A 205,000-nucleotide genomic window follows, 5' to 3' on the forward strand; every position below is an offset into this window, starting at 1 on the left:
ACTTTATTACTAACATTGCAGTCTGATGTTAATTGTGGCTAGACAATGCATCAGATCAGCATGGCTCCTGAGTTAACAATGATGATTTGGTTAACAATGACATTTATATATATATCTGACATGTCTGATATTCACTGTTTAATTTGAAATCTGATATAGTCTTAGACATCTAAACATGTGACATCTGATCTTTACTGCCTCTGATATCTGATCATCCTTGGAAACACATGGACAGTATTTTTAGTTGTTTTTTAGTTGACATTGTTATGCTTTCTTGCAACTAGTCTCAGCTTTGTCTGAACATGCTTCTCTGATCAGATTTAAGAATTATTGTTGTAGCAGATAATATCCTGCTTTGCCCTTGAGCAAAGCACTTAACGCAGAGTTTTTGTAAGGGGACTTCCCTCTGTTTTGTTTGAGTCACTAAAATGTTTAAGGGTTTAAGATTATACCATGTCTGATCTAATGCACAAACGACATAAATAAGGAATAAGCTAGAGAATAGAAAAAAATGGTCTGATTACAAGCAAAATGATCATCTTCTTATGCAGACATTAACCCCCCTGAAGTTTATTCTCCATGCCTGTTATAATGTTTCTTCGGTGCACGACCTTTGTCATTCTGGGTTGGCCCAGTAATTCTAGACAAGTCCAACATCAGTGACATCACTGAAAATCCCCTTCTAGCATTCCACCAGACTGAGCTCTGCTCCCCCGTTGTCATGGAGCCAAAAAGAAACAAAGGATCAAGTATAAAAAATGCCAGGATGAGACAGAGGTGATCTCTGAGCCTCTACGCCTCCTGACAGTGCAGCAAAATACACGAGCTATTAGCTAATAGGGAGCGGGCAGAGAAGAAGGTGGGAAAGTGGAAGAGACTGTACCATGAAGTGCTCCAGGCATTCCTGTGGTGACATTTTATTGGAGGTAGAGAGAACAGTAAAACAGACCTTGGTAGCTCTCCGCAAAAGCCTCCTGTTTACCAGGGCTGCTAAATTAGGTCTCAGGCGTAATCTATAATCTTAGAACGAGACATTTAAAATCCCTGTCCTAGGTGGCTGTATCCTTTCCATTCAACATAGCATAGTCATTGGTGAAAGCTCTTCATCAGCTTGATATCCACTAGGTCAAGGGAGAGTCATTCCACAAACCAGCCGTGCACGCTTCATCCTAATCCTTCCAAACCACAACACTCACTCACAGGGGAAGTGGAAGCCAAGGGTGGAGGCTCAGCAAATTCAGTGGTTTATGAAGTGAGTCAAATGCAAGTCATTATGTTCCTTATGCTGCAAGCCAGTATGCTGCAATATAGCAAAAAGAACGTTAGGCAAATGTTAGGCACAGTCTTGAGAGTATGCTTGTTTGTGTGTGTGTGTGTATAAGGTAAGCAACAAGAGGAGAGTTACTGATCTTATATATAGTATATATAGTAGTATATCAACAATAGTCAAACACACACACACACACACACACACACAATCTACTCTCATTTGACATATAACTCAGTTCAGAGCCTCTAAGGAGTGTAAATAGCTTGGTGAGAATTTAATAATGTGATAAAGTTACACAAGTGTCCAGTCCACTTCACTATGAAGTCACTATGAAGGAATCCATTGGCAAGCCCATGTAGGCTATCAGGCATGAGGTGTCATAGCTATTTATTCTGCAGTTGACTGTGGCAAGGAATAGGCTGCAATACCAATGCATGTAGAGAGGAGTTGGCAAGGTTAAAGACAGTCTGATGCAGACAGGTGCTCTCTTTTGAAGTATACAGTTGTCTCCCCAGACAGTAAAAGTACCACAAATGTAAAGGTTTCTTCCAACATATATATATATTTTTGCCATAGAAGTTTATTTAAGCAGATATAGCGTGTCAGCCTTAAGGCTTTTGTCATAAAGGAAATGTGTGTGAAAATTGTAGTGTACAAATCACAAATTAACCTGCTAGCATTCAATATGAGCTGAGAAACCTTATCTCCCTTTTCTTTATATGCGTGGGCTGTCTGTCTTGTAAATAATGAAAATTAATTTCACTGGGACCAGAGAGCATTTTTATTAACAGTATCAGTAGACAGTATCACAGTGACAGTATCAGCAGGCCATTACTCATTAACCAGCAGTGAGGTGACAGTGTATTGCTGGGTCACCACTGAGGAAGACTGCTTGTGACCCAGCTCAACAAACATGCAGGTGAAGCAGTACCACCACCAGCCATTGCTCAGAACAGTTGCGCACCCTCACACATGCTGGCATCTTTCTCCTGCAAACGTAAGTGCCACAGTGATGCTTCGACAGAGTACAGACACACTTTTTGATTAGTTTTTCAGCTGTCCGTCCCCAAGCTTCCACTCTAAAGTTGAAATGGGCCCATTGTTAAGAATGAAAAAGGAAATACCTTGCTTAACAACCACAGGACTTATGGTAAGGCAGGTTCCTACAGACACCCATTAACGGTTACTCAACTATGCCATCTTACACCACCCAAGGCTACAGATTGTGTGATCCCAGGAAAGACAGACCCACCTCAAGTGTTGCAATCCTTGCGTCAGTGACTTTTCAACTTCCCTTGATAAAGGGTTTTCAGTAATATTCAACCTACTGTGCGACATGTGGAGTAGGACCTATGCCATATGGAGTATGATCAAAAACCCATACGTTCGCACAGACATATATCTTTACCCAGATGCATATGTGATGGGGTTTAGTTGCTTAAAGGCTAATTGTGCATCATTTAAGAACCACTAGTATCTATATGGATAGTGGTTGGCTACTTATAGCACACTCAGTTTGGTAAAGTAACCACAAAACAACAAATAAAAAAACAACGACTATATAATTAGCTACAGCATATAAATAATGAGCTCTGTAAGACTGGTTCTGAACCTAAGCTAAGCTATAATGGAAAAAGACAATATACAATGAGAACCATGAAAATAATATTAATCTGAGCAAGACTTCTCCCTATAATACTGTAGCAGCAGAATCCAGTAAACTGAGTTACTACTTAAAACATTATGAAAACAATAAAGGAGAACCTTCCTGAAAACAGTTATCTTGGTCCCCAAACTGCAAAGCACTGTTGCTCACTAAACCCAGCTAATTAGTTGACCCACATGAAATGCAGTAAAATTCCTCTAACAAGTGCCAGTGTGCCTCTCATGGAGACACCTGGCCCCGAGGTGGACTCCTGTGGTGCCCTGCTCATGCTTCCTAAAACAAAGACTTCATTGAATGGAAATGATCTCTCTCGTGTGTGTGGTCATACTGTTGAATGCCATGTAGTCACAATGAGGAGAAGCTTCAGTCACCAAATGCTGGCTGCTGACTCCAGAGGCTTTCCTCTTTCCTTTTATCTCACAATAAGGCCTTCGATGTGCTTCCTACCAACAAGGAAGTGGTCCCATTATAAAAGGAAGTTTGACCAGCATGGTGCAGGAGTTCTGGCCAACATGAGAATGGAGTAGCAGTCATGAAAATGGCACTGAACAATAAAACTTGGTTAGATGACTATTTTAGTGAAAATTGTCATTTTGGTTGCCATAATTTATTTCTATATTTTGTGCCGCTTTAGTGTTACTCACTAAATCAATGAACTTACATGAACCAGGCCAGATTATAGCTTTGACATGCAATAATCTGAAATTCACAGGTTTTGAAAGGGAACATGTTGGGAAAACACAGTCAGGATACAGGTGCAGTGGGACTATAAGAAGTCAGTGAAGCAGTAACAGGAGGCAGCGTAGACAAATATTTGTTTTTTCATATCAGAGCTGGGACGGAATATTTGTGTTATCAGTCCTATTCCAAAATATAATTAAACCGGTAAACCAGATTCAGCTGCCTACAGGCAGAAGTGAGTCACTGAACCATGTTGGTCTGAAAAAACGTTTTCAGTAATATACATGATACACTGGGCCATGATTCAGGCATACTGTGGATCAGATACAGGGACAAAGAAAAGTTTAAAAAGACATCAAGTTTTGTTATAGCAGGACATTTAATTCACATTTCACAACAACACACTGATTTGACAGTGTAAACAGTTTACTGGCCAAATGAAACTGTATGTTTTTTGTTTTTCTCCATAAACACACCAATATTGACATTTAAAAGGTGTGTTCAATCATTTGTGAATATTCCTATGAAATGTCAAAACACATCTATGAGCACATTTAACACTGTAATGGAGGGAAAAATACTTAAAAGATTTAGGTTATATTTCATGACTAATGCAAATATTAAAATAGCAACAAAGTAGTTTTTCATTTTTATGCTACAGTTTTTGTCTATTACTTCTGAAAAGCACTTAAATCTCTAAGATTTCTAAAATTTTAATAAATAGCATATTATTAAACATAAAACACTATGTAGTCCTTTTTAAACACGTGGCCAGTGTGTTAGGGCTGGACAAGGTTGGTATAAATCTGAATAAATATTAATAATATAAATAAATAAATTAAAAGAAAGGCATAAACAATTAATATTTACAGTGCACAATGCAACATAGAAAAAGACAACTGGTAAAAACAAGCAATTTTGGGGACCGGTTTGTTTCTCTCTGAGGAAATGATAAATGTCCCAGCCCAGACTACAGTCTCAACTCTGGGGAGTTACCCAGACAAACTCTCGCCCCAAAATGTCCACTTTTCCTCAGTGTAGATTCACTTGGCCAAAGAGAGTTCCAGTGTTCATCAGGTTCTGGGCTGATGGGACCGTCTTTCTGAACCTCCCAGTGAATCATATGGAAGTACAGCCTCTCATAGAGAAGCTCTGACTCCTGCGGCACAGCTAGTCATCCTTCTTTTCAAGTGCACTGTGCTTGTCTTCCTGGCAATTCACTTCTCCATTTTATTTTGAGGTAGAAGTTCCACACAGTCTTCTTGAAATTAAAGAGACAAGGAGGAGAACAGATGTAACATAAACAAAGAACACACAGCTTGAAGCCTGCATATCGCAGGGTGGGGGGCATTGTTTTAGCATGGTTGAAGGTTGGCCTGCTCACCACGGGCTCCTATGTGTTAGTGATGTGGGGGTGTGCCGAGCTTAACCTTCTCCTCATTCTCTACGTCATACGTGCCTCGTTTGTGAAACCTGTTGGACAAAATTGAACAAATTGATATACAAAAATATCTGAAAAGATATGCTAAGCTTCTCATTGATCAGGTTTTGTCTTTCTAAATTGCCATATCTTGGGCACAGGCTATCTTCTAAATATCTCACCTGAGAGCCAACAGAAGTCCAATGATGGTGAGACAGAGCGAGGAGAGAACAACAGCGACCACAGCCAGCGCCGTTGTGCGATCGTAACCTTCATCCCGGTTCCATACAGGCAGCGAGAACGAGTGGCATCTCTCTCCGGAATAACCTTGGTTACAACTGTAAACATGGGACATTTTATAAAATCTATGAGAGCTGGATTAAAACTGTGGGCACTTCGGAATACCCTAAATCAGTTAAACGAAGGAAAAGCCTGCAGCAGATAATGGAGACAGTGCACTCACATGCACGAGGGGCCGATCTTCCTCAGGTAGTGGCATGTCCCGTGAATGCAGAAGTCCTTATATTTCTTCAGGCACGGGTTCCTCTTTTTCCCCTTCCCCTTTTTCTGCCCCTTTCCCCTTCTCTCCTTAGTTTCACGCCTCTCTGCATTCAGTACTGTACTCGGATCTTTAGGTTTGCTTGAAAATGCGACTGTAAAGGTAACAGAACAATTGGACAATTAATGTTTACAGTTAAATTACTTTCAAAGGATAAATGTGTTATCAAAGCAAATGGAGTGTATGCCCAGCTGCCGATATTGCAAAACTGCTGTATTACCTCGAGGTATCTCATAATCTCCTGACAATTCGTATTCTTCATAGCTGTCATATTCTTCACCCGCCTCCTCCTCCTGGTAGCTCACGTGCTTGCTGTCCTCAGCAGGTCTTTTTTCATTCTGTGTCTCTGATGTGTGTAACAGGTGAATCACGGTTGTTTGTGCAGGTTTCTCGCCCTCATACCTGTCTATAGAGGCGCTGCTCACCAGGGTGAAAGCCACTGGAAAGACATAAGAGAGAAAATCTCTCATAAGATTTGTTCACTCTTCATTTGCTCAGGTATGCCACACAGTCCCCAACTGCAGGTCCTTGTGCAGTATAATCAAAAATCATTATTTATGTGCATGGAAATGAATGAAATAAAATCGATGTAAAGTTTACTAAAATCTTAGCTGCAGTTCGATGGGAGTAACGAGAGGTCATGGCAATCATGCCAGGGCAATGCGCAAATGTGATTTGCAGACTTATTGCATTTTCAAGACAAACCAAGCTGTCAGTTTTTCAGTCTGTACAAATAGACCAGATTTGTTTTCCACTATACAGCATACAGAACAGGCTAAAGCTAAATACAACTTAAGAAAAAATGCTTTCGTAATCTTATTTGAAAATGAAAAATTATTTTAAAATTACCTGATACACTCTATACCCCTAGAGGGTGCTAGGTCAGATTTACAAAATTTACATGCACAGACACTGATCTAATGCATGAACACCCGGTCAAAAATAAATATATCATGTTACATAAAGACTATTCTTAAATAGGTTGATGACCAACTGAGTGACATTGTTGCCATCTAAGAAAAGATTCTTGAACAACAGTTGCTACAGTATTCGCTGCTAATATTCACTGCTGCCGTCATACTAATGAATATCAAGAAACAAGCCATCCGCAAACTTTTTAAAGTGAATAATTTTAGTTTCGTGCATTGCATATCAGTTTAAACGCAAACGCTTCAATATAAAATGTGTTACATGACTTTACATAGGCCACGACTAAAAGGGTATGACTTGAATGAACCATGAACCCCACCTACGCCAGCCTATACTTACCGAGCGCATAAACGAGAAGTGCGAATGTTGAAAACTTCATAGTTTCCAATCTGGATATCTAACGGGTTAAAAAAAAAGAGTCCGCTGTCGAATTCAGGCGTTTTTTGTGTACTCCACCAAATTCAAAATTACAGCAATAATCCGCCGATGCTTTCGGGCCGTAGCAGCACTCTTGGGGTATCTGTCAGTGCAGCTTTCCCTCGTCCGAGTTAAGCGAAAGAAATCACTGCTGGTGGACAGCAAGCACTTAAATAGATCAAGGCAGAGCCACGCCTGTGTGAACCTCACGCTACAATGAGACCTCTATCAGCTACCACCTATATTCTCTTCCCGGTGTGGGTTCCCCTGTCTGTACAGCTTTTTTTCTTTTCTTTTTGTTTTAAATTACTGCATTATACATAGTATTTAATTATTTTTTTGTCTGTTTTCTATTACCATATTTGAAGATAGGCTACCACCCAAGTTCTGAAAGCTCAAAATTATACACAGATATTTGAAGTTTTTGACTGTGTTATGGCGAATAATTGCTTAGGTGTTATATTGTCTTATCAATAATGACAAAACAGGTTATAACAGCGTGGGTGTAAAAAAAATGTAAATGCATCCCTATTTACTTTATATTAATTTGTTTTAAGAAGAAGAAGAAGAAGAAGAAGAAGAAGAAGAAGAAGAAGAAGAAGAAGAAGAAGAAGAAGAAAATATGATCATATTTGATTTTTACAAACAGAGCCTGCCCTTGCGCAACAATATGCCATGGCTAATTTCACTCGTCCATAAGATTCTCTCTTTTCCTCTTCGCAAATGCACAGTAGAAAACCAAAAGATTAGATTAGAGCATTATAATATATCACCGATGACCTCTATAAAACATTATAACAGTACATTTAAGTTTAGATACAGGTTACTACTCTGCAACACGCATGAATGCCATCTAGTGAAACATATAGTAAGTTAACCTCTACTCCCTTTGGCAACATGTGCTCGGTTGTCTTAAACAGGTCATACCTGACTAACGAAAGTTAAATTTCTTATTTCTGTATATAGCCTAATTAATAGCATACATATCCGCATTCAGCGTTTTTGCAGTTCAAAAACTGACACAAATCACACAAGTCACATTGGCTTTTGCCCATCATAAAAGTCATAATGTTCTTGAATAAAAGTATGCATAATTTTGTTACGGCAGTAGGGAATTCAAGGGAATGTTTAGAAAATAACATGGATGGTAAATTGCAATACAGGAGAAAATAAATTTTAAAAGTAGCCTTAGATCACTAGAGCGCTTGAATCTTCGGTCGATTTCTCTTACCTGTTAGTTACATACATAAGCGATTACTCTTGCCTAGCTCACATCACGTGTTAAGACTCGGAAAATGGCCGATGAAGACACAAACAAAAAAGTTCACAACAATGATATCAAAAACGAAGAACCACTAACTACAGCAGATGAAAACCATGCTGTGGCATATGAAAATTACGGGGAACACAAGCAGAAACCAGTTGACAGCTCTTGGTCGGCACCAATTTTGTCCTTGGCTCGAAAAGCAACCGAGACGATTAGCAATGTCAACACTACTGGCTTGAGGAACACCTCATCTGTGTCTGAACCCAGTCATCTTCCTCCTCCGGACAGCTCTGACACTACAAAGCCTGGTAGGAAACCTGTTTCACAGCCCCCTTTTAAAGAGTGTTGAACTAGTCCATTGGCCATGGCCAAAAATGTCAGTAGGTTAACATAGCGAATACTTCTGACAGCTACTTCTGCTAGCCAGCCAACGGAGTGAGTGAGTGAGTGAGCTAGTTGGCTAGTTAGCAGTCTAGCTGATTAGTTAGTTTCTGACGGATTTCCCCGCACATAAAGTTCACAAGATCCCCGTAACTACAATCACTCAAGCCATTCTATCTTATAATATTACGGTTGTTACCCATCTACCTTCTTCAGGCCATTACCGACTTATTTCACATTGTATTACTTGTGCTTAGTGCGTGGCTGGAAAGTACATATCTAGCTAGTTTACTACGTGAGTAAAATACAAACCTGATTTGGTGTCTTCTGTCATTTTAGCGCTGAAGGATCCTATGTCAGTGGAGCGGTCAAATCTATTAAGCATGATGAAACTCAGCATAAAAGTGTTGATCCAGTCCTCTCTCAACTTGGGCCGGACGCTAGATTCAGAATATCCACCTTTGCAACAGTTCTTTGTGGTATTGGAACACTGTCTTAAACATGGATTGAAAGGTAAATTTTAGTCTTAAAATAACCATTGTCTAAACTAGGTGTATTGTTTTTAGCACTTGCTTATAATGATTTTTGTTCTTCTCAATATCATATGGACTCTGCAGTTAAGAAATCCTTTATTGGCCAAAATAAGTCTATCTGGGCTCCTTTGGAATTGGTGGAGAAACTGTGTCCTGAGTCTGCTGACCTTGCCACAAGTGTACGAGATATGCCTGGACTCAAGTGAGTCTCCATGCAAGTGCACATCTTTTCTATGTGTAATATATGTCAATGCTTAAATAGTACATATGTCTTCAGTGTTTACAGATTTGTGATGGGCACCTGTGAAATAATGAAGACTGTGCAGATTCATGCTGTAATGGATTTTATAATTCTTTCTAATTTGTGCCTGATTTAGCCACATGGGCTCTCCCTTAGATTCCAAGCTCACTGTCCAAACCTTTCTCAAGAGCCCCTCCGTCCAATGACATGCACGCATAGTGCTAAGCGTATCTGCTGTAAGCACAGGCAAATAAAAACACCTTGTTGTAAAGAAATCATTTGATGGGTTAATCCAGCTGGACTTTGTTGAAAATTAGTTATTGATCATCTTAAACAACCATGGCTAGACATGGAGAAACTTTTTTTTCTTAGAGTATCTATTTTATTGATAGTTGCTGGAGTGTAAATACAAGAAGCAGAAGTGCTTTCAGTACCTTTAATGCTAAGCGATCGATACCACACTCATCCTTTTTTCTCTTTCACAGGACAGGCCTTGGGAAAGCTAGAGCCTGGCTACATTTGGCACTCATGCAGAAAAAAATGGCAGATTACCTGAAAGTTCTGATAAACCGACGTGACCTTCTGGGGTGAGAAGACCCTCACTAAACACACTTACTTGTATCTGCTTCTTGTCTGCACACTAAGATTTCAGTGCGGTTTAAATCAGTCGTTAGCATTTGAAATGCTGTCCTTAACCCCCTTAACTGTTATATATTTTTGGTCTCTTGCTTATGCCAGGGAATTTTATGAGCTGGGGGCTCTCTTACTGGAGGAAGAGGGCTCCGTGGTTGCTGGTATGCTGGTGGGCCTGAACGTCATTGATGCCAACCTCTGCGTGAAAGGGGAAGACCTAGATTCTCAGGTGAGATGTGCAGTGCAGCTTGCAATCGTTTCTGGGACCATTTTGGAGTAGAGCACTTGTTAACTAGAGGAGTCTCGTTTTAGGTGGGTGTCATTGACTTCTCCCTATACTTAAAGGACCCACAGACAACTGAAAGCACACAAGAGTGAGTAACTCTAGTATACCAAGCATCATTTGTAACTTTCACCATAAAATGTTTTCTGTACTAACTAAAGTGCTAATCTTTGTAAATTGTTCTCCCATGGGGCCAAAGGTTAAATGAATTATCACATTACATTGTCTGGAGCCTGAAAATATATTTTAATAATTGTGTTTACATGTATGTACATTTATGTAATTATGCATGTATATTGTTCTTTGCTAATTACTAACAGTGAGGACAATTAGTACTTGACATATCCCATAATTCCATGCTTCATGTCTCTGCCAATTCATGAAGAATGCATTAGTTCCAAAACCTTTAATGACATGTTGAAAACCACTGTATACTTCTGTGGGCCATACAGAAGAGGTTTGTGGTTGTTTTCAGTTTTTCTTACTGTTTTTTCTGTTGTCAGTGGTGCTAAAATGACAGCGATTCTGGATCAGAAGCACTACATAGAGGAGCTGAACCGCCACCTTAGCTGCACAGTGACTGACCTTCAGGTCAAGATGGATTCACTGGAGAAGACCAACAGCAAACTCATAGAGGAGGTCAGAGCCTCTCTGAGACCATCACAGAGACTTTTCACTGCCTTGCTTTTTATTATGTTTTAGGCTGTGTACTGTAAACATTTGCATAAGTGAATTAGTTGTGAGGTAGGCCTTAGTAACCATTAGGAAAGTTAAAACAACATGTGACTACTGGGAGATTGTCTATGGAGTACATTCCGTAATATTGTGTTTCCAGTATGGTCCTGGAGCTAATTTGATGTCCCTTGCAACTGTCTTGATTCATTAGCACGACCTGCAGGTATTAGCAGTGCTGAATGTGGTGTGTGTGGTCTGCAGCTGTCGGCGGCCACAGACAGGATCAATTCATTACGGGAGGAGCAGGAGCAGCTTCGCCAGGAAAACATCAGCATCCTTCAGAGCAGCCAGAGGAAAGAGGAGGTAGCGCTCAGACTGCAGGAACGTGCCCCCATTCAGGGAAACGCTCCTGCCGCTAACAATGTGCTGATTCTCCTATGCACTCCCCTCCAGGTGACACTGCAGGATAGCCAAGTTGAGCTGGAGACTTACCGCCAGACACGTCAGGGGCTGGATGAAATGTACAATGTGGTGTGGAAGCAGTACAAAGAGGAGAAGCGCATTAGACAGGTCAGTCACACGTGCCCCTGCACTTCCTTCCTCTCTGCATGATCTTTTAACCGAACGGAGCGGATGGTCGGCAGACTCGTGATGGTTTCATTGTTCTCCTTCCGTCATTACCGTTTCCTTGCTTCCTTGCTTATTTCAGCATCCTTTCACATATGCAAGCTTAACGTGATTTGGATAAGTGTGCATAAAAATAATAGCAATCCGTAGAGACTTGTTGGCATTAGTGGGCTCTATTTCATTGCGTTTGTCATATGTGCATGTCCTAGCTCATTTATGTATTTGAGTATTCTGCATTTGAAGCAGCTCATGTAAGATTTTATTGGACGTTATTTATTGGACTGTGAAACGTTAATGCCAATATCAGCCTTTTCTTTATTAAAAATCACCACACATTTACTGGTTTCCATGGTGCAAGCTCAGTGCAGCTCAACAAATGAAGCGGGAGCTGATCACTGAAGGCGATGTGTGGTCCATTTGACCATGCAGGAGCTGCAGAAGGAGCTGGAGCTGCAGGTGGGACTCAAGCAGGAGATGGAGGTGGCCATGAAACTGCTGGAGAAGGACATCCATGAGAAGAAGGACACGTTGGCCGCACTCCGTCAGCAGCTGGACCAGGTCAAGAGCCTCAACCTCAACATGTACAACAAGGCACAGGTACTGATGCACCTGAAATACGAGTCTAAGAGTTTTAGCTTGAATTTCCCAAATATGTTGGATGACCTTGGTGTCCTTTTACATAAATATGTGGAGGACTGCTGCAGATTGTTTGAGTCCTGTGGTTTGGGTGAGCCCTGTAATAAAAGAACTGTCTGATAATTGGGTAATGAGCTGGTGCAGGTACCCCACTGCAGGGAAACAGTAAACTACGTAGTGCTGTGTGATTTAAGCCCATATTTATGCAGAACTGTTGAGTAAAACGTTTTATTAGTGTAGAATCAACTCAACTCTTTGTCTCCCTCTGCTGGCCACATAAGGATGCTGGCAGAGTGGTTCAGAGGAAGGAGGAGGAGGCACTGAAGCTGGAGCAGAAGATGAGTCAGATGGAAACATCAATGAGAGAACTGGAACTGAGGCAAGCCTCATGGGCTTTAGCACACATTCCCTTCAGTTCCTTCATAGAATTGTAAAGTAGCATGTCCTAGTGCCAAAACCTAATCTTAAGAAAATACTGCAATAGAGCTGTAAACAGTACAAAAACCTAAACTGCCGTATAACAAATTAGTAGGGTATACAGATCTCATTTCCTAATCATTAACGCCTCACTAACCTGATAAACAGGAAGCCTCTGTGTTTAGTGGAGAACATTTGTTGAGCAGGGGTGCCTCATATGAGACAACTGAAAGTAAAATGTGTTTCCTGGCCCTAAAGGCTGCAGATCTCTGAGCGTGGACGCAAGAGCACAGAGGACACCCAGGAGGAGGTGCGCTCAGAAATGAAAGGCCGGGTGGACGCTCTACAGAAACGCCTGTCTGACCTCGATTCGCTGAGGTCCCCGCTGCCCCGTTGACTGCACTCACGCCATACGCTACCGGCACCATGTTTAGCACTATGTCAGTTAAATAATGCCAAGTGGTGGATGTATTTGCATTCATTGTTATCCAGGTTTTTGTGCTTCTGGTCAAGTTTTAAAGGGGATTCTTTACATATTCTTTACAAGCGCACTTATCAGTGCTGGGCTCATGAGGTCGCCCCCCCCCCCCTTTTGGCCAAATGTATTTTGTGCCTGTGTGTGCAATGGTCAGGGCGGGGCTGGAGGCAGAGCTGAGCAGGGAGAAGGCACAGAGGCAGAGACTGCAGCGAGAGCTACAGCGAGAGCAGGACAACAGCGGTGAACTGCGCACCCAGCTGCAGCAGCTGCAGGGCCTGCAGACGGTTAGACTGCATTCTTCATTGGCCTGTTCCAGACAGCACGCCGCTGCCTCAGACAGCTTTACTTCTTTTTCCTTTATTTTTGCAAAACGCTTGTGAGCTACAGTTCAGCTTTTATTACACGTGTATAACCGCCTCATTTCAGCTTTGCAGAGCCCAGTGCATTAATCTATTGTGTCAATGTCCTTATCAGTATATAGTAACTGTGGAGGGAAGGAGGGAACAATATCAATAAACAGACTAATGACTGGCACACCGGTGACATTTAAGTATAACTGATTTGTCTCAGACTTGTAGTTGTTGCGTAAGCACTCTCCGACGATAACGTTTGGTCCCACCAGGAGTTGCTGGAGCTGCAGCATGAGAAGAAACAGCTGCAGCAGCTGTGCGAGGAGCAGGAACAGGCACTCCAAGAGATGGGTCTTCACCTCAGCCAGTAAGACAGATGCCTAGCAGACTGTCCCAGCAAGACGCGCTGTAAACAAGTCATACTCAGCTGTGCCTTTCTCATCATTACTTACTGCTGTTAATCCGCAGATCCAAACTAAAAATGGAGGACTTTAAAGAGGTCAACAAAGCTTTAAAGGTAAGGTCAACAGCAGTGGAGCAGTCATCAGTTAATACATTTACTTAAGTATTGAGGATTACGAAACGCTTCTGAAAGTTTTCATAGAAGCATCAATAGACGTTAAGGATGCTTAAAATTTTCCAGCATTTGATGAGATTCAATAGCCATTTTGAAAGATTGATTATAGTAGTCATTGGTGCATCTCAAGAGCGGAATAGACATCATGTTTAAAATTCATGGGCTAATTACATGGCACGGTGTTAGAGGTGAGGCCACAAGTAAGTTTTTCTCTTCCAGGGCCATGCCTGGCTGAAGGACGACGAGGCCACACAGTGCAAGCAATGCCAGAAAGAATTCTCCATCTCTCGCAGAAAGGTAAACACCCTCATTTTCCCTCTACACTCACATCCAGGGGTTGAGGGGCAGTTAACAAACCAGGCTGGGAGAGTTACCTAGCAATCTGAGCTGAGTAAAACCCAAAGCACCACCTTGTACCAAAGGTCCATGTTACGATTGGAGGGTTTCTGGGCTTTTGATATTTCGATTCCCCCGATTCTGTAAGAAAGTTGCAAGTCTAATTCCACTCTCACTACCTCCTTTTTTAGCACCATTGCAGAAACTGTGGCGACATTTACTGCAGCAATTGTTCTAGCAATGAGCTGGCTCTTCCGTCATATCCCAGGCCGGTGCGCGTCTGCGACGTCTGCCACACTCTTCTTCTCCAGAGGAGCTCCACCAGTTCTTGATGCTGTTCAGCAGCCACAAATCAGACAGGAACATGCTCAGCAACAGGCACATTGTGGCATAGCCAGAACAGATTCATATGCATTGGCATTTTATGGGGCTTTCAGCTTGTTGGAAACCTTTCTTCAGCCCTTAGGCAGTATAAATATTGCAAATTATATGCAAAGTAATTTCTTCTACAGGGAGAATGTGATTTTTAAAAGGAATATGGTATGGGCATGATTGGTTATGACTTCGTATTTTCCCCACCTTGTCGATATTCTCCATTTTAGGGAGACTACTACTAACTGAAAACACAAACTCCTCTTGAGCCCCTGAAAATGTGAGCCGTGTTTTCACTCATGACCCCTTCTTTTCTAAATGTGGATGATGGGAACAATAAAAAGTGCTTCTCTTGAGGCTACTTTCTGTAAGATTTTCAACACTGCCTCCCATGTGTGATACACCTGTTTACTAAGATGTTTACCCCTTCTGCATGTTCTCAATGGCCATATTTAGGGTGAATTTGAACAAAGACAATACAATTTGAGGACCACCATGCAGCAACAATAACAAAAAAATCTTACAGAAGGCAGCTTTGATTATGTACACAAAGCAGATTCAGAAGTGGAATGCTGACATGGATACACTCATAGTGGATGGCTTTAACGAGACCTGGGTGTACATTTTGTGCCATGAGCTTATACTTTGTGCACACTAAAGGCTTAAAGTATGTAATATTGTATCAGTATTTGTTCTTAGACCATAGGACCTATACTTAATTTTCAAACAATACGAAAAATGTATGCAATGTTTAAACAAAAGAATTAATATTTAATTTGTCCTTGGGGTACAAAAACAGACATATTAATTGGTAAAATTGATAAGAGGAACACACAGGGTAGGGAGATGATGATTGTAATTTTTCACTGTTCCACCATGTTAATTCACTAATACTAATCAACAACCTTTTTAAACATTGAACTAACTTTTTAAACAAACTATTTAAATACAAAATGCTATTTTAGAATGTACAACGATTTCTTGTCTGTGCAGTTCTGTTTTCTCCATCTGCACTGTTTAGAAAGTTGCAGTCATGTTTAAAATGTCTCCACAGTTTTTATAGAATTATGTAGATTTTAATAAACACTGCCCCAGCAAAATAGCAGTCCATCTGTGAAAAAAAGAGAAAACTCTGACATGAATCCATTCTGTGCACCACACTACAAAAAATACAAATTCAGTACACTGGAGGGAGAAGAGCGAGCTCTCAAACATAATTAGCACATGCATCTAACACTACAGCTGTAGCCCACTCTGTGCTCCTGCAAACATGCTTTGCAGCAGTACAGATCAGCTTTCCACTGTAAAACATAACACTTTTCACCCCAAAGATCCCATTTTGAAATTAGGTAGAGAAACATGGTCACTTTTGCATACATATATAGATTTAAAAAAAACAAACAAACAAAAAAAACAACTATTGTTTCTGGGCACCGCTCCACTCTTCCACAGTAACTTATGTAGCATGTCCAGCAATTGGCTTCACTTTTATTACACACAAAAAAACCAAACAAAAAGTAATTATCCAAAAGTATTTGGCTCCCTCTCAGTGATATCATCCACATAAGATAAAAAGACACATGAGAAGAATATAAAAAAAAAAAAAAAAAAGGAGGTCTCACTAAACCAGCTCTAAAGCAAATGAATTCAATAACAACCCCCCCCCCCCAAAAAAAAAAGGTTTTAAAACAAACAGGAGAATGCTAAGTGCTGGTCACTGGTCATTCACTCCAGGCTGAGAGGAACCAGGCACTAGTGGTGGCTACATGCCCCAGCCACCACTCATGCTGCTGTTGAGACCGTTCACCCCCATGGAGCCGCGGCTACCTCCGCCATAGTAACTGGTCCCCATTCCGCCCTGATTACCTGACAGGAGAGAGAAATACAAACTTTAGGACCAGGGAGTTCTCAGTGCCATGCACACGACACAAAAATGGGCTCAAACAAGCAAATAGTGCCACATTAGACTCTGAAAATAACCACCAACACCACTTTTTTTTTTTTTTTGTCCCTTCCTCAGATACAGAAGAGTCATTTTTTAGAAAGATGACCCAACTTAAGTGCTTATACAGTGACCGGGTCACTGCTGATACAAGGACTCCACACAGTGTGATCTCATCTGGGTTCACTGTATAAATAACTATAAAACAAGCAGCTAAGCATTCTACCTGTCACACTGTGGTAAAGTGGAGTTGACACTCACTGTAATCACTGTACCCCCCCATGCTGCTCTGGTTGCTATAGCCACCACTGTACCCGGAACTCATCTGCTGACTGCCATGCCCATAGGATGACTGGTTTCCTGGAGGTGAAACGCACAGCGCAGTGCGAGTTAGAGCAACACGCGGCTCCAAACCCGTTCCGTCAAAAACGGCACAGCCTAAACGGTAGACTAACCCAATACTCCCATCATCTGACCTCCATATCCACCGCTTCCGCCTCCTGCTGTTGAGTTCAGGAACAGCTCCACGTAGCGATGCTCTGCAAGACAAAACAGGGGGCACTGAGTGATGCTTTTGCACAGGCATCTGCGCATATCCTAAACCTCCAGAGATCCTGTGTGATGGTTTACTCACGCATGTTGGCTTTGTCCTTTGACATGGCAGCCACTGCGTCTTCGTGTGTGGCGAACTCGACGTCGGCCTCGCCCGTCACTCGCCCATCAGGCCCGATCTCCATGTGCACACGCACCGGGTTCAGGGGAGAAAAGAACTACAGATCGGACAAACAAGGCACACATTAAATGGTTCCACACTACAGGGACGCATCATTAGAAATACAAAAAGCAGCTTAATATTAACAATAGCAAATCAAAGCTATTCATGTTTGCATAATACTAATTAATGGGCATTAGCTTCACCATTTTTGGGTCAAACTTTTCTTTTGGGGTCTCACACACAAAAACAACTATATGAACTCACATTGTATATGTCCGTCTCTGTTGCTCTGTAGGGAAGTCCTCTCATATGCACGCAATGCCCTGTTGTGCTCTGAAAAGAGGAACCTCCATCCCCGTAACGACCGTCTGAGAAGCACATAACAACGGTGAACAAGCACAGTAAGACATACTAAACAGTACCGCAACAGGCACCTCCTTGCTGGCAATTCACACATACCTCCTCCATATCCCCCACGACGCACTCGCTCAAACGAGACCCCACGGCCCATGCTGTTATAGCCGCGCCCGGCGCCAGGGCGGTCGTAAGGCCCTGGTCTCTGCATGCCCATCACCTTACGCTGGGGCTCGTAGTGGGTACGCACCTCTGCACGGCTGCTCTTGAAAATCTCTATGTACCTATAAGGACCAAGGGAAAGCGATGGAACCAGGGCCTGTGGACTGGAGGCAACAGAGCATTGCTGCGTGCACAAATAACGGACCACTAAAAGGGTCCTCTGGAGGGGGGATTACAATATTATTACACCCTGACAACTTGAGCACTGAATAACTGGCAATGACTCCATTCAGTGACTTTGTGGTTTGAAAAATGAAGGAAAAAAAACAAACAAATATAAATATATGGATCCTTACATTTAAGAGTATCATTCAACCCTCATTCAACTTTTCTTATGGCCACTCATGCAAACAGTCGACACTGCCGCAGCCATGGGTTACGTTCTTGGTATGTGACATCACTGTAACTGTGGATTACGTTCTTGTCACCCTGTCATAGCAGAGTACATAGAACATGGCAGGAAGAGACTTCAGGCCGTCATGTCTGACTCAGTATTACCTGTGTTTACCGGGTCCTCATGAGCTGAAGTCTTCATTGTGGTAAAAATAAACCTGAGAGATTCCTAGCACATCAAACTTAGTGCTGAGAGACCACTGCTAGCCACCAAAATTTGACTGGATTTTCTCTGGATTTCTGACTTGAATAGGTCATCATATACTTAAGGCTAAAGCCTAGTGGTGGTCTTTTAGTTCAGAAGTGTTTTCTTCCAAGTCTACAGTCATATGCAAAGATGTTCTCAGCTAAAATAGGCATCCTGAAAACCCAAACAAAAGCTGTTTGCTGGTAATAAGAGTAGAGAATGCCTTCACGTTAGAATCCAGAACAAGTTTGAATACATGTTTCCTTTCACTTGCTCCTTTTGGATGAAGTCTCATTCAGTGGCTCACTCAGCACTAAAGATGGAGATAAACATGGTCACAGAATGACTTTGGGTGAACTGGGCCTCATCTTCCGAAAGCTATGTGATTATTACTACAAACAGTTTGAGAGAATGTCTTGCCATTTCTGCAGTGCATATATGTTGAGAGGTGTACACCATAAGAAAAGCAACTTATCCAGCCAGCCAGCCAACCATCCCCACCTGTGCCCTATTCTTTCCTTGTGTTTCTTTAGAGCCTTTTCAGCTATATCCTGTGAAGCAAACTGCACGAAGGCCTCCCCCGTACTCCTCCCCTGGAAGTCCACCGGCAATGTTATCCCATTTGGCACGATTTCCAACCCTTCAACCCAAGGACAGATAACCCCAATGGGGGACATATTAAATCACAAGCCCATTAACATGAATTTATAGTTTGCTAAGGGATTTTTCATATTAGAAATGATGTTACATGTAAATACCAGATGGGGTGCAATGCACAATGAGTAATAACTTATTGTAACAATGAAAAAAGGGTCACTAATATGAGAGAGTAGTCAGGTGTCTAAGAAATGTCTATTTCTCATTGGCGCTGTACATAAAGCAAATTTCATAAACTAGACCATATGGGAAGTTATTTACTTGTTAAAGGTTATGAGATCATAATAAAGGAATAAAGAAATCAAAGATGATATTTTAAAGAATGGCAAAAGTGACCCATTTTGATCTTTATGTATTTCAAATCAATTTATTCCAGTTAAAATAGGTATCAGTTTAAATATAACTTAAGTTTTCCAGTGTCCAGAAACAGTGACATTTGCATTTCACCATACTATGGTTTGTATAAAGAATAAAGTCAGTGAGTCACTGAGTTTCTGACTGATGTGTGGAATAAAACCACACGTTCTAGTGAACGTACCTGCAAAAAATTGGACAATCTCTTCCTTACTGCAGCCAAAAGGCAGACCCCGAAGCCTAACCAGGCCATCACCTGCTGTGTCTGGGCAGTTTGGGCCAGTGTGCTTCAAGACCCAGTCCATCTCAACACTGTTGGATTTGAACACTGAAACCGCAAAAGCATCTATTAGTCTCTAGTCACTGCATGTTTAAATTCTCTCCTGTGCATGTCACACAAAAAACACCCAGTTGTGTGGCCCACCTTCGACGTAGCGATGTCCCATAGTTTCCCGATCCTTCTTGACGGCAATTTTTAGATCTTCTTCAGTTTCAAACTCCACAAACGCCTCTCCACTTGGTCGTCCTTCCCTTGTGTATGTGAAATGTATGCTTGTGCCGTTGTTCGCAATTTTGCATTCTGTAATCAAAGTATGTTAGTTGTAATCAGACTGCATTACACATTAAGTAGAAACATAAATCTTTTCCTTTGACACTTACCTGAGAAGAATCTCTGCACTTCGTCTGCTGAGCAGGACCAAGGCAAACCCCTCACACGCACTACGAAACCCTCTCCGTCTGCCATGCTCAACGAAACTATTGACATGGCAAACAGGTTTTGTAAGATTACGTTCCCGGTTAGGACAATTTAGCCAAATATTATTAGTTTATAAATTAGTTTAGGTAAACACTTCGTATTTTTAATAATTTTATCCTGTCGTACCACAGTCAATCAAACCCAACATGCTTACGAAAACCCAGCTAACGCTAGATCAACCAGCAGCTAATAACCGGCCATATGCTCATTCCTTACATGGGCCACCGCGAACATAATGGAGGTTTTCAGAACTCGAACAGAAACCGCTCAAGTTTTTAACTACCGAATCAACGGGATAGAGAATCGCCAAAGCATTCGAGACAATTACCTTCATCTTCTATTCAATCGAGCTGTTCGGTCAGCTAGCCATCTACCTACACCAACCGGCTAGACAGCTAAGCTAGTTATGCTAATTACTGACAAAAGGGAACGATCGACCTGGATATCTTTAGCTGCTGGGTAGCACAAACTAACTAACTAACTAAATAAATAAATAAATAAGTATACATACACACACATAAAATAATTAGTTTTAAAATAGAACTACTTCGACGACAGCTGAGTAGCTAGCAGGCTACGAGCGAGCGAGCAACGCTAACTTGTTAGCTGACCCACATACCTTTCGTCAAATCAAAACGTTGCTATTTTCGTATGCTCTTCTGCCAACGGAGGAACGCGAACGGATATTCTACCTCCACCAAATCCAATACGTAAGAATTTCCCTAAAAACGTGCAGATCGACAATGACTAAAAACCGAGCTACAGTCAACGCCGAACTCACACAAACGATCCCACGACTACCAAAAGGCCGATTAGCCGAAGAGACGCGACACACCGTTCTTTGTTGATTTCAGGTTACGTACATGAAGTGATGTGTATACTGCCACCTACTGGTTTGGTGTAGAATTGGTTTGGTCGGCAAAGATTCCCTTGGCCCTCTTTGCCCAAATCCTGCAGTCAGATGCCTCTCGTCCCTGGTTTTACGTCCCGTGTGAGCGATATGAAGGTTTTAATTTGCCATATAAAACAAAACAAAACAAAACCTAAAACATTTTTGTCTTGCTCATCAGAATGTAAAGGCGACGCAACACTTCTGTTTAAAAAAAATGTTACGTGCGTGTATTCAACTAGGTCTATTCATTTATTAGTTCGTGGCCATTTATGACATTATGGCATTTAAATCGTTTAGTCGCTTGAGACATATTTGTACTGAATCTGTGCCCTATAAAAACTCCAAAATACCAATGCATATTTTGTTCAAATAATCAACACTATACACTTGCTGTTTATTCAATAATTTAGAAATATGACAACAATCTGGCTTGTCATATATTTCCCAGGATGTTTGGCAATCCTGCGCAGTACATTGTACTGTGTAGCTGTTGCCCAAGCACAGCCCGTCACATGACACGAGTCACGTAGCGTGCCCTGCCGCCACTGTTATTAAATATCCCAGCTCCTACTCCAGCTAGTTCGTTCCAACTTTTAGCTTCGTGGTGCGGTTATTGTTGTGAAACTGTCTGCATGTGTGTAACGATGTGCGTTTAGATGGTTTGTTAGAAAGGAAGAAAGAAAGGAAGAAAGAGAGAGAGAGAGAGAGAGAGAGAGAGAGAGAGAGAGAGAGAGAGAGAGAGAGAGAGAACTGAAAAAGATTGTACAACACAGACAGGCGTTTTACAGGCCGTGACTAAATTTCCTTTATAATAAACCTACAATGTCGGCTAACCCACAAAAGACTAAGAGTTGCCCTATTCCAACTCGTGTTATGCAGCTCAAGGACTGGTCTCAGCTTCCTGACTGCTATAGTCAGACACCCGGTGGCACCTTGTTTTCCACAACGCCAGGAGGTAAGATCCTTTCTTCCTGAAAAATAGCTGTATTTGCAGGTTTGACGACTAGGCAAGTCTTGAAACTCCAACTGGTGCCCACATGCCTAATTGGGCGAACTGTAGTAAATGTGAAATTCTGTATTTTTGTGAAATGCTTCCAGGTTAACCTTGTGCTTGAGCCTATACTGTTTCGCATATTAGACTAAAAATAAATCGCGAGGTTTGCATTTATACTTGCGATTACTTATGTGAAAAAAAAAACGTATGTAAAATCTCATCCATGCTGACCATTGTTAGTTTGTGCTGTGGTGATCTGTGATCATGAATTATAAAATGGAAAAATTCTTTCTGGTACTGTAAACGCGCTTTTTAAAGTAACAAAACGCAATATATTTTGTTTCTCGGTACAAAAAGCCACCTGTAGTATTTCTTCTAGCTGAACTGTAAATACTGTAAATACTCTTTATACCCCACCTCCTTATTTTTGGTAGACAACAATTTCACATCAAACAGATACTGCTCATTGTAAAGTGAAAGCTTTCATGCATATTCTCTCAACTTCAAAAGCGCTTCGGATGTGTGGTTAGTTAGCATATTACTCCCCATTGTTGCCTATCTGTTCACTGCTTGTTTGTTCCCTACAGTAACAGCAGGCGAAAGTCGTTAGTGTTTTATGATATCTAATCTGGGAAAAACCACCAGTTGACCCCTTGCCTGTGCCTGATCAGCCCTCCACCCAAATATTATTTTCATTCTGTTTGTCCCCAATACACTGTTCTTTAGCAAATGACCATAACGGCACTGTAAGCCCAAGTAGGAGGTATTTTATTTGAAAAGTGACCCTCCCCCCTGACCACAGCTGTTGCATTTCTCAGATAACTGAGAACTCCCTGTCCCAGCCAAGAACTCGTTTGCTGGCAAAGTGGATCTCGGATGCCTCCCTGTGGAAAAGTTTACAAATAACAATGAAGAAGCTGAGTGGGACTCACAGTCCCAGGGATTTAACTGTTTCAGTAAGAGGAAGGACTTGTTGCTTGAATGTAATTCTAGCCCCCCCCCCCCCCACACACACACACACAAACTTGGTGTTATGCAGTTTATTCTGCATGATCCCTGCCACAGTTCCACCTTTTGACAAGATAAAATTCTAAAACTAAGTCTAAACAGAGACACCGGAGAGTTTCTCTAGTTACTCTCCACTTTGAATAGCCTTTGCAAAGATGTCAACAAGCTTATGCTCACTTGTCATTACTTTGCAGCAGCAATAGAAACCTACTGTCTTTCAAACAAAGGCATGCTCAGTCATGCTGACACCTCTGCATTCCTCTCTAACGCGTGCTTCAGTGTTGACTGCTGTTTACTCAGGCCCCATCAACCCTCCCTGCTCCCTCACAGAGCACATGGCACAAAACAGATGATGTTGCATAACATGTTTTTCTGCCTGTGATACAGCTTATGTGTATGGTATGGCTCTGTGATAGCACCACCCCTCACTCAGGTTTAACTCCAGCCCCTCTGTAATGTTGTCTGCCACCCATTGCAGCAGTGTGGTTAAAGTTCCAGCAGTGCATTCTGGGCTGGCCCCTTGAGGGCAGCCAAAATGTGTAACTGAGAGAACTTGAACATACTTGATCTAGTGTGTGCAGTTTGTTTATGTGTTTTGAAATCATCTACTCTCCATGTGGTTTTGCCTGCCTCAAAATGGCTGCGTCTTCCAGCACTGCACATGTGGTCAGATTTCCTAGAACTTAATCAGGAGTGCCAAGTTTGGTCTTCTGGGCGGCGCTCTTTCAGAAATGGGACATGCAAATATGTTAAACAGCATATTCACATAAAATTACTGGTTTTACAAAAAAATTGGGTCTTGGGTAAAATTATAATCCTGAGCTACAGACCTCTAGTGGACTATTATTCGTAACAAGATCAGAGCACATCAGATACTGGCACCCTACAAATTAATGTTTACCCCCCCCCCCCCCCAAAGTATCATTGTATGCATCAGAAATAGATGTGAAAGTATCTTTGTGCATATCATGAAAACATGATGCGTTTTCTTTGTCTAACCTGTTAGTATGATGTGCTGAAGAACCACTTTGTATCATTTGGCGCCTTTTTGATTTAAACATGTGTACTGGACTTTTGACAGGTACTCGCATAATTTACGACAGGAAGTTCTTGCTGGACTGTAGGAACTCTCCGATTGCCCGTACCCCACCTTGCTGCCTTCCACAGATTCCTGGGGTAACTGTTCCTTTGCATCATCCTCTAGTCAAAATGCAAGAACTTAAAGAAGAGCTGGAGGTGAACAAGGATATGGCAGGTAAAGCAAATCCGGAAAAAGAAAATAAGCAATAAATAATGTTTGTAAGTGCGCAGTGGTCACTTGCAGGGAGAGTGTACATTCCGAATATGCAGTCAGACAAAAGCGAGTCAGTTTTATCTTGGCAATACAAAACGATGTGGTCATCCCAGCACCTGTCAGAGCACTGGTGCTACAGGGTTTCTTTACATTAACATTCCTGCTTATTTGTCATCCCAGCTGAAGACAGCCAGTTCGAGATGGACATTTAAACATTTGATCTGCCTCCTGTGGAGAACGCTCTTCCTTTGCTGCAGTGTTGCTATGTTACCCTATAACTAGCACCACTAGTTTCTTTGCAGTTTTTTTAAATAAGGAAACAAACACCCAGAGGGTGCTTTTCATTTGTTATAGGTGTTTTGTTAAAAGTGAACTGAAAAAGGAGATTGTGGACGTCTGTTCTAAATGTTTTTATTGTAATTTGTATTTTTTTTTTTTTAAAGTAAATTACATTTGATTGGAAAAAGATAGAGGCATGGTAAATGTAATAACCACTCCTTCCAAAGCTGTCCCTCAGTTTGGCTCATAATACTGCAGATTTGTTAACTAAAAGGATACAACTGTAGTCAAACGTAATGTTAAATTCATGCAGTGCACCAGAATACTTTTATTATAAACACAAGCACACCAGCATGCACTATTGTGTTTTTTTTCTGGATTATTTACCTGGATTTCAGCAGGTTTTTTTTATTGCTTTGATTAAACTGTGACACAAATGCACTTGGTTTTATTCATTTGTTGAAAATTGTACAAAATATGGGGGCAAATAAACAAACATCTTTGTGCCACGTTTGGTGTCCTGCAGAAAACCGGTCTCTGACCCTTAAGTCTTCTGTATAATAAAGTACACAGTAGAAGAAAAAAAAAAAACAAAAAAAAAAACAAAACCAAATAAAAAGCAGCCACATATCAGAAATATACATGTCCTTATGTGTTGGTCTTCATACCCATTTTCCTCTTATTTCCAACATATTAGAGATCTGACATTTACAAAGTAAATTAATAGTTGTCTAAATTGAAGCTTTGCTAACAACAAAGAATTTGTGTTTTTTTTTGTCACAAGATGCCATGATCAAAACTGTGACTATATATCAGACAAGTAGATGCTGCACCAGGGAGGGGGAACAGTGGTTGAAATCTGAAGCTTACTGCGGGGACGGCAGACCCTTTAAGAGGATAGTTGCTAAAAAAAGAAACTCGCTGACCTAAAACCACAAAGCTCGATTTAAAGCCCAGCGACACGGTTTCAGCCGAAACCAGATGTCGTTAGGTTCATAGATGCGGTGTTGCACGTGCAACCAAAGCCAATTTAAAAGTCCAAGATTGGGAGAAAAGAATCAAGATCTGCAGAACAACTATTGTGAAAGAAAGCTTTTGAAAATATAATGGTGAGTCTGTTCTTTATGAAAAGTCTAATATTCCACTATTCACTATAGCAATTGCAAGCTTTACTGCCTTCAAAATAGATTTAGTAAAGAGGCCCTTGTGTCATAATGCTTTATTACTAAACTGCCTTGTACAAGTCAGTCAAACTCTGGAATTCTCCCCCCCCCCCCTTCAAACTTTAGTACAAATCAGAGATAAAGATTAAGAAACCTTCCATCATGTTATGATGTATGCTTCAGTAGATGTTTTCATCCCACCATAAGCATGTGGACAAGATACTAAGCACCATAAACACATTGTGCTACTGAAATGAAGCCTGTAGCATATGAACGTTTGTCATCAAATTACTAGGCCTTTTGTTGTGCATCTTAAGTCAATTATAAATTGCAGAAACCTTAAAAGAAGGGTAAGACAGGGATGGGTCAACTGAAATGTAATTCTTCAAACAAAATTCTGTTTATGGAACACTGCACTGCAATATATTCAGACACCACCAATTGCATCAACGCTAAACTTCAATGAAACCTACAGTGAAAGTATTTATAAAAAAAACTTTTTAAAAAAATTATCCTTCCATATTCCTTTATCAAACACAGTAGAGTTGATCTGCCAGACTAATATGGCAGCTGTCAGAAGGTTGAAATGCCTAGGTCACTGGACAGCAGCTGCTGTTACATTGCTGACTAGTGACTCATCTTCCGTGTAAATCCAATTTTGGTATAGCTAAGCTTTCATCAGTTTCTCACATACGAAGTATTTGCCTGACCTTCTCTTATGCCCATTTCAAAATTAACATGGAAAAAATGAAGCACAAAAACTAATGTAGTAGACCCAGAGTAAGAAAAGACTGCATCATCTAATGAATGCCCAGTCTTAAATATTGTACATTCATTATATTGGGCAACAAAATTTAAACTTTTAGTTTGGGAAGAACAAAAAAAAAAAAAAAAAAAAAAAAAAAAGAAGGGAAAAAAAAGAAGAGAGGGACTCTACAGCACTCCATGCTGTTAAAATGTTTTTAGAATTTTTCTATCACACATAGTTTAGGTTTTAAGTATAAATTACTTGTTCATAAATAAGGCTGTTCTTACATTTAACATATTTACAACCTTGCTTCTAAAATGTACAATGTATATTTGCCTGTGCTTGGCTTTAGGAACATCCCTCTTCAGTATCCAGCAAGTCTGCCAACAGATCCACTTTCCTTGGCACCGCTTTTCCATACTACACATGACACGAGTATATGGGAACAAAAAACTATGGGTGATAGAAATCCTGAAAGCATTTTTGGATTTAGCATGCAAAAACACAATCATGCAGTAAGTGTTATCAGCCAATATTTCAGTCATACCATTTCAGGACAATAAACCCTGTGCTAAACTGCAATAACCTAGTAATCAGACATGATCAAAGTTCAATAAATACACACCTGTAAGCTTACATAGTTGCCATTATTCAAAAGTATTAGGCATACAGTAGACATCTTAAAAACCAAGTTTATTTCCACCAAATTTATCCAAGACACTGGAGATATGAGACTCCAGTGAGTGAGGAAGAGTCCTCTTACAGTTACAGGTGTATGCTTTGAGGTATAATTTTAGCACTATTAAAGCCACTTTTTAAATTAACTAACAAGGCAGGAAGGGATCTCTCTTTAAAAGCAAAACATAAGGACACAAGAAAGAGACAAGAAATGGTCACCTAAACAGCTTGTGGCCTGTAGATTAAACAGGACAAGCATCTTATAATCTTCGTCTATCCCTTTTCAGTTCACCCCAGATTTTGAGCCATGCATCTTTGCAACACAGAGCACATGAGGAAAGTAACCAGGTACAGAAACACATAAAAAAATGTTGTTTTTTTTTTAAAAAAAGAAAAGAAAAGAAAAGAAAAAAAAGTTTCTTGACAGCTCCAAGGCTAGGTGTGGGAAATACAGCCAAGATGTAAAATACAACCATACAATACATTAGATTTCAAAAGGTACCAAAAAGTACAGTAAAAAAATAACACTTCCATCTCTGGAAATGTAAAAATGGAGAAAAAAAAAAAGTATAAAATAAAAAGTGAAGTGATGTTTGCTTCCCCCAGTTCCTTATTTGTTGTCTGTACAAAATGGAGCAGAACTCCAGATTCTGCCAAGATCCAAAAGTAAAAGACTGAACCGCCATGTTCACCGGGACCAGTTCACTGGTTCCTGGTCAGCAGTCTTACAACCTTTGAAAGAAAAACAGCATGATCTTTTAGTTGCTTAAATTACCATTTTGCTCAAAAAAGTATTTTTGCTCTGAATGACAAGTAAACAACCCTTTTGCTCCCAAGTGATGGACTTGTAAACTGGGTCAAATCAGTTGATCTCCAAGTGCATCATTTACTTGAGTGTTTCTCAACCACCAAAGTGGATCAAATGATTTGAGATTAATCATGTCTCAACACACAGGTAACATGGCGAAAATGGTATGGTATACCTGCACTACACTTGGTCAGTATGGTTTGTAGCTACTCTGGTGACCACCGCGTCTTGGAGTTTTCCCATAGCTTGTGTTGCCCTGGTCTGCTTCAGGAAGAGGAGGAGAATTTCTTAATTCATGTCTTCACAAAATAATAGTTACATAAAACGTGATCTACAAAGAGCTCTTACTGTAGTCATAGCTGCTGCCATAGCCATAATAGCCTGCTGAATAGTCGTAGTTTCCATAGCCACCATATCCACCATAGCCCTGCTGCCCACCGTAGCCATAGCCTTGGTTTCCATAGCCCTGATTCCAGTAGTTATTGCCTTGGTTCCAGTTATGACCCTGGCCTGTAAAAGGTCAGAAATTGAGATATTCCGTTATGTAGAGCTGAGACCAGTGGGCCAAAAGAGGTCATATATAAAATGTATTAAAAAAACAAAAAGACAGACAGACTCATGCACGTGACAGCCAACCGCACTGATGTGCCATTTCCTCAGCTCATGGTAACATGGCACAGGTTAACTGCTTCAGGGTTTCACCACTGTAATTATTATTCTTGTCGTCAACTAAAATTCTTAGTTTGCCATTTGCTGTTGTCTGGTATGTCATTTCTCAACAGGCCCTTTAAACCTTTGGTGTTTGGCTTTTTTTTTTTGAACAGGAAAACAGTAAAATGCTCATGTGCATTTATGGTTTATTTTATGATGTCGGATGGGAATTTCATTTTCCTTAACTTGCCTCACAAAAATAAGGAATAGTTTATTATGTAAACCATACTGTTAATCACTCTATCATGTCAATTTTACTGTCGAGCTGTTTTGGACCAGTTATTTGTTAAAATGGCATGTTACAAAGTACAATCTAATAGAGTTTTATCGGTCACTTGTCATGCTGCTCTCCAAAAATCATAGTCAGTCAGTCATGGGTAGTGAAGAACCTATATTGGTCAACTACTACACAAATTAATGACTTATAAACAACAGGTGACTTTCGGCCTCAAATATTTTAAGTGATCTTTTAAAAGAGGCAACCCCCCCCCCATATACAAAAACATGATCGAATAACCCCCACAAAAAAACCCCCGAAAAAACAAAACAAACAGTAACAAAAAGCAGCCCATTTCACTTGTTTCTAACCGTAATCAAATGCTGCCAATGGTATAAGCTACTTTACTGGGAACTGGGAGGAGATGACAAGAGGTCAGGGTTACGACCTCAAACCAAAACCCCTGGTTAGGTTACAGACACTAAAAAAATAAAATAAATCTAAAAAAAACCACACCATAAGCAACAAAACATTGTTCAAGCAAAAATGTACACTCTGCATAAAGGAATATTTTTATAAAGCCTGAACATGCTGGGCTCTCTCTCTCTCTCACACACACACACACACACACACACACCCTACCGCCACGGCCCCTGCTTCTGCCACCATAGCGACCTCCATACTGCTGCTGCTGGTACACCTCCTTAGGTTGGGCAATCTTGATCTCACACTGAAGACAGAGACAAGAGGGACGTTTTATCCAAACACTGCATTCAATGAAATTCCATACTGGAATTATGAGAACAGGATTAAAGTTCTGAGAATATGATCTAGGAGCTCTATAATAATTCACTGGGCTTTGTTTTAACCATAGCCCTTTTGAATATTGTGATTTGATATTTATATGAAAATTAGGACCTCTGTGTACTTTTTGGACACCAAGTGGTTGCAAAGTAATTTTCTAAAACTTCGCAATGGGTCCCTCACAGCCATGGCACTATTAACCCATGAGTAACCCCAGCTCATGTTGTTAAAATGTAATTAGCATTATCACAGTAATGCTAGTCATTCAACTTTGTTTGATAAGCAGCATAATAATTATATTTTCTTTAAAACATGTAGCCAGAACATTGAGTACGTTTCTTAATGAAAATTAAAATGGGTAAAAAGTGTAACATTTTAAAACAGTCACCATACATTATATACACAAGTGCAGATAAGTTCATCCATAAAAGAAGGCTTTTTGAGTTTACTCAGGGACAGTAAACCATCAACTTATTTTATGTTATACTGTTGTCATTCAAGGTACTAAATAAAATTCAACAAACCGTATCATTACTATTTTAAATGTACTTAAGTGCGCATCAACCGCTAATCTGTGCAACAACACAAAGCATGAGTGGTGTTCAATCCTCTCATACATCAAGATATAAAATGTAACTTCATGAAAATTAAGACTAATGAAGTATTAGAAATTATTAGGATTAAAACTGATTAATTTTTTTCCACAGTGTACCAACACTTGCCCTCTACTTTAGGATATTAAGCTAAATGTAATGTTTTCCGTAAAAGTCAAAGCAGTTGTTCTTTTAGCGTAGAACATTATTTATGATTTGATGGGATTACATTAGCATATTTGACACAAAAAATAAATCTTGCATACTAATGACATTTTTAAAACAGTTAAACATAGCCGTTCTTACTGAAGCGTAGAATGAAGTCAGATGTTTAACAGTTTAATACTAATGCAAAAAGTGTTCCATTTTTGCATTTAACAAATATTTTCCATTTATATATACACACACAAATGTTATTGGCATCAGATTGTAATGGAAAATATTAGTATTGCATCACCCATGTCTACAATCCTGCCATCATTGTGGCTTCTTTTCCCAAATTTCCCCGAAAGTCCTCTGTCTAAAACCATCAACACTTACTCATCCCATGTGCTTCATGCACGTGCAAAAGAATTTAAAGTGCTCTCAACTAACTAGTTTACATCCTTTTTACTGGGTTACTGTAAGCAATGGTCACTGTAACATTTTAGAGTATGAATATTGAGCGTGTCCACTAAATGTTCCATTGTGGAAAACACCATTTAAAATGTAACAGTTCAGTTTCATCTTGGTGTTTAAAACACCATTATTGAACAGTATTAAATTGTGGTGTTTGAGCGAGATCCATTTAATGGAACATCCCCCAAAAAATTAATTGGAATTAATTTAAGGAAATAAACTGAAAATACAAACTCACAAGTCCTTCTTTTCCATTTGAGTCTTTGGTTCCACTGACATTGTGGTATTTCTTCTCAAGGACTTTTTTGACTGGTTCCTCTTCTTTAAATGTGATGAAGACAAACCCTCTCCTTTTATTGGTCTTCGGATCCATTGGAAGCTCAATAGTCTCAATCTGCAACAATGACATTAAGGAAATATAAACTAAAACAAAAACCTGTTAACTGAAAACCATCGCTTGTGTCAAACTCAAAACAAACATCTACAACTGTAGAATGAGGCAGTAGAATTACTATAAAAATAAACATCTACATTATAACATACTGGTCGATATATTTTAATGTATTCAAGCAACCATCCACAGTGAGATATGGTACCTCTCCAAAGGCACCAAAGTACTCCCGGATCTTTTCTTCTGTTGTTTCTGGGTTCAGACCACCAACAAATATTTTCTTGACTGGCTCCTTCTTCATTGCCATAGCCTTCTTTGGGTCAATCTGACGTCCATCAAGCCTGTGCTCCTTTTGTGCAAGTACCTACAGGAGGGACAGGAAACCCCTTATTGTGCTTATTGGCTTTGGAAGAAGAAGAAAAAAAAATGCTGCTGCATGTTACAACCAATCAGTGCTTACTTTTTCTACACTTGCTGCATCTTTAAACAGAATGAACCCAAATCCTCTTGATCTTCCAGTGTTTGGGTCCATTTTAATGGTGCAGTCCGTCACCTCACCAAATTTAGAGAAGTAATCTTTGAGATCCTTTTTACTAGTATCCCAGCTAAGTCCCCCAACAAACATTTTCCTAAAGGAATAAGAAAAAAAAAAGTATCAGAATTTAAAAACAAGAAAAATATTTATTATATTTTAAAGAACACGTATGCATATTTACATGCTGTGTCAATGAATTTATTCTGAACACACACAGTGCAGAACGTCCACGAGCGAGGGCCCGCTTCCTGCCCGCGACGATTCACTAGCACGCCCATCCCCCTTCACGCGACACATGGCGCCAACAAAAGACGAAAAGAACAAAGACTACGGACTTTCGGCTCGACATTCCCCTGCCCCTACACCGATTTCTCACACATACCCGGCGTCTTCTTCGCCTTTGCTTGCTTCTATCTGCAAGCCTTCGGAAGCTCCATTTTGAGCGCTGTCCTCATCTTCGGCCGCTTTGTCGTCGCCGGCTTCTGCCTCCTCCTCGGCCTGCGCCTCGTCGTTCTCCTCGTAGGTCTCGGCTCCATTGAAGTCCTCGTCGCCTTCGTGGCCGTTTTCCGATGTCTCCATAAACTGCTGCTCGGCGTCGGACATGGCAGTTGACTTGGGGCGATTACCTGGAATAAAAAAAACAAACAAAAAATCGAAAGTTGAATATTACGAAACGGTGTGCGTTATGTAACAAAATGACTGCATGCCCACCGTGTATACATTTCCCACCATTTTGATTAGCTTAGCAGAAGCTAGATTACTTCAATGTAAACATACCCAGAAAATGTAAAATTTTACCACTGAGCAAACGTGTTGCTAAATAGTAGCAAAAACGCACGATGATGCGTCATTATTAAAGTGGCCTTGCACAGTAAAGAAACATTGTAACTTGCAATGTTTGGCCGCAGCTACCATGCCACTCGCCTTCAGTTACGTAATTCTAAGGCGCTTTTACAAGCGCAGCGCACCACGACTTACACCGAATTTACCGCGAAATTATTTTTAGAGACATTTTAACGCGCCATTAAATGGTTTCAGTGAAAATACCGTACCTTAAAAGCGTAATGTCTCCTGAAAAGTCCGTCTGTTAATTGAGTTCCCCAGTATGGAGTCTTCCTTATTGCGCCGACCTGTGGATGGTTTTATATTACTGGATGAAAGAACTGGGTTGTAGTAAGGAGACATTTTATTGGATGGCTTTAGCTGCTTATCATGCTGACTGCCAATGAAAAACGCACACCGACGTCAGAGGATAACGCCCCAAACGCGCTACATCTGAACCTCCAGAGCAGGAAAGAAGTTCCTTGTTTTGTAAAGATTTTGTTTTCGTTATAAAAATAATAGCGTACATAAATTAAATATAAATGATCAAAATCATGATTAAACTCAAACTGTTGAGTCCATGTACCATTTTTGTTTTTCAGAAAGGCAATGCGTGCAAGAGAAGACCGTAGCTTGTAGATTTCGGTGAGATCAGACATTACTATGTGACGTGTTGCACGTTGCATTTTTGCATGTGTCTGAGGATGAGGGATGTTTGCTAAAGAACATATGCTAAAAGAAGACAAAGAAAGACAAAGTGCATTTATCAATGCATTTTATGCATTTATATTTATTTTGTGTGCTTGCACAACATTACTGTATTTTATTTGATATAGTATCTTATTTTTTTTTAATATTTGCACTGTACTGCGGTTTGAGTTGTACAGGTAGTATAGTGTGTAGTGTAGTGCATAAGCATTCCAGAGAAACATGGTTTCAGACAGGTTTCTCCTCTTAGAACTTAAGAAACACTTGCACAGCTGATAAAGGACCTTGATCTGATATGTCCAATTTCTTTGTGTAGTGCACTGCTAAATTGCAGTTTTTACTACCTCTACCTTTCTTTCTCTCACCTTCTCTCTCTTTAAAGCACAATGAATAAATATTGGCAGAAATTTCAAAATGATTTAATTTTAAGACCAGTCAACTTTCAGCAGTAGAGAAACAATCATTTGGATTATATAAAAACCTAACTTGGTGCATACTGATGTGACTGAAAAGTCATCTCTGATCATGCTTCATTCTGAATTTCAGTTCCACTACTTATGCTGGGTTTATTAGGGTTATTTTTCATCAGCCAGTCAGCCAGCCATATCTACAGGGAAAGTAGGCTATATATTAGGGAAGTAACAAGAAGAGTGAAAATAAACATAATGTATCATCATCTTTAGATATGCAATAACGTTTTTACAGAGAAAGATATGGTCACACTTACGAAGGGATCACATGGTTTTCTCTTACACAGCTCAGTAAGGCCTTTGAGTAGTGTTGGGTTAATATATTTGCTCAGGTAATCCTTGGCAGCCTCAGCCATGGGAATGGGTTCAATCACAGCTAAAACACATACACACACACAAACTCAGTGACTTAAATAAATAAATGTTTAGCTTCATAATAAATGTGGTTAGCTTCATAGTATGACTTACAGTTGGGAAACATGAATTTTAGTTCCCTTTCAGCGGCTGAGAATGTTTCACTGCCATGAACAGCATTCCTCAAGTCAGAAGTGCCAAATCTTGCTCTTAGGCTATGGATGATCAAATGCCATATTCATCATTATTTATTGCTGTTCAGTGCCTGTGCAGTTTGAGTATTAGGGCAATCACAATTGTCATTTGTGCCTCAATCTCTTTGAAGACAAACTCATAAATATAAGGCAAATGTACAGAATATCACCTTTTATGTATACGTTATTGCTTTGGAATTACATCACTTGTGTGTTCCATATTGGCATTTGTAATCTGTTTTTTAAATTTCTGGTGCTTTAAAACTTATTTTATTTATTTTACATTACTTTATTCTTTTGTTAATAGCAGATAATATTTGCATGCTTGGGGATACTGCTATTGAATGCAATTGCTAAGCCCTGAATACAAAATAATGCTACAATACATTAACTTAATGTGTAATAGTTCCAAAGGCTGCTTTCAAAAGTCAAGGGTTCAGTAAGTGGAACTGACAACATCCAACCAGTTCATCAAACTGACAATATGTATGCTCACCTAAAATATAAGGACTAAATACAAATGACACCTGATAAAGCTCACTTGTAGACTTCAATCTGATGACATGCTAAAAAGTGTATCGTTATGTCAACATGTAATTGAGTATGGAGCAGTACAATTAAATTATTTACATGCATCCTTTTATTGAACAGGTCTCAACATAAAACAGGATTAATTACCAAAATGTTGGTGAATGTTAAATGACCAGATTCGTGGTACATCGGAATTTCTAAATGAATTTTGTGATCTTAGAATTATACCCTGTGGAAATCTGAGAGGTAACTTTCATGCCATCTATTATTATAAAACAAATATTTAAAACTACCCCAAATGCAGAATATAATATTGTTTTTGAGGGTTAATGTTGTATTATTCCTAATAATGACTAAGTATAATTTCTTACTACACTGTTAAATTATATTCTTCACAAAACATACTGCAATTTTATATTTACCAACTAACAACTAGGAATTTGTTTATTTATTTTAAACATATCCACCATTTACCAGGACCTTTACCTGTTTTATAGCCAATAATGTAATTTTGTTATGCTTGATGGGTTATAAACGTAAGCTTTTATGTAGTATCTTGAGCACAAACATGTAAACCACAGCTGACTATTTTGAAAAATGAGTAAAGATAAAATAAAATCAAGCTTTATATAGTACAGAAAGATAAAATAAATATTGGAGAAATAATTCAACCATAAAAAAACAAAACCAACCAAACATTTGTTTTACCAGTCACGATGCGTCTCTCTGGCCGTAGTACTATTGGCCGGTCCCATCAAGGCTTTCCAGGTAGCTATGGCCTGATGCCTAGCCAGTGCTAGAGCAGTGATTGGTCCAGAGCTCATGAAGGCAGTAAGACTTGGAAAAAAAAGTTTTCCATACTGCTCAGCGTAGAAGTCACTACACTGCTCCGGACTCAGCTGTAGCGTTCGTTTCTGTTTCATGCGAGACAAATGATATGGATATGACACATTTAAAAAAACAAAAACAAAAAACAAACAAACACTTGACTAAACATGTATTTTGATGCAGAATCAGCAAAGATAATTTGGTCCATGATCAGTGTCTGTGTGCACTGAAATGTTTAAAAATAAATAAATAAATAAAATAGATCATTATGTAATAATAAGCACTTTGAATTAGCAGTACATGTTAAATGTTCATTGCTGATTAGTAATATGTCCTGTAACTATTTAAAATTATATATGTATTACTGACAGTTTATTGTGTACTTGTTGGAGAACAAGGCCAGTCTGCGTCAAAATCTCTGCCTATGATCCATGGTCAGCTCTCCTGCATCTAACATATGTTAGAACAGAGTGTCTGTACCAAAATACAATACCTTAGGAAACTGTCTCCACACTGGAAAACATATAGGACAGACTGAGAGGCTGGGTGTGTGTGTGCTGGAATGGGCTTAGATGGGTTTAGTTTAACTTGGTTTAGACCCACTTAGGCCGTACTAATGCTGTGCATTATAAGTCATGGGAGATGACATTTTCCACTACTACAAAGGCAAAGAAGAAAAGCTTTAGCTAAAAGTTATTAGCGGCCTCCTTTGCTCCTCTAAAAATAAACAGGTGTCTAAATTAAAAACCTGTAGCCTGTGACCATTGGCACGGCTTCCCAACACTGGTTATCGTAGACAATATACTGTGTATGCAGTCAGGTGACGAGTTCGTTGGTTAGGTATCTTACCTGTAAAACTGTAAATCCAGATCGTAAGATTATGCTCTCGATTTCCTCCGCTTTATCTGCAGCGTCGGGTTTAATCAAAGCCAAAGTTCTCTCCACAAAGATGTGTGGTGAGGACAAGTGTAGTTTCTGTATCGTATCGTCTTCCATTTCTTGGGCACACTTCAAACCGAGCCGGACATGAACAGCTAGCTAGCGAGCTATCTTAGCCTCTTCGTCAACTCAGCTGGGAATCGTTAACAATTGTAATTATCCACTTTAATAAAACGAATTGCTCATTGGGTCTATATAAAACTCAACTATTTTCCTGGCGACTACTGCACCTTCAGTTTCACCAGCTAGTTGCCAAGCTAATTTTAGTCCGGGGACTTCGTTGCCTAGTTACCATACACGAAGCCCGAGTAAAATATGCTGGAAACATCACTCGAAATTCTGGTTGGCGCCATCTATTTAACTCTGAAAATTCCGCCCTTCTCCCTCACACACAAATGTATATGTGCACGCCCGCCTAGTATTTTCCCCTACAAACACCTACTGCTTGCCACCAGTGCCAATACATGGAGGGGAAAAACACCACCACACCATAAAATGGTATCTGAAGGATAAAAAAATGAACAAGCAGAATGAAATGTTTTTTTTTAATTCAATAGTTTTATTCATTAGAAAAAAAGGTCTCCTATCGAGTTCCAATTGTAACCTGCCACACTCTGATGAGGTTGTCAGTGTAGCCAGCAAAGAGAGTCTGTAAAAAAGAAAACATGAATCAAGGAGAGGGAGGAAAAAGAAGAACGGATCACAAACAAAACGACACCACTTAAGCACCAACATAATCCCCTCATAATTGCAGGACTGTCACCATACAGTTTCAGAAAACACAATTAAATAATCACAGGGGTCTGCTGGTAATGCATCAAAAAAAAATTAATCAATTTTGGATGCACAACAAGAAAGCAAAGCTCACCTGTCCATCGGCAGACCAGGCAAGAGCGGTGCACTGGGGTGGCTCAGCTTTGCTGTTTGTGCTGATGACTTCTTGTCTCAGCTCATCCACGATGATCTTGCCCTCAAGGTCCTGATGAAATGGTGGAAAGAAAGCCGGTTAGCCAGGCAGTGCTACCCTTACCGATACTAGGGATGTACGATAAGCAAACGTTTTGGGATCAGGTAGAGATCTCAGAAACAGCCTCTTGTATCATCACAGAACTACAGAAGGCATTTTAGTTTCATCCCTGAAGCTCATTCCAACTGCCCTTCTAAAAAGATAGTTTGCCTCGGCGGCATTTCGACCAACAGGGTCTGTGTGCTCAAGGTTCAACAGCAATAGGATTTCTCATGACCCTAAAAGTAGAAGCAAACACTCAAGCATTATACACAAACATGCCTCCAAAAGTTTCTGAGTCAAACTGAAAGTCCAGCCAATATTAACACAATTAGCTCCATACAGATTAAGGAAGGATGGGAACTCACCCAGATTTTGATGCTGGGACCAGTGGCAGCACACAGCCAGTAGCGGTTGGGGCTGAAGCAGAGAGCGTTGATGGTATCGCCACCGTCCAGCGTGTACAGGTGCTTCCCTTCGTTCAAATCCCACAGCATGGCCTGTCCATCCTGCAAAAGCCAATCAGTGCAGTGACCCTGAGCTGCTAGACATCATTCCACCATTCCTCAAACAAGATTTAAGTGAGTGTTCAGAAACAGCCTCTTTATCATCATGGTGACAGATGGCATTTATGTTTCATCACCACACTGGAATCCAGCATTCGTATGCATCCCATTTTTGAACACACATTTTCTTCAGTTAATACCTGAAAGGCTCATTCTTAAATCAGAATGCATCAGATCATGTGAACCCCTGTTCCCTTCCAGACTTGGATCAGTTATATGGAAAGCTTTTTTAAAAAAAACCACAGGCCAGAAAGCCATACCTTTCCTCCAGAGGCACAGAGGGAACCATCAGGAGAAACAGTGACAGTGTTCAGGTAGCCAGTGTGGCCAATGTGATTTGTCTTCAGCTTGCAGTTAGCGAGATTCCACACCTGCAAGAAAATAGTTTGAATGCATATAGCCACAGACTTGTTTGATTCTTAAGGCCTTCAGCCTGAAGTCTCTACCCATCATAATTGCAGGACTTGTCATCAGTGCCCAAGAACTCAAATGTTAAAAAAAGATTTAATAATCATTGGGTAAAGTGCTTTTAAACAGCTAGCACAAGCTAGCTAGATCAATTAAACTAGGATTAGAGCAAGTAAGACAAGCACAGTGGAGTCCTACCTTGACCATTTTGTCCCAGCCACAGGACACAATGATGGGGTTGCTGCTGTTTGGGGAGAAACGCACGCAAGACACCCACTCCGTGTGGCTCTCGTCCTGTGGGAGCGCACACGTCAGAGTTCCATATATACAGACAGACATGTGTGAAGTGTAAAAACTAATAAAAAGGGACTGACCTGGATGGTATATTTACAGACACCAAGGGTGTTCCACAGCTTGATGGTCTTGTCCCTGGATCCAGAGACGATCTGACGGTTGTCTGCAGAGAAAGCCACGCTCAGGACATCTTTGGTATGACCAACAAAGCGGCGAGTTGTGGTGCCACTAAGAGAGGTGGAATAGAAAGACCACCATTACAGACAATTCACACTAAGAAGAAGAGTATAAAGACCACCATTACACAGACAATTACCAATAAGAGGAATTGTAGTAGAAAGACCACTGAATTCCTGGCTACATCAAGCTATGTCAAACCCTGGTGGTTCAGAAAAACTGGTAAATCCAATTCAATATTACACAATATACAATGACAGAGCTAAGAATCAGACTACATTTGACTGCAACGTGGCATTACAACGGAAACGTTAGTTTTTACTGATTTTTTTTTTTTTTTATTTTACAACACAAACGGGGTAAAAACGTCTCCCCACCTTATCTGACAATACACTCACGTGGTCAGGTCCCACAGCCGCAGGGTGCCATCCCAGGACCCCGACAGGGCGAACTGGCCATCGGAGGAGATCACAACGTCACTCACGAAGTGAGAGTGTCCCCTCAGCGCGCGTTGAGGGATCCCATAGTTGGTCTCGTCGCGGGTCAGCTTCCACATGATGATCGTTTTGTCTGCAGATGTACGCGAACAGCAACTCCATCAGACTCAAATAAGAGATACCGAACGGACCTCGAAGTTACACACGTTTAACTGGCATGAATAGATGACAACTTAACAATAAAGCTGGACGAGAAAGAAAATTCATTTAGCTAGACACGTTTGCAAGTCTGCCCTTGCCCGAAGCATTTGGCATCGTAATCTGAGTGCGTTTTTCCACACACTATGCAACATTAATGCACATTCAGCGCTGTAAAGTCTGTGTAAGCTTACCTCGGGACGCGGACAGTATCATATCAGGAAATTGTGGCGTGGTAGCTATTTGAGTGACCCATCCACTGTGACCCTTCAAGGTACCCCTAACCGTCATCTGTTCAGTCATTTTGGCAAAGATAATAGTCACCTTTCAAGGTGGATGGAAACAGATTTTATCGAAGGGTAGGATCCTCCATAAACCTCTCACACTAAAGTAGGAGGAAAAGGACACATCACACCGGAAGCAGAAACTTTGAGAGTGTTCTTCTTCTTTGAGTTGAATAGGGGGTTGCATGCATAGCTTGTACCGCCACCTACCGTACTATTATTGCAAAATGGGCTAATAAGTAAATATTGAATCTAATATTGCAGTCTAATGCATAATCGTCCCGTTTGAAGCCCATAAACAATTCCCTTATTTATCAATCACTGAAATAAGATTTCTAGATCAAAAACCCTTTCCTGCAGTATAACTCATTGATACCTGAATTTCCTCTAATATAAGCCGTGCATCTCATTATTATTAATATAAAAATTAATCAAATTAACTGCGCCACCCTGCAATGCATTCATTTATTGGGTTGCGAGTTGGCAAAACAGTCTACGGTTTGTCTTATGGTTCCATCACAATACTTAGTAAACACCCTATTCACTTCCCTTTTGGGATTGGGAAAGTCCATACGGTAGGGATAAAACATTGACATTTCGAGGACGGTATTGATTATTCTGCATATAGTATATGTTTTACTTTTCAGCGTCGACATCAGTTACCAACAAGCTTCTTTCAATTTATTTGACAACATAACGTTTAAAGTTGGCGTTTGTGCAAACTTGCATAATGGACTTTCCCAGGCTGAGGGCGAGGGAATTTGGGATGAAGCCCTGAACGTGTAAGAAGGTCTAGAAGGTTCCACAGAAGGGCTCGGTGGCCATTTTGGAAGAGACTTGTGAGACAAAGGAAGGCAGCGCTGTCGTTCGTTAGACGTTTTATTGAAGTTTTGGAATTTGTATTGAGGTCGCACAGGACCTTAAATCATTGTGAGACATATTTGTTTATGCATGCTATTTTATTGTTGTAATATATTGCGAAAGTTGGTTAGTAAGGTAGGTAAGTTAGATCGCTATTATACGTGTCTTGAGCAGTATTGCTGACGCAGTTTTGTGGCCACCTGAGCTAGCTGGTTGTGGCTATTAGCATGGAGACTGACCTTTAATTTATGAAAAAAGGAACATAACTAACCTAGCTAGATGGTTGTGGCTTATAGAGCCAGCTAGCTAGCGCATTTAAGTAAAATGCTTCGAATCGCGGTGGTGACCGTTTTGTGATTTTTAAATGTATTTCCTACAGTGCCTTGGACTTTAGCCAGCGTTAGGTTCATGTTTAGCGCACTGCGCTAACCAGCTATCTTGGTCTACGTGGACAGTTGCGAATTTGCTTAGCTAACGTTAGTTAGCTAGCTAGCTAGGTGTGTCTACATTCGACGAACAGTTAGCTAGTACACTCGCAAAGGCGTAAATGGATGTTGGTTGACCCACAGCTATCTATAAGGATATCAGTTTGTCTGACGCCCTTTTTCATAAATGTTTGACAGATGAAGCAGGGGAAAAGTGAAAATCGCTCTTCGGCTGGTAGAGATCTCAGTTGGGAGGACAGAACTGTCAGCCGAAAGCGACATAGGCGAGATTCGCATAGCAGCGAAAGAGAAAACAAATATCGGAAGTATCGCCATCACCGCAGGAGCACCGATGGGTAAATATAGTTTTCATACCTCTTACTATACTGACACAGCAAATGACCTGGTACCCCTAATTGCTTGTTTTTGGTAATGGAAAAAAAAAAACACAAGACTTGCGATGACTTAAAAACTGCTATATAACCTCACAACCCATATCTAAGGACTTAGGTATTTGACAATAGACTGGTTGAAATTCTAATGCTTGTACTAGTGAAACTGGTTACTTTGGACAAATTTGCTGTATAAAATGCTATTTTTGTTTTATTTGCTTCCACGGACCACTTTGCAAATTTGATTGCACTTATGCAAGTGGGAAATACACACATTGCATCTAATATTAACCAAGTTTCCTATCTCTTGGAAGACACCAGACATGTTGACTTTGATCACAATAAGAACACATGCTGATTACTTATTTTACAACATCCTGTCTGTTGGTGGTAATCATAGTTGATTACCTAATAGATTAGTGATTATATGGTAGAGCTAGTACTACTTTAAACACTGTTTACCATATAATCTTTGTGCGGTCAAAGTTTTGGAAACTCGGGTGATCTGAGTTTCTGGTAAGGAGCTCATATCAGGTGGTCAGAAACTGTTTGTTGTCAAACAAGCCTGCCATGGAATATTTTTAGACTTTACTAAACAGTGCTTACATGCTTTGATAACTTGAGGTGAAAGTATTACAGTCTGTATATTTGTCATATGTTTTGTATGATTATGCGCTAGATGAATGTGTTGGTTTAATTAATGACCATGTCTGCTCTGTTAATCAGGCATTACCTGGAGACCCGGAGCCTGAACGAGAGGTTGGAGTTGAGGGTCAAAGCAGTCGACATGGGGCATGACAAGGAGAGCTGTGTGAGCATATCAAAGGACCATGAGAAGAACCGTGTACGTCAGAGAGACCATGACCGGGACTGGCACCATTACAGCAAATCATCCGGATACAGTGGGCGGAGCCGGCAGAGCAGTCGCCGTGGGCGGAGACGCAGCCGGAGCCGCTCTCACCACCGCTGCTCCCACTCGGTATGGGCACTGTCTGTCTCCCTCCATCATAGTACTTCTCAGATTTTCTCCCCTTTCTAATCCAGTTCCCCTATCAGTATTGTTATAAGAATGTCAGAAAACATTTTTGGTATCTTGACTTATTGTCAAAGGTGTTTTGAAGAAGTGCAATGTTATTCCAGTTAAATGGAATATTTTAGGAACCTCAGTCTAGGGAGAGCAAAGAAAAAAGAAAGGGAAAAAAAATGAAATTGAGCTAATGTATTGGTTTATTGTGTATTGTCAATAATGTCTAATTAAATATTTTGAGAAAGTATCCTGTCTGAAAATGTGTTGCCATTGTTTTTCTTCTGTAACACACACTATGTGGTGGGCCCCCTGTGCGTATCTCTGTCGCGGGCTGAATTTGCGTTGGCTGCTCCCTGTGGCCGGGCCTGGCTGCTGCGCTATCTGAATGGGCCGAATCGCTTCCCCCGTTCTTCCCTCGCTGAATGAATGAATGGCGCGTTCTGGTCCCCCCTGATTCTCATGGGTTTATGATGATGATGATGATGATGGTGGTGGTCCGAAACCTCCAGAGGAGCCATCGCAGGAAAAGATCCAGAAGTGTTGAGGATGATGAGGAGGGGCACCTGATCTATCACAGTGGAGACATGCTGAGGGCGAGATGTATAGAATATATACTTTTTTTGTATACCTTCTGTATCTCTTGATTTCTGTTTTATTTTGACTTTATGAAATGTCACGTGTAGTGCTTTAGGATAATTTTTTGGGGACGTGGTTATGTCATCACAGAAAAGGGGACAAACAGTAAAACAATAGAATAGTCATATTTTCTGTATTTTATGCTATCTTAGTCTAGCATTGTCATGCTTTGCATTCTTGTATGTCATTTTTTCCTCTTTGATTGTTTTATTATGCACAACTAAATCTTAGATGATTTAGCTATGTGTCTATTTTACTGGACGCTGGTGGATGTCATGCTTCTAACTGTCCCTCTTTACACCCTAGATGAGATTGTGTGTACGTTAGGAGAGGGCGCTTTTGGAAAAGTGGTTGAATGCATTGATCACTCAAAGTAAGTTACTGTTCACTGTAACAGTTCAGTTTTACCCTACCTGAAAATCATAGAGAATTCAATGGCAACAAAAAATCACTTGTGTGTATATCGGTCATGACATTTCTCATTGAATCTATGCCCAGTCTGTATCTAATCTATGCTGTTCTTGCAGCCGAGGTACTCGTGTTGCGCTGAAGATTATTAAAAATATTGAGCGTTATCGCGAGGCAGCCATGTCTGAAGTTGAGGTTCTGGAGCAGATGAACTCTCTTGACTGTGACAGAAAATAGTAAGCAACTTTGAATCTCCCATTACTGGAATATAGCTGACAAAGATATTTTTTCTGCTTTTGTTACCATTTTGTTTTGGTTAATAGCCATATTGATCACCATAACAGTTCTTGGGTGCAAATATAAACATAGGACTGATGGATGCTTGTAAACATAAAGGGAGTTTGTTAGTAGTACAGTATGTGTACTGATTGTTCTCTTGTGTTTTTAGTGCTTGTGTTCGTATGCTGGACTGGTTTGATCACCATGGCCATGTGTGTATTGCCTTCGAGCTGCTTGGGTTGAGCACATTTGACTTCCTCAAAGAAAACAACTTCCAGCCTTTTCCTTTGGTTCAAATCAGGCATATGTCCTACCAGATCATTAGAGCAGTCAGATGTAAGTGGTTTATTTGCTTAAGAGAATTGCATGGACTGTTCGAGTCCATAGGCAGTTGCTCATTGGGGCTTTTTTTCCCCCTCTTTAGTCTTGCACAAGAACAAGTTGACGCACACAGACCTGAAGCCAGAGAACATACTCTTCATCAGTTCAGAGTATGACCTTGAGTACAATTCAAAAATGGTAAATATAAAGCATAAATTATCCAAAGTATTAAACTGTCTGGCTTGCTTGATAAGCAAAGCTTCAGATGCTGACACTTTTTTTTTTTTTTTTTTTTTTTTGGGTCAGAAACGTGATGAGAGGACTGTGAGGAAACCAGACATAAAGGTGGTTGATTTTGGGAATGCCACATATGAGCATGAGCACCACACCACTGTTGTGTCCACACGTCATTACCGGGCCCCTGAAGTTATTTTAGGTAAGCAGCTTTGGGTGTGTGCCTTTCCCCTGTCTTTAACTATTTAATGTTGTCTCTCAGTCTCTGTCATTGAGTGCATTAGAAATTAAAGGTTTTGACTCTGTAAACAGAACTTGGCTGGGATCATTCATGTGATGTCTGGAGTCTGGGGTGCATTCTTATTGAATATTACCTTGGAAGTACCCTTTTCCAGGTGAGCATTCAAGTAATAAATAGCCCGAAGTGTTCACCATATGTAATCTGTAAACTGAACAAGTTTGACATTATTTTAATGAATGCGTTATCAGAAATCATGTGACTGTGTAAACTGGGATGAATAAATAAACCTGTGGTTATTTCAGACACATGATAGTAAAGAACATTTAGCTATGATGGAAAGAGTCCTAGGACCTCTGCCCACCCATATGCTTCAGAAAACAAGGCAAGTACATGCGCACCTGTTCCTTTACACTATTATCCTCTACATGACCATTCAGTGTTTAGTTGGTGCTGATGTGTGGTGTTCTGTATAAAGTGAGTTATGAGTTGTCCCTGTGGTACTGCAGGAAGCGGAGATATGTTCATCATGACAGACTGGACTGGGATGTGCAGTCCTCGTCAGGAAGATACGTTAGGAAGCACTGCAGACCTCTCCGTGTGAGTGTCCTTTTCAGATATTACCAAGACGCACTTTCTTTTCCTTTGCCCCTAGCTGTTGGGCCCGAGTTCATTACTGACTTATTTACCTACTCTGTATGCAAGTTGTATATTTTTAAAGTTGAATTGTACCTTTTGGCGTATTTATTGCTATTTAGCAGTCACTTATGTTAAAAGCGGCTAGTAAGTATTGAAGCACTACAACATTGTTGGAGAGACTGGTGCCTGTTTCAAGTGCATTTTGGCAGTGTACAGTTGAAGAGCCGGGCTGTTGATCCCAGTACCCTTAAGGTTCTGGTGTTTTTGTGATAACTGCCTGGCTTTACTGTAATGCAAACCAGTAACCCACATGGTACCAGCATGTAGTTGTGCCTTGCTGAATCATGCTGTTAATGACTACATATTTCCCTTTGTGAATTGTCCCAAATAGCAATACATGAACTCCAGAAGCCTGGAACATGAGCAGCTGTTTGACCTCATTGAGAAGATGTTGGAGTATGACAAAACGAAGCGAATCACTTTGGATGAAGCTATCAAACACCCTTTCTTTGACTGTTTCATGAAGGGCAAAAAATAGTTGGAACTATAAGGGGGCCCAGATTTTTTGTTTACTCTCCAGGAGAGGCTGCATTCTAGTGACTGCATCAGTCCAGCATAATACTGTTTCTAATTTACTGTGATCTGTAACTTATTTGTGACTTGTACTTTATTTTATATGGTCAAGACTCATTTGTAACTTTAAATTGGCAGGGCTGTAGGCTGTGGGTTTAAGGTTATATTTTTTTCCATAATTGTTGACTATAATTTTTCAGTATTAATTGTGTATTAGTAATTGAACATGATAGTAGATCTGTATTTGTAAGTACAACTAGTGATATTTTTCCCCTTGCAATAAAATCATGCTAGGCATTTTCTTGGCTTTTCCTTCATTTTTTGGTGCAAGGGAAGATCGAGAAAGTCGTAGGCTACTGTAATTGCAATATCTAAGCACTTGGTGGCAGCAGAGGATGGTTTTATCAAGATGCCTACCAACTGATTACAAGTTGTCTATATGAAATTTTTAAGGAGACAAGACTCCTTAATTTTATTATATTTTATTCTAGTTTATTTTAAGTGGTAGGCATTTGCTCCTGCTTGCATTTGCACAGGCTTTTTTTTTTTTTTTTTCAGTTTAGGGTAGGTTAACTGCTTATCACCATATACTTGAAATATTTGATTAATTAGCTTTTGCATTGCATCACTTTAAAGACTAAACGTTTAGGTGTTGAGGAATTGTCAATCCAGGAACGCAAGGTACAAAATAAGATTTCTGCACTTAAAAGAATGGAAACTTAAACTACATTTGAACAAGTTTTTTTTAAAAGATCAGTTTCGCCTCTCTTTAAATGTAAGATATACTCCCAAAAGAAGCAACTCCTCAGTAACGTACCTATCTAGAAAACCGATCTGCAGCTACGCATGACGGTGAAACGGTAAATGTTGGACCTGATAACAATGATTCCTCTGTTAAATGTATCTTTTGAACCTAGCCTTGGTTAAAACATGGATATGCGAGTGGAAATCCACAGTCGCTAGAGTGTAGTGTAAACACGTTGCACACAGAGAAAACAACTATACAGTATGAAAGCTTTTCAGCGTGCGCTCGCTCAGATTATTCACAGCTGGCTCTGGGAGCGCACGCTGCGCGCTCTGCGCACGTTTGCCTTATTCCACCCCCTTATTTCACGGTTGATAGCCAAGAGACACCACTTGGAGCGTCATTAGTTATAGAGTTGAGACTTGTCTTCAGCACGTCGTTGCTCAGTCTGACAATCCCATCGATCAAGAATTTATCAAGACAACAGCGACCTAACGGATTTCACCACTGTTTTTGAGCATGGATCCAGTTTCAGATACCAGTGCAGAGAGCAAGGCATCTCCAAAACCGAGTGCCCCCAAATCTGTCTATATGCGCTGTCTGCTGTCTTTTCCGACCGTCGTTTGTTTAGTTTTGTCGTTTAGTTCAGTAGCACTGTGTCTTTTGATGAATTTCAAAACCCAAGAAATGGAGAGCAGACTGCTTGCGCTGGAGAGGACGCGTGCCTTGTGTCACCCTCCAGAGTCCCGTCTCTCTAGTGAAGATGGTTCAATGTCAGACGCACTTCGGAATTCGGTTGAGACACTCGTACAAGAAGTGAGTGCTTTTCGTATTTCCGAGTAGTTTATTAACATTTAATAAAAAGGTTCTAAAATGTTAGCGCATAGTCAATTATACTGTGGCAATTGTGCTAAGCCTGCCGTGAGAACTTCAGATGTCAATTTAATCAAAGGTTTTAGCAGTCGTTTTTCAGTAGTTGAGAGAAATATTATTTATCTACTTGTTTACTTATATATTTGTTTGTTTATTTAGAGAGCAAAAGGCAAATACTATAACTAAACTGATTTATTTCAATCACGGTTTTAGATTTGACTTCACGACCGTATCATTTAATATCATGTGAAATTAATTGTTTATTTGTGCTAACTTGCAATTTTATTGCCTAGGCTAAAACATTTCTTAGCACATCTTAAGGCATTAACTTATATAAACAGTACAGGATAAGAAGTGTGGTAGGGGTTATAATTAAAAGGATATTACACAGAACAAAATTTACTTCAAATGCTTTTAAATTACACTAATAATTTTGTCAGTTTCATTAGTTTCTGTCAGAAATCTCTGAGCTATAATTTATTTCATGCAATGACCCAAACAACAACTCTCATAAATCCTTAGCACATTTGCTAGTCCGTGGGATTTTATAATACTTTCTATAATGATACATTTCTTTGATTTTTTATTCATTATTATTTTTATTATTATGACATCATATAATAACAGAATGATAGTAAAGGGCCATTATTAGAATGTACAGTGGATTTGAACTTTAGTTATGCTTTTGACATTATGACACTTCTCCCACGGCGTTAGCTTGGGCTCAGTACTGAATCTTATGTTTTGGTTTTCTTTCTCTCTTTGTCAGAGGCTGAGTGAGCTCATGCCAAAACTGCGCGCGGCAAGAGATGTGCCACAGGACTGCACCTGTCCCCCAGGTAGGCCTTCCTGTCTCACTGCAACCTGCTGGGACTGGCATGATCACTCCCTCCTGGTCTACTGGAGTCCTGAACACAGGACCCTAGCTCAGACCTCATGTCTGAAGAGTTAGGGAACCTCACAAGACCATGTACTGAGAGCTATTGGTCTATAAATTGCTGCTATGTAAATATGGATCTGTAAAATAATTTTTAAGTTAAGATTAGAAAGGTGTATGAGCTGATTCTGATCATTAAACCTAAACCAAACATATAGCAGCTACACTCAGATGAAAACACTGAGGATTATGCAGGCTTTGTTTATGTTTTTTTGACTGTTTGGAAAACAAGGAATTTGTATTAAAAACCACAGTTCTCATGGTAGGCAGAACATTGTTTAATGTCTTTAAATGTGAAGCATGATGACCAAGCAGTATAGTTAGGGATTAGTGTGAGCAAAGATTAGTGGTAACGTTTTTCAGATCTGTCTACAAAGGCCTTTATGGCCAACATGTGTAGTCAGAGAATTAAAACAATTAATTTTTAATTTTTTTTCTTCTCTAGCTCCACTTGTTAGATTGTAATACTAAAGACTGAGTGTGTGAGGATAGTGAACTGCTTTAGCGGATCAGACACTCTCACTCTAATCCTGAAATGCATCTCTTATTATCAGATCTCTAAGTGAACACTTTTCTCCTTTATGCATGTTATGATAGAGACACAGATCAAGAGACAGAGAAATCAAGGTTAAGGGGCGAGTGCGAGTGCACTGGTTTCTGTTTATAGATGCTGAATGTGTGTGTGTGTGTGTGTGTGTGTGTGTGTGTATGTGCGCGTGTGTTGAGGGGCCTAAGTGAGTGTGTATTTCTGTTTGTTTGTGTGGGTAGTGTCTCAGAAGGGCCGACAGGGTCTCTGAACTGTAAGGTGATCCCCTTTTCATTTTAGGACCAATGGCTGCCACCTGAAACCAGAATCATGTACTGAGCCACTGGCTGACAGGATCAAAAAAAAAGAGAGTGAGAGAGAGAGAGAGAAAGAAAGAGGGAGTGAGGGTAGGAGGAAGGGAGAGAGAGAGAGAGGGAGGGAGGGAGGGAGGGAAGGAGAGAGGGAAAAAGAGAGGTATTTCTGTATCTGCAACAGATGCTGGCTCACTTCCCAGCTACTGGCCAGGCATTGATGTAGTGGACCACAGCAGGAACTGGCAAGGTGGACAATAGTAAGAGAATTGTTGTAAGAGTTGATACTGAACTGCTGTGATATACAGCATTACACTACCAGTCAAAAGTCTGGACACATCTACTCTTTGTTTCGTTTTATTATTTTCTGTTTCAGAAAAATGATTTACCATTAATGTTCTATAATTATTGTTATATAATTAAGCCACCCATGGCGAGGGATTAACTATATATATATATATATATATATATATATATATATATATATATATATATATATATATATATATATATATATAAAATCCCATTATTTCACATAATTTATTTTATATAGTTATATCTGAAATATTATATATATATATATATATATATATATATATATATATATATATATATATATATATATATATATATAAAAAAAATATGCTCATGGTTGTATTTACACAAAATTTTATTTTGTCTTTCAGGGTAGATTAAATATTTTTATTGCCTTTTGCTTAATGTATTAAGCAAATTAATTCAGGACTGTCTAATCTTTTGACTGGTAATGTATATATTTGAGGAATATTGTATTTTTTTCTTTAAAGTAAATGCTTCCTCAGACTACAGTAAATAACTGCTCTTCTTAAAGTGACAGAAAGTCACACTGTGTGCCAGGTTTCAAAATATTTTTTTCTGGTAATCCACAGACACTTCCAGTCAGACAAATGTATCTTTTTAACAGCATCATGTTGTTCCACGACAAGGGCTTATATGTCAAACCTCTGAACTATTCCTGCAATATTTATAATCCTTGTCTGTTTAGTCACTTGATTGCTAGTGAAGGATAGAGAGCTAAATACTCTTTACATTCACCTGACATTTCTCATTTATCAGGAGCATGCAAGGGACCCAAACTCTGATCCTTTTAGCTGTAATTAGGAAACTGCCAATTGTCCGCATAGCCGTTTATTGTTGAATATCAGTAGTGCTATGCTGTACCTCATATTTTAAAGTTACAGCAGTTTTGTGGTCATTTTAAAGAAATCAGTGTCACGTGATTCCATCTCATGTATAGCTTCTCACAGTCTTCCTTCGGGCTTAATGAAGAGGTCTGGTCATAAATGACGTAAATGGTGATGATGGGTATGTGTTCCAATCAGTTTCATTGGGTAAATGATAAGGCTGGATATGACCAGGATGAAACAGCACCCAGACCCATCACTCTGAAGTCACACTGCCAAGGAGCTTTCAGGAAGTACCCAGAGTGAGGCGTGGTGTGCTGCCTCTCCTCTTTCCTGGGTGGAGATTTGTGACTCTCCGTGTACTTCTTTGATTCATGCCATGATGTCATGTCATTTACACATGAGGAGATGAGCATTTCATTATAATTAGTTGAATGCTTCATAATTCTACTATATGCCCTGTATCCACCTAGGAAACTGTTACATTAGAGAACACTCAACATATCAAGCTTTTCTTGTATTCTTAAATGTATTCTGCTACAAATGTTTATAAGATTACTATTAAGCAACACCTCAGCAACTGATTACAGCGCAATTTAAGTGCAATTTAAGGGTCTTAATCTTAAATTACTTTAATCTTTCATTACTTTGAAGGCAAGTCAGTAATCGGAGAGTTTTGGGGTGTGGCAGATGGATCTGATGAACATAGCAATGTATATACTTTCATCTCTCCAAAAGGTCTGTCTTAAAATATCCTGCTAGGGCTTGGTAGCATGTGTTGTGTGTAAAATTTCCCACTAAGAAGTTGTGCAAGAAGATATGATCCTTTTGCCATGGTGAAAGAGCTAAGAGTTGCAGTGACGAACTAGGAATGACCTTTTATAGCTCTAATACGTAAAACACACAATTTTAGTCTTGTTCTGTTTTCATCCTTGAGTAGTTCCTTACATGTATCATGGATCTGTGATGGGTATGGACATGGCTAGCCCCGGTGGTCGATCACAACTTGGTTGCGTAATCTCATTCAACCTATTTTGTTAGGCCTGGGTAGGTTTAGATCACTAGGTTTAGGTCAGTAGGTAGGTTTGTTCACTAGCTCCATGGGCGCACGCACACACACACACACACACACACACACACACACACACACACACACACACACACACACACACACACACACACACACACTCACACACACACTCACACACACACACTCACACACACACTCACACACACACTCACACACACACACACACACACACACACTCACATACACACACACACACACACACACTCACACACACACACACACACACACACACACGCATACACACACACACACACACGCATACACACACACACACACACACACACACACACACACACACACACACACACACACACACACACACAACTTCTGTTCACTGACCCTTCCCTTCTCCACTTGTCTCTCATCGGGCATCTTATTAAAGTTAGCTTTGCAAAAGCACACTGTCTCACTGCAGAGCTATTCATATGAGTTCTTCCCTTTAGTAAATAAACTCAAGGTAGGCTGGTGGAGGCCTGGATACATACATTTTCTACAGAAGAGAGATGCTTCAGCTATAGCCCCTTGCTCTTAAATAGCATGTTGAAATATACTTTATTTTGTCGTAAATGGTATAGTTTATGGTAATATGTTGCTTCTGTCATCTATGTATGTCAAATTAAATTTTGACTTTTATGACAGATGGGTGGTTTGATATCGTGATGATATCATAGGTTACTATATTCCAGTGTGTCTTTGCTGAGGTGGTTTTAGTAATGACTCTTTGAATTACATGGAATTGATTACATTTTGTTAAGAGTCATCATTGTAAGCTGCAAATGACATGGAAAATCTCCATAAAATTTAATGAGGGAAAGTGAGAAAGTGGTTAGCACTTTAAAGATGTGTGCATTCGTTGCTTTGAATAGCTTATCACCTTCACACAAGCTCGCTTCAGAGTCTGTTAGTACTCTTTACTAGCTATTCTGAGCATCATCTGCATATAAAGATACAGAGATGAGTATACACTTCATTGGTTCTTTGATTCACTAAAAAGCTTGGCTAAACAGTAGCTTGTAGCTTGCTCTTTGTGTAAAAATGGTTGGTTTGGAACCACATGCCTGCTATAAGCTATATTCTAGAGACTGTATCAAAGGCAACTCAAACAGCTCTCCCAAATGATACACAGCAGTTTCCTGACAGATGCTTCCAGCTCTGCTCTAACAGCCTGGGAAAACGTGTGCATTCCCCAGTTTATAAGATCCAGTAGCAATCAGATTCAGAGTCTTTATTGGCCAAGTATGTTTGCACTTACAAGGAATTTGTCTTCAGTCACACAGTGGCTCACAATACACAACAGACAGTGCACCATAACTGGCAATAAAACCTTCACACTGTGCAGTAACAGACAGACCACATACACACAAATTCCCATACACAATTGTTAAATACAATCTATTTAAAGTGAAGAGTACAGCATCTTGGTAGAAGGTAGCAATGCACATTAGAATAGAATTAAAATAGACTACAATAGAATAAGGAGTGGCACAGAGTGGGAATGAAATCATTCAAATTCTCTGTAACACAGTTCTTTGTGGTGGCATTATGTCTGATGCAATCATTCTTACAATTTCAGTCACTAGTTTTCATTACACTACTTCCACCACCACCTTGATATCACATGAGCCCTCGATGTTCTTGTGGACGATTTAAATGTAACATCGCTTTATTCTTGGATCTTCGTTACCAGTTTATTTGCTTCATTTGTTAAGTCGGATATGTTCTGTCATAAACAGAAATGTGTCATCATGACCTTAACCACCTTCTGGTGGTTACTTTGTTTCATTTAGTTTCATTTAATTTGCTCCAGTGGTTCATACCTTCCTATATAGATCACTGATCCAATTTAGATTATTCAACATGTGTTTAAAAAAGGCCACAGGGCAAAAAAGCATGGGTATATATATATATATGTGTGTGTGTGTGTGGGTGTGTGTGTGGGTGGGTTGGTGGGTATATGTATGTTTGTATTTGTATGTGTGTTCTGGCCTAACCAAGCTAAACACATTTATAGGACATCCTTCGCCCAGATGAGGTGTTTTCAGAAAAAGGAAACAGAATAGTGGTTGCAAAGCAGTGGAGTCGCACAGCACGGGAAACCAATCAGCCTGGGCCATGAGTTCAAAACGTCCCACAGCAGCAATGCAGCGCTCCATTCTGATTTATGAAAATGTTAACATATTGCTCAAGGAATAAATCACAGTCATGTTTCTTACTGAGTGCCACCTCATTAACGTACAAAGGTTTGCAGAATTATCTCACATGGATGCTCTATGACGACAGTGTTTTTGTTGTTAATTTATTTTCAGAACTTTCAGAGCAGGTGTTTTAAAGAGGAGATTAATATGAGCACAAAAGGGACCTATTTTTTGGGATAGCATAATTAGGAAAATTGACTTTCCATGAGTTGAGTTTTCCAGAGGCTGGACACTACCACCATTCACTATGCCAGGATGAGTCCAGTCCATAGCCAGCCCATAGCCTGATCTGGTAGATCATTACAGCCTCATTTAAAGCCAGAGATGAAAAGCAATAGCAGACAATTTCCATAGAAGTGGTGCAGAGGCAGTAATGTGAACTGAGTTGCATCAGTTCATTTTGGTTGTTAGCAATTTTCTTAAAGGTGGCACTTTCTGTCAGCAATAATTCAGCTAATGAAAACTTTGATAATTAGGTTATGAACTGAAGCAAGAAAATCGTTCATCTGTAGAATGCAGGGGGACCCTGGGAATGCAGGGGAATCCTGGGAATCGTAATTTTTCTTTAAATCCTTTGTCTTTTATTTTGTTTACCCAACAGTGGGCTAGTAATGCGGTCCCTTTGCTTTTGCTGAGATTCACTGCCTGTGTTTTGCAGTGTTCATTGCAGATAATAAGGTATCTTATGATTAACACCGGAGATTTGTGCTTGCACATGTGCGGAAGTTATCAGGCCTGAGTGCTCCCTGTACTCTTTTTCTTTATTATCTCCATCCAATTCTGTAAAACCCAGTTTCTGAGATGACTCCACTGTGGATTCAAGACATTCAGTTGTCTGCCTCTATGTCTGTATTTATTTCCCGAGGATGTCGTGCTGCCTAGGCCTTCTCAAAAGGCTGCTCAGCGTGACATTCAGGTGAACAAATATCAGGTTTGATAATTGCACTGGCACAGGGGTTTTAAAAGGAGTGAGAGATATAATTGTTAAAGTGCAGTACATGTGAAGCCAGAGTTCTTTGTTACGTGACCACCCAGCTCAGAGCACGCCATTGATGAAGCACCAGTGGCCTGAGGCTGAAAAACTAGGCAGTGCTGTCTAAAATGTGATGTCTGGCTTCAGTTAAGTCTCATGCTGATTGTACCTCTGAGCTGTGGTTTAGTACATTGTTTAAAAGAGAGTTCCTTAATGATCGTTTAAAATGATTGGTGATTAATTGATTACTGTTTATGCAGCTGACAGTTCAAAGCCCTCTCAAAAATAGACAGTAAGGAGTAAAATCAGCTCTTTATTTCTTTAGCTGTAGAACATTAATATATGGAAGATTTTCATGAGCATTTGTTTCATACTTCTTTTCTGCTTTCATCTTAAATTATTAAAGTGAATCTTAAGTATTAGATATATGTCAGACTCATGACCATGTCATTTTAATTTTTGGAATGCTTGCATGTATGTGTATCATTTGTGGAGGTTGATAACTGTGTTCTGTTCATGTTCACTTGGCTGGAGTGAGATCTAAAGAGGTCCTTTTGTTGATTTGGACCTCACACTTGCATGTGCACTGTGACACTGCTGCAGTCACCAGAAAATATAATTATTACTGATCTGAATCAGCCAAAAGCAACATTCAGTTAGCAGAGGTGCTGTTTAATTGGTCTAAACTCAGTGCTGCTCCATATGGGAGAATGTGTGTGTATGCTGACATAAGTATTCATGGGCTTCTCTCTGTAACTGACCTATGAATTAAATCAGTTTCACATGTAATGTTAGCAGTCTTTTAATTAACCTTGTGAGTTTGCTGTCTCAAGTGTACTGCACTGAAGGACTTGGGACAATTTCTCGGAGCAAGTCTGATTTTGGATGCAGCAGTGGTTATTTGAATTAATAGTAATATTTCTGACTTTTATTTGAACTCCAATATTGAAATTCTGCTGAAATGTATAGTATAATAGTATAGTTGCCTGTATAATCATGGCTAATAATTATATAATTATAGTTAGAATTATTGTAAATTATTTAGATTGGCAATGTCAATTCGTAATTATTAAGATATCATGTTGCATATTAATAAAAAGTCCCAACTTTATCAGCAAGATTAGGATTGTATTTATCATGTACTTAATTGTTTGGTTGATGTTCTACATTAATCACTAATAATTACAAATAATATGTTTTTTGAAGCTATGCACAGTTTTGATTTGACTGATGTTAAACCGATCCTGGCACTCACTGATCATTAAAACTCCATGAAGCCTGTATCACATTCTCTAATCAACAGAATTAAAACTTTTCAATATGATTATCACTTTTCAAAATGTGTGGCGACACAATGGACAAAGCTAGGCCTTCGAACTGATTCCCTTAACCACTTCTTGCTGCCTTCATACACACGTGTTGTCAGAATAATGCCATATCTCTTTGCTAGCCATCATGGCTAGATGGATGGACATTCTTTCCCCCTCTTCTCCTGGCTTCAGCTCTCCATGCTCCTTAAGGACCAGACGTCCATCGGCACGTGGTCCTTGCTCTGGAGCAGGCCCTATCAAATGACCTCATTACCGGTGTGTTTTTTTTTTGTTTTTTTTTTGTACAGTCTTGGCTAACTGCTAACTGTCCATCAACAGTCAGCTCAGCAATACCCTCCCCACCACAACTGGTCCACACCATGCCATGTTGGCCAGCTAGCACCAGCAGACTTCAAAACAGTCGAAAGCAAAAATATTTTAGACAGTGGGCTTTAGATTTTGAATGACCCTTAGTTTATTTTATCTTTCGATCTGTGTTGTGACCCATTAGCTGGGTGTTCCATTCTGTTTGTTTCAGTCATGTCATTTTACAGTGGTATTTTCTACAGTAGTAAGCTGTGCTTGTAATTCAGCTATACTGGAAAATGTAATAACTTTAGAATTATAGGAAGTCTAATCAAAATTCATCTCTATAAATACCATATGTAAATAGAACTTTATAGAATGATGGCAGAAATATCAAATTCTCTCTTAACATCCATAAATCCATTCCAGGAATCTGATTTGAGACTTCTCTCTTCATCCCTAAATCATTTGCCTACATATCTAATTGATTTGACTTACCAAGGAGAGCGCCACGAAAACATCATTAGCACTGCATTCAATTTTGGTTCAGTGCCCCTGGCTTTCATTACAAATGTGCTGTTTTCATAAGAGGGTATCCAAGTGGTTTCCATGTGTGGCACACTCATACTTTTCATGCTAATGGACTCTGCTGTACATTACTGCGTTCCATGCTATCCATATGTTACCTCGAACCACCAGTGGATACAGTGATCATTTGGCCTCTTTTGGGCTTTTTGGCCTGCTAGATTAGTATTGGGGTGCATCATTATTAGTTGTCTCATATTGCATATTTGCAGGACTTTGCGTGAACAAACCATTCACACTTTCCTCAAAAAATTGCAAATTCTAAATGTTGAGACAGTGGTGCAGCTAATGGACATAACTTTTCTTACCACCTTGTTTGTACAACTGCTATGAATTCATATCTGTTATGAATTCCTATGGACTTTTTGGATTCTGGTTGGTATTTTGGCAATGCAACATGCAACAAGTATTCTGCAGATACAGGTAATGACATGTAGTTCCTTGACCGATCCAGTCAAGCGGATCATATTCGCAGCAATAATAAACTTTTCCTCACCAAGGTCATTATAGCCTCCTGTTCCCCTCTCATTGTTGTGGGCTCTATGAAATTGCCTTTCTGGTTTAGGAGAAGTTTTATTCAACACCCCAGTAACAAGATCCTCAGCCCTAATGTTAGACTCTCAGTGGTTTTTATTCCAGTTTCTTTTTTGTGGACGTGGTTACAAGTCTGGGCAAGCTTGGGCAGTACCTGCTGGCATGTGGTTCAGTGGGACTTTGATATCAGGAGTGACAAACTCATCTGCTACAATGTGCTGTTGGGAGTGAAAAGAGGATCATCACCTTTCTACATCAGAGATGTGTCAGTCCCAAGATGGATTATGCCACTCCAGATCACACTGGCAAGATTAAAAGACTGAAAGTACATGACTCAAGACAGGTGCTCACCTCAGCTGTAGGGAATGTATATCTGGCCATTTTTACTTGATGGTGACAAATACGAGAGAGGAGATGGAAGGGATTAATTACTTCGTTACACAGTGTATGTTGTAAAATGTGCACCATGACTATGAGCCTAATAGGGAGTGTGTGGCTTGTGTGAGAGTCTGTGTCTCAAATATCTCACTGAGTCCACTGAGTAGTAGACATATAGGTTAACTAGCCATCATTTCTTAATGTCTGTATCACCTGGACTGAGTCAGGGTTTCTTATGTATGGTAAGATTTACTGCCTTTGTGGATGTGTGCAACCAATTGTACGCCTCTCAGCTCTACTGAGAAACTGCACACGATCCAGATACCTTTTGTGCTGCTTATGTCTTGAGGTGAATTTATGCCTAGTTCCTATTAATAGGTTTCATTTTCTGTTGTAGAACCAAACTCCTCAAATTGTGAGCAGTGAGGTGGTCCTCTTGCTGGCCTTAGGTAACATAATTTCTAGAGTGAAATTTCAAATGTCCACCTTATGCATGTTAAAGAGGACTTAATATGTTCATTTTCAATGTTAATAATTCTACTAGAATATACAGAGTGGCTCATAAGTCATTAAACATACAATGAAAATGGTTTGAAGACAAATGGTTAAGACACAAACTGTGGGGGAAGGGGTAAACATGGGGTAAACATGTTACACACACACACACACACACACACACACACACACACTAAATGGACATGCAGGGCTGTTGATAAATGCCATTCGCTGCAGTTTACATGTTTGGAATGCAAAAAGTTAAATGGTTGTTGTGGAACAGCTAGAAGATCAAACCATGAAAATCAACAAAGGGTGCTAAATGACTACTGTTGCCTTATTCAGTAGCATCTATTATCCTATTTATAATCAAATACAGTTCAGGCAAGACCCTTGATTTGCTGAAGGAATATTGTAATATGCATACCAAATATATTATTATACTCTGGATTTGTATTGTAAGTGAAACATTATGGCTACTTAAAAAGACTCTACAAATACTGAATATTCTGTAAGGAACCATAAGTTATCTATAGGACAGCATTATATGTGATTATTATTGAAGGTAGTTGATGCTAACATACTAACAGTTCATACAGTGTATAGAAGAATAAAACCTTTTAGCAAGTTAGAGTCCTGTGGCAGTATGATGAATGGTTTAGGTGTTTTTGAAACTGGCTAGGATGGCTGAATGGTCAGTGAATTTTCTGGAAGTTGGCTAAGTCGTGTTTATTGTCATGACTTCTCTTGTCTTGTGTTCCAGACAGGCCAATAGCTTGGTTAGCATTCCATCCAGCCCTGTGCCTCTAAATGTGAAAATGTACACAGCACTGAAGGGCGTGTGACATGGAACAGCTGTGTGTTATTGTCTAAGTGGTACTCATGACATCCTTTGGTTGCAACCTCTAGCTCACTCTCTTTTACTTACACCGCGGCCAAGGACATCCGACTCTGCTGGGTGGAGGGTGGAGGGTGGCGAGGAGGCATGGGATGGGGGGTCTAGGGGGCAGCTGTCCAGAGCTCACTGAGGCCATAGCTTGGCTGTGAACCAGTTCCCTTTTTAAAATCACACCAGCTCTTGTCCCTGCAACAGCTGATTGTTTCAGTGAAACCAAGCCCATGGCTCGTTGCTCTATTCCAGAATGTGAAGGAAGTCACTCTAAATCAGCTTGCTGTTCTTTTCCTATCTGTTAGTGTCAGTGTCCGTTTGCTTTTATGCTGCAATCTACTCTGCACTTTCCAAAAGGCATTCTCCTCCTGTGGCCAAATTGCCCTGTAAACCACAAGATCTTAATCGAGCACTGTGTGTGGGCACTCGCGCTCTCTCTCTCTCTCTCTCTCTCTCTCTCTCTCTCTCTCTCTCTCTCTCTCTCTCTCTCTCTCTCTCCTCCTATTCCTTCTTCATCTTCTCTTTCTTGGCGTTCTTGTGATTGTATATTTGGAGAGGATGAGGCAGGGAAATCATAATGATGTTGAAACTGTCTTGTGGTTTTATGTGCATAATTTGGTTCTAATATGTTTGAAAAAGAACGTGACTGAACATGACAACTTCAGCCGGGAAGTCTGTAATATATAATCACTCTTATAAACTATTAATCAGTCAATCTGCTGGTTCACACTTTTAAACACAAGATTTATTACCATGTGAGGTTCACTAAAACAGTAACATTATCTCCCTGTATTAGGAGACATGTTGTTTGGACTCCTTCTTTGCTAAGCTCTGTGACAGGAGGTATGGCCTGTGCTCTCAGTATATAGATCAAAACCTCAGAGATATATTGAATTACCAAAAAGTGTTGTCACTGTCACTATGAATTCTGCACTCAGACACTCCAAATGAACCGTATTTCCATGATCAGACCCCACTGAAACTCTTCTGCAAACCTTCATCCATTTCTGCTCTCCTGCTCAATTTACAGGTCTAGAAGCTTCCCATATTGCTAAAGCCCCCCTAATCAGTGGCTCTGTTTTGCTATTGCCTGTGGGGACATACTAATGGTCAGGGAGGTTAATGAGGATCGTGGGATGTGGAATGTTCTGGAGTGGAGGTCAGGTGGCTTTCCAGTGTCCCATCTATCAGCAGCTGTGTAGCATTAAAACATGTCCATGCATACTTCAAAATTGTTGTACATATGATGTTTGATTTGTTAAGTAGGAACTGAGTAGTCAGAAAAGGTCAGCTAATCTTTGTCTGTACATGGTCTTGCACTTACCTTGACTCAGGCCTAGTGATTTGTCTCGGAAGAGACTATTTAAACTGATGACAATATAGCTGCTGTAGGATTAGTGTAGGAAATGACTGTCCTACTACATGTTTGTAGCTGCAGTTTGAGGAAACACTGCTGAAATCTGAAGGCTTTCCCTTATGGGTATATGAAAACTACCTTACCAGATGCAGCATCCCCTGACTAGGGATTAACTCAACCATTTTCTGTAGCTTCTCATCAGTACTGGGCAGTGCTACGGGTTGTTCCGGCCAGTCCTCCTACACAAGACTGTTTCAATTCATGTATATTTTTGGAGTATGTTGCCTAAATGGCCTTCAGATCAGGGACAGTGAGACTGAGGTCAGAACTCAAACGTGGCCATTCTAAATGCAGAATTTTGTGTCTTTGAGCCTTTCTATTGTTGATTTACTATGGAATTTTGGTTCAATTTGGTGAAATCATTGGTCACAATGACCAATCCAGGCCCCAAGGCAGAAACGAGGTCCCAGACCATTATATTTGTCCACCATACTTCACAGCTGGGATGAGGTTTTGCGGTTGGTATGTAGTGATTTTTTTTCTTTTCCAAATATAGTGCTGTGTACACTTACCAAAAAGTTATGTTTGTTTCATCTTTCCATAGAACAGTAGTTCTGTGGAACATTCAGGTGGTCTAGAGATGAACAGCAAGGATTTGTTTTCAGACAGAAGTGGTTTCATCCATGCTCCACCATGTTATTTTTTTTAATTATTATTATTTTATAAGGGTGGACTCATTAACACGGGCATTATCAATACAAGAGATGCTTACAGATTCTTTGCTGCCACCTTATGGATCGTTGCCAGTTATTTGAGAATTTGCCCTGATCTTTGTAGAATTTCCACTCCCAGGGAGAAGGTGCTGAATCTCTTTTGCTTGTAAAGACCATTTGCTTGACTCTTGACTGCAGGAGGCCAAGTCTTTAGAAATGACTTTGAGCTTCACAAACTTGTTCTTCTGTGGTCGTCTTAAAATGCATGTGATCAGGCCATGTTGCACTAAATAAATAAAATTTGTGAACTCAAATTATGCGTGTGTGGGTGTGGGCGTGTTTAATGTATATGCCAAGAGGGCAGTTTAAATTCTCCCTTGAAGTGACTGGTAAACATGATCCTCATTTTCATAAAGGTTCAAATAATTTTCACATCAATGATCTTGAATGCTTAAAAGCATGTGCACTATAAAGATATTTGTTAAATAACAATATATTTAGATTAGATCACATTATAGGAGTTATTCATACAGACATCCAAATAATACCAAGGGGTTCACAAACTTTTTTTCACTACTGTATGCATGTATATGTTCATGAGTGTGCATGTACACGTATTTGTATGTTTGTGTGCATGTGTATGTGTGTACTTTTGTCTGATTGGCAATGTGAGCCCCAGGAAACAATTCTGTGGGTAAAGTTGTACCAAACAGGACGTGCCAGCTCATAAAACTCTGAACTCTCAACCCCTGTAGTGACACACACACACGCACGCACGCACGCACACAGGCACGCATGCACGCACACGCACTTCTCTTGCACCCTCTCAGCAGACAAGATCTTTATCCCAAATGACGGAAGCTGAGGGCTTGTTTAAGTAAAAGGCTAATAATGTGGTAGGTAAGCCCCCTACTGGAGGCAGGAAGGACAGACAGTTCTTGAGTGGGCTGATTTTAGAGCAGACACTTCACCAGCAGGACACATTCATATCACGTCGTGTAGTGTTGGGGAATAATGTTTACAACACTGTATTCTAAATCTTACAGCATAATGTTGCACTGGGTATACTAACACAGGGGACATCAGTGAATGGAATCCATCTACATAGATAAAAACATCTTTGAGCAATATGCTGTGCTTTTTCAAAGAACACAAATACACTTAGATTACACTTTTGTTTTAAACTTGAAAGCTGAAAGTCTTCTGTGAAGTTAAAAGGCTCACAAGGATATTATTGCAACATGTGCCTCTCTGACTTGATCTTATGTAAATTCCTGCAGTAAGTGGACCCTCATGGGATGAAGATAACACTTTTATATGACCTGACATCTAACCCCATGAAGGCTTGAAGTGCCACTACAGACACACGCAGTAATTGCTCCAACTCGCTGGTAGATGTGTTGGAGCACTGTGGATGATTTTAGTGATTAAGCCATCCGCTTGTCTTCGCTGTCGTCTTACATCTCATCTGGGTGTAGGTAATGTACCTACTGGCTTCTTTGCTGTCATCTGGTTGTGGTCGCTCTCATGACAGAATAATGCATGTGTGGGTGTTTACATTCACACAACACTGCACCCATCACTGCGCATTTACGTTGCCAGATCTCTGTTGTTAGAAAGTCTTGGGCCAGCTGCTGTTTTGGCAGACCCTGACTAGCACTGTAATGTTTAATGTGTGGTCACATAACTTATAGTTGACCGGACTGTGTCTTTTACATATGGTTATGGTTTTAGCCGTATGTACTGTACATTACAGCATTGATAAGAGCCACCCTAATGAAATGGCAGAGTATTTGCTTAAGATTTTACAGATTGCACTGATCATGGCCCATTAACCCGAGCGTGCTTGTGTGATTGGTTGGTGGCATGTGCGTGTGGTAGGCAGGCTGTAGATGGTTATCTCTCATCTAGAACAGCCATTAGTTCCAGCAGAGAGAGGAGAGCCAGTGATCGCTGCAGCCTCTGGGCTGTCTGGGAAGGGAACTATGGGAGCCTGTTTAGATCACATTTACCAAAATACTCAGCCTCTTTTCTCATTAAATCAATTTTATCATTATATGACAATTTGTTTAATGTGTATTGAAGCTGACCCGTGTTCACATTTCCTGTGTGGGTGTGTTTTCATATCAATAAGTTCAATGAGCACTTTTCCAACAGCACTTTGCTCTCAAAGACAATGAACCCTTTAAAAATAATGAAACTCTTATTAGCCTAGGACATAACAAAGACTGTTTACAGTTAACCCTAATTTATCAGCTCAAATCAAGGTAGAGCACGATAAAAACACAGCATGCATTATATGTCCTCCTGTTTGCTGTTGAAGTCCTCTGCCATCAAAGTATAATTTATTTATGTAGTACTTTTTACATCATGCATTGTCACAAATCAGCTTTGCAAATGTCTGGGTTCAGATCCCCAATGAGCAAGTCAGTGGTGACGGTGGCTAAGAAAAACTCCCTGAGTGGAAGTAAGGTAGAAACCTTGGGAGGACCAAGAGAGAACTGATCTTGCTTATATAGGGTAAATAGGGCAGTGGTAGCTCAGTGATTAAGGTACTTGACTACTAATCAGAAGGTTGTCAGTTCAAGCCCCACCACAGCCAGGTTGCCACTATTGGGCCCCTGAGCAAGGCCCTTAAGCCTCAATTGCTCAGGTTGTACTCAGTCATAATTGTAAGTTGCTTTTATCCAAAGCGTCAGCTAAATGCCGTAAATGTAGTTCATTATAGTTGTCAGCTTTTCCAGTGGACCTTGTATAACTGAATGTGCATTCATTCGATGGAGTAGGTGGATGAATGTGGTAACATTCATTGACGGGTAGCACCAGGCCATTTTCTGGCATTATCTCGGATTCTTTGTCACCAACGGTCTAGACAAGTGTTGGCATCATCTCTGCAGTAATGTTCAGAAAAACCAGGAATATGTAGTTGCATCGTTAAAGATGGAAAGTCCATAAGCAGCAGATATGTGCCAATGATTAACAGTCAGGTCTATCTATGGAACAACTCAGAAAAAGGGCTAGAGGGTGACCACAGTCCTGAGCGCACTGTGAAACATTGCCTTCCACCCACCTCATCTTCACAAACCTCAGTGAAAACATGAAGGTCCTGGTTGACAGGAGAAGGCTATTCCCCACGCTGTAATCTTATTTCAAGGAACCCCTGCTGTAATCTTGCTTCTAGGAACTAAGAGAAACCCGTTTTTTTGAGAATGCAGTTGGCGTGGAAATTTATAGTATTCAGTGAGTTTTCTCAGATACTGTGAGGCCAGTTTATTTAGAGCTTTATACAATGGTCAACAATGGTATTTTAAAATCAATTGGGAACCAGTGCAAAGTTGAAAGAACAGGACTGATATGATCAAACCAGCTAGCTTTTCTAAGGACTCTGGCTGCTGCGTTCTGTGCAAGTTGGACTTTGTTCAATGACTTAACAGAGCACTATTAGAAGAACGTTACAGTAATCCAATATTAATGAAATAAAAGTATGGACCAACTTCCCTGCATTTGATAAGGAAAGTACATGTCTCGGTGTAGCAATATTATATAAACGGAAAAAGGCAGGAAACCTCGGCTTGGTGCCAGTGCTGTATGCCCGCCCATTCTGACTCATCCGTGTGAACCCATGTTCAATCTGCAGTGGGCTGATGTTTGTGTCGCCGTAGTATGCTTGGATTGGGAAGAGTGTTCTTAGTGTGTTTAGTGTGTGAGAGAAGCCCAATCAGGAAACCCTTGACAAACTCAGTATGACTCACAGGTGAGCTGTGCTGTGTACAGTGCCTGACCTCACCAGCTGTCGTGACATAAACACTCTCACTCTGTCCAGAAATGAAAGGAAATGCCCGGGTTGTCTCAGAAGGAGCACAGCTTTACATCTTTGATTTACTGCTTCATATAGATTCATGTAAATCTAATTCATGGCCCTTGAACACTGCAAGGAATAGAGTTGTAAAATGGGTACGTCTCAGGTGATTTACCTTTTTATTTGTTTCTTATAGATACCATAAAGGTGTGCGTGAAATAATTTTTAGACTTTGCTTTGTCAGAGTTCATTCCCCCTGTTATCTATTCTGTTTCTTTAAAAGAAAATATGGGACCCTTTGCCCAAGTTTAAAACACAGACGATGCCGTTGCCTGGGTTGTAATGCTATTCTTAAGGCATTTGCAGAGTTTCTGAATGTCCTGTGAAGTACTTGCCCTCTGACTCCTCACACCTGCCTCAGCCATGCCTATCTCCACCCAGGAAAGGGTGACTGACAGCCTGATGCATCAAAACCGACACATGAACTTACATTTCGCCTTTGCTCTGCTGCTCTATCTTGCCCTGATGCTAACCAGAATCTACAGTCACACCGTTGACAGAAGCAGGGATGGTAAGCTGCTCCAGTCATAGAGGTTGTCCTCTGAAATTTATCTTTGGAATGTGGAGGAATCTCATATGGTGAGACACCTGTCACTCTTTAACCTCTTCTGTCTTTTCCATATGGTTTTTTTTTTGTCGGTTCGCTGGTGGTGGTGGTGGGTGAATGTGCATGCATTATCAGCTAGTGAGGACAGATGGACACCATTCATCAACAACCCCTTTTAGCATATGACCTCACAGCTGGACCAGAGGCCTGTGCGTGTGTTTGAAAGTTAGAGAAAGAGAAAACATTAAACAGAAAGTTAAAAGACAGAAAGTTAAAGACAAAGTACTTATTTCAATATGATCACTATACAAATGCCATTTTTATTGAAGTTTTATGAAGTTACTTACTTTGTGTATAAGAAAAAATATATATTAGGCATTGCCCAAGGTTTCCTCTATGTGCCTTCTGTCTATTCAGGTTCTCTGCAGCAAGTGAAACAAGAGGTTAAAAGTGCTCTTGGAGATTTGATCTCTATTTTTTACTGAGAAAATTAGGGAATCAGATACTGGCATGATAAGTGACCAGGGTGGGTTTCCCCATAGCATTGTAAAGCAGAGACCATTGTTGAATGGTACACTATGATGATTTTGGTAAACAGGCCCACAGAGATCTGGAACTTGATGGATTAATGATCTACCATTTTTCTACAGGTATGTCCAATTAAAGATCATTAGCTACAGATTTTAGTGAAACTGAGAATCCTCTAGTTATATTGATTCCATATTCAGATCACAGAGATCAACACACACACACACACACACACACACACACACACACACACACACACACACACACACACACACACACACACACATATATATATATATATATATATATATATATATATATATATATATTTATTTATTTATTTGTTTATTTGACATTTGACAACAAATAATCTCCCTTCAGCTAACAAATCTAAAAAATACCCAAAACATACATTTTGCAAGTCGCAGTGTCAGTCATCTAAAAGAAAAGTCCCTGGCTGACTGAAGCATGACTATAGCCTGAGAGTGAGGCTGTCTGAGGTCTGCAGTGTCCTGTGTGGCCCTGCACTGTCTCCTGGGTGCTTTGGGAATACCTCAAACAGGGGTCATTCATCAGCACTTGGCTAAATGATGTGACTGGTTCTTATTAGCACTGTTTTGAAATGTGTGTTACTGAGGGGGCCCTGCTTCAGTTGCTCCTTTCCAGATGTTCCCACGTGAGACGCTGGAGTGCGAGCTGTGAATGGAGTCTAACAGAAATGACCAGCTCCACTAAAAAAAGACACCCACAGAACAATATGTATTTCTTATAGAAACTTGGGAATTCTACTACACAAACCCTGAGTGATACATGAAAGAAAAGTTGGCTTCCAGTGCTGCTATTTCCACTTTATTTATTTAGAATGTTTTTATGCTGAAATATTACGTCTTTGTTTAGATTGCTGTAGGGTAATTACAACATGGATTGCATTAATTTTGCTGCTGTATTTTTTAAAAAAAGAAAGAAGGAAACAAACAAAGAATGAGCTAAAGCAATGATTAGCGATTGACACTGAATATATACTGGCCTCACATTAAGTTATTAAGTTTTCATAATGCATGGCTGGTGGCTGCTGTTTACTCATTTGAAGAGCTGAAGGGATTTGCATGAGTCAACTGATTAGAAAAGTTATGCTAGAAGCACACATAGCCAACATAGCTTTTATTTACCACCTCCACCACCATTCATCTTTATAAAATCTGAAAGATCAGAGATGATCAAGTGCTACACAAATATTATTTTTGACATCACTACAGCATTCAGTTATACTTAACCCAGAGTGCAAAGGAATGATACAGAGCAGGGCATGATGTGTGAGCCCACAGTGGAAAAAGTCATACCTCAACAAAATAGTAAAGATGGATTTGTGAAAATGGAATATATACATTCCCCAAACCCAGTGTGTGAAATATTGTGAATGTATATTGAGTTATTATTACTTACAATTGATTTAATTTTTACCATATTGTAATATTCTACTTTGGACAACTTGATCAGAGCTGTCATTTAGTAAAACTGATCTTGTAGCCTATGTTATCACACGTGTGAGTCCATGAAAAAAAAAAAACATTAATGTTTTTCCTTGAAGGCAAGATGGATTCCCACTGATTTATGGGAAATTTGAGGACCATTCCATGGTGCCATATCTCTGTTATTTCACATTTAGCATGTGGTAGGGTTTGTGGACAGGTGTGAATAATTAGTTCTGTGAGTGGTGTGTGTTTGTGAGAATGTGTGTATGCTTTAGACAGCAGGGGGGTGTTGGGTCGTTGGGGTTACCCTCAGCACGGCTCAAACGTGACCCTGGCTTTAGGTCAGCAGAGCCTCCAGACCTCTCAGGGAAGGCTCGGTGGTAGTGCTGGGTTATAGCTTCCTCTGTGGCCTCATCTACTGAGCTGCTGTCACAGCAATAGCATAAGTAATCACAAAGAGTATTAAATCAGTGTTCTGATTATTCTGTCACTCATGTTCTATCCAGCAATCTAACAGGAAGGGGAAAAAATCCCATTACTGTTGAAGTGTCTTTGTTCCATGTAGAATTTAAAAGGTAATTATGGATGTGGGATTATTTGGTGAAACACTGCATGGTAAGATTTTTCAACGGTGTCACGAATGGCCACCCTTCTGACGTCCCTGTTTCTATGTTTTCTTGTCGTGTCTGTTTTCCTTTGGTTCCTGGTTGTTCCGGTCCCTGGTTTCGTTTTCTGTCCCTCGTTTGGTTTTCCACACCTGTCCCTCATTTCTGGTCTTGTTAAGTTCATGTATTTCAATCCTGTCTTGATACCCGTGTGGGTGCTGTTCATTGCGTGTGAATGAATGGATGTAAGTTTTGTGCTCCTAGCCTTCGTGTTTGTTAGTCTCAGAATTTTTCCTCATATCTGTTATAGCCTGTTTTTCCTTTTTGTGTTCGTGTGTTTTTGTTGATCATGTATCCTCGTGCTCTCCGTATTTGTAATATGACCCCGGACTACTGCAACGACTCTGATTTTGGATTTGCCCTTAATAAATCTTGCTCTTCTCTGCACATGCGTCCGCCTCCTTACCGCTCTATGTTACAAATGGCTGTTTCCATTGCAAAATTAATGGACTTGCTGCTAAGAGCATTTCACGATGAGTTGGATTTCACTGGGTGTAAAGTTTCACACATGCATTAGGATGAAAATATTTTAGAATACCTACATTGAGGTTTTCATATTATACACATAATTGAGAATGTTTTTAAAGGTCTTCAGGCTAAAAAAAAAAGCTAGTTTATGACAGATTTCAGGACTTGAGCCAGAAGTACTGATAGGCATTTCACATAGTTAAACTTCTTTCACAAAAAGTATATAATTTGTTTATAAGCTTGGATCCTTAGAAACAGTTATTTCTTGATAATAAACAATTATCCCTATGTTCACGTTTCTGATAGGAAAGCCAACTGAAAAGTTCATTGAAACTGATTGTGAAGAAACTGTTCACTATTTCAATATGATGAGATTTGTTAAGAAATTTGTATGATTATGAAGGTTATCTTTGTTAAGATAACATCAGCAATATAATTGGCATTTAAACTTCCTTAATCTCTAGTTCTGTTCCCTAGACTGAGTGGATTTATTGAGTTCATCATAGAAACATAGAAGTATTTCACTAGCAATCACTTTAAATCTATTATATAACAAAACAAACTTTCAGGAGCAGAATTAACCCATAAAATGCATTCCACAGATGTTCATGGGAAACAATATAGACTGCTGCCAGACCATAGGTTTAAATGAGCACGTTATTATGGAAGGGTCAACTTGCAAGGACATTATTACTCAAGGGTCATCTTTAAAGGAGAAATTGGCCTCTTAGAAGGTTAGGGTGATGCTAGTATTGTCTGAAGCATGGTGTGTTATGGGGCCCTGCGAGATGCTCTTGTGTGATAAGGGGCTTGTAAGTAGCTGGCTTCAGCTCCTCCACATCACACACACCAGAAGCAGACGTGGTCGCATTTGGTACCTATTTGTGACTTGTTAATGAGTGCAGGACTTGAATGTCACTTGCGGCCTGTGCGTCTCTATTAGAACCACGTGGGACTTTCCTCGTCTGTAGTTTTATCAGGGTGGTAATCTATCTGCCCGGCTTGGCATACACTTGACATGGGAACCATGACTCTAAAAAAAGGTGCATTGCTACATCTAATTTGAAGTGGAAAAACGACTCTTAGCGGTATACCTGAAGTGAAAACATATTGGGTGTGTTCCTCTCCTTTGTATTACAGGGCGCATTACAGGATGCGTTCTGCTGGAATGGAGGTCTTATCTTGCATGTCAGGAAGGTTTTGCATTTATTTCCAGAATGTTTGCTTGAACTGCCACATTGGGATCAGCTGTTGTGCGTAGCCACACTAGATTCCAAATAAGGCATGCCTGATGAGATCTGTGCACTTTTTGTTTATAGTAAGTTATGGCAATCTGTTAAGGTAAGACACCTACAGAGAATGTTTCTAAACCTACCCATCATGTATACAGTAGGCTATAATTTAATATGACTCCAATATAAAGTTTGATTTGTCTTTCAGCAATTAAATAATCTTATTCAGCATAATCACTCTTCATTTGTGTTACTCTTAGTAAATGAAATGCTACATTTTGTAATATAGCAGTTAATCCTTCTCATGTACATTCTCAATTATTCAAAAAATTATGGAAGTCTGTTTAAATGACTAATAAAATCTCCTTTTGACCCTAAACATAACTCTGCATATGGGTTTTCCCCTGACCTTAACATGTTAAGGGATATGTTATCTAACATTTCAAGGTCATGAACTTAGTGACATGAAAAAGTATTCCTCAATATATTGTCTTTTACCTGCTTGCCACCATTACATTACAAATCATTTCAGATTTATAGATTCAGATTTAAATCTGAAACACTATGTTGGATTCTGTGTGAAAGGATGGATCCTTGACATGAGCCAGTTTTGAATGTGTTTAGACTATGTGTAGATATTGATGGTGGTTTTCATTTCCCCAGAATATTCTGATTTTCCTGATGAAGTTTGCAAAGGGCAGCAGATGGTTCCCATTTTTACTGAGCCATCTTTCACTCACCTCTACTTTTCACTTCATCAGTCATTCTCAATGATTGCAAGGAAGATACTCAACATCTGTGTGTGTGTGTGTGTGTGTGTGTGCGAGTGTACATGTGCTTGTGTGTTTCAGAGGAATACAATCTTACAATTTTACCAGACATGTTTTAAAAGAAAAGCAGGTTTGTTTAGAGACAAGATACAGAGAGCATTGGTAATTATCATTCACACTCATCCCCAGCAGGTGGATTTCAGAACTCAGAAGATTTCTGTATATCCCCAGCCACATTTGTTTTACCAACAGTCCTGTGCTGGGACACAAAGGTACTATATACCTGTGAATGTGCCCCATGATGATGTAAAAGGAATATCACAATACAGCTCATTAGTAAAACCATGCAGTTATCATTTTTTGTGTTGGGGACTTTAGTAAGACAATAATAATGACTCAAAAATATTCAGATTTCAGAAATAAACCCGTTGTTTTGTACCACAAGCAGTTGCTATTTTGTCAGATGTTGTCAAATGTGCTTATATATTTATTGATTAGTGTGACATCAATTCCAAATCTGCATGTTATATCTAGTATTGTGTGATTTATTTATGGAAATCTAAAATTGAGTGTAAAATGTTTTTTTAGAGAATTCCTGTTTAGTAGACTATTTTGTATCATTCTGTTAAATTCATGTGCTGTACAACAGAAGCACAATTGTGCTTGCTGCTGTCTACACACTGTAACTATATATAGTAAGCATTTCTCTCTAGGATGTGTGGTTACCCTTTTACCAGGGCTCATAGGTTATCTCTCCCTCACAACTTAATCAAACCCCCAGTTCAGCCAGTTCAGACATAAGAGGGCGGGAGCCTTCAGCAGAGGCCTAAGCTCTGCTTTTGAGAGCGTGTATGAATTCAAGCACACCTCCACTTTTTCTCTGCAGCTCCAGTAAAAGAGAATCCCTGCGGGCTGGCCCTACATTGGCCCGAACTTCCCCTGTTGTGTGTGGATGTTCATTTCCTGACGGTCTCACACCTCACTGCACACGCTCTCGGGTCATCGCCCTTACTGTTCTCTGTGACTGTGCTCAGCACTGTGGGCAAAGTGGCTCTGGATTAGAGGAGCAGACACTAAGGTCAAAGGTTACCTTGTCTATGACTCAGGACAATTCTGTTGGTGTCGCATGAGAATGAGATTTGACTGTTGATCAGCTGGGTGGTGTTGTGTGGTAAGGGCTCATTTGATGCTGTTAAAGACAGGGTTGTGGAGGTTGAGAGAGGCTTGGATTTAGATTTGTGAGGTGGGCTAGATCAGCACTGCAGTGGCAATTAACCTTAGTATATAATCAGTGACAGTGTCATTCAGCAGTTCGAATACACTTTGGAAATACACAATGATGTTCTGAAATAATGCTCTTAGTTAAAGCTCAGTTCATGTACAGTGCATTAGTCTTTCACACTGTTTTATATGCTCCTTTATTGTTAAGCCATTTTATTGACTTTGTCACCATTAAAATAATTAGGTGCCTAAAGTCCTTCACGGTGTGTTATGGTTTGTTTTCATCCACCTCATTTGTTTACGTTCTCCTTTCCATTTTCGACTTCTAAAGGTGTTCCTAGGATAGTGAGGGCCACTCGCTGGTATGACACATACGTGTAGTCCTCGGCCAGGCCACTGGAACTGAGCCCTGAGGAATGTAGCAGTTAAAGGAAGTGCTTATCTCTCGTAGGATTCCCTCTGTTCCAGCTCAGCCCAGTGGAAGGACAGCTTGAGCTCTAAATCCCAGAATCAGGGCTTGCTTGTCTGCACCTCTCCTGCTGTTTGCCTGCAGCTTTCTGCTTTGATCCTGTCTACCGGATAAGATCGGCATATAATACACACCTCGAACCACACTTCTGCTCACAAATCAAGATTAAAAACTGGGAATCAACATATAATGGATCACTGACTTTGAGTGAGATAACATTTGGAGAATGTATTAAAATTTAGAATTTTTGTATGTGATTTAGTTATTTAATGTTCACAGTAGACTTCAGATCATCAGCAATGTTTACAGAAATTATGTAATGTACTAATGCATTTATATATTTAACAAAAATGAATACCACTGGGTACACATCTGAAGAAACTGCTAAATGTACATTTACCGCTCCTCGAACTTAACACTATACTTGCTGCTCTGTCCACATGTTTTTAGCATGGGTCCTTCAGTATTCTCTGGTTAGATTAGACCCTGCATTCAAGTGTTTAAATTTTAAATACACAGAAATTCTGAGAACCTCTCAGAGCAAGAGAGAGACATCCAAATAATTTTATTATGAGAGAAAAAAAAAACAAGCACACACTGATCGAAAGCTTCTTTGCTTTTACTGTACCCGAGTATACACTCAATATACTGTCCAAGTTTGAAGACTATCAGTATTTTATTATTATTTTTCATTATTTTATCGCATTATTTACCGCATTATGTCCAACTTGACCTTTTGCTTGTCCTTTTCTAAGCCCTTGGAAATGGTTTGCGCGTCTACAAAAGGGAACGCCACTATTATTTAAAACCCAGACCTCCCTGCCATGTTTATTCATTTTTCCATATGCACCATGCCAAGATGAAATGAATATAAATAAGTGGTTCTGTTTTGCAATGGGTCACTCACTTAAACCTCAATCAGACATTAAATGACCACTCTGGATGATGCGGAGCTGCTAAGAGGGATTTCCGGATATACTTCAGCAGATGCTTCTTAAAAGATCCTTTTATCCAAAAAACTCTTCACTCATTATATCATCGCACATCATGTTGCAGATTACTCTAACCGTGACCAAATCGCAACAGGCTGCAATATAATATAGAATTTTTGGGTATTTTGGAAACTTTCATTGTTTGTCTGCTCCATTGGTAATTTATGAATTTATGTTTTCATTTTTTTTAAAAACACTGTATGGCAGCTGCATGGTCCGTCTTGTTGTTAGAGGAAATGGAAACGCTGTGTATGGGGGCTTGTGTGTCTGTGAAGGACAGTATCTCTTGGCCCAGGAGTGGTGTGGGAAACTTCTTCATGTAGTTAGACTGGAGTCTAAATAATACCTCTGATGCTAGATACTTGTAATTCAGTCCAGCCTTTTGATCTAGTAAACAGTCATTTTTTTTCAAAAAGTGTTTGCATTTTGTCCGTATATGTTAGTAACTTTTAGAGCTCCGAGGTAGGAACACACACGCTGGCTTCTTCAGCAAGCCTTCCATCAACGCCGTTTTTGTCTCCTCTTGTTTACAGAATGTTTGTCAAACAACTCATGTTTTTCCCTTTTGCACTATTCTTTTGACAGGAGCTGTAATGTTCAATTAGAGGACGATGTCAACATTGTAAAAAATAACCTGATCATGCAAGGAAACTAAGCTTCGCCTAATGTATATGCAGAGTCAGGTTCATAATCGGACATTGTCCTTTAAATCTTAATTAGTAATGGGATTCAGTGAGGAGAAACATCCTAGACTGTATGGTCATTTGATTATATGATATGACATAGCAGGCCAACACCTCAATAGCTGCCAGGCCAGTCTGAAGAGTAGTCCATGCACTACTGAGAAGCCTCTTTGATGACGCTGTCTCCATCCACTCTTATCTGTGAACTTTGCTCCCAGGTTTCCTCTGCACTCTGTGTCGGAGCGGTCCTCCTTTTTCCTTATCCCATGTGAAGTGAAGGATCAAACCCATTCATTGTTAGAAAGCTAAACACGGGGCAGCAGATAGTGCCGGGCTCCACTCCGTTCCTGTTTTGCTTTCGACTGCTGCAGGATTACAGCCAGGCGGATTACAAGCTTTCAGCTGTCTGGGCGAGTTTGTTTAGTGCTGTGTAAACTGCCCAGCCTGTGGGCACTGCTCTGAACCTCGCTGATTTTGAGGTGAAGTCAGACTGCAGATAAGCACAAGTTTGTAGAAAAGCACAAGCCACTCTGTGTTACTAGCAGATGCAAATGTGGTTGAAGAGTGAACACTTCCATTGTTTCTTAACTGATTCTACACTTTATATCATCTTACGTGTGGCATTGAGGGCTTCTAGACATTCATTTTTGTCTTTTTCTTTTTTCCTGAATCAGTAGACTACATTACTGACACGAGCAGAGTTTCTATTTGGTGGGTTGTTAAGTGATCCTTAATAAAAACGATTTCCATGTCAATAATAATAGCAATCTGTTTTCACTTAGAATAAGTCCATCTTGTGGTACTGATGTCAAGTTGTGAGAGACAATGAATGAAGAAGTCAAGCCGTATTAACATCTCAAGCTTCAGAATGTGTGTATGGAATTTTAATATTGAGCATTTCTCACCACAGCCATTTACGAAGGCCCCATGCTGTAACTGTATCTAATGACTCATGCAATTCACTGTCTTTTAAGGAAGATAAAAGCCAGTTCCCTAACATGTTCCCCTTCTTCATTCATTGTATTTAAAAAAACATTTTTTTTGGACATATTTGATTAGATCTCATTTCAATCAGTGTATTAAAAGTCAACGAAAGGGAGCCGCTGTTTAGGGTTGCCAGATGTGCACAGATGTGTGCACACTCGATAAGCCAGCAAGACAAGTGTCTCTCCATCTGCCTCTAAATGTAAGACACATGGCAACCACACTGGCCAACTACTTGTGTGTTTATATAGGTTCACAGGCTGAGAGCCTTGAGGCGTAGCATGCTAAGTCATAACAAACTCTAACGTAAAGTGAGGAATAATAAGGAGGCTTTGGACTTAACGGTCCTGCACAGCACTCTTAAAAAGGTTCTTTAAATTTTAATAGCTGGTTATAATGTACATGGGTCTGCAGTAAGAAAACTTTGTGAATGTTAACCTCCAAAGGAAGTTCAGTTCATGCCTTGGCAGTGGTTTGGCGCCATTCGTTATTAATTTGGTTCTCATTTCTCTGGGCATTTTAATGAGATCATGCTTCCTTATCTTACTGAGCCCACATAATTTGATGGCATGTTTTGCTCATGGGGTTAGCTTTATGCAGGCACTCGGTATAAGCCCAAAACACCATAACAGTTTATTCCCTGAATTTAACTTTAATAGGACACAGGCTCGGCTGATCCCATGCTCTGGCTTTCCTTTTGTCCTCTGGTATATATTATCGAGGGTCGGATTTTTATAGATCGAAATGTTTGTGAGGTTTCTTCCCATGTTGAAACATTCACTGTTTAGTAGAATGGTGCTGATTAGGAGGCGGAGCCTTGACACGTACCTGTGGCCCATCTGACCTGCTCTCCTGTGTGATGAGCAGTGGAGATTCTAGAGTCTGTTGGGGCCCTAGGCAAAAATTCACAGGGACCCCTCAAACCAGCGTACATCGCCAATATGTTATAAATTATCTAACACCAACAACAACAACAAAAAAAGGCTAAATGTAAACTTTTTATTTCAAAAGTTAATAGTACTGTTATTTTCAAAATATAAATATAAAAAACGTTTTAAAAACTTGTGATGCAAAACATATAAATATGATTAACAAAAGCTTAAATAAATAACTTTAGAACTTTAGAACAAAAGAACTCTAAACAAACAAACCTTTCAAAACTGTGTATTTATGGAACTAAACATGCATTATAAAGTCAGCACTCCTCAACATCCTTTGAGCTTTGATTATACCGATTGTGCTGGTCGGCCTCGGCTTGAGCGAATGCTGTTATTACGTCTTCCAGATCCAAAATTCATCTTTTGAGTGTTCTTATTGGGCACAGCTTTCACTATTCATTGTTTACTATTTACATTTCATTTGATAGGGACAATGTAATTGTTCCAGTACAGAGGATTAAACCTATGTGCTGGGGCCTACATTAGCTCCTTAGATTTTTATATTATGAAAATATAGTTTTCAGTATCATAAAACCACTAAGCCTACACTACAGATTTGGAAAATACAATAAAATACACAAACCACACTACATACATAGCACATATAGTGCACTTGGATTAATTTAGATGTAATTTAGGTATAATTCATACAACTCAGTAATTTGGAGTACACTTTCCAAATGTCTTTATATTTCACATTTATAACGTAGTATGCATAGCATAAAATAGTATTCATAGCTTGACAGCTCGGTCAGACAAAGCTTTTATCAGTTAGCTACACAAAAACACACACACAAAAAAATGTCTAAGATGATTTCTCCCTCCAAATCATTCCATTACTTGTCCTATAAAACAACAGGTAAAACATTACTCTAGAAATGGCAGAAACCATGTTTATTTCAGTAACAAATCCCAAGACCTCGTCGACTGGTTATTAAGCATTAATACTGTAACTACTAGCTTCCACATTTTGTCAGCCTGCTAGGCTGGACACACTAACAAGTTGAATGTTGGTGTCTTCCGCACAGTTAAGGCTAGAGTAGCGGTGCTTATTCAGCATTATATTTAATCGTTATTATCTGCTCCACTCACCACTGTCATGGCATTTCTCTCCTCTTCTTCTTTCTTCTTTTCACTGCCAGAAGGAAAACTGCTGACTGGAGTTCATTTCTGACACCTTGTCATTATTATTAGAATCATGCCCGCTACTTGCATTGGGAGTGTATGGAGTCAGGCAGGGTCCCCTTGGGGAACTCAAGTCTCATTCTGTCACTGCAAACATTGCCACTGCTTTCGTATAAATGTTGTCAGCCCTAGGGAGCCCTCACTGGCCTGGGACCCGTCTAGCCCGGTGGCGAGTGGCGCCTCTGATGGCGAGTAATGGGGACGTTGCTTTTGCGCAAGACAAAAACACGTTTGCCTTTCTGACGAGCAGCACACTGAAGCCTCTTATTGGAAACCTCGAAAGTAAGATTACAATCATGAAAGCTTACTCAAGCAGAGCTGCTGTGAGCAATATCAAGGATCCAGGAAAGCTCACTTATTGTTTGTTTGTTCGTTTGTTTGTTACTCGAGCGAGGCTTAAGCAAGTCTTACAGCTCCACGTTATCATATTCTGAAATATATGTAACTGGACTTCGGTTCAGCACCACTATGCCGTGCACTGTGATGGACAGCTGGGAGCAGAGCTGAGCTGGAGGACTGAGGAGCACCCCTCTGGAGCTCAGCATTTAAGCGACCTCTTTCTACTTCTCTTTGTCCTGCATTAAAGCACTGAACTCCCCCTGCCTGCTGCCCTCTGCCGCCTTCTCCACCATTGTAGTTGGCCGGCACCAGCCCAGTACACAGCCATGACCACATGGGATGCATGTTGTGAAATGTTGTTTTAGTCCACTAGAGCACTGGCGAGAGGAACAGCTCATCATAAGGGTCTCTAGGGCCTGGTTATTTCGGGATTTTTTAGTTCAGCCTGTATGTCTCTCTCTCTCTCTCTCTCTCTCTCTCTCTCTCTCTCTCTCTCTCTCTCTCTCTCTCTCTCTCTCTGTAGGTGTCTGTGCCTTTCTAATTCTTTCATATGTAAATGTCATTATAAACACATTGTGTTTACTTCTGGTGCATATTGCTCATCACCTGTAATCGATTTTTCTATAGAAAATGATCTCTGTGTGTATGTTTAGCATGATGATCTGAGATTATGTTGAGACACAGGTTTTTGTGTGTGTGTGTGTGTGTTCATTATTACTGTAACCTCTAGCTGGAATTAGCTTTGGCTTATGATGTGGCTGTCCAGCGCCCCGTACAGGAGACCTTTAAGCCTTGCCAGAACATGTGATATCAGATACATGAAGGGCTGCCAGTCAGGGTCTGTGTACAGTATAGGTCATTTAAAATGTAAAGGGAACCCACATATACACACATGCACACACAGTTTTTGTAAGAATGTCGTTGTGTGTGTATTGGCTTTGTAGTGAAACAGTATACTGCAGCTACACTGGGGAGGTATGTGATTGTATGGTGGATGTGAGGAAAAAAAGTAAATGTACTATATGAAGAGTGCAGTGTACTCTGTGTTTGTGTGTTTATGTGCATATACGTATATGTACGTTTATATGTATGTGTGTATATGTTTGTATGTATAATACACTATATAATAAAGTGAATGTGAGGTTTCTTCTTTTGCGGATACAATAGACATATTTTTCAAAGGCCTATAATAAATAAATAAATAAATTCATAAGTGAGAATGAAGATGTGGATATAGAATGAGTCTTGATGGACTGAGTCTGAATGACCTGATCTACGTTACATGTAGAAGAACTCGTGTCTATGTATTGTCATTGAAGCTCTTTGGCTGTGCTGCAGAACTTGTTTATGATTCTAAAATATTCATGGCTCTGCTCTAGGATTTTGATGAAATGTGGCACTCTCAATAACAGCGCTGGAAAGAGCCACTGTTGGGGTTGTGCAGAAATACAATACAGACAATCGACTGAACACATGCAGCTCCTGCGCTGACTTGGTGCAACAGGATGACATAATGAACCTAGAGGTGAACCTGTGTTATGAAATGTAGACAATACTCTCAAAAGTTTAAACAATTTAGTTACAGATAAGCAAAAGCTAAAGTGGTTTTAAATCAGCAGATTATGGATCTCAGTTCTTGCCCTGGAGTTTCACAGCACTTCCTAATAGCAGCTCATGATTGAAGAGAACAACAACAGACTGGGTACTCTGACCATGTGCTATAGTGTAGGTTCGGTTCACTGTATTTTAAAGTGAGATTAGCCAGGGGTCATGCTGCTGTGCAGTGCACAAGAGAAGTGCACGAGAGGCATCTTAAAAATCAGTTTCTCCATGGCTGACGGAGCATGACTACAGCGCTGAACAGGAGTGGAAGGCCATCTGTGGTTTGGCTGGAGTACTACAATAGGCCTGAGTGGTCTGCATGGTGAGATGGATCCAAGCCACTCAAGGAAGCTCTCCCATGCCATGTGGGTTTTAGAGAATCTGTGTGTTGACATCATATGTAAACAAAGAACATTAGCTGAAGGACAAACCGTGAATCGTGAATAAACCACTGGGGTTTGGTCTGAGTCTTTTGTCATGAGTTGTCTGCACAATTTACATGTAAGATGGTTGCTTCTGGTTGTTTGTGCGCACACCACTGCTGTCACACACGTGCTTGTTATTCAAAAAAAGATAAGCTTTCAATGAAATTGATTTAATGATTTACTGATAAAGGATGAACAAATGAAGCAAATGATCAATACGTGCTTGTGTTACTGTTTATATTCGAAGAAGGTTCTGAGGTGTTGCAGTGTGTGTACTGAACCCTCACACAGACCATGCTAGCATGGCCAATTAGAATCAAGCAATTTTATCATCATTGGTTATTGGTTACAGTTGGGAAATTCATAACCACATTAAAACATAACTTATTGTTTTCGAAGAACATACACAAGCACATAGACTTGCAGAGTTAGGCAATATCTCATAGCTCTCTAACCAGACTGGCTCTTGGCCACAGTACCCACCTTAAGCCGTCATGGTGTGACTGAGCGTGGGCAGGTGCCATTCTCTCTGGCCCGGGGCTCCCTCTTGTGTCCACAATTCTAGAAAACAATAGTATTCAGACTACATCACTTCTAGAGCACCTTTGTGCAGAAAAAGCCCAAATATTCAATCAGCACAGGGCTAAAAGCGACAGCTAGGATAACTAACATTACAAGAATAATGGAAGTCACGGTGTGTGTTACCTTGATCACTCTGCTAGTAATCTTGTGTAAACAGTAAGTGTGTGTGCATGCTTTTTAAATGTCATTTGTGGCATTAGCTTACGCACACAGCATGAACTGGAGAGTGAAGGGAGAGAATGCATGTCAGAGCCTCATACTGGGGAGGGTGTTTTGTTCATACACACACAGACACACCTCTCTTACATGTATACCCACTCTATACACACCTGACCCACTCCACTCTTGCATTACAAATAGAGTTGAAGGTCGACACAGGCTGCCAGATGGAGAAAGGTGGAAGTTAGAATGTGTGTTTGTGCGTGAGAATGTGTGTTGTGCATGCGTGTGTGTGTGAGAATGTGTGTTTGTGCGTGTGTGTATCTGTGTGTGTGATTGAAGTGAGAATGTATGTTTGTGTGTGTGTGTATCTGTGTGTGTGTGTGTATGTCTGTGTGTGATTGATGGCCAGGCGTGTGGGCATCTCATGAAACTAAATCTCACACAACAGAGGAGGGGTGGGTGAGAGCGGTTGAGTCAAGGGGCACGAACCTACCATTACTGTGCATATCGTCATATTTATTCTATGCCTCTCTCTCTCTCGCTCTCTCTCTCTCTCGCTCTCTCTCTCTCTCTCTCTCTCGCTCTCTCTCTCTCTCTCTCGCTCATGTATTATATTCTTGTTGGGTGTGTTGTGGTTCAGTATAAAAACCTCAAATGGAAAACCCAGCCAGAGAGGGTAGAATATGTGTCACTTTCTTGATTAGAACATAAATCATGAATATACACGTCACATATAACCGGTCATATTAATTATATCTCATCTGGATACATGCGGAAGCTGTTAAACTCATTGGTTAGTTTAAAACAAAAGGAATTTATGTGGTGACACTCCTTTAGTAAGTATTTTCTCTCTCTCACCCTCTGATGTCGGCTGTTGTCTTGCTGGCTGGTCCACCTGCTGTTCTCCGTCAGGTATGTCACTTGTTTCTTATCTGTAGCCGTCACTCCCTGTCAGCAGCTGTCTATCAGTATGAGCTCATAAGGCTGAGTGCCAGACCATCCATCTGGTCACTCGCTATGACCTCATCAGCACAGGTCCTTCAGCCACTACAAAGGGGCAAAGTTTCTTGCCTTTAATCTGACCTTGCCTTTAACCTGACCTGCTACCCTTCCAGCTAGCTGCGCATGTCACAGGCCTACTGATTCAAATCATATGCTTGAATGTAATACTGATGGTAAATTTATACAAAACAAATACAATCATGGGCGCATCCAGGGTGGGTGCATCACCCAAATTGGTCTAGTGTCCAGACACACGGCATTGTCTCCTTTGAAACGTTGGTTGTGATGTTGTAAACGTCACTTATGAAGGAACAGCAGGCACAGGCTGCTGTTTCTTTTAATTACTGTCAGTCGTCTCTGGCAGGGGAGGTTAAGTAGTTGTAAATTCCTGCCCAGCCATGCTGCAGGCCTCATCCTCTTAAGAGGGAGGAGATGTGCCCACGGTGGTGCTCCCTGATCGTCTCTACATTCATAAACCAACATGCACAGCTCTGCAAGTTCTGAAAGCTGGTTTCGTGCATTACCAGTCATAAAAAGTGGCCCCAGAACAACACTACGATGGCAGTTTAGTTTTCACAACGCCTGCTTTCACTTCTCTGTGCACCAGAGGCGGCTGGATGTTTCAAGATTTTGAGCACTTGTTGTGTAACTGCCTCGCCATGTTTAGGCTACAGTATTTTAAAGATAGTTAAGGAGCCCATGTCATTGTGTCCACACTGATGTAAACAAATTGGGAGCAGTGAGCAAAGCAGTGCTGGTCCTCTGGCTTCCCATATGGGAGTGATTTCAGCAGCCCAGCAGGCCGAGGACACATTTTGGCCTGGTGCTATTTTTCTGTACTGCTGGACACTTAGCTCGGAGGTTTGGGGCTTTGCGACTGTGCAGTTGTTCACCCTGTTTAAAAACAAACCTTTTCCTCTGCCTCCATGATTCATGGGAAATTAATCATGCTTTAAAACTAACCTGGCCTTTTTTTTTTTTTTTTTTTTTTTTTTTACGAGCATAAATATTATACAATGTGTTGTGTATACTTTGCTTTGGTTATTGCCTGATTCCCACAAAATAAGCAAAATTAGATCAATTTTCTTATTGCTATTAAAAGGATAATAATAAGGTTGATATAATTAGCCTAGTTATGTAAACATATATACATAGTACAGAAACACTTTGTACATATAGTAGTGGATGTCCTTGAAAATCCCAGCTGCTTACATCAGTCTCTGAAGTACAATAGCTTTTTCATTCTGTGCTCCCACCTCTGTAGCTAAATATAGATACCATATGATTTCAATTCTGACAGACCTGGGAACTGCAGGCCTGCACTGTAAATGTCTTGACTGGACCCATCTTCTTAACAAACAACATGTGTTAATACCCTAAGAACACACTGGATTTCAGAGTGACATGCTTAGACAAACTGTGACAAACTCTCTGTCTCTTAGACAAACTCTCTCTGCGTCTGTAACAACAATAATTAGACCACGAGTTTCCCATGTTGCTTCCCACAATTCCTTGTTCCTGTGGGAGCTGAATTCTGGCAGACTCAGAAGGGTTCAGAGTGGTCCACAACCTCATTCTCTCATCAAGGATGAGGCCCCTGTCCTCCCTATGACACTAGCACAGAGACAGCCTGTCCACTGACCACACACACACACACACACACACACACACACACACACCCCACCCCCCACACACAAACACACTCTCTCACCAAAAGGCTTAGCATGTTTAAGAGCAGTGGCATAGTTTGCAATGGGAAATGATATGTTACTTCAGAGGTTTCTGCAAACCCATGTGCTGTCTATGGATCTGATTGTGTTGAAAGAGATTTTGTAATAAAACAACTTTTGTAAATAGTCCTTATACGCAATCTCAGTGGCCGTTTCTGCCTCTGTTGTCTCTGACCCCAGCTGTTCAGAGCAGAACAGAATCCAGAAAGAGGAAAAGATAGAAAGGCCTTTGGAACAACTAAATCTATTTCTTGTGAAAGCAGCCGGGATTGAGGCTGGCTCACTCCCAAGCCCACATCCTCCCCCTTTGCCAAGAAGCCATCAATACTCGGAAAATGGAAAGGCACCTTTAATCTGCTAAAACATTTTTAACTAGTCTAAGGCCAAGTGATGTTATTGTCACTGGAGAGAGCCTTACGTAATTATAGCTACTAGTTGTCAATCATGTAACTGAAACATAGGCCTCATGCCCAATAAAACAATATAATGAAAATATAATGAAATATAATGCTCAGCTGCAAAAAAAAAAGTCTTCCCAAGAGATATTCTTGTAACCATTTAACTTATTTAACTTCAACAACTTTTGTCTTATCTGAATTACTCCAATATCCTTTTTTGATTTTGTCTATATTGCACTTAAAGGACAGGATTCAGTGTACTTAAACAGGATTCTATTGTAAACAGTACGAAACCAAAATTGTGTGTTTTCTATATGGCAAGGCAGGTCAGGTTTACTTCAGAATAGACTTGAACACATGTCTTCAATTACCTTCTTTATTATAGTCGGCATTTTAGTTTATATCATTTTTCTATCATTTTTTCGATGTAGTTCAATACAGATAAGGCACTGTAAAATGTTGTGCATGTTAAGTTTTAAATTGGATTGTCTAGTCATTGTTACTGCTTATATGAAAGATCAGACTGCTTGTTAGAAGTCATTCATGCTAAAATCTAGACTGTTCTGAAGGTTGCACAAATGTTCTCTCACAACTGTACATTATAATGGAAACAGCTGTCCAAATGTGGAGATCAGAATGTGTCGATATGCAAAATGTTTTATGAGGCATTTCAGTGACAGTTGAGTCCTGCTGGGATCTCACAGCGGGAATCTCTCTGGCGTGAGATCAAAAGCTAATGTGCACAGTTCTGAAATAACGCCACGGCCGTCTGAGCATGCCGGCACCTCAGCGCAAGCCAGGTCCTGCTCAAACCGTGCTAACATTACCTTACACTGCCTCTTACCCTATTGTCATGGTGACCAGGAAGTGACCTTGGGCATGATTAGGATTTATTTTCTTGTATTGTTATTATGTGTGAGTGTGTGAACATACGTATGCGTTTGGGGCCCTCCTACCACAAGGTAACCATTATCAAGTCAGGAGAATTGTTTTACCTTTCAGACTTTTTGGAAGGAAGCACCCACTTGGAGGCAAGCACACACTTCTAAAGTATCTAAGCAGGACAGCTAAGACAGCTACAGTGTTGGGAGTTGTGGGTCAGTGTGTGGCTTCCCTTTACGGGTCAACTGTTACAAAGGGTGAGGCTGTCAGTGATGAACAAAGAAGGACTGACCGATTTGTTTACTCTCCTAGATCATTATTATTTCACCAGGTCATGATGGACAATTTGTTTAGACAGCTTACATCTGTAAAGGACCAGAGATGTGGCTTTCTGTGAAATGTGCTGGTTATGTTTTTGAGGTGAGGAGGTCATGAGTTGCAGCAGTTCGGAAACATCCTGTCAATGAATTTGAGATTTTAGTCACGTGAAATTTGAACCTGATTCTGAGCTGGAGGATTTCAGGAATGCACATGTGTGTATCCTTTTCTCATGGAGTTTAGAAAAATCTTGAAATCTCGTTGGGGAATGTTTTTTAAAGCTGTTGTAAAGACTGTACCATATGACCCCTCAAAGGTACTTGATTACTGGTCTCTTCTGTAAGGTGCTGAAACATCCGGTTGTGCAGTAGGAGAGGAGCACACCTGTCCTTTTACATGTCTTTTTTCCTGGGAAATTCCAGAGAGATTTCTCCCAAAATCACATAGAATTACAGCTGAAATTTCTGTTTTGGAGCAAGAATGGCATAATGGGCCTGTGGAGGAAAGATTTAGCAACCAACAGATGTCTTCCTTCTTAAAGTGTTTGTTTAGATCTACAGAATGACTGTATGTCATTGAAAATACTAAACATTTTACCTAAGTTGTTTTTCACTGAACTACAGAATGGGTTTTTCTAATTAACAGTTGGTAATTATCAACTGACAGTTGGCAAGAATAAAGAGCACTTTGAAGTGAATAACAATTGCCTATAAATACATAATTTCAAACAGAGATATTGGGTATTGAATAGTAATGTCAAGTTCCCTTTGATGTCATCAGAATCACAGGCTATGAAAAGGGTGAAGCAGTTACAGGGTTTAATGATAGTCACTATAATTTGAGAATAATAACCATTTCCAGTCCACAGTAATTCTCCATTTGTATGTGCATGTGCATGCACGAGTGTGTGACTGTGTGTGTGTGTGTGTGTGTGTGTGTGTGTGTGTGTGTGTGTGTGTGTGTGTGTGTGTGTGTGTGGGTGTGTGTGTGTGTGTGTGTGTGTGGGGTGTGTGTGTGTGTGTGTGTGTGTGACTGTGTGTGTGTGTGTGTGTGTGTGTGTGTGTGTGTGTGTGTGTGTGGGGTGTGTGTGTGTGTGTGTGTGTGAGAGAGAGAGAGATGAAGGAGCAGCACTATTCCTAACTCCACTTCAGATTTGATGGCAAAGCAAATTTGGTGAGCTAAAAAGATCAGTAGGATCTACAGCCCATAAAGCAGTGACATTGTATGGACTGTTCACTTCTCGACATAAACTGCAGGGCTGAACAAATTAAACTGTTTATTAAAAGGCTCTGGCCCTGCAAAATGGCACATAAAATCTAATTTACAGCCTTTTGTTCTCTACAGTTTCTCCATGTTTAACAGCCGCAGTATATTTGGTTACAGTTCATCAAATATCTCCACTGATGGAGCACACCACTGTTTCCTGTGAATTCTGACTCGGTCAGACATTACTGATTTATCTGAAGCTGATTCAGACTGACTCAAAGGATATTTATTGCAAACATATTCCATAAGGAGCAAAAGACACTGTACTGCTGAATTTTACAGTTGAGGTTTTTCCATGTTGCCTCTGTAAACTAAGAAGGTTACTTCGTCATCATTTTGACCTGAGCATTCAGTAGTCTTATTATGAGTTCTTATGGAGAGAAACATCAAAAGTTCTAGTTCCATTGAAGGCCCACTCGATTTACTCTGAACTGTGGACGTTGGTTCCACCTGAACCTTTGCTTTTAAACTGCCTATACACTTTATTCTAACAACTCCAAATTCAGCCATTTATATAATCAATTTAATACATGTGACATCTGGTGTAGTATAATCAGTAGTACTGCATAGTTCAGTGTACATGGATTCTAACCTTCTGGGCAGTTTTGACAAACACACTTATGCCCGTAATGTTGACACATTACGCTGTGAGGAAACAACTATCCCAGGCGAGCTCCAGAATCTGGTCCCAGTCCTCGTGGCTGCTTTAGGAGGCTGCGCACAGCAGGGGTCGAGGTATGGCACTGCACACTGTTCACTGTGCAGCAGTGCAGTCCAGTGCAGCTACTCCTCAACTTCAGAGTACTTGGTAACTATGGTGATATAAGCTTCAAGGAACTACAAAGAGACTGTGGGTGTACATGTCTGACAATGATGTATGGTCTTTATTTAGAGAGTGCTATGTTAGCTATTAGCTATTAGGAATTATTACTGGCTGGTCCTGATACTAGTTCAGAAATAAGTTATTTGCATTTGATCCCCACTTCCTCATTCTTACACGCGTGATCCTGGGGTCAAAGGTTGTCCACGGGTCCCTGTATGTAGGAAAATCAAGCACTTTCCAAAAATGAGGTACATCATAGCCTTTGTATGTTATTCAGATTAGAGTAATTGCTTTTTTCATTAGTTGGAGAAGAGGAATAGCTGAGGTATGTTTACCGAGCATCGCTAGCCATTATAGATTCCTCTTCAGATGTTCATCGCGAAGCTGTGTCGAACATCACTTTGCTGAAAAAAGCTGGTCCTTTGCCTGTTTTGTTCCTCTCTAGTGTGGCAGACTGACAGAGGTGGATGTAAGGCGAAAAGAAGGCAAGCACAGGGGTGTGGGAGAGGGTTGTTACGCAAAACACACCACAGTCATCTCACATGTCTGAGACAGATTAATTGCCCCATTAGAACAAGGCTGCAATGTTGCCTCCAGATGTACACTGGATAATGATATCACTGCTTGCTGCCTGGCCCCCCCTCCCTGCTCCCACACTCATTTGTTATGCGATTGTTTTTCCTAGACAACCTTTACACAGTCGTTACCGTCAGGGGTAAGGAAGTAACAGATTTATTATACAATAAAGAATCCGGGAAACTTTTATTTCAGGGTTGGATGGTGATCATTACAGAATTTGGCATGCGATGGCCCTCAGGGTTGTGAGTAGCGTTTAGTAACGCGTGCAGGCAACGAGGAGGTCTTTCTGGCAGTTCTGACAGTCTTTCTTCTTCATCCCTTTCGTCCTTCCATCCCACTGCTAACATGTCCTCATCTGTTTTGACAGGTTAAAATTTTCTCCCAAACCATTTTCTAACTCCAGGTTTTTGAGGTCTGCTTCTTGTTATTAGAATTAGTGCAGAATGGAATTAGTTTGAGTATTGCTTATGTCGTGTGGAGCCTTTCCCAAGTTTCCCAAGTGCTGTGATGGGAGTGCATGAGGCTGTGTGCGTGCGTGCAGCTCTCAGTATATCCTTCTGTTCATTTTGGCTCTTGTTTTCCTGGTGAAACTGCCGCTAATCACTGACAGCATTCACTGTTACCCATACCCACAACCGACTACACGTGATGAACAGCCAAACGTGACAACTCCTCTAGCTTTTGTGAGGTGATATACATCATGGCTTCAGGGTAATAAATAGTAAGTAAAACAATGAGAAGCAAATAAAAGTGAGACCCTAATCCAATTTTTATCCACAGCGAGACAAACAGTTGCCGAGTTATTTGGCGAGACTACTGTTATTAGAATGGGTGTGTGTGTGTGAGAGAGAGAGAGAGAGAGAGAGAGAGAGAGAGAGAGAGAGAGAGAGAGAGAGAGAGAGAGAGAGAGAGAGAGAGAGAGAGAGAGAGAGAGAGAGAGAGAGAGAGAGAGAGAGAGAGAGAGAGAGAGAGAGAGCTGACTTGGGGAAAAAGGAAGAGCATACTTGTATAACCTTTGAGTGGCATTCATTAAAGTTAATTAGGTTTTGGTGAGGAATAAGCTTACTTTAAAGCCCTGCTGTGTGTTCATTCAGTGCCTAGCCACAGGAAACTTCTTGTCCAGTTTTTCAGGACTCACTGTTGGTTTCTTGGGTCCTGGTCTGCCACTCAGACATCTGAAATGATATCAAGTAGTGGTGAGAGGTTGCTCAACCACTCCGGTCAGCACAAGCTTGGCCTGAGGATGGAGGTGGGGGGGTTAGGGTCCTACCTCACTGAGAGATCAGAAATCTCTGCAGTGTTTGTACAGCCGCACTACCACAGGGAAACATAAGGGTCTGTCCTGGGTTTCTCCACTAAGCAATGAGAGACCATATAGCCTGGTGAATTTGATACAGTCTGTGTCTGCGTGGTGCAAGGCTTCTCCCTGTCATGTTCTGTGATTCATAGGCTTTTGTGCTGCCTTTATTTTAGACAAATGGCGAATGGCTTTATGAGGAAGTTCCATAGTGTGATTGAGCTTGTCACATGTGACAAGCTCTGAGTGATTTAAGCATTAAGTAAAATTAATAAATGAGGGACCTTCACCTTTCTGTACTTTTACTTTTAATGCTGTGGAATTGGCATCATCACCTTCATTATCCACTGCTGGTCCTAAAAGTTAAAGAATTTTGCGCTTTATTCCTTCAGGGCTTTCATGTGACCGTCTTATTCACAGATCACTTACATCAATGCGTCTGCAAAGGACTAATGGCAGAATGTAAGTGGTTAAGAGAAGTCAAGGGAGATCAAGGGAGATCACAGATGCATTCAACACACTGCTTTAGTTACTGTTGTGCTACACAAACACATGAACAACAACCTTTAAAGACCTTCTAGATCCCAGCTGTCAAGCCCTCAATTATCATCAAACGCCTGTACTGTCCTACGGGACAGAACTCTTTAACTTCTCATCGTTAGGTTCTTTTTATTTTTGATTGCTCCGACAAGTCATGCTTGGCATCTTAACAAAGCCTCTCTGTGCTGAGTTCTCTGTCTGATTGTCTCGTGGTCTTGTGAAAACTGGTCCTCCCAGATGGCCCCCTGACAGGGACTTAGGCTCCCTAAAGAAGAACAAAATGGATTTTCAAGAAATGCTACCACTGCCATTTATGCTTGATGAGTGCAGCCAACATAAACACTGCTAATCATGAAGACTCCTCTGCTTTTTATTCAGCTATAGGAATGAAGGGTTCAAAGTGTTTTATTGTTGTTCCTATGATGGATTCTAAATATCATTCCACTGAGCGTTAAACATAAAATATATAAAACAGGGAGTGTTAATCAAGGTAGCTGAAAGCACTCAGTGTTCAGAAGTGTTTTTGTCGGGTTGCATACCGGACTGCACACAAGGTAATGTCGCAATACCGCTAATGATATGCAGACCAGATTATTTGGTCTGTGGTGTTTGCCTTGCAGAAAAAATCACTCACACTCCACCGCATCTTTTTGTAAGAAGGAGGAAAGACAGAGACGAAACAGTCTGTTTCGGCTGAGTTCTGAGCCTCTACATACGCAGCGGCGGCACGAGGCCGCAGAATGCAGCGTTGCTCCATTGCCATTAGAAAACCACAGCTTTCATTTCATATGAGCATCATTTGCCTCCGTGAGCTACTAGTCCCATCCATCAGTAAACGAAGCCTGGCTCTCAGTCCTGTAGCCGTCGGCCTCATCCTGTCTTTCGGTCCATTAGAGGAGCTGTGTCTTCAGCCCTGCTTGCTTTGGAATGACAAACCATGGACTTATGCTTGTTCTACCTGATGACTGCACAATGGTGGTAGTCATCAGTTATGAGCTTAAAATTGAAACGTACTGCAGGATGTTTGCACATGAGAAATCAAAATAAAGGAAAAAGCAAATCTCACACACAAACGCACACACACACACACACATTTTTGCTGTAAATAAGATCGACATAGACCAGATTTGACCAAAGGCTCACTCCAAACACGAAGCACTTGCTGAAGTGTAGCAGAACACAAAGAGGGAGCAAACTGTTGCACACCTGATTCATATATACTTTTTTACTGGCAGCTGAAGTACTTGTAAATATATATTTATTTTATGTCCATGGTCCACGAGACATGTCTGCCATTTCAGTTTGGCAACAGCTGCAGTTTGCCAGAGCCAGGGCAATTAGGTTATGTGTGTATTTGAGATGAAAAGCAGATCCCTTTGATCTCTCCCTCTCTCTCACCCACTCTTCTGTCTCACACATTTCTCCCTCTAACCCCCAACCACTCTCTGATTTGGTCTCAGTATCTCTCTCTCACCCCCCCCCCCCACACACACATATACACACACATATATGTGCACACACTAACACAATAAATATTGAATCAGTTTTTTTAGTGTTTGTTTTCTTAAGCTTATACACGATGATGCTATAGGACTTTCAGTGCAGCCATTAGTACCCATTGTTTGCTGCGCACATAACACTAATCTTCATCCATGTTTTTTTCATCCACACACACACACACACAACCACACAGACACAGGCTGGCTCACTATTCTGTTGAATACACTCTTCCTGTGTGCTGAGTTTCTATTCTGTTGAGCTGAACCTGACAGGCAAAGCGGGTGTCATCACGCATCATAGGTTTTGTCTGAGTCTGCCTCTCCACTGGACATTCAGTGACCTTTGACCCTCACTATGGTCTTGTGGGGGTTTGTTTTTAATTGTTCTTCCTGTCTCTTTCACTCACAAACTGGTTCAGGCTTTGGAAAGTGTGACAATCCAGGGAGTGCCTCATATAAACATATGGACTGTGATATAAACGCTGTAAAATGCTTTAGATAGGTTTGCACTTTTGCATTAATGCACATTCAAATAAGAGACTTTGATCTCCAACCTTTTTTTTTCTCCTGTTGTAAAGCGATCAGCCAGCCATACTTACAGCCACATACACCCACCATGTGTTTCTGACATTTTGTTTAGAAGCTACACTTTGTTTAGAAACCTCTTTCAAGTCTCCGGAAAGAAATCATTCAGTGCATTAACTTTCATTCTCAGCTTTTTTGCAAGAATATAATGATACTGGCAGCAGTTTAAAAAACCAGATACTGTTTTGTGCAATTTCAAAAGACACATCTAAATATATGATATCAAGTGGTATTGATTAAGAACTTCTTGTGACTACTTTTTACAATGACAAGCTAACATTTCCTAATCAAACAATGAAGTGATAATTAAGCTGTGAATTGTGCAATGACTGGGTATTCATTTTTGTTGATATATTTTAGCAAAATGAATGTCATTCCCGTGTGAAGGATGGGTTCCTTAAGCAATGACGTGCTGCTCCTTCTCTCAGAGTGTTCCACCAGTTTGTGTTTGGCTGTATTTTTCTTCGGAACTACAAGGAATATGAGTGATGTGTGCACCACATGGGAAGACTGCACTGCTACCAGGTCTAGCTTCTAGAAACTATTTTGGGTGGGATGGGATTGAGCAATTGTGCTTTCATTTAGTGTAGTTGTTTAGTGAGTAATTAAAATAAAAATACAGAAAGAACAAACATTTCGCAACCCTCACCTTTACTAGTTAAAATTTTAGTGTTTTTCCAGATTAAATTTTTTCCCAGATTCATGTACATTTCAGTAAAGCCTGAATTGTAATACCTTATTAATCAGTTTTCTTCAAAAGCATGCTTCAGGGGTGTTCCAGCTACTCTCCAGACAGCTTTATTAATCTCACAAGAGGCTGATAAAGATGATACAGAACTCACACACCAATTCCTCTTTTTACCACAGATGCCACCAATCACATCTAAACACAGATTAATCATCTAGCATTTGATATATTTTGGCATAACTGTTGTCACATTTTAAAAATATCTAAGCACAAAACATTATGTCAGCTTTGCCACAAAATTTGGAACCATCAGCCCGCCTTAACATGAAAGCTGTTGGGAATAGTCAACTTTTTCTGGAATAAATATGTTTTTGTCTCACAATATTCTTATATTATATAACTCTTAATTTCAGATAGGAAGACTTGTGACTCCTTACTGGTTCCATCTTTACAAATAATTGTTCTGAAGCATCTGAGAAAATTCTTGACCAGGGACCGAAGCTCAGTCACTGAATTCACTATCAGGGTGCCACGATACTCGGTGATGATATATCATTTTATATCATTTACTGTGTAACTTGTCCAGATTGTGCCTCAAAGGTTACTAGACATTAGCCTGTCAGAACTGACTGCAAGATGCAAAAGACTGAAAAGTTATCTAGCAGATCCACATGTTGCATTTTCTCTATTTGTTTTTTTTTTTTTAAATGAATATGTGATTGTGTCCTGTATGGAGTTCAAAGCCTTTCTAACTCCTTTACCTTTCCAAAGGATCTTGCAAAGTGTTCATCAATACTGATTGCAGTTAGCAGTGCTGTCAGCCTGCTGTCCTGGAGGAGAGCTTCTGAAGACTGTTCAGGATATTGCTGCCTGCAGTACGCTGTGTTAGATGTGCCCCATCCAGTTTTGGAGAGTTGGAGTGCTGTGCAGAACTGGGTCTCTCAGCTGGTCAGGTTGAAGTAAGAGATCCTTTCTATAGTGTGTCAGGGCTGCAAAGCTTATAGACTACCAACTGTCTGCAAAAATTAAAAACGTAAAAATGCTGTAGATTAGCCTTGTTCCATGGGGGAGCAGAAGTCCTTTTGGGTAGAATTCTCAGAACAATAATCAAGGCCACATTTTGGAGGTTTATACAGGTGTCACAAGTCCTTAGAGGTCATGGTGAGGTATGCGGATATGTGTTATTGTGTATTAGGTCTATCATAAGCAAAACACTACATTTTTAAATAGCCCTGCATGCACATTCCTGAATGTGGGCTGGAGCCCACACATCTCTGCCAGGGCTCATGGGGCATGGCATTCTCTGCACAGCATCTCCTACAGCATGAATAAACTTGGACTAGGCTAGAATTCCCCATCCACATACAATGGTGAAACAGCCCGGATCTATCTGCTCTACTTCTAATGTTCTTCTTAAATAATGTCCTCTAAATGTCCTTTAAATGGACTCTAAAAGAAAACAGAAGAAAAAGGATTCAAAAGAATGGCAGGTTTATGTAATTTTATTACACTGTATGATACATTTTTGGAGGAATACATTTTTGGATTGAAATAATAATAGATTCATATGTATTTTGTGGAACACCATTCAGATGAGCAGCTTGAAATTTGTTGTGAGCTGAAAAAAGTCTTAATTTCTTACAGAGCTGCATACATGCACAGAGATGTAAAGCAAATAAACAGAAGTTGCATCCACAGGGAAAGGAGAAATGGTTGAGCAGAGAAGGCTGTAGAAAGTGACATGCCTATGGCTTGGATACTAATGAACTGACAGAATGTTGTGGGGAAAGCTGGGTAGTAATGTTTGCTCCCAATGTTTTATGTAAATGGATTTTGAAGAAACGTTCTGTATTTTTACTACAGGATTGCTTTAACAGACGTGCAGTGCATTGTGAGCCTATACAGGAGGCCACAGCTTTTCATTTTGGTTTTCTTCTCTGTGACACATTGGAGCAAATGGTTTCTGTCAGGTGGTCTGTGTTAACATTTCTTAATGGGACCAGTATTTCCCCTTACCTGTCTCCTTACGTGATACATACATTTAGTGTACTTCAAACTTCAAAGCATTGCTTTACATATTGATAAATGTAAATGTAAAATAATTGCTATTACTGGATAAGTCTAAGTATTTCAGATAGTGATGTTTATCTGATTTTGGTCTCCACTTGGACAAGGGTTGTAATTAACTTAGGGCTGTGGCCTGACCTGTGATTAAATAGAGTGCAACTATAGGCTGATGCACGGAACCCAAAGTTCTTTAGGCTGCTAAATGACTGAAGTCTGGACAGTCTCTGTTTTTTGCCTAGAGCCCCTAATGTTTAGAAGACAGATAATGAAAGTTAGACTATCAGACATCTTATGTATAGTATACTGTGAATTATAAAGTACACACAGACCATAAATACTCACATAACATGCACTTCTATTAAATAAGAGACTCTGTGCTTACAAATTGGAAAACAGAGTCTGTGCAGTAAGTACAGAGTGAGAACAACATCCCAGTGTTCTTAAACTGGTACCTAAAAGTCATTCTGCATGTGATCATGAAAACCTTCAAACATGCTTTTTGCTAAGCCGTGGCTTCAACTTCAGCACAGGAAGAGTTTGGGGATTAGGGCTAACTATATTTCCAAGATTTCGATCCTGACTCCATATCTAATAACACTTCTCCTGAACAAACATTTTAAGCCATGTGCTTAACTGGGTTATTTCATGTCATAATTTGCAGACACACCTACTCATTCGCACGCCCAAAACACTGTTTGTATTTGTGAATTTTATAAACATTTTGCTTTTGTAAAAAGTGCTGTACATTGTCATGGCTTTTTTTGCTGTTTAGGTTAACTGTCATTTTCTGGTTTTGCTACATAGGACATTTTTGTTCTTAAAATTCACATAAATAAACACGCACGCACACACACACGCACGCACGCACACACACAGACACACACACACACACACACACAGACACACACACACACACACACATATCTCTCCCTCATGCATGTGACAAGGGTCCTCTGCAAAAGGCTCTGCTCAGTACAGCCCGGCTTGTTGAAAGGAAGCACCGGCAGGGGAGCTTCCTTCGGCCTGGCTCATGGAAAGCAAATAACTTAATCAAACCCAGCAAGCCTTTCGCTTTCAACTCCGCAGTCGCCAGACAGAAGGGGCACAGAGGGACACCCTCTAAATCTCAGGGTGAGGAGGTGGGACACCCTCTAAATCTCAGGGTGGGTAGGTAGGACACCCTCTAAATCTCTGGGTGGGTAGGTAGGACAAGCACTTCCCCAGGGAAGCTGGAATGACTGATGTAATAAACGTGTGGACCGTTGCTGTCTCTCCAGCCCATTGGTCCATATGGAATGGTACATACTGTACATCTAAACCAACAAATCCCAGCAGACGGGCCTGTTGCAGCTCAGAACAGACCAAATGGAAATGCATTATACTGTGTATGCGGTCTGTGTGTGGACTGTGTGCTCCTTTTCAAAGAGCCTGCCCTGTAATGAGCTACATATATCCAGAGTCCTTTTGAGTCTGGAGCATATCAAGGAAAGCTAGAATTGAAAGTACTGCAGGTGTGGCCTTTTAATGTAAACAAGTCCTGTCGTGTGCATGTGTGTATGTGCATGCATAACACTTGGTGTAATGATAATTAAACAGTTGTACTGTGTAATGAGTTTCAGTGTTTCTGCCTGTTTTCTTGTATGTACAGGTAAACAACATGCATTGTAATAACAAGTGAACACACTTCTTATTATATACTAATAAGCACGATAAATTTACACTGCATTGCAAGGTGAAAATAAAGTTTCTGCTTAGCATTACAGAGTGATCATGAATGATGAGCACGCATTCGATGAGTAACGGCTTTCTGCCGTTCTAGCATTTATGCAGTTGTTCCGAGCAGTTTCCTCTGCATGCTCTCAGCTCCTTCTCTCTTTCCCAGAGATCAGCTAGTGTAACAGTCTTCACAGGGATGTTTTTCTATTAATTTCATAGGAACACATATGGGTCAACTCTTATGTGCTGAGATCATTTGCTTAGCCTGCCAATTTTTTCGTAACATTTTAGGTATAGAATGGTTGTAGGCTGAACTCCACTGTCCTCGTGTTGATAACATTGGTTGACATGAGCTGTAAGACTCTCAAAAAGGATCGAATCAGGCTTCCATATTATAGACAACCACACCCTGTTCTAAAGACCTTGTAGTACCCTGGGTGTTGGGCTGGATCTCTTCCCTTACAGACAAGTACCATTGTTAAAGTCCCATTTTAAAAGTACCATTATAAGAGTGCTGTTCTAAAGCTACCATTCTAAAATGATCATTTTACTCCTAGTGCTTTTGCCCAAAGCATCTCATTTTAACTAGCTGCCCCCTGCAGAGCAGCTGGGGGTTAAGTGCTTTGCTCAAGGCCAAAACAGTTGGGACTGACCCCACGACCTCCCTGGTCCTGGCTGAGACCTCTTGCTGCTGGTCTACTGCCATAGCAAACAAAACATCCGTGGGGTGAGTGTAGTTAACACCAGCATTGTATGTCCTTGTTTGATGTTAATTCAACACAGGACAGCTTACTGTAAAGTACCTGGTGAAGATATTTAATTACTGCACTTTTTGTGTTGAAGCTCCAGTTGAATTGCGAACAGCACTCACTGCCAAGATTAAAGTGCTCTTAAATACATTTCTGCTCACAAAGCTAATTGTTTTCGAGGTGGATTTCTATAAGTGTATGGAGGTCTGTGAATGTGAATGGCAGTCTGGCTAAACACAGTGGGAGAGGGAGAGTGCAAGCTTGCTCCACATACAGCACCTCAGCTGTGCCCATTTCTGTTGGCATATCATAACTGGTCTGTTCCACAACACAACACATTAAGGCAGTGCTAGCTGCACTAGGACTTCCATGACCCTTTCTTTATCGTTTAACCCTCAAGCTCAATTGTTTTTCCATGTTTCCACGAATATATATGTTCTCCGCAGGGCCCGTGCTTCCCATTGCCATGGAAATGTGGGCACATGGGCTGGTTGCAAACATGTAATTAAAACACTAGTCAGTCTGAAATTCAATCTGATCAGTCGATCTGAACACTGAGTCGATCTGAACACCGAAGCACTTGGTCTGGTCTGAATTGCATCAGCCTTAAAGAAAAAGCAGAGATAGAGTATCTCAAAATCTATTGTAGAGAAGGAATTTTTTTCCTAGAGGCACAGCTCAGGTTGTTCCATAGCTGCATTTTGGGATTCTTGTTCCTCACATGTCTGCCTTTAAAATGTCTTTATACAATGTATGGTTCTGAATAAAAAAATCTGGTTTTTTAACTTAATTTGAACTAAACCTCTCTCCTATTCCTGTATGTACCTCATGCGGATTCCATTTATGTTTGAGGGGTTCACAGTGGAAAGTACAAGCGTACTCTTCACATTATTCCCTGATATTATGGGGGCTTTGGCTAGCAGCCAGGGCAAATCAACAAAAGCTGGATACACACATTGTTTATTGTTTAGATTTATTCGAGGTTTTTTTTTTTTACTCTCATTAGGACTTGTGTTTGTAAGTGGTTCAGAAATTTTGAATACATGAGAAATGCGTCTTAGTGTAGCATAAAGCAGAAAATTGATGATTAGATGATGACAGAAGTAAGTCTGAAGAAATGAATACAGTAGTGAATCTTTCAGAGGTGAAGTTTTTGGTATGCAGGTGCTGGAAAGTGTAGATGTTTCGTTTCATCAGCAACCACATGTAAAGAAATGCCGCATTCTTTTTTAAATTTGAGAGCTACGTTGTCTTACAGCACAGCGGAAATGTCAGGTGTCTCTCTGTGAATGCTTGACTTAAGTGCAGGTGTAGGCCTGTATCGTACCATCCTTTTACCATTATGCCATGGATTCTCACACCTACATTGAGAGAGGTACCTCATGCTGCACTGTTTGCACTGGCCTCTCAACCCACATCTTAGCAATTAGCCTACAGCCCTGAAGCAGTTACCAACCATCAGGAACAGATTGCTACAGCTAATTGTAAACCTAAATGAGCATTCAAAATGGCCGTGACTGGTCTGTAACCAGTAAAGTCAGAGAGAATATTGCTGTCATTCAGGAAAGAACGTTTCCGTTCACAGGGAGTAAACTGAAATGTCAGGCAGGGTAATACATGCATATGTGTGACAGCTTAAAGCTATAACATATTTACCATTATTGCATTATTTAAAAAAGAGCCAAATTACATGTAAAATGATCAGGGATTCCTTGGTCTATCTATATGTCTATAGATGAAGAACATATGCCAACAAAATATTAGCATGATCTTTATCCATTTACATTCTCAATGATGACCATGAAAATCATTTACTATCCCTCTGGGAACCTAAAGAACCTTAAAGAGGAGTCATCTACAAACGTTCCGACCAAAGCTTTAATTTTGTAGTTCCCAAGGGAAAGTAATACTGGATGTAAATGTTTCATCATTACTGGCCCATTTAAAATCAAGCTTGCATGCTTTTCATAATGCCTTGACCCAAAAATGTACAGAAAGAGCTGGAAGTACTCATCTGTAATGGCCCTTTCAAAGATTAAGGCTCCTAAATAAATGTAGGATGATCCTTAAGATCCTCTTTGGGAAAGCTGTGTCTTATGTGGACATGCACCAGAAGAGGTAGAGAAATATTCTACAGAGTGCTTGGTGACCCAAAGAACTGGCCCTCTAAAGGATTCAGAAGGGGTTACATTTGGAAATATTCAGAGAGACATGGAGGACTAATGCCGACTTTTTAAAAATCCTGTTTGGTCCTCTGTGTTATTTGGAATTAGAACAAAACTGAACTAGTCTTAATAAATACTGTATGATGTATAATACATCAGTTTATTAATTGTGACATTGGAAAGGGTGCATTTGTGGTTTTGTGTAAGGTTAAACTCAATGAGAATGTCAGGATATGTTTTAACTACAGTAAAAAAAAAAGGAAATTAAAGGATATTGTAATTTGAAATGTATAATTTACCTCTCAGGAAGCTATGGTCACAGCGGAAGGTTTAAAATCTTTTTTTAAGTGTTTGTTCAGAGCAGCCCATGGTGTTTATTCTAATGTATTTGTTTGATCTAAGGTGTTTGTTCTAAGTAGCCCATGTGAGTTAGTTGTGATCGCATTAACCACTAACAGCAGTACTGCCTGTGTTAAACAAATCCAGACAAATTTGTACTTTTGTTTCCCTTTAATAGTAGGAGTATCATATAAAGTGGGAAGACAAGCATTCTCTTGAATTAAATGGAGTCTGCATGTTGGATCTGTCCCGCTAACTGCATCATGGTCTCATCATGTCAGTTGTAAAAACATGTTACTAATCTGGAATGGACTGCTGCCTGCAAACAGACCCAGGCCCCTATATTACACTATAGACCACTACATGTCCAGCTCATAAAACCTTTGCATGTCTTAAACATTGTTCTTGCTGTCGCTGAACACTTACTTAGTATATGACACATGGAAAGTATCCTATTTTGTCAGTGGAATTTTGTTTGGAAAAAAAACAAAGGAACCGTGCAGTTCAGTGACGAGTGCTTGGTGCAGGTGTGAGACAGGAAGTGAGCTCTTTGTTCACACCAGATTGTTTTCTCTTTAAAATGTTTTCTGAGAGATTTATTGGACAGCTCGCTTTTAGGGTGAAAGTGAATATGATGTGAAACGATTCTAGTCAGTCCTTGCGGCTACTAAATCATAACAAAAGCATGCACCAATGTATTCCCCTGCTGTTATATTTCTACCCACCAAGTCTGGTTAGATATTAAGATTCATGGTGATCGATGAGAACAACAACAATTTTGACCAAAATTGATATAGTGTGAAGTTGATAGGACTTTAATAATATGTCATCACTAAATCTAATTTTCATATTGGGTTTTCCATTACATGGAACTGCAAAATAATAAATGTTTTACTTTATAATACATAAGCATGTCATTTTGGCTTCTACCAGGTTTGTTAATAATAAAGGCATGTGAATGACACATCATTCTTCCTGTGTCAGTTAGCCTTTTGTGCTCTTACCTGTGTGCTGTCCACTTTGGTCTGCCACTGAGGTGTTTTAGCTGTACTGGGTTTGTTCCCAGGTTTGCTCAGTAAGAACACTCTACTCTGGCTTGTCTGAAGGAAGGAACTGAACAACAATGCTTCTTGCTTACTTGCAGGAAAATCAACTTCAGCAACCCAACAGTGGCATCTAGACAATAGCTACATATAAAGGCAACCCACAGATGCTGCTAAATGTACATGAATAATGTACCCACTGCTAAAGTCAGAATACCTAAATACTCCCACTTTCTCTATCTATCTATCTATCTATCTATCTATCTATCTATCTATCTATCTATCTATCTATCTATCTATCTATCTATCTATCTATCTATCTGTCTATCTGTCTGTCTGTCTGTCTGTCTGTCTGTCTGTCTGTCTGTCTGTCTGTCTATCTATCTATCTATCTATCTATCTATCTATCTATCTATCTATCTATCTATCTATCTATCTATCTATCTATCTATCTATCTATCCCTGTGCCTCTGTGACTTCAGACACCCCTGGATTAGACTATTTAGGGCGTAAATGATGAACACTTGTTCCTGTCTGCCTGTATTTGGCAGCACAGTAGAATTCCTGAAATGTTGAGGGGATCAGGATTTGGCACCACTTCACCACTTCCATAATATGGAAGTGGTAATGCATTCAGCAAGGTCACCCAAAACAGGAAGCCCTGTCAGTCTCAGTGCTTGGCTGCTATAAGACACGCATGGACTTGCCTCTGTGTGTGTGTGTGTGTATTTCTTGTTTGAAAAAAGTGTGTATAAAATTGCCATGCTTGCATTAATTAATTCTTTTTTTTAAATACAATTCTAGTATGCAAAACTGAGGTCAAATCAAGTATCAGTAAACAACCCACAAAATGAATAAATATAGTTCAACTTCACTTTTCCTTAACATTAAAAGATCTCCATTTTTAAAACTGAAATTACCGTTACTTGGCAATAACAGTCTTCTGTTTAGGCCACTTCTTACAAATGTTATTTGTTATCAGTGGTCTTAAATGTTGTTTAAATATTTGATAGTTTTGGTAGGACATTGAAACTAAGTGCTTATGAAGATGACAGAAGACGTTTTCCATTTAAACACTGTAATAGGAAGGGTCTGTATGTAAGATGTGTGTGGGTATATATATATATATATATATATGTGTGTGTGTGTGTGTGTGTGTGTGTGTGCCCGTCTGTGTTCCTTCCTGTATGGTAATGATCCCACTAGAATTATTAATCCCATAATTCATTTTTACCCCATCACTGATCTTACCTTTTGTGCATACGTTTGAGCCTGTTCAGTGCAGTGTCCTGCCTGATTTGTGTTTTATGGAGCTACATCTCACGCCAAGGCATGAGTGTGTAATCAGTGAATGAGGACCACCTGCACACTTGTCTGCTTTCTCTCAACTTGGCGGAGGGCCGTACCGTCCCATATCAGTCCCTGTGAATTACCCCGAGCCCTTTCAGGTTCCCGGCTATACTGTACGCCTGACTTCTTCTGGACGGGTAATTGTATTCAGAGGAAAACAAGGCTCATTAATTGTGTTATACAAAACAATAACACATTTGGACAGAATGAAATTATGTAATGTGGCTTATAGATCAATTCCGATTAGACACCATGGGCCAACGCTACATAATAGATCCAACTAGCAACAACTAACTGTACTTCATAAATCCCTTTAAAAAGATGGGATTGCGGATAATCCATGTGCTAATCACTAACTATATGTGCATATGTAATCTTTATAGTGAAGACAGTAATATTAAGCAAAAAACTTTAAAATACAGATTATAATCCTTATATGCAATTATAGAACCTCTGTCAGCACCATTCACAAGCAGGATCAGCCTATTTGTGGTTCAACAAAGAGTCCAACTGTTGTAGGGAGAACACTATAACCCACATAGATTATAAAAAATGGGTTTCAGGGCAAGATTTTTACCAGTGGCTTTCTTTTCTCCACTTATCAGAGTGAAACTGGATTTTTATATTCTATTATATAAAATATTCAACCGGTAGTGGGCATGTATTGTGCTCTCACATTAAACATGAAACTTTTGCATAGTACACTTTTAAGTCTGCCAAACCTGTCCTTTTAAACGATAGAGGAAGACATCTGAACATCCGAGAAAGCATGATTCATTCAGCATACAGAATTTTACTTATTCATGACTGATTCTCAGGGATCTTGAAAATTCCCAATTCCTATTTTTCTGATTCTGCCTTCCACAAAGCATTAAACTGCTGAGAAGATGGCCAATTCACCATAACACAGAGTCAACAGAATGAGTTAAAGATGTCTTAAGTCATTTTGCTGCCGGGTGCATTTTGGGGTCATGTCAGTTTGAATAGGACTCGACCAGTTTTGGTTAAGACGCCCACAAATATGGAAGGCCACATGTTTGCTCCTTACCCATTCTTCACTTTGAAGTTAAGATATGCCAGCAACGAGCTCAGAATGAAGTATGAGAGATCCTGTCTGACCTTCACAGAGTCACATTCTTAATGTTTGAACATGGGAGGTCTTCATGCTTCCTACTTTAGATGCTATTCTATCAATTATTCTTTTCATGTTGAAATTGAATTATAGCTTTAAACCGGTTAAGATGTTATGGAGGTAAGATGAGAGCTCTGATTATGTCTTTTTTGTCAGCTATTGTTTATATGTTTTTTATTGCATCAGTTTTTTGTTATTGTTGACCATTTAGAAGAACAAGTAAACACTGAAGAAAGAAAGTGAAAATAACAAAAGATTACCTTCCTTCTTTTTACCTTGCAAATCAGAAATGCAGGTAAAGTGGACTCGCCTAAAGTAAATGAAAAGTACTTGAATAGTAAATGAAAGCATTTGAATAGAGAGTTTGTAAGGGACAGAAGGGAAAATAATTTGATGGGTCCTTGGAGTGGAGGAATCTGAAGTCTGATGTGATGTATCTAGCTAAATGCATTGTTAAGCATGGTCCTAGCCCACCTTGCTTCCCACTGACCGTAGCAATGACCCTGGAATGGGAGTGCCCCATAACATGTGGTGGAGGCTGATACTGGAGCTGGCTGTTCCCCTAAACACCCACACTTCCAGCATCAACAAACATGTGGAAATGTTTCACTGCAGGGCGGCTGAAGCAAGGGGGGCACTGGGCTGTTTATTTTGGGGTCGAGCAAGTTAACACACTGTCTGTGCCCATACACTTATGCATGACCTAACAATGACATGCATGCATGTATGCTCAGATAGCTCCACATGCACTTGCAGTGTGCTCGTCAGGGTTTGCTGCACTGTGGTTTGGATGTTTTGCTTTTATTAACATAAAGGAGTTTGGGGACACTGCACCACTAATTTATTTTACTAGGGCAGAATATTTGTGTATGCAAGCAGTTCTTGCTTTAATAGTTAAAAAAAAAGGTAGTATATAGTATTGTGTTCAAATGAGTTACCTAGTATTTATGTACTGATACATACCAGTATTAATACTGTGTAAATATTTTATTTAAAATGCTTCAGAAAAAAAGTGTGAATTCTCTTGAAAATAGTGACCTTAGTAATACTTGTAAAACCATATATTTTACCAAAAATAATAATAAGAAATATAGTGTAGGGTAAAAAACACTAAAGGGAATTCCAGAAATCTAATAAGTGATCTGCATGTGATGTGGTTTTGGAGAACTTTAGAGACAAGTAGCACATTCACAGTGCACTACTATTTAGCACTCAGCACAATACACTATTACTATTATTACACACACACACACACACACACACACACACACACACACACACACACACACACACACACACACACACACAGACAGTTGCCATATTGATATTTAATCAATAATTAACTAGTCTTAGATTCCCAGAGGTCCTTCAGCAAATAATCAAAGTCAGCAAATGATCAATGTAATAAAAATGATGCAGAAAATACACTATATGCATTACAAAACAGATGAAATACAGTTACAAAGTTTGTGAATTCTTTCAGAATTATTTTGAATTATGAATCAATGAGTTTGTAAAAAAAATACTTTGGAATTATTTACATTTCAGCAGGTATTGCTCCTAAAATGTGATCACCATGTAAGTCAAAATAAAATAAGCATTTTACAGTGTCACATCTTTAATAGTTAAAAAATGATCTTTGAAAAACTATGAGAATACCTTATAGTTGACAACAAGTAACAGAACCTCTTTTCTTGGCAAAAACCTTAACCAAACATTCTCTGTAGTTGTGCATTAGTCGTGCCCAGCAGTAGGGAGGGCCTACTACAACACAGTTTTGGTTCATGTATGTTTTGGGGTTGTTTGGTCTAAAGTGCCCATTGCAGATCATTCCACAGCAGTTCCATAGACCTGAGGTCAACACTTGTGGCCATTCTAACATACAGACTTTCTTAGAACTGAGCCACTCTGTTGTGGATGTTCTCTTATGTTACGGTCCATTGTCATGACTCTTTTGATATCATGTACATATGCTTAACATTTCCCATAAAACTTTCTAATGAATTTGAAATTCATTGTTCTCTCAATGACAAGTCATCTGGGCCCTGAGGCATTAAAGCAGCCTTATACCATTACGCTCTCTCCACCATGTTTCACAGTTAGGATGATGTTTTGGTGCTGGTATGCTGGGTTTTGTCTTCCCCACATACTTTCCTGTGTACATTTACCAAAATGTTACTCTCTTCCAGGATCCAGATGCTCTTTAGCTCGTTTAGTGAGATGGGGAGATTTTTTTGTCCTTTGTTGGAGTCCCCCATGAACAGCACTATTGTTTAGTATGCTTATAATGTTAGACTCATGAACAAAGAAATGCACCCTGGGGTCCTTTGGCCTTTTTTTTGTGAGTCATGCTCTTCCTTTTGTTATCTATCAGACTGTAGACTGTAAACTCTAATTAGAAATACTGCTCCAGCAATTTCATGTCTTTTGAGTCTTCTAAGGCCCTCTTGAAATCTTTTTTGATTAGGTATGCCAGCAGCATTCTTCAAAGTGCAGGCAAAAGGTTTTAAAACAAACAAACAAACAAACAAAAACAACAACAACTATGTTTAGTTTTGGCTAGTCATTAATGCACTTTTGTAACCTTTTCAGGTTCACAAATTATTTTAAGATTATATCTATAATTTAAATAACGGTAATAAAAAATAATTAAAAAAATTAAAATAACCGTGAATGATAAAAATTGCTAGGTTGCTATGATTTGACTCATTGTATTTCAAACCTTTTTCAACACAATAATATAATGTAACTTTACCATAATAAGATCTATAGTGTGATAATAATGTAGCACTGCAGTATAATGAAAATCGAAAGGTTTTACTGTCTAAAAATTTCCCGTTGTCTCAAAATAACTAAGGAAATGTACCTTAGTCCTTACCTCTTGTGGTGCTGCTAGGCAGAGAAATATTTGTCATTAAAGATATTGAGGATAATGGCGAAGTGTTGAATACTATTAAAGTGTTGAGTCTTTCATGCACAGCAAAATATCAAGGATGGCCTGTCAAGATATGTTGAAGACACACACAAAGAGGTTTAGAAATTAAATTTGCTTCCAACGTATTAAATCATCTTAGCAAACAGGAAGGGAGAGTAACACAGACTGTTTGTATGTAAGAGTATCACGTTCTGTGTTTTCATTCGGACAGTAACAAAGTGTTGCCCAGACGTTCTCACAGTAGGTGGAATGGAGAGTCTCATGTCTCTGAATCGTTTGGATTAGACAAACTTTCACAGTAGCTACATCAGCCCAAGGCATGCCTCTAAGACCACTGCTGTGTGTGGGGCTGCGGATGCTGCAGAGGCGGTGGGTTTATGGAGGATGGAACATAATGATACACTTAAGCCGCCCCACCCCCATGCCTGCACATTAACTTCCCGTGACATCCTGCAAGACGAACACTCGCGGTGGAGACAGACGGTCACGTCTAGAGTCAAACGTCAGACGGTCACGTCTAGACTTCTTGCCTTTGTTGTTAAATATCACAGGCACTTCTCTTACTCAGATGATTGCGTATACATCCTTAATGGGAAATGTTTTATATGGGAGTGTATGTACTCTACGTCCTAGTACACACTACACAAAAATGACTTAAGACCCATTCAAGAAAACCCCATCTCAATAGCCTTTATGCTGGAATAGGTGTTGGCCCTCAGTATTGAGTCATCACTACTCCAGTGCCCCCGTTGGTGTTTACGACTGTGGCTCAGGAAGGGCATCTCTGCCACTGGGGGGTATTTTTACCTATGTCGTGGGATTGTGGGGGAGGGGCTGTAAGAAGATACTGCTTTGAAACAGCGAGCCAGCGTAGCCGAAAGCTAAAGCCGCCCGGAGTCATTTTCACTATGTAGGCAGAGCGACGGCTCCTGTGTCATCGTATATGTACACCGGTACAAGCATGATTAACATACCCAGAGGAGTGGACCAAAGCACAGAGACCTTCAGAAATGAAAGGTCAGGCAGAGTGGGAAAGAGGATACGGGAAGAGACTCGGAAATCCAACATGGGCAGAGATCGCGTAGTCCAAGCAGCAGACAAAAAGACTTCCTCAGGCGTGAGACAACTAGAATTAGAAAAGCAACGGTCATCAAAACAAACTGAATCCCCAGGAGATCCTCAAGGAGACTCAGGCATGTGAACTCAGGCCTCTCCCAGTTAGGATCAGAATTAGGGAACCTGCTGGTGCAAGTGCTGGAATACTGGGCTACTGTTCATACAAAGGCAGGGGAAGAGTAAGGGTAACAGCCACTTCCTGCTCTCACCCCTCCCACCCTGAAGGCGGGCGGACCCTGGAGCAGCAGGAGCCAGTTGGCTTAGAACAATAACAATCATGCAAATGAAGGGAGCGTCTGCAACCTGAACTCATTAGTATCCCACATCAGATACCTCAGCTCCCTCCTCCCTGCCCATCGCAGGTATGGTTCCGATTTCACACTCCCGCACAGCAGAGAAGAGGAGGACAGGATAGGGAGGCCAGTTGATGGAACTGATTTAGCCCTGGGGAAAGACACGCGGTTGGTTAATCTGTTAAGCAGAGAGGCAAATAGGGAGCTTGGCTACTGATGGCAACTGTCCGGGGGGGGGGGATTCTGGGCCTTGAGGTGTTATATTACACGTAGACACAAAGCTATAAAACAATGTGAGGTATGAGTGTGTGTGTGTGTGTGTGTGTGTGTGTGTGTGTGTGTGTGTGTGTGTGGGTGGATGTGAGTGTGCTTTGTGTTTTATATATACATATATATTAAAACAAACCCTTGTATGTATTTTCCTATTTTCCTAGTGTGTATTCTTTCTGCTGATAAGGTTCTAGTTTAATAGTGATAAGGTTCTACTTTAATGGTGATAATATTCTAGTTTAATAGTGATAAGGTTCTAGTTTAACAGTGTCCTTAGATTCTGGCATAATATTCTAGTATAAGGATTTCTTCCTTGGGGACATCAAAGCACTGTCTGCTAAATGTTGTAAATGTAAAATGTATATGAAGACGAATAGATTCGTTATGTTTAAACTTTCTTAGGCTTAATCACAAACCTCAAAGATTTCTAGTTTGAAACAATTCAGAGTACAGTTCAGTGGCTGGGTCTACAGAAAGCTTTCCTTCAAGAACCTTATCCAATGTTATGATTGCTTGTATGTGCTGCTTTGCTGCTTGCCTGAGGGACAGCATTCTTTTCTCTCAGGTCCTCCTGGAAAGCGTGGCAGGATGGGAAGAAGAGGAGATCCTGGTGAGTTTAAATCTCTCTCACACTATATTTGCCTTCTACGATTTTCTTGACTCAATTTGATTTACTTGCTCATCAGATTTCTCACTTTGCATCTTCAGTAAATATTTTTACTTCTTCCAGACATATTGTGTAACACTTTACGATACATGATTCATCTGTAAACATCATTTCAACTCAATTAAGCATGAGGATGCAAGGATGTGAGTCAGATGGGAGTCATATATAGTCTTGTCTTTGACACTGACTCACATGTTTACAATGATTATCATCTTAACTGAAGTTATTCAGTTGCTTCTTGATTTAATGATGAGATATTAAGAATTAGATACTGCACATGTGTGGGAGACCAGGGTTTATATTAAGTAGAGCAGGGCAGTGAGTCAGTGAGACATTTATGAGAGTTACCAGTACTAGAAACAGTGTTGGAGGAACCTGTGAGAGTGTGCATGCTTTCATAATTACAAAGCAACTAATAGGTAAAAGTGATGCTTGAATACATAATGCCGTTTTTTTCTGGAAAATTAAGAAAAAAGTGTTTTTTTCCAAAAAAATTCACTGGCCTGGTACTTATGTTTCCTTAAGTACACTGTCCCAATACTTACACTACCTTTAATTTAAAAAATTTGACAGCATGCACAGTGGTTATGTACCCGGCACTCCTCATTATCCAAATCTAAGAATGCTGAGTTCTCATCAGAGCAGCTCAAGAACACAATGGCAGCTCCTTTGCATCCGTTCCCCAAACCGACTTCAGATGCTGGCAGAACATGTTGCTGACACAGATCCAATGGCCCATCTTGGAATAGAACCTCGGATGGGTCTGCTTAGCTTTGGGCCTTGGTCGGTTCTGGGTAGCCTTGGCTGTGCAGGCCAGATCTGAAAGGTGCAAAGGTGAAAGGCACAAGCTGGCCAGTGTGCCACGTCTGGTTCCGCTTTGGGGAAGAGAGAGAAAGCAGCCAAAAGTTGGCGTACATTTCACAGACAAATCAGCACACGCACAGCAGGTTAGAGAAGTGGCATGGCAGAGCACAACAAAATCAAGACCTTAATCACTTCACACTAAATTACTGTTCAGTGGTGGGCCGGGGGGCATAGAGCATTGCGTAAACACACATCCGTGAGGATGCGTCCTCTTGCATCCTCTCATGTCAGCGTTTTTCCTTTGTTTTAATGTGAGCGTGATGGCAGCATAACCACTAATTGTAATCTGTGCAACATCAAAATTTGAACGGGAAAGACAGATTTGGAAGTCTTAACACAAGCAGAAAATAGTACCAGTGCAAAACTGCACAACTGACTCATTCTCCACCCCCTCTCTCTCTCTCTCTGGAGATGGAGATAAGCTGTCCTGTGTAGTAGTCAGAACTTCTCTTGTCTTCGTTTGTTTATGTGAAATTGGCAGGCAGTCTTATTAAGATTGTGGGCATAAGTAAACAAAAACTTTACATTTCATTCCACAGCACCAGATCTCTGTTGCCCTTGGGTCAAATATTAAGGGGACTAATGCTAGTTTGTCATACTTAGGGTGTAATTTGTTCCTGTCTTTTGCCTTAAGAAAACTGTGGCCCGTGTTTAGGCAAAGTGCCTTTATCTACTATGTTGTGTAAAAATGCAGGAGCCTTAAAAGAAGCTTGTTTACTCTTCTGATGCTGGTTACTGTTACCCTTATTGTGCCAGAGCTCATGTATTTTATAAAATGTTGTTTATGTTATTGTTTATGCATGTGTTTCCTATCAGTGATATTTTACACACTTTCTCCACTTTTGAACAAGTTGGACAGCTTTAAAAACTCTAAACAATGTTAAGAAAAGGACAAGACAATACACTAATTGCAGAGGAATATTCCATATGTGCTCTGATATATCCATCAGCTCATTTCACAGTACTAACCACATATTTTCACCATTTGTGTTGTTTTTCCAGGACCTCCAGTAAGTACCTCATTCCTGAATATCATTGTCTCCATGCTGACAAAGGTATCAGTGTAGTCTCTGTTTTGGCAGAGGTAAGTGAATATTGAAAGATTCAATGAGACTCATAAAATGACGGCAAACAGGTTCACTTCCAGGCCCTAAAAGGACATGTGCTAGGATTCAGTGCCAGCCTGAACGGTTTATGGTATCAGGAGATGATTATCAAGGAAGTTCACTTGTTGTTAATGAAGTGTGAAGTCAGTCCAGATGTAAACGTAGATGCTAGACAATGCAGCATACGTAAAGATTTGTTTGTTGTGACCAGAGACAATTGACTATTTATACTTTGCCTTTTAAGTCTATTTCTAACTTTCTTGGGTGGTGATCATCAGAACAGCATCTGCACAGACCACCAGCCACATCACTCAGGAACTGATGGGAAAACACCGATATGTTTTACTCTCTGTGCCATTCGAACTTGGTTACAGTGAACATGGTCATGATCAGTGAGTGTGTCAGTCACTTTTCTGCAAATCTTACTGCATTTGATTCTGTTTTGAATTTGAACAGGGCAAAGCTGGACGGGATGGCTACCCGGTAAATTTCATTTCAAATTTTTTATTTCCTTCCCTTTATGTGTAAACGTCCTTAATCTGCCAGCAAAAAGCTACTTTTCATCTCCTTTCACCTCAACCATCTGTCGCCATATTCCTCCTGTCCCTGTGCTTTCTGCTTTTGTTACTTTTCCAGAGTCTGCTTTTCCAGAGTCTGCTTTTTCTCTATTACAGTTTGTCAAATAATTTATGATTACATCCAACAGTACACTTCCAGTGGTACACCGGATGGAAATGTCACCTGACTGTAAAATGTCAACTAAGGCCTCTCTCTGGAATACAAGGACTGCAGAATAGTCACACTAATACATTTTTGGTATTTAGCTGACACTTTTATCCAAAGCACCTTACAATTATGACTGAGTACAACTTGAGGGTTAAGGGCCTTGCTCAGGGGTCCAACAATGGCAGGGCTTGAACCAGCAACCATACAATTACAAGTCACGGACCTTAACCACTGAGCTACCACTGCCCTAATGGCACTACTAAGTGTCATCAACACATGTATTAGTGCTGCCACATAATTGCCATAAACCAGTCCTCCCTTCATCACGATACTTCACTTTACTAACAGTATACATTCATATAAACAACCGGAGTCTGTCATCGCGAGTATTTATAGAGTTAGATTAGATTATGCCACTAAAATCAATACTGCAGGAGACAATCCTTCCATATCTCTTACCACTTACATCACAGTGAAACAATGCATGGCAATGGTTTGCAATTGTTTGCTAGTGAGTATGTCATAAACTCTTGTAATTGGTATAATCCTCATTCTGTATATGATGATGGTCTAATGCCCTCTAGTGGCTGTCAGGAGATCAACAAGGAGCACAATAATGAGGCAGTGGTTCAGCAATTCTGCTGAGGTTTTGGCAAGTTTGTGGTTAATTTGCTTTTAGTCATGAGGTGGATGACACCCTGTTGTGTTTAATTCCTCACTAAGTAATTTACTGTCTATCTGATCTCATAAGTGGTCTGGTAACGTTAGTGAACATGTCTCATGAGTTATTTTGCCCCGGAGGGGAGTTGTGTGTGAATGTGAATGTGGGTTCAATAGGTTTCTTAAGAGAGACGTACCACAAGCTTTACCACAAGCTCAGTAGAGATTGAGAGAGATAAAGAAAGAGACAGAGAGAGGGGTCTCTCAATATTTGTCTTTTGCGTGTGCTGACAAAATGAATGGTAATTACAAACCTTGCTTTATCTCTGTAAGTGGCTGGTCTCATGATTTATCTCTGTGTCTCAGCATCTATCTTAGGTGTAATCTGTAATCTGTGGGTGAGCAGGAGACTAGTTTAGCATGTTATTCTTTCAGTAATATCCCTCTGCAGATAATCATCAGTCTGGGTCTGGCTCACCCATGCTGGCACAAGCTATCAGTGTTTGTCATGGGCGTATATGCTGTGCAGCCTTCACAGACTACCATGTGCTTTGTAAAGTGAATCATTTGTGTCAGGTTCCTCCATGTCACAAATCTATGACAAAGTTTACTGAGTGACACAAACAGTCGTCTGCTCTGTCTGTCTCTGAGAGGTCACCGGAGCCCATGGGATGTAGTGCATCTATCTCTGCCATCTCTTGCTCCTCTGGAACAGATTGAGAGATCTGTCCAGTGTTTCCTCAAAAGCTGTGTGGGCCACATGTTTGCAATTTCTCTGCTTCTTCTGTCAATATTCTGCTTCTTCAAATAAATTCTTGTCAATATTTATATTAAACCATCTAGAATGCAGTCCAACATACTCCCAGTTATATAATTCAGTTCAAAAATGGGGGTCGTATACAGCTCAGTTAGGGCTGCCGGTAACAGCAGTAACATCACAGGTACAGCAAATCACACAGCCATAGTGAAACGGAACCATTTGCTTGTGTGTGTGTTTGGATCTGTGTGTATCTGTGGGTGGTTGGGATGGTGGGTATGCATGCTTGTGTCTGTGTGTGTGTCTGTGCGTGTGTGTGTGTGTGTGTGTGTGTGTGTGTGTGTGTGTGTGTGTGCACGTGCGCATGTGTGTGTGTGTATGCGCGCGTGCATGCATGTGTGCGTGTGTGTGTCTGTGTGTCTGTGTGTGTGTGTGTGTGTGTGTGCACGTGCGTGTGTGTCTGTGTGTGTGTGTGCGCGCGCGCTTGCCTGCGTGTGTGCGTGTGTGCTGGATAGTTTCTCTCTCTGGCAGAGGGAAGATGCATAATGCTTGTAATGCTGGCCACCACTGGAACCACTCACATGGTGCCTTCATGCTGCTCCCTCTCATTAGGGCCCTTGGCTGAATTAGTACTACACTAAACAGACTGCAGAACGCACAAAGCCCCAGAAAACAACACAGGAATTCTGCTGCCATCATAAACCCACCTGCGTCCATCTTTCTCTGCGGCTTCGGGCTTTCAGCGCAACAAGCGTTCGTTTGCAAACAGTCCACAGGGAGCTTCGCCGAAGTGGGTAAACACAGAACAAAGGAGGGAGAGATGGAGTGAGGGAGAGATGGAGTGAGGGAGAGAGGGAAAGAGTAAGTTCATCTTTTTCAGTTAGAGTATTGCTACTTCTCAGTGCACTTACTTTTGAATATCTTCCAACTGGGGGTTACAAAAGTCCTCACCACTGAAACAAAGAGTTTCTTTACTTTAATATTTCAATGGTGACATTATATTGTTGAGAATAGAATATTTTATCCTTGATCATGTTGTTAAATTAAATCTTTTATTACATTTATTAGATCTATTATTACATTTAAAAGCCAAAAGATTTGACAAAGATACGGGGATTAGTCCACTGGGACTAATCAGCTGCCTACCATACATCAAAACGAGAACCTGGTGTGAGAAATGGTTTCTTTTGTAGATAGCCATTTGGTTCAGATGTATGAAGCACAGTTTTCTTTTTAATCTCACCAGCTATCAAAGAAAATTTTAGTTGAGAAGGAAGAATGAAGAATGAATGTCATGCATCACAAATCATCTTCATGTATTTTGAGTAGAAAGTAGCCCAATTAACGTTTTTTCCCTTGGGGTGAAAGTATCATTGAAAAATCTGGGATTTTATATGCATTAGATCCAGATGCTTGTTCCGCTTGTCTCACTCCTGCCTCTCTGTCCCCACAAAGCCCACAGTGGTCGGGGACTTGTGGGTGTTGGGATCAGATCATGGAACTGTGACAGAGAGGGGGCTCCTCTGTGTCTCCTCCTGCATCACTTTTTCCCAGAGCACTTATCAAGGAATGTTAATTGCTCTGGTCCCTCACCACTGCATTTTATTTCAGAAAAAAAACCCAATAAGTATTATTATATCACCCAATTAGTTTGGCAAAGATTTCAATGTGATAGATATTGATAATTTATTTGACTTTTCTATGAGTAAACAATTTACCAGAAAAAAGACATGACCCCGTAACTACATGTTCCAGTTGTGTAAGAGTTCCCATCTTGTAGGAGTTTCAGTTTTGTGCCACGTGTTTTAAATGCCTTCTCCAGACATTTCAAGTGTCTTCTCCAGGTCAGACCGAGGCAGTGAGGTCCAGCGGTGGTATCGAGCCCGGGTAAACGCCGGGTCTTGCTCTCAGTGTGATCCAGCAAGACCCTTCATGCTTGCCACTACTATGTTATTGAGGCCACCACGAGATTTCAGCTAGAATGCTTGTACAAGCCCACCCTCCCTCACACTGGACCCTGTTTCCTGATTGCCCTCACAGTGGCCCCTGCTACCTGGAACGAATTTGAAATGTATTATGGAGAAAACGTTGAATGTTCACAGAGTACAACAGACAGAATAGCCATATAGAATAGCCCCCCCCCCCCCCCCCCACACACACACATTGTCTGGTCAGATCTCGAACAGGGACACGCCTTAGCTGTGGAGATCAGGAATGTGTGAAGTTGTTACCCTAGTGTGTATAAACAATAAACAAGAACCAGGACTCCAGCTAGGCAACTGATGTGCATTATTTGTTCAGTCAGCTGTTGAAAGAAGAAAAGAACCGCATGAGTCCACTCCCTTTCAAGCACCTACGAAGAGTTCAATGCCACATGTACCACTTTGTTGTTCTGAAATGTTTGACTGTGTCTTTTAGAATATATAATGTTTTTGTTTTTTTTGGTGATTGCTACCACTATAGTCAGATGTGTGCCCCGACCCCCATATAGGACTGTAGTTGTGTAAGGGATAAAGAAATGCATGAAAATTTACTAGAAAAATGCAACAGCTATTGTGCTGACTGTTGTGGCTATAATACTAAAATATGCTGACAGTCTTGAATGTCCAGATTCATCTTGGCTTTCATGTAAGTCTGATGGTTCAGTGGAATGCAAGGCAAATAGTTTCCTCTACCTTACTGCAAACTCAATGATATCCGCACTGGTCGGCATCACACAGAACGTGTGCAAGGCTGAACAAACTTCACCTCCAAAAAGAAGTGATGTTACATCCCATTTTAGGTTAAGATTCCCATTTTCCAGTGTGTACCCTGGAGGATCATGAGGGCTGGACCTCAACCACACCAGTAGCAGAGATAATCACTTGACTTTAGCTCTATGGGTCACCATGAGCTGGGCACCATAAATCAGATGACATTTCTGGGCTTGAGATTCATTTGTCTCTGTTTGCTGATGACCACTGTGACCTCAATGTGCACACCACGTCTCATCATCATGACCAGCCACTGGGAGATCAGGCTACCTAAACGTTCCCAGATGGACTCCTTGCACACCCAGGGAAAAATGTTTCACTCACACATCCAAACCCAAGCTCAAGCCACGTACACATTCATACACAAGGATAAGCTACTTCTGTTTAATCTGTGCCCAGGATCCCACAGATTCACATTGTTTATATTATTTTTGGCTGATATGGGCATTTACGTTGTATGACATTTAGCTGACACATTTATTAAAAGTGACTTACTACAGTACAAGTTGTACAACTGAGGGTTAAGGTCCTTGCTCATGTACCAACAATGCTAATTTGGGAACAGTAAGGCTTGAACCAGCAGTCTTCTACCTTAACTGCTGAGCTATCCCCCCATCTTTAGAGGTATGACCCTACGTGCTCTCCTTGGCTATTGAACCCACGACCTTTATGTTGCTGTCACCACACTCTACCACCTCATTATATTACACTAATTGAAGTGCATGTTGGTGGCAAACACTGGTGGGAAAATCATAAATTAACTTACTGGAAGCCAGCCGAATGCGATAAATCTATACTTTCCCCCTTTTTCCTTTGGTAAATCCTTATGTAATAGTGTTTATTTCTGAGTTGTGCTCTCCTGTATCTCGCCTTTCCCTCATTGACTTTAATCCTTCCCATCGTTCTCTTTCATGTAACAGGAACAGAGGAACAGGTCTGAGCTTTTGAACCATTACATGGGGTTAATGTGCTCATTCTGGCATCTCACCTTTCCCTTTTCCTGCTTTCTCAGTGACACAAAAAATAAACCGAATCCAAAGGGCCTTGTGAAGTTTCATTAGATGTCCCACTGAAAATGACCATTGCATAAATATATATGGACCCATGACCATATAGGTCAAGGGTCATCTTCATTATGCTTCTTCAAAAACTCCATCACTCCATTAATAGCTGGGACGTTTTACGTTGCCATCCAAGATTGAATGACTTAGGTTGTTGCAGGAAAAGTAAGTCTTTCCTTACATCACAATGTGAAGCTGTAGTTCATTGGTCCACAGAAGGGGTGTTGCTTTTTGTCATATTTCTCATGTTTTGTTAGCGTAAAGAAAATTGTGAGCACATGTTCTTGCTTCTTTCAAGATTATGCATCATTTTTGTTTTACAAAGTATGTGCTTGCCACTGACAAACAGGTCAAGGACTGAAAATGAGTCTGTTTTTTGTCAGCCATGTTACGGTTTTCTTGTTGGTGGCCCTCTGACAGACACTTACTACTTTTATGTGCAAATTCCAGAATTCGTACTCTGTTAAGAGTGAGATCCTGTTCCTTTGTTTTCTTCGCCTTTCGCCTGTCATCTTTGTGATTTGCTGTTCCCACACCTCCTTTTAGAGTCCATCTGAAATCATTCTGCCCTTTGTTGTTTATTGCTTCTTTGTGGTGAAGCTCCAAGTTTAATCACTCATTTCTTTCTCTACTCTCTAAACAGGGACCACTTGGAATGGATGGTAAACCTGTGAGTATTGACCCCCCCCCCAAAAAAAGCTTAATATTGACTGACAGCTGGGAGACGTGTGCACATGTGTGATGCAGTGAGAGCTTGTTAAAATGTCTGTAGAAGAGGATTCCAATTCAAATTATGTTCTTTTCAAGTTCTGTTGTGTTCAACAAGTTCAGAAGTGGTCAGATGTTCAGTAGCTGTTAGGTGCAAATATTTGAGTCAGGACTATGCTAGGGTGGGGATAGCATGTGGCACAATACTGGTTTGCTAGTAAGGTACAAAGACTAGTATGTTTGACAAGGCAAAATGTAAGATTGTTATGTTATGTTCTGACTGGAATTACAGGAACCTCAGATAGGCCCTTGCTTAGAATTTTCTGCCTTGTGACCAACAATATCAGCAAAAAAGACCCGACATGGCATGCTGTCTTTGTGATTCATTATTTATTCGTTAATTATTCAATTATGTTCGGCTGTTATTAGAAAAGAAGAATATATTTGCAGCATAATAAGCCAGTAAATATTTACATAATAAGGAATGTACATTAATGTTAACATTAACATGTTCTTTTTCCTGCACCTGTAAAATCTCGCCTTTAACCACAGGGTCCTTCTGGACCAAAAGGCAGCCAGGTAATTTACATATCTTTGTCCTTCTGTTTGAACCTGCAGTGCAAATTTGCCATGTTCAGCTCATTGCATGTGATAGTTTGATACATTTGCACCTTTGTGCTGTGTGCATTTGATAGCCAATTTACAGTAGTGGTCCATCTCCATCTGGTAGCTGTTACCCCATGCTGGGTAAAGAGCACAAAGTACTATTGTTCATGCCATCTAGCCACAAATGTGATGGAATTGGACTCGTAACCTCCAGATAGGTCACCTTTTCAGGATCCTGCTCTCCGTCTCAATGCCAAAAGAAACCTATTCATCCACAGAAATGTAAACCACTTTGGAAATATAAACTACTTAGAGGGTTTTTTGAGAATACATGCCATCCAGACATTCTAAAACTCATGTTCTGGTACAAAAAAAAATCATAGTCAATTGAGTTCCATGGGTCTCAACGAGGAGTGATACTGGCTGGAGGTTGGTTTTACCTCAAAGCTTTCTCTCTGTGGGGAGACACACTGAAGCTCACCTGTGGCTTCACACATCCTGTTCAGACCATGAAGTGTTTATTGTACTGAACACCACATCCTTGCTGTCCAGTAACCTGAAGCTTACCCAGAAAGACGAGGCCTAGCCAGATGCAGATGCTTTTCTCTGTAGACAGAAACAGGTGCTATGGTTGTTCTAGCTGGAGATTCCACCCTCTTATATAACATTTGTTTTCCTTCTGCACCTTAATGGAAAGCGATGTAGTAGCTGCCCGTTTATGTCTTTGGTTTGATCTGACATTCTTTACAGAAAAGTAACAAAACAAACAAACAAACAAACATTGCAGACTTTGTCATGTATTTGTCCCTGTCTCTACTTCTTAGGGCCCAGCTGGACTGAAAGGAGATAAGGTAAGCTAGCACACATAATGGACTATCAAAACACCCCTCACACATGCAGAACTGACCTGTTAGCACAAACATCACCTCTGATCAGCACACAGAGAGCTACGTTTCTCTCGTGTTCTTCGTTTTGTTCTTTCTTGGCTTCGTGACCCCAGATGTTATTCCCAACTGTCTCACAGTAACCACTGTGTTTCTTATATTTCTCTGCATGGATACAAACATATCGTGTGTCTAATTGGTAAACAAAAGTTGTCCTTGGATATTCCCATTGATTTCAGGATCATTGGTCAAGGCCATATGTAAGCTTTGGAGTACGAGCACTTATGCTGTATTTAGAGATGCTTTGTCAAACTCAGTGGGAACAGGACGATGCTAGTCCTCTACTCTTCAAAATGGCTTTAGCTGCCATTCTACAAATAAAGTTCAGCATAATTCTTTCTCCTTTTAGCACTCGGTTTCTTTATTATTCTGGGACTAAATAAGAACTAGCTCTGAGCAATCATTGCCCTGAAAGGACTTGCAAATGCAAAAGAATTAGACAAATCTGACAGTGGTAGCTCCAGGCATGCAAGATAACCAGTAACATGATATGTTCTATTATTATGGTGATGTTCATTTTATTTGTATTTTTCTCTCTCAAGGGTGACCAAGGAGAGACTGGTCCAAGGGTAAGTGTTCAGTGTGCCAGCCTGTTGTGCCAACGTGCCTGAGTTCCCATCGTTCGTGATTATGGGGACAGATGTATTGGCTTAGCTCAAGTGATTTCTGATCATTCATCATGTCTGTATAAACCACCCTGCTCTTGTTGAAATAAGTGTACACACACATACACACACGCACGCACGCATGCACGCACGCACACACACACGCACACCCCCACCCACCCCCACCCTTTTGTACATACAAAGATTTAGTGAATAGTAATGGTCCTTTACAAATCTGGGATCAAGGGCAAGTGGAAGAGTAGTCTTGACAGCCCCTCAGACATTTATTTCACTCTGTTTAGTCTTCTCTTCATCTTCTCTTCATCTGTACCTCCCCCTGCCTCTCTTTCTCTCTTCCTGTCTTCTTGCACAAATATACAATCACAATGGATGCAGTGGTGAATAACAATAGTAAATAAAAATCCTAGCAACCCAACTTCAACACATTTAGTCTTGTGACTAGCAGGAGTAAGCAGTTTTGAAGCTGAAAGCCACAAAGCTCCTAGCTCAGCTTGTGACTATGAAAAGCATACACACGGTGTGTGTGTGTGTGTGTGTGTGTGTGTGTGTGTCAGCATCACTGTATGTCTGTGTGTTTAAGCATGTGTCTGTGTTTGTGTGGGCTTATCTAGACTTCTCTGTAGCTCAGTGTGTATGTGTGATTGTCACAGGGCAAAATGAATCACTGATGTAAATTCCAATGTAATTTTTGAGGGTGAAACTTAATAGTCTTAATTGTTTTGATCATATTACATTTGGAATTCCATTATATTTATAATATATAAAGAGATTCCTAGGTAAAAAAAAGAACCCTTTGTATTAGTCTTTTTTGTACTGATTTTTATGCATATTGCATTTCAAAATCACGGGAACTGCAGAGTGTGCTGTGATTTATCATTATTCATTCATGCTGTGCCAGTTTGTTTTTTCCTATTTATAACACCATCAAACTTTCCAACACATAAATGAATGTAATCCAAAAAGTTGCCATTTGGTAACCGTACATGATATACTGGGAGTCATTTCTGAGATGGGCATCATGTTCACCCTTTCTCTGCTCTAGGGCCAGGCCACACATGCAGGCCTGCACAGTAATCAAATACTGATCAAGGTTTGTCCCTCCTCAGCCTCTGTACCTTTCGCCAAATAGAGGCTCTTCCAGAAGGCCACCTGCTATTCTCCTCCACATTCCTTTCGACCAAAGACGACTTTGCCGAATCCTCTTCTGTTTCCATTTGTTCCCATGTGTCTTCCGCTGTTCTCGCTTCCATCTCTCTCTGCTTCCCTGGCACCTGTGTCTCTCTGACACCAGGGTCTGTGCTGCAGCCTGGAAAAGTGAGTGGAGCAGATTAGAGTTTCTGCTCTCATCTCTCTGCTGTTTTCTCTCCTCTCTCCCGTCGTGTTCTCATTTTTCGGGCTGCTGGCTGGTTTCTGACCACTCAGATGGTCTTTCCTCGCTATGACCACAGCTTCATCTCTGCCGACCAGCCCAGCTTCCAGAGACGTATGCTGAAGGTAGCATGAGCACGAGGCATGGCTCTTTGCTGCCATGTGCTGTCTTTCTGAATGTGCTTGTGCTGTAGGTGTGTGGTTGTCAGTAATGGCTTGGAAATAATATGTGGGCATGTGTTTAGTGCTGCATCAAGTCTTTTTAGAGCTTTGACTAGAATAAATGTTAAGAGTGAATGCAGGTATGGCTTGTTTACCTAGCGATTTCTATAAACATGGCAAAAGCAGTGCACTGTAACTTTTCTTTTAACATTGTAACTTATTCTAAAACTTCTTTATATTCTTTTATATTTGTGACGAAGGCAGTAGCATCTCACATTTAAAAAATGCATAGGAATTTGTTCAAAGCAACATTTAAGGATGGCTTTAACAGTTTTTTTTTTTACAACTGTACCGATATCCAATCCAAAAAAATCACTCTCAAGCAATGTTTTTCCAATGAATACATTGTAAAATCAATTTGGAAGCACTTCACCCCTTGTAAACTGTTGCCCAGACTTAAATTACTGCCTGCAACTACTTGAGAGGCATTTACACCAAACATGAGAAAGACTTCTGCTTCTGTTTGAATTAAATGACTCTTTTACTTGCCTCAGGCCTGTTTATCACATGCTCATTCTGTTATTTTCACCAGGGTGACCAAGGACAGGCTGGCCCCCCAGGACTTCCAGGCCCCCCTGGTGCTCCAGGTCCAAGAGGTCCTCCCGGGAACACTGGGAAGGATGGACCTCGAGGTCCCCCTGGAGAGCTAGTAAGACATTATGGTTTATTTATTTGTATCAAGTTGTTTTTTTCATCTACAAACAATTTTCGTGTTTGCTTTAAAGCTCTGACAACTAAGAAAAAATCAGCTCTAAACACCTTGAAGTTGTGTGATGCTTAGGCAAAAACAGAAAATTTTGTTGCTATCCTGTTTAAGTGATTGTTTATAGGAAACAGAATTTTCTCATGACAGTAACAGAAAACACTTCCTCTTTTCCCTCTACGGCACCCCAAGCGCACTTACACTTTTAATAGACGGAGCTGGATCTTACTCTTATGTCCATGACATTTACAGCCTCCTGGATTGGTCCCTGGCTCCCACTCACTCTCATAAATGTTGAGTGCCGTAAGGTTAAACACATCAAGAGAGCCATACTGCCACTGCATAGAGCTCAGCCTTCAACACTATTGACTGAAAGGTCTTAACAGAAAAAGAGGGCAAACTCAGTTCATCAAGTGTTCGTCCCATCTGGGCTCCCCAAACCACAGCCTATGCCAAATGCAACGTGGCAAATAAAAAAAAATAAAAAAACTAGACAAAAACAGAAAGACTGGGGAAAAAAGGCTTAAAATAGAAAGATTCTGAAGATGGGGACAAATCTAGAATTTCTAAGGCTTGGCAACACTCTAAGGAGTGTCCTGGGTGAGCTGTGGCAGAGACACAGGACGAGCAAGTTTTCCTGAGACTTTAGAGAAGCAGCAACTGCTGCAGCACTGGGCACTGCACATTCTGCCAGATGAAGTCTGCTCTGGAGCTCAGAGGTTGTATAAGGAGCTAAACTGAGACTGTGGTAGCCTGCAAACGGTTCTGTGGTAATGTACAGCTGGCGTGAGGAGCAGACCAGCAATCACATTGGCTCACAGTATAAAGGAACAATTGACATCTGAATCTTATGAAATGGAGACATATTTCCAGCCTTCAGATAGCAGCATTTCAGATATATTTCTGTCATAAGGTCAAGTGATTCAATAGAGACAGAGTGGTCAAAGAGCATATAAAGATTATGCTGCTACTTAGCGCATCTGTAGTGGGGCTCAAGGGGGCAACTCCTGGTAGTTTCTATATCATAAATATATCATAATGCAATGATGTCTGCTGATGCTGTATAAAATTTCTCCTAAAATTTCAGAACTACTTTCCTAACTGGAAGTGTGACAAGGTCTTTCCTAGAAATTATGGAAAACAAGTTACTTCAAAATCTTTTTATTAACAATATGCAAATACGGATCATTTAAAAATGCAAATATATTTTGGAATATAGATGTAGAGTCATGCCCCTATATTTTATGCACAGCGCATGAGGAGCAAAACGCCACAGTTTGTTGTACTGTGCCCCTTTAAACATTCAGCCTGTTGTCAGAAATAATGCATAAATTGATAAAGGAAAAAAATAAACTTGAACAACGGAAAGAACACGTCTGCAATCTCTCCATCTTGAGCACAGATGTTTCAGGAGAGGTGAAAAAGCACCACCTCCTTATCAATACCCTCTGCCTGTGGGGCTATAGGCCTTTCCCCCAAACCCCTTGATTAGACAAATATGGGCAGATGAGGTGAGGACGAGTTAATGGATGTTCTGTGCCTTCAAAGTCCAGCTTATGGAAGGGCGATTCTGCCTGGCCTTTTTATGGATCTGTCTCTGGACATTTCGCATGAGTCACTGGGAACATTCTATCATTTGTGTTGGGTAAAGACCAGTGTGTCATACAATAATATGCCTCACATGATTGTGTGGTGGTCAAGTGTGTAGCAATGACTGCTGAACAAATGTGTACACAGTTTATTAAAATCCAGCTGGACACAAATGAACACAGTTAGGGATAATTGCACCCTGTAAGGGTTAACCCCACCACACTGTAAGGGTTAACTGCACACTGGTAGGGTAACCTCCACACTGTTAGAATTAACTGCACACTGTAAAGGTTAACTCAACATTGAGGTGATTAATTCAACACTGTTTTGCTTTGTGTGTATGCATGTGTGGGAGAAAGAAAGACAGCGATTAAGCATACGACTTTTTGTCTTTATCGAAACAATACATATGCAAAATGTGTGCAGAGAAATTCTAATCAACTTGTAGTGTATCAATTTTTGGTATATCAACCTGCATACACTACGAATACTCATTAGCAACTGCAGGTGAGGATTTCGACCAAATAACCTTACCACAGTGGCGACGTGGCCCATGGTCTACCATTGTTCTCCGTAATCTTGTCCTCGCTCACCTAGGTGCCATTTTCCACAGAGACTCCTTAGCTTGGATCAGTCAGCTGCCATTGGTTGTCAGTTAAATCATTATTACATATCCTGTTTGTCATTTTGTCTATTGAAAGCATGACATTTTCAATATCTATCTTTTCAAGATGGCTGCCTTCTGTATGCAGGATAAGATAAATCAGTGGGCTTATATGATGGGGTGTTGGGCTGCTTAAAGGATCCTATCCGTCATTGACGGTGCATAAATTATATGACAAAATGAAGCGCTGACCTCTTGTGGATGAATAGAAAATACACATCTCTCTATTTATGAAGTATTTTACATGTCATTATTCTGTATTTATAAATGTTCATTTATCACATGAATGTTTATCCTAGTGTAGATGTGTTTCTGTGTGTCTCTGATATCAAAACCTTTAAAGCTACAATCTGAATGTTACCTTAAAATATTTAACCATCTTTTCTTTAAAATAAATCCTCTCTCTCTCTCTCTCTCTCTCTCTCTCTCTCTCTCTTCTTTTAGGGTACCCCTGGACCTGATGGAATGGAGGTTGGTGTGCTAGCTTCTGTTTATGTAGAAAAGAGATCACTACTTTGGTAGTTTAGTTGTCAATCAAAACAATAATTATATTTCTGTCCCCCACAGGGACCCAGAGGCTTACCAGGAGATCCGGTAACACACACAAATCTAACTGTACTTAAAACAATTGTATAGGCTTGGTTTTAAGAGTGAGTGTGCATTTAATCTTGCTTGACCTCTTAAAAACATTAAATGTCAACAGCGTGTCAATGCCATTTTAATACTGTTTGTGAGAGTGTGAAAATCTGTTTTCAACATCAGATGTCCTCAAAAGCAACACTGTTAATTATCATGTTGCATGTGTTCATTAGTTCACTGGTTATTAAATAAAGCCTTTATGTTAGAAGTAGCCCTGATATCAATATACAATGCAAAATACAATGCAATATACAATGCATGAGTGCATTTTTAGGTTCATGTCTCTTCATGTCTTCTGTCACTAACTCCTGATGGTCACTGCTCCCTCAGGGTGAAGATGGCCAACCAGGTTATCCAGGGCCACAGGGACCTCCAGGACTAAAGGTCAGAGGTTCACTTCAGAAAGAGTAGATTAGATTAAATTAGATTCCTTTACTGCCATCACACATAGCACAATGAAACTGAGTAGCAATCTTGACATTGCACTCACACATAACAAGGAACAATTAAAAATAGAAAACAGTTCAAACTACACAAATTTTACATTTTAAGTGAAATAAACTAGATATACAAATAGTGCAGTTTATGAATGTACACATACAGGTGCTGTTGAAATGTGAAATATGTACAGTCTTTCTATAAATAAAACTATTAGTAGTGTGGCACAGATAATCACACAGGTCCCAACTCGTCAGAATCAATGTTTGGCAGTGTTTAGTTGCCGTTTATCCCTTATTTGGTCAAATGATGTCCAGGATGGGATGGGTCTTTCAGTATGTTGGCTGCTCTACTGAGGCATAAAGAGCTGAATAAGTTCTCCACAGAGGGAAGTGATAAGCCAGAGATCTTCTGGCCAATATTGATGACCCTCTGAAGGGTCTCTCCTGTCTGCTACTGAACAGCTGGCATACCATAAAGAGATACAGTACTTCTGCACACTCACAATTTAGCAGAAGGAATCCAGCACCTTCTCCTGCAGGCTGTTTCTCCTCAGGAAGTGGAGTCGTTGCTGTGCTTTCTAGACTGCTGCTGTGGTGCTGGTGGTCCAGGAGAGATCTTCAGTGATGTGCATACCCAGGAACCTGAAATCAGGAACTCCTTCCACACAGTCTTCATTGATTTGATGTACAGTTCTCATTCTGGAATTCTATTGAGAGTTCTTTTGTTTTGGGGGATTTCAGGACGAAATTATTTTGGAACTCCAACCAGAGTTGTATTGTCCACATACCTGAAGATTGTGCTGGTGGGATTGGTGAGAGCACAGTCATGCATGCAGGGTGTAAACATGGGTGTTCTACACTTAGCCCTGTATTGGGTGTTGAGGTGGGGGAGAGTTGGGGGTCTAGTCTAACAGTCTGAGGGTGGTTAGTGAGAAAGTCTTTGATTCAGTAGCAGGTGGGTTGGGAAAGTGCTAAGTCAGTGAGTTTAGTGACAAGTCTGCCTGGGATCTCTGTGTTGAGGTCAAAGCTGAAGTCTATAAAAAGCATCCGGTGTGAAAAGTATTAGCAGTGATATCTTCTATAGACCTATTCGCACAGTAGGCAAATGGGAGTGAAGCCAAGGTGGGTGGGAGGCTAGCTTTGATGTGCTTCAGGACCAGCCTCTCAAAACATTTCATGACTGGTGTTCCATTGAACAGTCTGCAAATTACAGTCTTTTTTGAGAGTGGAATGATAGTGGCAGACATCAGACTTGGCGAGATGAACGTTATGGACAGGAGCAGGTTGAAGGTCTTTGTGAAGACCCAAGTGAGCTGGTCTGCACAGTCCTTCTACACCCTTCCTGTCCCACCAGGCTGAGGGTGTGGAGGCTGGTGGAGGTGAATGTTTGCACTGTTTTCACCTCACAGTTTAGTTCCTCTCCAGCAACAGCCATGTGGTCGCTGGTCTTATTATTGGTAATGTGTTGTATGCCCTACCACACCTGACATGGTTAGTGTTGATGAAGTGGTCCTCAGTCTTCCTCTTGTAGGACCCTTAGGCTCACTGATGCCTCTCTTCAGGTTAGCTCTGTTGCCAGACCTGAAGGTAGAGTTACGGACCTTGAGGAGTATTTTGTCCTCTTTTGTCATCCACAGCTTCTGGTTGGGATATATCTGGATGTGTTTGTCAAATTCCTAAGAAATTCCTACTGAAGCAAGGAAACTCCTTCAGGCCATGTCTTAACAGTCTTTGTAGTGAATTGAGCTTTTATCCTGAGGTGGATATATATTGAGGTTAAGTGGATGAATCAGAAATCTGGCTTGCCTGATTGTGTTAGTAGTGGTGTCCTAAAACTATTCTTAAGGTTTAAATAATCCTTATCTATCCCACGCATAACACATTTCATGTGTTGTTCAAATTTCTGAAGAACTGTTTTTAAATCTGCATGGTTAAAATCACCACCTATAATATGGGCTGCTTCAGGATAGGTGTTCTTTTGTTAATTGAGGGTACCGAGCAGGTAGCCTAATGCTATGCTAAAATCAGCATCTGGTTGAATGTGTACCGCTGACTATAACAATGATAGGCTCTCATCTGAGATAACTGGACCTGCTTTCCTGTGTCAGGTACTGCAAATCTGAAGAACAGTGTCTGTTTAAAATATTCAGATATTTCGTAACAGCCTGACTCAGCCAAAAATGTGAGTGGCCTAAGATACATAGTGAGAAATAGCTGTGTTTTACAGGGAGAACCAGGTGATCCTGGTCTCATGGGTGAGAGAGGCATGGATGGTCTTCCTGGCCTTAAGGTAAGCAGCCAGAGACTTGACAAAGCTCCATATCTCAGACTTATTGCTGTCATTGTAAAGAACAGTTATCATAGAAATAGCCCCAAACAATTGGACATGAGATTTCCCAGGGTGTTTAATAATGTTGCTCTGTTTGTTGATTTATGTTTCACAAGGGAGATAAAGGAGATGTCGGAGATAGAGGAGCTCAGGGGGAAATGGTGAGTAAAGTCTATATAGAACCATGTTAGTTTTAGACTTGATTGAGATTAGCACACTCAGTAAGTTATGCCTTGATACGGTAAGGACCAAAAGACCTCAACTAAGAATTGTTTTTATTTAATTATTAGAAAAACATAACCAGATGGATGGTTTACACTGTGTAGAAATTACACAAATTACTATGTTAAGATGCTTGTGACATCTTCATGTGAAATTATATTCACCAGCATGACTGCCGTGGCTTTAACTATGAAAAAGGATTTTTGTTGAAGAATATGTCATATCCTGTCATATTTGGTCATAACAGGGCCCACCTGGTGAGAAAGGTGTATCAGGCTCCAGTGAGATTCTAGCCTTTAGTGACAAACTGCTAGACGCTCTTCAGGTAAGAGATCACAGGGGGTAAACACTACATAGATGTTACACCCCTAGCATTATTGCCAGTGTCTAATACTGAACTTCTGATCTTAGTTTACGTTTTCTTCTGTCCATTAATGACATTTTTAATGGATTTTTTAAATTAAAAAAAACCCTGTGTTATCAGATGCTAGCTAACTCATTTAAAGTCACTTTCATCGAGATCTTTTCAAACCAACATCTGCAATCCATTGTTTTTCCTGGCAGGCAGTCCACACCATCAGTGTCTCGGTAATTTTAATGAAAGCATGAGACGCTCTTTATGCCACTTTCATCTATTTAAAATGCCCACTGACCACTTCTAACAACAAGAAATGATTTTTGGCAGGATGTGGTTCTTTTTGTGTATGGGTGGATTACATTTTTTTTTAAAGTTTCAGTTTTGAAAGCAGTGTCAATTCCCTACTTATACAATGAATTTTATAATCGGAGACACTTTGGATTATGATTATTTTTCTTTAATTATATGTTTTACGCCTAATCATAAAGATAAGCACATGCATGCTGCTTTGCACTAAGTAAGTGGATGATGCATGACTGGATAGATTTAAATTCTTTCGTTATAAATAGATTCATGTTTCAGAAGAAGGCATTGAATAAGATTGAGGTTGCTGATGTTCTATGCTTGTATGAAATTATACATTTAGATGAGATGACATTAGTGGGAAATGTTCTGGTGCATGTTAAGAGTTAATTCCATTTTTAAAATTTGATTTTATGTGCTTAAGTAGATTACCATCGTGTGCAGACAATGAGTCCCAGATGACAAATGCCTAGTCACTTAGGATCAAACAGATATCCTGTTAACAATAAGTGAGGAGAAATCCCTGGGACATACAGAATTCCCTGCCCATTATTCTGCATTTGTCAAACCTTCTTTTGTGTCATTGTCTTAAATATACACAGTAACTGATATGAATTGAATGTTAAAGAACTCACGTCTATGCCCTGTAGCTCTACTTAGGACATGTATCTTATTTTAGGTTTATCACCTATGATTTTATGTTACACAGCATGACTATATTCATAGAAATGAATCAGCAATGCTTTTAACCAGAAACAGCATACCATCTCAGTGATTTACAAGTAACTTCCGAATCCACAAAAAAGACCAAATAAAGTTAATGAATAGGAAGATGTAGTCTGAGCTGCTATAGTGGATAAACATTGGCCTAACACCAGATATGCTGAATATTGAAGTGTAATAAGACTTTTGAAAAATGTATATATAATATGGCTATCGTGCCTAACAGGGCCCACCTGGACCCCCCGGGCCTGCTGGCACACCTGGGATGGAAGGCCCAAAGGTGAGCTGGAATGCTGCAAAATGCTGAAAAACACACTTTTTACAATTATATAATACAATTTTACAGACCTTTTTTTATTTTTTATTTTTTTACATATGTTGTTGTCTAATCTTTTGTTGTGAGTTACCATTGCACATTTCCTGTGCAATTCGGTTTTAAAGGTTTCTGTTTAAACAGGGAGAACTGGGCTTGCCTGGACCAGCTGGTGTGGATGGCGAGAAGGTGATGTTTGTATGAATGATATTACTAGCCTCAACGACCAAATGGGTTTAAAAAATTGTAACATATATGTTATTTCTGAATGTGAGTTTTAACTCACAAGAATGTAAAAACAACGTTTCCATTTCCTGAACAACGCTTATCGGAAATCTACATGGCTATTAATGGTAGATGTGTTTGCTCTTTTTGAGTGCAAAAAAGAGAAATTTGAAAGTGCAAACCACAGAACCACAAAAGAGAAACGAATAGGACAGTCTGTGCATTCCACGCGATACAATAATCCCGAAATAGATGACCCTCAACCTACTTTTCTTGCTTGCGATTAGGGAGCCAAGGGAGACACCGGTGACGTGGGCGCTCCTGGAGAGAAAGGGGAGAAAGGAGAAATGGGTCTCTCCGGGCCATCCGTAAGTGGTCCGCCTGGAGACCCTCACCCGTGCTGCAGACTACCGCTGGTTTGTACCGATGCCATTATACGTGTCAAAACATTGTCTGTGATTTAGGGAACGCAGGGGCAAAAAGGGGACAAAGGAGACAGCCGACTGGAAGACAACCTGGTGAGTGAAAGGGCGCTGCGGCTCTGGTCGCCGACATTCCGGAAACCTCAGTGCAACCGAATGGATTTGTCTGCAGGTACAAATGATTTCTCAGCCAGGACCTCCGGGTTCTCCGGGTCCCAGAGGACCGCCGGGATTCATGGTAAGAACGTGGTTCATAGCTCATCACACTCAGTGCTGTTTATCCGCTTATTAGTTTCATTTAATCAGTAGTAACTTGTTTTTCTTATTAAGAAGTCCATGCTCCTTAGACCCAGGTTTGTAGGAATGAGGGCCAGCTGTCAGTTAGGCGCTTGACATCAATCAATACTTGTGGTTTTTTAGGGTCATCATGGCATGCCTGGGCCAAAGGTAAGTTTCCAGGATTGATACATTGTGTGACATTTTCCTCGGTTTCCAATGGGAAGCATTTTGTTCATTTCTTCATGAATTATTTCAATTGTTCATGAATTGATGATTCATTAGTCCCACGTGTTGTGGCACCTACTTCTGCATACACCAGCTTCATTAATACATCTTGCAGGGTGATCCAGGGGAAAGTATCAAAGGCGAGAAGGGAGACACTGGCACTCCAGGAATCCAAGTGAGAACGTGTTCTTTCCTAGACACACCCAAACCACAGTCCCAGTCACTCCCCCCAAAAACCCAACAAAACAGAATCTAAATGTTGCATTGTGAACCTCACTCATCCCAGTCCAAAGGCCTGATAGGTTTTACAAGTTTTACTGGTATTTTGTAGGGTCCTCAGGGGCCTCAGGGAGCTCTGGGTCCAGCAGGGTTGCTTGGCCTTCCAGGCGCGAAGGGAGAAAAGGTACGTGTAAAAGCCTCTCTGTTAAAATGCACACGGCATATGCATGTGCAAAGCTCAATGAAGCAATGTGTCTAAAATGCATGGGATGACACTCCCACTGGACTGAAACTATGTACACTCAGTCCTGTTCAAGTGATCAATGAGAATGTGTTTATAGGTATGTGAACTGATCAATGATCAGCCTGGTTAAATCACACTAAATTAAATCAGTAAAACTGAACCATTCACAGGAGCATGGGTGAATATAAAATCCTCTTACAAAATTGGTGTTTCTTTTACCTACCCATTTGTAAAACATCTGTAAAATCATATATGATTTTGAGTTTATATACTGCTTATTATAAAACATATTGTTTACACATATTTTATCCCCCTCCATTGTAGCATATTTGTCATATATTCCAGCTTGCGCACACCTATAACTTTATGTTTGACACATATAGGTCTTATACTTTCTACTAATATTTAATATAAAGTACTATGTACGTTAAGGAACTACTATACTTTTAGCATAAACGTTTTTCCTGACCTTTTGCATATGAGTATTCGGCCATCTCATCCAGTATAAACAACACAAAGCAACCTAAAAATGTGCCGTTAATCCCATTTAAAGAGTCCTACAGTAATGAAATCATCCTGTCTTCTCCTTAGGGAAAGCAAGGAGAGCCAGGATTAGATGTAAGTGCCTAATAACCGTGGGCTTTGCTTTGCGTCTTTCTGGAGGGGTTGAAGTGCGCCTCACCCTGCCATGTCCGCTGCTTACAGGGGTTTCCTGGCCTTACGGGAGATAAGGGAGACACAGGCGGAAAAGGAGAAAAAGTAAGCAACCTTTTAAAGCTTAGCGCTTCACTTCATACCTAATGACATCAACCAGAAATATCTTATCATGCAGAACTAGTTGTTTCTTTTGCTTAATCACTCACTTAATTCATTACTTAATTGCTTAGGTCATTCCTTTCTTTCGCTTAATGACGGCACGCGGCATGATCGGACTGCTTCGCGCTTTATAGAGTGGCTGGTTCTTGTTGCAGGGAGACCGTGGCTCTGTTGGGAAACGAGGCCTCAAAGGGCAGAAAGGAGAACAAGGTCCACCGGGATTAGACCAGCCCTGTCCTGTGGTGCGTGCCAGATCCCTCGCGCCGTAATATTACACTGCGTTGTCTCCATCAGGGCGCAGCACAGAAAACTCCATCCACACCAATATACACCCAAACGTGAACCCCCAGGGAAATGCATCAGAATCTGTATTTTTGTCTTTCTCTCTTCTCTTTCCCTTTTCCTACTTCTGCTATTCCTTGGTTCTTTATCCTTTGAATTCTGCACTTTATTTGGTGTGCATGTGTGTACGTGCGCGGGTGGGAGGATGCTTGGATGAGGAGGTGCTTGGTTAGCGGAGCGGACAGTGAATAGTGAGAGAGTGGTATTCTGTATGTATGTGCTCTTGCTGGCAGGGTTCTTCTGGGTGTAAGGGCCAGCCGGGTGAAAGGGGGCAGACTGGCCGCGAGGCTCCCTGCCCACTGGTACAGTACTTCTGCCTGCTGTGTGTCTGCCTGCCTTGCACTCTCTGTTCTGGCATGAACCGTAAATTGGCTGCCCCATTTAACCACAAATGAACCCAAGCGATGGAGATGAGTTTCAGCACGTAGCAAAATCGCAGTAACATTTGCACAGAGCATTAATAAAACAATGCCTTTTATAGCCTGTCAAAATCGAAAGACCTGTTAAGGTGGAAGGTCTCTCCATGATATGACACCTATAAACAGTTCTTTATCTCCAGGTGTACTGTACTTACTGACTACTCCCTGTAGATTCTCATTTAAAGCTCCTTTTCCCTTTATCTCACATTTTGCTGTACTGAACTTCTTAACATGCTTACAACAGTGTATTAATGAATTTCAGAGGCAGATTTCTATAGAGTTGTCCATAGTTTAGTTTTAATGCTAATGTATTTGAGCAAATATAATGCAAGCCTTAATGTGTCTCAACACCGGTGTTAAAGGTTTTAGGTAATGGTGCACCAAATTACAGAGGAAAGCAGCTTTTAAGGTGTAAGATATGAGTTATATGAATCACACAAATGGCCAAAAAACAAAAATTTGTTTTATTTGCTGATGGTGTTGTCTTGAGCATGAAATGATCACATACTGCACACCTCTAGAATGCCAAATACCCATTGTTATATTATTGTGTCTGTCATTACCAGGGCCCAGATGGGCTTCCCATAGCAGGCTGTTGGCACAAGGTCAGTATATACTTCTATTCTGTTGGTGTTATATTTAGATTTAATAATGAGCTACTTCTAATACTGTCTAGTTTGGTCCAAGTGAATGGTAGACTGCATGGAATGCCATCACTGATTTTAAGATTCTGTCAGGATGAAATATTTTGATGGTCTTTTGCCTTTCTCTAATATGTGCTTTGTTCTTTTACAGTGATGACTAACACGAAGCATGGTGCCTGTACATATTAATGTAGTATATATAGCAGATTGATACAGCCTCCTATTTTTCTAAGGTTTTTAAGTGTAATATAAGACTTTGATCTTTGATGAGCATTCCCCAGTCAAAGAATTACCTACAGTATTTTTTCAAAGCAAATCTGGGATGCAAACAATGGATGCTGCATAAAAAAAAAAATCTGGGACAATCTTGGATTTAGAATTTTTTGTGAACCAAATGAAACAATGGAGAATACTTAGAGACATGTAAACATTTGCCCAATGAGTGTTGCATGAGCATGCTAAGGTGATGCACAGAAATCAAGGCATAAAGTGGGAGTGTGCATCTGGTTTGTTTTTAAAGGACGAAAGGATGCTCCAGAAACTCAAACGAAAGCATCTCTCCCAACCGTGACTAAGCAACAGAACGAGTGGAGTACTCAGTCAGCCCCTCACATGAGAGCTTCTCATCTGCGGAAGACTGACGCAAAGCCCTCTGTTAGTAGGGTGAAAGGGGACAGAACAGCTCTTGTGATAGTATTTTCCAGGGAGGATCTTTGACACTAGTTATTCTCTAGCTATTGAAAACATAGGAAACCAAAGACTGGCTTTACAGTTGTGCGTTTAGTTTGTAAAAGTGTCAAAGGTTTGTCTGGCATTTAAGCTGTATTAAAGAGCTAAATGAGATTTTCAGATGTTAAATTTCCAGATTTATTATTATTATTATTATTACTATTCTCCATATCATCAGCAACAACAAAAACAAATTCAGGAAATAAACATTTTTATAGTACCTTTGATTTTTTTTTTTTAAAGCCAGTAACACATTTTATGCAATAGGAATAAACAAAACATTGTTAAATGTTTAATTAAATGATAGGGTGTGTTACTGTATTTTTATCATATGTACGCTGCCACTAGATTGTGTTATATTTTGTTAGCACACTTTTGCTGGGAGTTTTATATAGCATACACATGAACAGTGTTTACCAGTGACTTCATGTAACATTACACTCAAATTCTGTGTCTGTTGTATTTATGGTATATGCTAAATGCTTTTTGAAGATGATAACTAAGATGTTTTATAGGCTTGGTGCAAATATCTTACACACCATAAAGACCAGTATGAGGACTGGTTTCACTCTGCAGTTTTCATTAAGTTTAAATGAAACATGATTAGAGTCCCATATTTGCTCTTAGTTTTTAAGCTCATATTTTTTGTATGTCACATTTGTATGATCCTTTTTCTCGGCTTTAAAGAAAACAACTTCACAAAGATGTCCAAGTTACAGAGTTAACTTTCAGTAAGGAAACTTGTACATGTTCAGTCTTTGCAGAATGGTGCATATGCAAACAGCTAAATTACCTCCAAATAACTCATATTATTTATGCTGAAATAAAAACATGTATGTATAATAGATTTTCTATATTTGAAATATCTGCTGTGGATGTGAAAGAGTTTTTCTAGCCATTTTGCATGGATAATTCATTACCATATTATGTATTTGCTGAACTAAATAAATAATGTGTACAAAGTCAGTTCTTTGCATTTAATTAAAATGTTGCTATGTTTATTGTTTATATATATATATATATATATATATATATATATATAGAGAGAGAGAGAGAGAGAGAGAGAGAGAGAGAAATAATGCGAGGGATTTCAAATTTGGATTGTCAAAAACTAATATGAACTAGGTATCAATGTGTCTAGAAAATCCCTTTAAGTCTTTTTCAGCTTGTCAAAAAAAGATGTTACTCTGAAAAATGTTGCTGCTGACCCAGTCTTTGTGTTTATCATTTAGATTTTTATGAGCAGTAAGAAATAACTTCCTTCAGTGGATTGACTTCAGCTATGTACTTAGTTTAGCATCTCATGTGTTTTCTAAAATAAATGTAGTTTGTCAAAAGCAAACATTGCTCTGTGAATTGGTGTTTTTTAGAGTTGATGGTATGAAGCTAGTCTATCATACAGGAATTTGTGATTAGTCATCAGGAACTTCGATAATTGCTTTTTCTATTTTTAGACAGTCAAACATACTTCTCTGTATTTTTATACTCCTTGATGCTTAGCATGAAGACTGAAAACCTATTGAAGTCATGGAAAAAAGCTAAATGCTTCAATTGCTAGTCTGTTCAGATAACAGATTAAGGGTGTATTTTAATAATTTTCTACAAATGTAGTTAAATACATTTATGAGACCTTACTGCAAAAATAAACATTATTTGTTTACTTTGCATTTAAGCAACTTCCATTTAAACAAAATTAATGTTTTTTATAATCAACTGAAACATACCTGACAAATTGGCAAGGCGATAAACACTGATAGAGAATTTAGAACATTCCATTTTCTGCCCATCAAATTAAACAGGAATACACAGGCTTTAGACTATGTTTCCATGTTAGCTACACCTGCTCCTGTCTAGCACATGGCCAGCTTTAGGCATATCTGCTACCCTGAAGTTTACTTCCAAACCCATTCCAACATCAAGTGAACCAGTTAATCAAGGCTTGTATAGGCACCTTAATATTAGGCAGCTATGCTAGAACAGGATTCTGCAGTGCAAATATAAAGAGAAACAGTGATAAAGAGAAACTTTAATCTATTAACATTTTTTTCTAAACACTAATATCAGCAACTAAATAGGCAGGACACAAAAAGAGGTATTGTCATTTTGTCTGCAAATTTTATTTTAAGCATCAAACTCGAACAGCTGCACAGCAGACAAATTACTTTTATACAGAATGACAATGTATGAACTAGAATGCAAGAGCTACTTTGTTTAAGTTATGGACAATGAAAAATAATTAAAATTAGTGTAAAAAATTAATAAATAAAAATAAATCACTACAAAAATGTGTACTGGAGAAACTGGCAGAATTTATACAGGGATTATAAAAGATTTGCAACCAATTTGTAAAACCAATTTAATCAACAGTTTAATCAATTAATATTTTATAAAATTGTGTATGGAACATGAAAAATACAAATGGTTATAAAAGGGGTTTGGCGTAAAAAAATATTGGAAAAAATATATAGTGACAGCAATGTTGTGCTTTATGCATGTAAATACATACTGGACATCGTTATTGCTTATTGACAGGGGAACTGTGTGACAAATGTCTCAATTTCATTCTTGAAAATATCCTGGTCAAATATTAAGGTAATAAATTAATTTAGCTTTACTGTAATTTAGAGTTCTCAAGTACTTGAATTGCATAAACCTGTTCCAGCAGTATGTCCACACAAAACAGTTTAAGGGAGGCCTGGCCTAGTTATAAGGCATAAGTGTCTTGAGTAATTCAGTGGGGCCCTCACAGATACACACAGACAGATGTGCATGCAAGAACAGTATTAAACGATTCAGCTGGTAAATTGCTTTGAATGGCAAGTCATTTTTTATGAAAATGAAAAAGAACAAAAGTTAAAAATAATATATCCAGATCTCCTTGTAATCTTCATTTGAATACCTCCATACAGGTAGTACATACAGTGAAATAGTTAACTATGCCTCATTATTGAAAGATTCTTGTTGAAGCATGTTTATTGAGCAACATACCCTAAAATACCCTGTGCAAAGTTGTGCATCTTTAGGGGGCCAACAAAGTTTTGATCACATTGGGAATTTGCAAATGTTTAATGCATTTCAAATTAATATGGGTCATAAGAAGCTTGAGAATTAGATCAATCTGTCAGTCTTATTTTATAATCTTTAGTCGTTACATAACAAATGTCACTTTTTCCACTTTATTTAAAACCACAACAGTAAACAAAGTTCACTTCAAAAACGAAGCACTGAGAAAAAAGTCTAACTTTAAGCTTGAATCTTGTGTAACAACAAAAAACAAACAAAAAATCAAATTGTTACAAGTCTGGTATCAATTTCTTAAACCTACACAAAAAAGTCTGGAAACCAACACAGTCTACTCAAATGCATCACAGGAGCATGGTTCACCATGCTGAGAATATGCCTGCGAGTGTGTATGTGCACATGTGCAAAGACGATTATGTACTTGGAAATAAAGTATATTTAAATGTAGGTTTCCGTTATATGCGTTTACTAAAACCCTACGTATTCCTTATGAAGAGCTGAATTAGTAGACATTCCAGTGAGAGTGTGTGGAGCAGGTGACCTGAGGAGAGGGGGAGAGCAGGACCGTAGATGTCAGAAGCCAGAAGGGGTGAGAATGTTCATGTCTCGATGTTTCAGTCTCTGGGGAGCTGATTTTTTGCCCTCCACACTTGTTACCTCCCCTTCAGAAGACTTGAAGTTGGCTGGATCTTCAACCACAAGGTTTATTTGTGTCTTGATGCCATCCAGGGTAGTTGACTTTTGAACCCCTAAATAAGAATGCAGACTGAACCCCCCTGAGATCAAAAATATGAATATAAATTAATAATGCTGTGCTGTACCCAATCAGAAAGTCTAGTAAAACTGTTTGAGGGTATTTGAAGAGTATGAGAGCAGTGTGGAGGGAGTACGGAACAAAACTATTTTGCCTGGCATGAAGAGTGGGATTTTAATAAATGGGAGCACTGACACTTTCTCTTGCTCCAAGTTCGTTCCAGTACTCCCCAAGTGCAACATGAGTATGGACCAAATAAAACCGCACCATACAGTTTTACAAGTTTGGAATTTTCAGAAAGATCATGAAAATGATCAAAAATGTCCCTAATCAAAACTCATAATGGTGAACATTAGTACCGTCAGGTTATCACCTGGGGTGGAGCCAAATGTAAACATTCAGGGCTCAGCCCAAATCTAGAGAGTTAATGTTCTTGTTTTTTCACCTGAGATAATCCAAGTTCTCTTAAAAGTTAGATTTAAAAAAAGGTTTTGCAGCTTTCTGCTAGTTTTCATTTTTGAATACATAACAAGCATTTTTTTTCTGGCTTGAGCCGGAGTGAGAAGTAGGGAAACACAGACAGTGGACCAGTGGGAAGAAATGAGTGAGGAGCAGGAATTTTAAAAGAAGATGGAGCGGTGCGATTCCAAAAGGACTGCAGCAAGGAGCGCAATCCCCCGACACTCACATAGTCTGCTGGGCAAACTAGAATGTGTTCATTCCAGTGAACATTATGTAGCATTATAAAGAACCAACTGCAGGAATATGGATAAACAGGCAAGAAGCACGACCACATCCAAGTTGCACCGTATAACATACAACCATAAGCTTTTTAAAATTTTAATAGTTGGGAAGAAAAAAAGACTCATGTGACTCTTCTCACCAGATGTGCTGGGGTCAGACCCGGGGTCTGTGGGGGACTTCTGCACGCCGGATCGCATACCAAAGAGGCTCCATCGGTCCAGCCCACGTGCTCCTCCTTCATTACCACCCATGTGGATGCTTGCGTCAACACTGTTGGAGCCAGATACTGTGGCAAAGAGGCCCGGACTCTGGCTAGCACAAATCCTGGTAAGGACATGAATGCAGATATAACAGTTACCTAAAACAATGACATCTTTAAAGAAGTGAAGCTTTGTGAAATACATTCATACAGTTCTTTAAGCAAAGCAACCCAGTATATCTTGATTGGCACTGTTAATAACTTTTCTATACAAAATAGGTAAGAAATTGAAAGGCCCTTTAAGGTACAATTCTAACAAATCGAATTAAATTTGTCATATGGTTTTAATTAGTGGAAAAAGACATTTTAATGAATTTAAGACCTATAAATACATGAAACCTTAGTTAATATCAAAACAAACATGACATGAAAGTCTCACCTGAGATTGACTTTTCTGGAATGTGGGGGATGAGACAGCCGTGAAAGGTGCTGATGTTGAAAGCCTGTCATCAAAGTCCCCAAAAAACATCTTCAACTTCTGGTACAAAAAATAAAAATAAAATAAACCAATACAAAAGTAATGGGGAAACTTCTTTCACTACACGGGTTGATTCTGGGAATCCTAAACACAGTTTACAGATTACTGCGGAGTAAGCAGGTTATGTGCTCTAATGTGGATTATAAACGCTGCTCTATACTGACATGGGCCATATTTCCCAAACGCTTCATATTCGCTCTACCATTTTGGAAAGCCCAGCCCTGATCTTTATCTTGATAGACAGATTCTTTTATCTTTACTTAAAATGTTGCACGGTACAACCCAATAGGACAACTATGAGAACACAAAAATAATAGCAATAATTTGAGCTAGGCTACATAATTGTATTCTTTTGGACATTTTCTGTCTAAATTTAACTATTTTGCAGATTCTGAACAAGATTCCTACTCTATTTAGCCAACCTTGGTAGCTCCGTTTTACAATATCAAAATTCGCACTAGGATCAAGGATTATAACCATGTTCGCTAACGTTATCTACTAAATATTGATAAGAAATGGTAATCCTGATATAGCTAGCTACCAAGATATGGGGTAATCTTATATTTTAGTCAAGAAAGCATAGCTACCCATAAAAGAATAACGCCAAAACAACATTGGATGTCTTGCATAACGATAGATAGCTAGCTAACGTTAGTTAGTCAGCTATCGCTAGGTAAGAAATATTTAACTTACCCACCACCTGGATGGATAACTAGCTCCCTTCTTTAGGTCTGCAAAGATAACTGACTGGGTAGTTAACTAGTTAACCCGCTGGTTTGCAAACTAGACAACTAGGGTTATCTTGGTTAGCCATAGAAGGAAATCGTAGCTAAAGTTGCTAACCATAGCCAGCTATGAGCCTTTGAGGAATCTGGGACCAACAGCACGCTATATTTAATCAACACTAAAACATGTCATGAATATATACAGTACCTTTAGCTAACTAAAAAGACTAAACAAAGCTCGACATGGCCTGCTGTTGGTCCCTGACTTTGATGGAAAAAGACGCTGTGGAGACCAGACATCTCCCCAACCATCCGGAAGTGTAAGCGAGGCCTTGTTTGAAAACCTGACTAATATAGTTATTTAGATAAGACAGCGTCCATTATGAAGGCAGATAAGCTAATACAAGATTCAAGAACCATGATTACCTTTTAAATTTTTGATTAGTGTTATTATCCATCCAAAATGGATCTTTCATCTTGTCCATATTTCGAATATAGCTACCCCTGTTAGTGATCAAGCAAAGCCACTTGATATGTTGCCAAATTATTTGACGCAATAACCACGGGCCTTTGTTAGCTTCCCAAATAAAAAAAACTGGATGAAACTGGCTGACTTCTTTCTGTTCAAGTTTGACCAGGTTTCAAAGTAAAAGTCTGAATGCGCTCTAAGGCTACTCGCTCGCAATGCGATGAGTACTGTTAACTGCATGCATGTATGCATGTATGTATTTTATATCATCTGTGTACACTCCAAAAGTGGCTGATCTTCTGGATGATCCACTGATCCAACTGATCATGTGAATATGAAAACCCTATAGCAGTTCAGAGAATCAGCCTCAATTCAATCCAATTCAATTCAGCTTTATTATCATCATGCCAATACAGGGTTGTACAGTATAATGAAACACTGTGGGGCTGTTCTCCAGTGCAGTTATAAGAGCAGATAATAAGACAGTAAGACAAGACAATAGACCAGAGCGAAGGCTATAGGTGCATAACTAATAAATACAGAATATGTGCAGAGGTACAAGACTATGGTACCAATAAATATGTAGACCTTGCGTGATTGAAGCTTAATGTAAAAAATTGGAGTGTACAGTACACTAAGGTAACCAGGTCAGGTGCACAATTGTAGCAGCAATGCAAGATGCAATATTAAAGTGCAAAGTTATATAATTATTATATAATTATAATAATTCATAATTATGTTCTTTTAATTGTGCATATACATGCAAACACTACTTCACTACCTCAGCAAGCAAACCAAAATAAATAAATAAATAAATCAATAAATGGAGCAAGAAAGTCCACAGAGAGAAATAAGTACAGGACGATAAAGGGGCTTTCGAACCTTTCGATCTGAGAACGAGTGAAGCCTCTGAAAGTGCACACTTTGCCCTTCTTGTGTCAGGTCTTGAAGGCTCAATTTTGATGGAGGGAAGAATTTCCAGTAGGAGAAAAAGATGCTTTTGCTCACCCAAGATGTAGAAATCACAGTTGTCTGATTATGTGACTCGGAGAATGAAGGAAGTAAATAAAGTTCCGTCTGAGAGGAACTCAGAACTTGCTAAAGAAATGTATGTACTAGCTTCTATGTTGTATTTGAAATTGTCTACATGCTTGAGCTGGACGGGAATACTAACCCAGTGCAGTATTTGTATGTCAGTGAGGCTTGCTTCAACCTCACCAAAAGGCCTCACATAGGGAAAAAACATTGGGAAACGGGCAATAGTAGAGATCCCTGGATAAAGATGAATGTGCCACAATCACTCTGTCAAGGTCCAGTGTCATGTCACCACTGGCCCATACAACACAGCACTTCTGGAATTCCTGCTCTATGACATTTTCTTTCCATCTCCAGAGAGACAGCAGAGGACTCCTATATTATATGGACCACTGTCAGCTTCCATCAAACGTGCAATACAAGAATGGTTCTCTACTCATCCAGATGATACTCTTTCCAGCAAATTCCCCATTGCTCTATCCAGCTGAACTTTTTCCAGCATGTTGGTGGAATGTATATGATCAGAACTCATATCATCAAATGAGGTAGTGCATGGAGCCTGCAGGCTGGGGCGATATCACGGTCTCAAGTCAAGCGGACTCGGGTCAAGGCTGGAGCATTAGTGTTGATGTTTTTCAGACCACTGTTTATCAAGAGTGAACACTGATGAGATCGACAAGACCATGACTAAAACTTTCTTTCTTTCTTCCGTCTGTCTTCTATTATAAGCAGCTTTTGAGAAATCTTTGTTGGCGCATGATATATTGTAGGTTTGTGGTTTTAACTGCAAAGGGAATGTGTAAATAAATAATTTGTTTTGTTGTTTTTTTTTCCAGTGGGTGCTTTCAGTAATGTTTATAGTTATAAAGATTGCTTTGTGTTTTGCAACACACTATGTAATCTGGGGGTCAGTGAATGTATATATCTGCTCTCTGTGTGTATGATTCTGATTTATTCTTTGGATTTGATGTTTGTCTATATAGTTCTGCAGTGAAAAGTGAGTTTTCCTCTGTTGGTTTAAGGTTTTGAGAATTTTAAAAAAGTATGGTAATGAACTTTGTAGTTTTGGGAAATGTCTGTAATTCATAAACATAAGTAATTCTGGGTTTGGGAGCTTATCAGCCAGTCAGTCAAATTAACACTCATTTATGTAACACTGATGGCTGTGACATTTTGCTCAGTAAGACGGAAGGAGAACTGTGTATGTAAACTGACTTCAATTTCTGTTTCATAACAAAGTACTTATGGATTTGCTAAACCTCAGAACACACACACACACACACACACACACACACACACACACACACACACACACACACACACACACACACACACCCACCCCGACCGCAGTGGGAGTTCATATGTGCTATTTTGCACTGGAGCTGCTAGCAGCAGAGATTAATTACCCATGTTTAATGAAGTGCATTTAAAATTAATTGAACAAAAAACATTAATTCCCAATATTTAAGTTGCTCTTTGAATTTTTAAAAATCCATTTGAACTATATATTACAATATTTATTTGTATTATAATACCTCACTGTTTAAAACCATATAGGCTATGTTTTTGAGAGACTATGTATGCATTACAAACTGTTTAAAAAACCTAGACCAAGAATGACCTATAGCAAATGGTGAATCGTTGTTTCCAGTAGGAATGCACAGGACTAGAATCAAGGTGGCAGTCTTAATGACTTTAAAACTTGTACTTCTGTTTCTCAATGTGGTGGGTAAGTAACCTGATCATAAGGTTTTGTAAATTAATTCTGGTAAATTAACTCATCCATTGACCAGTCCTCTTAATGTGAAAATGAACCAATCTTATATTTACTAAAGAAATGTATATAAAACAGCAGAGGCGTGTCATAGAGATGTACAGCCACATTTTGTAAGCCAGGCTATAGATAGCTTTTCTACTTTACTCCTGTAGGCTGTCACTCAAGTGCTCAGAGTGCTCACACGCACACGCACACACGCATGCACACATCATCATCATCATCATCATCATCATCATCAAGCTTCTTGCACATCTGATGTTGGTGGCTGAAAGAATAAACAATAAAGTCACTATATAAAGTTTTACCATACGATCTGCCCATGTGGCAACAGTAATTTTTACAAATGCTGTCATTTTCAGATAAAGTTACAACGTTTGATGAATACGAAAAGCAAATGTTTATAACATGAGCTCTGTGTGTTTTTCAGTGCCTCAGGGTGATATAATGTCATAATTGTGATTAGATCCTTTAATCAGTGAGACAGGCCTGCAGTGGGGCTTTCAGAGACATATGAACACACACACACACACACACACACACACAGAGAGAGAGAGAGAGAGAGAGAGAGAGATTCTCTAGGCCCTCACATCTTTCATCAGTACAAACTAGAATTAAAACTTCATTAAGACTAAACATGTCATTTACATTAGCTATATGAGCCCAAGAGTATTGAGTATTGAGCCCATGAGTAGTAGAGTATTGAGCCATCTTTGAGATAGTGTAATTCTGGAAATTGCATGACAGACCTGGTAAGCTCAAATGTGTCAGGGTCCACCAGGAAAGACTGGAAGAGGACTCTGTCCAGAATGGTGGTGTCCTGTTATGGTGGAAACATGAAAATCTGGACACCAGTGGTGAGGGATGCAGAAGGGGACTTTCTGGGAAGGGAAGAAGGGACACCATACAAGCTCAGCAAAGGTGGCGAAGCTCTGCACTCAACCGAGAATAATGTTGGGCATTGGATGGAACACTTTGAGGAACTCCATAATCCAAGAAACATGGCTGTGCAGGAGGTAGGGCCAGAAGCTACTCGGGGGTCAGATCCCCTGGCCAGTGTGGCGGGAGGTGGATGGGAAGCTCCTCAGTGTCAAGGCCACGTGGGTGGATAAAAGTCACTCTGTCCTCTGGATTGCCAAACTCGGGTGGTGGTCTCTATTTTTAAAAAGGGGTCCATAGAGTGTCTGTATAGTATATAGAGCTATCACACTTCTCAGCCTTCCTGGGAAAATATAAGCCAGACTACTTGAAAGGAGACTTCGTCTGATTGTTATGTAAAGAGGAACAATGTAGGAGGAAGAATGCAGACTCCGTTCTGGTAGTGGAATGATGGACTAGCTTTTTACTCTCTCGGATAGGTGAGGAAGCATGAGAGTTTGCCACTCCAGTACACATGTTTTGTGGACCTGTAGAAGGCATATGACTTCAGCAAACACTTGAGCAGTTTGCAGATGAGTGTGAAGCGGTCAGTATGCGGATCGACACCTCTAAGTGTGAGGTCATGTTTATCTCTCAGAAAATGGCATGCACTCACCATGTTGGCAGTGAGAACCTACCCCAGGTAGAGGAGTTTAAGCATATTGGGGCTCTTGTTCACCTGTGATAGCACAAAGGATCATGAGATCAAACCTAAGTAAGGTGCAGTGGCTGCAGTTAGTGTCCTGGACTGTAGTGGAGGTGAAAAGGGAGCTGAGCTATAAAGCGAAGCTCTCAATTTACCAGTCAGTCTACATCCCCACACTTACCTATGGTCATGAACTCTGGGTAATGGCTGAAAGAATGAGATCACAGATACAAGTGACACAAATGAGATTTCTTGGCCGGGTAGTGAAGCTCATGCACACTCCGTAAGAGAGTGATGAGCATGGCTATCTGGATGGAGTTCAGAGCAAAGCCACAGCTTCTCTGCACTGAGAGGAGTCAGGTGAGGTGGTTCAGGCATGTGATAATGATGCCCCCTGGTGGACTCAGGCTGGAAGTATGCCAGGCATGGCCAGCTGGGAGAAGGCTTTGGGGTAGACCCAGGACAACCAACGCCTGGGCATCCCCCGGGAGCAGCTGGAGGATGTGGCTAGAGACAGAGAGCCCCTGGGCTTCTCTTCTTTCCCTATTATCACTGACAAAGTAGAGAAGAAGCTGAATTCAAGAATGAAGGTGCTGACTACTGCCCATCTGGACATCCTTTCAAATGTCACTTCCTGTTAGACAGTATGAATGTCTTTGGAAATGTTTGCATTAATACTGTACTGTGGGTTTTGGTTATCGTGTGATATCCTTACTGAAATTTTCTCCAGCTTTGAATTTGTGTTTGCATGAAAGTGTAGTCTGTGCAAGTAGGCAGGCTTTATTTTAGCACAGCTGAATTATTCACTGAAGTGCATCAGAGTGGAACAGTTCTGTGCATGTGACTATGAGTATGACATTGTGTGTTTTTCTGTCTTTGAGCCTCAGATCACTGTGTGCTGCTAGTATTTGCGAATTCGTTTGTGGGAATGTGGGTGTGTGCTTGTGTGGGTGTGGGTAGTTGTGATTGAATGTGCATGTTTGCATGTTTGTGTGTGTATGATGTGCGTCTGTGGTGGCATTTCATGAAAGTATTATATAAGGCTTGTCTGGCTGAGTCCGAGATTTTGCAAAAGCTTCAGGGAGGTTCATCTCTGTAATGACCACGCTCTACCGGAATTAGTCTTATCTGGCAGGAGCGGGTCTGTGTCTGTTCTGGGGTAGTTTATAAAATCTCCTTTTTACCTTTTGGCCATTTTTCTACTCATCAATTTCTCACTAATTAATTATCTTTTCTGTAACAAAACATATAGAATGTGCAATATGTATAGTCCTAATGCAAACCAAACACATTTCGACGTTTCATCTCTCCTGTCTTCCATATTACTAAACACATGATTTGCTCTTGCCATGTTTTTCTGCTGTACAGTTTTGAAATCTTTCAGTCTCACTAATTTGCTTCTGGTGGTACACCAGAGACAGAAGATTGTTCTGGATTCTGCAGTAATCAGGCAGAAAGACAAGAAAGAACTTAAAGCAAAAACTGTGACAGTAGATTTATCTGATACATACAAAATGCCTCAGCTAATAATTTAAGAATCTCACAAGCACACAGTAATTTCAGAAATGGTTGTACACAAAGGAATTTAATAAGCGTTCCATCTGAATCCATAATTAAATGTTATCTAGAAGAATGCAAGAAATTTGCCAACATTTGTAGTTATGTTGCGGTCTCAGAAAATGGAAATGCTGCCATCACATTCTGGCTATCAGGGAAAAAGACACATTTTAGATGATCAATGTCACTTTTCCCCCTACATCATACAGTCCTATTAATTACTATTACGATTTGTCCTTTGGCCTTGTATTATTATTATTATCATGGTAACACTAAAAACAAAATACAGTAGATACCATAAAGTGAATATTATTATCTTCAGTCCTTAGTCCAAAAACTATGACTGGGAGATAATGACCATAATGTGGCTACAGAGCTGCTTTTAACATTGTAGGAACTTCACTTGGCTTCACGGATGACTGCCTAGTTTTTGAAAATGTCCATTTTTTTTTCTTCCAAGTCCAAGGGCCAGGTGCTCCTAACAACCGAACATGATATGCTGCTACGCACAGGCCTTTGCATCGGCTTTCTGGCAGATGTGTCTGGGAAAATGCTCCTCAGGGAAGACGGACACATCAAAGTACGTCATGGTCCTGATTCCTGGTTTCTTTGAAGCACCACAAAGCCAATTAACATGTACACACAAACCTCAGGAAAAGAAAGAAAAAACCCCCATTATATTAGCATCAAGAATTATTCAAAACAGAGTGCAAACCTACTGAAATTGGGAGCAGTCTAAATGGTCCCATCTTTTGTCTGTTCAATGCAGTTTTCATCTTATTTCACATGGTTGAGTTTGTGTGTGTATTTAATTAATATCATTAAAAACATGTGAGAGCAGTGAGCCCTGTGGCCTATAAAATATGTTTGAAATTGCCTGCTATGTCATGTTTATTACAGTATATACAGTACTCTTCACTAATATGTGAAGTATGAACAATTTAAAAATGACATTATAAATTATGTGGTTCATTTCTGTGCTGCTTAATGCCCTAAAGGATATGTCATGCTTATATGTCAGCTAATCCACTGGTTAGCTCAGCTAATGTTTACTACAGCATTTCAAATATAAACTAGCTACACTTGTTTGAACTAAATTGATATATATTCAGTGATTATGTAAATGTGAGGAAGTGTTTTATTGCATTTGTTCAAAGACGAAGCCAGAACATTCTAATTATTAAGTATGTTCACATTTTTTAACCACTTATAGCCCTGTTTCTTCCTTTCTATGGTGCATAGTATACTGTACAACTGTAACAAATACCCTTAATGACATACTATTTACTGACGTGTTATTTGTTATTGTTTATATGTATATTGTTTGAATAGTAGAATATTTTATATTCGTTTAGGTTTAGGGACCCGTGGAGCTCAAACTGCATGGCCTGCAATAGAGGCCTGCTCTGACCCTTATGTGTCAGTGCGTAATGCTGCTGGGTTGCTTCTTGAGACAATGAGAAATATTTCAACTGAATTGAAGGCATCAAGAGTTTATGTGGCTTGCAAATGATAGCTAAGATATATCACATGCAATTTAGAGTATTCACCTTTGCCTTGAAGAAAGAGCATAAAAAGAACAACAAATTGTCAGCAGTTTCTTAAATTTGACTTGCAAACATTCCTGGATTTGAGTTCTTAGACTCTTAATTTGTAGAAAAACATAGAACTGAAAATGTCCAGCAGGAACAGCAGTGAGCAGCAACAGGACGCTGCGATGCTTCCACTATGGTTGTCACAGTCCTTGGAACCATGGAATACTACATGAGTACAGATCTCTGAATGCTGAGGAAACCTATCATCAAATAGACTGTTTCACACATTCTATATGTGATGTATTGCCACTATTGTCTCCAGTGTGTATTGAACATTTTTACTGTTATCTTTATTCTGTATTATTGTCTCTGCCTATTTTTCTATTTGTGGTTTTGTGGATTTCCCATCTGGATTTGGATGCTCATATAGTTTATGCCCTTCCAGTTTTTTTCACCCTGTTGGAAAATACATCTCTCATTATGGCTTGGATATTTACTATTGATCATGATTGTTTGGCTCACTGTTTTTTTTTTTTTGTTTTTTTTTTAAATTCTTATTTGGTATTAAAACCTCAAAACCTAATGATATTATAATGATCAGGCTGATGTGCTTCTGCAGGAATAGGGACTTGTCCAGATGATTACAGCAGGAAGGCTGTTGCAAGTGCTTTCTGTTCATAGACTAGGGGTGACTAATAGCTCTGAACTTGGACCAATGCAGTCATTCACTGGATCCTAGGTCAGAACATCCGGTATTCCCTGTTGCCACTTGGACCATGGCCTCTAACCTTGGACTGCTCTGGAATGATTTATACTTGTTCCCAGCTTCATCTTCTCTAGCATCATGCTCATCTCTCTTTGTCTCTGTCCTGGTTCAGAGATGATGTCTAGATGGCATGGAGTTCTCAGCCAAAATTCAATTCGAATCTTGTCTTCTTGTCTCTGCACTCCGGTTGTCATGGCAACTGTGTAGGATAAGATCTGCTCTGACTCGCTGTCATTGACACACAGTGACACAGCAGTGTCAGCACACTGTCCAGGCTTCTTGTTTGAAGTTATTATGCATCGATATTTCCCGTTTGCAAATCACACTGATTGTTACAAGGTGGTGTGGTAAATCAAGTCGTACATGTTACTAAATAATTGAATTCTTTCATCACATCCTGTCTGAGTGATATATCTACCATTAAGAAATCTTTATATGTCTTGTATGTGAAACTTCAAGGCTTTGTCTTTCCTTTTCTTTGTGTTTTTTTCATGTATACTGTATATGTATAGAGATGGAGGGGCAGTTATTACCTGTTTTCTCCTGAATGCTACAAGCTCATAAATCCAGCTGTCAACAAGAGCCAGCTGGCGACCATTGCAATCCAGGTGTCTCCCGCTCAGCTCATCAGTGAGGTGATTTTCACATTTCTCTGAGTGAGTATGTATATACATACATTCATACTAAGGTCACAGGGAACTTTTAATAAGATACTTCTTGCTAGAAATCAAACTGATTTCTACTAATCGATTTCATTTCTAGGCATTTCTAGACTTTTCTAGACTTTTCTAGGTGTTTGTCTCTGTGGTATGGGATTCACATGTGGAACGACTGCTGATTAATGTGGGACCCAGTGGACTATGAAGGAGTGAGAAAGGTTCACCTGCCTCCCCAGCACATATGGCTGCCAGACACTGTCCTCTGTATTAAGTAAGAATGCACATATTGTTAAGGGTAACTGCAATAGAAGGAAACAAGGCATATGGTTCAAATAATATGATCCTAATGACTCTTTTGGTATAGTATCAGATGACTCTCTGTGTTAAGGATGAAAACAAAGAGTAAAATGAGTGAAAAATGGACACACAGAGCAATGTTTTTCTGGCATTAGCCATAACCTTGACTTCAAACAACACTCGCCAGTATAGCAACATCATCGGTGTGACTCATCAGTGACAGAATATCGGTGGCAAAATGTGGCCCCAAAGGCCTTAGCAGGTTGAGTGCGATAAAGCTGTATGGTGACAGGATGTGATATAACCTTCCTCAACTCAGGGATTTTCACGGGGGTTAGGGATGCATTAGCGGGATGGGGCTGTCAGGAGCGTGTGCTCAGGGATATGGGTCACTGTCCTCAGTAGAAGAGTGAGGTCCGTTTTTGTTTATTTATGGGGGGATGAGGTTACATAGCATTCTATGTGTTTCATGATTATTCATAGATCAAGATCTTTTGATTTTCAAAAAGGCAAAAATTATGAAATGCAATACCCTAAGTAGTGTACGTAAAATCCTAAAAACAAAACGATGTGAGGTAATAAGTTAAGACTTGGTGTTTTTATTTTTAAGTGTGTAAGAGATACTGTAGACTGTGTGTTCCATCTCACTGCCAGCGTTACGCTTGGAATGGTGTTGGCGCATGCAAGGTGACCTTCTACTCCAGCTCTGCTGTGTCTAGCCGCAAGAATGAGGACCCCTATGATGTCACCTCCCCGTTACATACGATTTCATCATCAAGCACAAACTGCTGTTCTATACAGTCGAGCTCAATGTTCTGTGCGTGCTCATCAAGTCCTTGGCCATCCTGGTTTTCTACCTGCTGAAGAGTTCTTCCAGCACGTGGCATTCAAGTGCTCAGCCAACATGATGGAGGTGGTGGATGGTGTGAAATACATCACTGACAAGATGAAGAGTGAGGAGGAAGAGGAGGGGGAGGATGAAGGGGTGAGCATTGAGTGGCTTATGGGTTTGGTTGCATTGTGCTGTTCTTAAACTACTGTGAAGGTAATAAGAGTTGGCACTTAGTCTGGGCCTGTAAACTTTATAAAGGACAGCACTGCAGATACTGTGAAAAAGTTTTGCGGAGACATTTTTAGAGACCAAATACTAAAAGATATGAGAACTGAGGGTTGGATAGGATATTGGTACAAACACATGATCAGTATATATTTTTTGAAACTGATGAATGTTATGTTGGTTTGCCTGAAATGTTGCTTCTAATACACATCATGACTTTTGAAGGCTTTTAAAGTATTTTAAGAAAAAAAAAAGTCTTTCCAAAAGTGGGGGAGGTTCTATTGATTCTCCTCTGTTTTTCCAGGTAAAATATAACAATAAATAACTAAATTAATGAAAAATGTCACAGACATACTCCCTCCTCTCAGATCATTTAAGACTGGAAATTTGTTGCCATGGTAGTAGACTGGCTGTTCCTGTGGAACTTTGTGTTGGTGTGAGTGATAGAGTGATGCTCAACACATGAAAACCTGCTCCTACTCACTCCAAATTTCTAAATCTACTCCACTTTATCATACTCATGAGCTAAATGCTTATTACTCTCTATTCTATTCAAGTAGGACAATGCCCACAACCAACACCCGACACCACATATTGAACTTCCCGCAGTGCACAGGACTGAAGACCACACATTAAGTGCAGGATTTGCTTACTCTGGAGGGGCTGGAAAACCACACCAGATGTAAATTTAGAATTTGGCTCTTACACCAGTGAACAAATCCCTTCAAAAAACAGCTCCAGAGCCCACATTGTGTTCATCTTCGGCGACATGAGGAAGCGATGCATGCGTGCACACACACAAACTTGCTCACTTGCATACCAGAAGTTTGCACATGCATGCAGTCACATTTACTGATGCAGTAGTACTCAAAAAAGATCCAACACAAACCTTTCACGCACTGTGTTGGATTTCAGTCCAAGCAGTGACAATATACTTCAACTGATTCTGAATCTTTAGAATACATACTTCTTTTTTAAAATCCTGCACAATATGCAGATATTATTAATAGTCTTACCTCTGACCTGTTTATACTCATCTAGGAATACCGCTAGGGAAACAACAAGCGAATATTCTAAACGATCCCATCAGCAAAGAGGACCTGGCTCTAACTTGATGATGGTGCTGGAGCAAACCCGCGAGGGTATCCAATGCCCGATGCAGACCGGAACCTTCAATGCAAAAATGATTTCCAAATTAGGCACCTGGAACGTTAGAACTCTCTGCGAAGGTGGGAAGTTCGCCCAGCTTCTACACGAATTTGACAACTACAATCTTGACATATTGGGCGTCTCCGAAATGCGTTGGACTGGATCAGGAAAGATTGTAAGTGATGGCAAGTCAGTCCTGTATTCAGGACATGAGGAGCACCATATTCATGGTGTCAGATTGGTGCTTAGTAAAAAGGCATCATGTGCACTGCTTGGATGGAAACCTGTCAACGATCGCATCATCACGGCCCGATTTCAATCAAGACACGCTAAAACTTCCATCATCCAAGTATACGCTCCAACCGAAGACTCCGATGACAATCAGAAGGATACGTTCTACGGACTGCTACAAGACACCATTGATGAAATCCTGACCCATGACGTTAAACTTCTCATCGGTGATTTCAATGCGCAAATTACTGATGACCGTCGTGGCTTAGAAAACGTCATTGGTCCACATAGTTCGGGGCGACAGACCAACGATAATGGTGAACAACTTCTATCCTTTAGCAATATGAACAATTTCTGCATTGGTAACACATACTTCCGACACAAAAACATCCATAAGAAAACCTGGCGATTGCCGGATGGAGCCACATACAATGAAATTGACTTTATCTGTATCTCTCGGCGATGGCGTTCAGCACTGCTGGACGTCAGAGCCTATCGCGGAGCGGATGTTGGATCGGACGATTATCTCGTATGATCCTCAATTTGGTTACAGCTCAAACAGAGAGAACAAAAGCAGCGGCAACATTCTTACGCTGTGGAGAAGCTGGAAGGACCTGCCGCGGTCCAACAATTCCAACTGGAGTTGAGAAATCGGTTCGAGCTACTCCAAGATGCGGGCGACATCGACGAATACTGGATGGCACTCAAACAAGCAGTCATAGAAACGGTAAAGGAACCCGTGGGTCGCCAATGCGGGACACAGAAAGAACGTTGGATACGGGACCCAACTTGGAGCCTGATTGACGAAAGGAAAATCGCAAGATGCCGACGCGAACAGGCAAAAGCTGACCCTGACAAGGAAACCACAGCAGAGCGATATCGGCAACTGGATAGGGCAGTCAAACGAAGCTGCAAATCTGACAAGAAGACATGGTTGGAATGCAAAAGAGCCGAAGCACATGAGGCGGCTAGCAAGAATGACAATAAGACGCTGTACCGCACTGTACAAGAGTTGACTGGGGCATGGAGCAACTCAAGTGCACCCATCAAAAACAAGGACGGGATGTTTCTGCTCACCAGACAAGGACAAGATGCACGCTGGGTAGAACACTTCAAGGAAACCTTGAACCAGCCCACCCCTGCCAACACCTATGACTTTGGTGCCACACCGCCACCTCCAGACCTGGTAGTTAATCTTGATCTAATCACTATCGAGGAAACTAAGGTGGCTATTCGAACACTCAAAGCCAACAAAGCACCCGGCCTAGATGAGATAGCACCGGAAACGCTAAAGCACGGTGGAGACGCAATTGTAAACACCCTCACAGTGCTGCTCAACAAGTGCTGGCAAGGTCAGAGCATCCCAAGTGACTGGGGGAAAGGAGTAATCGTTAAACTCCCCAAGAAAGGCAATACCACCGACTGCAACAATTGGCGGGGCATTACACTCCTCTCAGTTCCTGGGAAAGTCTTCTGCAGCATGCAGTGAGCAGATTTACATGCTTTGTAATATCATCGAACAGTGCATCGAATTCCAGCGCCCCCTGCTCATCAACTTTATCGACTTCAAAAAGGCTTTTGATAGCGTCCAAAGGGGCTCCTTGTGGAAAGTTTTACGAGCCTACGGCATTCCACAACGTTTTGTCAACGTCTTCCAGAACCTATATATCAGCTCTAGCTGCTGTGTCAGGACAGACGATTGCTACACAGACTTCTTCAACATCAAAACCGGAGTCAAGCAAGGATGTATCCTGTCGCCCATTCTCTTTTTGCTCGCAGTCGACTACGTCATGAAAAAGGTGATGATGAGCCCAGTGACTGGAATCCCTTGGACAAACGGATCTCATCTCACTGATCTCGATTTCGCAGACGACATTGCCTTGCTAGCGAATACAAAACCGGCTCTACAATCCATGACAACATGCCTTGAGGGCAAAGCAGAAAAGGTTGGCTTGCGCATTTACACAGACAAAACCAAGGTCATGCGGGTGAATCGTCAAACCAAGGTGCAGATAACTATTGGGCAGCAAACGGTGGAGGACATCGATGAGTTCACATATCTCGGCAGCGTAGTATCCAATAATGACGGTGGCTCAGAAGCGGACATTCGATGTAGGATCGGAAAGGCGGCGGGTGTGTTCCAGCGTCTACGCCGCATCTGGTCCTCAACAACAATCAATACAGGAATCAAAATGCGTCTGTACTCCACGATCGTCATCCCAACCGCCATTTACGCCAGTGAAACCTGGAGGAACACAAAGAGGATCACCCAGAAACTAAACGTTTTCCATCAATGGTGCCTCCGCCAAATATTGGGTATCTCGTATAAGGACAGAATTACCAATGAGGAAGTTCTTCAATGGAGTGGATTGCGGAAGCTGGAAGAAATCGTCACCGAATGCGGAATGCGCCTTGCTGGTCATCTCCTACATCTTCCAGACAAACGCATCTCAAAGGCAGCTGTACACTGGACACCGACAGGAGGAAAGTGAAAGCAAGGCCGACCCAAAACGACCTGGAGATCAACCTTCATCGCCGACCTAAAAACTATTGACATACGCTCATTGGACGAAGCCAGAGACGCTGCAGCTGATAGGACCCGTTGGAGAGCGCTTGTTGCCCAATGCACCAAGGAGTGCGGGAGGAACTAAAGTAAAAAGAAAAGGAATAATGATATTTACATTTACGCATTTAGCACACACTCCTATCCAGAACTACTTCCAAATTTTCAATCATGTTACAGAAGTACACAAATGTAATGTTGGGTGTTTTACTTAAGGATTCGTACTGGTACTCCAGACATTTAATAACAGAACATACAAGACAACGCTGGCACTCACACAGAACACAAACGGTGAACATTAATAATGCTGACAAAGGCCAAACAGTAACAGTGACTTTATAAAACATTTAACTACATCTACTACAACATTTATATTTATATTTATATAGACAACTGAAATGACCCACACCGAGGCACACACTAACTGGTGTTTAAATACACATACAAACACGTTACGATTAACCCCATGCAGGTGTGTGTCCTTACAGAGGGCGTGGCCACAAACAGACGTGGTTCCCCCTGTATGCTGAGGGCCGTACCATGTGACTCGGGGGGAGGGGGTGGGGCGTTCCGTGACACCACCTGCATATGGTTCTGTTTTGTTTGTCTTCTCCTTGGTTTGGGCTAAATAATACAGTTCTGACTCCTCTCCTTTTTTTCTAATGAACAAACAAACAAATAAATAAAAACATTTCAAATTAAACAACAGAACTTTTTAGTTAGTCTTGATAGAATTTGTGGAATGTCTCAGAGTTTTATGTGCAAGTAAACAGACTACTGAGACTACTCATCTCATGCACTGATGTCTACCGTTTGCATTGGATTTTGAAAATCCAAGGGAATACTTTAAAGCAATATTTATTCACCCTCCTCCAACCCTACACTACTGTGTCTGATCCAACTAATAAACACTTTCGGAAGACCCTGACTGGCTTACATTTGTGTCTGCACTGAGCTCTGCAGTTGTGTTGCAAAGTTTTTCCAGTTTTAAAAAGCTTGCTACAGCCAACTCTGCAGAGTGGAAAAACCTGCCCAGCGATTGGCGTGCAGTCATCGGTTAACACAAGCCAATAAAGTGTAAACCTACATCTGACCTTCCTTATACTGAGAAATGAAGGTCAGATCGGACTGTGGCTGTGTAGACGTTGATCCAGCTCACAAGAGTTGAACTGCGCATGAAACTGTAGAGTGGCTTGTGGGTCAGTGTGACTGGAAGGTTTGCAGAGCTCAGGGTGATGTTGGGCAGTCTGCACTAGTCTGGGTTTCTTAGGTACATTGTTCAGCAGGGCGTTAATGCTTTATGGCTGCTGCTCTTTGGACCTGTGGTGGATGGGACTGCTGAAGGCAGGGATTTTGCACAAATGGAGGGAGAGATGCATCATTGAACGGCTGATTATATCAATATTGAAATAATGTTCTAATCTGATGACCTCTTTTCTGTGTGCAATTCATATAGTCCCAATTATGAAATGAAGATAAAAAGCAATTAGTCATTAACATGGCTTGGTGTAAATAGTTTAAACTGTAATAATTAAAGTAATATTTAATCTGAGTTTATAAGAACATAGCAAACTTTATAAATGAGAAATACACAAAAAACAAACACTTTCTGGGTGATCTTGCACATCAACCAGTTTTTTTGTTTGTTTTATTTATTTATTTTTTAAATAAATATATTTAATTGTTAAATAATACACATAATTCTGCCTCTGCCCTGAAGGAACTTCACGTCTCCTTAATGAGATTTTGATTACTAAAGATCGTTGAAATGTCAAACCATAAGAACTGTATTTTTCTCAGTTTACATCATGGACAACCACGGAGTGTTTCAGTTTCTTTGGCTAAATGTCACTGACTAATATTCACATTCGGTATCCACATCTTCACCTAAAACACTTGACATAATTTTCAAAACTTTCAGAAATTGCTTTTATTTACCTGACAAGCACTTATCTGTCTCTTTAAGCGACGCGCTCAGTCGGCGGAGGTCCCCGATCCACCCTCTCCTTCGTTCAGGGAGCCACACGCTTTACGTGTAAACGCGCACCAAAAAAGATTAACGGTCCCGGCACAGTTCTTAATGTTATCAATCGTTGTATTCACTACCAATTTTTTAACCACGAATGAATATGTGTGTTACCGCTTTGTGATTGCATATTTCTCCGTGTAGTGTTTAGTAGCCTACTTACGCGCTTATTTTCAAATTTCCTTGAGTAAAATGAAGTTGTTAGTCACCGCTGCTTTTGCACTAATCACGGTCGCCGGCGCCACCGAACCAAAGGGTGAGTACTAACGACATTGTAATCCTCCATAAAACAGATTTATTTCTTGGTTATATTGTTTGGGGCAGAATCAACTTGCCTTTCTATCCGTGTCAATCTGAGTCCTTCGTTTTGTCTTATTGAAGGTCATTTCCAGACCTTCAAGAGCAAATAACACTTCGTCAACTTGTAACCAAAAGTATCAATACTAAAATGCACATTTTATGTGTTACCGGTTATGTAGAAGGTTTTTTTTTTTTTTTTTTAAAAAAAAGAAGGTGCCCAATCCCATTATGTTGGTGAGCATGCGCGCCATCAACCGAGGTCAGTAAACAAATTTTCACAGATGACGCGATCACCACTTATGCTGACTGACGAATATAATAAGGATTGGGTTTCTATCCGTCCTTGGTTGTATTTCAGCGATTTTGCTTGTGTGGCTTTACTGTTCAATATGGACAAATGTGTACCACATTTGTGTACCACATTTGTGTGTGCATTTAAGTTTGATGATGTCGATAATACATCACTGATACAGTGCAGTGGAATAAGTTTATTCTGTCCACTATGTGTGTGTGTGTGTGTGTGTGTGTGTGTGTGTGTGTGTGTGTGTGTGTGTGTGTGTGTGTGTGTGTGCAGCTCCTGGACAGTTTGTGTCTATGGCAGAGAGGGAAGGTGCCCTGCTGAGGGACCTGTTTCTGGGCTACCAGCGATGGGTGCGGCCTGCCGAGCAAACCAACAGCACAGTTAAAGTTCGTTTTGGCTTGAAGATATCACAGCTTGTGGATGTGGTAAAACACGTACATACATACCCTCTTACTCTGTATGGTCCACAGCAAAACATGGCCTTGTTTACAAACATCATGGGTGTGTCTTTGTCCATGGTTCTGAAACAGAATTATGTTACTCTCCGTGGTGCTGAAATTCTTGGTGGCACTAAAAAGAATTATTCCATATCTAATATTACTCTGTCCTGCTATTTTTTAATTTAAGCGCCTTTTGTTGTTAATGCTGAGAAACAGGCTCAACTGATGGTGAATTATTAACATGGAAAAAAACTCACTCTCTCTCTCTCTCTCTCTCTCTCTCACACACACACACACACACACACACACGTGCACACAATGACAGTATTATCAAATATTAAGCAAAGCAGGTAAATATTCTGCAACAAGACTTATGGTAGCCATTTAAGACAAGTTTACAGAGCTAGAGAGGCCAGTAGAGACTGATAACAGAGAACATAAAGAGGCTGTGGGAACAGATGCTTGCTTTATTTGATAAAATTTGCTTTCTGTTATGTGCTCTGCATATCTGCTTCATTCTGGAGTGACTCAGAGAGACACATATTAATATGTCTCCTGTCCTACTGTAATAGGATAATATAGCCACAAACCATCTCTTTCTGACAACATTATATCTTGACAGACAATACATAAGTCCCATATGAAACAAATAGTATGTAACCAATACTATTAAGTCATGAACTGTTTTTGGGAGAATTATGCAGTTAAATATAAATGAAAATGAATGAAACACGCGAAACAACAACTGTTCTGACTCATTGCAAAATGCCTCTCAATTAAAGTTGTGGGAGTGCACTGATGAGGAAAAGATGGCTTCAGCTCGTGGTGGAGCATATAGCTACTTACCTAATATTATTGTAAAGAATACATGGGTTTGTCCTGTTCAATCGCTTTAAACCTTGCTTACAGGGATGGAGAGTCATGACTTTAAGAAAGCATCAAAAATATTGGTCCATTTAAAAAACAACAACTCATTGTTACTAATGGAATGACATTACAGTGAGTAAGTATTGAAGTGAATATGGCCTCAATATATTATTTTCCTGACAGACTAAATTACATCATAGGGAAATATCTATAAATTTTGAATGAAAGCTTATTTAGGATTTAAGGAAACTGTGTGTGAGTGTTCTCAATAGCCTTGTTACATAATCAGTTGTGCTAACACCACTTTGGTCTGCTAGATTTTATGCTTTCCTATCCAAACATTGGATCCACTTATTGGACAGAAAATTAGATTACAGCTCCAAAAAAACACTTTAGAGAATTCATGTAAATGCTATAGTATGAAGCCAAGTATTTAAAATATAAATAAACTAGAAAATATATTTGTGTGTGTGTGTGTGTGTGTGTGTGTGTGTGTGTGTGTGTGTGTGTGTGTGTGTTATATTTCTTCTAAGCAGGGCATTTTGAAATAACCTTTTTCATTTTGGTCTCTATTTAATTCATTCTCAATATAGGATGAGAAGAACCAGCTTATGACCACTAATGTATGGCTGTGGCAGGTTAGATTTTTGGCTCAAATTTAAGTTCAGTGTTGTTGTCATGATCACTGATAAATTTCTCTTTTTCTGCAAGATTTATTTTCTTCAAAACCTGCTTTACAAATATCACCATAAAATAATAGAATATATCTGTGTCAGGTTTAAGCTGTTTCATGCGTGTGAACTTCCTGGCTGTTGTGAGGAATCACTGATTATGTACGCTGATACACTGTTCTGTATTTCTGAGTATGTAGGAATGGGAAGATTATAAATTGAGGTGGAACCCCGAGGACTATGGTGGTATAACTTTCATCCGAGTGCCTTCAGAAAGCATTTGGCTGCCGGATATCGTTCTGTATGAGAAGTACGTATGTTGATCGGAGACTATATTGAAAATATTTTTAATATGTAAATGATTTTAGGTCAAATTAATTATTATCTTAACCAAAATGAAAAGTGCTTTTGCTTTAAATCCCCTGTAAATCCCCTATAGTGCAGATGGCCGTTTTGAGGGCTCGCTAATGACCAAAGCAATCATAAAATATAATGGAGCTGTCGCCTGGACCCCTCCGGCCAGCTACAAATCTGCCTGCACTATGGACGTGACCTTCTTCCCATTCGACCGGCAGAACTGCTCCATGAAGTTTGGCTCATGGACCTATGATGGCACCATGGTGGACTTGGTGCTCATCAACCCTGATGTTGACCGCAGTGACTTCTTTGTCAATGGCGAGTGGGAGATTCTGAGTGCCAACGGAACCAAGGGCAGCCGGCATGACGGCATGCTTTCCTACCCTTTCATCACATACTCTTTCATCCTGAAGCGTCTTCCTCTCTTCTACACGTTGTTCCTCATCATCCCCTGCCTGGGCTTGTCTTTCCTCACTGTACTGGTCTTCTACCTCCCGTCAGACGAGGGAGAGAAGGTGACGCTCTCTACCTCTGTGCTCGTCTCCCTCACCGTCTTTCTGCTGGTCATTGAGGAGATCATCCCGTCCTCCTCCAAGGTCATCCCGCTCATTGGCGAGTACCTGCTCTTCATCATGATCTTCGTCACCCTCTCCATTGTCGTGACGGTGTTCGTGATAAACGTGCACCACCGCTCTTCCGCCACTTACCACCCGATGGCGCCGTGGGTGCGCGTGCTGTTCCTGCAGCAACTGCCACGCCTGCTCTGCATGCAGGATCATGCCGACAGCTACCAGAACCCTGAGGTGGAGACCAGGAGCCCTGAGCTGAAACCCCACGTAAGGAAGACTCCCCCAGGCCCCGAGGGCGAGGGCCAAGGTCAGGCCCTGGTCAACATGCTGGAGCAAGCCACTTACTCCGTGCGCTACATCTCACATCACATTCGCAAGGAGCACTTTATCAGAGAGGTACAGAAACCCAGCTGTTAATGTTTAAGAAGGTTGTAAGGATTGTGCTAGGAGCTGAAAACATTGCTCAGACTAAGCAAAGCACATTAGGGGTAAAGTATAGCTTACACTTACAACTAGAGAACTTGAGGTCATATATAGTTTTGCCTTAAAGCTAGCATTACCTCTACTGAGAAGATACTAAGTGTTTACTGAACAAGTTGCAGGATAGTTAAAAAAGAAAAAAAGTAAACTATACATACAAAATGTACATACACACATTTTACTTTACAAAAAGTGAGTTAAGGAAATTTTGTAAGTAAAGCATTTTCCAGGAGTATTATTTTGAAATGTAATGCAGAGGCATTAAAAATAGCACTAAAACACTGAATAACCACTTTATTAGAAACAGCTACCTTGCACCTACACTTACTGAGCACTTTACTGCTTAGACAAATCTTACAGGAGCACTATACATGTGTAGAAGCCCATGTGTTGCCAGCCGCAGAATGTCCACTGTGATTAAGTAATATCTAATAAAGATGATTTCTAATAAAGTGGGTGCTAAGTGTATGTGATATAATGATAGATATTGGAACAGTAAATTTGATATCAATATTTCCAATGATTATGGACTGAATAATAAACAGTGAATAATAATCCAAAAATTGTGAATAATAAACAGAAAATAATAAACATGAAAATTGTGGTAAGGACAAAATTGATTAGGATGAGGATGATGGTGATGTGTTCTCTGCCCTAGGTTGTGCAGGACTGGAAGTTTGTGGCTCAGGTGCTGGACAGAATCTTCCTCTGGGTCTTCCTCACTGTTTCTGTATTAGGAACCATCCTCATATTTACTCCTGCCCTCAAAATGTTCCTCCTCAGCCCTTCTCCTCTAGCACCATAAAAATGGGTTTTAACATCATTATGCACAGTCAGACAGACACATACACACGCAGGCCAAATCACAACTGCAGGACCCACACCCTCTCAGCTCCACACAGCTCTGATCACCATGACATTTTTAAATGTATCAATAGTTAAAAAAAAAACAAAACAAAAACATCTTGAAAAGAAACCTGGCTGTAAAAACTGGTTGGTTGGTAGAACTGGTGAGTTATATTACATCTTGTTTCCATAGCTTTTTCGATTCCATGAGATTATTGATGTTAAGGTTATTGTTTATTGTGGTGCACATTTGAAACTTCTCTGGTCACCTATTTGCCTTATTTTATGGAACTTTCAGTTAGAATCTTTTTTTTTCTGATTTCACCAGCATTGGACAAGAATTCAAGATTAAAATATTGACCCGTGTGGAATCCCATATTTCGCAGAAGCATACGTCTTTTATGACCATTTCCCTGCACAGACATCTATGCTGCAATGTTGCTTTTGTTGAGGACATAATATCCTTTGTAATCTTCTGTACACATTGCACAATTGAAGCATCCAAGCTGAGAAGTAGAAGACACAAACTTTATAAGGCCTAGACAAACCCGCTAGACTCCTAACAACGAACATATCCAGAATGCGGGTTAGGAATGTATATGTAAGAAAGCTTAGATGAACATATGTGAAGTGTCGTCACAAGTACTACAATAGTGTTAAAAAAAAGTGTTACACTGTTTATGCAATACAATAATTAACCACAATAATCAGACCATATGTAGATAGCGGAATAAAGTGTGACATTTGGCTTCAGGATGTGTTGTGTATTTATTTGTGTGTATGTGTGTGTGTGTGTGTGTGTGTGTGTGTGTGTGTGTGTGTGTGTGTGTGTGTGTGATTATTCATGTAACCATGTAAACGGTGCGGGTGTGTTTCTGTGTGTTTATGCAGTGAGTGAATTGTATGTGGGCAGTGGGGTTACCTTTGACAGGCAGTACATCAGCAGCGTGAGTAAGAGCAGTGCTAGCACAACACTGAGCAGAGCAACCCACCAGGGAACCCTGCTCAGGAGAGCGGGCTTCTTCTCTGGGAACACCGTCAGCCTCACCTGTACACACAAATACTTGCTGCTTTAGTGAGGATGCTTAGCTAACAATGTTTACCCTTATTTAATATAGTGTCCTGCAATACACAAGGCTGTATAGGCCATTATTCCTTAGAGTGGTACTGTGAGATTGTATGTGATGTACTGTATCCTGTCGATGGCAGCATGGAATATGACAACATGCTGTCTAACAAAGGCACGCATGCATATGCACCTATAAACAGAAATACACAGACAGGAATGCTTTAATTTATCTTGGGGCGCTAATAATTAGTTCTGTACCTGTGTTTGAGTCTCCTGAAGCCTTATATTCCTCTGAGATCCATCAAGACTGAGAGAAGCATTTAATACAATGTCCAGATAATTCAGGGAGCTGTATTCCTGTCACACAAGTTACTCTCAGTATTCATACAGTATATTACTACTACTACTACTACTAATAATAATAATAACAATAATAATAACAATAATAATAGTAATAATAATTATTATTATTTATTTTTAAAGTTATGGTACATGCTATGCAGTAAAGTTGGATGGTTGAGTAAAGATGGTTGACTTTAGAGTAAAGAAAGCTTTCCAACATTCCGATATATGACTACTATGAAAAACACCAAAAAAAGAAGTTACTTTAAGAAATGTGCTGTTCCATAGTCGGGTGAGGAGAACAACAACTGCAGTACTGTCAACCGCCTCTAGGGGGCATTTAAGTTCCACACACTTCAACCGATCACCACATGTCTGGAACAATAATCAGAACAATGTAAAAATTAACAGGACTACGATCAAATATGCACTTTTTCTTTTAAAAAATTGAACAGCAAAAACATTTCATGCAAGCAAAAGAACACAATCACCACACCCAAAACCAAAAACTGATTAACCCACCCACATCTTCTGCAGGCTTCACATCTGTCTTCTGTAATACTGAGAAAATGTTCTCTAGCTCCTTGTTTGGGTGCACATATGTGTGTTTGAGCTGACCAGCTAACCAAGGCTGGCACCTTCCCCTCTGTAACCCATCCATGATGCCATGTTGGTTTACCAGACATTTACCAGAAGCTCATACTTTCTTCTGCCTCCAAATACGGAGATGATTCTGTCAGTGCTAAGTGCCTCCAGCTCTGATTCTCTTTCTGCCTGACGTTTTCCTCTGGACACCACCTGCACAGAGCCAGCCAGGTCAGTGCATACATAACATATATGTCTGTAAAGGTTTCGGTCATACAGGCCACTGAAATGTCACGAAGTCAAGATGACTAGAGTTCTTTTATAATATTAAAAATTAGGGATCTGGAAGGCTTCAGTTGAACTGAGGAAGCCCCCCCAAAAAAGCACTGAAATGCCTTTAATTTTATACGACAAGTCGGATTGTTAAAACTTGCCTTACGAATACATGAGCGTCCTTTAAGACACACTACCTTGGTATATTTGCGTGGGTTGATTTCAGTGGCTGGGCTGCACAAGATGGCTTGTTTATTCACACCAGTGATCTGCACCAGGTAGAGGAGCTCCCTGCCATGACTGTTCTCCTTGGGCCACTGGATATTCAGGGTTGCCGAGGTGAATGACCTCAGAGGACGACCTGTGTTGCTGATCTGAATTTAGCACAACAATGCAGTAGCCCACAGTTAGTATTTAAATACATGTACACAAGTAATATAAGACTGTCAGGAAATGATAAAAGCAATTGTTTCTTATGTCATGATCTTCTTTACAAGTCAGGGCCAAAGCCCCTTCTAATATTGTTAGCCTGATAATGTAGTATTTTATTTTCGTCTCCATATATTGATGCCAAAAGCTAACACACAACAGCATATTGCAGATGTGATCTTTGGATGGAGCCGTTTGGACTTTGAGATGGCAATGTTTGCAGAGGTCTTAAATAAATCATGGCTACGTAAGGCAAACTTTGTACATATTACTCAACACAAGTAGATTTTTCAATGGATTAAGAATAGGAAGTGAAATTAAGAAGGTAACACTTTTACGCATCCACATATAGTAGACTGACAGAGAATTCTACTGTGCGGACTAACCCTGAACTCATACTCCACAGGTGAACCAAGCTCTTCCTCTGATGTTACTGGCATATGTGCATTTTCTGTTCCTCCAAAGTATACTTGAGAAGGTCGAGCCAGTCTGCAGACACAAAACAACATCAACACCACTTGGCAGACTAAACCATGAGATGAGCTGACTACTTCTGCAGTCTCTGACTTGGGAAGGGAGTCATGAGCTTGGTAACACATCCTGTTACATAAGCATTAGCACATAACCTACAGTAGTGGTAGCTCAGTGGTTAAGATACTGAGCTTGTAACTGGAAAGTTGCTGGTTCAAGCCCCACCACTGCCAAGTTTCATCTGTTGGCCCCCTGAGTAAGACCTTTAACCTTCAATTGCTCAAGTTGTATTCAGTCATAATTGTAAGTTGCACTAACTGAATACTGTAAATGTAGAATCCACTATCTATGGTGAACCAATGTTTACCAAAACACCACATCATAGTGGGTGAATGGCTTAACCCTTATACAAGCATTTTTTTTTATACATATAATGAACAACCATACTTACCCTAAGACTTGGAGATCCATCTCAAAGATGACTTTTGCCTCCGCGACAGTTTCTGAAATATTCTGTGTACTGATCCTACAGAAACAAACACACGTGAAAGATTTGGCAGTTCACCACACTTGTCACCTACGTGCATCGCACACGTCTCCTACTCGCACACCACACACATCGCCTACGTACAACACACACATCGCCTACGTACAACACACACATCGCCTACGTACAACACACACATCGCCTACGCTCACCATACACGTCATCTATGTGCACCACACACATCGCCTACGTACAACACACACATCACCTACGCTGACCGTACACATCATCTATGTGCACCACACACATCGCCTGTGCTCACCATACATGTCATCTATGTACACATCGCCTATGCGCACCTATGCGTCATCTATGTGCACCACACACATCGCCTGTGCTCACCATACATGTCATCTATGTACACATCGCCTATGCGCACCTATGCGTCATCTATGTACACCACACACATCACCTACGCTCACCATACACGTCATCTATGTACACCACGCACATCACCTACGCTCACCATACACGTCGTCTATGTACACCACACACATCACCTACGCTCACCATACACGTCGTCTATGTACACCACACACATCGCCTACGCTCACCGTACTCGTCATCTATGTACACCACACACATCGCCTACGCTCACCGTACACATCATCTATGTACACATCGCCTATGCGCACCTATGCGTCATCTATGTACATGACACACGTCGCCTCCTGCCTGCCCTGCCACACCCAACTCAGCCCTCGAAGCTTCAACAATGGCTTGATGTTTGATAAGTTTGTGCAGGGAAAACAGAATGTGCAGGACTGAGACTGAGAACCACTGGAGTATGGATGTATACATGCTGGCCTGTGATCGTCAGCACGCAGGCATGCAAACACACAAGCAAGAAAGCAAGCAAGCGGACAACAATGTTCACTACACAATAAGAAATGTAAACAAAAACAATAAACATAGAAGGTCAAAGACACAGAAAGACACAAAGTGCTGCATGTTAAATCTAAGTAAAATTGTACCATATGGTAAATAACATTTCTTACGTCTCAAGCCGCAGGGTCACACTGATGTCTGTTAAGCTTAAGGACAGCCTCGCAGAGCTTAGCATGAGATACAGCGTCACCTAGAGGAAGAACATGCCTCAGGTTGGAAGAGTCAAGCTGCAAACAGTGGATAAGGGTCTGAGAATGAACAACTCTACAGAGCCGCTGAGGGACCCTTTACCTCCGTGTTTCTCCTGAAAGGGTTTCCCAGCTGGCACGCTGCCTCGGTTTGATTCCCATCCACTGTGCACTGCACGTTCACTTTCTGCATGAAGTCAACAAAAGAAATGGAAGGAAAGCTTTTTAAGTCAAATATATACCTCGAGAAATTAGGCTTATCTATACAACATGTTAAGCAACAGCTATATTCCGCAAGATTCAGAATAGAACAATTAAATGATTATTTTGTCATCTACAGTTCATCTACAGTTCTTACGTTCTGAGACTCACACTGTCCTGCTGAAGAACAATAGATGATACAGGGAGAGACTCAGGAAAGTTCATAAACAGTCTGGTAAGATATGCATCATCTCCATCTTGGTTTGTCACAGTGATTTCCAGGGCAGTGTTTTCACCACCAGCTGTAATAACTGCTACACCATCCTCCCTTTAACAATGTGAACAGAACAAAGTGCATGTTAAACACAGAAAAAAACCACAGCCGCACTGACAGCTTACTAAATAGAGAAGATTATTACTGCCTTAGTGGTTCCTGAAATCTGAATAAGATTCAAGACTACAGAAGAGATGTCAGAGGGGCTGCTGATCAGACCTGGCTAGTAGAGAGCATTTGTCCTGATGCTGGTCTTTCGTGCAGAAACGGTACTGAAGCTGCAGGTTACTCTGGCAGACATTATCATTTCCACATCCCATGTTCAAGAACTTGAACTTGAAACATGAGGAAAGACATTTTACAAGATTGCATCAACCACTTTGTTTTATTCATTAAATTATAAGATGACTAGGAGTCCATCTATCTTTCTCTCTGTCTCTCACCGCTCACACACACGCACGCATGTGATACCTCAGATGTGGTTTCTTTAGGTTGAAGGGCATCGAGCACTGGTTTTAGGGCAGGAAGCGACCTTCGGCTCACTGTCTGAGCAGGGGTGTCAGACGGCAGGAACACTGACACACTAATGGGGATGTTTCTTAGCCTGTCCTCAATGTTTCCCTGGAGACGCACCATTTAAAATAAAGAGACTGAGACTGCTGTCAACCAACATGACCACCATTGATAAAATACTATATTAGGTATTTACTTGCAGTAAAAAAAACAAAAAACAAAACAAAACAATAGGCTTCAGGCCACGCATATGTAAAAAGAGCCAAAGGAATGAGTTCACTTTACCAAGAGCCGGAGCCGAGTCTGGATGCATTGCTTCTGGGCCTGTCTGCGGAACATGAGTATGTCCTCCGCAGGGGTCTGGAATACCACCCGGGGCAGTGAATCATACCGCAGGCTGTTTCTATCAGCATCCAGTTTGTACAGAATCTCTACAAAAACGATATACACACATGTATATCATCAACAACACTATAAGGCTGTGATCTGGTGCTGTGGCTAAACCAACAAGTGCAGTACTGGGTTTAAATGGTAATTCACTCACGCAGTTTGGGGTCATATGTCTCTGGATAAGTAGTGAAGGAAAAGCAGGATTCTGCTGTGATGATGCTGAAAGAATTGCATTTACTGGTCAGTAAAAAACAATAAATAAAAATATAAAAATATAATTATAATTTCCAAAACCAAATGAAAAATATGGTAACTGAGTTTTGAAGCTCATCTCACCAGTGTCCTTTCTGGCAGTCTTTTGCCTGGAAATCAATCTCACTTGGCATTAATTTCAAAGTTTTCTTAATGCTGATTACTGGTTTAGCCCTTTAAAATATACAAAAAAAAAATAATTAAATGATATTTTGAGAAATTTTAAGAAAAAGCAAATAGCAGAACATTGACTGAGATGATCACAGGACAAGCATTATAGAGGGTGAGTACCTGTAAAGAAATACGCTGTCAGAGAGTGAACCCACAGCCAAGTCTTGGTATCCATTCCCATCTATGTCCATGTTGCCAGCCAAGGAATAGCCAAATAACTTGATGTTATGGGGTTTACCATACAAAACCTGCAAATGAGAATAACACAAACCAAGTGAATTTTGACTCTCATCCTTTGACAGACTTGACCAGCTTTAGCCTTTAATTAATCTGCGTCATGTGTGTGTTTGAATGGAGCAAAGAGTTTTCACTGACCTGATATGAATGTTTTGAAAAGTGTTTAGCTGAACCAAGGTAAATGTAAACCGCCCCATCATTTTCATAAGGGGCTCCAACTGCAAAGTCTGTTCACGAAGAATCAAGAAGATTGATTGATATAATGCTTCTTGTAAGATCACGAGGTGATCACGATGGTTTTGCCTTAAAGGTAGCATTACCTCTACTGAGAAGATACTAAGTGTTTATTGAACATTTTAAGTTGTAGGATACTTAAAAAAGAAAAAAAAAGTAAACTATACATATAAAATGTACATACACACGTTTTACTTTACAAAAAGTGAGTTAAGGAAATTTTGTAAGTAAAACATTTTCCAGCGGTATTGTTTGGAAATGTAATGCAGAGGCATTAAAAATAGCACTAAAATACTCAATAACCACTTTATTAGAAACAGCTACCTTGCACCTACACTTACTGAGCACTTTACTGCTTAGACAAATCTTACAGGAGCACTATACATGTGTAGAAGCCCATGTGTTGACAGCCGCAGAATGTCCACTGTGATAAAGTAATATCATCTAATAAAGATGATTTCTAATAAAGTGGGTGCTAAGCGATTATCTGAGTCGTGATTATCTGATTCAACGCACAAGCACTGAGAGTTAAATAAACAAAAGAAATTAAGAGGGATTTTGCTGAGCAATGCACACGAGCCCTTGCCCTACTGCTGTTTTACTGTGTGTGGTACAAGACTGAGTTTGAGAAATATTTTTCTGGCAAACCATTATAATGGTCCTGATTGACATCTCCAATGCTTGCCACCGCTAGTCCAAACATGGAGCCTGTGTGGCCGTAAAGAACCTCTGGCTCCATGTGGTCCCAATCTTGGCCGCTCACGTGGTTGATGAAGACGTACACAGCCCCTCCCACATCACTGTCCATATCCACCATTGTGAACTGGGGCGCTCCCACTAGGAGGTCATCCCATCTGGGATAGCAGTGAGTGTTAGGAGTGTTTAAGCACAATTTAAAATTTCCTAAGCACCATGAATAAATCTATTCATTGGGGTAAAGAATAATCTTACTGTTGACATTTAGGCAGGAGTTTGCTACACATGCCCAGTCCTGCTTATAGACAGCTGCCTCTGGCAGAATTTATTTACAACACTATTCATCAATCTTTCAGTAATTAAAGGTCTTTTGGAGAACTTACATTTCAGAGCATGTTAGATCAAAGTCAGAACCAAACCATTGTTGGATAGCCCAATTCTTGAGGACTCACCCATCTGCATTAAGGTCGAGGACGGCCAGTGAGTAGCCAAAAGAGGATGCTAGACCGGGGCCTGTGAGGATGTGCGGCACACTCAGAGTCTTTACGCCTCGCCAGGCCTGGGGCCTCAACAGCACAACCTCACCGCTGAGGTTGGAGCGTGGCGCTCCTGCTACTATAATTTGCTCCCCTTTCCTGAGTAGATTCATCCCAGAGTCCAACGCAAAGCCTGGGACAGGGCAGAGACAGCATGCCAGGAGTGAGATGAATGGGTCTTTTCAGGCTTATAGGAATGTTCAGCATTGTATTGATGTGTCAGATGGCATGACCTCATTGGTTGGACTGTTGATGTGTCAGAGGGCATGACCTCATTGGTTGTGGCAATAAACACACAAACGTCTTATAACTTTAATAATCCTGTTATACGAAGTGCACTTCGTGTAAACAAATGTTTCATCATTCCTATACTTTCTGAGGAGCAACGGATGGCTATATGGGACACATTCATAGCGGTATTTATTCATGTGCATTGTCCCTGTTAAATACATATATGTTAATCAATCAGAGCTCATGATGTGATCACCTAAATAGCTGCTGAGGCCCAGAGGAATGGACTCTCCTCTAAACACATTCTGATATCCAGTTTCGTAAAACTCCAGGGTGAAGTCCTCAACCGGTGCCATGCGCACTGTACCTTTAAAAAGGGAAGGAAATAAAACTGTCCCATGAATCCATAAATGACAATGGATGTAACATAAACACATGGCATATACCATCCAGGACTTTGCTACAAGTCATTTAAAGTTCCCAACGCTTAACCCATGTGGCTGTGTATTACCTTTCCAGTCATAGGCACCCGGTGCACCAAACACAATGTAGTTGCTGTCATTGGTAAAGGCCACAGACAGACCCTGCTGGCAATAGCCGAACAAGACTTTATCACTGGGCCGATTCAGACAGAATGTCCTGGTATCCTCCACGTTCAGGTCCTCCCCCAGGATAAAGCACCTCCCCAGGACCAGTTGACTGCTGTGTACCCAGTACTGGTAGCGGTGGGCACACACCTACACAGAGGCTCGGTTGGTTCATTTGATTTGTTCCTCTATTACAGCTAAATCAGTGGTGATGTCAAAGACGTAAAGAGTCATTTGGAGGTCATGGCTTATTCAAAGTAATCGAAACTGAGTGTTAACACACACTGCAAAGAATGTAATTATACTATACCGATTGAAAAATGTGTGATATGCCTTACCACCACTTTGCCCCCTGGGCCTTGGCTACGCACACGCACACCCAGCCACTGGTTTTCCCTGTGATCCTCTCCATCCCCTGGATTCACAACTGGGAATGGGAGTTACCAGCAAATGAAGCACAACCTGTGCATGATTTGTGTCACTGGTCCTAATGCATCCACTCAGAACACCCACCCTCAGTATCCACGGCGATCCGTTCACAGTCATCGGTCTCCATGGTGAACTTGCAGCGATAGAGACCTCCAGTTATGTTGGCTTTATGGATAGGTAAGGCTTTAGCACGTGGTGCACCAATCAGCAAGCTGGAGTTGATAATACAGTTATTTGGTGTATTATTACAAGGCAGGTTATGGAACATGAGAATAACTGAAGGCAATATAACAATACATTTCAAACACACTTCCAATTTGAAGCACAATCTAACTGACTACAGTACAAAAAACACTTCTTTTTTTTTTTTTTTGTGGCCTGCTAACATTTCACCTCTGCCACTTCCATGTTTGGTTGCAATGTCTTGTAAAGGAACTCACGACTGCTGGTCCGTGGGTCTGAGCTGGTGGTGCATTGCCAGGGAAAATCCAAACAGGCTCTCTGCCTCTCCGTTCTTCCTCAGCACCGTCCCCTCGTCCAGGTTGAAGGCGGCGGCCCGGAGGATGACGAGGAGCCGGAGGAACGGGCCAAGCGCCCGTCTTCCAGGCATCACACTGCTGCTGACACCCGCCGATGCCCTGGATGTGTGTCGACTGCTTTGCAGCTTGGTGCAGCCTGATAGACTGTGTAGACTGCAGCTTTGGAATATGCGAGGGGCGTGGTGCAGCAGAGATTCCAAAGATTCACAGGTTCATTTACCGAACTTAGGCGTGGGCCCACTGTGACTGAATGTATCTTCAGATAAAGTGAGTTAATATTTACAATGCAAAGGCTTTGTAGAATTTCATGCCCTTTGACCCTGGCTTATTCCCAAATAGGCACTGGTGTTTTAGTATGTTTTGAATATGTGTTTTTGTGGGGTTAGGCATGCATTAATAACTGGCACAGCTAGTTGTGAATAAATGATTGTGGCATGTTATTTCATGCACAGCTTTATTTTTTTCAATCCCAAAGGCACTGAGATAATCAGAGCAATCACAGGCTCTCCAGAAAAGCTGCTATGTCACATTCTAGTCCTGAGGATAAGAGAAATGGTAGGAAAGGCACAGAGACAACAAAAAACGATGCCATTAGATGGAGCCAGTGCATGTGAACAGAGCTTAGACGCGTGCTCTGGTAGCCAAAGGGTTAACAAACGTATAGTGCATCATGTGTCTGTATCAGCAGAACTGAGAAATTAACCACGATGTTGAGATTTCTATGTCAACATGGAACAAAGGAGAGTTAGAAAACAGCAGAGAATGCAAATCAAAAGTTTTGGCAGGACCAAGTGGTCTGGGCAGCAACCACAATCACACAGCAGCTGCATGTTACACCGAATCCTTAGATTTCCGATCATGCAAATGAAATGTTTCCTAGACTGAGGCACTGCTGAGGATGGGGGGAACCTTGTGGTTGGTGTTGAAGGCCATGTCCTTCTGCTGCTTTGTGCTCCAACACAACTTCGGCCTCAGCTGGTGTCACGGTACGCCAGGCACCCAGCACAAGTGTGCCACTGCTTCACACACACACACACACACACACACACACACACACACACACACACACACACACACACACACACACACACACAGAGCACCTTCCCTGTTCCCAATCTCCTGATTATTGATTACCTTCACCTTGTTTGCCCTTTTGCTTTCTCTCTTGTTTAAGTGCACAGGAACACTCATGCAGTGCTGCTGTGACCTAGATGCCCCGAGTTTACCGCTGGTCTGCTGTGTTCCAACCCCTCTCCTGCACTGAACTTCAGAACTTTATCATGCACGTGATCAGACATGTTAAGAAACACTGAACATTGAAAGCAATACTAACCCTCTGCACTGCTCACCCACTTAACCTAAAATGAGCATTAAAACACAGAATAAATATGAATTTGGAGAAAAAACAGATATGAACTATACAGGTCAAAGGAACCTAGTTGAAGAAATGGAATCTGGGCAGAGGTTCAGAGTATGAAGCTTTAACATGTGAGATAAGGAACAGGCAGGGTTCAAGATCCTTTGTAGAAAGTAAACATAAATAAATAAAACTTATTACATTCAAATTGACAGATGCAAGATATTGTTCATCTGTGTACTGGCCCACTCTGGATGGCAGTAGGGGTGAATGCACAACTCACTACCCTCTAACCAAATAAGATATGGAAAAATCAAATCACAGTCAAAATATCAAAACTCAGATAAAGTACATTGTTCTCAATAAGCAAGTCAGCAGAAATCTATGAGTATAGTTTCTGAAAGTAATGCATTCCCTAAACACAGAAACCACTAATCACTGCTTGTCTAACCAGGTGATGTGAATTGAAACTGAGTGTTTATTATGATTAAGTAAATGTAATGAAAAGTACCTCCAGCTCAAAGATACGTGTAACGTTCTTTTGTGGGTTGGGTCTCGGACACATGCACACCTCGGTACAAGACTAGGACCTCTAGAAAGTTGAACTAAACATTAATTGCTTATTTCATTTTTTATTTATTTATCTGTTTTATTTATTTTTATTTCGTTTTCTTTTAAAACTTTTTATTGTGGTGTCTGTTGTCGGCCAGAGGCCCCCCCTTGAGTCTCGGTTCCTCTCAGGGTTTCTTCCTCGTGCTCTAGGGAGTTTCTCCTTGCCACTGTCACCCTTGGCTTGCTCACTGGGGGCTTGGACTAGAACATTTGTAGAGCACCACATTGAAGTCAGTTATCAAAGAACACCGCTTAATGAGCCACTCTTTAAGTAACAAATAAATAGTTTGAAAATATCCAGAATAACCTTTTTCAGGGGCCAACTGCCTTCACTACCTGCTTACCTTAATATCAGTAACAGAGTGCAGCTTAAGAACCTAAGATGAATACCATACACCATCAGAGTTAAAAAAGCTATTTATAACATGTATATAAACCTTTATAACCCCAAAAGAACCTCAAACAGTGGATACAAATAAATATTTGAAGGGAGGAGAAGGGAGGGGAAATTATGTTAAAATGCTGTTTGTCGACTACAGTTCAGCATTTAACACCATCATCCCCTCCCTACTCACTACTAAGTTGGAGGATCTAGAACTGCATACATCCCTGTGCGACTGGATCTCCAACTTCCTAACAGACAGACCACAATCAGTGCAGGTGGGCAACTGTGTTTCATCCACCCTCACCCTCAGCACTGGAGCTCCTCAGGGTTGTGTCCTAAGCCCCCTGCTCTACTCACTGTACACCTACGACTGCACAGCCACTTCCAGCTCCACCATCATTGTCAAGTTGTCATGACACCGTTGTCATGGGCGTGATCTCGGACAAGGATGAGAGGACCTACCTGGAGGAGATTAAACACCTGGAAAACTGGTGCCAGGAAAATAATCTCCTCCTAAACGTCAGTAAGACAAAGGAGCTGATCGTGGATTGTAGCAAGAAGCAGGAGCGGCACTACCAACCTGTGAGGATCAGTGGAATCACGGTGGAGAGAGTAGATAGTTTCAGTTACCTTGGTGTTCACATCTCGCAGGACCTATCCTGGTCCCTCCATACCATCTCCCTGGCAAAGAAGGCTCGTCAGCGTCTTTACCACCTCAGACGCCTAAGGGACTTCAGACTGCCCTTCAAGGTACTGTGGAACTTCTACACCTGCACTATCAAGAGCATCCTCACGGGGAACATCACAGTCTGGTTTGGGAATAGCACCAAGCAGGACAGACAAGCACTCCAAAGGGTAGTGCGTTCAGCAGAGCGCATCACTCACACGGAACTTCCTGACCTGCAGACCATCTACTACAAGCAGTGCCAGACCAAGGCCAGGAGGATTGTGAAGGACCCCACCCATCCCAACAACAGGCTCTTCTCTCTGTTGAGGTCAGGGAGGCGCTTTCGCTCCCTTAAGACCAAGACAGAGAGACTGAAGAGGAGCTTCTTCCCACAGGCCATTCGGGCCCTGAATCGGGGAAACTGATAAACTGTGGGGACCACCACCACCATGTAACATAACTGTATATATAGAGATATTCTATTCCACCATGTAACATAAAAACTGTAGAAACTGTAAATATGTCATTTTACGAATAGATCTGTACATTCTGTACATTGTGTACATATACATACACAACCATATACATTGTACATTGTGTATATAAACATAATATACATATATGGTACATACATTGTTAATATATTTTTGTACATATATAGAATATATATTTCTCTATGCACCCCTGTTTTCTTTTTTCTCAGTTTGGACAGAGCACTCTCAACCATTTCACTGCAAGTTGTACTGTGTATGACTGTGTATGTGATAAATAAACCAAACTTGAACTTGAACTTGAACAAAGGCCTGCATACTCATGCTTCTGGGGGACTTTAGTCTAGCAGCAGAAAAGTATCAGTTTTTGCTCACCATGGGCAAAAGAGCTGATTGGAATAAGATCCCGTGTAAAAGAGCTGTATAAAAATCCTGTGTAAAATAGACTTTAATTACATACTGGACACTAATGTTGTCAGATGAATATAAAACCAAGTGCAGTAAAACAGATTTGCAGAGGACACACACACAGACAGCTCCCACAGGGCTGTCTCGCTTCCTCTTGCTCTCTCTCTCTCTCTCTCTCTCTCTCTCTCTCTCTCTCTCTCTCTCTCTCTCTCTCTCTCTCTCTCTCTCTCTCTCACACACACACACACGCACACACACACACACACACACGCACACACACACACACACACACACACACACACACACACACACACACACACACACACACACTGAAGCTCTGATGCAGAGGTATGGATTTCTGGCAATATCTTGGAAAATTCACCTATCTGATCCAAAGGAAGATCAAACAAAGCAAAGTAAAAAGGAGACCATGACAGATTCACAACACCACCAGGCTTACCCTAACACCATGTTGACTTTCATCTGTACAGAAAACAACTCATTCAAAGGCAAAAGCTGAACTAAAATTGAACTGACACACTTTATGAAAACAAAAGCTACTAAATGGAATTATATGCATGGAACTTTTCTGTTTATGTGGAAAAATAAATGTCCACAGGAAAAAGATTTAGTTCTGATTTTGTGGTTGCACTTCTAGACCACACTGCCCTTGGAAAGAAGATCTAAAATGTGTATGGACAATTTTACACAATCCCAACCTTGTTCTTAGACCTCTTCAAAGAAAACACACTGGCTTGTGGTACAATCCACAGTAAGAAGCAAAGCTTTCCAAAAACAAAAAAGCATGGCATGCCAAAAAAAGCAATAAGGGGCAGAATTCACAGGCGCAGACAGGAAGAGCTCTTGTTTGTAAAATGGAACAACCCTGAGTGGTCCATCATGCACAATACTTATGCATGAGACAGTGGCATTGACTGCAGTCCTAGCAGGAAAACTGCAATACTACAATACTACAGGAATACTACAGGAATACTGCAGGAATACTACAGGAATACTACAGTCAACAGACATGCTGGAGGTGGGGTGGACCCGTCTGATGCTCTGATTTCATATAACAGTGTTGTAGACAACACGACAAATGCTGCATTTTCTCCTATTTTTTTTTTGCACTGCGAATTTGAAATTTTGCCTCATTGAACAAACCCACGGCAGTGGCTGCGATAAACAAACCGAGGGAACATCCAGAGAGCAAAACAGGGCCAAAACAGATCAAAAACCAGAGCGCGAGAACACCAGCAAGGAGATAAAGGGGAAACTCGAAAGGCAGCAGTGTCAGAAACACGATGATCAGACCCCATCAATGCACCCAGGATAAACGGTGTCATTACCACAGAATGAGAAAAAGGAAGCAGACAGTTTTTTATATGTGAAGTGAAATCAGGAAAAGGTGGAACAGATCAGAGAGTGCTTCTGAACAAGTGAAGGACAGTAAGACCTGCTCCACCTGGCCACCTGGGGCTTGACGTTCTGAACTGCAGAACTGGGGAGAGGCATGACACTGTGCTGTCTGATCGTACACGGTGTCTGATAGCTTCCCATTGTACGCCATTAAATCAATGTACATTTGGAAATAGTAAGCAGCAATATCAAGACCTGTTGTTCCCAAACACCAGATCTCTCTTTGCTGAAGATAAGAAACGTCACAGAAGTAAGCTTGGCATGGCCTATGGGAAAACTAGAGAGGTTATGAGCCAAATAAAGAAAACACTGAAGCAGCAGTCCACCCCGGTCCAACCCAAGGTTTACCCTCCTACTTCTCTGGTTTGGACAGCTTTGAATTCTGGGAAACAGCAGGGAGGCTCTGAAGCTCTGGATATGGATGAGGTATGGAGAACAGTCAATCGCTGTGTAAGAATGTCCACGGAGTGGGAGAAAATATAGCTGGGGATTTCTGTTTTCAACCTTGGCACACGCAGGCACGCAGGAGACGGCAAAGCAACAGACGCTCTACCGGAGGGCGAGCGTAAAGGAGCACCTGTTCTCTGTCCAGCCAGCAGGTGCAAGAGCAATCCTGAGAGTGAGAGAAAGCGAGGAAACATAGCAGAAAAACAGAAAAAGCAAAAGGAGAGAGTTAACTTTAGCAGTTGGATGTCAGTACATTTATGGCAGGAGGCATGTGACTGCCATATCACTGCGCATAACATATCACTGTTAATATGTGATTTTCAAATTGTAAAAATAGTGCATGTTATAAGAAATAATCATTGTGCAGATAAGAAAGTTTTCCAGTCTGGATTTGGTGATTGTACATAGGCTCTGTCTGTAAATGTGTACATAATAACATAAGCACATAACACTGGACAAATACACATTACCATCTACAAACAAAATCCTTAAAATCTTCAAGTGCTTAAATATTAAAGAACATGACACAAAAGGAAGAGCAGATGTTTGGCAGCACAGAGACATTTCTATAGAGCATCCCCCTAAAGCCAAATGAGCTCACAACCTTTTTCTGTGGTAAATGAACACATGAAATACACTAGCACATTTGAAGTTCTTTTTATTAGGCACATTAGGTAACAAAATACTTTTTGATCTTTAAAAAGAAATCAGGCATTTTAGTCATAAATTAAATAAAATAATTTGCCATTTTAGTAAATGTCACAGAGACTTTGTTCCTCCATGCATGTAATGACAGTTTTGGATAAGTGACTTTTATAAAAACGTTGATGAAAATAGTCATACCTCACGTACTGGTAACTTTTCCCTGACGACTTTGGCTTGCTCATTAACAGCAGGCCAAACTAGCACTAGCTGGATCTGGGTGCCTACTGGAACAGGACCTCCAAAGGAAAAGCCAAAGACCCAAGCAGGGTTAGAACCTCATGGTTGCCCAGCCAGCACGTTACCAGGCCAACAGAGGCAGAAACAGAAAACTCAATGGAAAGAACTGTGGCTGACAGGGAAAAACAGGCTGATGTGCCCCAAAGGGGTGGCACACAAGAAATGGAAATCCAGAGGAACCCCCAGAGCAGGGAGAAAATTCAAGAAGGGGAAAACTCAAGGCTTCTGGGAAAAGCTTGGGGAGCAAGAGATCCTAAATCATTCTTACTCATAGTCACATGAATAGTTAATTTAGGACCAACAAACTATGTGTGGCCAGATGAAACTTTATATCGTTATGCTAGTCAGCTGAAGTTTCCCTTTTAGAACAGGTGGTTTTGGTACTGCAACAGAAGCAACATCTAATGTTTCCTGAATTTGTGAACTAATGAAGGGGTTCTTTTGGTTCTTTTGCTTAATATACTGACATATGTTAACCTGTTGTTGGTAGTGGTACTTGACTTGAAATCAGAAGGTTGCTGGTTTAAGCCCCAACACTGCCAAGTTGCCCCTGTTGGGCCCTTGAGCAAGGCCCTCAACCCTCAAGTTGTTTCATTATTACATAAGTTGCTTTGGATAAAAGCATCAGCTAAATGGCGTAAATGTAAATATATTAAATTAACATATGTGCTGCCAGCAAACTACATCCTGCACGTAAAAGTTACTAGAGTGCCAGTCTTGCCACCTTATGGCGAATCTTCGGTGAAAGGGAGTGGACATGTGAGTGAGGAAGCTGTAATCCGGGTCCATAATGTGCTTTACCTATAAAAAAAAAAAAAAAAACAGCCTGGATACACTATGTTAAATATATCAAGATAAATTATTAGATAAAAGCATTGAAGCTCATTCTTATTCATGAAAGTATTTGGCACTAGGTGATGTTACAGTGAGATTTGCAATAGTAATATATCTAAAGAACATTGTCAGTGGTCTTAACATGAAATGTGAAGTAAATTGATTGAAAAGACATAAAAATAAGTAATGAAATTGTGTCTTCAGTCGGGGGCCACTTACAATCATGTCCTCTGTAAAGGTCCTCGTGGACGGCTCATCGACGGCTCGCTGAGAATGATGGTAGAACTGATATTACTTGGTACCCTCAAGGATAGGACAGTGATGCATGGTAACAACCTAGTAAGTGAGAAGCTCCAAAGTTAGAGCAAGGGTATGCACACCTACCCTAGCACCAACTGGAAGGCCATCCAGATTTAACATGCAGTCCATTAGCTTCCTTCTATCAACTTTCATACCGAGTAAAAGTGCTTTCATTTGATCTGAATTAAATAGGTGGAAATGTCTTGGCATTCAATTTCTAATATCCATTACATATTCCTCAGTCCTATTTATCTGCTGGCCACATTCTCTGGTTCACTGGTCTCTTCTTTATAGCTCAGTCAAATAAAAGGTCTTTCTCATTCTTATCTGTCTGAATGTCTTTATCCTTACACACCATTTGGTTTACGTAGCTCCTCTGACACAGGCCTGCTTCCTGTTGTATTACTGTACTGTCAATTGTCCAGTGTGTATGCAGGATCACTCAGTGGCAACACTCCCAAACTGAGCTGCCTCAACATATTCCCTCAACCTCAAACACATTGTTTGTAATAGATAATGTAATTATCTATTTTATGTCTCTTCGATTTTATGTTCTTATTATATTATGCTTGACATCTTCTTACTCTATATCCTTATTCTTGGTTTTAAAAGAGGTGTTATATAAATAAATCACCTTCAACATCATCATCATTATTGTTGTTGATGTTGTTGTTGTTATTAAATAATATTTTAAAATTCTAGCTTTTCAGCTCTTTTCAGCTCCAGAATTGACTGAGGTCTGTTGCCATGGAAATGTCTTAAGGTGCAAGGTATGCCATCCACACAGCCAATAAATCCACAACCAAAAACATATTTACACTGTATATTTCCACAGCCTAGTGGTCTGTTTGTTTATTTTGTTTTGTTTATTTGTTCACATATGTGCTGGAGCTATTGTAAGATCCAGTTTTGAATGGTTTTATGTTCTTTAATGCCTTTTATATTAGCTTATTCCCACAGATGCACAGAAATGCATAAAACTGTTAGAATCACATAGTCACTCAAAAGCCAAACAGACCATCTACAGTACCATTAATATAAAGATCTTTAAAATCTTTTGAGTAGTGGTCACAGTTAGTACAAGAAATTTTGCAAGCTGCTAGGAATATTGGTAAATTAATATGCTATAATAATTAATAACATTTAAAATGCATTGCTATATGTTAGACTGAATGCCAACTTTACTACATAAGCCAACTATATAAACCACATACAATGGACAAGGCCCAAATTCAGTTTTATTTACCCTACTGAACCAATCAGATAACACAATGTAACATAATATAAGCACATGTAATATAAAGAGATGAATAGCACATTTTTATTTTCTAAATAGTCTTATGTCTCAAATCTCATAACTTTCTCGCTGATTTTCCACTTTAACTGGAGGGTCTAGATCCTTTCATGTAATTGGAATCTTAGAGGTTATGATTACCTGGAAGTGCAGTGTAATGTTTCTGGCCCAAGTGCCGCAGGGCTCGGGGCAGGATGCACAGACTTCCTCGTTTGTGCAGAACATTTATTGACATCACACATTTAGGGCAAAGGTGGCACTCATGTATAACATTCACAATGAACATAACAATACACTTAACATTAAACGATAAACACTTTAACATGGGACAAACTAACGTTATGGCTACGATGATCTACTTGAACACACATAGCGACAATGACCAACAATGGGAGCACACACGGACAGGGTTTTAAATAGACACAAGACATTAACACTAAATCCTGTGCAGCTGTCTGCAATCCCGGGGGGGGGTCATGGTTACAACAGAAATAAACACAGTACACGTGAATCCCCCTACACACGGTGGGCCGTACCATGTGACTTATGGGGGAGGAGCAGTCTGTGACAGACAGCTAAAACGTTGGTCATTTACAACACTTTACAACACCACCCCTCAACTCCAGTTCTATAAACCGCAAGACCGAACAATTAAGCTGGCCCAGGAGAGAAGGGGCTGCTGGATATGGCCATCGGGGGTCGTGGTCTGTAGTCCACGATGGAGTTGTGGAAGTGCTCCTCCACACACCGTTTGGAGTGTGTGCCTGGCTGTCCTAATGCCCCTCTTCAGGTTCACACTAGATAAGCTGTAGGCCTCAGCATTCCCAGACCTGAAAGCAGCATTGCATCTCTTCAGCAGTAGCTGAACCTTACTGCTCATCCAGGGCTTCTTATGAGGAAGGATTTTCACAAGCTTGACAGAGGTTGCAGTGGCTTGGAGATGCAGTGGAACTCTAAAATTGCTTCCGCAGTGGATTGAAGAGACTGCACCAACATTGCATTCAGTGAAAATGAATTACTGTTGATCCCAAGTCTCAATTAAAAAGAACTGAAAGGGGTTTATGAATATTTAGAGGGTTTACTTACTAAATCTATTTGTAGGGGGGGTTTCTTTTGACTGTTGTATTCTTTGTGAACTACGAACAATCCATGATTGACCTGCATCTGACCCACATCGGAAAAGTAACATGAGAAATAGGCTCTTACAGGCCCTTGCCACACACTCCTGTACCTGAAAATGCAGAAACAGAAGTGGGACCCTGCATCGTAATATGTGTTCATGTCTGGCTTTGTACATATTAAAGAGCATTAAACAATGATCCAGATATAATAACTATGAGCTTCTGTGTCTGTACATTAAGTCATGCTCATGTTTTGGACTGCCCATGAATAAATGTGTTTAAAATGCCTGAAATGGTTAAAAGGTACATGATGTTTGAGAACAGTTCTAACATATTACTTCTTTTTAATGATAATGCAAATGAATTAAAACATTAGGCTTTAAAATAAAGATGTTTAAGTAAATGATCTACAATGTAAATATATAAATGTGTGTGTGTGTGTGTGTACAATATTACTGTTTATATAATCAATTTTTATTTATCTTTTGTAATAATAGCAAAAACAACATTATTAGAGCAATACACTAAATTACATTTGGACCACGCTGCACATAGGTGTCATTTATTAGGTCATAAGCCTAAGGGAGTTTTTGTAGTCTGTAGTTTGTCCTGTAACACAGCAGACCTTTTCCAGTAGTTCTTTATCATGTAATAACTTCTGGTTATTACCATTTGCCTGTTTTATCACATGCTATGCCTATGAACCCTTGGAAGAGCTGCAACTCTTTGGCTCTGTAGTTGAACAGACCATCTGCTCTGTGTTGTGTACTGACACTGCATGCTCAAATGGGATCGTGCACATTAGTGGTTTGGGGAGATCATTGACCTGGCCCACATACAGTCTCTAGCCCTAAGTAATTATAGCTACATTATGATTAAGTTGCAAATATATCCCTAGTATAGGAGACAAAGGAGCTCTGGGTAGCCACTGGGTAGCAGACATGACGTGTGGCTTTTGCGCCTTTCCAGCTCATGCAGCTTTTGGCAGGCTGCCTCTGTGGGAATACTAGGGCTGAACAATATACTGTTTCTGAATTATTATTACAGTGATATGGTTTCACAAAGAGCTGCAGATATATGCTATACACTGAGTGATCTCAGGGAGTTCTTTAGAAGTTATTATTAGTTACATTTTCATCGCACCTTTCTCAGACTCAAGGATGCTTTACAGACAGATATCAGCTTTTGCAAACACTCACCCACTCACCTAGTGCAGATCTGGCCTGCTCACACAAAGAGTTTAGCCCTCGCTGTCTGCTGCCTTGTTCACCAGGCCTGGACAAGTCATCAGTACAATAAGCTTCTGTGGCTTTTAAATGGTGTAACACATTTTATCTTTGTCCTTCAGGTTTGGTATTGATGCATTTCCTCTCCTGCTGCTGGACACATGTTTCATTCTCACCTCTACCTTAAAGGAAGATTAAAGGGCGGGGGGGGGGGGGGGGGGGGGGGGGCTAACATGCTTCATGGCAGTTTCCAGGATGAATTCTACAGGCTCCACTCGAAAGAAGCTAGGTTTTAAGGGAGCAACACATGAGTTATGGTTAGTGCGATCGTATGGGAATATGGGATGTGCAAAATGGTTTTCTAAAAATAGCCATCTTTCACAAAACAAAATCGCTTGTCTCTCCTGAGATGCGGCATAGGAAGTCTCTAATCCATATTTGCACTTTGTGTGACATATCTTTCCTCAACTGGCTGGCAATAAATATAGCAGTTAGTCAAAAGAGATTATTCTACAACTGACCACATAACAAGCGTAAATACTGTGCCTAGTTTAATAAGGCTGTCATTAATGGTGTGTGTGTGTGTGTCCATGTGTGCGTATGTGTATGTGTGCGTGTGTGTGTGGGTGTGTGCATGTGTGTGTCTGTATGTGAGGATCGGCTCTCTCGTTAAAACTGCATGGTATCATTAGCCATCTCTTCAATGGCAGGTCACACACATACAACCTCACAGACACAAACACACACGAACACCTCCATCCCCCCACGTGCACACGCACATAGACATATGAATAATGAATGAGTAGGCCATATCATTGACCTCCTCTCGCTATGTTTAGCTCCTTCATCTCGGGCGAAGGAAAAGACATTTTGCATTCTTCCACGGAGATTGCCTTCTCCCAGAGAGTTACTCTTCTACCTCCCAAAGTGATTGTGTTTCTGTACAGCCCTTTTCGCCTGCATCATTTCTTATAATAATGTACTCAATGTACTCACTAAAATAGAGAGCTGTGTCGCCAGCCCGAAGCTCTGGCAGCGCCTTAAAACCCGAAGAGAGGGTTTGTTTCACCTTTCATGGAAGTAGTGGAAATGCACATGTCAGGACCTCTGAGAACACCCTTAATAAAGCAAAGCAAAGTAAGCGTGCTATATGAGACGTAGCGGTGGCTACCGAATCTCTGCACACTGCGATGTGATCCATGGGGTCCAAGACGCTGAAGCTTCTGCTGTAAGTAGTGACACGTTGACTGCAGTGTGGACTCTGGTGGAGCAGTAGTTGCATTCTAGTCACCTTAGTTTCCTGCAAAGTGGACTACACAAGAAATTCAGACATATTAATGGAGATCCCAAGCCACTGAGAGTGAAAATATTCAGTTTGAAGGGAAGTTCAAACGATGCAGGGAGCGGTGAATAACAGTTTTTGTCTGTGTAGGAAGTTCACACGGATGTTTACCCATAAATCGTTGCATGCCTTGTCACGATATTGTGGTGAGTGGAGGCTGCTGGATGGTTGATTGTCCAAGAGCAGCAACTAAATGGTAATATATGGGAGTTCACGAGTGTTGTGAGTGCTATCAATATTTCATACAATTTTGCTGAAAACTATTGATGATGTGGAAGTAACCTGTTGAGAAAAGCTGCCAAGTCAGCTGGAACATGAATTTATCGTATTAACCTTTACCTAGTTAGTTAATCCTGATGTACACATTGGCTATATCAATCTTTTTAGAGAACATCAATCAGATATTGGCTTTATACGTAAAATAAAAGGTCAGTGTTACATAGAAACTGTAAACAAATTGCCAAACAAAAAACATGACAATCATAATGTCTTCTGCATGATGATATCAAATCCCTCCTGAAGAGATTGAAATAGCTGCAGTTCCCTTCACCCACATTACGTGATTAGAGTGCAGGGGATACAAGATCACTGCTTAGGGACCCTGCACCATACAAAACAGCTGGTGTAGAGCCTTAGTCAGTACATTCCCTGGGTTTCAAAACAATTGGCATCTCTATCAGTGCCTATGCTTCGGTTTGCGTGTATGTGTGTGTGTGTGTGTGTGTGTGTGTGTGTGTGTGTGTGTGCACGTGCCTTTTTGAGATTGGAGGGTAAGTCCCCTACATCATGCACATAGTGCATGTAAATTCAAGCACACTCACATTTTACAGGTGTAGTGCACCACCCATCCCCACCCCAGTGAGGATAAAAGATTTTGTGATCCATTTGTCAAGTAATTATGAAGACCATAAAACTGCATTTCCCAGTAGTCTGGGCTTATCTTTTTGAACTCTGAGTAAGGCCGGGCCTTGCCTAATGGCATGCTCATTCATGAAGTGTGGCATTCTGGGTGAGGCAGAAGAGCAAGTGATGATCCAGGATGGTGGATTAAGATGAGCTAGAAAAAAGGGAAACTAGACACAGCAACAGCTTAGTTGGAGATGTCTACTAGACACAGCAACATCTCAGTTGGAAATGTCTATTAGATACAGCAACAGCTTAGTTGGAAATGTCTACTAGACACAGCAACATTTCAGTTGGAAATGTTTACTAGACACAGCAACATCTCAGTTGGAAATGTCTACTAGACACAGCAAAAGCTTAGTTGGAGATGTCTACTAGACACAGCAACAGCTTAGTTGGAGATGTCTACTAGACACAGCAACAGCTTAGTTGGAGATGTCTACTAGACACAGCAACAGCTTAGTTGGAAATGTCTACTAGACACAGCAACAGCTTAGTTGGAAATGTCTACTAGACACAGCAACAGCTTAGTTGAAAATGTCTACTAGACACAGCAACATCTCAGTTGGAAATGTCTACTAGACACAGCAACATCTCAGTTGGAAATGTCTACTAGACACAGCAACAGCTTAGTTGGAGATGTCTACTAGACACAGCAACATCTCAGTTGGAAATGTCTATTAGACACAGCAACAGCTTAGTTGGAAATGTCTACTAAACACAGCAACATCTCAGTTGGAAATGTCTACTAGACACAGCAACAGCTTAGTTGGAGATGTCTACTAGACACAGCAACATCTCAGTTGGAAATGTCTATTAGACACAGCAACAGCTTAGTTGGAAATGTTTACTAGACACAGCAACATCTCAGTTGGAAATGTCTACTAGACACAGCAACATCTCAGTTGGAAATGTCTACTAGACACAGCAACATCTCAGTTGGAAATGTCTACTAGACATAGCAACAGCTTAGTTGGAGATGTCTACTAGACACAGCAACAGCTTAGTTGGAGATGTCTACTAGACACAGCAACAGCTTAGTTGGAAATGTCTACTAGACACAGCAACAGCTTAGTTGGAAATGTTTACTAGACACAGCAACATCTCAGTTGGAAATGTCTACTAGACACAGCAACAGCTTAGTTGGAGATGTCTACTAGACACAGCAACAGCTTAGTTGGAGATGTCAACTAGACACAGCAACATCTTAGTGGGAAATGTCTACTAGACACAGCAACAGCTTAGTTGGAGATGTCTACTAGACACAGCAACAGCTTAGTTGGAGATGTCTACTAGACACAGCAAGACTTAATCCCAGTAGGAGGCTAATACAAAGCATGGAAGACAGAGACCTGTGGAATTAAATGAGGGTGAGTGATTAGTGATTAGTGACCGGATTCCTGGGTGTTTGATCTTGTTCCTCCCACATAAGAGGAACTTAGCTTGTTCCACACTTTCTTTCACACCACGCTGCTTTTCACTACTTTCTTTGTGGTCATTACAGTGCAGTTCTATCCATCTATAATTATGGTTATATTACAATTAGTGTATAGTTAAATACGTCATTACATGGACTCTTGCGTGTGGGACACAGTCAGAGGTTTTGTATGGGGTGATTCCTTAACACAGGAGGGTCTTCCTCAAAATATAACAACAGAAAACTTGAAAGTGAGATGACCTTAGCAGATTTATTACCAAACCTTCCAAAAATATTCCAAAGTGGCTAACTAAAGATATTACATATTTGAATTAATCTCACTTGTTAATTATGATTGTTAATATTTAAACATTACACTGCCATCTAGTGGTTGTCCCAGGAGCCATGAAGCCCTGAAGCCGTGCTACTGACATTTGAGTTTTCTTCCTGTTTTCAGTACTGCTAGTTATTGAGTTCCCACTGGGCCATGACGTAATGCTACGTGGAGTTTCACTACACCTCTCACTGCTCTTATACCCTGAGTCTCTGTTCCTTTGGCCTTTTGTTTGTCTATGAAAGCCGGCACTCCGATGCAGTCAGTGCCTGTAAAAATATAACTTCCACCCATTCTTCCTCTTTTACAAGATTCCTTAATTTCAGGAGATATATTTTAGCAGTAACTGAGGTTATAGTGGTATCTGCATCAAGGCTTCACATTAAGATTGCTTGGTGACTTCTAGTAGTATTGGTCTCTTGGCTGCCTGCCAAGACACACACATCTCTTAGCTCCCATCCATGGCTCCTTACTACTGCCGTTCTTTGTTTTTCATTATTTACTGTACAGGTTGTCCCCTCATCTCAATACTCAGCATGGATACTCATATGATGGGGGTAACCTGTATCAGCTGTCACTTTCATCTTGTCAACATGATCAAATGTGCAAGACCACAGCGACGCAGATTACCCAGGAGACCCCAGACAGCACCTGAGCCCTGGTATGCTTAGAGGCAGCGCAGCCTCCCCTGACCAATATAAACATCAGGGCACAATCTACCTGTAGTATTATTCAGTCTCTCTCTCTCTCTCTCTCTCTCTCTCTCTCTCTCTCTCTCTCTCTCTCTCTCTCTCATTATGATATAACTTTGCATTTTTAAAGGACTTTGTTCTACTGCTGTAAGGAACTGCAGTTGATGTGCTACTGGGGCACCATGCACCTCAAACTGACATCATAAGGCAAGAGATCCTTCTCAAAGACTCAGACACTCAAATTACTTGAACATGTATAGATGTGCATAAGGCATTTAGTGCATATATGTATGACTTGCAGAATGCTGCAGAGTTCCAAACAACTAGAAGGTTAAACTGTACCTCAGACAGCACAAGTGTAAAACAATGTGTTAATTCCTCAAAATAAAGTTCCGTTTTCCTGTTGAGCCAGTGTTAAACTGTGTTTCTAACCTTTGGTATATGTCATAGGTCATTATGTCATGCACTAACCTTTAAAATTATGATGTGCAGTCGTTAGATTTTTTTCGCTTCCACTATATATTGTATGGTACTGTAGACTGTTATTACATTTAACAGGGTAATATGAAAGGGATAACTGATGTCAGCATGCAGTCAGAGGTCAGAGGTCAGGTTCCACACGGTGAAGAGAGAGGTAGGGACCATGTGAAGCTCCTGCTAGCCCCACACCTCTCACTGTGTAGTCCGTTTCACTCATAAACCAAGGTAGTGGGCTACTGTTAGCTTGACTCCTGTGAGGAACCACCATGCCAGGCACAGAGTGCAAGTTAATATCCTCCAGAGGAATTTTATTTATGCACCAAAATAGGAAATCATGAAAAAAGTCACTGCCATGAAACATGACCAATTAATGTAAGCTCACAAAGCAAGTCAACTAAACAAACCCATTACATAAAAGCCACTTGGAAATCAGTGGGGGACTTTTATTATGGTAACAGGGGAACATGTATGTTTGGCTACGTTCACATTACCCACTTGAAGTAACTTAAATCCGATTTTTTTTTTTTGCCTTAATGTGACTCAAATAATCATTTTCCCTGGCTGTGTGGACTCACAAATCCCTTCTTTTCGAATCAGATTGAAGTCACTTTCATGTGGTCCTATATCGGATTCGGCCTGTGTCCGATTTGCGGCCATGTGACTTGAATGAGATTGATCAGAATTAGTGTTTATAGTCAAAAACAGTCATCAGCAAAAAGTACAACAGAGTGAAACAGCAGTTGCAACAGTATCTGTGAAAGCAGCAAAAGATAGCTGATTGATTTTGTTTTCTCCTTCGCGACCTGAACATGTATTTCCGGGACAAAATGCGATGCGTCCATGAGATACTAGCATGCCCATTTTTGATTTTAATACCATGAGTTATCTGACAAATATAACAAGTAACCTAAACAATGTCTTTTCCTGCCACATACGTGCATATCAGTGCTAACCACAACCAAATATGACTACAATTTAAAGTAGATTGAAGCAATATAAAAGAAAATATAATATATATGAATAAATGTGTACACAAAAAAAAAACACTCTTCTTATGGTGTGGCCATGTCTATAGGTCACAACAGCTCTACTCCCACATGCCCACACAAACCGAAGCTCAGCACGTCACCTCTTCAAGGATGGAGGTTCTCTGTGTGCAGGAGAGGACGTGGGGTGCTCATTGTTTTTTATTCACTTGCACTTGCATCACATTTGCTGTCAGACGAACATGACTCTTGGACTGTCACTAGCCTCCACTGCAATAGATAGAGGCTCCTATTTATTCATTTCCAATGACTTGTACTATTTGAGGAGGTCCTTGGATCTCAAGTGTAGGTAAAGTGCCCTCTGCTTCTTCCTGTGAAACATCACTTTTCAATGAAATGTCTGTGTGCCTGCCATACCTGTCTTTTTTCTTCTTAATATTCTTCTCACTGTGCACTTTCTCCTGGATTTCTTAGTCTCCTTTTTGACTGGCACGCCAACAGCTTTCAGTCTTTCTTTTTATTATACTTGCTTTTGTCTAAATTTGTTGAAACATTTTGCAGAGGAAGCCTGTGGATAAGAGCTCAGATTGGCCAAGGGTTCTTCAGCTGCTCCAGCATGCTGAAGTTAAAGGAAAATCTTTTCACATGATACTGTGTTGCAAACAAAAAGCCCACCAAAACCCACCACCTCAATTTTATGTTACCAGCATATTATATTATATTATATTATTAGTATAGAAGGGAAAATGATTTATATTTCACATCTTTATTCTTGTGTCTCCATTCTTAATAACCAGTAGCCCATGGGAAGTGGCTTTATATTGAAACAGTTGCTGTGGTGTTTGTGGAGTGTTAGAGTGGTGAGTTTCTCCCATATGTCACTTGAGATCTTGTAGTTATCTGATCTTGTAGTGTAATCACAAAACTATTATTGCTCCCAGTCTGCCCTTTCTGTCCTTCTTCTCCATCCGATGCTAAGTCCGCTAGCGACGAGGTGAGCGTCGTCCCAGTCTCTGCATTGCTGTCTATGTTATTGTCTGGAGTTACACACAAGGGCCACTCTCTTTCACTCTCTATGTCCCAAGTGGACTCTGGGGCAGCAGGGAACCTCACCGATGGCCAGCTAGCCAAGGAGCTAGGCATGGAGGTACTGCCGTTGCCATCCACACTGGTTTTGAGAGCACTGGGGTTTCATTATGTACCAACCCCCCCCCCCCCCCCCTTATTCTGTTGCAGAATAGTGCACTCCACACAGAGAATTTCCTTTTAGCTATTGATTCTTTATCAAACTCTATCACTCTAGGGCTGCGCTGGCTAGGTACCCATGACCCTCACATTTCCTGGATATACCACAACATCATCAAGTGGTCACCCTCACTGCCATATACACTGCCTCAGTCCTGGGGTCCTTCCTCTCTGCTCCACCAGTCTCCCCATCCCAGCTCTGTGCCAGGATCTCACGGAGATCTTCAGTCCGGCCAAAGACGCGCAGCTGCCCCCTCATAGAAGTGGCCTTCAAGAAGAAAGTGTATCTGCGATGGGGAGAGACCACTGCTGGGAGATTGTGTGTGTGTGGCCCCAGAGATAAACCCGAAACCAGGTATGTTGGCCCATACACCATCAGAGAGAGGATCAGCGAGGTCACCTATTGGGTGCACCTACCTGTGGGTCTTCAGGTGTCCTTGGCATTTCATGTGTCCTCCCTTAAGCCCTTCAGTGCGGGTTAAGTAGGCAAAGCTGGGTTGCAATCCAGTCCTCCACTTCCACTGGGCATAGAGACGCAGAGCCAGCCTATAGTTGGACGTGCCCTCCTTGACTCCAGGCCACGCCGTGGGAGGATCCTGTATCTAGTGGATTGGGAGGGGCACAGGCCTGAAGAATGAAGCTGGGTGCTGGTCAGCTAGGATCTGGAACCTGACCTTGTCAGCGTTTCCATCGTGCCCATCCAGCCAGGCCTGCTCCTTGTTACCAGTGTTGCCCCGGCACCCAGCTCCAGTCGGGGGGCTTGCTGCGGTGTAGTCATGCTCTTGCCAGTAGCCAGCCAACGCTCTCAGTCCACACACAACTTTCACGACACACACAACCACTTTCCTGGAACCAAACATCAGTATATTAGTTACTCACACAGGTGTCCAAGTCTAGTGCATTGCATTGATGGGCCCTAATCTGCTACTTCCCAGCATGTTAGTCGTGTTTCTGCTTACTGAATCCGCATCTTTTTGTTTACTATCTTTTTGCTTTTGCTCCAATCTGTTTTGTTTTCTTTGTGTGTTTTGTTAATAAACACCATAAGTACTGTCACTCATGCCTAGCTCCAGATTAAGATGTCACATAAAGCCCCTTAAAACAATAAGCACATAATTGATTTATTAATTGTATTATTAGTAGAGAGTACACTGTATAAAATTCTGAAATATATAAACTAAGCACAAAAAGGGGAAGTTCCCTTAATATGCTATGGTGTAACTGAAATGGAAAAACCTGAAAATATGGGATAAACAGGTGTGAATGGATCATGGAAGCAATACCGCTAGCTGAAACAGCACCCAACTGTTCATAACAATGGCATTGTGTCCAGATATCCATGATACTTCAGAATAAACAGCAGGAGTACATGATCAGATTCCTTTCTCCTATTTTCTTTATTCAGAATGCTTTGGGGCACCCAACAAAACCACCTAATGGAAATCAAAATGCTTTGTCTTCATATTATTCTATCATGAATAGTCATCTATGTACTTAGTAGTGCGCGAGAGCAGGGACTGTCCCAAAGGCCATTTGGAAGCTTCTGATGGGTCCCTAAAGGTGGAACTGAGACGCATGATCATGGTGGACAGAGTGGTTCAGTTCCAGTGGCCCTGGAGTCGGCCCAGTTCCTCTAACCTGCTTGGCCTGTACTTTTCCTGGGTGGGGAAATTTGGGCTCCCTGACATCTTAAAAGGTCTGTGCATAATACAGTGTGAAGGTTAGTTTGACTGCATTCTTTAATATTTTGGTGCATTTAAGAGAGGTAAGTCTAATCATATATTTAATCAAAAGGGCAGGGTATTCCTGTTATGTGATTAGCATCCATTTTTAAATTTGGCTAAAAGCAGATCAGTCTTGTTCAGCAAAAAAAACTGACCTGCAAAATGAATTGGTCTTAAAGCTAAGAAATATTCAATTTATCTTGATCATATTTTCTTCCAACAGATGGTTTTTCTTTTGTTTGGAGTCCTATTTGCTTTTCCATACGCCACCATGGAATCTATCAAAGTGGCTGAAAGTTATTGGACTCTTAAAACAAATGGTTTGTCTGGATTGCTCTAGATTTGAATGAATGAAATTTGGTCATGCAAACTTGAAATACTTGTTTAGCTGTTAATTAACTGATCTAAATGTTATTTTTTTAACACTGAAAGGAACAATAAAATAATAAAATACTGCTGAGTAAATTCTAACACATTGCTGCACAATTTCATCTTAAAGTTGAAAGAAATTGCACATTGCAAGAAATAATTTTAGTAATCTTACATCTTTTTGTCTTTGTGGAAAACCAAAAAATCATGTGGCCTCATCGGACGTAGTCTGGCTGCTCTGGTTTCTCAGCTTGTCTCCCTCATTAACACTTTCCTTTCCCTGCTCCCTCATTGCCAGAGCTGGTGGTGGATGAAGACATGGCCAATTACGGCAGCCAGCTACTGGTTCCACTGCTGTGCGGGGAGGCTTTTGAGGGGCAGGACATCATGTGGAGGAGAAACAGTGGAGAAGAGCTCCAGGAGAGGGGGAACAGAATACTAGTTATGGTGGAAGAGAGGCAGGGAGGCACTTACAACTGCTACAGCAGGGAAGGCTCCTACCTGAACCACACTCTGGTACTGGTGCACTGGCCCTACAGGAAGATTATTAAAGGGACACCTGAGAAAGGTGTAATGCACACACCATGCTTTTGGACAAGGGTTTAAAACACTGCTGAAAATCGAACCATGTATGAACTCTGGGATTTCTCAAAAGATCATCATAACAATTAAATTCAAATGAGATGAGATTTCAACATAGTTTTTGAAATATATTTGTTGACAAGGTTACATCTACTGCTCAGCAAACAACTACAATGGCTCCTTTCAGTGTTCCTGGACCTGGGATGAAAAAAGGGCAGATGCAGGAAAAGTTGTACTTATTAAAGTAACACGGTAAGCTCCTCCAGGCCTTCTCTCTCTTCCTGGATCAGAAGCTGCATGCACACATTGAAATTTTCCTACTTGTGCTCTAACAACAGCATACTTAACGGTAGCCATGCCTAACACGATTCCAAATCTTAAGTATTGTACACTTAATGCTATCTTCTGCTGGGAATCCTTGACTCTGTGCAACTGTGCGTTCCTTTTAGTATGTAAGTGCATAAAATTGATGTATGCATTTAGAAAGGCATTTTGCTCTAAGGCTTTCCCTAATCCAACACACCTGACAATTCTCCCACAGTCCTCGGTTAATTAAGTCTACGCCGCTGTCTCACGTGTGTTAAGGTCCAAAACATGCAGAGTGTGGAATCCTCATGACTGGCATGGGGAATCATTGACCAAAGGAAAAGTTAGAGATAGGAGGAGTGTGTGTGTTTCCCTGGTTACAGCTCTCACCAAGTAGGGAACATCACCTGCGACCTGACCTCCAGTGGCCATGGGGTCATGTGCCAGGACCACGCCTACTGTCCCTATGCTGAAGAGAGGGACCAAGTCAACTTAACCATTTATTTCCGGAGTGACTATGTCATTGAGACCTATCGTCTGCAGTTTCAGATTTCAGGCATAGGTAATGATTCACAATGTACACCGAAGCTAAGTATTCGTACTGGTTACATACACACATGAAGAAGGTACAGTGCTCCAGGCTTGACTTTACCTCATTTGCTGCAGTGTCTAGTATTAAGTATTAATTTGGGTTTTCTTTAAGCAAACACAGCTGTGGATTTCTTTAAATGGGTGCAAAAATAGCCTGGCAGCCAGAACAGTAAAACCTGGGCAGAATATTGATTTGTATGATAGAGCATTCTGTTCATAGTGCGTCTCTTTGACCATAGTGAGGCCGGACATGGTGCGCATCAGCAAAAACACCACCACCCTAGAGCTGCAGTACCCAGAGACATGGAGCACCCCCTCTTCCTTTTTTCCCCTCACCTTCCAAGTGAAAGAGATTCACTGTTGCAAGAAAAAATGTGACTGTTCAAACAGCATTCCGCGGAAGGTATGCCCACCTGGTCCTGCAGACCTGCCACACAAACCACGCATCGATGCAGCACTTGTGAGGCGTCGCCAACTCGTACATGGGTCACCAAATGAACATGCAGTCGGGTGCCTGAAGGGGCAGGGCTTCCTGTTACGTAATGTGTTCCTAATTGGTCTATTGTGCCCAGGTGAAACTGACTCAGGGGCAGATGTGGCCAATAAAACAGGGCGTGACTGTGTGCGTGAGAGCGCAGGACGATCTGTGCAACTCCTCTTGGAGTGAGTGGAGCCGGTTCAAGTGAGTTCGCTTGCCATGGGTAGTTTGAGAAATTTCATTTTCACGAGTCTTTATTGGTCTTCTTACTGTATTAGATACACACATCAGTATGGGTAAGTCTGTGGGACGTGTAATATGACTCATATCCTTTTTGTTATTTAGATGTCCTAAAATGAAAAGCAAGAGAACGAACAAGAAATGGAGACTTCAAAAACAAGAGTGACATCACCATTTTCCAAATGAGTGTTGTGTGTGTTATTTATGTTAATTATGTGTGTTAATTATGTGTACTCTTTATTTTTTTATTGTTAATCGTTAGTTTATGATTAAGGTCATTCATGATTTGTTTTACACAGATCAGGGCATAGCATGGTGAAATGCTATTCCTCCGGCCACAGATGGTGTCATGCTACTGAACTTTGCTTTAATGTTCTTGGTAAACAGAAGCCAGCAACAACTGTTGACTAGAGAACTCCAAAATGTAGTTTTCCAGGAATTCTGTAGTCTATGGTGTTGCTGGTTTTACAATGCATTTAATGCTGATCTTTGACATTAGAAGCTCTAAAGATTAGTACTCCAATATTGTCACAGACCAGCTAATTGATATACATAATAATAAAAATCGTAATTCTAAATACACCACAAGTCAGAAAAATCAGAATAATGTCCAATTCAGTAACTGCTTCTGGTCACCAAACTGTCTGAAAAAATATTGGCAGAAGTATGGTGCAGATAGCTTCAGGATGATGCTACACATATTTAAAGATAAAGACCTTTTTGCCAATGAAAAAAAAGATATAACAGTTTGTTTAACCTAGTTTGTTTTTAATGTGTGTGATCTCCTTCCCACCCTACCTGTAAAGGACACGGATATGCTCAATACAGGCCTGTTGGAATCACTGACTTCATTTGATCATTGAGTTCATTGACCCATCAGATTTGGTCTTGGTGCTCATACTGATGATCTGGCATAAGTTCGAATAAAATGAAATGTCCAACTTTTTTCCTACCTAAGATAATATTGTGAACTGAAGATTACCTTTTGCTGTCTTTTGTGAATTATTTTAAAGATTTCAATGAAATGTAATATTGTTCTCAAAGAGAAGTATCAGTGTTTCTTAAAGATATATATCAGTTGTTCTCAAAGAGGCTTATCTTAATGCCCACTGCATATGCCTAAATTACAGATCTGGAGATGATACTGAGCATGTACAGGGTTTTAAATTATGTATTGTGTGCTGTTGTACTCCAGGGTGGCAGATTTGTTGCACACTTTGTTCTCTAGGGGTTGGTTACATATTTATTACTTCACACTCAAATTAATGCAAAGAAAGTATAAATATTGCTGAAATCTGGAAGGTGTGTCTTGTTTAAATATGCAATTTCTTTTTTTGCTTTTTGTCCTAAAGCCACATTCAAAGACCAAGTTTTAAATCTTTACAGTTCTTTTCCTTTTATATCTTATCAAATCTGACAGGATGGGTGAAAGCACTGATAACCTGGAATAGTTTTTTGTTGGTTAAGTCACACCCACAGTAATTGCTGTGGTATCAGTGTCCTTTTAAAAATGCAGCACTAGCTTGATAATTGATTAGATGAATTTATATATATTTTTAGCTTAACGTATGTGCAGTACTGGCTCAAAGTAATTAGTTAAAGGGTTATGGACTATTGTTTACAATTCCTCTGTGCAATGCTGAATGAGGAAAGCCACAACTGGAAAACCTCGATAGGAACAAACCACTGCTTTAAAACGCCACAGAATCGTCTGCTAATAAAACCAATAGACTTACACAATCACATAAAAATTATGTTGCTTATAATGTTTCAGGATAATAATGTTAAGGGGCCCAACAGTGGCAACTTGGCAGTGGTGGGGCTTGAACTGGCAACATATATATATATATATATATATATATATATATATATATATATATATATATATATATATATATATATAACTTTACATCCTCTTTACAAACTCAATAGATTTTGTAGCAGTCTATGATTGTCAGTTGTCAATAAGTCATCACAAATATTCATATAGTTTATTATAATTAAAATCTGCCAACCTTCTCCATCCTCAAATGAGACCATCTAGGCCTTGTCCACTGACAGTAATTTGAAGTGAATTACCATAGACATTGCTGACTCATTGCAACACCCTCCTCCAGAGCAGGAAGACACATTACTTTCCTTGAAAGTCCACTATACCGCCTCGTCAGTGTTTTCAGGACTCCAAGATTGACCAGAAAGAGTTAAGAAGGTGGGATCTTTGACAGTTTCCCTAAGGTAATAGTGACTGGCAGGCAGGCGTGTGTGGGCCATGTGTCGACCCATTTTAATTGCAGAGGTGCAGAAAATGAGTTGATTCACTCAGCCCAATCACTAGGAGGTTCATTCTCATCATGAGATACAAATTTGAGATAATAATAATTATGAGATAAAATAGTCCATGTTTAGCACTGGCGTATAAGTTGACAGTTATTACTGGAAAATCTTTACATTGGATAATCTTTATACACCTTGTGATGGTAATGCATATGAAAATGGATTCAGGCAGCTCTTAACATCAGCTCTGCCTGTTGCAAGGTGATGTCAGGCTCCAGTTTTCGGTCTTCTAAGTGAATGAATGAAGCTCTAGGTATCTACATATCACAGGGTCTAACATACGGAAATTCACTCATTTATTTTTGTGGGCCCATGAAATAAAAGCATACACGCTCTGGTTAAACCGCTGTAGAGTTTTTAAAAGGACCCCAGAGAAAGGACTTTGGGTTTGCAACTTAACCAAAGGACAACAAAATATTGTCCAATTGTCCATCCTATATACATAGACAGCCCTTGGATGTTTTGACTTTGAGTATTTCACAAACCAGGTCAGATATTGGTGAATTCTGAGATGTAGAAACTCTCATTTCCCCACAGCTCTGGTATTGTGAGGGAAGCCACGTGACATGGTAAAGTCCTCTTACTTCCTGCGGTTACTTAATGTCTTTTGAGCTGCTTGATTTATGTGTTCATGGTATTACTTAGTGAAAAATATTCTCTTATGAAAACTTTGAGCCCTCCAAGTCCATTGATGCTAACCAACATTTGCTCACAATAATCGACTTTTCAAATAACTTGATATAAGAGGCGCATGTGATGTCAACATATGTAAACCGATTTGATGTGGACGTTTCAACATATTGTGTAAGGTGTTATATGCACTGAGGTGGGAGGGAAAGAACGAAAGAACGAAAGATGTCCCCTGTCCATCGTTTAGTACTATTCCCCCACCGAGCGATCACAGAAGCACACATCCTCAACGCTAACAAAGTGTCGGTCGTATCCTCATCCAGAGGTTCGACATCCTCCCCGGTCCCACCGACGCGCCTCTTTGGGTGTGTGTGGCTCGGAGCGCGTCCCCACGGTGCTGCTGCAAGCCCCTTTCAGCTGCGCACATGCTCAGTGCAGATCGCTCTCTATCTGTAATGGCTGCGGGATGAAGTGATATGAGTCCAGGTGCCGTGTCTTCTCGGTAGGGATGCTCTTTTCCTGAGTCCGACACACGCTACATTCCTCCGCCACCATGGCTGACATTGGAACGGAGAGACGTCTTGGATTGCAGTGAAGAGCAGTTCTGATAGTTCGGGTTCTGTAAGTGGACTATTTCTGTTTTGCGAATTGCGGTGGATCCAGCAGGGACTATCAGCGGTCCCGTGTACGGCTTTATTTTCCGACTGGCGAGCCGGTTGGGTTACTATAGTTCAAATGAGCATCTCCGGAGGGGATGTATATTCTGTGTCTGGACGTTGTTCTGCGATTTTGCTTGTGCGTAATATGCGACCTAGAAATATTATAACACATAAATACTCTTATCACAGATTCGCAGATTGTGTCTTCATGTTAGACTCGGGAACTGGATGTCACGACAGCGAGCTAATTGACCTCTCTTTTACCATATATGCATTTGCTTCTTAAATCAGTGGTGTATTTTTTGCTAGTGTAGGCGACGCACACTGCCTGTTTGTTTTAAAATATTGCAACAGGCTTTTTCTTGTTCTGGTGCGCATGTGATTGGACAGTCGCACACAATGAATTTTCAATGAGTTCGGGGTTACTGTAGTTCACGTCTTGCGATGGCTATCGCCCAGGTGCAGTAGACAGCGCTAGATGGCATGATAGTTAACTGTCAGGGGTTTTAGAGATTATGGTTCTCGTAATGGACAGTTCTCGTGTGTGTTAAGGTGGAACCGATTCCCATTTGACGTTATATAACCACTTCCAGTCACCGACTTTCGCAAGTAAAAAGTCCACAAGTATACTCCATCGCCCCTGCTGAGATGCGCCTAAATTCGAAATACTCAAATTGAAATTCTCCTTTTCTTGCGCTTCTGCCTTTCACAAACACAAAGCATAAAGCGTCGCTGGTAATTATATTCCTGTAATGGTTTGTCTATAGTTTCAGCTAGTCTCACTGCCACAGCACGCTCCTTCTGCAGTACGCGTTAGTAGCAAACTTTATCCTTTATCGTCATTCCTCGTAAATTAACCTTACTTTCAGCCAACATTGATAGACGGCATCGCCTGGATATGCAAATGTGATAAAACAAACAAACAAAAATCTGATTGGATTGCATTTAAATGTTCCATATGCGCCATCAACTCTACTTTCTACTGAGTACGGTCTGAGGTGTGGACACTGTGCCTGAACCTTTCTCCATCTTCCGTCTTGGCGCTCTCCATGGGGCAGATCCGTGGTGCTTCCAGCCAGAAGCTGCGTGCTGCCGTGTGCCGAGAGCGAGAGGCGTGATGCCAGTGAAGGAGCGCGTGGAGGCCGTGCTGAACGTGGGCCTGCGTGTGCCCAGCATCATGCTGCTGGAGGTGCTCTACCGCTGGGACGTCGGCTCCTTCTTCCAGAAGATCCAGAGGAGCAGCCGGAGCAACAACCCCCTTTTCCAGTACAAGTACTTGGCCCTCTACCTGCACTATGTGGGTGAGTGTGGCCCCTGGCTCTCGGCAGGGCTGCTTTGTTTTGCCGTGCTCTAAAACGGCAGGCTGAATCCGGTGGGTGATCGGCGATGAGCCGACCTTTCCACCTTTTCGGCTCGAGTGTCTGGGAACGGGGAAGCAGAGCAATGCTGCGACCCTCAGAGTAGTGGTGAACGCCAGTCTGTCCGGAAGAACCTTTTGGTAACGCTGCATGCCTGAGTCATGCTGCCTGTGGGAGCAAAGGTCGTGGGATACAGTACTTTCCGGTTGGAGATTTAGATGAGGTGCGGGACCACTGTTCATACAAGGTTTAAAGATTTAAAAATTAGACAGAGCGGAATGATCAAGGGCATTCGGCCAGTAGTGACTCTATCATGACGTGGACTGAGTCAAAGAGAAATGATTGAGCAGGAAATGAGACATAACTGGGGGGATGCCAGATTTTTAAAAAGGGGAAAAAATGAAAACGTCCTTCAAATCAGGTCAGGGCATCGTTTTTGTACAGATTTTGGTGAGATCGCTCTATCTTTTTCTGTCTCTCTCTCTCTTTCTCTCTCTCTTTGTGACTGTCTCTTTCTGTCCAGGCATTTTAGGGATTTGTTTCTGCTGTTTGTGGCTGACTGTAGGCTAGTGTGTGGTGCCTGGTGAAGGCTGTTGCTCTTCTTGACTCCTGTCCTGAGCTTTAAATGGGTTCATTGGAGCGTAGCTTCCAATGCTATTCAACTGCTGCCCATACACACTACCATGGCTCATGGCTTATTCACAGTGTGTGTGTGTGTGTGTGTGTGTGTGTGCGCATGCACATTTAAGTGTGTTTGCCATTAGAAGGAATGTTTGGGTGAACTGTGTGAATGACTTTATTTTCCTTTGCCTTTCTAAACAGATCCGTGGTATGTTTGTGCGTGTATGCGCGTGTGTGTGTGTTTGCTTTTTGCCTTGACATTCAGACTGTGGGAGAACAGGTTGGAGAGTGCCCTAGTTTCAGGCTTATTCACTCCTCTTCTCCTCTGTTTAATCTGTTTAATCCATGATTAATCTGTGATGTATTTGAAAAGCAAACAAAACACTCTAGAAACCATCGTTTTTATCACAAACCTTTCGGCTGTTGTCAGAAGAGAGAACCAAAATATGTCCCTGATCCTGTTTACACCTCATCATTTCATGCATCCTTTCTTAAGTATCAGGTTTATGTCCACATATGGATTATCAGATCAGAAATACCATTTTACATGTATGCAAGGTGCGCTTAAACTGACTGAATCCAGTCAGCCAGACCACTTTAGAAGGTGGTCTGACATTCGTTGTATACAAATGTAAATATACCCTCTCTGAGCTCAATTTGACAATGTAATACAACCCCTATCCTACCCCCTTCTACATTTAAGAAAATGCAGTGTCAAATTGTGATTTTTCTACTTTTTGTATCTTTGACGTCCACTGCTGTAAAGTTGGAATCAAATTCAGATGCTCACGGATTAAGATTTGTGACATTGGTTTACTAGAAGATGGGTAAGCCGCAAACATTATCAGACAGGTATAAGTCAGATTCCATACAAAGCTATCAAAACAAGACAGGGGCTTCCAAATCAAAGTCAGAGACATGTAGATTATAACCAGGCTGACAAAAAACCAGCAATGTGCTTAAAGAGCAAAACCAAACAAATGTAATCTGAACAACAGTCAAAGTCAAAAATACCAGAAAAACAATCCAGGAAAACTGCTCAGTATGCTTACTAGAGAGAAAGGCGATACTTCACAATGAGGAAAAAGTCACAGCTCTACTTAATTACAATAAGAATAATGCGAGTCAGGTGAGAACAATCAGAACTCTGGAGCTGCAGATCGCTGGTGGTTTCCCAATGCATCATGGGATTTGGCGTTCTGATGGCTTGGGTCATAGGGCAGCATCTCCACTGTCTGAATTTTTGGTTGTGTGTGTGTGTGTGAGTGCATATGTGCGTGCATTTGCACAAATGTTTCTTTAAAGAGCTACAAATTTGGGGGCATGTCTTTGTTCATAAGCACTTTGATAATTAGCCTCCAGTGATCTGTCCACAACACAAAACTGTTTTTACGGTGGGCCAACTATAAATAGCCTTCAACGTTCGTGAAAACAAGTCTCCCGGGAAGAGGAAGACAGTCACAGCTGCTATCCTTGTGACTTTTAACAACCCTCTACTTTAATATCACAGTGGCCTTTCTGCTAATCGTGGGAAAAATCACTTGGCACATTTCCAAGTCCTTCAGCCTATAATAACAATGTAGTAAGAACAGCTCTCTCTACTCTGCTGAGCATGGACCACGGAGCCCAAATGGCGTGCCCGGAGGCCAGCGGGACTAATAGAGAGGGCCATCATGGACACCAGCAAGCACCAGGCCTCACCTTTTGCTTCTAAGGCTGTTAATATCAATGTGCTTTTGGCTGGGACCCCTTTATGTCAACGGATCGGAGGCGATGCTTTAGGGAAGCCGTTACTGCCCATCGCCCTCTACCTAATGATACATTTAGGCCATGAATTGCAATGCTGGAGGAGGAGAGTCACATGGCAACGGGCAGGATGGATCCACAGCCATGAGAACGTCTCTAGTCAGTATATCTGCAGCAGCTCCCTGTTACTGCTGCCTGTGGTTAATGGCAGTGATCTCTAGAGGTTTGTTCCTGGAGTTTGTTTGCATTTCAGGACTCTTGTGTATTTCCGTGATTTTTTTGCTGAGAGCTTTGTTTATTGTTTTTCTTCCAGGTTGTTGTTGTTGTTTTTTTGTAGTAGGATCTGTCCAGCTATGCATGTGTGCTGTAATATCCAGTATTATTCCCTGTCATAGGTTCCCTTTCTTTTCCTATTGTTCTATTTTTGGCAGTGTTATATTGTCATGCTAGCAGGTTTCTCTGCCTTCCAGGATAGACTGTGCTGTTTCCTTCCCTGGTCCGTGTCTAAATATGATCCAGCAATGTCATCATGTTTTTTTCTGCGTCTCCATCCGTTTTCCATTCTTGTGTTGCTTTCTCAGTAATGACCTAACCTTTCCCATTTCTGTGTTGTATTCGGTGTGTGTCTGTGTGTGTGTGTGTGTGTGTAAGAGAGAGTGTGTGCATGTGCGAATGTGTTCTGAGTTTGTGAATGACAGAAGACAGAAGGTTCAGTGGTGCTAAATGGATAAAACGCTTCAGGCTTATATAACACACACACACACACACACACACACACACACACACACGCAAGCACACACACACTAATACACACTATGCTCAACTCAGCTCTCCACGCAGAGGCAGCAACCTCAGCAGACGGAGACAGAGGGGTCACACACATTCACACGCACGCACAGACACATAGATGCAACAATTATGTACACATTTATACTCATCCAGCCTACCACACAAGGACACACATCATTAGGCATTAGCCTGCATGCACTTTATGCATCCTGAAAAATCCTGTTTTTTCTAGTAATTTATTTCTACTCATCAAAGAAGGATAATGATAAATAGTCTTTGTCGTGTGTGTGTGTGTGTGTGTGTGAATTGTAATGAGAATGAGAAACTAATTTAGATATGTGTAACAATACTCTTTGTGCCCTATTCCTCTGAATGAGGTGGTTTCCTGTTCCACTCTTTGGCCTCTGTCTGCTGTGGAGTTCTTTATCTTTTGTCATCTGGATTTTCCTAATGTTTTCCCAGTCTTTTCCCAGTCTTTTCACATCATTATATATGGCCTTGTCTACCTTCCCCCTGTCCTGCTCCTGTTCTCCTGCCGCTTCTCTTATCGGTTTCCCCCGTTTTTCCCTATGCTGAATGTCCCATGATTCCCGTGCGAATATGTTCCCTGTCTCGTCAGATGCACTGGGAGAAAGAGAGGTACCCCGAGAGCTCTCACTCTCTCACTCTTGGCTTCAGGCACCGTTCTCTCCCTCTCTCTCTCTCCCTCTCTCTCTCTCTCTCTCTCTCGCTCTCTTAGGCTACATCCTGAGTCTGGTTCTGCTCACTCTGCCACGCCAGCATCTGGTGCAGCTCTACCTGTATGTCCTCACTGCCCTGCTGCTTTTCGCTGGACACCAGATCTCTAGGTGAGCATCCATACTAAGAGTGCGTCCCAGTGCGGCTTCCAGGAATACTGCATTTGGGATTCACGTTTTGGCTACACATCACGTAAATGAAATGGAATTGACGATGACATTGCCTTGGTTCATGTTACATAATGTTTTACAAGGGCGAGTGCAGTCAAGGGGCCATTATTAAAGAAATCCCCACGGCAGTACAGAATAATTGCCGTGGTTCATAATGCCAGATGAGAATCCCCAATGTGATAGCCATTTTTGTGGTGTCTCTCCTCTAACAAACCTGACTCGAATCATTCCAGGCCTGTTGCTCATAAGCAGGAGTGTTTCTGAGCACACAAGGGCATTAGTGACCACTCTAATAAACTGAGCTACAGAGCGCCGTGATCATTGAAAACTGTCAAAACATTTTATTGACGATGATGAAGTCTGTGTAGCACAGAACATAAATTACAAAATGTATTTAACTATATGAAACTATATATGTATTTAACTATTGTTTTTTTCCATTTTGTCTTTTTGTTACCGGTAATTTGTTCAAAACAAAAAAGCTTGAGGAGTCATAGGGTGGAGAGGTTGGAATTGTCAGAAGCAGATGAAGTAGAGCAGGGGCAAATGAGGTAGAGCAGGGCAGATGGGGTAGAACAGGGCAGATGGGGTGACAAATGAGGTCACGGGTTCGCCAACAACGTGTGGTATGCATTTAATGCATTTAAGGACATAGCAGAACAGAATAGCATTCCTCCATGGTCTCGGTGTAGTACACCAAACAAGACAAGGGCTGTGAGACTCATGCAAGTAAACAAAGCCATGCACAGAGCAAGTATTATACACTACACTACATATGATTAGGCAAGACAGTGCACCACAGTATGAAGTTTACTATATAACAAATCATAGAACAGTTTGAGATAATTCGGATTCAGCAACAGACTGCACCAATTGCAGATGATTCTGGAAAATGGTAAAAGTAGCAGCATGCTGTATGTGAAAGGTAAACCATCACAGCTAGCAGCATTATGATAAATAGTGTAATAACATGTCGAGTCCTGAGGAGGTTTTAGCCACTGGATGTGAGCGGGAGAGAACGTCTCGGGCTTAATCAGCTACAGAGAGGGGAGTAGCTGTCTGGCACCATTGCGCGTGTGATTAACCAGTGATGTTTCACGGCTGACTGGTAGCTGTTTAGTGTCCAATCAAGGGAGAGCCTTTAGTGCCCATCTCCCTGTAACACGTGAGCGCGTGTGTAGTGAGAGGCAGTAATCGCTCAAGTTAGGATCAGCCAAGTGTGACAAAGTCATTATAGTTGGCTCGAAAACCGACCCCTCTGTCTCTGTCTGCCGAGGTTGCTGCGTTGAGCTTAGTGTGTGTTAGTGTGTGTGTGTGTGTGTGTGTGTGTGTGTGTGTTTCTGTGTGTGTGTGTGTGTGAGAGTGGGTTTATGAAACTGCCATGAATGAACACAAAAACAGTAATTGGTATAAAGTGCATTACCAATTTTAACTAACGCAGTTTCCCCTTTCAAAGTTTTCAAGCATGAGCTTTGTGCCGGCGCTGTGGCGATAAACTGAAGAGTGCTGAAGTCCAGCTGACGCTTATAGAACAGAAGCCTGCGTTTGCTGCAGAGTGTCTCCCCTCCCCAGCCTGGCCTTGCGGCTTGGCCCCCGGCTCAGCCCCGCAGATTGGCCCCCCAACTTGGCCCCGCGGCTCCGCTAACGCTGCCTGTTTTTCCCTTGCAGGGACTA

The 205,000-nt window shown here is 40.7% G+C and overlaps 14 protein-coding genes across 29 annotated transcripts in view; 7 read left to right on the forward strand and 7 right to left on the reverse strand.

Moving 5' to 3' along the window:
- Positions 1-3,977: 3,977 nt before the first annotated feature.
- hbegfa (heparin-binding EGF-like growth factor a) lies at positions 3,978-7,098 on the reverse strand. Of its 2 annotated transcripts, none has more exons than XM_027016670.2 (6): positions 6,866-7,098; positions 5,817-6,035; positions 5,501-5,690; positions 5,220-5,375; positions 5,002-5,090; positions 3,978-4,875 (listed from the first exon to the last, which is right to left on the reverse strand). In XM_027016670.2, the coding sequence occupies exons 1-5, from the start codon at positions 6,903-6,905 to the stop codon at positions 5,018-5,020; spliced, it is 678 nt and encodes a 225-aa protein (XP_026872471.2). In that variant the 5' UTR covers positions 6,906-7,098; the 3' UTR covers positions 3,978-4,875; positions 5,002-5,017. The 2 variants fall into 2 exon arrangements, with proteins under 2 accessions (XP_026872471.2, XP_026872470.2); XM_027016669.2 differs by having other exon boundaries at positions 3,978-4,878.
- A 1,115-nt stretch (positions 7,099-8,213) lies between these two features.
- On the forward strand, positions 8,214-19,184 carry rufy1 (RUN and FYVE domain containing 1). Of its 3 annotated transcripts, XR_003411075.2 has the most exons (18): positions 8,214-8,518; positions 8,931-9,104; positions 9,209-9,326; positions 9,851-9,952; positions 10,104-10,227; positions 10,311-10,372; positions 10,785-10,920; positions 11,218-11,319; positions 11,410-11,526; positions 12,013-12,180; positions 12,501-12,598; positions 12,895-13,014; positions 13,269-13,398; positions 13,737-13,831; positions 13,933-13,981; positions 14,261-14,338; positions 17,702-17,807; positions 19,096-19,184. XR_003411075.2 is itself a non-coding variant. In XM_027016697.2 (17 exons), the coding sequence occupies exons 1-17, from the start codon at positions 8,239-8,241 to the stop codon at positions 19,117-19,119; spliced, it is 1,977 nt and encodes a 658-aa protein (XP_026872498.2). In that variant the 5' UTR covers positions 8,214-8,238; the 3' UTR covers positions 19,120-19,183. The 3 variants fall into 3 exon arrangements, 2 of the variants coding, with proteins under 2 accessions (XP_026872498.2, XP_026872496.2); XM_027016697.2 differs by lacking the exon at positions 17,702-17,807 and having other exon boundaries at positions 19,096-19,183; XM_027016695.2 differs by lacking the exons at positions 17,702-17,807; positions 19,096-19,184 and adding an exon at positions 14,569-16,360.
- Positions 15,500-21,177, reverse strand: hnrnph1 (heterogeneous nuclear ribonucleoprotein H1). 5 transcript variants are annotated; one of them, XM_035532049.1, is made up of 11 exons: positions 21,112-21,177; positions 20,234-20,329; positions 19,998-20,153; positions 19,758-19,901; positions 19,064-19,202; positions 17,866-18,044; positions 17,671-17,774; positions 17,326-17,461; positions 17,168-17,230; positions 16,953-17,051; positions 15,500-16,615 (listed from the first exon to the last, which is right to left on the reverse strand). In XM_035532049.1, the coding sequence occupies exons 2-11, from the start codon at positions 20,316-20,318 to the stop codon at positions 16,512-16,514; spliced, it is 1,209 nt and encodes a 402-aa protein (XP_035387942.1). In that variant the 5' UTR covers positions 20,319-20,329; positions 21,112-21,177; the 3' UTR covers positions 15,500-16,511. The 5 variants fall into 5 exon arrangements, with proteins under 5 accessions (XP_035387942.1, XP_035387941.1, XP_035387944.1 ...); XM_035532048.1 differs by having other exon boundaries at positions 20,950-21,155; XM_027016698.2 differs by having other exon boundaries at positions 16,537-16,619; positions 20,950-21,155.
- A 594-nt stretch (positions 21,178-21,771) lies between these two features.
- Positions 21,772-25,306, forward strand: eif4ebp3l (eukaryotic translation initiation factor 4E binding protein 3, like). Its single transcript, XM_027016712.2, has 3 exons — positions 21,772-22,177; positions 24,306-24,479; positions 24,699-25,306. Exons 1-3 carry the CDS (start codon positions 22,045-22,047, stop codon positions 24,728-24,730), a joined length of 339 nt encoding a protein of 112 aa, XP_026872513.1. The 5' UTR covers positions 21,772-22,044; the 3' UTR covers positions 24,731-25,306.
- Positions 25,307-27,382: 2,076 nt separating this feature from the next.
- On the reverse strand, positions 27,383-33,217 carry hnrnpaba (heterogeneous nuclear ribonucleoprotein A/Ba). Of its 2 annotated transcripts, none has more exons than XM_027016722.2 (9): positions 33,116-33,217; positions 32,446-32,689; positions 31,989-32,157; positions 31,734-31,892; positions 31,376-31,531; positions 29,765-29,852; positions 28,543-28,704; positions 28,370-28,455; positions 27,383-28,118 (listed from the first exon to the last, which is right to left on the reverse strand). In XM_027016722.2, the coding sequence occupies exons 2-8, from the start codon at positions 32,664-32,666 to the stop codon at positions 28,385-28,387; spliced, it is 1,026 nt and encodes a 341-aa protein (XP_026872523.1). In that variant the 5' UTR covers positions 32,667-32,689; positions 33,116-33,217; the 3' UTR covers positions 27,383-28,118; positions 28,370-28,384. The 2 variants fall into 2 exon arrangements, with proteins under 2 accessions (XP_026872523.1, XP_026872522.1); XM_027016721.2 differs by having other exon boundaries at positions 28,370-28,458.
- Positions 33,218-33,690: 473 nt separating this feature from the next.
- Positions 33,691-37,175, reverse strand: nme5 (NME/NM23 family member 5). The gene is made up of 5 exons (XM_027016719.2): positions 36,820-37,175; positions 35,851-36,056; positions 34,532-34,632; positions 34,321-34,439; positions 33,691-34,200 (listed from the first exon to the last, which is right to left on the reverse strand). Exons 1-5 carry the CDS (start codon positions 36,964-36,966, stop codon positions 34,117-34,119), a joined length of 657 nt encoding a protein of 218 aa, XP_026872520.2. The 5' UTR covers positions 36,967-37,175; the 3' UTR covers positions 33,691-34,116.
- A 265-nt stretch (positions 37,176-37,440) lies between these two features.
- rack1 (receptor for activated C kinase 1) lies at positions 37,441-40,411 on the reverse strand. The gene is made up of 8 exons (XM_027016693.2): positions 40,190-40,411; positions 39,759-39,930; positions 39,264-39,411; positions 39,088-39,183; positions 38,742-38,852; positions 38,284-38,424; positions 37,778-37,888; positions 37,441-37,558 (listed from the first exon to the last, which is right to left on the reverse strand). Exons 1-8 carry the CDS (start codon positions 40,296-40,298, stop codon positions 37,493-37,495), a joined length of 954 nt encoding a protein of 317 aa, XP_026872494.1. The 5' UTR covers positions 40,299-40,411; the 3' UTR covers positions 37,441-37,492.
- A 668-nt stretch (positions 40,412-41,079) lies between these two features.
- LOC113581507 (dual specificity protein kinase CLK1-like) lies at positions 41,080-46,613 on the forward strand. The gene is made up of 13 exons (XM_027016694.2): positions 41,080-41,209; positions 41,764-41,921; positions 42,684-42,936; positions 43,494-43,584; positions 43,927-43,993; positions 44,148-44,264; positions 44,477-44,643; positions 44,732-44,826; positions 44,935-45,064; positions 45,175-45,257; positions 45,406-45,485; positions 45,610-45,700; positions 46,131-46,613. Exons 2-13 carry the CDS (start codon positions 41,764-41,766, stop codon positions 46,275-46,277), a joined length of 1,479 nt encoding a protein of 492 aa, XP_026872495.1. The 5' UTR covers positions 41,080-41,209; the 3' UTR covers positions 46,278-46,613.
- A 754-nt stretch (positions 46,614-47,367) lies between these two features.
- Positions 47,368-133,724, forward strand: si:dkeyp-44a8.4 (collagen alpha-1(XXIII) chain). Of its 7 annotated transcripts, none has more exons than XM_035532098.1 (32): positions 47,368-47,873; positions 48,700-48,769; positions 108,163-108,207; positions 110,131-110,138; positions 110,691-110,717; positions 116,835-116,861; positions 117,452-117,478; positions 118,330-118,356; positions 118,992-119,018; positions 120,118-120,165; positions 121,198-121,314; positions 124,067-124,093; positions 124,190-124,216; positions 124,592-124,645; positions 126,929-126,991; positions 127,147-127,191; positions 127,500-127,577; positions 127,817-127,840; positions 128,863-128,916; positions 129,094-129,138; positions 129,462-129,542; positions 129,639-129,692; positions 129,769-129,834; positions 130,017-130,043; positions 130,216-130,275; positions 130,432-130,503; positions 131,155-131,181; positions 131,269-131,322; positions 131,535-131,621; positions 131,955-132,023; positions 132,707-132,745; positions 133,305-133,724. In XM_035532098.1, the coding sequence occupies exons 1-32, from the start codon at positions 47,577-47,579 to the stop codon at positions 133,353-133,355; spliced, it is 1,824 nt and encodes a 607-aa protein (XP_035387991.1). In that variant the 5' UTR covers positions 47,368-47,576; the 3' UTR covers positions 133,356-133,724. The 7 variants fall into 7 exon arrangements, with proteins under 7 accessions (XP_035387991.1, XP_026872501.2, XP_035387992.1 ...); XM_027016700.2 differs by lacking the exon at positions 120,118-120,165 and adding an exon at positions 120,498-120,569; XM_035532099.1 differs by lacking the exons at positions 120,118-120,165; positions 133,305-133,724 and adding exons at positions 120,498-120,569; positions 132,936-133,296.
- A 1,882-nt stretch (positions 133,725-135,606) lies between these two features.
- Positions 135,607-139,806, reverse strand: LOC113581524 (putative monooxygenase p33MONOX). Its single transcript, XM_027016726.2, has 5 exons — positions 139,777-139,806; positions 139,463-139,481; positions 138,671-138,734; positions 138,172-138,356; positions 135,607-137,310 (listed from the first exon to the last, which is right to left on the reverse strand). Exons 1-5 carry the CDS (start codon positions 139,804-139,806, stop codon positions 137,108-137,110), a joined length of 501 nt encoding a protein of 166 aa, XP_026872527.2. The 3' UTR covers positions 135,607-137,107.
- Positions 139,807-156,169: 16,363 nt separating this feature from the next.
- Positions 156,170-161,737, forward strand: chrnb3b (cholinergic receptor nicotinic beta 3 subunit b). Of its 2 annotated transcripts, XM_027016664.2 has the most exons (6): positions 156,170-156,432; positions 157,051-157,202; positions 158,678-158,722; positions 158,956-159,065; positions 159,195-160,077; positions 160,820-161,737. In XM_027016664.2, exons 1-6 carry the CDS (start codon positions 156,369-156,371, stop codon positions 160,964-160,966), a joined length of 1,401 nt encoding a protein of 466 aa, XP_026872465.2. In that variant the 5' UTR covers positions 156,170-156,368; the 3' UTR covers positions 160,967-161,737. The 2 variants fall into 2 exon arrangements, with proteins under 2 accessions (XP_026872465.2, XP_026872466.2); XM_027016665.2 differs by lacking the exon at positions 158,678-158,722 and having other exon boundaries at positions 160,820-160,976.
- itga6l (integrin, alpha 6, like) lies at positions 161,427-171,160 on the reverse strand. The gene is made up of 25 exons (XM_035532354.1): positions 170,991-171,160; positions 170,635-170,762; positions 170,460-170,548; positions 170,046-170,271; positions 169,791-169,901; positions 169,220-169,436; positions 168,720-168,925; positions 167,976-168,064; positions 167,721-167,848; positions 167,514-167,603; positions 167,332-167,396; positions 167,073-167,218; positions 166,746-166,895; positions 166,494-166,609; positions 166,172-166,328; positions 165,903-165,986; positions 165,722-165,801; positions 164,628-164,702; positions 164,092-164,194; positions 163,471-163,650; positions 163,109-163,216; positions 162,683-162,793; positions 162,335-162,433; positions 161,930-162,055; positions 161,427-161,513 (listed from the first exon to the last, which is right to left on the reverse strand). Exons 1-25 carry the CDS (start codon positions 171,158-171,160, stop codon positions 161,433-161,435), a joined length of 3,135 nt encoding a protein of 1,044 aa, XP_035388247.1. The 3' UTR covers positions 161,427-161,432.
- Positions 171,161-191,699: 20,539 nt separating this feature from the next.
- On the forward strand, positions 191,700-194,447 carry il12ba (interleukin 12Ba). The gene is made up of 8 exons (XM_027016730.2): positions 191,700-191,711; positions 191,939-192,035; positions 192,383-192,652; positions 192,810-192,918; positions 193,356-193,534; positions 193,803-193,966; positions 194,136-194,245; positions 194,387-194,447. Exons 2-8 carry the CDS (start codon positions 191,939-191,941, stop codon positions 194,445-194,447), a joined length of 990 nt encoding a protein of 329 aa, XP_026872531.2. The 5' UTR covers positions 191,700-191,711.
- A 3,097-nt stretch (positions 194,448-197,544) lies between these two features.
- rnf145a (ring finger protein 145a) overlaps positions 197,545-205,000 on the forward strand; it is a 16,196-nt gene continuing 8,740 nt past the window's right edge. Inside the window, exons 1-4 of the mRNA XM_027022566.2 lie at positions 197,545-197,866; positions 198,963-199,205; positions 203,158-203,266; positions 204,995-205,000. The exon at positions 204,995-205,000 is cut by the window's right edge and continues 86 nt beyond it. Coding sequence (XP_026878367.2) covers positions 199,022-199,205; positions 203,158-203,266; positions 204,995-205,000 — 299 coding nt within the window. The 5' untranslated portion in view covers positions 197,545-197,866; positions 198,963-199,021. The remainder of the gene's footprint in view (positions 197,867-198,962; positions 199,206-203,157; positions 203,267-204,994) is intronic.

The sequence above is a fragment of the Electrophorus electricus genome, chromosome 12, assembly GCF_013358815.1.
Source record: "Electrophorus electricus isolate fEleEle1 chromosome 12, fEleEle1.pri, whole genome shotgun sequence".
Taxonomy (NCBI): domain Eukaryota; kingdom Metazoa; phylum Chordata; class Actinopteri; order Gymnotiformes; family Gymnotidae; genus Electrophorus; species Electrophorus electricus.

Excerpts from the sequence above, each read along its gene's own strand:
- hbegfa (XM_027016670.2), bottom strand. The coding sequence starts at position 6,905 with ATGAAGTTTTCAACATTCGCACTTCTCGTTTATGCGCTCG. Across the intron at positions 6,036-6,865 it reads ACTTCTCGTTTATGCGCTCG|TGGCTTTCACCCTGGTGAGC; the intron begins GTAAGTATAGGC and ends ATGTCTTTCCAG. Across the intron at positions 5,091-5,219 it reads GGACTTCTGTTGGCTCTCAG|GTTTCACAAACGAGGCACGT; the intron begins GTGAGATATTTA and ends TTTGTCCAACAG.
- rufy1 (XM_027016695.2), top strand. The coding sequence starts at position 8,239 with ATGGCCGATGAAGACACAAACAAAAAAGTTCACAACAATGATATCAAA. Across the intron at positions 10,228-10,310 it reads GGGAAGACCTAGATTCTCAG|GTGGGTGTCATTGACTTCTC; the intron begins GTGAGATGTGCA and ends GTCTCGTTTTAG. Across the intron at positions 13,982-14,260 it reads AGGTCAACAAAGCTTTAAAG|GGCCATGCCTGGCTGAAGGA; the intron begins GTAAGGTCAACA and ends TTTCTCTTCCAG.
- hnrnph1 (XM_035532049.1), bottom strand. The coding sequence starts at position 20,318 with ATGGCAGACGGAGAGGGTTTCGTAGTGCGTGTGAGGGGTTTGCCTTGG. Across the intron at positions 20,154-20,233 it reads AGTGCAGAGATTCTTCTCAG|AATGCAAAATTGCGAACAAC; the intron begins GTAAGTGTCAAA and ends CTTTGATTACAG. Across the intron at positions 17,231-17,325 it reads AAAGGACAAAGCCAACATGC|AGCATCGCTACGTGGAGCTG; the intron begins GTGAGTAAACCA and ends TTTGTCTTGCAG.
- eif4ebp3l (XM_027016712.2), top strand. The coding sequence starts at position 22,045 with ATGTCGGCTAACCCACAAAAGACTAAGAGTTGCCCTATTCCAACTCGT. Across the intron at positions 22,178-24,305 it reads GTTTTCCACAACGCCAGGAG|GTACTCGCATAATTTACGAC; the intron begins GTAAGATCCTTT and ends GACTTTTGACAG. Across the intron at positions 24,480-24,698 it reads GGTGAACAAGGATATGGCAG|CTGAAGACAGCCAGTTCGAG; the intron begins GTAAAGCAAATC and ends TTGTCATCCCAG.
- hnrnpaba (XM_027016721.2), bottom strand. The coding sequence starts at position 32,666 with ATGTCCGACGCCGAGCAGCAGTTTATGGAGACATCGGAAAACGGCCAC. Across the intron at positions 29,853-31,375 it reads CAAATGGAAAAGAAGGACTT|TGTGAGATCAAGATTGCCCA; the intron begins GTGAGTTTGTAT and ends CTCTGTCTTCAG. Across the intron at positions 28,705-29,764 it reads CAGAAGCAGGGGCCGTGGCG|GCCAGGGTCATAACTGGAAC; the intron begins GTAGGGTGTGTG and ends GACCTTTTACAG.
- nme5 (XM_027016719.2), bottom strand. The coding sequence starts at position 36,966 with ATGGAAGACGATACGATACAGAAACTACACTTGTCCTCACCACACATC. Across the intron at positions 34,440-34,531 it reads AAAATTCATGTTTCCCAACT|CTGTGATTGAACCCATTCCC; the intron begins GTAAGTCATACT and ends TATGTGTTTTAG. Across the intron at positions 34,201-34,320 it reads GAAAACCATGTGATCCCTTC|ATATGGCTGGCTGACTGGCT; the intron begins GTAAGTGTGACC and ends CTTTCCCTGTAG.
- rack1 (XM_027016693.2), bottom strand. The coding sequence starts at position 40,298 with ATGACTGAACAGATGACGGTTAGGGGTACCTTGAAGGGTCACAGTGGA. Across the intron at positions 39,931-40,189 it reads GATACTGTCCGCGTCCCGAG|ACAAAACGATCATCATGTGG; the intron begins GTAAGCTTACAC and ends GTACATCTGCAG. Across the intron at positions 37,559-37,777 it reads CCTGGTCTGCCGATGGACAG|ACTCTCTTTGCTGGCTACAC; the intron begins GTGAGCTTTGCT and ends TCTTTTTTACAG.
- LOC113581507 (XM_027016694.2), top strand. The coding sequence starts at position 41,764 with ATGAAGCAGGGGAAAAGTGAAAATCGCTCTTCGGCTGGTAGAGATCTC. Across the intron at positions 44,827-44,934 it reads TTGAGTACAATTCAAAAATG|AAACGTGATGAGAGGACTGT; the intron begins GTAAATATAAAG and ends TTTTTGGGTCAG. Across the intron at positions 45,258-45,405 it reads TTGGAAGTACCCTTTTCCAG|ACACATGATAGTAAAGAACA; the intron begins GTGAGCATTCAA and ends TGGTTATTTCAG.
- si:dkeyp-44a8.4 (XM_027016700.2), top strand. The coding sequence starts at position 47,577 with ATGGATCCAGTTTCAGATACCAGTGCAGAGAGCAAGGCATCTCCAAAA. Across the intron at positions 117,479-118,329 it reads CTGGACCAAAAGGCAGCCAG|GGCCCAGCTGGACTGAAAGG; the intron begins GTAATTTACATA and ends TCTACTTCTTAG. Across the intron at positions 130,276-130,431 it reads CTGGCACTCCAGGAATCCAA|GGTCCTCAGGGGCCTCAGGG; the intron begins GTGAGAACGTGT and ends GGTATTTTGTAG.
- LOC113581524 (XM_027016726.2), bottom strand. The coding sequence starts at position 139,806 with ATGGTTGGGGAGATGTCTGGTCTCCACAGC. Across the intron at positions 138,357-138,670 it reads TCCAGAAAAGTCAATCTCAG|GATTTGTGCTAGCCAGAGTC; the intron begins GTGAGACTTTCA and ends TGTCCTTACCAG. Across the intron at positions 137,311-138,171 it reads GTCTGACCCCAGCACATCTG|GGGGGTTCAGTCTGCATTCT; the intron begins GTGAGAAGAGTC and ends TTTTGATCTCAG.
- chrnb3b (XM_027016664.2), top strand. The coding sequence starts at position 156,369 with ATGAAGTTGTTAGTCACCGCTGCTTTTGCACTAATCACGGTCGCCGGC. Across the intron at positions 158,723-158,955 it reads CTAATGTATGGCTGTGGCAG|GAATGGGAAGATTATAAATT; the intron begins GTTAGATTTTTG and ends CTGAGTATGTAG. Across the intron at positions 160,078-160,819 it reads AGGAGCACTTTATCAGAGAG|GTTGTGCAGGACTGGAAGTT; the intron begins GTACAGAAACCC and ends TCTCTGCCCTAG.
- itga6l (XM_035532354.1), bottom strand. The coding sequence starts at position 171,160 with ATGCCTGGAAGACGGGCGCTTGGCCCGTTCCTCCGGCTCCTCGTCATC. Across the intron at positions 164,195-164,627 it reads ATGGATCTCCAAGTCTTAGG|ACTGGCTCGACCTTCTCAAG; the intron begins GTAAGTATGGTT and ends TTGTGTCTGCAG. Across the intron at positions 162,794-163,108 it reads GAAGAAAGTATGAGCTTCTG|ACATGTGGTGATCGGTTGAA; the intron begins GTAAATGTCTGG and ends TTATTGTTCCAG.
- il12ba (XM_027016730.2), top strand. The coding sequence starts at position 191,939 with ATGGTTTTTCTTTTGTTTGGAGTCCTATTTGCTTTTCCATACGCCACC. Across the intron at positions 192,036-192,382 it reads TTGGACTCTTAAAACAAATG|AGCTGGTGGTGGATGAAGAC; the intron begins GTTTGTCTGGAT and ends CCTCATTGCCAG. Across the intron at positions 194,246-194,386 it reads AGTGAGTGGAGCCGGTTCAA|ATGTCCTAAAATGAAAAGCA; the intron begins GTGAGTTCGCTT and ends TTTGTTATTTAG.